Source organism: Pelophylax lessonae, assembly GCF_965119305.1.
Source record: "Pelophylax lessonae genome assembly, chromosome: 1".
NCBI lineage: Eukaryota > Metazoa > Chordata > Amphibia > Anura > Ranidae > Pelophylax > Pelophylax lessonae.
In genome coordinates this window covers 269,510,338-269,752,270 of record NC_138768.1, presented here as the reverse complement: position 1 = coordinate 269,752,270, position 241,933 = coordinate 269,510,338, and the positions used below count along the sequence as shown (strand labels likewise).

General features: G+C 42.4%; 2 protein-coding genes across 2 annotated transcripts; both read right to left on the bottom strand.

Annotated features, from left to right (window-relative positions):
* Positions 1 to 14,614: 14,614 nt before the first annotated feature.
* LOC309551811 (solute carrier family 2, facilitated glucose transporter member 9-like) lies at positions 14,615 to 84,149 on the bottom strand. The gene is made up of 12 exons (XM_082252506.1): positions 84,050 to 84,149; positions 79,147 to 79,245; positions 56,362 to 56,522; positions 49,380 to 49,504; positions 44,129 to 44,258; positions 40,826 to 40,974; positions 35,940 to 36,127; positions 33,391 to 33,501; positions 27,741 to 27,842; positions 27,550 to 27,625; positions 18,624 to 18,751; positions 14,615 to 14,864 (listed from the first exon to the last, which is right to left on the bottom strand). The coding sequence occupies exons 1-12, from the start codon at positions 84,071 to 84,073 to the stop codon at positions 14,679 to 14,681; spliced, it is 1,479 nt and encodes a 492-aa protein (XP_082108632.1). The 5' UTR covers positions 84,074 to 84,149; the 3' UTR covers positions 14,615 to 14,678.
* Positions 84,150 to 105,014: 20,865 nt separating this feature from the next.
* LOC309544913 (uncharacterized protein) lies at positions 105,015 to 204,807 on the bottom strand. Its single transcript, XM_082243920.1, has 24 exons — positions 204,751 to 204,807; positions 174,102 to 174,194; positions 171,257 to 171,417; positions 168,029 to 168,153; positions 154,550 to 154,679; positions 153,757 to 153,905; positions 153,469 to 153,656; positions 149,052 to 149,162; positions 148,753 to 148,854; positions 147,671 to 147,746; positions 144,093 to 144,220; positions 142,589 to 142,786; positions 130,206 to 130,229; positions 122,730 to 122,828; positions 122,367 to 122,527; positions 119,085 to 119,209; positions 117,784 to 117,913; positions 117,497 to 117,645; positions 117,230 to 117,414; positions 114,942 to 115,052; positions 111,400 to 111,501; positions 110,722 to 110,797; positions 109,848 to 109,975; positions 105,015 to 105,321 (listed from the first exon to the last, which is right to left on the bottom strand). Exons 1-24 carry the CDS (start codon positions 204,769 to 204,771, stop codon positions 105,142 to 105,144), a joined length of 2,952 nt encoding a protein of 983 aa, XP_082100046.1. The 5' UTR covers positions 204,772 to 204,807; the 3' UTR covers positions 105,015 to 105,141.
* Positions 204,808 to 241,933: the final 37,126 nt, after the last annotated feature.

The following is a 241,933-nucleotide window of genomic DNA, read 5'->3' as shown; positions in this document are numbered from 1 at the left end:
ATGAGTCTTTGGGAGTTGGGATTGGTGTCTCAGCGTTTCTCTACATGACTACTGAAGTGGAATATTTCTGCAGCTGTAAATCCACATCATACATAAAACGCAGGAGCGTTACAAGTAGGAGATAATTGGACAGATTGGGGTAAGGAGTTCCATAGGCTTGGAGAGACTCTGGAAAAGTCCTGGAGGTGAGCATGGGAGGAAGTGACGGAGGAGCTAGTGAGCAGGATGTCTTGAGAGGATGAAGAGTACGATTAGGTTGGTATTTTGAGACTAGGCTTGTGATGTAGCTTGGGACGGAGTTGTTGATGGCTTTGCAAGTTGTTGTTAATATTTTAAATGTATTTTGTTGGGTGAGCGGAAGCCAGTGGAGGGATTGGCAGGGAGAAGTAGCAGACACTGAGCGATTGGTAAGATGGATGAGTCTGGCAGCAGCATTTATGATGGATTGAAGGGGGATAGCCAATGTAGAGGTAAGTCAATGAGAAAGGAGTTGCAGTAGTCGAGGCGAGAGATAACCAAGGAGTGAAAGAGCTTTGTTGTGTCATTGGTTAGAAAGGGGCGCATTTTGGAGATGTTGCGGAGGTTGAGGAGGCAAGATTTGGACAGTGATTGGATGTGGGGCTTGAAGGAGAGTTCAGAGTCCCGGACTACACCTAGGACTTTGGCATGCAGGGATTGGCTGATAGTTGTGCCCTTCATTTTGACAAAGAGAGCAGAGGAAGGGGCACATAGTGGAGGAAAAATTATAAGTTCAGTTTTGGATAGATTGAGTTTGAGGAAGTGGTGTGACATCCAGATTGATGTATCTGCTAGTAAATTACTGATACATGAGGAAACTGAGGGAGTGAGCTGGGGGGCAGAGAGATAGATTTGGGTGTCGTCAGCGTAGAGATGGTATTGGAAGCCATGGGAGGCTATCAGCTGACCCAGAAAGGAGGTGTAGATTGAACAGAGAAAGGAAGAGGAAAGGAGGAAGTAGAAATGTAAGTAACGATAAAGGTGCAGTTGGATAAGTAGGAAGAGAACCAGCAAAGAGTATAGTGACAAGGACCAAAGGCGTGGAGTTTTTTGAGAAAGAGGGGGTGGTCAACCATATCAAAGGCAGCAGAAAGGTCCAGGAGTAGGAGTACAGAATAGTGTCCATTGGTTTTGGCCATTAGTAGATTGTTTGTTAGTTTAAGGGGAGGGAACGGTTTCTGTGGAGTGTTGAGGACGAAATCCAGACTGAAGGGGATCAAGAAGGCTATTCTCGGCAAGGTGGTCGCTTAGTTGGTTGTAGACCAGACGTTCAAGGAGTTTTGATAAAAAGGGGAGCAAGGAAATGGGGCGTATGTTGTTAAGATTGGTTGGATCCAGTAAGGGCTTTTTTGGTATCTTACCCTGGGAAGAGATGGCTCCAGGATTCAGTATGGGAAGAAGGCCAGTCAAGTTCCTCCACCACAAACTCGATCATCCATGTCTTTATGGACCTTGCTTTGTGCACTGGTGCACAGTTATGTTGGAACAGGAAGGGGCCATCCCCAAACTGTTCCCACAAAGTTGGGAGCATGAAATTGTCCAAAATGTCTTGGTATGCTGACGCCTTCAGAGTTCTCTTCACTGGAACAAAGAGACCAAGCCCATTCGCTGAAAAACAACCCCACACCATAATCCCCCACTAAATGATTTGGATAAGTGCACAAGCAGAAAACCATATTTTTTATATAACAGACACAGAGGCACATAACATTATGTTACAGGGGGGATGTTTTTATTTATTGTAGTTATAATAGCAGCAGACAGGCAGGGAGGGTAGAGGACAGAGAAGGACAGAGCAAGGCTGCGGATGAGGGAGGCTTGTAAACTGACCAGGGTATCAGGGCTCAGTAGCCATGATAAACCATAGTCAGTTTACAGGGGGGGGGGAGTGTATAGCCAGACAGGATTAGCCAGGTTTTTTAGGTGATAGAAGGGGCCAAATGACACAGCACAAGCACTGTGCTGTTATTAATGCTTTAAGGGAACAGGATCTGGTGTTTTTTTTTTTTTTTTTTTTTTTTGGGTAACAAACACTTTAAGAGTTCCCTTCACTGGAACTAAGGGGCCAAGCCCAACCCCTGAAAAACAACCCTGCATCATAATCCCCCCTCTACCAAATGATTTGGACCAGTGCACAAAGTATGGTCCATAAAGACATTGATGAGCGAGTTTGGAGTGGAGGAACTTGACTGTCCAAACCTCAACTAAATAGAACACCTTTGGGATGAACTAGAGTGGAGACTGCGAGTCAGGCCTTTTCGTCCAACATCAGTGCCTGACCTCACAAATGTGCATCTGGAAGAATGCTCAAACATTCCCATAGACACACTCCTAAACCTTGTGGACAGCCTTCCCAGAAGAGTGGAAGCCGTTATAGCTGCAAAGGGTGGGCAAGCTCAATATTAAACCCTACAGACTAGGACTGGGATGCCATTAACCTTCTTAGCGGTATTCCCGAGCGTGGCTCGGGGTTAAATTTCAGAGCCAAAAGCGGTAACCCCGAGCCACACTCGGGGTACCTCCAGAAGCATCGCTGGATCCTGAAAGCAGGGTTACTTACCTTGTCACCAGGATCCAGCGATGTACCCTGGCGGTGTCTAGCGGCGGATCTTCCTCCCGATCCTCTCCATGCCCCGGCTTCCATCTCCTGCGACGTGACGTTCGCAGGGGGATGGAACCGGCGGCAAATTCAAATGTAAAACACACCAAACACACTGATACAATTCAAAATAAAATAAATTCACATTAGATTGCCCCCCAGTGCCCTGCAGTTTTACTGTACTTTTTATGTATTTTTATGTATATATATATATATATATATATATATATATATATATATATATATATGTGTGTATATATATATATATATATATAAACGTATATACATGTAAATATATATATATATATACGTATATATATATATATATGTGTGTATATATATATATATATATATATATACGTATATATATATATATATATATATATATGTATATATACGTATATATATATATACGTATATATATATATATATATATGTAAATATACAGTATATATATATATATATATATATATATGTATACAAACATTCATACTTTAACTTAATTTATAGTTTTTTATTATATTATAATTTATGATTTTGTGTTTCAAACTTTATCATACCCAAGATGTTATAAAGAAGAACGCACAGTAAAAAAAAATAATATGTAAATAGTTGGTTTGGGCTGCTCATTCAGAATTACATGCAAAATAATGGTACTGCTTTCAACACCTAAAATCCGAAAGAATCATACCGCCAGGGAGGTTAAAGTTTATGTGCGTGTAAAGAAAGGTGTCCCAATACTTTTGACAATATAATATATATATATATATATATATATATATATATATATATCAACGTGCTTGTATGATTAGAAAACGGTTGCCTTGATCCAGAGCATTAAAAAAATTGCTCAGGGACTTGCCTATAGGAGAGCCCTTAGCTTCTGTGTGAGAAAGGACTTAGTGCTGTAACATTTAGATATGCAACTTGTATGTATGTATGTATGTATGTATGTATCTATGGTAAATGGTACATATAGTATGCACAAGTGAAGTTGATTCAGTCATTTAAACACCATATTTGGAATAAACATAATTTCTACTACAAAGGCAATGACACAAAATGCAATCCTACTAAAACATAATTCGGGGAGAATATTTTGAGGTGATATACCTTTGTTGGAAGATGTTTCCCTGTATATTTATTGCTGTAAATATTTTATAGATATTCTATTGTATGTGATGTAACTGGAGGAAAGGTACTCAAAATAAAGCAGCAATTGTAATCAGTAACCAACTTGATTTTCCTTCATCAATGTGACTCAGCAAAACCATTAATAAAGTTTATCTACCTGCCATGACAAAACTGCCTTGTGTGCCAGTCCTGGGCAATACTAATCCTCTAGCTGTAGATGAACTCTGACTCTTAGCATGATTCATTTACTATAAATCCACAAATTAATAGTTCACTCCAAACTCCTCTATTTTCCTTTTATCCTCTATGAGCAGTAGAGACATTCAGTGGGAAATTCAGCATGTTGAAATACATATAAATTCCATGCAGGTTTTCTCCACAAGAGCCTGTAAGCATACATGTGGGACCCATTTTGTATTACATAACATGCCTGTCTAGGGTAAAGCTGCCTCTTTGACTCTGGTGCCTACAAGAACACACTTAGCATGCTTGTTAGACATTCTGGCTCTAAATTCAAATAAAATCAGAAATGGTGATGGGAAAAAAACTTAACTGACAAAGTCTGATTATTAACAATAATGAATCTTGGTCAGTGACTTACAGAATTTGAGAATTAGCCCAAAAGCAAGCAACCAGCATCTTCAAAAGCAGATTAGCAATTGTAGCACATACATAGTATACTTATGCCAGGACATTTTTCCTTTGAGTAACAACATATTCATAAAGGTATACTGTTTCCAGACAATCATTCGTTTATGAAAGAAAAAAGTGATGTGCTAATTGTAAGCAATATATTCTGTGTTTTCACGTGCTCATCCATTCAGTCTTGAAATTACACAGCTCTGCCAGCACAGTCATATCTGACAGGGCAGGGGACTTGATTTGTCTCCATTGCAGTTACAGAACTCTAGACATTAATTCTCTCAAGGTAGGTGTACTGTAAATCATTCCCATTACATTGTCATGCTTATTTCTCTACCATCACAGCATAGTACCATACAGAGGAGAATTTGAAAGGGTGAAGCTCACCAGAAAGGGCTGTGCTGGCAGAGCTGTATAATCTCAAGATTTGATGGACAAGAATACAAATCCTTTTCAGGTACAGACCTTAAACCAGCATCTGGAAAATGAAAGACAGAAACATTTCAGAATTTCTGATCTCTGTGCTTGTGCCAGTTCTGTGACTCAAAAAGGTTCTGAAGCCCAAGCACCAGCAAGACAAACAGCATTGTAGGAGTAGTGGAGCCATCTGAGAGAGTCCTAAAAGAAGGTGATCTGGAAGGCTGTCTGAAAGGACAGCAAGGAATAAAGCTATTGTCGACCTTGTAACGGAACCTCAACCACACTGTACTTGTGGACTTCTGTCACTATCAGAAATGTATAGTAACTAAGTAGAACTACTTCACTACTGTACTTAAGTACCGAAAGGCGGTATCTGTACTTTCCTAGAGTAGAATTTTTTTCTCCTACTTCCACTTTTACTTCACTACATTTTTTCGATGATTTCAATACTTCTACTCCGATATTTTTTTTTTGTTCTGCATAGTTACTCGTTACTATTATAAAAATTACCACTGCCAGAACAGTAGACGGCAGGTTTCATGAAGCTCAAAACATGTGTATTATCAGCGCATACGGAAATAAATGCTACTGTATGTATAAATAAAAGCTGCATTTGAAATAATAAAAAACAATATGATGTTCAAACTTTTGACTTCTTTTTTTTTAAAACTACATAACACAGTACTTGTACTTTTACTTTCAGTACTTGAGTAGCAATTTTTTTTTTTCAAAACTACTTGTACTTTTACTTTCAGTACTTGAGTAGCAAAATTTAAAAAAAAACTACTTGCAATACTTAAGTACAAAAAATGTTGAATACTTTAGTACTTCTACTCAAGTCACTTTTTGATAGAGCACTTCCACTTCTACTCAAGTCACTTTTTGATCGAGCACTTGTACTTTTACTCAAGTACTTTATACAACTCTGGTCAGTATACGGCTTCCTCCCTGTCTGGAACATAGATACCAGATTTTCCCAGCCGCCCCATACAAAGCTAGCCGACAACTTAGCTTGTACTGGAATCTCTGTTTATTGAACAGTCACACAGAATTTATATACAGCATGGACCCCCACCCCTCCTAATCAGGGGTTGCCTGATTACATTATTATATGCAGATGAAATTGTATACAGAAATATAATTAACCTGAACTAATTATCTAGCCATCTGGACAGAAACAATGTAAGGTCATTAACATCTAACAATGAAACAGACAGACTTAACACAATCCACATCCCGCCTCAATAGACAGACAATAGGGAGAGCCTGCCAGTGACAGTCTGTCTGCCTCTTATATTGAAGGACATGGAATACACATCTGAGCATTGCTTTGATTATTTAGGAGTCACAGGCTTCATGGCAACAGGCTATAGGTCTCACAGTGTAAAGTGGGATTTAATCTTCATATTTCTTGAGAGATATTGTTGATAAATATTACTCTCCCATTTGAAGTTATCCAAACCATTTTCTCAGTGTCTATTAAGTATTTGTCTTTCACTCCCAGTGACAGTGAGTACAGTCACAGACCTACTAGTTAATTTAAAGTGGAAATAAACCCTCATGTCATTTCCAGTCATCTTGGCATCTGTTTAATCTTTAACTGCCAGGATGCTGCACATATGATCAGGTATAACACCAGTCATTGGATGGTTTGACGGTTGAGAGCACAACCAATGTAGCAGTTACATTCCTAGCACGTGGCGGAAATGTAACTATTTTTTGAAACTGTTAAATCAATGGGTTTGCTTCGGCTTTAAAGCTTTAAAAGTTTATCTAATTCTGGTGAGTGCACAATTTGGCTGCAAGCACTTAAGAGCATGAAGAAGTCTGGAGAAGGTGTTCTGTAGTTCACTGTTGGTGAAGATAAGACCATAGGTGTCCGCGGGGGGAATCTCAACTTCCCCTTCCCAACTAAAGTGGTTGTTAAGCCACTTTATACCATCCTGTTTGGTCTGTTTAATAACCCTGTGTGCCCATGCCCCGTGTCTGTGCATGTGTATGTGTTTCAAAAAAATAAGCCGTTCTTTACCAGTTTTTAGAGCGCCGATTGCCGCTAATGTGACCCGTCAGCTCTCTCCTCGTCCCGTCTGACCACTGCATGCAGGAGGCAGGGCTTAGGATTCTCTGCTAACGTCAGTCAAGAGGGTAGGAGGAGAAAGGCGGGGAGTCAAGTGAGCAGCGATCGACTCTCTGAAAACTGGTAAAGAATGTCTATTTTCATAAAACACAGACACAGGGGCACACAGGATTAGTAAACAGACTGAAGACAGGATATGAAACTTTAAATGAAACTGCAGCAGCAGGAAGGGAGGAGGTGGGCACTGACACAGGAGCAGACAGGGAGGGAGGGGGGAGAGAGCATAGAGGAGGACAGGAGAGCTGCAGATGATGGAGGCATGTAGACTGACCACAGTGTCAGGGCTCAGCAGTCATGGTATACAGTCGTCAGTTTACAGCAGGGAGGACATAGCCAGACAGGATCAGCCAGGATTTTTTTATTTGACAGAAGGGGATAAATTACACAGCACAAGCACTGTGCTGTATAACATGCTTTAAGGGAACAGGATCAATATTTATTTATTTTTATGGTTAACAAATGCTTTAAAAATAAATTCTGTCATTTCCCCTTTAAAAATAAATACTCGAAAATAAATATGACTGAGCCCCACCCCTTCATAGCATTGACAAAAAGGGGTGGAGCATGGGTGAACTCAAAATGATGCCACCCCCCCCCCCCCCCGAAAAAAGTTCTGCGGACACCCATGGATAAGACTTGGTTCATCGGCACTGGAGATTAAGGGGTCTTTTTTTTTTACCTACAGAGGAAAACACTGATCTAAGTATACAGAATTGCTGAGAGACTGTGTATACTAAAGACACTGTTTAACTACCTCAATACTGGGCACTTAAACCCCCTTCCTTCCCAGACCAATTTTCATCTTTTAGCACTGTTGCATTTTGAATGACAATTGCGCGGTCATGCAACATTGTACCTAAACCAAATTTGTGTCATTTTTTCCCCACAAATAGAGCTTTCTTTTGGTGGTATTTGATCACTGTCAGTTTTTTTCTTTTTTGGTGCACAAATAAAAAAAGACAGAAAAGTTTGAAAAAAAAAAAAGATAGATAGCACTGATATGTAGCATTGGTGGGCACTGATAGGCAGCGCTGATGGGCACTGATAGGCAGCACTGATGGGCACTGATCGGCGGCACTGATGGGCACTGGTGGGCACTGATAGGTGGCACTGATCGGCACTGATGGGCACTGATAGGCAGCACTGGTGGGCAATAATGGGCACTGGTGGGCAGAACTGGTGGATGGCAATAACGGGCACTGGTGGGCAGCACTGATATATGGCATTGGTGGGCAGCACTGATAGGAGGGCACTACTGGCAGGCTGTTTGCCATCCCTGGTGGCCATGGTGGGCATCCCTGGTGGTCATGGGTGGGCATCCCTGGTGGCTCTAGTGGCATCCCCTCCCCCCAGGGCTGCACTGGTAATCAATCATCTGATTACCAGCACAGACCCCCCCTGTGATCAGTGAGTACTTAGAAATACTCACTGATCACCCCAGCTCCAGTATCGATCCTCTTCTTCTCCTCCCTGACAGGATCTGTCAGGGAGGAGAAGAGATCGAAGCCGTTACAACGGCTGTATTTACATTGCATGACGGCTGTGATTGGACACAGCCGTCATGTGATCAGGAGGGCCAATCACAGGGCCCTCCTGACGCATCTTGTTGTGCTGTGTCCGAGGGACACAGGCACATCGGGATCGCGCCGCTGCGCGTGCCCGCGGCGGCGCGATCTCGCTCCTTCTGAAGGACGTTCCGGAACGTCCATTCAGAAGGACGAGACTCCCACCCGGCCGTATATGTACAATGGCCCGGGTGGGAGGTGGTTAAAATACTTTTTATTATTATCACTTTTTTTTTGCATTGGTCACAAAACAAAACTTTATTGCTTGTCACAGTCACATGTTAATATTTATTGAGAAATTATTTGATTGATGGGATATATTGTTTACAATTAGCACTTTTTTCTTTAAAGTGGTTCCGAAAACAGAAAGTTTTTTACCCTAACCACTTGCCTGCAGTACTGGGCGGCATAGCCAGGCTGGATCACATACTTGTACGTGATTCAGACTGTTCTGGGTTAGGGCCATGCAGCGGCCTGACTACCTGTACCATGTGATTAGCTGTAGCCAGTCACAAATCACAACCAAAAGCAAGGTGTTTATGAATTACCCATTCGTGACATCTAAATGATTGCTTATACTGTGATCATCACTGTACAGTATAAGCAATAATAGTGTAAAAAAAAAAAAAAAATCCCTGATCACCTCTCCAGAGTAGTCCAGTGTCTCTGATGTATATTGAAAAGTGGTGCCGCACTCCCAAATTCTAACGTGCTAGTATCCCTTTAAATATGTTTGCATAACAATTTTCAGAATCAGCATATCATATATAGTTACATAGTTAGTCAGGTTGAAAAGTGACACAAGTCCTTCTAGTTCAACCAAAAAAAAACAAAAAACAACCATACAATATCATATACACAATCCTATACCCACAGTTGAGAACCCCAGCAAAACATGGTCCAATTTGCTACAGCAGGGGAAAAAATTCCTCTCTGATCCCCCGTGAGGCAATCAGATATTCCCTGGATCAACTTTACCTATAGTTGTTAGTACCCAGTTACCCAGTACCTTTTTTAAAGCAATCTACTGAGCTGGCCAGGCCCACCTCTGGAGGGAGTCTATTCCACATTTTCGCTGCTCTTACTGTGAAGAAATCTTTCTGTATTTGCAGATGAAATCTCTTTTCCTCTAGACGTAATGAGTGCCCCCTTGTCCTTTGTGATGACTTTGAAGTGAATAACTCAAAACCAAGTTCATTCTATGGACCCCTTATGTATTTATACATGTTGATCATATCCTCCCTTAATCTCCTCTTCTCAAGAGAGAATACATTTATGTTTTAGGCTGTTACCCCAGATCCCCAGAGAGGGACAAAAGCGCACATAAACCATTGGTTGGTCTTATCCCCCAGGTGAGGGCACATGGGATGAGGGGATTATCACTTATGTATGTAGATGATCGGAGCACATTGTGGTGAACACTAATTAAAGCTGGATACACACTATCCAACTTTTGTGGTTAGATTTCCTTCAGATTTACCTTTTCTGTGTAGTGCAAGGGCCTGCCAGACTGCATACAAATTGAAAGTGTTTAGGTTTGACCTCATATTATATGGTTTTGGTAAGTCTAAAGGAAAAAGTCTTCAGAAAATCTTATAGTGTGTATGGCCCATTAGGAAGCAGTCGTTTGGATTTGTGAACCCAAGCCTATTTTTTATGAAAGATTGAGCATATGTAAGCAAATTCATACCAAAGGACACTTTATGGACTGATGCATTGTTTTGTTTTGTTTTGTTAAAGCGGAGTTCCAGACGTATTTTTTATTTTTTTTATTTTAAACCCCGGAGATGTTCTTTTTAATCCATGTTATATTAGCTAAATATATTAATGGTTGTAGTATAATACATTATTTTTATATTGAACTAGCCTTTATGCTTCTTCAGCAGCGGGCTCCCATCTTAATTTCGGGCATGTGAAGCCCAGCAGTGCCTTCTTCTGAGAATAGGTGCTGCTGGTTACCCAGCATGCACCTCGGGATCTTGCGCGTGCGCATAGGACAAACTGCGCGGCTCACGATTGAGTCTCTGGTTACCATCTCAATGGCGGCGGCGTAGAAAGGTTCTGCCCCTGTTGTTATGGCAACCCAAAGTAATCTAGAAAATGGTGCTTAGCACCGCCTAGCATGGCGTCATTTCCTGTTTTGAAATAACGCAATGTTAAAAGGCGGCGATGCCCACGGACTCCTGAGAATGATGACACACATCTCCCAGGAGCCCATGAGCTGCAGGAATTGACATACCTCGCCGTGGCGCTGAAGGAGGAAGAAAAATGCTTACCCCCTAGCAACAAGGTAAGCGGATCAAGAAAAAAAAAATGTCCCCAAAGCTGTTTTCAATTGATGAATGCAAGCAATTTGTATAAAGTTTAAAACATAGGTGGAACCCTGATTAATGTTATTTATGGGTTGATATGATAAGCTGATTCTGAAAATTGCTATGCAAACAGATTTAAAGGGATACTAGCACATTAGCATTTAGGAGCATGACACCACTTTTGAACACAATTTTGGCCATTGATAAACGTTTAGAGAGTGTGTATAGGTTTGAGAAATCTGTAGGTAAGTTTTGTAGTCTAATAGCACTCAATAGCACAACATAGCAGCGCGCAAGTGCACCCACTTTTAATTAGGATGTACAAAATCATAGTTAAAAATAAAGAAAAAAATTACAAAAAATAAAAAAATGAATAAAAGTTATTTTATTTATTTATACCTCAGACTGTTTGCTTTCCAAAAAGGGGTCATTTGGGGGGTATTTGTTCTGTCCTATCATTTTAAGTGCCTCAAAAACTTAGGCGGTCAGTACATCAGGATTACTAAATTTTTCAATATATGTACCATAGTTTGTAGACATTATAACTTTAACACAAACCAAATAATATATACTTTTTATATATTTTTTTTCAATTAAAGACATGTAGCGGAATACATTTTGGCCTACATTTATGAAGAAATTTGACTTATATTGGATATTTATTATAACATATAATATCCTTTTTTTCCCTAAATTTTCTTTTTTTTTCTTTTTTGCTTATAAAATAAAAAATAAAAACCCAGTTGTAATCAAATACCACCAAAAGAAAGGTCTATTTATGTGAAAACAATTGTATAAAATTTTAATTTGCGTACAGTGTTGCATGACTGCGCAATCGCCAGGTAAAGTAACACAGTGCTGAATAGCAAAAAATTGCCTGGTGGTTATGAAGGGGGTAAAACCTTCCAGAGCTCAAGTGGATAATACATTCTATGCGTTATCTTAGAAGACCTTCTGCATGAATAGCCCCCCAACCCTTCCTTATATTTACCTAAACCCTATCTCCATTTAGTGATGTGCACGAATTAAAGGCTCTCTGTTCTCTCTCCCTCCTCATTGGCTCAGACATGGCAGTGGAAGCCATTGGCTCCTGCTGCTGTCAATTACAGCCAGTGACAAGGTAGTGGGTGGGGGAGGTTGTTCCCGCTGTCTGTGTCTATTGACAAAAGAGGCCGCACGAGTGCTCCCTTAGCAAGCGGCTTGCTTTGGGGGCACTAGGCAGGGGAGAGGACACAGGAGCATCACCAGGGACCTAAGAAGAGGAGGATTGGAGCTGCTCTGTGCAAAACCATTACAAATTACTTTAATTTGTAAATAACTGCTGATCCTATAGGTAGAGGGGATATATGGTTATTTAGTGCAAGCAGCTTTCCTAATAAAGTTTACCAGAGCTGCTGATAGAGGCGGACCATTGGTCCTCTTGTAGGGGGCCCGGGCACACAGGGGAGGCCCACACAGGGAGGGGGATTAGCGATGAATGACATTTACAGAAATCTTCCTCCAGCAGCTGAAAGCTAATCTCTCCTGGCTGCCAGCTTTTATCTTTTGAGAGAGAGACAGTTGTCCCTCACTAATACCCCTCCCTGCGTGGGCCCCCCTCCCAGCCCTAGCTCTAATGTTAGCTTTGCTCCTGAGTTTGTTATCTCTGTAATTTGTTTCCCTCTCTACAGTTCTACTTTTTCTCCTTGTCCCAGCCAGTATATTTTTTTTAATCTCCCTCCCCCTTTTGTAACGCTCCTGCGTTTCATGTATGGTGTGGATTTTCAGCTGCAGAAATATTCCACTTCAGTAGTCATGTAAGAGAGATGCTGAGATACCATTCCCAACCTCAATGACTCATCATGTGTGGAAGGTCTTAATTCAGCTAGTAAATACACACACTCAACAAGCTGGTTCCTAGAGTGACTTTATGTATGTAGTAACACAGTGATGAAGATTTAAGAGACAGGTTGAGTGGAGGTGGTAGGTGACAGACACTTGAAGGTAAGACAGTAGCAGATGGATGCAGGTAGGTTTAGCAATCATGTATGGTAGCAGATGACAGAGTAGCAGGTGGACATACAAGAGAGATCAACCCAGTGCAGGAATAAGTAGCAGTAGTCTTAAGAGCTAGCAATCTAGATATGCAGATGTGATAAATAGTCTTTACTATGCAGAGCTAGATAGTGTAAGCTTAGTATAAGTTTATAGAGGGTTCCCCTGCGGGGTACTTAGCACTAATAGCAATGCAGCCGAAGGTTGGTTCAGGAGGAGCGGATGATCCGGAAGCGGGATGCAGGGATCAGCGCAGCGAGGTTCCGTCAGCGAGGTATGCTTGCAAGCACGAAAGCTTCAAGCCAAGTTAGCATCCAGGTAAGGGTGTTTGAACGAACACATGTGAGTGAGAACCGGCGATTTAAATAGCCATCCAGTCCGGCGCTGAGTGATGACAGCATCAGTCTTAAAGGGAAACACACCTATATGTGTTTCTTCTATCTAGGTAGATGGAAATCACCCGGAAATAATGTGATAGGAGGCACTGAGAGTGCCAGAACCTTACACCTTTGCTCTGTCTCCCTGACACAGTCACAGCTGATCATCTGCATTCCCATGGGGTGAGGAATTTACTGTTACACTGGTTCCATAACTGCCTTTTATCTGTCCCAGAGCAGTTTAGTGTGCTTTATGTAGCTGGACTTCCCACTCCTCTCCCCCAAACTGCTTCCTGACCGATGCAACTTTGCTTCTTCTCCTGTACACTGTCAGTTCCCTTTGCATCCACGTATCAACTCCTATTTACCCATTTACGTAGTAACTGATCTGGCAGTAGTAAACTCCATTTTGTATCTTGTATCTACAGGTAAACCTATAATAGCACTTACCTGTAGATTCAGTGAATATCTCCTAAACGTAGCAGCTAGTGATAGCACCAGCGCATGTGCACTGCACTCTCAATTGATAACATACCATCCATTGTGCCAATGATACCCCCACGCCTGCGTGTCAGTTACATCATCGCAGTTTGGCCAAACGACTGGAGCCCAAGAACCCAGAAAGAAGACCAGATGAACATGGAATCCCTCTTAGCAGTGACAGCACACCGCTGGAGAGATCTGTTTTTTAGGTTAGAAAAATATAATTAAGGGCTCATTCCCACAGGTACTCTGGCTGTGTGAAGGAGGCGTTTGGGCTGGAGCCACCTGTCATTCTATGGGGATGCAGCACCTGTATGAACACAGCCACAGGCCCTAATTTGACATGTGTGCAGGTGAGCGGCCCCCAAATGCACACTGCCTCTGTTCGGGCTGTACACCTCCATCCCCACGTTGGTCAGATTAGGACCTGCAGCTGTGTTCGTACAGCTCCAGGAGGCTCAAGCCACATAAATGAACCACTGATCCACACTGTACAGACCACAGCACCCCTGTGAATGAGCCCCAACGCCTCCCCCACACACAAACATAGATTTATTTATCAACTCAGTTTCTTCTTTTAGATTTAGCAGAAATTCTGTGAGTTATGTTGTATTTGTGTCTGCTAATAATGATTTTATTGTATTTTTATCAAAATATAGCTGTAATATTTTCTTGGGGGGGCCCTGTTAGGTAGTCTGTACGGGGCCCCGCGATTTCTATCAGCAGCCCTGAAGATTACAACACTATTCCAACAAGCAGAGGACCTTTATTTTTTTCTCTCTGTATCTTTACATTATGAAATAAACAAAGATCTATCAATACAATAATTTTTAGGATAATTTTATTTTTTCTCAAATGTGTTATTTATAAGAGTCAACAAGGTCACATATACAGCAGTAGAATGTAGTGTAGTAAATATTATTATATTATCACATTATGTGGACAGTTCACATTGGCTCACAAACAGGTGGAAAGCTCTATTGATTTTTGTGGTTTTTGGCCTCGGAAGTTCAGTCTGTTGAATTCCAAAGTGATTTGCTGGGAAGTTTTTCCCTTTGTCTCAGGAAGGACCAAGTACAGAAAGATTCCAGAGGCCACAATAGTGAAAAAGAAGATGAGAAAACAGAAATCACCAAGAGCTTCCTGGATAATAGGGAACAGAATAAAAACAAAGGGGGATATGTTATCTATCACGTACTCAGCCACTTACTGTATACCCCAAAGACATACGTTTGCACACAGAATAAATGATACATACAGTATAAACATAGGTGTGTGCACCGTGCAGCCTATTGCATTAGAGTGTGCACACCAAAGCTCAAACACACACATATATATATATATATATATATATATATATATATATATATATATACACACACACACACACACACACACCCATATATATATATATATATATACAGTGCCTTGCGAAAGTATTCGGCCCCCTTGAACTTTGCAACCTTTTGCCACATTTCAGGCTTCAAACATAAAGATATAAAACTGTAATTTTTTGTGAAGAATCAACAACAAGTGGGACACAGCATGAAGTAGAACGAAATTTATTGGATATTTCAAACTTTGTTAACAAATAAAAAACTGAAAAATTGGGCGTGCAGAATTATTCAGCCCCTTTACTTTCAGTGCAGCAAACTCTCTCCAGAAGTTCAGTGAGGATCTCTGAATGATCCAATGTTGACCTAAATGACTAATGATGATGAATAGAATCCACCTGTGTGTAATCAAGTCTCCGTATAAATGCACCTGCACTGTGATAGTCTCAGAGGTCCGTTTAAAGCGCAGAGAGCATCATGAAGAACAAGGAACACACCAGGCAGGTACGAGATACTGTTGTGGAGAAGTTTAAAGCCGGATTTGGATACAAAAAGATTTCCCCAAGCTTTAAACATCCCAAGGAGCACTGTGCAAGCGATAATATTGAAATGGAAAGAGTATCAGACCACTGCAAATCTACGTAGACCTGGCCGTCCCTCTAAACTTTCAGCTCATACAAGGAGAAGACTGATCAGAGATGCAGCCAAGAGGCCCATGATCACTCTGGATGAACTGCAGAGATCTACAGCTGAGGTGGGAGACTCTGTCCATAGGACAACAATCAGTCGTATACTGCACAAATCTGGCCTTTATGGAAGAGTGGCAAGAAGAAAGCCATTTCTTAAAGATATCCATAAAGAGTGTTGTTTAAAGTTTGCCACAAGCCACCTGGGAGACACACCAAACATGTGGAAGAAGGTGCTCTCGTCAGATGAAACCAAAATCAAACATTTTGGCAACAATGCAAAACGTTATGTTTGGCGTAAAAGCAACACAGCTCATCACCCTGAACACACCATCCTCACTGTCAAACATGGTGGTGGCAGCATCATGGTTTGGGCCTGCTTTTCTTCAACAGGGGGGAAGATGGTTAAAATTGATGGGAAGATGGATGGAGCCAAATAAAGGACCATTCTGGAAGAAAACCTGATGGAGTCTGCAAAAGATCTGAGACTGGGACGGAGATTTGTCTTCCAACAAGACAATGATCCAAAACATAAAGCAAAATCTACAATGGAATGGTTCACAAATAAACATATCCAGGTGATAGAATGGCCAAGTCAAAGTCCAGACCTGAATCCAATCGAGAATCTGTGGAAAGAACTGGAAACTGCTGTTCACAAACGCTCTCCATCCAACCTCACTGAGCTCGAGCTGTTTTACAAGGAGGAATGGGCAAAAATTTCAGTCTCTCGATGTGCAAAACTGATAGAGACATACCCCAAGCGACTTACAGCTGTAATCGCAGCAAAAGGTGGCAATACAAAGTATTAACTTAAGGGGGCTGAATAATTTTGCACGTCCAATTTTTCAGTTTTTTATTTGTTAAAAAAGTTTGAAATATCCAATAAATTTCGTTCCACTTCATGTTTGTGTCCCACTTGTTTATTTCTTCACAAAAAATTACAGTTCTATATCTTTATGTTTGAAGCCCGAAATGTGGCAAAAGGTCGCAAAGTTCAAGGGGGCCTTCAGGGCTTTTTTTCAGCTGGAACATTGTGGAAATCAGTTCCACCACCTCTGGCTCAGGCCCTCTGCTCCTTGTTTACCACTATCACTTGTATACACAGAAGTCCGGCTTCTGTGTTTGACGAGAAATAACTTGTCTCCCAGTGGCTCCCACTGAGTGCAGGATGGGGACAAGGGAGATGCAATGCAGGTGGAGCTTTTAAGTGGGGGGGAAGGCGAAGATCAGGACAGTGGAGGGGTTTTGTATACAGAGATCAGAGGGGTGAAAGTGAGATGTGAATGAAGGATTCAGAGGCAAGCAGCTGTGGATAAAGGATGAACCCTTCACTCTGTGTGTAGCGCACCCCCGAACTCTGTACTCTGTACATAATGAACTTCTGGTATTTATTGCCCATATAAGACCCTCCCACTGTTTGTGAAATATGACCACACTCATTATTTGATGCGGTTTGGTGGGTGTGTGAGGGGGTAGACGGGTTTGGGGGGGGGGGGTCGTGGTTGAATTCCTGAACCTATTTTCTGAGAAAAAAAGCCCTGTGTATATATATATATATATATATATACAGGGCTTTTTTTCAGCGGGAACGCGGGGGAACGCAGTTCCGGCACCTCCAGTCTGAATGTATGCAATGGCAAAGGGGGTTCTGGGGTCAGTGGGGTGAGCTGAATGGCCTATTGATGCTGACTGCCGGGGGAACTATTGTTGCTGTGGGCTATTGTTGTTGGGGGGGGTCTTTTGTTGCAGGGGAGGATTTATTGGGGGGCGATTGTTGCAGGGGGCGATTTATTGGAGCGGGGGCAATTGTTGCAGGGGAGGATTTAGTGTTGCTGGGGGCTATTGTTGTTGGGGGTCTATTGTTGCTGATTGCAGGGGATCTATTTTACTGTTTACTTATTTTTCTATTGTTGCAGGGGAAGATTTATTGTTGCTGGGGGAATCTATTGTTGGGGGATCTATTGTTGCTGATTCCAGGGGATCTTTTTTACTGATTTTCTAGTTATTAACAAATTCTATACAAATTACCTAGAACCCCAACATGATACTTGGTTCTGTATTCTCTAAAAGGGTGGGGGGGGGGGGGGTGTAGTATGGTAAGCAACGGGTTAAGTTGCTGTCTGCAAAATGTTACAATTATGTATATGTCTGGGAGCTGGGTGTGGCTGAAGTTAGTTGCATGCTGATGTGCAGTGAATAAAGAAGCAACCTGTAGAGCTTGTCTGTGTCAATACACTACATTTTGGCGACGAGGATGGCTAGCTTTCTGGATTTACCGGCTATCGGACCGTACCTGTAGAGCTTGTCTGTGTCAATACACTACAGGGGGGGTACTGGGAGGTGGGTAGAGGGTGGAACCAAAGCACAGCGCTCGGAGGTGGGTAGGGGTGGAGATAAGGGGGGGCTCTGAAGAGGGGAGTACCTGCACCTATTCTCTGAGAAAAAAAGCCCTGTATATATATATATATATATATATATATATATATATTGAACATACAGTCTTCCTTGTGGCACTCTGCCTTGACAACACATGGTCTCTCTGCCTGCAGAATCAGAGTGAGAGAGAATGTTTCCACACTTCTCCTTTAAGCAGAGTCGCTCAGTGGGAGATCTTGCCACATACAGCAATATTTCTAATGAAAATAGGGTGATTAGGGTGTGCCCAGGCACACCCAGCATACCCTGTGCACACACTTATGAGTATAAACATAGTAGAGTTGCTACAGTTATCTTAAAATTTTTCAAAACCTTTAAAATTTGATATGATGAACATTTGGGTTGTCGTTATTATTCCTTGCATTGCAATATTTGTTTTTATTACCCTATTAGATGTGAAAATGTCATTATTCTGAGTCATTGCTGCCATAATGTCATATACTCACCTGTATGTAGGGAAAGGCCATCCCAATTAAATAGAAATTAGTCCAGTTCAAACAGCCAATGATTACAAACACGGCAGCTCGAGTGGAGTGATTACACATTTCAATAACTATTGCCAGCGTCAGCGTTCCTGTGAAGACAATACTATGTTATGTGGTGACAGATTATTGGACCAACTTATCACCAGGGTATCATAACACATATTACTAAACTAGTTCTATATTAAAGTATATGTAAACCCTAACCTTGTAAAACAACCCATTCAGTTTAAAATAAAAAGAAAGGCAAAACATTTATGTATAGATATAAAAAAAAAAAAAATTATAAAAATGTTTTCCCCTTTTTAATAAGTTGTCACATTACCTCTGTTCTCAGCTGCATAAGAGCTGGGGGGAGGAGAAACAGCAGCACACTGAACTTCCTAGTGAAAGGCTGGCGGGGGTCAGCAGAAGCCTAATCATTGGAGGAGAGCACACTGAGTTCCCAGCACAGCTAGAAAACTGATTACACTGTGCTCTCAAGCTTAGCGTGGTGAGTTTTTAATAGGAAAGCAGCAGGACTGACAAGAACACCAGGGATTTATATAAAGGAAGCAACACAAAGAGAACAGGATACTTTTTCATACAAATACATGATACAGCAGGCACATATCAGTAATATGAAATGTTGAGTTTACATATTCTTTAATGCATTCTCTGCATTAAGCTAAAAAGCCTTTAATTAGCAGTACCTCCCAGCCCCCCCTTAAACGCTTACCAGAGTCTATTCTCGATCCATCGCTGTCTTGTCTGCAGCATCCCTTCTCGCCTCTCCCTTCTCTCACAGGCATGGCTTAGAGCAGTGGGAGTCATTGGCTCCTGCTGCTATCAGTCAAAGCGTTTGAGCAGAGGGCAGAGGCGGGGCGGAGCTGCTCTCTGTGTGTTTATAGATGCACACAGGCTGGTTCAGGATTGAGCCCACACATCTGCCCCCATAGCAAGAGCTGGCAGGACACCTCAGAAGAGGAGGTTCAGGGCCACTCTGTGAAAAATCATTGCACAGAGTAGGTAATTATGACATGTTTGTTATTTAAAAAAATGTTAACCTTTACAATCACTTTATTATCAATTATGTGACAAACCACACCTGGATGATTACCACTCACACCCCACTACCAGCTCACTTGCTCGTGTTTTCTTGCCACCTACTTTATCTTGTGGTCACATAAGCGTGTGTACAGGGTGTTCCCGGTGCCTGGGCATACTCTAATTACCCTGTGCAGTGCCAATCTCCCCTGCTTCTTGGTGCTCCTGTCTCACCTCTGCCGTGCTGCCAGCTTCCCTCCTGTCCTCTCCTGCCAGCTGCTGTGGGGGATGTTTCAGGATGCAGAGTGGGGGAAGGGGCCGGTAAATATTTAATTACTGGCCCCTTCCTTTTCTGAATGAACACAAAGAGTGATCTGTACCGGTCGCTCCTGTGTTCATTCTCAACTGAAGAAGAGTAAACTACCGTATGTTTACTATGCTTCAGTTTGTGAATGAACAGAAAGCTGCTCAGCACAGAGCACTTCCCATTAGTTCACTGTTCAGTGCAGATGAGGCTGCAGAGAAAAAGACTGGGGAGGCTCTGTCCTCAGTCCCTTTTTCTGTCTCAAAAGTGAGACATCAGAGGTCTATTTAGACCCTTAATATTTCACTAAATTCCCTCAACGAGGCTTCTAAAAAAAAATAATAAAAAATAATATTGTAAAAAACAATAAAAAAATAAAATTTAAAAAAAATAATAAAAATAAAAACTACTGACACCAATCTCTGCTCTACTGATATACATGCATGTGTGTTTTTACTCTGGGATGCACACCCTAATGCAATAGCCTGCGCACACCAATGTGTGGTCAGTTGTACTTGCAAAAAGTGCATGCCCCACCCCTGTTCTCTTCTGGCTGGGGCAAAGGCAATGAGCTGTCATGTTATTGCTTGGCTTCAGCACTCTGTTGGTCACTGACAAAGAATCAGTATGGAAATAAGGAATTATGTCCTTCCTCTTTTCATTTGCTACATGAGTGTTCCAGATCCATGAACCAGAGATACAAACCAGACACAGCCAGACATCTAGCATTTTTTTAAGGAAACCAACGGTACCAGCCCTTATCTTTCTCTAATAACAGGTATACTACAGTGCCTAAAGCTAAAGTCCAGGAATGATGTTTATTGCATACTAACATTGGTCCAGCTTGGCAATGAAAGTATGTATATCTCATACTTGATGGGTTGCTAGGGAAGCTGATAATTCCTGCGCAACTGCAGTGATAACTGCAATCCACCAGGTCCTGTGTTAAGCTACTTCCCCTTTGCACACTGACCACAGAGGGTTACTCATTCAGCACTGCTAGCATTCATAGAACACCTTGAATTTTTTCAATGAATACAAGGCATTCTCTGACTAGATGGAAGATGGAAGGTGGAGAGGAGGAACAGTGAGGTCACAATCTTTACGTCTTTATGTCCAGGCGGAGAACTCCTAGGATTCATCAGCAGCCCTTCAGGTATGAGATATGCATGTTTGTTTTAAAGCTGGGCACACTTCCAGAGAATAGAAAGAAGATACAAAAAGACCTTCTTAAACAATCAATGCAAAGAATTAGAGGAAACAACAGAATGGGAAAGACTAGAGAGCTTTTCAAGAAAATTGGAGATATCACAGGAAAGTTTTGTGCAAAGATGGGCACGATAATAGACAAAAATGCAAGGACCATGCAGAAGATGCAGAAGAGATAAAGAAGAGATGAAAAGAATACACAAGAACTATAAAAGAGAGATCTGAATGTCCCATATAACCACGATGATGTAACCATTGACCTTGAACCAGATATCCTGGAGAGTGAAGTAAGTGGGCCTTAGAAAGCATTGCTAATAAGAAAGCTAGCGGAAGTTATGGTATCCCAGCTGAGTTATTTAAATGCTAAAAGATGATGCTGTTAAAGTGCTGCTCTCAATATGCCAATAAATTTGGAAAACTCAACAATAGCCACAGGACTGGAAGAGGTCCGTTTACATTCCGATACCAAAGAAGGGCAGCGCCAAAGAATGTTCAAACTACCGTACGATCGCACTCATCTCACAAGCTAGCAAGGTTATTATGAAAATTCTACAAGCTAGGCTTCTGCAGCATGTGAAACGAGAGCTGCCTACCACAAGTAAAAGCTGGATTTCGAAGAGGCTGAACGCTGGATCATGGAGAAAGCAAGGGAGTTCCAGAAGAATGTCTACTTCTGCTTTATTGGCTACAGTAAAGCCTTTGAATGTATGGATTACAATAAGATGTGGCAAATACTGAAATAAATGGGAATACCAGATCACCTCACCTGTCTTTTGAAAAACCTGTTTGTAAGTCAAGAAGCAACAGTTAGAACAGGACATGGAACAACTGACTGGTTCAAAACTGAGAAAGGAGTGTGGCAAGGATGTATATTGTCACCCTACTTATTTAACTTGTATGCAAAGTACATCATGCGAAATTTCAGGATCGATGAATCACAAGCCCGAATTAAGATCGCAGGTAGAAATATCAACAACCTGAGGTACGGAGACGATACCACACTAATGGCAGAAAGTGAAGAAGAACTAAAGAGTCTCTTAGAAAAGGTGAAAGAGGAGAGCGCAAAAGCTGGCCTGAAATTGAACATTAAGAAAACTAAGATCATGGCAACCGGTCCCGTCACTCCTTGGCAAATAGAAGGAGAAGAAATGGAAGCAGTGACAAATTTTATCTTCCTAGGCTTCAAGGTCATGGCAGACGGTGACTGTAGCCATGAGATTAAGAGACACTTGCTTCTTGGGAGGAAAGCAATGGCAAACCTAGACAACATTATAAAAAGCAGAGACTTCATCCTACCGACAAAGTGCTGTGTAGTCAAAGCTATGGTATTTCCAGTAGTAACCTATGGCTGTGAAAGTTGGACCATAAGGAAGGCTGAACGCCAAAGAGTTGATGCTTTTTACCTATGGTGTTGGAGAAGACTTGAAAGTCCATTGGACAGCAAGAAGATCAGACCAGTCAATATTGAAGGAAAAAAACCCTGAATATTCACTGAAAGGACAGATCCTGAAGCTGAAACTTAAATACTTGGCCACCTAATGCAAAGAGAGGACTCATTGGAAAAGAAAAAGGAGAAGAGGATGATAGAAAACAAGATCGATAGATGGCATCATTGAAACAATGAACATGAAGTTAAGCAAGCTCCGGGAGGCAGTGGAGGACAGAAAAGTCTGGCAGGCTGTGGTCCACGAGGACACGAAGAGTCTGACTTGACTAAATTACTGAACAACAATAATGTGTTACATACACAAGAAACGCTGTGAGAAAGAAATGTTAATTATTAACGTAATTAACGTTAATAAAACACACAATGAAAAAGGACTGTTTGACTTTTATTTATTTCACAGGGTGTTCCAACAAGGATTTTGTTTTTCTTTTGTACATATTAAGATGATAATAAATAAGAGGTTTTTACACATTATATAGGTGAATGATCTTTTTATGTTTGCATGAGATATGCATATGCATAGAGATCATTCCTGGTGTTCATTTTTACCTCTAGCCAGGTATAAAGTTAGCAAATGAATAGTGCTTTGTTTTTATTACAGCACAGCTTATATTGGGAAAGGGAAAAGAAGCATGATTGCTGCAGTGCTCCAGTGCTTATGAACTAATAATAACATGCTGATAGGAAGAGAGAGCATAGTCACAGACAAGCTCATCAGTCTGCTGCCCCCTCTTTCACTATCCATCCACAAAGTGTGGGACGGCCCTGACCGTGTTGTTCAGCTGTAGGATAACAAATTAAATCTCCTGTACTGTGCTGTGCTATGCTGTCTGGCAGGGTTGTGAAAAACTCAGGACTGAATGTATTTACCTGTTGGCCTGGAGTTCAACTTTAGGTGACTTTCTTTGGTTAAAATACTAACAGCTGTGGAAATCCAGTGGTGTCAGTCACTGTCTGGGCAAAGTGGGCTGAAAGAAATTAAAGTGGATGTAAACCCCATTCATGAAATTTGACCTGGGCATACCCATCTGTAGTGTATACTTATTTCTCTTCAAAGCCCTAACTCCCGTAGCTTTCTCCTGCTCTGTTCCTCTGTTATCAGCATGATAACTTCTGACAAGTTCTCCGTCAACTGAGATAAAACCAGGCTGACATTTGTGTCAGAGTGGATGCATAGAAATAGATTAGGTCCATTCCTGGATCTTGTAAAGGACTTTTGCTTGCCTCCTTCCCATGTCTTCTACTACAACCAAGTTATAGCCTACACCCAATCTCTATGCACAGACAAACTCAAGATATTCTCTCTCTCTTTCCTTGACACTCTTATCAGTCACAAGACTTATTTGATTTCGGATATTTATAAATATTTGCTGTCTGATCCACAACGCCCACTAGAGGGTTTTCTCCCCACCGCCAGACATCCCTGACCAGGACCGGGAGCTTAAACTTCTGAAAGGTTACAACAAAGTCTGCAAATATATGATCAAGAAACCTGGAGGGAAACACAGTTTAAGATTCTTCACAGAGCTTACATACCCTGTTAGACAGGACTCTACCTCACTTCCAAACGTGCCCCAAATGTGAAGCCCACAAATCTTCGCTATATCACCGTCTGTGGTTGTGCCCCTCATCTCGATCTTTTGGGATCAAGGTGCATCTTTTCTGGCGGCCATTCTTGGGAAAGAGACGTACCCAAAACCCCTCTTCTCTACCTCTTCAGCTTTGAGAGCCAATATCAGGATGGCCCCCGGCAGCAACATAGGAGAGCCATTATGAAAACATGGATTTCATCCCTGCCACCCACCTTGGCCCTACTGCAGAAAGTTAACGGATTTGCTTTACAGGGAAAAGTTGGACACGGAAATGCAAAACTACGCTCTGGCTGGGTTATTCTTCTCCCGCTGGAAATCTTACATTGAGCACTAATTTTCCCCCGAGGAAATCACATCCTTAGTGTCCTCTTTTCAGTACACAGAGTGATATAACAAGGCTAACCTGTCCAATTCGTTGGGACTGCTAAAACTCTGCTAAGTCAGAGTACCTACGTTTCAGTCCACTATTTAACTGCTTGTCTTTAGGCTGCTCAGGTGTTTACTACTTACTAATGTGATGTATTCAGGCCAGCTTGTCTGAAAGGTAGCAAATGTCATATAAGCTTCATTACTCTGTTCTATTGGTTCTACTTTCTAGGTCTCTAGTTTGATTAGGTTTTCTCCCCCTTGTCTCTTGCCTCTACCGTGAGAAAACCCTATTCTTTACCAGTTGTCTTAAGATATTGTTGTTAACACAAGATACAGCCCTTAGCTGTTACTCACACTGATCTTACCCACAGCGCTATAACTAGTCTGCATGTATGTCTAGATCAGACCTGTACTCTATATTTTACAGTTTATACTTGTGAGTTCTAATCTTGTGTGTTTGTATATTTGAAAAATTTGAATAAATATATGGTTAAAAAAAAGATAAAGAACAAATAGCCATTACTATGCCAAAATAAAAAAATAAAAAAAAAGAAAGAAATAGATTAGCAGAGAGCTGCTCTATTCACAGAACAGCTCTGCATGATTCTTCCTTTTTTCTGCCTATGTGGATAGAGGGTGTGTTGCTTTCCTCCAATCAGCTGTCTCACAGTGTATGGCCAAACTTCCCTCCCACAGAAAATTCTAACAGGATGCTGACTAAACAGTCTAGAAAGCTGAAGACAGCACATATAAAAGTAAAACTTATGTAGGGAGATTTGTTTGATCTCTGTGTATCATCTGATTCTGTTCACTACACTGGGTATATATGAGGGTTTACATCAACTTTAAGTGAGGACCCTTGAAAGCTATAGCTGGATCCAAATAAAGGTACAATTTGAAACCTTTTTGTAGACAAGTGTACTGCATGGGTTAATGTGTGATGATTTCAGGGTTAACTGTGGTGCGGTGCTTCAGCTTGGATTTGGTCACTTTCCTAGTGAGGAAGTGGTTACCCAATGACTTTTTCAGTGGAAGATAGTAGGAAGGCCACAGTGCAACAATGTAGTTCTGGCTAAATGGAGGACGATACCTTATGGACCTAAGCACGGGGATAGAGACAGGAGGAAGAGAGACTTAGAGCTCGTCTTTGGGAAGTGACAAGCTACAGGTACGCACAGCAATGCTACAACCAAAGTCACAGTTCTTGTAACATTCAAAAGTGTGTTCTATTGTTTATTGAAAGGTATGCTATGGTAAGCAATGGCCCATTGAAGCATGTTGCACTAGAAACGTATGAAAAGTCTGTCATCTGACATCAACACCCTAAATTTCAGTAAATAATTGATGTTATTCAGCAATGCCTTTCTGGTCAATCTATAGAAGAATGAAGTGTATATTCCTGCAGTAATTTCTAATGGTGGAATGTAGTGTACTGTTATGGTGTAATGTAAGTGAGTACGAGAGTGAAAACTTCTGGTAGAAAAGGAGGAGTGACCAGTTCGGAAGCAGTGGTGGCCAGTGACAGAGGGTTCCAGTCAGTGGGGAAGATTATTTACCGGTTGATCTGCCCCTCATTAAGTCCCTATTCTAGGGCTCACTGTGAAATGGAACTTCTCAAGGGCAAGACCTGGACCACAAGTGTGCAAAGTCTTATAAGGTTTGCAGTGGCTTCCCATTATGCCCTTGGGCAGAGTTCAAAGCAAAATATGTAGAATTGGTGGAGGGTAATAGGTGTTCAGTACAGTGCTCTCAAACGTCTTTGCGTAACGACTGGGACATGAGTGCCTGGAGTTAATGAAGAAACCTGACAAGGTGGTCTGTTACTGTAAGTGGCCTCTAGGGGTATTATTTTCATAACAGCTAAATGATACATACATTTAAATTGGTTGGCACAATTTTCCCCAGTGCAGACAACACATTTACATACACCAGTTTGCCTAATTTGAAAACATCTATGGAGATGAACTATATTACAGTACATTGGTGTTACCTTGTTACACATAGATGTTTTATTTTCCCCTTCATCACAAGAATGTGTTTCTCTCTCTCGGCCTGTGGACCAACTGCACCACATTTCTCTATATAGATTGGACTTATACCAAACTCTTAAAATGGAACTAAACCCAACAATTTAACTGTTTCAAAAAAACTGTTACATTCCTAGCATGCTGGGAATGCTAACTGTCACATTTGCTTGTGTTCACGACAAAACTGTCCAACTGTCAAATAGCTGGTGTCATAACTGGTCACATGTGCAGCACCATGCCAGTTGCAGATCAAACAGAAGCTAAGATGGCAGCTTCTATGGCTGAAAAGGATAAGAGGGTTCAATTTTGCTTTAAGGAGAATGCACAAGTTTCAAGCCTATCCCTTTAGTCCATGAATAAAAAATAAGGTGCTGGAACGCGAGAAAATCCTCTAGAGCTGTCGAGGGGCATGATGAGCAGTCGCACAGATGCAAGCACAATTAGTAGAAGACGAACCGCAACTCCATACATTCCCTTAAATATCTTCAAATTTATTGATATTCCATAAAAAACACTAGTGGTACAGCAGATGGTAACATGTTTCAGCCATGTTGGACTTGTTCAAGGTCGACATGGCTGAAATGCGTTAACATCTGCTGTACCACAAGTGTCCTTTATGGAGTATCAATAAATCTGAAAATATTGAAGAGCATGTATGGAGTTGCAGATCATCTTCTTCTACTGATAGTCCTTTAGACCCCCAGGACCACACCCTAAATATCAGTCCAGGCTTGTTCTGCCAGTTACACTGACATGAATTCCAGCAAAAACTGGGAAACTTAATCCAGACCAGTTAGTCGAGTAAACATACCCAAAGGTCCTGTCACCTCCTTAGATTCTACAGAATAGCTTGTCACTATCAAGAATCTGCAGCCATTATGTAGTTATAATTAAGATAAAACCGTACATACAATACCTGGACCAACACCAAAGAAAAAGATGAACAAAAAAATGAACAATACACTGCAATATGGCATCCAGGAAGTCCAATTCTGAAAGAATATATATAAAAAGTTGTGTAAATATGTTGTCCTTTGTCATTTTCTTTAAATTCTAATAAAAAGGAGATATCTGCATTGTACAATATACATCCGGGTGTCTCTTTACCTGAAAGGATAGGGTGACTGTGAGAAGGGCTAACATGGTTGCCATCAAACCATAACTTCCCAGCAAAAGAGTTTTTCTTCCGCAATGCTCTATCAGTACACTCTAATAGCCAAAAAACAGATGATCACTTCATGTACAAAAGACACGTCAAGCAAAACCAGCCAGATTATGGTGTAGATTAACCATGTGTTACAATGTGATTATAAATAAAAGTAGGCTGTACCGGGGGGATTTAGTACAACTGTTACAATGTGGATAAAGCATCTAATTTCTATCCACAGTTTTGGAAGATCTGCTTTAATTGATACCACAGACCTGTGATCTGTTATTTCACTTTATCCTCACAGGTTCAATTGAGTAAAGTGAAATATTGCTCATGAATATTTTATATTCACCCCATATTGCCAGCAGGTGGCAGGCTCTGTGCAACAGTGTTAATTTCGTCGACTAAAACCGACTAAAACGTTTTCGTCGAATAAATTAACACAATTTTAGTCAACTAAAATACAACTAAAACAATTCAGATGACTAAAATAAGACTAAAACTAAAATGGCATTTTAGTCTTAAGACTAAAATACGACTAAAACTAAAATGGCATTTTAGTCAAAAGACTATAACTAAAACTGAATCGAAATTTGCTGCCAAAATTAACACTGGTGCATGCTCAAAGCTTAATACCATAGATAATAAAATATTAGATTTTTCACTCCAGGACCAGCAGTAGTATATAATGAGTTTGGAAATTGTAGAGAAATGCTTAAATAATGCATTACAAATTACAATTGAACTACACCCATTTGATTATAGATGACTAAAATGTAGGAAGTTTTAGTCGACTAAAATGTAGGACGTTTTAGTCGAATAAATACGACTAAAACTAAAACACTTGCAGAAGACTAAAATGGGACTAAAACTAAAATGCCATTTTAGTCCTAAGACTAAGACTAAAACTAAATTGAAATTTGCTGCCAAAATTAACACTGCTGTGCAATCCCTGTTTACTCTGTAGGCTCTTTCTTACAGCAGATGCGGTTTAAGGAGAAGGTGGGGTGTCACAGCATCTTACTCTCTCCAAGGAAAGGTTAGCAAAAAGCATGCTGGGCTTTCTTGCTAAAAAGCCCAGAATGCTTTGTAAACTAAATATCATGTATGTACCTGGAAATAAATTATTTATTAAATAAAAATGTTATATGAATATTTAAAAATATTTGAAATGATATGAATATATATACAAAAATGACTATATAAATTATATAAACACCAGTTTATAAAGTTGATGTACAAAAACAAAAAAAAAAAGATCTATGCATGGATTAAAAGAGAAGAAAAGGTGATGGAAAAAAACTAGAACATTTCTGCGGGTTTATAGCATCTTTTGTATAAACCCATCTTTTTGTGCACACACACAAAAAAGAAAATATTGGATGGAAATGAATTTACTGTAACTCAAATGTGATTGAAATCATGATTAGGACAGTATTTTAGACAAATATTCATGGCATCACCCAAATATGGTCAAAAACTCAGAATGAGCATTAAAAAAATGCAAAACAGATGCTTTCATTGTCAGTGCAATACTTTTGTGCACTATGATCTACTGTTTACTCAATATAACTACTTTGTATCACTTCAGATCATTTTGGAGAAGCATTGCAAGTTAGAATAATATTTCTTGAAACTATTCACATGGGCCAGTTGATTTTACAATCTACAGCAAGGGTCTCCAAACTTTCAAAACAATTTACTGTCCTTCAGACTTTACGAGGCCTGGACAGTGGTCAGTAGGAGTCGAAAGGGTCCCAAAGGAGTCGAAAGGGTCCCGGGGAAGAAATAATGCCCTGTTCAGTGGGAGTAATTGTGCCTTATCATTGGTGTCATTGGGCCCCGTTGTTGGTGTCATTGAGATAAACTGTGCCCCATTGTTGATGTCATTGTGAGGAATTCCCCCTATAGTTGGTACCATTGGAGGAATTGTGCCCCATCATTGTTGTCATTGAGAGGAATCGTGCCCCATCGTTGCTTGCAGTAGGAGAAACTATGTCCCATTTCTGGAATCAGTGGATTAAATAATGCCCCAAGGGCTTGTAGCAGGTTTTCCAGGCATTGGGCCTGATGTGGGTCTGCCATTGTTACCGATTACCTCTCCAGCCCATGTGAGCTGTGATCCTGGGTGTGAGAACTGACACATTGACAACTCTGGCATCTTTTTTGGTTGTTTTATTGTAATTTTAGGGGATGGGAGAAGGGAATGAGTGGGATACTCCTTTGGCTCGACTATATACAATGCTGAGACTGTTATAGAAAAATGCCCTTTAGCGCTGTCTTGAAGCCAGCCGACGCTAGCCAACGCTGACAGACACTTGAAACAAACTGTAACTCTGAAAGCTGTGCTGGAACTCCAACTTAAGTCCAGAAGATCCAGGACTGTAGCATAAGGGACTTCTGACACTGCTTGCACTCAAAAGTCACTGACTACCCCCTCCTGCCTTACACTTGCTTGAGGTAGCTTGTTGTGAAATCCTGTATGGCTGCAACTCTCAACAGGTGCACTCGCACTGTGCACTTTCTCTTCAGGGCCCAAACTGCAGGCGCCCCCTTTAACACTTCAGGGTCCTTAACCTAGGTACCCCTTCTCCGGAGTGGTCCTCAGTATTCACGACCTGTGTAGGCTTTCCTGGGACTTAACCCCTCTCGCTCTCCGCTGGTTCTCGGCACACCGGATTCCCCTCAGCTCAACTCAGCACTGTCTGGATTCTCAGGCAGCACCCAAGACATCCGCTTCCTCTGACAGGAGGAGAGACAGCCATTCTCTCCCTCCTGGGATTCTGCTCCCGCCAAAGACAATGAGTCATGCATCCCCCTCAGACTTATACCCACTCCCAGAATCCTTTGCTGCAGAATCTGCCTTCTGGGGTAGTTACAAGCCCGAATGTGTCTCTGATTGGGTTTCCTCCACTGCCCTATGAAAAGCCTCTCACAGAGCCAGTGGGGAGACTCCCCTCTCAGCAACACACCTGGAAACCATGACACCCTACCAAATCACTGTCCTGCTGTAAGGCAGACAAGGCCCACTATGCATTTACCTAGCACCTACCTGTAGGGTGCTACAGGCTGGATGAAAGCAAACAAAGGGCTGCATCTGGCCCCCAGGCTGCAGTTTGGAGAGGACTTATCTGCAGTATGCATTTCATTTGCAAATCTTACAAAGCTATGTCACACAATGGTTATAACATATCACTCTTATATGTGCTAAGTTGCTACAAAATTTAAAGGGAAAAGCACAGATGGAATCTATTTTTGGAGAGTTAACATTTATTTATTTGTTTATTTATTTTGTTTGTTAGCAATACTTTTAATTATTTCAATAAAAGAAAGAAAGCGTCTACGTTTGTTTGGATCAAAGATCACAATGGGTCACAATAGGTAGCAAATTGTAAATCATTGGCAACAGTGTGTCCTACACATACACTAGAGCTGGGGTCCTCAATAGGCGGACTCCGGGCCGCCTCCGGACCCACACGGACTTAAATCTGGACCGCTTCGGCGGTCTGCTTCCTTCTGTCATCAGCGGGGGGGGGGGGGGGGCAGAATTGAGAGGATCAGGAGGATCGGAGTGGCTGTGTCTTACACTTGCAGCGCTGCATGATTACAAAAAGCCGAATACAAGTTCTTACCCGGCGGAGAGGATGTCCTACAAAGTCCCGCCTCCTGGGCCGGCTCATACCTATGATAGACAGAACACTGGTGACGTCTATCATAGGAGCCGGTGTCCAGGAGGCGGGACTTTGTAGGACATCCTCTCCGCCGGGTAAGAACTTGTATTCGGCTTTTTGTAATCATGCAGCGCTGCAAGTGTAAGACACAGCCACTCCGATCCTCTCAATTCTGCCCCCCCCCCGCTGATGACGGAAGGAAGCAGACCGCTTCGGCGGTCCAGATTTATGGGGGCACGCACACTGGTCAATCTGCATTAATGGGGGCACGCACACTGGTCGCTCTGCATTAATGGGGACACGCACACTGGTCAATCTTCATTAATGGGGGCACGCACACTTGTCGCTCTGCATTAATGGGGGCATGCACACTGGTCAATCTGCATTAATGGGGGCACGCACACTGGTCAATTTGCATTAATGGGGGCACGCACATGGTCGCTCTGACTTAATGGGGGCACGCACACTGGTCGCTCTGCATTAATGGGGGCACGCACATGGTCGCTCTGCATTAATGGGGGCACGCACACTGGTTGGGGGCACGCACATGGTCGCTCTGCATTAATGGGGGCACGAACACTGGTCAATCTACATTAATGGGAGCACGCACACTGGTCGCTCTGCATTAATGGGGGCACGCACACTGGTCAATCTGCATTAATGGGGGCACGCACACTGGTCGCTCTGCATTAATGGGGGCACGCACACTGGTCAATCTGCATTAATGGGGACAAGCACACTGGTCTCTCTGCATTAATGGGGGCACGCACACTGGTCAATCTGCATTAATGGGGGCACGCACACTGGTCGCTCTGCATTAATAGGGGCACGCACATGGTCGCTCTGCATTAATGGGGGCACGCACACTGGTCAATCTGCATTAATGGGGGCACGCACACTGGTCGCTCTGCATTAATGGGGGCACGCACATGACGCTCTGCATTAATGGGGGCACGCACACTGGTCAATCTGCATTAATGGGGGCACGCACACTGGTCGCTCTGCATTAATGGGGGCACGCACACTGGTCGCTCTGCATTAATGGGGGCACGCACACTGGTCAATCTGCATTAATGGGGGCACTCACACTGGTCAATCTGCATTAATGGGGGCACGCACATGGTCGCTCTGCATTAATGGGGGCACGCATACTGGTCAATCTGCATTAATGGGGGCACGCACATGGTCGCTCTGCATTAATGGGGGCACACACATGGTCGCTCTGCATTAATGGGGGCACGCACATGGTCGCTCTGCATTAATGGGAGCACGCACATTGGTCAATCTGCATTAATGGGGGCACGCACACTGGTCGCTCTGCATTAATGGGGGCACGCACATGGTCGCTCTGCATTAATAGGGGCACGCACATGGTCGCTCTGCATTAATGGGGGCACGTACATGGTCGCTCTGCATTAATGGGGGCACGCACATGGTCGCTCTGCATTGGATGGGGGCAAGTTTTGGGGAATGCCTTTTTTTGTTGTTGGCGTTCTGTATTTGGAATTTGACGGTCACTTTTCCGGACCTCGGACTGAATGGAAAATTTGTAAGTGGACCTTACAAGTTTACATTTGAGTACCCCTGCACTAGAGAAAAAAAATGATGTAATGGGAAGACATCAGATGTCCTTGACCACTGACCAAGTATTAAAGTCAAGAAGGAATAAATCCCCTCCTGCAATCAAAGAGGACATTCCACTAAATCCACTAAAAGGCATCTTTAGGTAACATAAACCAACAAGTGTGACAATAGAAAGAGGATGATCTATGATCCAAACATCATGAAAAATGAAGAGCATAATGAGTAGAGGAAAAAAAGAAAGAGAAGAAGCAGAATATTACAGTAAATGAGAAGAAATGGAAAGAAGATACAGACAATTGCTCCTCGAGTATAGGGCCCAGTCTGAACCCTTTTTTTTTTTTAAACTACTCACACATAACATGACAGCCAGCAGTTCAAAGCTTCCCATTCCCAGGGAAATATAGGGGATCTTTTCCTCAGGCAGCCCAGCAGTGAGAAATACACTTCTTGCGTAAAAGAAAATCTGAAAAGTGTCTAATTATTAGAACATTTCATCCATATTAAAACAACATTATTATTATGTTAATCAGTGTGGGGTCGACAGAGCATTAAATGTGCAGAGAAATGAGAAGATGGCACACATATGAAATCTTCTTGAAATCCAACATCAGTATACAGAAGCTGAAGAACATAAGCATTTACTTTGGTCACCATGCCAGTTTCACTCAAGTTTCAATTACTGCAAAACTCTAGCATCTATTCTGTATACTATATAGCAGCCTTTTTCAACCCTGGGGTGTCTTGAAGTTTCTTTAGGGGTGCCTCAGCAAAATGCCTAAAAATTGCCCAAAAATTGTATATAAGGCGGGGGGTGGATGAAGGCTGCCTTTTTAGTTATATTAAGTCACAGATTTTCATTGTGCTCCATTACAACCTTCTAGCTTCCATCCTGCTAACGACCAATGACATCATCAGATTATAAGGAGGATGTCAGCCACCTGCATAGTATGCTAGTTTGACCCTCCCATACCCCTTTGGGGTCTCTATAGCTAAGTGATGGAGAAAAAATAGAAGAGAAACAATGGAATACAAGTCAGTACCAACAGCACCTCTAACGTTGGGTGTTCTACGTGTGCGGATTTTGCTGCATTATTTAAAACTATTAGAATAGTTTTTACAATTTAGGATTTGGTGCCCAAAGACTGTCCATAATTTTAAAGGGTGCCTCGAGATTGCCCATCATTTTGGAGGGGGCCTTGATATTGTCCATAATTTTAAAGGGTACCTCGAGAATGCCCATCATTTGGGAGGGTGCCTTGAGATTGTCCATAATTTTAAGGGGTGCCTCGAGATTGCCCATCATTTGGGAGGGTGCCTTGAGATTGTCCATCATTTTAAAGGGTTCCTTGACTAAAAAAAAGGGTGAGAAACACTTTTATATGGGATAATACTTTTATGCGGTTTTCTGTTGCAACACTACAACAGGGGTGTCCAAATTGCAGTCTATAGGCTGCATGGGGCCTAGACAGCTATGAATGTGGTCCAACACAAAAGAGTAAACTTACTTAAAAATTATGCATTGACACGTACAAACACATGTGCTGAAGAAAAAATTGATGGTGTCTCTTTACTGGACTTTTGTAAGTTTTATATTTCCAAAGACAGATATCCCACTCTTCACAATCACACCTTATTCATATCATCAGTTTTCGGCAGCATCTCTATTTGTGAGCAACTATTTCCAAGTAGCACAAATGGCATAATTAGAACCAAAATATCTGATGAGCACCTTGAGAATTGCTACTACATCCATTGAACCAGGTATTGATGTGTTAGTTTATCTAATTTTATGTTTCCCTAAATATGTTTAATTTTATGTTGCCCTCTTTTACTTTTTGAATAAAAAATATTAAAAAAAAAAGTTTTATTACTCAGATAGGTACATTATCTATATCAGTGATTGTTAAATTGTGAACTGCCCGACTTTTTTCTGCTCATCAGCAATACTTATTGTTAGTGTATTTTATGTGTGGCCCAACACAATTTCTCTTCTTCCAATATGACCCAGGAAGGTCAAAAGATTGGACACTCCTGCACTACAAGTATGTTAAATAGGCTCTCCTACTAATGAATAGGTATTCTGTTTCTTTAATTTGTTTATTTTTTTTCTTTTATATATCTTTAAAAAAAGTTCCAGTGTTTCTTTTGAGCAAAAAAAAAAAAGAAAAAAACAACAAATTTTCCCATCTACACAAGCAAGGTGAATGGAGGAATCCTTCCTGCTGCACTACTCTTCAGCTATCAGAATATATTGATCAGCACTGCAGCCAATTGGCTGTAGTCACTGATCAAATTAACTTTTTCCAGTCTCATTTGACAGAAGTCGATCGAGCTGGAGCTTCTATAAATGGATTGAAATTTCTCTGGTCCCTGCTAAACCAGCCACATTTCGATCCATCTATGGCCAACCTAAGTTGGAGGTGCTACAAAGCATAAAAAGACCAATTCACTGTCAAAGCCTATTTCCAATTCCTAGCTTTCATTAAATAATACCCTCATGTGAAAAATTCTTACTATGGACATTGTGGTTTTTCTAGACCTACCTCTTTGGGAACAAAAATCGGATGGATGTTTTGATCACTTACACTAAGGGGTCTGTTTATAATAATATGTATTTTTCATACCCCTTTTTACAAAACATCTCTAACGTTACAGAACAATTCTTGCTGAATTTGACTAAATACTACTAGCTTGGCAGAAGAGGTTTGGAAATAATGTCCATCATGAGAATTGCTTGAACACAATGACAGCAAAGACGGTAATGTTGTATCCTGAGCCTTAGATAACATTTTTCTTGGTAAATGAGTTTTGTAACTTAGTTCTGTTATGTGTTATCATAAGAAACAATCCATTATTTACTTATTGCAGGTATCTGCTTAACATTTAAAGTAATCACTCAACTGCAGTGATGCCCGATAACTGAAGGGTAATTGTGATGACAACCACAGCATAGAGCTGCCAGCGCATAGATGGCTCCTTTATAACTTCTAGCACAGTCATGTTCTTGGTGTTTTTTCGCAGCTCCCCCTCTGCCAGTATGTCATTTAGTTCTAATTGGTATTCTCCATGTCCCCATATCCTACGCATAGCTAAGAAAAAGAAGATTGACAAAAAATGAGTAATATATTTTATAATGTTGGTCTTCGTGTTCCTGCATTCTGTGCATAACTGAGCAAATAAAGGCAGAAAACAATTGAGTAGCAATTTTTTTATAAAAATCAATGGCAGGTTGGTTTACTAGTTTTTCGTTATACAGTGCATTCGGAAAATATTCACAGCGCTTCGATTTTTCTTCATTTTGTTATATTACAGCCTTAATCCAAAAATGGATTAAATTCATTATCTTCCTCATAATTCTACAAACAATACCCCAAAATGACAACATGAAAGAAGTTTGTTTGAAATCCTTGCAAATTTATTAAAAATGAAAAAGAAAAATCACATGTACATAAGCATTCACAGACTTTGCTCAAGCACCTTACGGCCTCAAGTGTTTTTGAGTATGATGCTACAACCTTGGCACACCTATTTTTGCACAGTTTCTCCCACTTTTCTTTGCAGGACCTCTCAAACTCCATTAGGTTGGATGGGGAGTGTCGGTGTACAGCCATTTTCAGATCTCTCCAGAGATGTTCAATTGGGTTCAAGTCTGGGTTCTGGCTGGGCCACACAAGGACATTCACAGAGTTGTCCCGTAGCCACTTCTTTGTTATCTTAGCTGTGTACTTAGGGTCGTTGTCCTGTTGGAAGGTGAACCTTCACCCCAGTCTGAGGTCCAGAGCACTCTGGAGCAGGTTTTCATCAAGGACATCTCTGTACATTGCTGCATTAATTTTTACCTCCATCCTGACTAGTCTCCCAGTTCCTGCCGCTGAAAAACATCCCCCATCGGGCTTCACTGTAAGGATGGTATCGGCCAAGTGATGAGCAGTGCCTGGTTTTCTCCAGACATTACACTTGCCATTCAGGCCAAAGAGTTCAATCCTTATTTCATCAGACTAGAGAATTTTGTTTCTCATCGTCTGAGAGTCCTTCAGGTGCCTTTTGGCAAACTCCAGATGGGCTGTCCTGTGCCTTTTACTGAGGAGTGGCTTCCGTCTGGCCACTCTACCATACAGGCCTGATTGGTGGAGTGCTTCAGAGATGGTTTTTCTTCTGGAAGGTTCTCCTCTCTCCACAGAGAAACACTGGAGCACTGTCAGAGTGACCACCGGGTTCTTAGTCACCTCCCTAACAAAAGCCTTTCTCCCCCAATTGCTCAGTTTGGCCTAGGAAGAGTCCTGGTGGTTCCAAACTTCTTCCATTTACAGATGATGGAGGCCACTGTGCTCATTGGGTTATTCAGTGCTGCAGAAATGTTTCTGTACCCTTCCCAAGATCTGTGCCTCCATACAATCCTGTCTCGGATGTCTACAGACAATTCCTTTTACTTCATGGCTTGGTTTTTGCTCTGACATGCACTGTTAACTGTGGGACCTTGTATAGACAGGTGTGTGCTTTTCTAAATCATGTCTAATCAACTGAATTTACCACAGGTGGACTCCAATCAAGTTTAAGAAACATCTCAAGGATGATCAGTGGCAAAGGCTGTGAATACTTATGTACATGTGATTTTTTCATTTTTTATTTTTATTGACTGACATAAAGCGTTGTTGATTTATGTAAAAAAGATCATTCAATCAAAGTTTGGCCAGCTTGGTCAGTTTACTGATAGACATCTATGTCAGTGGGATGAGGGAGGGAAGGGGAGGTGGGCACTAAGGGGTGCACTAAAGACTAAAGAGATCTAGGGGGGCTTTGAGGGAGGAAGAGGGTTGAAAGGGCTCTAAGGGTTTGTTCAGATGTGTTGCTATCATTGCTGCCCCTTTAAAAATGGTTTGCAGTGGATTACTTTTCAAAACACGTTTGACAGGCCGAAAGGAGGCAATATGTCACCTCTTTACAGCCTGTTTTATCCCTGACAATATCGACCCATTATGCTGCAGCAGCATGCATTGTATGTAGTTTCAGTATGGCCCTATAAACTTAAATGTGTCCCAAGTGGCAGCAGTACAACCCACCAAATGTGATATGCTATTTCATTTTTGCCACATGGTTGGCATGTGTACAGCCATGAGCAGCTGTATCTCCTTGTTCAGGCGAATGGTCTGGGGTGTAAAAAAACATAGCTCAACTGCCTGCTTTTACATCCCCCCACCCGCCTGTGTAAACAAGTCCTGAGGCATTGTTTATACTTGGGTTGGAAGACAATAAAAACAGGTGGCTGAACCACATTTTTATCACTTCCCAATCACCCCCAAGCTTCAAAGAAAACCATAAGGAGATAAACACTCACACAGCAAATTCATCCCTCTGTCAATTTCTATAGGCAGTACTTTCCACTGAACACGACCCATCCAAGTGAATAGAACAGCTAAGTAACCACTTAAAAACTGTATACATGCATGCATGTACACAGTTGCAGCCCAGTAGTGCAGGATTTTAGGGATTAAAACAGGCGGTAAACAAGTGACACAACATCTCCTCACCACATGTCAAACACCCTCTAAAAAGTGATCCATCATGAATAACTCTTTAGAGGGCTACTGCAAGTGTAAAAGAGCCCTAGGACATGAGATGGGTCTAGTGGTTCCAGAGGAGGAGAAGGGAGGTCAGGGCCTGAGTTGTCGTCCCCCCCCTCGTGTTCTCACAGATCACACAGCACCCATGAGGAATGAAGGCGACTTCTCCTACTTCTCCTCTCTGGTCTTTAACATGACAAGGGAGACAGGAAGAAGGAAATTCTGCCCTCACTCCGCAGTGGTGCTGCACTGAGACTAAGGAAAGTTCTCAGTGCTGGCTTTCTTCCTCCCACAGCAAGCTGGAGGAAGGAGAGACCATATGTTCCCCCTAGCATCTTTATCGGCCCCTGCCTCTTCCTACAGGAGTCACACTGCAGTAACTCCTGTCAATGAGGAGCAGGATATGCAGCGTCCAGCGCACCCTCCCTCAACACAGCACCCAGGGAATGTGTCCCTTCTGCCCCCCCCCCCATCTTGTTCTGGCCCAGGGCTAAATTGATCAGCTCCTGGGTGTCTACTCCTGCTACCGAGTGCTTCCTGGTAGCAGGTAGGGTAAACACAATATGTAACAGCCCTTACACATGTGTTTACATCGGAAGTTATGTTACAGCACTTCCTGTTAGAATGGAGATTCAAGCAGAGCTGAAGCAGCTCTGTCCAGCCTCTACGTAGATCACTGCTTAACTGATTTATTGCTGATGGATTTCAGCCAGCAGTAGGCCACTATTAGAAGTGATCTGTTGCTGCAGAGCTTCATGAGGAATGGATCAGGTGTCCAATGAAAGAAAAATACACAAAAGAACATAAATAAATGTAATAAATTAATTAAAGTGATCGTTCACAGAAGAAAAGAATAAGGTGAACACCGTACATCCTCCCCAGCCCCCAGTCAATACAGTACTTACCTCTGTAGATGCCTACACAGCTGGTACAGTGGTCTGGAGATTTGAAATCTCCACGTTTCTCCCTCTGCTTTTTGCAGGGCTTCTGGAACAGATCAAAGCAATTCTCTGTATTGGCGATGACCAATCAGAATCGCTCTAATCCATCCTGGAAGCGCTGCAGAGAGAAAGGAGAGAAGAGTGGGGATTTCAAATTCCTGGATCGCTGTACCGGCTGCGTGGGTACTAACAGCTCAGTGTGGTATGTACAGTCGGGACTGGGGGTGGGGAAGGTGTACAGATTTAGTTCACACCTCAATTTTTGTTTCTGAAAAAAGTGAACTTACACTTCAAAAAAACCCTCTAGGGTCACACCAAATATGTTAAATGTTTTAGGTGACAGTTGTCTATTATTTATATTGTGAGATCCTTTCAGACATGTTGAGAGCTGTACTTGAACCCATCTATATTCCACAAGTTTACCACGCCTGCTCTCGGGAGATGAGTTACATTAGTTTATCATTGCTACAGTACAACGGGTTTTATTCTGATTTTTTTTTTTTCATTTTGGTGTTACAGATCATATAACTATTGTATGTCCAAAAGTGTCTAGTGGAGGAAGTAGAGGTTCATATTTCCAGGGAAGCATTGGATTTCAGGTTTCATCTATCTTTGTATGAATCAGAACTTCTAGTGGTGACGTGGAGAAGGAAACCACAAGGGAATGGTGTTATCGTCATCTCAGGAATTATTAGAGCCATGTGGATCTCCCTCCAAAAAAGTTGCAGTGGGATTTAACGATATAAACACTGCTTCCTACAGCTTTTAATGCAAAGCTTTCATCACTCAGAAATGGAATCTATACAATTAGTTTAATTTCTATTTTGGATTTTGTTGCCATTAACAGATCCCAGGGAGAGAGATGTGTGGTCAGGATGCACTGGACTGTTCAAAATGATAAAGATTATAAATGTACCTCTACATGTTCCTGTGTAATATCGCAATCTTTTTTCCTTTAGAAGAATTTATCGTTTTTACAGATTTGTTTTAACAATGTACACATATTCACACATTTTAATAATGGCTATGCTCATCAAAATAAATACTATTTTTTGGAAAAAGACGGCCAAAAGGCATATGCAGCAGCTCTTTACATCTTAGAATTGTCCCTACTTCTCATTTTTATTTCTCATCATTTAATATAGTATTTTTTTTAATTTCATTTAGTATACTTTTCGCTTTTCAATTGTTGATATGTTGAAATTTCTAACATATTATTTTTTCAAAATCATGCCATGGCTCTTATCTTGCAGCTGTTTTTTTTTTTTTTTTTGGTGGACTTTACCTTTCTTACAGCGCTCCTGGTCTCTCTTCACTAACAGCAGGTGTGCAGGGGTCTCTGGATAAAAACGCATAACTATCAACTGCAGGAGATCAGTAAAACCACACAATGACATCATCAGGGGCCACAGTTCCTCTGTTCCCAGAACCTCACTGGAGAATATGAACATTTTATAGGTGAAAAGAAAAATAGACATTTATGACCTTCAGACTGTTGTCAACAGCATAGTCAAGGGCATACTTCATTCATTAATTTTAAAATAAGTAATCTTTCTTTAACTTCAAGGATCATTGGTACAGCAAAATCAATGTTGTATATTTCTGCAATATAAAGTAAATAAAAGCTAATCAACCTAATTAAAAAAAAAGAGAAAAATGTAGATGTAGCCTGTGGAAGCCAGTATTTAAAAAGGCTATCGTATTGCTAATGCCATAAATGGATTAAACAGTATTAAAGGTGTATATACATACTCAGGTCCCAACTGATTCCCCAAACCAAGTTAGCCAAATCTGTTAGAAAATCTGTCATTACAGAGGCATAGTGTCTGCCGTTGCTGATCAGAGGTGCTAAATGCTCAGTTGTCAGGTTGTCCAAATGTATTTCTCTAACCAGGAAGAACTATGCAGATAAAGACTTTTGTTGTTTTTCGAACTTTCCCGATCTGCATACTGGTGCCAGGTTAGTGATTCTAAAAATAGCGAGAGGATCAACATGGCAGCCAGGCAACTAGTATTTAAAAAAGAAGATGGGCAATGGAAGCCATCCTATTTCTTTATTTACAGATGTGCTTTCCTGCATTGGAAATCAAATTCTCAGCCTCCCTTAAGCTATCACACCAAACCCACATCTAGTACTTATCAATATTTCATACATCACAGCAGTCTATCTCAACCAGGGTTCCTGCAAAAACTGACAATGGTCCCTTGAGTGGCAAGCAGTGACAGATTTATTATAAATTACCAGACAGCGCATGCATAGTTCTGACACCAACTTCATTCAGTCAGTACCATGGGATCAGTAGAGACTTTCATCTTCTGATATCAATGATCTTTTTAACTTTATGCAAGAGGATATTCTTCCCATTGATCACCATTGTAAGGGACATTCTTCCCAATGACTGCCATTGTAAGGAGCATTCTTTCCACTGACTACCATCGTAAGGGGCATTTTTCCCACTGACAATCATTGTAAAGACACTCTTTTACTGAGCATCAATTATATTATAGGTCCAGTCTCCTATTGACCACCAATGAAAGGGGGACTTCCCCACAGATCATCATTATAAGGTGCCCTTTTTCTAACCAGGACCAATGTAAAGGGACCTATCTACTCTGATCCCCAATGCAAGGGGTCCATGTCCACCTTCCTCAATCTGAGGGGGAACTTTTACACTAACCACAAATATAACACATGTCATGTCTACATTAACCACAAATGTAAAGGAGCAGTTCTACAGTCAATACTAATGTAAGGGGGCACTTTTTTAATTGACTTCCATGTAGAGGGGTCCTTCTACCCCAGGGGTTGGCAAACTGTTGATAGTTATCTACCCTTCGACTGTGGGCAGGTGACGGGAAGAGAGTAAACACCTCCCTGTTTCGCCGACAGAGCCCTTTCCCCAGAACTGTGAAGCAACGCAGGTACACGCTTATCCAATCCAAGGCTGCAGAGGCACCCCCTGTCCTTTCGTGCAGCTGCAGGGTGGTAAAAGTAGCTTGGGTGGGTTCGAGCTCTTGCTGTGAGTGCTGTGCACCCATCCCTGATCCAAGGGGCTTGTGAGGAAGGTGAAAGAGGAATGCCAGCAAGTGAAATTGCAAGTGAAATTGCTGACGGGGATCAGCTCCAGAACATGCAGGTTTGCCACAGCAGCTTCTCTGCACAACTCTGCATTAAAAAACAACTTCTTTGCCCTCCTGACACCCCACCCAAGCCCTGATCCCCCAGCACTGTGCCTCCTGATCCCTCAGTGTCATGCCTTCCTGACCCCTCAGTACCATGGCCTCCTGACCCCACAGTATTATGGCCTCCTAACCCCCAGCACCATGCCCTCCTGACCCCCCTGCACCATGCCCTCCTGACCCCCAGTGCTGTGTCCAGGAGATATTGCATAATATGTAAGTTGTTTTGGGACTTACACTCCGTGCACCCCATTCATAAATTCTTCATCCTCAATGTGTTAGTTTAGTTTAATATGTGACCTTAAAGCCAAAACTGTAATCTTTTGATTTATATATTTCTCCAAACTAGTCACCTCCTACCATGAGCGAATGTGTTGTTTGTATAACTTAAAAAAATATTTTTTATCATTTCTATTTGTTGCACTTTATTTTTTATTACTGAAAATAATATTTCGCACAGACGCAATGTTAAAAAGTGATCTGGTCTGGTTGTCAAATATACCACACGTGTTACACATACTCTTTTATTTTATAGTATATCAAAAATATACTGATCAAAGAAATGTAACATGAGCTACAGCTATAATAGCTTCATCAGGTGTTCCCTAAGATCTGAACGTTATATTGAAAGTTTCAATTTGGGAAATACAAACATTTGGATTAAAGCAATACACAAACACCTGTTCAATATACAGTAGATACGTAGCTGGATTTCAAAGACTTGCATAATAATATAAACATCACAAAAATCACAGATTTACCCCTTTCCTATAACCTTAAGACATGTGCCATTATTTACTCCTTCAGATGGCACACACAGTACCAGCGCATGCCCTATTTCTTCAATCTCTACGTCCTTTTTCTTTTTTCGGATCACTTTACCTAGATGTCTCTTTCTTTCTCCTAGGATACTATAAGTCAAACTCTCTGCTTCCTTTTTCTTTTTATATTATTTTCCTGATCATGGAATATAAACAAGTTAGCCTAAAGCAGAGGTCTCCAAACTGTGGCCCTGGGGCCAGATGTGGCCCCTCGCTTGCCTTTATCTGGCCCTTGAGGCATTATCTTTGCCACTGACACCCACAATAGGGCACTATTCCTTCCACAGACACCAACTATTTATCCCCCTAATACCAAAGATTGGGCATTGTTTACTCCCCATGGGCACAGTCCGCCCCCTCCCCTAAAGTCTAAAGGACAGTAAACTGCCCCTTTTTTCAGAAAGTTTGGATACCCTGGTCTAAAGTATCAAGAATCAAGATCACTCATGTATACTAAGCAATGGAAGTGTACACAAGTAAATATTTTCAGCTATACCTTTGCTTAAAGTGAGTCACATCCATAATCCTTGTAATCTTTATAAAAATGTTACTTTGTGGTGGTTATGATCCTATGATACAAAGCTTACCTGAGCCCAACAACTTGTCCAAACAGCTTCCCTGTGGTTACAAAGAAGGGGGCTGTAGTATTGGTGAATCCTCGAAGGTTCCTTGGAGCAGTTTCTCCAAGATACTGCACATAAATGTTAATGCCCAAACCTGACAATACAGAAATTCAGTTTACATAAATACATCTCTCTGAGTCAGGAAAACAACCTTAGAAGCTGATGGACGGACCGAGCGGCACACTAAATCCTAGGCTCTGAACTCTCTCTTCCCATTCTGCTGTCCATCATGCTCCCTTTCACTTCTGAATTACACCACCAGATTCCTCAACATCCCGTGCTTCCACTGAGCCCACAGCATGGTAAAGATAGGACCGCATAAACTGCCTGCAGCCGCTGGAACATTGGTCAAGTTCCTCACTCAAAATGTACCAGGGCCACTGAGGATCGCATAAGTAATGTGGAAAATACTCTTGCACCCCTCACTACTACCATGTGGGAAACCTCCAGAGAGTTAATAGCACTCAGAGCTAAAGTGGATGACCTTGAAAATAGCTCCCGCCGAAATAACTTATGCTTTGTGGGTTTCCCTGAAAAATCTGAGGGGACCAACCCAGAGCAATTCCTACTCAGTTGGCTGAAAGGAACCTTGGGCCAAGATGTCATCCATGCCTCCTTTGCCATTGAGCGGGTGCACCGCACTCCTCCTCACCTTCCCCTGCGGGCGCTCCACCATGACCCCTAATTGCTCGCATTCTTAATTTTCAAGATAAGGTGGCTATTCTACGTGCTGTGTGACTGAGAGGCGAACTACGCTACAACAACCAGATCATTCACATCTTCCTGGATTTCTCTGCTGAAGTGCAAAAACAGTGTGCCTCTTCTACCTCCGTTAAGGCCAGACTGCGAGCTCAAGAAATCCAATATTCCATGCTATATCCAGCAAAACTTAAAGTTATCCATGCAAGCAAGTCTTATTTCTTCATCTCGCCTGCTGATGCCTCCTCCTGGCTGGATGAAACCTTTGGTGGCTCACAATTTCCTCGCAGACGTTGAATGATGATGATCTTGCTATTACTGCCTTATGCACGGTTTTGAATTTTCATTAGTTCCAGTTTACCTGTGGGATAATTTTAACCCCCCCCAGATGTTCTTCTACACTCATCCTGTGCACTCTCTCCTTACCTAACTGGAGGACAATCCTCTTACTAGATGCACTGTTAACCCTTCTCTCATCGCAACGCTGGTCATACTCCTTACTCTGGGTACCGACCCACATGAGGAACCATACTCACTGATGTTCCGTCCTTTATCACTTTTGTAACCCCCTACCTGTATGTGACTGCATCACGGGGTTTGTTGACAATTTTTTCCTGTTTGGGATATAAGCTCTCTATAATTGGGATGGATTAGAAGGGTGGGTGGGTTGGGATACTAATGTGCTATTATTATTTTCCTCTTTTGTTGTTTTTTACTATTGTTGTTTATTGAATGTCCATGCCTCCTTTGTGTCTCAATTACCATAATCGCTCTGTCATGCTGGCTGAGGACTGCTGGACACCCTATAGAGTGTCCTGCACTCGCTAATATTCTTATGTTTTCTTAATATGGCTAGTCATTTGAAGATTCTTTCATGGAATGTTAGGGGTTTGGGTTCACCCTGCAAATGGTCCCCGGTCTTTTCCTTCCTTGAGAAATACAAACCCCACATAATCTGTCTGCAGGAGACTCATTTAGTGGCACCTAAACACCTTGCCTTGAAAAAGGCTTTGATTGAACGCTCTTTCCATGCTTTTCACACCTCCCACTCTAGAGGAGTCTCCATATTATTAATTCCTCCCGACTGAGATCAGCCAAGTCAAAACTGACCCAGAGGGTCGTTTTGTCCTTCTATCACTACAGATTGTCCGATCCTTCTTAAACTTAGTCAACATTTACATACCTCCACCCTTTTCAGCTGAAATTCTGACTAAGGTTGCCTCATTCACTCTTGATTTCCGCCATGGTCCAGTGAAGTACATTGGCTATTTCAATGCAGTGATTGATCCTGCTTTGGACCGTGTGCTGGGGGTGAGGGGAAAACCTTTTAATCTCTATTGGACTGGATACAAGTATATAATCTCACGGATGTATGGAGATGGAGGCATCCAGATGTTAGACAATTTACTTGCCACTCAGACTCCTTTCACACAATGTCCCGTATTAATATGGCTTTTGTCACCCCCTTTACCCTCCCTCTCATATCGAGTGCCAATATCCTGCCCCGTGGGGTATCTGATCACACTCCACTTATGATAGAGATGAATATCCTTCCCCCTTCTTGCCCACCCCTGTGGCGTTTAAACCCGCAATTGTTTGATGATCAAATAATCCTTAATACATGCAGGAACCATGAACAAATATCCCCTTGGGGTGGGACTTTGAAGGCACTAAGTACTAGACAATGTGAATAAAAATCAGTTTCTGTTAAGTTAGCATAAAAACACCAATGCTACAGTATATGGACATGGTTGTTCATGGAATACATATACATATTACAACAATATTATTAGGCGAAAAAGGATTGAGGTGCTGTACGCGTTTTCGGGCTTTCACAGCTCCTTTTTCTGGGGTGTGGTTGACATCAACCTTCTACATAATATAAGTAAATTAATCACGTTTGTACAATATTGCAGAATTATTCTTTGCTCATTACAGTTTTGGGCTAAACTTAGATTCCATTGGAGTATACAGCATTGCCATGTCAGCATTTAAAAACAAGATCTCAGGAGGGCTGTAAGTTTAACCCAAGACTATAATGACCAAAGAATAATTCCGTAATATTGTACAAACATGTGATTAATTTACTTATATTTTGTAGAAGGTTGATGTCAAACACACCCCTGAAGAAAGAGCTGTGAAAGCCCCAAAACGCATCGGATGGAGGACTTCAATCCTTTTTCGCCTATTAATATTGGTGTAATATGTATATGTATTCCATGTACACCCATGTCCATATAGCATTGGTGTTTTTATGCTAACTTAAATACAACTGATTTTTATTCACAGTATTTTTTACTTAGTGCCTTCAAAGTCCCACCCTAAGGGGAATTTTGTTCATGGTTTATCTATTAGGGATGTGGCACATTTAGGGAGGAACCCCACTGATTTTCTCTAATTTATGCATGCATGAAGGGCATAACAGATTATTGGACTTGTAATCTTCACTCTGTTAACTCTTATATAGAATGGGAGGCATTTAAGCCCTCAATGCATGACACATTCATGTCCATTACTGGGGTGCTTAGAAAGAATACTAAACTTTGCACTGAGAAACTTGAATCTACCATGCTGATAGCAGAGGTTGATTATAATTCCAATCCCACTGCCCATACACATGCCCCCTGTTACACGCCCATAGAAGTTATGAACTTTGCCTCTTAGATCTTACACAGAAATGCATGCTATACACTTCTCAAAAAATACTTGAGCATGGAAATAAGGCAGGATGATTGCTGGCCTATCTGGCATGTCTGAATTACTCTCCTACTATTGGATTGTCAAGGATGTTAAATACCTTTGCCACTTATATACAGAACAAGGCCTCAAGTCCTTTATTCAACTATGAGAAGAATTTAGTCTTCCCCTTTCGTCTCTGTTTTTTTTTATTTTCAACTTCGCCATGCTCTAAGAGCACAATCTGGCTCACTCTCATTTCCACTACAGATGGCCCCCCTAGAGAAGTTACTTAGGAACACAGATACTACCAAACTGATATCCCAATACTACTCTGCATTGCTAGCTGATTCTAACCCTAGGTTTGTGGTAGCACAGGCCCGATGGGTTACTTTAGACATCCAGTTAAATGATGATGATTGTGCGGAATTAGCAGATACTTACAAAAGCTCGGTCATAGCCTCTAGAAATAGAGTTATTCAGATTAAAATATTTCATCACAGCCATCTCACCCCCTATCGAATGTGTAAAATGGGATTAAGATCCACTTCAGAGTGCTTTAGAGGTTGTGGAGCTGAGGCTTACTTTATTCATTGCTTTTGGTCCTGTCCATTGGTTTTTCTTTCTGGTCCGCGGTCGATAATTTTCTATCCACCGTTCTCGGTGTTCCTAATATCCTATATCCTAAAAACCTAAAAACTGTTTATTGGGTATCTTTGGTGAGCTATCAGTCTCTACATACACTAAACGATTATTACATATTTTATATTTTTTTGCGAAGAAGACTGTCCTCCTGAGCTGGAAGGAGACCTCGGGGCCCATGATAACCACCTGGCTCCACTTGATTAACAATAGCCTGCCTCTTTATAAACTCACCTTTGAATTGCGAAAATGACCTCTTCTTTTTGACAAAATATGGAATAGATGGGTGTCCAGCCCTCTTATCCTGACATCTTCAGGCTCAGGAGACTAGTTTATATTACTTTACCTCTCCGCATGACTAAATGATCTGCTGTATGCTGCTATATCTCTACTAAACTTCAGATTACTATAAATGTATTCCCTTCTATGTATAATTTGTACATAAGACTAAGGAGGCACTGTAGAATTTTGGTTGCGATTGCAACCGTTAATGTTAATGTCTATTGTTTATGCAAAACCTTAATAAATATATCTTTAAAAAAAAAAAAAAAAGCCTTAGAAAGGATTAACTGTGCATAAAGCTAAACTGCTAAAGTATCATTTGTGCAAGGTGTAAGGTAATGAGTGCAGTAATCTGTGTAGAATGATGGAATGTAACGATTGTTTTATTTACTTCTCAATTGGTAATTACTATACTGAATATACAGTATAACATGAATAGTAATCAGCAGAGAGAATCGATTCAGGAAAATCACCATTTTTTTTTTTTATATCTGTGTAGATCTGTCTTATCTGCTGACAGTCATCCAATATAGAAATGCATGCCATCGTGATTCCTGAGTTGCATGGTTCTGGTAGCTGTAACAAATCGCTAGGTGTATATTCAAAAAAAGCCACAAATATATGTTTAGATAATTAGCTATATTTTGACTAAGGACTGATTTATAAAGAAGTGCAGCATGAAGTCTCCCATGCCCTGCAATGGGGTCTTTGGATAACACTATGGATAACATTTGTCAAAAATACTGTCATATGACCTTAAACACCTTAAACAGGTGACACGTATCCTGTTTCCAGAGCATGTTTTTTTGTTTCCCCTCTTTTATTAGAATAAATGGGGCCTTGCTGAGTCCTAACTATACTGAGTGCAAAAGGGGTCAAGCAAGCGTAAATGCTGTAGAGGTGTTTACAGATATACCTATAGCTATGCCATAAAGAAACCTGCCAACCACAATCAGTTCATGGGATCCCACCATCTTGCTGAACCCAAGACATAGTGATGCAGTTATTCCCATCAAGCTACTAAGCACATGAGATGGTCTTCTGGGAAAAAAGGGAAAAAAATATTTGTTAGTGGTCAATATATGGCGAAATATAGTTTCCTTTTCAAGTTTTAAGGCTAACATCTATGAGATAACTCTTTGAGGGGGCAAATTAGACATCCTGAGGGCCACATTTTCTTTATTTCTAAAATACTGCAAAACTTAAGGGGAATCAGTATTTACAATTATAAATTCACTGAAACAACTTCATATATTTAGTAATTTAATACGTGTATTAAATTAGTGCAGTTTTACAATAAAACAGAGAGGGCAAACTATCCAGTAAACCTGTTACTTTGCCCTGGATAGGTATAGTGCATGCTAGCTGCAGGCTCATCTCTATTTGTTTTCAGTTTAATGTCTGCTGTTGTTCATTTTTCTATTGCACCTTGCCTGGGAAAACACCCACATTCTAGACAGAGCTAGCAGATGTTGCATTTAATTTAAAGTGAAACTAAAGGCAAATTTTCTTAAATTTTGGACAGAGTAAGGGAGGGTTATAACCCCCGTCAACTGTTTTTTTGCCATCCCATTGTCCCATTGTGGCGATTTACATACACTTCCTGTCCCATAGCCAAAACAGGAAGTGAGAGGAACCCCCCCCCAAGTGAAGGAATCCTTGGTTGTCACCAGAACTAGTATCCCCATTGGAAGATTTACTCTCTACTTCTGACCTGGAGACAACCCAAAATTGGGAATTTTCTTTCACTTTTGATGATAATAGTAAACAGGACTAATAGAAAGACTGAATATCCCTAACAGAGGCACAGACCTACAGTAAAAACCTGACAGGTGTTCTAATCCCTCCCCACTCCATCCAAGACTAAAAAAAAAGTTTGGAGTTATTATAAATATGAGGCAGTCACAAGGCCATCATCCATGTTATGTATATAGAATATAGAGAAATGGTTCTATCGGACTATACAGGCCAGAAAGGAGTATTGAACGCTTTTTGATAAAATAAAGCAAAATGTATTAATAATTGATAAAATTGTATAAAAAGAAATGCTAAATATGCATTGTATATACATTCAGTACCCCTTTATGAGTATACAATACATGTGGCTAGGATTATGATTTTACAACATGTACTCTGATAATAGTTCACATAATCTGACACGTTTCGCTAAGACTTAGCTTCCTCAGGGCTTAGGGAACCAGAGTTGTACCTCTCTATAACAGCAAAACATATTGTTACTTTCCATACTATCTAATATTTTATACATTTATAGATATTTATAGATAGTAATCACATAGTTTGTATACAATCCTATAGATAGTATGTAATCGTATGACACCCACCTCAGGGCCAGCTACAAATGTATCAGCATAGTATACACCCCAACGCCCGAGGGGATGCTGATACATACGTAGCTGGCCCTAAGGTGGGTGTCATACGAATACATACTATCTATAAATATCTATATCTATAGATATACATATAAATATCTATAAATGTGATTACTATCTATAGTTATCTATATCAACAGAATAATAGTAGCGCTGAAACACTATATAAGAGTTCCTAAAATAGACAGTGGATGTCCACTAAAATAACAGTGTGATAAAACACTTAGTCCTCACAGTCTTTAATTGACTAATACCATAAGTCTATTAACGGGTGAATCTAAACATCAATCCCCCTTCCAGATCTTCAATAAACATGAAAGTCCAATGTTATTAACGGTAGTTGTTGGGTAAGTACTGCAAAACCTCCGTGTAGTCTGGTCGGGTCACCACAAATCCACCACCAAGTGCAGGGGGACAATAAGAAATGGCCACTCACCGGATAGATATCCTCACCTACTCTCATAAGTGAGCACCACTCGCATAATGATCACAAATCCACATGTCACCATAGGATAGGTTAAATCGAGCAAGAGATGGTTCCCAATCCAGTGTAGTGTCCCTTTTCTGCCAATGCCTCCCAAATATGTGGAAAATAAACAGATATCTCCACTAGTGCAATACGTCTCATAAGGCTTTATTTCAAAGTAAAACAACACATAATGCACTCACTTGTAGTTGGATAAATCACAGCATACCTCATAAAGGCAGTATCGGGACCCCCTCTCCTAATCCGATGTGGCTCCACGCCAGATCGGGTAGTTCCGGATGTCCTTTGCTGCCGTAAACCACGATTGGGTGCGTCGTCTGGCCACGCCCCGACGCGTTTCGTCACTTCCTGACTTCAACTGGGGGCGCGGTCAGGACGACGCACCCATCCTCTTTATGCTCCGCAATCACAGCGTCGCAACCAATGATAGAGCAACCAGGTCAACCGGAAGGACATCGTGCCGACTTCCGCCGGAAGATAAACAAACCATGGACAGTTCCCCCGTCTGCTATTGATCACCCACCACCTCTGCGGACACCTGGCAATATGGAAACTACGCCCATAGATCTAAGCAACCCAGACCAACTCCTAAAAGGACTCTAGTCTGATCGGGTGACCTGTTACTCATACACGAGCGGGCACTGCCGATAATTATTACATTACCAGACAAATGACCCGATCTAAATATGTCATATACCCACAGTGCAAATAGCTGCGATATTAAGCATAACAAGATAAAATCATGAATATGCATAAACCTGTGTATATCAATACAATACATAATAGTATAAGACATATTAAAATATATAAAAAAGAGAGTATACTAAAACTCAGGTTAAAATCAAATGTTTAAAAATGTTTTAAAATCAAACAAGTTTAAAATCACATATAAATTATATCTTGAAATGGAATGTCATAAGACTTAAATAGATGGCAGATGTTACTGCTAATGACTGAAGCCATAAATAGGGATATCCATGTAGGGATAAAATATATATAGACACGAGATAAAATTTGTAGACACTAAATAAAATTAAGAGTCACTGATAAAACAATTGATGTCTAATTCGATGTTTAACCCCACAGGGGCAAGGGATTGGGTCAGGAATATCCACTTCGTTTCGCATTTCGAAAGCTCCCTGACCCAATTAGCCCCTCGCCATGATGGAGTGACTCGTTCAATGCCCCAGAACATTAGTTCACTCGGGTCCCTTTGGTGGTACTGTCTGAAGTGGGCTGATACGTTATGTTCCCATTTGCCATTGATAATATTGGTAATGTGTTCCCCAACACGAACCTTCAATGCTCGTTTGGTCCTCCCAACATATACCAATTTGCATGGGCACATGAGCCCATATACCACATGGGTGGTGTCACACGAGATAAAAGATTTGATTTTAAAAACCTTATCAATGGCAGGGACAGAGAAAGACTCCCGTCTTCTCAGATTGGTTGGGGCAAGGGAACAAGCCCTACACTGCCCACATGTGAAAGACCCTTTACGGTCTGGGAAAAAAGAAATCTTAGGTGGTTCTATCACCTTTTTTACCACCCGGTCGCCAAAGTTTGGAGCCCTACGATAAATAAAGGATGGTTTGCTTGGTAGGGCTGGACCCAGGGTTTTATCCATCAACAGTATTGGCCAATGCTGTTTGAATATAGCCTCTACCTTTTTATAATCGTTGGAGAAGTCGGAGAGGAAACTCCACTGTTTGGGGTCATTCTCTGGTTCTCCACCTCTGACTCTAGGGTTCAATGGTCTTGGTGCTTCCAGAATCTTAGTAATTTCCTTATCCAGCCCAGACCTTTCATAGCCCTTGGCCACAAATCTCTCCTTCAGAATTTCAACCTGGTCACAGTAGTCATTAGTAGATGTACAATTTCGTACTAATACTAAGGTATTCTTCAAACCCACAGATAGAAACAGCTATCTGGCCATTCAAAGCGGACACCATCCGAACTGGCTTAAGAACATCCCTAGGGGCCAGTTCTTACGTGTAAGACGAAATTGTACATCTACTAATGACTACTGTGACCAGGTTGAAATTCTGAAGGAGAGATTTGTGGCCAAGGGCTATGAAAGGTCTGGGCTGGATAAGGAAATTACTAAGATTCTGGAAGCACCAAGACCATTGAACCCTAGAGTCAGAGGTGGAGAACCAGAGAATGACCCCAAACAGTGGAGTTTCCTCTCCGACTTCTCCAACGATTATAAAAAGGTAGAGGCTATATTCAAACAGCATTGGCCAATACTGTTGATGGATAAAACCCTGGGTCCAGCCCTACCAAGCAAACCATCCTTTATTTATCGTAGGGCTCCAAACTTTGGTGACCGGGTGGTAAAAAAGGTGATAGAACCACCTAAGATTTCTTTTTTCCCAGACCGTAAAGGGTCTTTCACATGTGGGCAGTGTAGGGCTTGTTCCCTTGCCCCAACCAATCTGAGAAGACGGGAGTCTTTCTCTGTCCCTGCCATTGATAAGGTTTTTAAAATCAAATCTTTTATCACGTGTGACACCACCCATGTGGTATATGGGCTCATGTGCCGATGCAAATTGGTATATGTTGGGAGGACCAAACGAGCATTGAAGGTTCGTGTTGGGGAACACATTACCAATATTATCAATGGCAAATGGGAACATAACGTATCAGCCCACTTCAGACAGTACCACCAAAGGGACCCGAGTGAACTAATGTTCTGGGGCATTGAACGAGTCACTCCATCATGGCGAGGGGCTAATTGGGTCAGGGAGCTTTCGAAATGCAAAACGAAGTGGATATTCCTGACCCAATCCCTTGCCCCTGTGGGGTTAAACATCGAATTAGACATCAATTGTTTTATCAGTGACTCTTAATTTTATTTAGTGTCTACAAATTTTATCTCGTGTCTATATATATTTTATCCCTACATGGATATCCCGATTTATGGCTTCAGTCATTAGCAGTAACATCTGCCATCTATTTAAGTCTTATGACATTCCATTTCAAGATATAATTTATATGTGATTTTAAACTTGTTTGATTTTAAAACATTTTTAAACATTTGATTTTAACCTGAGTTTTAGTATACTCTCTTTTTTATATATTTTAATATGTCTTATACTATTATGTATTGTATTGATATACACAGGTTTATGCATATTCATGATTTTATCTTGTTATGCTTAATATCGCAGCTATTTGCACTGTGGGTATATGACATATTTAGATCGGGTCATTTGTCTGGTAATGTAATAATTATCGGCAGTGCCCGCTCGTGTATGAGTAACAGGTCACCCGATCAGACTAGAGTCCTTTTAGGAGTTGGTCTGGGTTGCTTAGATCTATGGGCGTAGTTTCCATATTGCCAGGTGTCCGCAGAGGTGGTGGGTGATCAATAGCAGACGGGGGAACTGTCCATGGTTTGTTTATCTTCCGGCGGAAGTCGGCACGATGTCCTTCCGGTTGACCTGGTTGCTCTATCATTGGTTGCGACGCTGTGATTGCGGAGCATAAAGAGGATGGGTGCGTCGTCCTGACCGCGCCCCCAGTTGAAGTCAGGAAGTGACGAAACGCGTCGGGGCGTGGCCAGACGACGCACCCAATCGTGGTTTACGGCAGCAAAGGACATCCAGAACTACCCGATCTGGCGTGGAGCCACATCGGATTAGGAGAGGGGGTCCCGATACTGCCTTTATGAGATATGCTGTGATTTATCCAACTACAAGTGAGTGCATTATGTGTTGTTTTACTTTGAAATAAAGCCTTATGAGACGTATTGCACTAGTGGAGATATCTGTTTATTTTCCACATATTTGGGAGACATTGGCAGAAAAGGGACACTACACTGGATTGGGAACCATCTCTTGCTCGATTTAACCTATCCTATGGTGACATGTGGATTTGTGATCATTATGCGAGTGGTGCTCACTTATGAGAGTAGGTGAGCATATCTATCCGGTGAGTGGCCATTTCTTATTGTCCCCCTGCACTTGGTGGTGGATTTGTGGTGACCCGACCAGACTACACGGAGGTTTTGCAGTACTTACCCAACAACTACCGTTAATAACATTGGACTTTCATGTTTATTGAAGATCTGGAAGGGGGATTGATGTTTAGATTCACCCGTTAATAGACTTATGGTATTAGTCAATTAAAGACTGTGAGGACTAAGTGTTTTATCACACTGTTATTTTAGTGGACATCCACTGTCTATTTTAGGAACTCTTATATAGTGTTTCAGCGCTACTATTATTCTGTTGACATTGTTACCAAATATTCATATTTGTTCAAGTAGCAGCTTCAGGGGTATTTTATTACCAGCAGTTGCTGGTGCATCCTAAAGCGCGGAGATAGTCACACACATTTTGGGCGGGAACTTAGGATTATTATTTTATTATAGTTATCTATAAATGTATAAAATATTAGATAGTATGGAAAGTAACAATATGTTTTTCTGTTAAAGAGAGGTACAACTCTGGTTCCCTAAGCCCTCAGGAAGCTAAGTATTAGCGAAACGCATATATGAACAATTGTCAAAGTACATGTTGTAAAATCATAGCCCTAGCCACATGTATTGTATACTCATTAAGCGGTACTAAATGTATATATAACGCATATTTAGCATTTATTTTTATACAATTTTATCAATTGTTTAATACATTTTGTTTTATTTTATCAAATGGTGTTCAAAACTCCTTTCAGGCCTGTATAGTCAAACAGAATTGTTTTTCTATCTCTAAAGTTTTGATTTAACTATACTTTAAATTTGAAGTTGAAGCAAAGGAAAAAGAAATACAACTAAATGCAACTATATAAAAATCTAATTTTATGTATTCCTAAATCTAGCTAAGTACCTGTTTATGTGTTGATATCAAGTCTTTAAAAATCCCTTGTTCAGCAACACTCAGACTGAGAGGACCGTTCATACTGTTTAAAGTGAGTATTGTATTGCAACTCTAAACAGACTGTAGCAAATCACTACCTTATCTGGAAGAAGATCCCATCAATAAGTATAACAGCACTTCCATGAAAATACTCACTTCCCAAACCTTCGCGTCATGTACCCAGATGATAATGATCCCAGGAGGCCTCCAAGACTGAGCACTGAAGCTGTCGTAGACCAGAGCAGGGTAAGTGTTTCTGTAGGGACAGGGGATCCATACCTTCCTATCCAGGTCTGGTTGATAAAGTTTCTGACAAACTGCAGAGGATAGAATCCAGAAGGGTTTTATTTTCCTGCCTCTAAACATTGAGCTTAAAATATGCCTCTAACCTTCCTTATGTTCATGGACAAATAGGATAACATTGGGCTGCTTCTACAGGCAAACACAAAACTCCTGTAGTGGCAGCGATTTTTAAGCCAGTGTGCATGGACCCTAAAGCTAGCTACAGACATTAGATTAAAGTTGAACATTAATACTTATCCATCCATTGAACAGTGTTTGCTCCGCGCTACATGGACTCTAAAGTTTATGTGAGCAGATGCCCAGAATTATTCTTAGACCAGGCAAACTGTATTAAACACAAGGAAATAGAACTAAATGTTCTAAAAAAGTTGAATCATTACAAACTACTCCTTTCTAGAGGACAGAGTTGCTAGTTAGGCTCATTGATCTGTAGATTACATATCTAAATGTACTATAGATTTTGTATTTAGAATTTGCAACCAACTAAATTGATATGGATAACTCATCAAAATCAATAGCTGATTGAGGTGATAAGGATGAAACTTTACTCCTGTATAAAGTGTGACTTCCTATCCGTCAGGTAGAATGTCTATTGCTACTATAGTTATTTCCTAGCTGTTTGACTGCATCCTGAGATGGAAACACTCTGTCAGGACCCGGACTTGAACCTGTGTGTCTGGCAATGACTCTACTTGCTGAGCCACCTGGAATGCTGGACAGCTCCTTGGACAACTCCTTGGACAAATCCTTGAATGATCTTGCCGTGAATCTTGATTGCCTGGAACCTTGAACTCTTTGCTCCTCCCATGAACTTCCTGATTTAAGCCATGTCTTTGCACTTCCTGGTCGCCAGAATATTGTGACTTCACCAGCCAATATCTCGCTTGTCTCTCCTGCTGACGTCCCTATCTATCGACACTTGGCTTGTTCCTCGACTACGCTTTTGCCTAATCCCGACCTGCAACTACTTGTTACCGACCTTTGGCTATTCCTAGACTACGCTTTTGCTTGATCCTGACCTGCTATATCTGCTACTGGACCCTGGCTTGCTCACCTCCTGGTGGGGCGATCCTGAGGACCGCGACCTGGTACTAACATGCAGCAAAATCCATCTCCACCATCAGGAGCGCTGGTGAACACCGGTTAGTACTTAGATTCCGCACCTCAGGTGAGCCTGCGTCATCTGCCAGTGTGACCTGCCTGTGTTCCTATCCAGCTGGTTCCTCTGTAAGCTGCTATAGCTATTGGTCTTCGAGCCTGACTCCAGATCGTGGCAACCTCTTTGTTGGTCTTTTAACTGGGAAATGCTTTCTTTTATTTATTTTTTATATATATATATATATTTTTTTTTTTTTTTTTGCATATTCTACTTATGAGAGCACCCAGCTGCGTTTACGCAATCTTTTTGTGACTTTTTGGATTGTATCCTGCTTGTCTAGCCCCCATGTACTAGCTAGAGAGCTCTTCTAGTCCTGTTTGATGAGCGTTGCCATGGGGATTGCTGATTGGATGAATACCCATATTTTGTATGTTACCTTTATCACAGGCAATTGGAATGGTCATTTCTAATACTTTTACATCGTCATGTATGGCAATGGTGAGTACCTATGCAGTTATTAAGGCCACTCTAGCTTTCCCTTGATGGATGTGTATCTATAGCTTCACTGGTTATATGCTACTTTTGTGTGCTGAGCATATCGTTTGTACTCGTATGGAAAGCTTTCTATAAATAAAGATTACATAAAAAAAAAAAAATAATAATAATAATAATAGCTGGACTCCCCCCTTTTTGAAATACAACTCCTATAGCATTCATATCTTTGCAATCTGAGGAACATTTTGATTTTGATTAGCATTCAGGAAACTCTGGTAGTTGCTGAAAGTGTTAAAGTGGTATTGAACCCAAAAATACAAATGTACTACAGTGCAGCTAACCAATCCTTAAAGGGAAGCTCCAGTGAAAAATGATATTTTTCCTATTAATAGTATGTTACAGTATCTCACAAAAGTGAGTACACCCTTAACATTTTTGTAAATATTTTATTATTTCTTTTCATGTGACAATACTAAAGAAATGATACTTTGCTACAATGTAAAGTAGTGAGTGTACACCTTGTGTAAATTTGCTGTCCCCTCAAAATAACTCAACGTACAGCCAGTAATGTCTAAACCACTGGAAACAAAAGTGAGTACACTCCTAAGTGAAAATGTCCAAATTGTGCCCAATCAGCCATTTTCCCTCCCCGTAGTCATGTGACTCATTAGTGTTACAATGTCTCAGGTTTGAATGGGGAGCGGGTGTGTTAAATTTGGTGTTATCGCTATCACTCTCTCATACTGGTCACAGGAAGTTTAACATGGCACCTCATGGCAAAGAACTCTCTGAGGATCTGAAAAAAAAGAATGTTTAATCTACTTAAAGATGGCCTAGGCCAGGGGTGTCCAGACTACGGCCCTCCAGCAGGTGTTGCGGAACTACACATCCCATGAGGCATTGTAAATCTCTGACATTCACAGATATAACTAGGCATGATGGGAATTGTAGTTCCTGAACAGCTGGAGGGCCATAGTTTGGACACCCCTGGCCTAGGCTATATGAAGATTGGCAAGACCCTAAAACTGAGCTGCAGCATGGTGGCCAAGACCATACAGTGGTTTAACAGGACAGGTTCCACTCAGAACAGGCCTCGCCATGGTCGACCAAAGAAGTTAAGTGCACATGCTCAGCGTCACATCCAGAGGTTATCTTTGGGAAATAGACATATGAGTGCTGCCAGCATTGCTGCAGAGGTTGAGGGGGTGGGGGGTCAGCATGTCAGTGCTCAGACCACATGCCACACACTGCATCAAACTGGTCTGCATGGCTGTTGTCCCAGAAGGAAGCCTCTTCTAAAGATGATGCACAAGAAAGCCTGCAAACAGTTTGCTGGAGACAAGCAGACTAAGGACATGGATTACTGAAACCATGTCCTGTGGTCTCATGAGGCCAAGATAAACTTATTTGGTTCAGATGGTGTCAAGCGTGTGTGGCGGCAACAAGGTGAGGAGTACAAAGACAAGTGTTTCTTGCCTACAGTCAAGCATGGTGGTGGGAGTGTCATGGGCTGGGGATGCATGAGTGCTGCCAGCACTGGGGAGCTACAGTTTATTGAGGGCACCATAAATGCCAACATGTACTGTGACCTACTGAAGCAGAGCATGATTGCCTTTGGAGACTGGGATGCAGGGCAATATTCCAACATGATAACGACCCTAAATACACCTCCAAGACGACCACTGCCTTGCTAAAGAAGCTGAGGGTAAAGGTGATGGACTCTCCAAGCATGTCTCCCGACCTAAACCCTATTGAGCATCTGTGGGGCATCCTCAAACAGAAGGTGGAGGACCAAGCTCCATGATGTCCTCATGGAGGAGTGGAAGAGGACTCCAGTGGCAACCTGTGAAGCTCTGGTGAACTCCATGCCCAAGAGGGTTAAGGCAGTGCTGGAAATAATGGTGGCCTCACAAAATATTGACACTTTGGGCTCAATTTAGTTACTTCCACTTAGGGGTGTACTCACTTTTGTTGCCAGTGGTTTAGACATTACTGGCTGCGTTTTTATAGAGATATGAGTCTTGCGCTCTAACAATTATTTCAAGTGGAAGATCTATGTGATTAATTTATTATTTATATGATAATTTTGTTATTGTATGCTATACACCAACAACATCTCTTCTGTTTATATATATATATATATATATATATATATATATATATATATATATATATATCATACATCCAACATGAATAATATTTATGTAATATATTAGCATACCATATACTTATAGATCTCTGTAGCGCAGTACTTCCCCTCCACAATATTACTGGCTTCGTGTTGAGTTATTTTAAAGAGACAGCAAATTTACACTGTTATACAAGCTGTACACTCACTACTTTACATTGTAGCAAAGTGTAATTTATTCAGTGTTGTCACATGAAAAGATATAATAAAATATTTACAAAAATGTGAGGAGTGTACTCACTTTTATGAGATACTGTAAATATCTTTATCTTTGATACTATGCATTTTTTGGCTAGCTGCTTGTGTAGTTTAGAAAGTCTTACCTAAACTAGCCAAACAGTTTCTACCTGTTCTTCCCTGACAACGCAATCTCCCTTTATCTGAATTTGCTACGCTGTCTTTGACTTCCTGGAAAGGTTGTCAGTGTTTCTTAGACAGGCATGCCTTGACCTGCCCAGCCCCACCCCCCATCCCTCCTATTCTTCACTATGATCTCCTCCTGCCTTCATAGCCTTGTTTAGGCTAGTAGCTTCTCCTGAGAGAGAGGTGGAGGGGTGTCACATGACCGGCGCAATATATGAAAGAAATAAGGTACAAAGGAACATTTTTGAAAGTTTAGAAGGGTACAGATTGATTTCTATTGCTCATCACATGTGAGTAAAGAGTTCTAGGCTCCGCTTCCGCTAATGCGACTTGTCATGCGACTTTGGACACATAAAGTTGCATGACAAGTCACAGCCCATTGATTTCCCATCTTTGCCACTTTGAAAATGTGCCTGCACTACTTTGATGTGACTTTGATCCAGAGAGCGTAAAGTTGGATCAAAGCTGCACTCAAAGCCACACTCAAAATTGCACAACTTAAGAGTCACACTAGTTGAAAACGTAGCCACTAGACTAGAGTGTCACTTTGGAGTGCAACTTTCATCCAACTTTACACTCTCTGGATCAAAGTCGCATCAAAAGTTGCATCAAAGTAGTGCAGGTACCTTTTCAAGGTCAATGATTTTCAAAGTCACACAGATGGGAACGGGTGCCATTGATTAGTCGCACTAGTGGAAACATAGACTTAGTGTGGTTGCCTGTACTATGATCACTGTAGACTGTGAGGCTCCAGAGTACTTCCTGCTACACTGACAGTTCCCCCCTCCCGCTGCCCTGTGTCCAGTTTCCTTCTCCTAGAGGAGACTTAATTCAAAGCCCAGTACAGCTATACTGTACATGTGCACCCCAGTGTCCTGTGTCGATGGATCTTTTTTTATTTCTTAATTTTATCAATGCATCCTTACTGATAAGAGAACACTGGGCAGGAAACTATGATCAGCTCCTCCCATCCTGTATACGCCCACTTACACAATGTCCATCCCTGGAAGTGATGTCACTAGCTTTCAGTAACCACACCCACTTGCTGCTCTTGGAATCAACAGTAAAAGTAATTGAAGACATGTGACAGCACTGAAAACTGCAAAAAAAAAAAAAAAGGGAGAAAAACTGGGATTTTTTTTTTTTTCATTTTGACACCTAAGGCTGAACTCAGCTTTCAGTAATGACTGCAGGGGAGATTTTAAGGTATTAGGCCGTACTTCCACTGTAAATGTGGCGACTGAATTTGTTGTCTTTTATTTTAAGCCATGGGTGTCCAACCTTTTGGCTTCTCTGGGCCACATTGAATGTAGAGACATTTTCTCGGGCCGCATATAAAATATATACTATAGTTAAGGTATATAAGTAATAAATCGCCGCCGCGCCCTTTCCGCGCCGCTGCGCCCCCCACTCGCACTAATTTAACTAGAGGATGATCAAATGAAATGGAATCAGTATACAGAGGTTTACTTCTTCTGAGAGATATTAAAGGAACACTCTAACCACCATGACCACTTCAGTGATTTGAAGTGGTGATGGTGGTAGGAGTCAGAAACACTGCACATGCTGGGATATTTACAGTTATGTGCTGGGGTTAGTTGCACCCCTAGCACATATGACAGCCAGAAAATGACATGTCCTTATTAATACATGTATGATACAAGGACATGACATATTATGACAAAACACAACTAGTTATTAAAAAACATGCAACAATTTACACACGCTAATGCACATACCTTTTCTACTTATTTTGCAGACTGCTGGTGGCTACTGCTGGTGGGTACTGCTGGCGCGTACTGCTGGTTATGCAGGTACTGCTGGAGGAAGCAGCGGCTGCAGTAGAGAGCAGAGCCGCTGCTTCCTGTATGGCTCCTGTCACAGGCGGAGTGCATTTCATATCACTCCGCCTGTGACAGAGCTGGAACTACACAGAAAGCAGCGGCTCTGTCACTGACTGCAGACATCCTAAGTTTCCCGCAGGAGCCGAAAATCGCATGGCACTTGCAGCCTAGTGCATGCCCATCCAATGCAGCCTCACCAGTGCATGCCCATCCAATGCAGCCTGATCAGTGCCCATCCAATGTAGCCTCACCAGTTCAAGCCCATCCAATGCAGCCTTACCAGTGCGTGTCCATCCAATGCAGTCTTCAATGAAGAGAGAGGAGAGCCGCTGGATTACACAGAGCGGGGATCTCCCGCAAACCTGGCGACCGCTGTCATAAGAAGTCCTGCCTCCTGGACCGGCTCCTATGATAGACGCCACCAAGGTGCTGTCTATCATAGGAGCTGGTCCAGGAGGTGGGGTTTGGTATGACAGCGGCCGCCGGGTAAGCAGGAGAACTTGCTCTGTTTGTAATCCGGTGGCACTTGCCCCCCCTCCTCCCCTACAAGGCAGCTTCTGTTAGTTTGAAGCTGCTGTGGCTGTGCCCCTGACTCTACTTCCTTCTTCCCCAGCAAAAAAAAGAGGGGCAGGTTGGACACGCCTGTTTTAAGCTTTTTTTCTTTATTTTTACTTAGTGGTATGGCTAGTAACATACTTCTTGTCTTATGGTATATCTACTCTGGATGAAGGAGCAAATGTCACACTTTTGGACAGCAGCATTTTACAAAATAAATAAATTAATCACTAGCAAATTAAAGTTAAACTGATATTGCTTTTAGGCAGTTACTACAATTGTTTTTTCCCTTTAATTTTCCTCTAATTGCCACATTTGCTGGACAGCTTGGTCTAATAAAGTAAGTTGAAAATTAACAGACTTACTGGCCTGATCATTGGGTTAAAATAAGTGAAAAAAGCTTAAAACAATGCAGCCACCACATCGAAAGAATTGGTAAAATACATTATACACATCTCAAAAAAACGAAAGGAGCGCTTTGAAAACACATGAGATCTAAATGGGGAAAATCTCATGCTGGATATCTATACTGATATGGACTGGGTAATGTGTTAGGAACGCAAAGATGCCACATTGCTTGATGGAAATGAAAATGATCAACCTACAGAGGGCTGAATTCAAAGACACCCTGAAAATCAAAGTAAAAAAATGATGTAGCAGGCTAGTCCATTTTGCTGAAATTTCATTGCAGCAACTCAAAATGGTAGTTTTTATGGCCCCCACGTGCTTGTATGCATGCCTGACAATGTCAGGGCATGCTTCTAATGAGAAGATAGATGGTGTCCTGGGGTATTTCCTCCCAGATCTGGACCAGGGCATGACTGAGCTCCTGAACAGACTGAGGTTCAACCTGTAGGCGTCGGATGGACCAAAACATAATGTCCCAGAGGTGTTCTACTGGATTTATGTCAGGCGAGCGTGGGGGCCATTTTTTTAATGAATCTTTATTTAGTTTAACAAAGGAACATACAAAAAAGGTGTGACAACAACGTCAAGGGTGAAGGAGGGGGGGTGTAGCCAAACAGTGCCACAACTCTGGGGGTACAAAAGTGCAATTTGGTACATATCGTAAAAAGGCAGTAGACTGTAAACATATTGTAGTGCAAAATCAACGCTTGACAGAGGGCAGGCTGCCGGAGGCCACGAACCATAGTGGACCAAAGACAGCCACAGGTGTCTATTAGGTGCGGAGCCCGGCTCGGGGGAGCACCAAAGCAAAAGCTTACCACAGGGGGAGGGGGGCCAATGGCCTCCATCAGACCTCCCTCAATGCGGCACCTTGACCCGGGACCCCCCCCTCGAGCCCACCCACCCAAAGCAGGCAAGAGGGGGGTGCGCGACAGCAGTTCAGGCCCCCACTGGATAACTGCGGAGCCTCCAGGCCAACCTAGTGGTCTGAGAGGGTTGGGGGGAAAACATATTCAGTTCCGGCAGTCTGCCCAACACATTCTTAAAGCATCCCACCTGAGATCGGCTTGGCTGCATGTGGTAGAAGAAAATAAACGGGGAAAATAAAGGGAAGAGTGGAGAAAGAAGGGAGAAAAAGGGAATAAAGAAGAGAAAAAGGAGAGAAGAAGGTAGGGGAGAGATCCAAGGAAGGGAGAAAGAGAAAGAGTGTCATACCTGCCGGGATCTGGAGTGCATCGTGCACCACGCCTCCATGAGGTCCCCTCATCCATCTGAAAGTCCAAGATACCCTTCTGAAAAGGGGCTAAGGGTTGGGCAGGGGGAGATCACCTAAGGACGGGTCGGCCAGCACCAATAGGGCCTGGTCAAGGCTCGAGGGAAGTACGGCTGGGTCACCCGAATAATTGAGCCACAGTCTCTACCTTGTGTCATTACGTTCCCGCGTCCCTCTACATTTAGCCACCCAATCCTCCGCATCTCTTATGTTGTCTACCATCCGCCGCCACTCTGACCCGCTCGGGACCTGCGGCCGCTTCCAGTATATCGGGATCAACCTCCTAGCAGCATTAAGGAGGTGAGGCAGTAAGTTACAGCGATAACAACTGAGCGGCATACAGGGAACATGCAGGAGAAAGTGGAGGGGGCTGAAGGGCCCATCCAAGTCGAGAATGGACTTGATCTGCGTCTGGACGTCGCGCCAGAAGGGGGCAATGACTGGGCAGTCCCACCACAAATGAAGTAGGGTACCAGTGCCTTCACAATTCCGCCAACACGTAGAGGTGGCCGAGGGATATATGCGGGCCAAGTCCGCCAGTACCCGGTACCAGCGCGTCAAGAGCTTGTAATTAGTTTCTTGCATCTTAGATTCAACCGAGCTCGAGTGGGTTAGTTGGTAAAGAAATGAAAGCTGAGTGTCGGAGAGCTGTAGTTCTAAATCCCGCTCCCACTGCCGAACACACACGGGTATGGAAGCGGAGGAAGCTGCACCCAACAATTAGTACAACTCTGAGACCATATGAGGGATGGGGGCCTCCTATATGAACAGGCGCTCAAAGGGCTTAAGAGAGGCCTGGGGACGGATGGAGGGGCCATGAACCGCAAAGAAATTATGTAGCTGTCTATATTTACAAAAATTCATAGGGGATCCACCAAAAGTAATTGCACAATTAAATCAAAAGCAGTTTCATGGCCAGGTGTGAGCTACTCCTTTGTTATTTCTTCATCAATTAAGCAGGTAAAAGGTCTGGAGATGATTCTAAGTGTGGTATTTGCATTTGGACTCTATTGCTGTGAACCTACATCGTGCGTTCAAAGGAGCTGTCCATGCAAGTGAAACAGGCCATTGTAAGACTTCAAAAACTAAACAAATCCATAAGAGAGATAGCAGCAGCATTGGGAGTGATCAAATCAACAGTTTGGAACATTCTGAGGAAAGAAGAACGCATTGGTGTGCTAAACAACATAAAAAGGCCTGGATGTCCACGGAAGACAACAGTGGTGGATGATCGCAGGATCCTCTTTATGGTAAAGAAAAACCTATTCAGAACAGCCAGACAACAGGAAGGACACTCTCCAGGAGGTGAGCGTATCATTGTCAAAGTCTACAATCAAGAGAAAACTTCACAAGAGCAAATACAGAGGGTTCACCACAAGGTGCAAACCATTTAAAAGCCTGAAGAATAGAAAAGCCAGATTAGACTTTGCCAAAAAACATTTTAGCCACTTGCCGACCGCCGCACGACTATTTACTGCGGCAGTCAGCCGCTCCTGGGCAAAGCGACGTAGACCTACGTCGCTCACCCAGAAGCCTGTAGGGGGAGAACGCGCACTGCCGGCTACACGCTCTCGCCCCTGCTCATTCCCTGCCTTCCCCGCGCGTGTGACCGGTGGCTCCGATGTCCACCGGCCACTAGCGATCTTTCACAGGAGAGGGAGAAGGACAGACGGCTGATGTAAACACAGCCGTCTGTCATTCTCCCTGATGTAAGCACAGAGGCTATGCGATCCTGCTATGTAGAATCATGCCCCTAGGGATACATTTAATCCACTGATCACCAATAAAGTTAACCCCTTCCCTGCCAGTGTCATTTACAGTAATACATTATATTTATAGCACTGATTACTGTAGTAATGTCACTGGTACTCCCAAAAGTGTCAAAAATGTAAGTCAGGGGTCGGATCTGTCCGCCGCAATGTCGCAGTCCCGCAAAAAAAAAACGCAGATCGCCGCCATTACTAGTTAAAAAAAAACAATAAAAATGACATAAATTTTTCTCATAGTTAGTAAACGCAATCACTTTTGCGCAAACCAATTAAAATACGCTTATTGCGATTTTTTTTACCAAAAATATGTAGCAGAAAACAAATTGGCCTAAAATGTTAAAAAATTTTGATTTTTACATTTTTTTTGAGAATTTCATACAAAAAAATGTGTAAAATATTGTTATTTTTTCAAAATTGTCGCTCTTTTTTTGTTTATAGCGCAAAAAATAAAAATTGCGCAGGTGATCAAATACCACCAAAAGAAAGCTCTGTTTGTGGGAAAAATAGGACATCAATTTAATTTGGATACAGCATCGCACGACCGCGCAATTGTCTGTTAAATTCATACTGTGCCGAATCGCAAAATAGGCCCTGGTCTTTGAGCAGGAAAATCCTCCGGGGCTTAAGTGGTTAAAAAGCCAGACCAGTTCTGGAAAAGCATTCTTTGGAGGGATGAAACTAAGATTAATCTGTACCAGAATGATGGGAAGAAAAAAGTGTGGAGAAGGCTTCGAACAGCTCATGTTCCAAAGCACACAAATCCATCTGTAAAACATGGTGGATGGCAGTGTGATGGCATGGGCATGCCTGGCTTTCAGTGGCACTGGGTTATTGGTGTTTTGTTGATGATGTGACAGAAGACAGAAGCATACAGATGAATTCTGAAGGGTTATAGATATACTGTCAGCCCAGATTCAGCCAAATGCAGCAAAGAGTGGAAATACAAGAGTCCAATTGCCCCCAGAAACAATGCCAGAACAGGTCAGAAGCACAGAGGTTAAGAAATGATAAGCTCAGAGTCCTGTCTACAAATGCTCGCAGTTTAGGTAAAAAAATCAATGAACTTGGGTCAATAATGGCATCTGAGAATGTAGATTTAGTGGCTGTTACGGAGACATGGTTTAATGAAAGAAATGACTGGGACATAACCATACCAGGGTACTCTTTATACAGAAGAGACAGAGAAGGCAAGAAAGGAGGAGGAGTGGCCCTGTATGTGAAAGATAGCATTAAATCTAACCTAATACAAGTTGGTGAGGCCAACATAGAGTCAGTCTGGGTTACGTTGCAGTTTGCTAATCATGCAGTAACTCGTGTAGGTGTGATATATAGACCACCTGGTCAAGTTAAAGAACTAGATGATCTACTAGTTGAAGAAATAGCTAAAATGACAATGAAAGGAGAAGTTATCATTATGGGAGATTTCAATCTTCCAGATATAAACTGGAAAACCAAAATAGCAAGTTCTACCAGGAGTACAGATATTCTAAATTCCCTACTGGGGTTGTCTCTGCAACAAGTGGTTGAGGAGCCAACCCGGAGGGAGGCCATTTTGGATTTGGTATTCACAAATGGGGATTCGGTAGAGGATGTCATTGTAGGCGAAACCTTGGGATCTAGTGATCACCAGTCAGTGTGGTTTAATATAAGAACTGTGAAAGAGTCACACCACACAAAAACAAAAGTTTTAGATTTTAGAAAAACAGACTTTTCAAAAATGAAATTAGTCATAAATGAGTCCTTATCAGACTGGAACGGATTACATGGAGTCCAGGAGAAATGGGACTACTTAAAAGGTGCATTATTGAAGGCAACAGAAAATTGCATTAGACTTGTCAGTAAAAGCAAAAAAAGGAAGAGACCACTGTGGTACTCAGCAGAAGTGGCCCAAATCATTAAAAATAAAAAGCTAGCATTTTGTAATTATAAAAAAACCCAGAGCAATGAAGATAAGGAAATCTACAAGATTAGGCAGAAAGAGGCCAAGCAAGTTATAAGAACTTCTAAAGCGCAGGCAGAAGAAAAACTAGCTCAGTCTATGAAAAAGGGGGATAAGACATTCTTCAGATATATAAATGAAAAAAGGAAATTAAAACAAGGAATAACTAAATTAAAAACAAAGGACGGAAGGTATGTAGAAGAGAATAAAGGGCTAGCCGACTGCCTTAATGAATACTTCTGTTCAGATTTTACAGAAGAAAAAGAAGGAGAAGGACCTCCACTTGAAAGGATGACTAATGAATCATTTGATGCATGTGTCTTTACAGAGGAAGACGTTCTAAGATTGCTGTCTAAAGTGAAGACAAATAAGTCACAGGGTCCTGATGAGATACACCCAAGATTATTAAAAGAGCTTAGTGGTGAGCTGGCAAAACCATTAACAGATCTATTTAACCAATCATTAGTAACAGGAGTCGTCCCGGAAGATTGGAAATTGGCAAATGTTGTGCCCATTCACAAGAAAGGTAGTAGGGAGGAATCGAGCAACTATAGACCAGTGAGTCTGACATCAATAGTAGGCAAATTAATGGAAACCCTATTAAAGGATAGGATTGTGGAACATCTTAAATCCCATGGATTGCAAGATGAAAAACAACATGGGTTTACTTCAGGGAGATCATGTCAAACAAATCTTATAGATTTTTTTGACTGGGTGACTAAAATAATAGACGGTGGAGGTGCAGTAGACATTGCATATCTAGATTTTAGTAAGGCTTTTGACACTGTCCCACATAGAAGACTTATCAATAAACTGCAGTCATTGAGCATGGACTCCCATATTGTTGAGTGGATTAGGCAGTGGCTGAGTGACAGACAACGGAGGGTTGTAGTCAATGGGGAACATTCAGAACAAGGTCATGTTACCAGTGGGGTACCTCAGGGATCTGTACTGGGACCAATTTTGTTTAATATCTTCATAAGTGATATTGCAAAAGGCCTCGATGGTAAGGTTTGTCTTTTTGCTGATGACACAAAGATATGTAACAGGGTTGATGTTCATGGAGGGAAACGCCAAATGGAAAAGGATTTAGGAAAACTAGAAGAATGGTCAGAACTCTGGCAACTGAAATTTAATGTGGATAAGTGCAAGATAATGCACCTGGAGCGTAAAAACCCAAGGGCAGAATATAGAATATTTGACACAGTCCTGACCTCAGTATCTGAGGAAAGGGATTTAGGAGTAATTATTTCAGAAGACTTAAAGGTGGGAAGACAATGTAATAGAGCAGCACGAAATGCCAGCAGAATGCTTGGATGTATAGGGAGAGGTATAAGCAGTAGAAAGAGAGAAGTGCTTATGCCGCTGTACAGAACACTGGTGAGACCTCACTTGGAGTATTGTGCGCAGTACTGGAGGCCATATCTCCAGAAGGATATAGATACTCTAGAGAGAGTTCAGAGAAGAGCTACTAAACTAGTACATGGATTGCAGGAAAAAAATTACCAGGAAAGGTTAAAGGACCTTAACATGTATAGCTTGGAAGAAAGAAGAGACAGAGGGGATATGATAGAAACTTTTAAATACATAAAGGGAATCAACTCGGTAAAGGAGGAGAGCATATTTAAAAGAAGAAAAACTACCACAAGAGGACACAGTTTTAAATTAGAGGGGCAAAGGTTTAAAAGTAATATGAGGAAGTATTACTTTACTGAGAGAGTAGTGGATGCATGGAATAACCTTCCTGCAGAAGTGGTAGCTGCAAACACAGTGAAGGAGTTTAAGCATGCATGGGATAGGCATAAGGCTATCCTTCATATAAGATAGGGCCAGGGACTATTCATAGGATTCAGATATATTGGGCAGACTAGATGGGCCAAATGGTTCTTATCTGCCGACACATTCTATGTTTCTAAAGTTGATTGCACGGTGCTTCACAGTACAGATGGACAATGATCCAAAACAAACTTCAAAAGCAACCCAGGAACTTTTGAAGGAAAATAAGTGGAATATTCTGCAATGGCAGAGTCAATTACTTGATCTCAACCCAATTGAGCATGCATTTCACTCGCTGAAGGCAAAACTAAAGGCAGAAAGACCCACAAACAAAGACAGCTGCAGTTAGAGCATGGCAAAGCATAAGAAAAAAGGAAACCCAGTCTTTGGTAATGTCCATGGGTTCTAGGCTTCAGGCAGTCACTGCCAATAAAGGATTCTCAACAAAATATTAAAAATGAACTTTTTTGTTTTATGATTATATTCATTTGTCCAATTACATTTGAGCCCCTGAAAATGGGGGGACTTTGTATTAAAATGGGTGTAGTTCCTAAAATTTGTACTTGATATTTATGTTCAACCCCTTAAATTAAAGCTGAAAGTCTGCAGTACAAATTAATTTGGATTGTTTCATCATAATTTTATTCTGGTGGCATGCATAGTCAAAAGTATGAAAATTGTGCCTGTGTCCAAATATATTTGAACCTAACTGTATATATACAGTCATCAGCCACTTTATTAGGTACACCTGTTCAATTGCTAGGTAACACAAATTGCTAAACAGCCAATTACATGGCAGCAACTCAATGCATTTAGGCATCTAGACGTAGAGAAGATAACTTGCTGAAGTTTAAACCAAGCATCAGATTGGGGAAAAAATGGGATTTAAGTGACTTTGAACGTGGCATGGTTGTTGGTGTCAGGTGGGCTGGTCTGAGTATTTCAAAAACTGCTTATCTACTGGGATTTTCACTCACAGCCATCTCTAAGGTTTACAGAGAATGGGTCGAAAAAGAGAAAATATTCAGCAGTTGTGTGGATGAAAACGCCTTGTTGATGTCAGAAGTCACAGGAAAATAGGCAGACTGGTTTGAGATGATAGAAAGGCAACAGTAAGTCAAATAACCACTTGCTACAAACAAGGTAAGCAGAATACCATCTCTAAATGCAGATGGGCGCTACTCCTGTCAGCTGAGAACAGGAAACTGAGGCTACATTTCGCACAGGCTCACAAAAATTGGACGACAGAAGATTGGAAAAACATTGCCTGGTCTGATGAGTCTCGATTTTAGCAGCAACATTCAGATGGTAGAGTCAGAAATTGTCATAAACAACATGAAAACATGGATCCATGCTGCCTTGTATCAACGGTTCAGGCTGATGGTGAAATGGTTAAAAGTAAAACGTAAAACTTCGCTTGGGTCTATTAAATATGAAAAAGCTGCTGCACATATGTTGGATAAAACATAAAAAACAATATAAAATAGAAAAGCAGCGCTATATAAAACAAGTCCAATGGTAAAGGTAAGGTCCAGCTGATTGGTCTCCTTGAAGTGCCACCAGAGAGAGAGAGAGAGAGTGACCCCAATCACACTGCCGCTTACCGTCCCAATATTAAAAGAAGGCTCAAAAGATCCACCAAACTGCTCCTCTAGAAATCCTCAGCAATTCCAAGATCAAGTCAATTAGGTGCGACTCCATACAGATGATACAATGCAGACTGATCACTCATATATACCAGAAAAAAGCAAAAAAGAAAACCATAGTGCAACACCTAATGATTCACCATTTATTTTCTTTAGCCAAAGAACTTCTTACAGGTAAAATGAATGAAATGAGCTTATCTGCCAAAAATGTTTGACCACCAACGAGATGACCGCTGCTTTGCTCTATGGTGACGTCCCGCGTCACAGGTCCCGCCCGACGCGGTGTTTCGTCCAATAGTAGACTTCTTCAGGGCCGTGATCAGCGAGTGCCACCATGCTCAATATATAGTAGAAACAAGCGGTATGTCACTTCCGGCGGAAGCATCACCCCGCACCAGAAGCTAAACAAGACAGCGCCATCTTTAACCAATGAAGGAGATGGCAATCTAAAATAGATTTAGTAGCGGTCTACAAAAACCAAAACAACTCAGAATATCTTTAACAAAAAGACCTCCAATAGTATAGAATAAAGAACAAAGCTTTTTCGCTATGGCTATAAAAACAAAATATATTGTTTAGGCAAACCTATATGAATACACGGCCTACAGTGAAAATTACCATAGAAATTGGAAAACAGCGGCATCTTGTGGGCAATCAAGCAAACTACACAGAGCGGCTCATAATACATTTAAAATAATACATATAAAATACATATAAAAACATAACAATGAAAAAATATATATGTACAGCTCCCATAAGACATACATACAAATACATGAACTTAACACCTCAAAAAAGACAGAAAAAAAGGGGGGATTAGAACACCTAACCATTCGCTATGGAAGCATTCACATCCCACTCCACATTTAAGCCATGCAGAGCATAAGTCTTGGCCCTATAAATCCAGCGTACTTCTAGTCTGGAAATCTCCCTAACGATATGGCTGCCACGCCAATCTGCCACAAATTTTTCAATCCCAATGAACACAGTCCCCTTGGGATCTTTTATTATTATTATGGCAGAGGGCATAGTGCTTCGAAAGGCTGTGGCCTGGGAAACCCTTACAGATATTAGCGACGTGCTCAGTCAGCCTGGTCACCAACATCCTCTTGGTGATGTAAACCACGTACCTAGTTGAAATGAACTGTTTGATTGCAAATTGTTCATGTGTGGAGGAGGATTTAAAACTTTGAAATCTCCTAGGGCGATGTGCATTAAGTGAACAAATGGAGCACCTACGACATGGAACAAAACCTACCATATTTTGAAAGAAAAAGGAAGGTTTTTGCGGTGGATTGATCACATTTGGGGCTATTTGAAGATTCAAAGGAGGCACTCCTTTAAAGATGACCAAAGGGTTCTCAGGAAGTTGCGGTCCTAAGACAGAGTCGTTACGGAGCACCTTTCAGTGCCTCCGCAAAATTCTTTTTATTGCAAAGTGCTGTTTGGAAAAGGTGGTGAGAAATGAAAAGTCAAAACCATTAGTAGCCTCCCTAGATCTAGGGACTAACAATGATTCTCTATCTCTGTTGCTTGCATCCGTCAAGGCCTGATCAATCTCTAGAGGGTCATAACCTTTCTCTAGGAATGGTGTTTTTAAAATCTCTGACTCCCTCAAGAAGTCTTCCTGATATGTGCAATTCCGACGTAACCGAAGGAATTGGCTTTTTGGCACAGACCTAAGCCATGACGGATGATGGCAACTAGACATATTAATGTAACCATTCCGATCCGTCTCTTTGAAAAATGTGGAAGTACAAATGGAATGTCCATCAACCCTGATGTTTAGGTCTAGATAATGAATCTCATTCTCCCTTGCCTCATACTGCAAACAGATGCCTCTGTCGTTGTTATTGAGTTCTGTAAAGAAATCATGAAGGGACCCAACACTTCTGGCCCACAGGAGGAGCACGTCGTCTATATACCTCCGCCAGAGGCGCAACTCTGGTCTAGGTTTGGCATAGACAACGTCCTCCTCCCATTTGGCCATGAACAAGTTCCCCATGCTGGGTGCGAACTTCGCCCCCATGGCCACACCCTTGTTTTGCAAATAATATCTGCCGTCAAACCAAAAGAAATTGTGGGACATGCAATATTCAAGCAAACTCATAACAAAATCTTGCTGCTTAGGGTGTAAGGTACCCCCTCTTGACAAAAAATATACAACTGCCTAACGTCCATGTTCATGGGAGATGACAGTGTAGAGGGAGGTGACATCCGCTGTCACCAAAAGACAACCCTTTTTCCAACTGTATCTCCTTAAGGATTTTGATCACTTGCATGGAGTCTCTCAAATAAGAGGGAGTCTCAATGACCAGGGGCTGGAGAAAAAAGTCTATATATTTGCCTGCCCTAGATGTAATAGAATTGATCCCACTGACAATCGGCCTGCCAGGGGGATCAATCAGAGATTTCTGAATTTTGGGCAGGAAATATATGACTGGTACTCTTGGTACCGATGGTATAAGGCACAGGTGTCAAACACAAGGCCCTAGGGCCGAATGCAGCCCCCCAGGCTATTCCATGTGGCCCTTGCACCTCTCCTGCAGCTGCGGCACCCCCCTTGTCTCTGCCCTCACCTTGTCTCAGTAGTTAGCAGCAGAGAGGACAGAACTCCTTTGCCAGATCCTGCACTCCTCTGTGCAGCTGCAGAAAGGCTTGCCTTTGCCCCCCCTTCTCAGAAGTCTGCAGTAGAGAGGAGGGCAGAACTCCTGCACCTTTCTGTGCAGCCAAAACACCACCTTGCCTCTGCCTCCCCTGGTCTCAGCATTCAGCAGACTCTGGAAGCTGACTCCAGCCCTCCACTGGTTCTCCTCCAGACCCTGCACTTTCTTCTTCCCAGATCCATCCGCATCCTCTTCCTGGCAGCAGCACAAGGTAAGGGGGTGCATTGTGGTGTAAGGAAGGGTGGGTGACTCTTGACTTCTGATGGTGGGGGGTAGGGATGCACCGATCCGATATTAGAATTAGATATTGGACAAATTAGACATTAGATACTGCCAAAATAGCTGGATCGGTAAAATTAACCGATCCATGGGCCGATCCAGTTTTGCTGAGTCCCAGCTCAGCTGTCACTTACTTGCAGGGAGCCGCTGCTTCCTGTTTAGGTCCGGCTCACAGGCGGAGTGATATCAGAGGCACTCTGCCTGTGAATTGAGGAGTCATACACAGGAAGCAGCGGCTTTACTCTGTACTGCAGCCGCATGCATATTGTGTATGTGTGTAGTTCCGGATCGGTATCGGCAGATACACAAAGCCAAGGTATCGGGAATAGAAAAGTCGGATCGGTGCATCCCTAGTGGGGGGGGGGGGCTCTTGACTTCTGATGGTGGGGGGGTTGACATCTCATTTAAGGGGGCTTGGGGTGCTCTTGACATTTATTTTTACAGTATAACCGGCCCTTTGAGGGCAACCATAATGCTGATGCGGCCCACAATGAAATTGAGTTTGACACCCCTGGTATAAGGAATTCTCTTTCCTTTTATTAATGATGTTATTTATAAACCCTTGTTCCACCAAGTTGCTAAGCACTTTCCTAAACTTTATCGTGGGATTACCAGTAAGCGGGCATAGGTGTTGGTGTAAGAAAGGAGGCGCAGCATCTCCGCCATATATGTCTCTCTGTTCATGATTATGACACCGCCGCCTTTATCGGCAGGGCGAACAACTATATCTGCCCTTTTCTTCAAAGAGGCTAAGCCTCTTTTAAACCTCAAATCCTAATTGCCCCCAATGCAGAGTTCAGCGTGCGTGCGTGCCCCCAATCTTGTGACCAGCTAATTGCCCCCAATGCAGAGATCAGCGTGCGTGCGTGCCCCCAATGTTGTGACCAGCTCATTGCCCCCAATGCAGAAATCAGCATGCGTGCGTGCCCCCAATGTTGTGACCAGCGTACATGGTATAATATGGGGGAGAAAGAGTTGGAAATGGCGCTACCCAGAGTATGTATAGTGAATACACAAAATAAGTGGGTGTAATTTTAAGGAAAAAAGTGCTCAGTGCAAATTACATACAATAAACTTGGTGCCCATATAGCAATGTGTAAATGTTATACATGTACCAAATATAAATATAATGCTTAAAAACAATGGGCAAAATGTGGATAAATATTTAAAAATGTGGCAAGGTATGGTATGATGTCCGAATAAATAAATAAATATTGGATAAAATGTGATATATGCAATGAATAAATTAGTGGGATAATAGTGAAGGAAAAGGCTTAATGTGAGAAAAAACTCCAAATAAAACCACTAGAGGTCGCACTTACCCCACATCAAGATACTTCTCATATACTTAGTATAGGGTGTAAAAAAATTCTCAGACCTGTCCCCAAAAAGGTCCTTACGGACCGATGGATCTCATCTGGGTATAAGGGAGAAAAAGGACCTCTTAGTGTGGCATATGATATGGAGTTTCAAAGGGTTAGTAATAACTCACACTTAGGTATTATGTGCAGCAGATAGTGTCAGACAAGGTGCAGGCAGCGCCGGCGAAGCTTCCGCGTTCCACCTTCGGCGAGCCCCGGACCGGAAGTGACATTGACGTATAGGTTCCGCCCTACGCACGTTTCGTCATTGGACGTCTACGGGAGCGGTCCATGGTGGTCCAGCGTACATGGTGCCCCCAATACAGAGATCAGCGTGCGTGCCTGCCCCCAATGTTATGACCAGCTCATTGCCCCCAATGCAGAGTTCAGCGTGCGTGCGTGCCCCCAATGTTGTGACCAGCTAATTGCCCCCAATGCAGAGATCAGCGTGCGTGCGTGCCCCCAATGTTGTGACCAGCTCATTGCCCCCAATGCAGAGATCAGCGTGCGTGCGTGCCCCCAATGCAGAGATCAGCGTGCGTGCGTGCCCCCAATGTTGTGACCAGCTAATTGCCCCCAATGCAGAGTTCAGAGTGCGAGCGTGCCCCCAATGTTGTGACCAGCTCATTGCCCCCAATGCAGAGATCAGCGTGCGTGCGTGCCCCCAATGTTGTGACCAGCTCATTGCCCCCAATGCAGAGATCAGCATGCATGCGTGCCCTCAATGTTGTGACCAGCTCATTGCCCCGAATGCAGAGATCAGCGTGCGTGCGTGCCCCCAATGTTTTGACCAGCTAATTGCCCCCAATGCAGAGTTCAGCGTGCGTGCGTGCCCCCAATGTTTTGACCAGCTCGGCCCCCCAATGCAGAGATCAGCGTGCGTGCGTGCCCCCTTCAAAGCTGCCAGTCAGTGACATGTGTGGGCCCCCCCGAGGCATCAAAAACTTACCTCGAGTCACTCACTGACACGGACGGCTGCAGCACTTCTTCTCTCCTGTTCTTCCAACAGAGTCCCGAAGGCGACCACACTCTGCACTCCTCCCACGGGCAGGCGCGGCGGCGGTGACTCTCCTGTATCCGGCGGGCAGGAAGGTGATCACGTGACGCCAGGGCGGTGCACCGCCCCCAGGCGTCACGTCACCAGGTCCCGGGGATGTCCTCCTGTGATTGGTCCAGGCTGGAGTCTGGACCAATCACAGCCAGGAGTCCTGTAAAGTGGGGAGTGTCGGGTCGCAATGCTCTGCACCCCGACACTCCCCCAAAAGGCTGCCAATAAGCGCCGCACGCGGGGTTGAAAACCCCACCCCCCCCCCCATACCACTCCGGCGGTCCAGCGCCCCTAGTGGGCTGAAAATTAACAATTTTTATTTATTTATTTATTTTTTTATCTTTTTTCCTTCCTCTTTTTTTTTTGGGGGGGGGGGGCGGCGCCCCTGCGCCCCCTATGGGCCGGCCGCCACTGGTCCCTATCATGTTCATAATGTCGGATAGCCTGATCTCTCCAATCCCTAGGGTAATCCGTGATAAACTGGGTGTCTTCAAAGCAAGGTGAGAGAGGCGGGAACCTTTTAGGTGTGGTGACCGGATGGACAACATGATGGGGATTCAATTGTTTAGAGCCCCTACCTCTACCCCTTCCTCGACCTCTACCATGAACCCTACCCTTGTTTGACCAAGGGCATGATGTGGTGAAGGAGAGTAATTAACCGGGAGAGTCAAGCTCCCTTGGAAGTTTGTACTAGAATTATCCAAAGTATGGATTTCAATCCGTGGCAGGGCCCCATTAGCTACTTTAGGGACCTCCCCAGTAGTTCCTTTCAGCTGCCATTTGAAAACCCTACCTGAACCATAATCTTCCACATCTCTTAGAAATTTCTTACGCTTTTTGAATTTCTGTTCCATCTCTTCCTTTTCAATATATTTTCTAAGAGTTTCTGATCTCTTTTTATAGTCCTCACTCTCTTTGAATGACTCCATATCATTTTTAATTTTTAAAACCTCCTCGTTCAGTTTAACTAACTTCTGTCTTTTTTGTGCTGCCATAAAACGAATCAAATTGAAACCTGCCTTGTTAAAATAAGAAAACCATTCTTTGTGATCTAAAACATTACTCTTGAGGGGCCACCTCTCAACGTAGACTTCGTGGAACCATCCCGTCTGCTAAGTAATGAAATGGTGTGGGGGATATTTTCTTGGTGCACTTTGGGCCCCTTAGTACCAATTGAGCATTGGTTAAATGCCACGGCCTACCGGAGTATTGTTGCTGACCATGTCCATCCCTTTATGACTACAGGGTAACCATCTTCTGATGGCTCCTTCCAGCAGGATAATGCACCATGTCACAAAGCTCAAATCATCTCACCACTGGTTCCTTTAACATGACAATGAGTTCACTATCCTCCATTGGCCTCCACAGTCACCAGATCTCAATATAGTAGAGCACCTTTGGGATGCGGTCGAACGGGATATTCGCTTTATGGATGTGCAGCCCACAAATCTGCACCAACTGCGTTATGCTATCGTGTCAATATACTGTATATTAAAAAGTATACTAAAACCTCTGAGGAATGTTTCCAACACGTTGTTTAATCTATGCCAGGAAGAATTAAGGCAGTTCTGAAGGTAAAAGGGGGTCCAACCCGATACTAGCAAGGTGTACCTAATAAAGTGGCTAGTCAGTGTGTGTATATATATATATATATATATATATATATATATACAGTATATTTTTTGGTGTTCTCTGTCCACAAATGTTTTCAGCCAGCAAGACAACTGTATCATTTATTTATTTATTTATTTATTTTACTATCTTTCTATTCTTTAAATCTGATCATTAGTGTTAGTGATTTAGTTGTCCTCCCATATATTTTCTAGTTATTCACTATCATATATCATTGGCATGGAGTCTCTGGGATCTATTAAATTGCTAACCATTGTATAGTCTTCTGTACAGTAAAAGAAGAGAGCTCATGCTTACCACTGATGAAGAGCTGATCACTGACACTTGATAGCCAAATGGCAAGCCACTACCAAGGCCCAGCACAATGATTAATGGAAGCAGTTTCCAATGATCGACCTAGAAGAAAGTAGACAAAAATACTTAATGGTACAACGTATATATGTTAAGCAGATTAGAAAGTTTTGTGCTTACCTGATTCTTTTAATATATACAGTATGCATCATTTGTCTAATGCATATATGAATCTATATATTTAATGATATTAATGCTATACACATGTATTTTTAAGATATTGCTGGTACAGTGGATGTATTTGGCTGCACTGGGCAACTATACCAGGTGTTGCCTGTTGTAACGTGAATGACATATAAGAATTGTGTGCAAAAAGGAAACTGGAGCTACATAGTGAAATAGATATGTGTCCACAGTTCAGTGACCCAGTCGGAGATTAGCAGTCCAGTATTGAGTGTATTTAGAAAGGTTGGATATTTACAACATATACAGCTTTCTATTTGTATGAAGAGACGCAGAGGCAGATGTCTGAAATGAAAAGGAAATGTTGTCCCTTCATTGCTGAATCATGGGCAAACATCGAACCTCCCTGACACCTTACTGGACAAATGGATGTACCATGTTCAGGCCCCCAAGATGCTATTAGCATGCTATTTATACAGACATTGTGATGGTAATGCATACTGGACACACGACAAGCTGTGTGTGTGGCAGCCATGTTGTGCGGAATTCATAACAGTTTGTAACACTGGGGGGCCTAATGGCAGCAGTAGTCTCCTTTCACATCCCCCCAGGAAGCCATCTGGCACAATACACAACTGTTAACTGATGCCAGGACTTTCTTATCATTCCATTGATCGAACACAAAGACCTCTTCAGTCTTGGTACCTTCATAAAACTGTCTGATTCACAAACTTGAATAGCTAGACAGTTAGCAGACGTTGGATCATAAATACCTTAGTGGATTCCACATTTATGCTTGACTGGTTAGCAGCCAAGACTCTAAAACGTCCACATATTTTATAACTCATGAAATAACAATAGCACAGCCAGAATGTAGACATATTTACTTTCCTCAGTTAATTTGTAATGTTTCAAGTCCAGGCACCCATATGTCAGACCATATGGGCAACCACTGACACCCGGTTATCTCTCCTAGGTAAAGTAGATATCTGAAAACTGCCATATGTAAGTATATTCATTCCGAAGCAAGTTCCACGCTGGACTATTATGCACATTAGAAGTCTGTAAACAGTTATTATCAAGAGATATGAATACTTATGGACTGAAAACACTCCCATGATATCATAGAAAAAGTAGGCTGCTCCTGAAGTTGACAGCTCTCCTTTTACCATCAAACTAAGGAACACCTAACCAAAGTTGAGAGAGCTACTGTACCATTTTTGTTTATTCATTGGAATCTGCAAAGCAGGACATTGGTAACTATTCTTCATTTTCAACTCCTTTTTATTTCTCTGTTGCAATATTGTCTATTTGTGGGTGGCGGTAGCAGTTTAATTGGTTAATCTTTGTGCAGGGTGCAGCTGGAAGTGCCATTGTTACATAAGTGACAGCATGGTGTGAGATTGGCTAGTTCTTTATCACAAGTTGGTGAGAAGAGCAGGGGCTTGACATTCACGATTGTCACAGACATAGGTGCAGCAACCATTCCCATATGCTGTGCTTTTTCTTTCTGACACCAGGTGGTAGTATTATGTTTTATGTTGTAATGTTTGCTTTAGTGGAACTATGTGATTATGATGTAATTTCCTGTCTCTGTGTGTCCCTGTTGCTTTCTAATAAAACAAGAAGGTCTCATTCATGTGTCCAGCAACATCTTTACTGGTAAGAGTCATATCTACTGCAACTTTCCAACAATTACTGATTAAAACAACTTGTTGTATTATTATACTGATATGTAGAACTCTACTGTATAAGTAGTGTTGTTCTTCAAACTGAAAGTGTTTTTGTAACTATAAGCTTTTTATCCATCCTAACCTTGAAGGAGAATTAGAGTGGACCCAAACTCTAAAAGTGAAAATTTGCTGTTTTATAGAGAACATCAGAAAAGTTAATTGTCACTCCGCAGTACCCAGAAAAAAAATCTACCTTTCTTCTTGAAGTCTCATGAGATTTGGAATGAGATTTGGTGTCACTACTCTGTTGCCTACTGTTCTTGGAGGAGAGGAAGCTGTACCAGAGGATACAGAAGGATCTTCCTGCTGCTGCTTCATCCATTCTGTGGATCTGTGATTTCTATACATCTTCTGCTGCTTCTCGATCACTCTCTTATCAAGAGTCATATCTCCTGATATTACAGGGGTAGCTCTGACATGAGGAAGCAAAGCCCAGCTCTATCAAAACATCTGCCTTCAAACAGAGAGACAGCATGGAACAAGGTAGATCAGTAACAGGGACAAGATCCACTGTAGAGAGACTACAGACAAGAATTGGTGGAGAGGCCTATGCTTTTCTCTTGCTTTTGTGCATGACTTCCAGAGTACCTCTTGCATCTAGTCCAAAAAATAGCATTTGTTTACTAGATGCTGATTGTAACTCTTCAATAACACCATTGGAAAAGTATTCAGTAAGCTACAAATACAGTATATAGGTCCCAACTGATCCTCTTGTTGGGGACACTGCGTATTCTAGAACCAAATTCCTCTTTCCCTCTGTTTCACTTATTTGTCTGACTTTTTGGTAAGATGTATCGATGTCTGCAAATAACAATATGACAAATAAAAATATTACATTGCACCAACATTGAGCATACGGCCCCTTTCACACAGGCTTTCCAATCAGCTCCACCTGTCAGTGTTTCAGATGGACCTGATCAGACGCTTTATGCAGGTCTATGGCATCTAAAAGGACTTGTGTACTTTGACATTCACCTACTTTGGACTCTACTCAAGTCCAGAAAAATAATGAAAAATTATCGTCTTCTGTGCCAGTTTCCCACAACTTATTCAAACACACTGCCCTTGCAATCTGCAGCAAGTGTCAGTGCAAAGTTAACGACACCCCAAACACAGATCGCAAACACAGTGCGTTTGCCTGCACCGGATCACATGGTACAATTGTTGCAGTGGGTTTTCAAATGTAATGCATGCACTACTTTTGGTGTGGTGCGGTGCGATTTCAGCCCAAAATGAATAGGCTGAAATCACACTGCACAGAACTGCATGTGAATCACCCAGGAGCATGCAGCGCGATCCTGTGCGATTCACATGCAGTTCCTAGTGTGAATGGGCCCTAAATGCGGCCAAAAACTAAATGGGCACAGATGTTAAAAACTTATGTCTGCCCCATTCTTCTACAGTTCAGCTGGGGATCTGCTCTTGGATCCCCTGATGAACAGAGCAGAGCACCCACACGTAAAAGAACCCTAAAATATTTATGGTCTGTGTAACTGTGAGGTGTATAAGTGCAATAGGGGGTGTGCCCTTGCCTACTCACTTTGTCCTCAAGCTTGTTGTTTTCTCCCCTATCTAACTTGAGAGGCACGCTAATGCTAGCCAGGAAACACTACTGTTTTAAAGTTAGAAGGCTCACCTAATCTACTATAGTGTGAGTTCATTCAGCTCCATACAGCAGCAATAGAAGTGTATAGTAGTGCTCATCCTGAAGCCTTTGTTTATCATTTACTCTCTTCCTGATTTCCGCATCAGCAATTGCATTCAGTCTTTAAATGGAAACCTGAATCTAACTGGTGGTTATGAGAGGTGTCATGGGAAAGGCATTTTGTGTGTATGTAGCACCCTCCTAGTTTGAAGTAGGCTGCTAGGAAAATCTAGTTGGCTCCTTTGTAGGCAGAGGAGCAGGGTTGAGAGTTGTCCAGTAGTTGGCTGGGGAGTCTATAAAATTTCTGAGGCCTGGCAGCCAAGGTGCAGAATTCCAGGGTCCAGCCATCTGGAGGAGACCCCTGTGCTAGGTGCTCTTCCCCAGGGGCAGAGACAAGAGAGGGAGAAACCTCAGGAGTCTGGTGAAGACATCAAGGTCCCAGCTTGACTTAGCTGGGGGCTCTACCAGAGAGAGAGAGAGAGAGACTGGGTCAGAGTCAGGATAAGAACCAGAAGGTCAAGTGTGAGGAAGCTCCACTATACTGGGACTAAGTACTTGATCATGCTACACAGTAGAGGAGTGACTGTGGGGTGATTCACATTACAAGTCAGTGCTTGATGCAGCTAAGAGTTGTGCAAGACAACCAGGAGCGTGCCATACACAGACAGTGATTAATACAGTCAGGAGCTATGCAAGACAACCAGAAGAAAGTCATTGCAGCCTAAAGTTTTGCAATATAGCTTGCAGCTTGTACAGAGCAGCCAAAAACCTAGCAGTCCTCAAGTTCTACAGTTTCACAGTTCAGGGTATCCAATGCTCTCCATCCCAATCCAAGTTCCTTCTCAATAAAAACCTTGAAAAGAAACCCTTAGACTGATTCTTGAACCCGTGGAAGAATGTTGAAAATGCCATGTACCTGGCTGTGCAGGCTGTGAATAGGGGAAATAGGTCAAATTACCAGCTGCTCCTGTGGTGGTAGCAATACATTAAAAAAAAAAATGAAAACACTGCAGCTAATTTGTCATCTTACACTGTCCGATTCTGAAAACAAAGGAAAGAAAATTTCCTGAATTTTTTGTTGTTCAGTTACTGAGCTTTCCTTGGTGTAATGTCTGCATTAATGTACACACATTAATCATCCATGATGGCTAGAAATGTCACATTATATGAAATATGCTCCTGTCAGTAAATACCATTATCTATAGACAGCTTTAAAAAAATAACACTTCCTCTGATAATTTCCTCCTTTAGTTTTATGCAATTGCAGTTATAATAACTAATATTTTTGCCTGCAGTTTTCCTGTTATATCCATTATATTGTATATTTTTTAGGTATGTGTGTACTCACCAGTTCAGAGAAAAACCCACCCATATCAGATAGTCCTGTGACACGGGGATGTGAATGAGTACTAAGAACTTCAGCTTAGGACACCACAGAGAGCAAAGGCTGCATTTGTTTAATTTGGATCAATCACTGGTCATATCTGGCCAACAATATGAGCCAATCATAAAGCTGTACTGCACAATAGGTAATTATTGTCACATGAACCTCAACATAATACTAAATCACACAAAAGTGTCTCAATTTCAAACTTGGAATGCACATGCTTGAAGAATGTTGTTGAAGATAAGCCCATCTATAGGGATAAGCTGGTCTTGCTTCACATGCAAAAATGGATAAAAAGTTCTAAGGTAATACACCTGGAAGTAGAGAGAAGTAGAGAGACAAATCTCTGCATGATATATAAAGCCATTGATTCAACTTTCTAGAACCAACAAAAAATTAAAATATCAGTTTTGGAGGACCTGTTATTTCAACCCAATTCAACCCTTTTCTTTTTACATTTTTTTAATTTTAAGGTGCAGCGCGTCTGTAGGTTACCTAAGCACCAAACTTCCTCCGATGGCACAAGGGGAATTATCGACCGCGTATATGTTGTGTACAACTGTGCTACGGATGCAAAGCTTGATATGCAGTTTCTTTCACATGGTTTGTGAGTATATTTTATTGTGGATTATTAAAAAGAGGTATATGAGATAATGAACTAGGCTGGCGCGCCCTTCCTTGTTTGTCTTTATTATGTTGTGCCCAGACTGTGGTGCTTCCTAAGGTAAGGAATCAGGTTTTGCACTTGGCTGAGAAGACACAGGTACCTGATAAAAGGTAGGGCCTCCCTGTGAGTGCGAGAGAGCGCCAGACCAGCATGGCACCCTAACCTGTGTGAGAAAACAGAATAAAACTAAACTAGAAGGCTTAATCTTTTCCGTTCTATTTATTGTACTCCTGCAAAGAAAGACATTCATTAAACTCCAATGCTGAAGGAAAGTGAAAAAGAAAACATTTAGACTGATATTTGCTCTGGATGGTTGTTCTGAGATCCATACCCCTTGCCTTTGTCATTAAATACGAATCGAAAGCCCCGTACACACGTACCGATCGTCGGCCGAACGATCGGCCGTCTTTTGTACAAGGGCTGTCGTGTCTGCTGAAAACTGCAAAAGACTGCACACGAATTTTGTCGGCCAAGAACAGCCGACTGCAGAAGTGATGTCATGTGATGGTTAACTTTCCTTGTCTTTTTTCTTTTCTGAGCATGCCCAGTCTTGCAAATCTGCTGTCTGTCGGCCGAATTCTGTACTTACTGGCGAACAATCGGCCGTTCTGGTGTCGGCATACAAAAATTTTAATGCTTGCACGACAGATTCTGTTCGGCAGAAAGTGCGATGTCGGCTGTTGGAAGCATCATACTAACAAGTCGAAAATCGGCCGATCGTTCGGCGGCCGAACAGTTTCGGCCGACAATCGGTACGTGTGTATGGGCCTGAAGAATTATATTATCTTGTTGTGCCACAGCATGCCTGTACAGCTACTTGCCCCATAGGTAATGCTTAGATTTTGCGGAAAGCGATCGTTGTCAAGGTTGCTTTAAGACATTTATGGATTCAGGGTACAAATTTCACTAGTAACTTCCCTATAAAGGTTTATTAGAGGAGTGAAGTATTCACATTTTTTAGACAGAACCAAAGTTAGGAAAATTTCATTCTTAAAAATAAAAACCTTTTAGAGGATTCTGTTTATCTGATTGGATTTTAAAATACATGACATTTTTTTTCTTTCAAGAAGAAGCACTTGTTAGATTGGTACCTGAAAATATATATTAACATCTTTGTTTTTTTCCATTACTACCATATGATGGTATAAATGAAAAAAGTCCTGCGCTATGGATATGAGGGAAAGAAAGGGCTGCAGCATCCCTCACATATAGCCAAAGGCTATATCAAAGATATTAATCAAAATAAGGGTAAGGGAATTGGCGCTGCCAGGAATAGGATGTATGGGAGAAAATAAATACTGGGTATAGTAGTATTAAATCTAGCGTATAAGACTCAGATTGTTAGGGGTGATAGGAATGGTCAGTAGTAACATACACCCTCATAAATAGATAAACTTCAGTATAAATAAATCCTTGTACATTAGTAGATAAATTCAGTAGTACAGTAAATAATTAAAAAAATATTAAAAAAATCAATATCATCAATCAACTAAAACTTATCATAATATATAATACTCACATAAGCAAATATAATTAAGTGAATGTGATTGATGAGGTGGTCTGGGCTACGATAAGATCAACCCAGTAAAGTGACCAAGTGACATTAAAGTGCAATATAAAAATGAGTAATGACAATAAGTGACTTGTGCAAGGTGTAGCAGGATATTATATCATACAGTTGTGTATCATAATGTGTATAAAAAAAGGGTGGGGAGGGAATATATCCAATAATAAATACTAAAAAGTGACTAGTGCAAAGTGTAGCACCATTAATTATTAGATAAAAACAGTACACAAGAAGGTAGGTACAAGGTGAGTAATAATATATGAAGAAAGTGACATGTGCATATAATCCAATTAATATCAGATAACCACTACACGTGTAAGTAATTTAATGTACAGTATAATGTATCAAGTACGGTAAATCGTGCATAAATCAAGGAAATAAAGTCCATAAATGGGGGTGGTTTTTAATCTTCATGCGACAATCCCATCTAGCCTTGGGTGTGATTTTAGTGAAAAAAGGAGGGTGCCCGAGATTGCTCTAATGCAGATTGCACTCACCAGAGTGCCCAACCCCACGCAGGGGTATTAGGCAGGGGTTATATATATACTGTGTGATACAGTGTAGAGATGACTGATCCTGTGGGTCCTGGGTGATGGTCCTACGTTCCTATCTCCGGATCCAGGGGGTGGGAATGGGGTTCCTCAGCTACCGGTGTGCTCTCAGACTGTTTTTCAGCCGTCTCATGAGGAATAAACAAGGAGGGGACACATAGTGTATTACTGTTTCGAATATATGTTTATTAATACTCAAATAGGGTACTCACATTGGAATGGCAGTAAACAGCATGAGACATGCTGCTGCTGAGGACGTCGGATGACGAAACGTGTACAACGCAGTCACGTCACTTCCTGTTACGGTTTCCCCGTGGAACGCACGGCGTTCCGGAGATCTGCATACCTTGCTGGCTGTCTATTTTGTCCCTATCGAACCAATGCTGTTTACTGCCATACCTGTGACTGCATGAGTGCTGCCGGCACTGGGGACCTACAGTCCATTGAGGGAACCATGAATGCCAACATATACTGTGACATACTGAAGCAGAGCATGATCCCCTCCATTCGGAGCATGGACCACAGAGCAGTATTCCAACATGATAACGACCCCAAACACACCTCCAAGACAACCATTGCCTTGCTAAAGAAGCTGAGAGTAAAGGTGATGGATTGGCTAAGCATTTCTCCAAACCTAAACCCTATTGAGCATCTGTGGGGCATAAGTCTTCTTATGTGTGTTTGATTTCTGTAATTGAGGAATATGACCATCTGGTAAGAATCTTTATTGCAGTGGAGGGTATGTGTGCATGGTGTACTTCCCATCAATTCACGTGGCTTAATATTTGGTGGAATGCATCATTATTCTGAAAAGAAATAGTAACACTGTACTTTCATCAAATTTTATGTTTCATCTGCTTTAGGCACATGGACTAATTACAGTCATATTGAACAAACTATTTAATCCCTATCCCATTCACTGTTTGATTGCATATTTACTTTTGATATTTGATGGATCACTGGAACCATGTCCTGTGGTCCGATGAGACCAAGATAAACTTATTTGGATCAGATGGTGTCAAGCGTGTGTGGCGGCAACCAGGTGAGGAGTACAAAGACAAGTGTGTCTTGCCTACCGTCAAGCATGGTGGTGGGAGTGTCATGGTCTGGGGCTGCATGAGTGCTGCCGGCACTGGGGAGCTACAGTTCATTGAGGGAACCATGAATGCCAACATGTACTGTGACATACTGAAGCAGAGATTGATCCCCCTCCCTTCGCAGACTGGGCTGGGCTGCAAGGCAATATTTCAACATGATAACGACCCCAAACACTCCTCCATGAGGACCACTGTCTTGCTAAAGTTGTTGAGGATAAGGCCCCTTTTACAAAGGGAGTCTGTCAGGCGGACTCAGTTTTTCTCAGCGGGGGATCGATCCGCCGATCCCCCGCTGAGCAGGAGGATGGCAGCTCTGTCTCCGCGCTGTGTGCGGAGACAGAGCTGTCAGGTCCCCATGCATCTCTATGGGAGAATCGGATGAGAATGGACCGTCTGTCCGTTCTCATCCGATCCACCAGAGGGATGGAAATTAGGGTTTCCATCCGTCGGGTTTTGAGGGATCGGATGTCAGTGGACACGGCTCCGCTGACATCCGATGCCCCATAGAGATGCATGGGGCATCCGTTCAGATCCGCCTGCAAAACGGACAGGCATATCTGTACGGACTCCCTGTGTGAAAGGGGCCTTTGGCCTCATGTGCACTGGACGTTATAAAAACACCAGTAGATTTGTAGTGAGTTTTTTTTAGCTTTTTTGCATTGACGTTTTTCAGCGTTTTTTAGCGTTAGTGTTTTTTGTAGTTTTTAACTAAAAATCACCTCTCTGCTATTTCAGTAACTCTGACTTACCCAATTCTTGCAATGCTTGCCAGAACTGCATTGCATGGGTGTTCACACCCATGCCAAAAGAGTTAGGTGCGGGGAAAAAAAAAGGTCCTACAACATTACGGTGCAAATGGGGACCCTTTTTTCCCCGCATCAAAATCACATTGCATGGGTGTGAACACCCATGCGATGCGATTACTGTCTGAATTGATGCAAACCTGACTTTTGCCACCACACCGATTCCCAAAAGTAGTTTCTGCACCTCTGTTTTGCGACCTCAGGGCGATTTCAATAGACATCTGTGCATGAACCCGTACAGATGTCGGTCAAATCGCCCCCGAAGTCGCACTGACATGCATGTTTGAAATCGTGTGCCCTCGGTGCCGTTGCCAGCAATAGGCTCAGATTTGACATGCGATTCAACATGACAAATCGCATGCCAAATCGGCACAATGTCAACAGGGGTTCATGTTCCATGAACAGTACCCCAAAACAGATTGAAAAATGCAGTGTGCACCCATGCAATGCAATTAGGCGTGGGGGAAAAAAGGGTCCTACAACATTTTGGTGCAAATGTGATGCAATTTGAGCCATACAAAATATATGTCTCAAATTGCATTGCACAGACATCACATGTGATGTGCACAGGAATGCGGTGCGTTTTTGGTGCAAATCACATACGGTGTTCAGCATGCACCAGTGTGAACCCAGGATATGTTTCATGAATGACACCTCGAAACAGAACCCAGGCTTCAAAAAAGCAATAGAATAAAAAACGCCAGTTAGCAGCGTTTTTTGGTGTTTATTGATCTTAGAGTGTTTTTACAGCTGAAAAACGCCACACAAAACCCCCAAATTTTTTTTTTTTTTTTTTTTACAGCCAAAAAATGCCCCTGCCAAAAACTGCTGAAAACAGCCTATGTGTGCATGGACACATAGGATAACATGCTGGGGAATTTATTGGCTGCAGAAAAAAAACATTTGACGCCAAAAAACAGCAGCTGTAAAAACGTCGAGTGTGCATGAGGCCTAAAGGTGATGGACTGGCCAAGCATGTCTCCAGACTGAAACCCTATTGCGCATCTGTGGGGCATCCTCAAACAGAAGGTGGAGAAGCGTGGAAGAGGACTCCAGTGAAAACCTGTGAAGCTCCCCACATGGAAGAAAAATATATTTAAAATATATTTTTAAAAAACTTCATTTTTTCCCTAAATATATTGAAAATATATTTGAAATGCTACCATTTTGGCCATATTCAATATATTTCTAAAAATTGTTCCCTAAATATATTTGAAATATAATTTTCTTCCATATGGGTCTGGTGATCTCCATGCCCAAGAGGGTTAAGGCAGTGCTGGAAAATAATGGTGGCCACACAAAATATTGACACTTTGGGCCCAATTTGGACATTTTCACTTAGGGGTGTACTCACTTTTCTTGCCAGCGGTTTAGACATTAATGACTGTATGTTGAGTTATTTCGAAGGGACAGCAAATTTACACTGTTATACAAGCTGTACACTCACTACTTTACATCAAAATTTCATTTCTTCAGTGTTGTCACATAAAAAGATATAATATAATATTTACAAAAATGTGAGGGGTGTACTCACTTCTGTGAGATACTGTATGTGTATAAGCCATATATTCTTTTAACCATTTATACCTATTATCTTGATGTACAACACAATTTTAAGTTATTTTTATACTTTTGTCTCTGGAGTTCTTCTATCTGATGTGCCCACAATAGCCCCTTCCCATTGGAGGTAATTTCTTGTTCTGCTTCATTGAATGTGAGGTATGATCACTCTATGACACCCTCTATGAGTTCTTATTGGAATAATAAACAACATGCTTTGAAATTGTAGATTATTTTTACTCCATAGATCCTCTTTTTTGTTATTGGTGAATATATCATTGATGTAGTCCCAATTTTTGCTATATTATTGTTAAAACACATGCTTGGAAACATATGCTTTTTTATTTTAATGGGACTAAACAGATAATATTCTGTTGCATTATTTTTTTATTAAGTACAAAAAAGAAGTTTTACAGACGTGTCTTTTTATTGAGTCAAAAACGGAAGAGAAAAAGGAAAAAGCCAATTTTATTGGAACACGAGAGCTGACACATTTGATTCATAAAAACTTTCTGTTCTATTTTATTTAAAAAACATATTCGTAAAAAGGAAAATAATTTCCAAAAGGTTCAATGCAAGTCTCTCAAACATTCCTTATTAATACAGCATTGCGTGATAAACACAATTTACATAGCTCACATTATTAAGATCCACAAGGTTAACACATTTCTCATAAATAGCTTCTTTAGGACCTTATCTTGGGATTCAATGGGAGAAAAACCTACCACTTCAGAGCAATGGTGTTGGAACAAATCAAGAGGGCAGCCGGAGGCTAGACGCTCCCAAGGTGGCCATATGGACAGGGAGGACAGGGTAGGTCCCACACCAAGAACCCCTTCTAAGGTTGTAACATCAAGGTCATATCACAGAAAATTCTACTGAATTTTCCACTGGAACCATCCGGGTCATTCGTATCCATTAGGATGCATGTACATATGGGACGCATACACTATTATATGTGTTTCAGATGGTCTACACTGCACTTTAGGTAGCTCCCTGGATATATCCCTGGCTCTATTCAGTGGAATTTAGGCTGTATGAGGTGTTACAGAACAGTACAGCTTTCGTGAACTGTGTCATCAACACTGTACAGTAAACCCCCGCTCCATCGCGGTTCAGTTTTTGCGGTCCCGGTATATTGCGTTTTTTTCTGTAATGTTATTTTACTATATAAATCATTGAAAATGAAATATTTCTGGGTTTTCCATAGCTCTTGCTCTGTCTCTCAGTATCTTTTATGTGTTTAAATGAGTTTCTATTGTTTTAAAAGGGTGTTTAAAGACCTCAAAATGCTTTTACACGTACAGTGACAGTAAAAAAAACATGCCTACAGTGTATTTTAATAGGGTTTTTCTATTTCGCGGATTTTCACTTTTCGCGGGTGGGTCCGGAACGTAACCCCCGCGATGGAAGGGGGGTTTACTTTATATGTCATCACATACTATATTTTGGATGTATTATTTATTTTTATTTATCTTTAGCTTGACTTATATACAGCACATATGGCACCCCAATCTTATTCATTTTAGCTTGACTTTAGATAGTTTTGGTCGTAGCACCTCTTTTTTTTTTATCCAGCGGTAAAAGGTCTTAACCTCCCTGGCGATATGATTATGTCAGGAATTATGTACCAAAAGCGGTACAATTTTTTGCATGGAAATTTGGCGTTATGTATTATAGGCCTACAATTCTTACTAATTACGGACTTAACCGGTTGCTGACCGCCGCACGACTATATACTGCGGCGGTAGGCCCCGGCCAGGCAGAGTGACGTATAGATACGTCACTCGCCTGTCACTGACTTCAGAGCCAATTGCGGCTCGTTCACAGACAAGTCAGTGCGTGTGACCGGCGGACTCGATGTCCGCCGGTCACACTACGATCGCTCCGGTGAAGGGAGAAAGGCGGAGCGGCTTATGTAAACAAGCCGCCCGTCATTCTCCCTGGTGTAAAAATAAAGATCAGACAGTTCTACTATGTAGGACCGTTGATCTTTGTTTTTACACCAATAGCCATGTCCCTATACAGTTAGAATCACGCCCCTAGGACACACTTAACCCCTCCCTCTCCAATAAAGTTAACCCCTTCCCTGCCAGTGTAGTTTTTGCAGTAACAGTGCATATGTATAGCACTGATTACTGCAGTAATGTCACTGGTAACCCCAAAAGTGTTAAAAATGTCAGTCAAGGGTCCGATCTGTCCGCCGCAATGTCGCAGTACCGAAAAAAAATCGCAAATCGCCGCCATTACGCGTTAAAAAAAAACCACCAAAAATGACAAAAATCTTTCCCTTTGTTAGTAAACGCGATAACTTTTGCGCAAACCAATCAAAATACGCTTTTTGCAATTTTTTTTACCAAACATATGTAGCATAAAACAAATTGATTTTTACATTTTTTTTGGGGAATTTCATATAAAAAAATGTGAAAAATATTGTTATTTTTGCAAAATTGACGCTCTTTTTTTGTTTATAGCGTATGATCAAAAAATCGCACAGGTGATCAAATACCACCAAAAGAAAGCTCTGTTTGTGGGAAAAAAGGACATCAAATTCGTTTAGGTACAATGTCGCACGACCGCGCAATTGTCCGTTAAAGTCACGCAGTAAAAAATCGCAAAAAACCCCCTGGTCTTTTAGCAGCCAAATCCTCCAGGGCTTAAGTGGTTAAACTGACCAAAACAAGACTCTAGTAGACATCCCAGATGTGATAAATTTGAAACACAAACGCATGAATTATAATTTAATCAATAATATAATTTTATTATATAATATAATATATATATATATATATATATAAAAAAAGGAGGTGATACAATGTAATCTTAAATTATATATAATAAATTTATATTATATATATTTATATTGCTACTGCAGGGAACAGAACCAGGAAGTCATCAGACCGACGGACGAGCGGCGGGGATCTCGGCGGCGATCACAGTAATGGGAGATCATCGCTGGATCGCCGGGAGAAGGTAAGGAACCCCACTGCAGGCTCTGCACATCTACCCCAAGTGTGACTCGGGGATACCGATAGTAGCATGGAAAATCCACCCGAGTCACGCTCGGGGATACCGCTAAGGGAGTTAAATACCCAGTGGAACTAGCATCCACAACAGATCTAAAAGCTGTAGGAAAGTTTGCTCTTAATAAAGGTAACGCCCTTAGCTTCATACATGTTAACCACTGACAAAACAGTTTAATAGAATTGCTTGTGAGCTTCTTTTTCCCTGTTCGACACTGCATTGTCTTATATCTCAAAACAGAGTGCACAAACAATTCAAAACCACAATCCTACTTTCCCAGAATCCCCTCCAAATCCTGTATCCCCAATTATTCCCAAAGTATTAAAAATATAGATTTAGGTTTGAAAGAAATTGGTTAGACTCAAAACAATATTGGAGCATTTAACCACTTAAGGACCAGAAGATTTTACCCCCTTAATGATCAGGACATTTTTTGCGATACAGCATTGCCTTACTTTAACTGACAATTGCACGGTCGTGCGATGCTGTACCCAAATAAAATTGATGTCCTTTTTTTCCACAAATAGAGCTTTCTTTTGGTGGTATTTGATCACCTCTGACCCTTGGGTTATGCTGCTCTTCCTAGGAGTAGGACACTAGGCGGAAAAGAGTTTAAAAAGTTTGACTACGCCCATAGGGCAGTCCCAGGGGGGTATACTCCCACTTCCTGCTCTAGCTCTTCAGTTTTGTAACAAGCAGTGACAGAAGAACATAACCCCCAACTCATTAGAGGGGTGGGTGCTTTGTCTGTCAATGAACATCAGAGAAAAGTATTTTACTATAAGACAAAAATCCAGTTTTCTCTTTCGTTCATTGACAGATACAGCTCCATATCTTCTTTGACCCTTGGGACGTCCTAAAGCAGTGTCAACATGAGAGGTGGGAAGAACACAGCAATAAATATACTTCCCAGAGGCTAAATGTAGCCAACCAGGTAAAACAGTAGCTCAACCAGGAACAACTGGAGCTCCTGGAAATATACACTCAAAGAGGATTAATCCTCTCCAACAACGGCCTGCAAACTCTTGCGTCCAAAGGAAGAATCTGCAGATGCCAAAAAATTCACCTTATAAAATTTTGTGAAAGTGTGCACGGACGACCAGGTGGCTGCCTTGCAAACCTGCACCACTGACGCCTGATGACAGAAGGCCCAAGAGGCACTAAGCGCCCATGTAGAATGCGCCTTAACAGGGAAAGGAGGATCCTGACCCTGAATGGAATAGGCCTGCACCACTGTCTGCCTAATCCATGTGGAAATGGTCACAGCAGACGCAGCCAGCCCCTTACAGGGTCTATCCGTGAAGACAAATAGGCAATCCGATTTTCAGGACGACTCAGTCGCCGCCAAGTACACCCTGATTGCCCGAGCCACATCCAAAGAATGTAAGGCAATCTCTTTAGGGTGCTTAGCCTTAGGACACAAGGAAGGTAACACAATGCCTTTATTTAAATGGAAACCAGGGACGAGTTTAGGAAGAAATGACTGGCAGGGCCGAAGCACTACTTTATCTCCGTGAACCACCAAGTAAGGTGAATGACAAGACAAGCTGCCAGCTCCGACACCCTACGTGCAGAAGAAAAAGCCATCTTCTGGGACAATGTAAGCAGAGGAATCTCGCAAATATTTTCCAACATTGGTTACTGAAGAACCGACAGCACCAAGTTGAGATCCCACGAGGGCAATGGAGACCGCACTGGGGGAGCCAAATGGCGAACCCCCTGAACAAAGGTGTGAACCACAGAAAGCATAGCCAAAGGACGATGAAAGAAAACCGCCAAGGCTGAACCTGGCCCTTGGTGGTAGCCGAGGTCAGACGCTGCTCCACACCTCGTTGGAGGAAAGCCAAACTCTGAGTCACAGAATAGGAGCAGCGGTGAACCCCAAGAGATTCACATCCGCAAAGTGCGCTCTTCAAACGTGATGGTAAATCTACCTAGAAGTAAATTTACTAGCTTACAGCAGCGTGGGAATCACCTATTCAGACAACCCTCTAGCCTTCAGCACCTTGCTTTCCGACAGCCAAGCTGTTAAAGCAGGCGACTGTAATGCAAGATAGAAGATTGGACCTTGAGCCAACAGATCTCCTCTAAGAGAAAGTCTCCAAGGAGCATCGGCGACCAAACATATCAGATCTGCATACCAAGACCAGCGAGGCCAGTCTGGAGCCGGATGGCCGTAATCCCTTCTGCCTCCAGCCTACGTAGGAGTTTTGGCAGAAGTTCTAAAAGAGGAAAGACGAATATCAGACGATACTGGTCCCAAAGGAGCCACCAGTGCGTCTGTGGCATCGGCCAGGGGATCCAGAGACCGTGCCACAAAGCCAAGAACACTCCTGTTGAGGTGAGAGGCCAACAGGACCACCTCAGGAGTTCCCCACCGGAGACCCAACTGATGAAATACCTCCAGAGGAAATGTCCAGTATCGGTAGTCTGGGTTCTTCCAGAGACCAGACCCCCTGAGCGCAATCTGTACCAAAAAAACGCCACCCCACTCGGACAGGCTGGCATCTGTGGTGACCACCGTTCAGTACAGGGGAAGGAATATTTTCCCTGTCTAAGCGCCGGAGAGCAAAGCCACCAAATCAGGGACCCTCTCGTACCCCGGCTAAACAGGATCAGATTGTCTAGAGACTGTAGATTCTTGCCCCACATAGCAAGAATCTCTCTTTGCAGAGGTCTCGTGTGGACAGATTTTTGAAATTCGTTCCATGGGAGAAACACCCTGGCTGAGGCCGAGTCCAGGAGAGACCCAGATAGTCCAACTAGGTGGATGGAACCAGAGCAAATACCTGGAAATTTAATTTCCAACTGAACTCCTGCAGAGTCCCCACAGTAATCTCCTGGTTGTCCTTCAGAGAAGTTGAAGACTCTGCTCAAAGAAGAAGATCATCCAGGTACTCCAGTATCGCAATCCCCCACTGGCACAACAATGCCAACAACCGGGGCCAACAATTGCGAAAACCTGAGGGGTTGAGGTGAGACCTCTTGATAATGCTCTTCGCCCGCGGCAAGCAGAGGAAGTGCGGATGACCGACATATATTGGAATATGAAGGTAAGCATCCTTAATATCAATAGAGGCCAGGACATCCCCCCTGATGTAGGGATGCCACTACTTTATGAATGGACTCCATTCGAAACATCTGTACCCGCACAAATCGGATCAGAGCTTGTGTTCCAAGATTGGACATACTTTGCTTTCTTTCCTGGAAACTGCAAACATGAAACAAATGTTCCCATTCTGAGCCTGGAACAATCGCCCCTTGTGCTAGCAAGTCTTGCACCTTCCCGAAGAGACCTCACAGGCGGTCTGGGGATAAACGCAGGTTGGAAGGAAAGAACCTCTCTGGAGAAGAAGATCGAAAACTCGATCTTGTAGCCGGCGGACCGAATCAGTGAGGTCCACAGGTCTGGAAAGAAGCGAAGACGTCCTCCCCCTCCCCAGATGCGGGTGAGAGTGGCCCTTCAGGCAGAAGGGGTGTTTGTCTGCAGGTCTGGAAGGACCTGCTCTCAGCATACCAGACCAGGTCCTTATGGAACCTCCGGAGGAGGTCTTTTCAGGGAGACTCCAAACAGACGATTCTCCACAAAGGGAAGATGGCATAAGGCCTTCTGGAAAGTCTGGTCTGCAGACTTGCATTTTAGTCATATCATGCGCCGAAGGATCACTGCTGTCAAGGACAGCCCAGAGACTAAGGGAGCCACATCCAGAAAGGCATCACAGACGAACTGCAACCCCTGGACCAACTTGTCCGTCAGCTACGCAAAGGCAGGAGGAATCTGTTCCCCCTTCAGATCCTGGCACAAAAGCTTTGCCCACTCGGGAAAGTCAGGGACACCATGCTATGGTGAACACCGGCCTAAGGACCAAACCGGCCACAGTAAACATGTGGCGGACCAAAGTCTCGGCTCTCCTGTCAAAAGGATCTTTTAAAACTGGAGACACTTCTACCGAAATTAGGGTGGATTGATTTAGCCTGGAGACCTGAGAGTCCACTACAGGTGGGGCTGCCCACATACTCAACAGAGACTCCTCAAGGGATACATCTATCGAAACACCTAGGCACCGCCATATTGCGTTTAGAACAACTCCACTGACAATTTTGTCACAGTAGGCAGGAAAAAGGAAATACCTTTGCTGCTTTAGAGGATCTGCAGGCCCCAAGGGGACCAGCGCCTCTGATGCAGCAGCTGCATCCCCTATGTTTAAAGTTTCCTGCACCGATACAATCAGTGCATCAACCAGCGCCTTTGCATGCGCATGTGCAGTAAAAGAGGAATCATCCTCACCGTCAGAGCACCCGAAGTGCATGGATGCAGACCCAGTAGAGTCGCTATATGCTAAGCTCACCCTGAGAACATAACAAGCAGGGGCGGTCGCCGACCACAGTCCCGCAAGGAGACGTCGGCTAAAGGTCCACAAAAGGACCACCTATTAGACCTAAGGTTTGCCCTCCATAGAGGACATGGCCCCCTAGAGGGGGGGGGGAGAGGGGGCCCGCCGTGATGCAGACGCACAGGCAGAGTACCTTCACGCACACAATAATGGCTGCATTACTTCGCTAGAAAATGCACCCCCCCCACGGCGCCCCCTGGTTCAAGGGGGGCACCAGGCAGACCATATGCACCCCCCCCGGTTCGCAGCTCTATCAACCTGGTCAGCAGCTCAAACAGCCTTGGCAACAGCTCGGACAGCTTGGCCAGCAGTTCGGACAGCCAGCCGCGAGAAGGCTGCAAAGCCTAAATTTGGGGCCCGATTTGGGAGCGTGAGTCGCGGTTCCACCGTTAGCACTGTTAGCTTGATCAGCAACTCGGACAGCTTGGTTAGGAGCTCGGACAGCTTGGTCAGTCACTCGGACAGCTTGGTCGGTCGCTGGGACAGATAGTTCCGCCAGCCGCGGCCTCAATCTTTGGCCAGCCGAGTGAGGCGCGCATCCGTTGGCAGTATCGTCCGCTATGTCAGCAGCTCGGACACCTTGGTTAGTCATTCGGACAACTTGATCAGGCACTCAGACAGCTTGGTCAGGCACTCGGGCAGCTTGGTCAGGCACTCAGGCAGCTTGGTCAGGCACTCGAGCAGCCGTGAGTAGGCTGCCAAGCCGCAGTCTAAATTTTCAGTCCAATCCAGTCACGTCAGGTGCAGACTTGCGGATGATGAAACATCCACTCCTTCTCAGCCCAATAACCACTGCAGGGAGCCCAAATGACATCCCTGCCCTGGTCACTAACCCCCAGGGGCCCATGAACCCGCTCAGCCAGGTCAGCAACAACCACATCCACCCCTCCCCTTCTACTGGAGCAAGTGGCAAAGCCAGCTCCTACCTAACCCAGGGAGGGAAAGGGGGGGGTAGGTTGGGGCTAAAAGACCACCATGACAGAGGGGCTGGAGGGAATGGAAGGGAACCCAGGGGTCTGACCATCCTAGGAAAAGGCCCATGTCCACCCTGAGGGACCACAAAGGGGGGACACTACTTATCACACCATGGAACCGAGTGGGCACCACTCCAGGCAGACCATCTCCCCGCCTTGGAATGGGGAGTGCTGCGGGCCAGAGGTACGCTGAGACTCAGGTCATGACCAGGGCTATGCGTCCTCGCTAGGCGTTTAACTCACCAGCCAGTCCCCGTCCAATGGGACTATATGTCGCCGTCAACGTAGCGCGGAGCTGAGGCCTACGTGCACTCTTTGGCTAAACTGGGAAGACCGTAAGGATCTAGGATATCCAGTCCGTCAACTAGTCTTGCAGTTGACTGTAGTTCTCACAGGAACCGAATTGATTATAGTTCTCACAGGAACAGAAAATAATAAAAGAAAAAAAAAAAATTCAGTTTAGAAAGGAAAAAATGCCAGGACCAGAGATCCCAGCAAGGAACTAGGTCCTTACTCCTGCCTAGGCAGAAAAAAACTGAAGAGCTAGAGCAGGAAGTGGGAGTATACCCCCTGGGACTGCCCTATGGGCATAGTCAAACTCTTTTAACTCTTTTCTGCCTAGTGTCCTACTCCTAGGAAGAGCAGCATAACCCAGGGTTTAAAGATATGGAACTGTGTCTGTCAATGAACGAAAGAGAAAAACAATGTTTTTTTAAAACATTCCCAATAAAGCAAATTTAAATTTTTTTTTTTTTAATCAATTTTGGCCAATATGTATTCTGCTACATATTTTTGGTAAATAAAATCCCAATAAAAATGTATATTGATTAGTTTGTGCAAAAGTTATCGTATCTGCAAACTAGGGAATAGATTTATGTAATATATTTTAGTACTAGTAATGGCGGCGGATCAGCGATTTTTAGCCACACTGCAACACTGTAGGGGACAGATCGGACACTTAACTGACACTTTTAGGAGGACCAGTGACATTATTACAGTAATCAGTGCTAAAAATATGCACTGTTACTGTACTAATGACAATGGAAGGGAAGGGGTTAACACCAGGGGCAATCAAAGGGTTAAATGTGTGCCTAGGGGATGCTTTCTAACTGTGTGGGGGGTCGTACTCACTGGAAGAATACAGAGACCTGTGTTCCTAAATAGGAGGAACACAGTATCCCTGTGTTCACACAGACCACTGTTCCGTCTCCATGGGGAGCAATCGCGGGTGCCCGTCGGACATCGCATCCACCGGACCCACTGATTGGCTCCCCCTCTATCCAGTTTGCGCATGTGCGTGCCTCCAATGGTGCGTGACTGCCCCCGGTGGCGCATGCCCGCCCCTACTATCTGCTACACGAAGTGACATACAGGTATGTCGTTTCGCATAACAGAGCCAAACTGCCGCAGTATAACAAGTGGTTAAATATAGAAAAATACAAGGCAAGTTTTATCTTGCAAAACAAATTAGTTCATTATCTCAGAGACAATAGCCACAAATATTGTACAATGGCTGGACAGTATGTAAGCAGCATTGTTAGGATGTAATATAACATGGACAGACGAGGCAAGAGTGTGTTATGTGAGGGACAATAGCACCAGAAAAGTCCACAATCTGTGAGACACAAGGCAGGATGTACCTTGCAGCAAAAATTGGAAATTAGGCAGCTAAGGTCCAGCTATGGAAACATTGTGTGGGACTTTAACAGTGCCAGGGTACCGGAATGTGCCAGGAGAGGTAGAGAGAGCTGTCACAAGTCAAAGCAATGCTACATAGGAGCAGTGAGACACATTGTGAGGCAGATTTATTACAAGGTTACAGTCCGAGTGATAAACAATTTTTTTAGTTGCTCCTATTTTTACACTTGTGACTGCATTAAACCTGACCCTGACCACTTCTTAATTATGCATCTGTTTGACATGGAAATCTGTCTTATCATTAGTAATAAATCGGTCTTCAAACTTTGCAAACTGTCATACTTGGCTGTCCAGGAATACAGATACACAGGTCTGTAAACCTGCCACAGACACTTGCTCAAGGAGATGCAGCCTGATTTGTGACTAATCATGTTGTTAATATGCTTGATAAACGTTCCCCTCAGAGTTTTCCTTTTATTATGGATAGGAGTGAGCAATACTGTCTTTCTATGTTCATTTTGCTTCGGAAACCATCCAAAATGTTAAGTTCTTAAAAACAGGAATAAAGGGGAATTATTTCAAAAGTGAACCTTTTTTACAGTTTTAACCAGTTTGTACACTATCCAATTAAATGTTTTTACTTAGATAGTCTTTAATGCTTTGGGAATCGAGCCTATTGTGAGAGTTTTTCCAAACAGGTTAGTTAAATCATTTATTTTTAAAGGGCAAAAGACGAACAATGATATGGTAATTTTATCTCTATAAATTTGCTAAAAGAGTATGTTTATTAAAAGGAATATGCAGGGCCGGTGCCAGCATATAGGCAGGTCAAGCGGCTGCCTTAGGGCTCCAGGATGGGGGAGGGGCAGACAAAATCTAAGCAAAGTACCTATGGTAAAAGGAGTCTATAACTGTAGCATAAAACTAACAATGTTTATTAACAACAAAATGTACTCAGAAAATGAGAAGCTATCAAGCATTAAGCTGCACAAAAAATGACACACTACACTGGGACCACAGCCTGAATCAGGAGGAGAGCTGGCTGCTGTCAAACAAGGGCCCGCCTTCTAGATCCTCTTCTATGATGGACAGCACACTGGTCCAATGCCGAAAAATTGGACCAGTGTGATGTCCATCATAGGAGACAATCCAGAAAATGGGACCTTATTTGACAGTGTGAGCGTCGCAAGTAGTGTGAGCCACAGAGGAAGATCCCCCATCTGCTCTGGCTGGCTCTCCTCCCTATTCAGTTTGTGATCCCGGAGCAGAGTGTAATTTTCTGCACAGCTTTGTTTCATTACTGATCGCTTCTCCTTTTGTGAGTGCATTTAGATCTTGTTTTTAATATACAGTGGGTATGGAAAGTATTCAGACCCCCTTAAATTTTTCACTCTTTGTTATATTGCAGCCATTTGCTAAAATCATTTAGGTTCATTCTTCTTCCTCATGAATGTACACATAGCACCCCATACTGACAGAAAAACACAGAATTGTTGACATTGTTGCAGATTTATTAAAAAAGAAAAACTGAAATATCACATGGTCCTAAGTATTCAGACCCTTTGCTGTGACACTCATATATTTAACTCAGGTGCTTTCCATTTCTTCTGATCATCCCTGAGATGGTTCTACACCTTCATTTGAGTCCAGCTGTGTTTGATTATACTGATTGGACTTGATTAGGAAAGCCACACACCTGTCTATATCAGACCTTCCAGATCACAATGCATGTCAGAGCAAATGAGAATCATGAGGTCAAAGGAACTGCCTGAAGAGCTCAGAGACAGAATTGTGGCAAGGCACAGATCTGGCCAAGGTTACAAAAAGATTTCTGCTGCACTTAAGGTTCCTAAGAGCACAGTGGCCTCCATAATCCTCAAATGGAAGACGTTTGGGACGACCAGAACCCTTCCTAGAGCTGGCCGTCCGGCCAAACTGAGCTATCGGGGGAGAAGAGCCTTGGTGAGAGAGGTAAAGAAGAACCCAAAGATCACTGTGGCTGAGCTCCAGAGATGCAGTCAGGAGATGGGAGAAAGTTGTAGAAAGTCAACCATCACTGCAGCCCTCCACCAGTCGGGGCTTTATGGCAGAGTGGCCGACGGAAGCCTCTCCTCAGTGTAAGACACATGAAAGCCCGCATGGAGTTTGCTAAAAAACACCTGAAGGACTCCAAGATGGTGAGAAATAAGATTCTCTGGTCTAATGAGACCAAAATAGAACTTTTTGGCCTTAATTCTAAGCGGTATGTGTGGAGAAAACCAGGCACTGCTCATCACCTGTCCAATACAGTCCCAACAGTGAAGCATGGTGGTGGCAGCATCATGCTGTGGGGGTTTTTTTCAGCTGCAGGGACAGGACGACTGGTTGCAATCGAGGAAAAGATGAATGCGGCCAAGTACAGGGATATCCTGGACAAAAACCTTCTCCAGAGTGCTCTGGACCTCAGACTGGGCCGAAGGTTTACCTTCCAATAAGACAATGACCCTAAGCACACAGCTAAAATAACGAAGGAGTGGCTTCACAACAACTCCGTGACTGTTCTTGAATGGCCCAGCCAGAGTCCTGACTTAAACCCAATTGAGCATCTCTGGAGAGACCTAAAAATGGCTGTCCACCAACGTTTACCATCCAACCTGACAGAACTGGAGAGGATCTGCAAGGAGGAATGGCAGTGGATCCCCGAATCCAGGTGTGAAAGACTTGTTGCATCTTTCCCAAAAAGACTCCTGGCTGTATTAGATCAAAAGGGGGCTTCTACTAAATACTGAGCAAAGGGTCTGAATACTTAGGACTATGTGATATTTCAGTTTTTCTTTTTTAATAAATCTGCAACAATGTCAACAATTCTGTGTTTTTCTGTCAGTATGGGGTGCTATGTGTACATTCATGAGGAAGAAGAATGAACCTAAATGATTTCAGCAAATGGCTGCAATATAACAAAGAGTGAAAAATTTAAGGGGGTCTGAATACTTTCCGTACCCACTGTAAATTCTTTAATTTTTATGCTACACTTACAGCCTCCTTTTGGGCTGGGTTCTTTGCTTGTTTTGCACAGCTTCAGGGCTCATTCACACTATGAATCACACAGGAATGCGATGTGTGTTCCTGTGTGATTCACATGCAATCTGAGTGCAGTGCGATTTCAGCCCATTCATTTAGTAGTGCATGCGCTACTTTTGGAAATGCACTGCAACTGGATCGCATAGTACTTCTGTGCCATGTGATCTGCTGAAGGCAAACACACTGCCTTTGCGACCTGCATTTGGGGTGTCATTAACAATGCACTGACACCAGCCACAGATCGCAAGGGCAGTGCATTCAAAATGCAGTGCGGGAAATGCGGGAAAATGCACCTTCACCTGAGTAGACAAAAATCCTTGCACCGGCCCTGGGAATATGTACTAGTTTTGTACATATAAAATTTCATATTTATTAAGGTTAAACTATAAGAAAAAATACAGTTTATGTATATTTAGCCTGGCTCCCTTTGGGCTAGTTTGGGATGGTTTAGATTCCTTTTCATGTGTTTTACTTTCTCTGCGATCCCCCCCCCCCCCCCCTCTAAATTATTCATCTGAAGTTTCAAGGAGTCTGTCGAAAGGAAGAAAACAACTTCTTAGAAAATCCAGGGTTCCATGGATCCTACCCTTTTTTACACGTACGGTACATTTGTTATTAATATGTTGTTTATTGATAAAAAAGCAGTTCCAAATCATCAGTTTAACCACTTCTGGACTGAAAAGTTTTACCCCCTTAATGACCAGGCCATTTTTTTGCGATACGGCACTGAGTTACTTTAACTGACAATTACGTGGTCGTGCGACGCTGTAACCAAATAAAATTGATGTCCTTTTTTCCCATAAATAGAGCTTTCTTTTGGTGGTTTTTGATCACCTGTATGATTTTTATTTTTTGTGTTAGAAACAAAAAAAGAGCGAAAATTCTGAAAAAAAAAAAAAAAAAACAATATTTTTTACTTTCTGCTAAAAACATTCCCAATAAAAAAAAAAAAAAAAAAATCTAACTTTTTTTATAATTTTAGGCCAAACTAGGGGAAAGGATTTATGTAATTTTTATTTATTTTTTACTAGTAATGGTGGTGGTGATGATCAGTGATGATCAGTGATTTTTAGCGGGACTGCGACATTGCGGCAGACAGATCGGACACCTAACTGACATTACAGTAATCAGTGCTAAAAAATATGCACTATTACTGTACTAATGACACTGTCAGGGAAGGGGTTAAAACCAAGGGCGATCAAAGGGTTAAATGTGTCCCTAGGGGGTGCTTTCTAACTGTGGGATGGGCTTGATGGATGAACACAGAGACCTGTGTTTCTAAATAGGAGGAACAAAGGATCCCTGTATTAATTACGGACAGAACAGCGGTCTGCCGTGTTTACACTGGCAGGCCGCTTTTCTGTCTCCAAGGGGAGCGATCGCGGGTGCCTGGCAGACATCGTGCGCGCCCCCACTAGCTTTCCCTCGAAATAACGTACATGTACATCGTTTCACGGGACAGAGACAACCTGCCGCATTATAAGTATGGCGGCTGGTTGGCAAGTGGTTAAAAACATAAAAATAATATTGACCAAAAACCATTATGACTTCCCATTAATAAAATCTTACAAGCAGTTTTTAACCCAATAAATTGTGACAACCAGTTGCAGTATTAGACCCTTACACACAACCATGCATTCTTTTTTCATCCATATTCCTGAAGGTAAACCATAAATAGAAGTATACATAACATACATTTGCTATACCAGTATTCAGATCTAAAGCCTAGTACAGACGTGTTTGCTCTCTTTCTCTCCTTTGAAGTTGAGTATATTGAAAGACTCCAGAATCTCCACCATGCTTTGGTTTTTGGTTTCTGGAAACACCCAAAAGGAATATACAGCCAGAGAGATGCAATAAACAAGGAAAAAGATGAAGCAAAATGGCCCCAATGCTTCCTGTGAAAAAAAAGATAAAATATATACTGTATAAAATTAAATGTGATATATTACATTATACTATAAAATAGTCTCAGAACAGCAGTTTAATTAGAACAGATGAAGTGGCTTGGATAAGCTATAAAACATCTCCACCATTTTACAATGAATGCCTGGATAAAATTAAATATTCACAGTCAAAATTACAAAACCTTTAGCAGGGAAAATGGTAAACATATACAGGTGCATCTAATAAAATTTGAATATCATCAAAAAGTTAATTTATTTCAGTAATTCAATTAAAAAAGTGAAACTCATATTTTATATAGATGTGTTACACACAGAGTGATATACTTCCGGAATGTCTTTCTTTTTAATCTTGATGATTATGGCTTACATCTAGTGAAAACCCAAAATTCAGTATCTCAGAAAATTTCATTTGGAAAACAAGGTCCCAGAGTCTAGAGGAAGAGTAGAGAGGCACAGAATCCAAGTTGCATGAGGTACAGTGCAAAGTTTCCACAGTCCGTGATAATTTGGGGAGCCATGTCATCTGCTGGTGTTGGTCAACTGCGTTTTATCAAGTCCAAAGTCGGCACCGCCCTCTACCAGGAAATTCTAGAGCACTTCATGATTCCCTCTACTGACCAACTTTATAGTGATGCTGATTTCATTTTCCAGCAGGACTTGGCACCTGCCCACACTGCCAAAACTACCAACACCTGGTTTCATGATAATGGTATCACTGTGCTTGATTGGCCAGCAAACTCGCCTGACCTAAACCCCATAGAGAATCTGTGGAGTATTGTCAAGAGGAAGATGAAATACCCCAGACCCAACAATGCAGATGAGCTGAAGGCCACCATCAAAGCAACCTTGGCTTCCATACCATATCAGCAGTGCCACAGGCTGATTGCCTCCATTCCACACCACATTGATGCAGTAATTCATGCAACAGGACCCCAGACCAAATATTAATAATAATAATAAATACTATACTGAACATGGACATACTTTTAAATGAGCCAACATTTTTGTATTAAAAATACTTTTTTTGTTTTGGTCTTATGTAATATTCTAATTTTCTGAGATACTGAATTTTGGGTTTGCACTAGCTGTAAGCCTTAATCATCAACATTTAAAACAAAAAAAAATGCTTGAAATATATCACTCCGTGTGTAATGCATCCATATAAAATATATGAGTTTCACTTTTTTAATTGAAACACTGGAATAAAATTACTTTTTGATTATATTCTAATTTTATGAGATGCACCTGTATGTTTTAACTGTGATTTTAGCTGTTTGCCTGGATATTCATTTTAATGGACCACAAAATTAAATATAATAGGGTTACATTTTAATGTTTTAATGGTAATACACAGCCACAGCTCAACTACTTTAGGTCTTGTACCTTTATACCTCTTATAGTCCTGAACAGTTTATACATTTATGCTTTGGTCCTGTTGATGATAAATTTGTCTTTACTTAACCACTTGCCGACCGCTCTATAGCAGATTTACTGATACAGTGTGGTCATGCTGTGCTCACGTGCCGCCTGTGTGCCACTTTTGCTGTGATTTGTCAAGAAAAACACAGGCCGGAGCTCTGTCTATGTAAACAATGTAAAGCTTTATCCTGACAGGGGGGAAGTAATGGATTAACTGAATAAAATACATCACATCCCTTAGTAAAAACACCACACATAGTACACACAAACACTGGCTAGGCACACATTTAACCCTTTGATCACTCTAGATGTTTAACCCTTTCCCAGCCAGTGTCACTAGTACAGAGACAGTGCAAAATGTTAGTACTGGTCACTGTCACTGGTTCTTACAAAGTGTCAGTTAGTGTCAGAATGTCCACCGCAATATCACAGTCCCTTTATAAGGGAGGGGCAAGTGGTAAAAAGTGATTGTATTTGGTTTGAAGAAATGGTGTGATATCCATACTGGTATGCCAGTTAGTAGTAACTAGGAAAGAGTAGAGTCGGAGTTGGAGGTGAAGGGAGTGCTTTTTTTTTTAAAGAACTATGGTTCACAGTATCATAGGTCAAACAAAATGAAAGAAAACTCTGTGCTCATCCCACCCACCAGCCTGCAACCATCCCAATGATCAATTTGAGTTAAAAACAGGGGTTTAGTTTGCACACATTTGCAAATACATGCGTAAGCTGCAGAGCCTCTTCACGGCACCCCAGGATTATCTACAGTCCTAACTCAAAAACATTTTTGAGAGCCTCCATAGAAGCACATGCATAATGGATAGATAGAGGGCAGGTAAGCCTGGAGAGAGCCAATCCCTTCCTAAAGGCACGAAGGAACACTGGACACCCAGCATATAACACAATGGCAGAAAAAGGTTCCCAGTGTGTACACTCGCCAGTATTCCAACAGTACAAACAAATAGCCACTGCCCCCACCTTTAACTGACCTTCGCAGCAAGGAGCACATGGAAGGGAACGACGCATGTCAAACAAAACCAAAGAAAATTCCCAGCTCAACTTACCAACCAGCCGGCAACCAACTGAATTATTCTAAAATGTGCCCAGTGCATCCCATTACTAGTATCATAGGATGCAGAAAGGTCTAGATGTATGGGAATGCAGTAGTGGCCATTTGTTTTAGCATTTATTAAATCATTGGTGAGTTGTAGTAGAGCAGTTACTTGGAGTTGGAGTGTTGGAGTGTTGCAAGCAAAAGTCAAACTATAAAAGGTCAAGAAGGTTTTTGTCAGTGAGGTAGGAGTTAAGACAGTTGTAGACTAGGCATTCTAGAAATTTAGAGATAAATGGAAGGAAGGAGGTGACCAGCACATGCTTTAGTGGTGAGGGGAAGGTGCCCGTGAGGAGGGAAAGATTAAAGGTGTGAGAGAGCATAGAACACAGAAAGAGGGTAGTAGTTGTGAGGGAACAGGGTCCAGGGGATGGGTGGTTAGGTGGCTGTCTGAGAAGAGTTTTGGTAGAGTCTTCCGTAGTAACAGGGTCAAATAAGGAAAGTATTGAATGTGGTTTTAGACAGGATATGTTAAATGGGGAAGATATCTGTAAAGTGGAGATGTCTCCGCGAACTGCATTAATATTGTTTTGAAGTGAATAGCAATCTCCTGGGCAGTAAGTGAGTTAGTGGGTGGAGGTGTGGAGTGGAGAGTTAAAAGTAGAGAAGAGCCAATGAGGACTGGATGAGAGATTATTAGTGTGATTGAAGACATATGTTTGTTGGGCAGCATGGAGTCAGGAACTGTATTTTAGGAGGGCAGATTTGTATAAGGTGAACTCTTGTAGGGATTTTACACCACAGTCGCCAAGAGTATGGCTATGTCTCCTAAAATTTCTAGCGTTGTCAGTTTAACAATTTTTATTGGTCAGGGCTCGATTCTGTGAGTAGTGAGAGCAGCAAGTGAGTCTATTGAGGATGAGAGTGAGCTGTTGTAGACATAAGTGGTCAGGTTAGGGCAGGACAGGTGTGAGATTTTATCAGTGGTTAGTATCGAAAAGAGAAGTGAATGGTTAAAGTGGCAAGGTTTCTGTGGGTAATCTTTTGTGGGTAATCTTTTCCTGCTTGGAGAGCTAGGTGGCTGAAGACAGGGACACTATGAAACTGACAGAGTTGTGATCAGAGAGAGGAAAGGGGGTGTTGGAGAAGCTGCAAGGAGTGCATAGGTAGGAGAATACAAGTTCAAGGGTGTCACCATTGGAGAGAGTAGAAGTGTTCATTGTGTTAAGTCAAAAGATGGGGTCAGGTTAAGAAGTTGAGATGTAGCTGGGCTGGTAACAATAACAGGGATGTTAAAGTCACCAAAAATGATGTGGGTTAAGATGTTTGTCTGGAGTTTCATTTTAATGAGTCACAAAATTACACGTAATAGCAGATATGTAACGGATTTGGATATATTTAATGCTCATACACAGCCACAACTTGAAGCTAAACTTTACATACATTTTTTTGGGGATATTTGCTATATAATAAAAATATTCCATGTGTGGATGTTCCTGCATTAGATAAAACTCTTAGTTTTATTCAACCTGTACACGACTGTAAGTGCCGAATTTCCAGCACTGAAATTTCCAGTTCAGACAGTCACAGTACAGTGATAATAGTGGGCCGCTTGCTCTCCATTTTGTCTATTCACAAATTGCCTTGTTTTCTTTTCACAGAATACATGACATTCTGTGAATAGACCAGGGAGTCCATTAACAGAACAGCTTGCATTCTGTGAATAGAGGGAAAGAGACATTGGGTATTTTTAGAACCTAATGATATTGCTTGCACATATCACATGTATTTTTACCTGTCTCATGGCCTATGGCACTGAACTTCACTACATTTATGATCTAAGCTCTCTAAAAATGTTCAGCCTTCAACACTTCTGGAATGCTAGCTTCCCTTGCTGCTTTCTATCCTCCATGCAACAAGGTTTGCTGGTTTGGGCAGCAGTATATGTAAGACTTAATTTGCTTTTCAGGGATGCTGCCTTTGATTTTTTAAAATATTGACAAATTTACTTTAAGGGAATTGTATCGTACAACTGTAATGTAGATTATACCTCAATGAAGGGGAATGCCAGGCCTATCACAAACAGTCCCAGCCAAAGCATTCCTCCCGCTAAGGCATAGGCAGCTGGCCTGTATGATTGGACAAAAAGTTCTGTGGGCAGCACACAACTTACTCCACCTATAAGAAAAAAGAGGAAAAGTATCTTCATAAATAATTCAGCAACATAATAAAGATAATTTACAAAACCAAACAGAGGAGTCTTCCTGAAGGCAACATGTTTTTGCAACACTTCGGTTAATTCTTTACATTCACTGTTTCAGCTTCTGAAGTATTTTGGCATGGTCAGATTACTGCATGAACCAAACAATCTGAAAAAAACCTAGGAATTATCACCATTCATAATTTTTTTTTTTTATCAAAATGCAGGAAAACCAAAACACACTCAAAAACATTCAAAAACACATGCAAAAACATTCAATATAGAAAAATGCAGTAAAACTATATTGAAGACGTATGCCAAAACACAACATTTCTATAATGCTGTAGTTGAAATGCAGACTCTTACAGAAAAATGCTTAATAGGTTCAGGCACTTCCTTCTAAAGATGTAACCAAGACTACATGTAGTGTACACACACAACATGTAGTCTTGGTTACATCTTTAGAATTCTAGGTCTCTTAAGGGGAATAAAATAATAGGAGATATAAATAAGAGGCAAGAGGTCATATGATGATTTTCTGCTGTCTTGAGAACTGACGTAGTCTGCCTATTTGGAAAACGTCTTCCTGTCCAGTGCAAGACTAAGATAAAATTTGCCAAATTTTGAGTCCTTCATTTGAGCATAGTCATCACTCAAGAAAAATGACAAGGAAAACATCAAAGCAGTATTTGCAGCGCATATATGCATTCCAAAGGTTACTGACCGGGTCCCATGCCAAAGCTCAAGGTGAAGACAAAGATGAGTGCACAAGACGCATATGGAAGCCAAGTATGTAAGTCCTAGGGGAAAACACAATGTGAGTCCACTGTGTGAAATATGTCTTCAGTTCAATTCACAATTAATGGGTTTGTTGGCTTGATTACATCAAGTTCTGGAATTAGAGTTCTATGAATACACATTGTGACCTATGTGAAGTCCTTGGTATTTGAATGAGTATTTGGAAACAGAATGGACAAAGTTCAACTAAGAATTTACTTCTTTCAAAAATAATGAAAAAACATTTATTGACACCGGTGACCCCTAAAAGTTTATATATTTCACATTACAAGAACCTAGATAAATCAGTTTTTTTTTTATTTTGCTTGGCACTGCTCAGTACATCAATATCTACTTGTCAAGCAGTAGCTAGAATGGTGTTTAGCCATGTAGTCTAGTAGTGAAATATGAGGAAAGAAATATTCTGGAATGTTTGTAATTCTGTGTGATTCAGGCTAAAAGGAGCATGAGGACAGCTTCAATTTCAACAAACAAAGCTGTAGATACTACTAAAGCTATTGAGAGCTTTGCAGGTTACATTTCCAAAATTATTAAGTGTATAAATAGGTTTCCTTAGAGGCATTACAGAAAAGTAGAATTGCTGTGAGAGCCGCAAGGTCCTTACCTGGAGAGAGAGAGTGACAGTAAGTAAGGTTAGAGTCAGAGCCAGAATGGAATAGTTCAGCCATAAAAGGGATTTCCTGCCCAGACGATCAATGAGAAAACCCTGTATATAACCCGCAAAAGAAGGGAAAAAGAAAAATGAATTCACATTGTACCTTATAGTTCTATGAGATACAACAACTAAGTGGAAGCACTTCCATAGAGCATTCTGTGTTTTTGCTGTCAGCAGAATATGAAGATACTGTTGTGGAAAGGATCCATTGTTTTGTGCGCTAATACCATATTGTTAAATATTAAACTGTCGGATAGTTGGGTGTCGACTTGTTGCCTCATGTGACATGTTCTGCAGATGTCACAGCAGGATGTTCCCTTCTTTTCCTGAGGGCCATACAGAGCTAACTGATTCTCTTGAAGTCACAGGTTTAAAAGAAAATAAATAAAAAATAACACAAAATACAAATGAAAGTGATACATTCTTTTGGTAAATGACACCTATCAAAAAATCTTTATAATTATCTGCTAAAGCTACCGAAAAAGCTGATAAACAATGTCACATGGGGTGGTTGCTTTGGGAGAAAATATGGATGTATTTCTCCTTGGAGAAAATTGCAGCATACACAGCGCAAGTGGCAATGCAGAAGATGGAGTACCAGTCAGAACAGTGTTGCCACTCTCAGAAACTGGCATGATCATCCAGGTATTTTTTTTTTAATCAGAAAATAAATGTAATTGTACAGAATTTCAAAAGGTACAATCAGTCAGAGTAAGAACTCCAAAAATATGAGAGAGAAAAATATCAAGTTCACATCACCAAGAAAAAAACAAAAACATTTTTTTTGTACCAGTTTTTAACAGTTGTATAATAAATCAAGGTATAAATTCCACCCACAGGCCCTGTGCCAGCCAGCCAGCCACCCACAGGCCCTGTACCTGCCAGCCACAGGCACTGTACCAGCCAGCCAGCACCCACAGGCCCTGTACCCGCCAGCCACCCACAGCCCCTAGGCCAGCCACCCACCAAAGGGTGCCAGCCAGCCAGCGCCCCACCACAGGGTGCCAGACAGCCAGCCACCCTCAGACAGGGTGCCAGACAGCCAGCCACCAATAGGCCCTGTACCAGTCAGCCACAGGCACTGTACCAGCCAGCTGTCCACAGGCCCTGTACCTACCAGCCAGCCACCCACAGTCCCTGTGCCAGCCATCCACCTACCACAGGGTGCCAGCCAGCCAGCCACCCACCACAGGGTGCCAGACAGCCAGCCACCCACAGACAGGGTGCCAGACAGCCAGCCACCCATAGGCCCTGTACCAGTCAGCCAAAGGCACTGTACCAGCCAGCTGCCCACAGGCCCTGTACCTACCAGCCAGCCACCCACAGCCCCTGTGTCAGCCACCCACCTACCACAGGGTGCCAGCCACCCACCACAGGGTGCCAGACAGCCAGCCACCCACAGGCAGGGTGCCAGACAGCCAGCCACCCATAGGCCCTGTACCTGCCAGCCACAGGCACTGTACCAGCCAGCCACCCACAGGACCTGTACCCGCCAGCCAGCCACAGCCCCTGAACCCACCCACCCACCACAGGGTGCCAGACAGCCAGCCACCCACAGACAGGGTGCCAGACAGCCAGCCACCCACCACAGGGTGCCAGCCAGCCACACACCACAGGGTGCCAGCCAGCCATCCACCACAGGGTGCCAGCCAGCCAGCCACCCACCACAGGGTGCCAGCCAGCCAGCCACCCACCCACCAAAGGGTGCCAGCCAGCCACCCACCACAGGGTGCCAGCAAGCCACCCACCACAAGGTGCCAGCAAGGCAGCCATTAAGCATTAAACAAAAACTGTAAACTACCAAAATTGTGTCAAAAATTGTCTTTATTTTTCAAAACTTTAAATGTACAAAATATCGGCCCATATCGGCCAATACCGATATGTTGTGACCAAAATATCGGTATCGGCCCTGAAAAAAACATATCGGTCTATACCTAATATGCACCTATCTCACTGCAATATCTACCCACTGCCACCATCTCCTGCCTCTCTCCATCTTTCAAGACTTATGATATGGATCCCAGCTGTCTTTTTGCTCATCCTTGGAGCAGGCTAGTAAGAACCAGTTGGAGCGGAGCCACCCCAGGAGTTTCCAACTATTCCCTCCAAATTTTTGAAAATGTGTTAGATGCATTCCTATGCTGATATGCATATTTTTCTCAAACAAGAATAGTGTTAACTTGTTGCATCTATTGTATAGATGTGGGGGCCTGGGGTGATAGCCAATAGCGTTTTATAATTTTCCTGGCTAGATAGAACAACCTGGTTAAGGCTGTATACGTGGAAGGGGAGTATAGCTCTTCATCTAAGCCTCTGAGCAAGCAGGTAAGTGGGTTAAATTGTAATTGAAGTTCATAAATATGATTTATATTTCTAACCACTTCCTGGCAATATCTCACTAGCTTAGGGCACTTCCATAGCATGTGAATCAGAGAGCCCTGATGCAATTGGCACTTCGAACATAAGGGTGAGTCCCGCCTACCCCACTTAAAGAGCTGTATAGGAGTTCTATAGGCATGGTGAAGAATAAACAAGTGCAACAGTTTTTAGGCCGCGGATACAGACACCAGTGGACCAACTAAGAGTATTTGCTCCCAACTATCCCCATCTATAGGGCCAATATCTGCCTCCCATTTCCCCCTACAGGGTAGCAAGTCTGGGGCTTGTATATGAGTTAGCTGGCACAGATACGGGAAATAATGCCCTTTTTATCCGAGGTAGAAAATACAGAGTTAAGAAATTCAGATTCACTTAAACATAGGGCTGACCATCTATTCTGTGCTCTAATGGCATGGTGCAATTGCAGCTACATGTACTATTGATTACATTTTAGAGGGAATTCCGTTCACAATTGGTCAAAATACTTCAGCTCTGACCTAGAAAATAATTGCATGAAATATTTGATACCAGCCGCCTTCCATATAGATTGGCTTGGGAGCTTACCCAATTCATAGTACGAGCTATTACCCCAAATAGGAGTACAGTCCAAAAAGCCCTCTATGCCCATCCTCCTCTTTAGTTCCGCCCAAAGTTTTAACAACACCTGCACAGTAGGGCAGTCCGGCATAATCTCCGGAAGTCCCATTTCAATTTGGGACATTGCAGAATATTCCAATAGGGAGGGAATCAGCAAGGTCCTAGAGGGGTCTGCCATCATCCAGGTAATTACTATTTACGAATATGTTTTAGAAAGAAGTTTTGAGCACACAGAAAATTTCATTTTAGACCCAATGCCAAAAGAAATTGGGGTTTACGGACAGTAAAGTGGATAAGCACGCACAGAGCCAGGAACCATGGTGAGGAGATCACACCTGGAGTCCCTAAAGATAGGAATTATTTATGTATACTGAGATATATATATATATATATATATATATATATATATATATATACTAAAAAAAAGTCAGCATCGTTTAACTGACATCTTATGCATGGACTGCAACATAGCTTTTTAAATAAGAGATAAACAAAAACCAAACAGACTGACTTACACAGAGCACAGTTGTAAGAATCTCTATAATTCCAATCCCAAGTGAAACATATGGTACTTCCTTAGCTGGAATTCCTGCATTTTGGAAGACATTATATGCATAAAAGTACACCTGTAATTAGGAAAACAAGTATTATCCAACAGCAAACAATTTTCGTTGCCTTATAGCAAATGTTATTCATGTGATTTAGAAAAATAATGTAAAACAAATCAATCGGTCTTCCTCTGTATCACCTTACCAACACAGGCAATTTTCTTGTATTTGTGTAACCTTAGTGATGCCAGTGTACATGTTTACATCTCTGGCTTAAATGCAATATAATACAAAAGGATATGCCGCTCCTTCAATAATGGACTTCAAAAATGCAACCACATTTTCCTAAAAGTTACATTGGCCTCAGGGAAGGACTGGAGGATGGGGTGGTGGGGAGTTAGTGGGGCAGTACTAATATCATACAAATTTATTTAATAGGTTATACTGGGCCGGTGGCACAGGATAGAGATATGTCAACATTTAGGTATTGATCAGAGTGAAACTTACAGTCAGTAATGCATGCTGGCCATTATACACTAGTGCTCATAGGTTTACATAACCCTGGCAGCATTTGTAAAATATTAACCATTATTGCTGCACTACACAACAGCCTACTTACAATATGCCAAATAGCACCAAGAGAAGCCTCAAAACATCTGGAACACAATCAAATGGAGTAATGAAACCAAAATTAAACTTTGTAATCAGAACCATAAACACTATGTTTGGAGAGGAGTCAACAAGGTCTCTTCAGTTTTAGGGGTGTGCTACAGTCAGCTAGGGAATTTAGTCAAAATGAATGCAGCAAATTGCCAGAGAACTTAGGAGGAAAGTTTGCATCCATCAGCCAGGGAACTACACATGGAGTGCACTTGGAATTTCCAACATGATACAAAACATAAGGCTAACTTTAATCCTTCAGCTGCAGCAGAAAAAAAATGAAAGTTCTGGAGTGACCATCACAATCTCCTGACCTAAACATTATTAAGCCACTAGGGCCTGGTTCACACTATCGCGGGTGGTTGTGGGTGAGGGAATCTCAGCGATTCGCAGTCAAAATGTGCTGCTGTTTAAAAACGCAAGGGGCTGCCATTTATTCTTAATGGCAGCCCCAAGTATCTAAAAATGCAGGACGTTTCCAAGTACAGCAGGCAAATCGCATGATGCAAAAGCACCATGCAATTTCATGGGCCACTGCGTTTTTAAAATACTCTATAAACCTTTTTCCTGCGTAAAGGGCATGCACAGCAGCTCATTCAAATGAATGAGCTGCAGTGCCCATGCAAACGCAGGCCGCAAACCCACAATAGTGTGAAACAGGCCATAAGAGGGATCTCAAACATGCAGTTTACATAAAAATAATTTATAGGACCTGGAGGATTTTTTTTTCCCCAACAAGAATGGGCAACTTTACCACATGAGAAAATAAAATAAATAATAAATATAAGTGGCAATACAAAATATTAAGAACTAAAGCTGCCCATACATGAATCATTTTTTTTTTGTTTTGTTCAACCAGTGGGTTGAATGAAAAAAATGACTTGATTCCTCCATCCATTCGAGGTGGATGGGAGAATCCTCGATGCTGAGCTATTGTATTCTGACAGCAGGGAGACTTCCCCGCCGACAGAATATATTGATCAGCGCTGACAGCTATAGCTTGCATCAAAGATCAAGAAGGGAAAATCCAACAGGCTGGTTGTACAGAAGTAAATTGGTAGATCAACTTTATGGCCGCCTTAAGATTAAGCAAACTTTTGAACATGCCAGTTTTTTTTTGTGACCAAGTGCCAAAAACAGTAAATAAAACTGATGGAACTGGTGGAAAATGTAAAAGATTTGCCACAATAAATCATGCTCTTTAGAAACACTAACATTTTACTATGCCTAAAAACCAATGAGACACCGTGGTACACTTTTGTTAGTCCATAGCAATCTGTCTCTACTGTGAAAGTGCCAGTTGTCTGTGTTTGCCTCCTAAGCCAAAGGTTTTCAGTCCTCCTCTGAAGGCATTCAATATCACAATAATCTACTGCAAAAAAACTGTAGGGAAAAACAATTAACACCCCAAACAGTTTCTAAAAAAATATAAAGATTGACAGATTTGTGTGTGGGGTGTTTTGACTATTTCTATGTATTATACAAGATATACTGTAGATATTTCAGTGCAAAACATTACTGTAAACATTAATAGCATAATGCAGGGTTTTTAGACAGCTACAGAATTGTAAATAATAAGCAGAAAAGTACTTTACTGCATTAATGCCGATAAGCTGCATAGCTCCACAGATTAGAACAAGAGAGATCATCTGCCAGCGGACCGATCGATCTGTCAGAAGATCCTTCACACCTTTGATCTGCTCTCCAACTGCTTTCTTCTCAGCCAGCATGCTTTCCATCTCTGCACTGTGCTCCCCTGGACCCCACAGCTGCTGCATAGCTAAGAATACACATTCATAATAATATCAATAGGGGATGTGCCAGGGTGAGATAGGCAACCACAACGCCACCAATCCTCTTACCTTTAAGGCAACCATCCTTGTCACCTTTGTCAATAAGAAGGTATCTGGGGGACTCTGGGAAAAATGGCAGTGTCATCAACTGAATGAGGGCAGGAACAGCACTGACTGACAGAAGATAGGGCCACAACTCCTCTGTACCCAAAATTTCCCTACGATAAGGTAAAATTTTACTGATTATGCACAGATCAGGCAGTCCAGTTTTTAAACTCTAGAAAGAAACAACTACAGTTAACAGTTTTATAATAAACATATCTTAGGATCAAGCAAAAAAGTAATGTAGAAAGTACCTGAGCCCAACCACGAAACCCATCAATTTTCCAGTGGCAATGGCAAAAGACACAGAAACTGTGATCATTCCACGCTTACTTTGAGGGGCACATTCCCCAATGTACATTGCATGAAGATTCAAACTCACACCTGAAAGACAATAAGAAAAATACCAAAAACTTACCCATAAGCAGAACCAGCAAATTATAGCTCACTAATGTATACAAATGTGCAGTGAAAGCCTTGCACAATGAATTACACTTAGGTGTCTAATTGCCACTAGATTTAGGAAAGCAGCTTTGTCACTGGCTGCTAGCAGTGGGCAAAATTGGTTGATTTCCTTTTGCCAAATTTTTGGCAACATTGAAAGAGATGTTTTGTGCTCATTGGCTTTTACTAGCCACACCAAGAAATGTTCAAAAGACAGTGCAGAGAGCAAAGTGCAGTACACTTCAGTAACCAATCAGATTTCTCTTCAGTGAAGCCAGACCAGTTGAACATGGACAATACCTGATTGCTGTTGATAATGTGTTGTGCGCTTTGCAATTTGATCCATGCATAGTTTTAATAAGCCTCAGAACATTTGCATATGTTCTCAAGAATTACAAATATTCTTTGACATTTCTAAAAGGTGTCAGAGACACGTCAAATCATGTCATTTTTGGAGAATGCATTCACAAATTGTCAGCAAACAAACAGTAGAGGTGCTCAGGTAGCCCCAGACACAAGTCCATTATTGATAGGTCACAACTAGTTTTTATAGTGTGTGTCAAGCCCGAATTTTCTTTCTAGTTTTGTATAGAGTGGGGAAGGATTAGGTCTTCTGTCAGATTTTTAATGCTATCCAAGTCTCCAATAGGTTAAATCTCTTTAGCAAAGTCCTGGATAGCAGTAAAAACATGAAAGAGGTTCTAAAATTCATGTTTCAAAAGGATCATATGGTATATGACAGCATCAATTCATAAATCTATAAATATATGTGTAATTTGCCATAGGACCATTTTTGGTGGTCTTTAGTGGAACTTGTCCTGCAAGACTGATGGGTCGTTCAGATCTATCTAAGGTTTTTATATTTAAGAGCCGGTTCACATCTGTGTGGCCTGTTTTACATGCATTTTAGGTGCATTACTATTGGACTAACATGCATTATTTTAATGCACCACATCTAAAACACACAGGTGTGAATAGAACTTAAAGAACTTACATATTGTGATGGTGTACAGATCCATCCAATATAAACCACAATACAAGAACTTGACACTACAGCACTGATGCAGATATTTGGGTGGTATCGGCAATGTATAAAATTTACTTTTACTACCTGCATTTACTCCGTAAATAAATCTTCCCAGTATAATCATCTCAAACGACTGGAATGTTCTGCTTGTACACATGAAGGCAGCACCCACCAATGCAACTACATTGTTATATAGTTGAGTTTTCTTTCTACAACAGATAAACATCACTTGAAGATTGCATTCTTCATTCAAAATCTTCAGCAATCTTTTATATAACAATACCAACAAGATAAGGAAAAAATGTATAATTTTAAAAATAAAATGAAATGTTGATGCAAACTATGAATGGTATACAAATATACAGACTGAGTATCTTTTCCTATAGTCACAAATACCTTTAAAGAGAAATCATATACATTTATAGTTATATAAACTATAGTCTATAGTTTATTATTTTATGTATTTATTTATTTTTTGCTGTACACACGAAAGTGATAAGTTAAATATAACATCTGTTAATCAGCACATGTGTAAAAATGTTTTTAAAAATTGTTTTTTTTTTTTTTTTTAGGAAGTAGCTATATTTGATTATATTACAGTATGCTGCATACTGGTGTCTCAATGTAATTCCCTTCTAAAGAGAAACTAGCCCAACTTTTATATATATATATATATATATACATATATATATATATATATATATATATATATATATATATATATATATATATATATATATATATATATATATATATATATTATATTGTTTTTATATTTAAAGTTTCATAAAATAATATAACATTTTTTTATTGATGAGCATGTTAATTTAATACAAAAAGTAATCCCAGTGCATTGTGATTTAAATAAAGACACATCACTGCTTTAATTGCCTCTTTTTAAGCAGGCTGGGTCTCATTAAAACATTTGGAAGAGCCATCTAATAAAGCAGCCCATAGATAAGTAAGTTTTTTTCATTCAACCAATTTTCCCCATCCACGCACTTGGTTTGAATGGGAGAATCCTCCCCACTGAGCTTTCGTTTTTTGACAGTGGGGAGACTTCCCCGCCGTCGGAATACACTGACCAGTGTTGAAGGCTATAGCCTGCAGGGCTGATCGAGCAGGGAAAATCTGACAGGGTGGTTGTACAGAAGTCAATCAGTAGACTGAAAAAAATCAAAAAATGTCTCTGTGCTGTGGTTTAATGGCCGCTGTCACAAACAAGCAGTATACTCAGCTTATATAAACAATATAGAAAAATGTGTAAGCGCCAGAAAATTATAACTAAATCAGTTTAATGTAAACAAAACTGTCTGAATTGTCATCAGATAATAAGATAAATCCTTCATGATAGATGAGAAAAAAAGTCTTTTTCCCAAGTCAAGTTTAAAAAAGTGAAGTGAAACCGCATACAACACCTTCTGAAGTGAACATATAGTTGCCAGCAAAGTGCGCAGAGGTCAGCCACCGCATCGCAGTGAAGTGAACACTCACCAAAGATGATGGCTGCCATTACAACAGCTAATACGTCTGTTTGTATGTGTCTGTCATCCAGTGGCAATACGAGGATTGCACCCAATATCTCCATCCCCTTAGATAATGTTCTATTGGACGAAACGCGTCATGGAGGAGACACTAGTGCAGACGTCACGCCACTGTACGATTTCCGGGTTGGCAGCGGCTTTCTATGTAAACATTTTATGCTACATTAGATTGCTTTTATCTGTACATGTATCAGTATTACACTAAGGATTATGTTGGCTCCTCGTGAGCTTCATTTACCCTAGCCTGATAGTGCTGAGGAGTGTCGCTGGATGGAGATATTAGGTGCAATCTTTGTATTTCCACTGGATGACAGACACATAGAAACAGGCGTATTAGCTGTTGAAATGGAAGCCATCATCTCTGATGACTGTTCACTTCACTGGGATGCGGTGACTGACCTCTGAGCACTTTGCTGGCAAGTATGTGTTCACTTCAAAAGGAGTTGGATACGGTTTCACTTCACTTTTTTAAACTGGACTTTAGGGCCGGTTCACACTTGTGCGATGCGGGAAGGCTGCGAATACGCAGCCTGTTCCCGCATCGCATCCGCACAAGAGGCAGTTCACACTGCCATATGCGATACGCAGGGGGTGTCAATTAAATGTTAACGACACCCCCAGTTTGATCGCATATCGCAGTGCGATCTGACAGTATGCACAGGATCGGATCGCACAAGTGTGAACCACTGTGCGATCCGATCCTGATGGGGCTGAAAAAAAGGGTCCTGTTCGTCTTTGGTGCGGATACAGTGCAAATTCAGCCATACAAAGTGTATGGCTGAATTCACATGTAATGAAGGAGCAGTGTGCTCCGAATTACATGCGATCGCCGCAGCCACACATATATGAACCGGCACTTAGACTAAGACTTTTTTTCTCATCTATCATAAAGGATTGATTTTATTATCTGATGACTATTTACACAGTTGCGTTTTGTTTATGTTAAACTGATTCACTTATAATTTTCTGGTGCTACACACTTTTTCCACAATCAGTAGATTGACTCTTGTACAACCTCAGTACCCATACATGGATAGAATTTTGGCCAGTCCCTGCTGAACTAGCTACATTTTGATCCACGTATGGCCAGCTTTAGAGATGAATTACTTCTCGGACTCATTCACTTCTGTTTGTAAATTCCAGGTTATGCTTTTGAGCTCTGTGAACAACAGGCTTTAAACACCAAAGAAGCCAGAGAAAAATAAAAAAGGACCCCCCCCCCCCCGTCTCCATCTGCTGGATTGAAAGGAGAGCACAAAATATTAAAATGCAATATTCCACATTTAGCTGTCTAAGAACACAATGTACAAACCCACCATGCACCTTTAATGTATTTCCTTCAAGCAGGTTAGACTGACTTAAAACAAAACAATCTTAGGGATTTTTTTTTTCTTTTAATTTTGACAACCAGCAAGGCATAGGGCAACAGGAGTTAGATTAGGGGACAGGTTGACTATGATATTACATCTTTAAGGTTGGCTATATTTTATTGTTATTAACAAATTTTTAGAAGGTGACAAAGACAGTCAGTGAGTGATTTTAAATGCACATGAACATTATAAGCAAAGCAATAAATACATAATTTATTTGTAATAAAAAAAAAAAATTAAAGAAGGGTCAATATCCACAGGAGAGCACTGTTCTGAGGATAAACATATATGAGGATAAAACACACGTAAGGATAAACAGACATAAAGGAATAATGGACTCAGCACATATTTGGTGGATATTACATCTTAAAACAGTTTTATATAGAAGGGCATGTCTGGACAGACAGTAAAATCATAAGTGAGTCTTAGCCACAAATGGTAATAGAAAGTACCTTCCAAACATCACTGCGAGTTGTCCAACTATAAGAGACCCCAGTAGTCCACCTATACTGTATACAGCCACAATGATGGACCAGAGCAGCATGACAGTGTCTGGATGCAGAACTGACCCATATCTCTGCTCCCATGTGCTGTTGATGAATCTCTGAATATACTAAAGAGAATTAAAAAAATAAAGCAAATTAATTGAATGGAACAATATAGGATTATTATATAAACTATGCAGTACATTAATTAGAACACCATTTCTAATAATGCGGGAAGCTTTTTATCGCAAAATAAGAAATGATGAGTCCTTTTTATTGTTTTGATATAGAAGAGAACCTCAGGCTATATATTTAATCAAGGCAACTTACATTAGAGGGTGAGTTGATGAGGGAGATGTGCAGACCATATTGGAGGGTTCCACCAATGCCCAAAACTAGAGTTAACAGTGGTAAATTAGGAGGGATAACCTGGAAGCATGATAAATCATTTTAATTAGATTGAAATAAAAATACATTTTGAAAGCAAAGACATTTGTATTACTCTGATAGTTTTTCTGCATAGTGGTAACAGGAACCTGGTATGGTTTAAATAAAAGCTGTTCTTTGAAATATTTCTGCTAGTAACAAGTATATGATCCCTCACTAACCTGTAACCTGTAATGTCTAAAGCCTCGTACACACGCACAGATTGTTGGCCGACCGATCGGCCGTCTTTTGTCCAGTGTTGTTTGTTGGTTGAAATGTGCTCTAGACTTGCACTGGACTTTTGTTGGCCAACAAAAACCAACTTCAGAAGTGATGTCATGTGATGGTTGACTTTCCGTGTGTTTTTTCTTCTCTGAGCATGCCCAGTCTTGCTCATCTGATTTTTGTCTGCCGAAATCTGTACTGACTGAGGAACAATCGGCTGTTCTGTTGTTGGCCAACAAAAAGTTTATAGCATGCACACCAGATTTGTTTCGGCCGAAAAGTCGCAGTTGGTTGTCGGAAGCATCATACTAACAAGCCTACAATCAGCCGATCGGACGTTGGCCGACAATTTACGGCCAACAATCTATGCGTGTGTACGGGGCTTTAGTCTGTAGGGTTCAATACAGAGTTGGCCCCACATATTGCAGCTATAACAGCTTCAACTCTTCTGGGAAGGCTGTCCACAAGGTTTAGGAGTGTGTCTATGTGAACCTTGCTTTGTGCACTGGTGCGCAGTCATGTTGGAACAGGAAGGGGCCCACAAAGTTGGGAGCATTAAATTATCCAAAATATATATTTTTATGCTGATACCTTAAGAGTTCCCTTCACTGGAAAAAAGGGGCCCAGCCAAACCCCTGAAAAACAACCCCACACCATAATCCCCCTTAACCCCGCAAGCGGTAAACCCGAGCGTGACTCGGGGTAGGAATTTTCTGCTATTATCGGTATCCCCGAGTCACGCTCGGGGTGAATGGCAGAGCTATGCAGACAGCGCAGCGGAGCGTCTCTTACCTTATCCTGGCGATCCAGCGATGAGCTCTCATTGCTGTGACCGCTAGCCGAGATCTCCGCCGCTCGTCTGTCGGTAGGAGGACTTCCTAGTTCCGTTCCCTGCAGCAGCAATGCTGCATGGGAGCGGAACTAGGGAGGGAAATTCAAAAAAAAAAAAATGTTGCACAAAACACATAACACATTTTATATTATATATATGCATATATATATATATATATATATATATATATATATATATATATGCATATATATATATATATATATATATATGTATATATGTATACATATATATATATATGTATATATGTGTGTATATATATATATATATATATACCTATATACACACACATATATATATATATAAAATTATATTATTGATTCGATTATAATTCATGCGTTATATATATATATATATATATACACACACACACACACATATATATATATATATATATATATATATATATACACACACATATTTATACATATATATATATATATATATATATACACATATATATATAATATATAATCAATAATATAATTTTATTATATATATATTATATATTATATAATAAAATTATATTATTGATTTGATTATAATTCACGCGTTTGTGTTTCAAATTTATCACATCTGGGATGTCTACTAGACTCTTGTTTTGGTCAGGTTTTAGTCAGTAATTACTAAGAATTGTAGGCCTATAATACATAATGCCAAATTTCCATGAAAAGAATTGTACCGCTTTTGGTACAGAATTCCTGACAGAATCATACCGCCAGGGAGGTTAACCAAATGATTTGGACCAGTGCACAAAGCAAGGTCCAAAAAGGCATGGGTGAGCAAGTTTGGGGTAGAGTAACTTGACTGGCCTGCACAGGGTCCTGACCTCATCCTGATAGAACACCTTTGGGATAAGTTAGTGCGGAGACTTTGAGCCAGGCCTTTTCGTCCAACATCAGTGCCTGACCTCACAAATGTGCTTCTGGAAGAATGGTCAAACATTCTCATAGACACACTCCTAAACCCTGTGGACAGTCTTCCCAGAAGATTTGAATCAGTTATAGCTGCAAAGGGTGGGCCAACTCAATATTGAACCCTACAAACTAAGACAGGGATGCCACTGAAGTTCACATGCTTGTAAAGTCAGGCATCCCACCAATACTTTTGGTAATATAGTGTACATAAAACTCAATGACAAGTGACCAAGAATCCAAGGTTTTAATGATAAAATTGATTCATAGCATCCTTCTGTGAATCAATCTGATATGACTGAATGCGTATGCTGAAACCAGTCATTTCAAAATGTAAAATCACAGTATTCAGATGCAATTAGCAACAATTGGCTATTTAAAAGAAAGCCACATCCATGGTGTACTAAAAGGTCCCATTCATACCAGAGTGTTTTGTAGCCTGAAGCTCAAAGCTGCAAAACCGTCAACAAACAAAATTGCATCTAGTGGCTGTTTACATATGAGCAGCCAGACACCTGTAGCTTGATGCCTGATCCTCCAAAAGCTCCATGAGCTATTTTGAGACAGAATTTGGCATTTTTTGGCCCCATAGACTTGGAAAAAGAATGCCTGTAAATGAACAAACTGAGCATTTTGCACTTTTTTAAAGGTGTATCTCAGGTGCTTTTTTATCCTGTAAGAACTGATCTCTTCCTCACAATGCTTTTCACTGGCTAAAACAAAAACACCTGAAGCTTAAACAAATAAAGAAACCTGGAAAAAAAACACTTTTAGGCTCGATTTCCACTAGTGCGACTTGCGGTGCGACTTGACACATGTCAAGTCGCACAGCAAGTCAAAACCCATTGTTTTCAATGGGGCCCGTTTCCACTGCCGCGGCTTCAGTTGCGGCGACTAGATCGTGCACTACTTTTGAGCCGTCTTCAGTGCGACTTCCCTCTATATATGAGGGACAAATTTCACTGAAGCCGCAGTTTACTTTCGCTACGAAGTCGTGCTAGAAGTAGCACGACTTCGTAGCCGCACTAGTGGAAACCGAGCCTTAGAATGCTTGTATATGAATTCAAAAATGCTCAAATGACACATGAAAAAGCCTGAAAATCACTTTGGCCAGGTTGGATTGCAGGTGAAAGGTCTTCTTCCTATGATATATGACTTAGCTGTGAAAAAAAGGTGTTCTCAAACGTTTACATTTAAGCCCCGGGTTCACATTTGTGCGATCACTGAGATCGCATGTAATGCGGAGCACACTGCTCCTAAATTACATGCGATCTCATGTGCGGTGCAAATTTCAGCCATACACTTTGTATGGCTGAATTCGCACCGCATCCGCACTAAACACGCACCTAAACCTTTTTTTTATCCGCAGCACACTAGTGCGATCCGATTCTGTGCGAACTTGCAGATCGCACTGCGATATGCGATCGCAGCTGGGGGTGTCGTTAACTTTTAATTGACACCCCCTGCATATCGCATATGGCAGTGTGAACTGCCAGGGGTGCAGATGCAATGAGGGATCACGCTGCATATTCGCAGCGTTCCCGCATCGCTCAAATAAAGAAAATTGTTACCAACAGAATTTTTTACCAAAATGTCAACAAAGCTATACAAAGGCAAATAACAATGGCCGTATAATTTAAAAGAAAAAAAAAAACAGACACACACACAGACACACACAGTAATTAATGCAACTCTATATTCATTATACATCATAGTGCAGCACAACTGCAGGAGAAAACATACTAGTGTGAACAGAGGACATAAATTTAACTGTATCAAAAATGCAGTTTATGGGGCTAATTTAATATAGGCAATTGGCTGTTCACTTTGCAAAGGAATTTTAAGGTAAAGCTCTGCTGACTTCCATCATCCAATCATGTGCAATTTAAAAACACATAAGGAACGCATAGAGCTGAGTATTATTTGCAACGTAAAGTGGTTCTAAAGCCTAAAAATCTTTTCCTCAATGCATTCCTTGCATTAACCACTTGCCGACCGCCGCACGAACATATACTGCGGCGGTCAGCCCCTCACAGGCAGAGTGACGTATCGGTACGTCACTAGCCTAGGAGGGTCTGGGGAGCGAGCGCGCGCCACCGGCGGCGCGCTCCCGCTCCCGCGCGGTCACGCACCCCCCCCCGCGCGTGTGACCGGCGGACCCGATGTCTGCCGGTCACTCTGCGATCGTCGGGGGAGAGGGAGAAAGGCAGGCAGCTTGTGTAAACAAGCTGCCTGTCAGTTCTCCCTGTGTAGAGACACTGATCATACGGTTCTACTATGTAGAACCGTTGATCAGTGTAACTACACCTCAAGCTACAGCCAATCACAGTTAGAATCACGCCCCTAGGGACACACACAGCCCCTCCCTCTCAAATAAAGTTAACCCCTTCAATGCCAGTGTATTTTTACAGTAACAGTGCATATATATAGCACTGATTACTGTAGAAATGTCACTGGTAACCCCAAAAGTGTCAAAAATGTCAGTCAAGGGTCCGATCTGTCCGCCGCAATGTCGCAGTACCGCAAAAAAATCGCAGATCGCCGCCATTAAAAAAAAACAACAAAAATGACAAAAATCTTTCCCTTTGTTAGTAAACGCGATAACTTTTGCGCAAACCAATCAAAATACGCTTTTTGCTATTTTTTTACCAAACATATGTAGCATAAAACAAATTGGCCAAAAATGTTAAAAAATTTAGATTTTTACTTTTTTTTTTGGGGAATTTCATATAAAAAAATGTGAAAAATATTGCTATTTTTGCAAAATTGACGCTCTTTTTTTGTTTATAGCGCGTGATCAAAAAATCGCACAGGTGATCAAATACCACCAAAAGAAAGCTCTGTTTGTGGGAAAAAAAGGACGTCAAATTTGTTTAGGTACAGCGTCGCACGACCGCGCATTTGTCCGTTAAAGTCACGCAGTGCCGAATCGCAAAATACCCCCTGGTCTTTTAGCAGCCAAATCCTCCGGGGCTTAAGTGGTTAAGGTAAAAATGTTTAGGCATCAGCATCCCTCCCTCACCTTACAATCCCCCCCCACCCCCACTTTTACTTACCTGAGCCCTTCATTCCATCCAGTGCTGTGCACATCTGCAGGTTCCCATGAGGGCACTGGACAGAGAGGAGGAGCCAGGAGCGCCAGCAGGGCATCCAAGAAGAAGAGGGTCACGGATGCTCTGTGCAATTTCAATACTGGTAGGTTTACAATAAACTGTGTTTAGGTGACAGTGAGATGTAAAGGTTGATGGACAATGATGTACATAGCCATTATTCTCCATGGCTAGACCACTCATACATGAATTATCAAAGAAATGCCAAAGCACTGGGGACCAAAACAATACAAGCCACAAGGTCAAGGTCTGTAGTGATGTTACACAACATGATAAAAGGTGTGGGGTGAGGGGGTTTTTTTTTAACGACTTGTCGACCACCCGCCGCAGATATACTGCGGCAGGCTGGCTCGGCTGTGCGAACCGCCATACCTGGGGCCGTGCTAGTGGCGCCGCCACTGGCGCACACCTGCCCCCACTAGGCAGCAATAATCCTGATCAGTCGCAGGTCGCAGTCCCGCTAAAAATCGCAGATCGCCGCCATTACTAGTAAAAAAAAAATAATAATAATAAAAATGACAAATCTTTTCCCTAGTTTGTAGATGCGATAATATTTGCGCAAACCAATCAAAATACGCTTAATGGGATTTTTTACCAAAAATATGTAGCAGAATACAAATTGGCCTATAAGGATGAAAAAAAATGATTTTTAAATAATTTTTTTTGGGAATGTTACATAGTAGAAAGTGATTGTTTTTTTTGTTTTGTTTTTCAGAATTGTCGCTTTTTTTGTTTATAGTGCAAAAAAATATCAAATACCACCAAAATAAAGCTCTATTTGCGGGTAAAAAGGACATCAATTTTATTTAGGTACAGCGTCACACGATCGCGCAACTGTCTGTTAAAGTAACGCAGTGCTGAATCGCAAAAAATGGCCTGGTCATTAACCACTTGCCGACCACCGCACGCCGATCTACGTCGGCGGTCAGCCCCTCACAGGCAAAGTGACGTAGGGCTACGTCACTAGCTTGTGAGGGTCTAGGGAGCGAGCGCGCGCCGCCGGAGGCCCCCTTACGGACCCCCCCACCCGATGTCCGCCGGCCACTCTGCGATCGGCGGGGGAGAGGGAGAAAGTCAGGCAGCTTGTGTAAACAAGCTGCCTGTCATTCTCCCCTCTGTATGAGAGCTGATCATATGGATCTACTATGTAGATCCGTTGATCACTCTGCATACAGCTGAAGCCACAGCCAATCACAGTAAGAATCACGCCCCTAGGGACACACACAGCCCCTCCCTTTCAAATAAAGTTAACCCCTTCACTACCAGTGTATTTTTACAGTAACAGTGCATATATATAGCACTGATTACTGTAGAAATGTCACTGGTACCCCCAAAAGTGTCAAAAATGTCAGTCAAGGGTCCGATCTGTCCGCCGCAATGTCGCAGTACCGCAAAAAAAATCGCAGATCGCCGCCATTACGCGTTAAAAAAAAAACAACAAAAATGACAAAAATCTTTCCCTTAGTCAGTAAACGCAATAACTTTTGCGCAAACCAATCAAAATACGTTTTTTGCGATTTTTTTTACCAAACATAGGTAGCATAAAACAAATTGGCCGAAAATGTTAAAAAATTTTGATTTTTACATTTTTTTGGGGGGGAATTTCATATAAAAAAAAGGGGAAAATATTGCTATTTTTGCAAAATTGACGCTCTTTTTTTGTTTATAGCGCGTGATCAAAAAATCGCACAGGTGATCAAATACCGCCAAAAGAAAGCTCTGTTTGTGGGAAAAAAAGGACGCCAAATTAGTTTAGGTACAGCGTCGCACGACCGCGCAATTGTTCGTTAAAGTCACGCAGTGCCGAATTGCAAAATACCCCCTGGTCGTTTAGCAGCCAAATCCTCCGGGGCTTAAGTGGTTAAGGGGCAAATCCTTTCCGGTCCAGAAGTGGTTAAAACATACAGTTATTGTTTAACTGACTTTATAGAATAACTAAAATATTTTGCGGTTTTAGCACTGGACTGTATATATTTGTCTAGTTCTCACTGAATGTGACCAGATGCTTAGATGGTAATTAACAATGTATAAGTAATTTTAAGTATTTTTAAGGCTCCCTATTGGCTCAATACACTTAAGTTCCAGATTTGCTCTAAACTCAGCAAGTATTGAAAGAGTTAGAAAGAAGTCACGTGGCTAAAATACACAAATGTTATTGCAAACAACATACAGTATAGCTTTTAAAAGTATGCCATTATTTTATAATTAACACACAGATATTGTATTGGCAGTCAATATAACTTCAATGTAGCTATAACGTAATGAGTAGAAGAAAACATACCCGAGTAGCAGTCACAGCCATGTATTAAAAGAGATGAATAATGTAGGAGATTTTCTTGACTTAGTAATGTTTTAAGACCATTTATTCCCTCCCAAGTTCACTGGGTAACTTCTGGCTTCTCATTAGCTTCTGAGTATTTTTTTTTTTTCAAAGAACTACAGAAAAATAATTTCTTTAACCATTGGTGATGACTTTGTAAAAGAGAATCTTCACAGCCGTATCTGTAGGAAATGGAAACATGATTGCAATAATAACAGTAGGTTATAATTTACACTTGTGACTGACACTGACTATAGTTATAGTGAAGAGATAGTTTAACCACTTCCTCAACTTTTTACCCAACATGGACCAGAACGATTTTTACATTTTGGCTTATTGATTCAGCATTTACATTATTTGTTATCCTGAAAGGATACTTTTTTTTTTTTTTTTTTGTGAGTCGAGGATGTAGAGAAATGAGGAAATTAAGTGGTATATTCTTTCAAAGATAATTTTATTTTCTGTTTATTCCTCAGGTTTGACCAGTGTTAGTTTTAAAACAACTAGTGTTAATATAGTTAAAAAGGACAATACATTTATTTGATTTGTCTCATTTAAACAACACTTAAATAATGTAATTTCTTAACTTTACAGTCATCTTTGCTTTTTGCACATTGAACACCAGAGTAATGTCAGTGTTGTTTCTTCAGTTGCCACAAGATGTTGCCACCTGGTAGTGTGAATAATGGCAATGGCAACAAGTAGTATAGCAGCTATGCAATATGCCCCCCCCCCCCCCAGTGCTGTATCTTGGCCTAAGCTAACAAGGCCTAGGCCTAGGGCGGCACTTTGCAGGGGGACAGCAAAAAAGCTGCTCCCCGCACGAAAATAATCAGCTTCCTGCTGGCTCCCGCATGAAAAGGGTCCCTGCCGGCTTGCGCTACACTTTTAGTATAGTGCCAGTCTTATGGGGCGAATTGGGCCGGAGGGCAGGATCTGGGAGGCAAATCAGTCTGGCACCCCCATAAAGCGGTCACACTGCTACCTGCCAGTATGATAATACCGGCCGGTCATATCATTCGGACAGACTGCAGGCCACCAACCACACTTAATACACTGGCCCGACTGCTGCCAATGCTTATGAGTGTGGCACTGCAGCCTTATGCACCACCTACCCTCCTCCGTCTCCATGTATGGCAGGTATCATGTCAATAATATAATTTTGTTTCTTTAAACATCCTTGTCCTTGAGCGAGCAGATTGAATTACATCATAAACAATTAAGACTTTTAATTGTATATGATTTTAATAATATTTTGGACTTGCTCACCTCATATGTGCTATCGCTATGTCACAGGGTTAGTAAGATTTCTCCTTTCTTTTAAGATATTTGGACTTGTGTTTGCTGCCACTGATTATTCCACTTATTTGTATAATGACTATGGACTTCCTAGTCATTATACAAATAAGTGAAATAATCCTATGATTGCAATCAGTGGCAGCAAACGCAAGTCCAAATATCTTAAAAGAAAGGAGTAATATTACTAATCCAGTGACATAAGGCTGTACTAATGGGCACTGATGAGACTGCACTGATGGGCACTGATGAGGCTGCACTGATGGGCACTGATGAGGCTGCACTGATGGGCACGGATAGACTGTGGTCGTGGTCTGTGTTTTACAGATGACAGGGCGGGTCATAAACAGGAAGGGGTAAGGCCTTTACAGGAAGGGGTGGGTCATATTTAAATTAGGGGGTGCACAAGTTTAGTCAGGCCTAGGACAGCACAAAACCTAAATACAACACTGCCCCCCCCCCCCATGCCGGAGAGCAACAGCCCAGTCTGTGTGAAGGTTGTAGAGCCAATGTAGACTGGAAGCTTGTATACACATGGGCTTCCTCTTTGAGGGCAAGAATGGGGAGAGGCAAGACCAGTATCATTCCTCATGGGGAGAGATACCAGGTCTTTACCCTACCTGCAGCCATGGTGCAGTTTTCTCCTTTCATCAAATATATCACTCAGAGTTGTTCTCTTGATACCAAGTTCTACTGTAAAATTATTTTGAGTATTGTACAATCTATTTGGATGATGGTGTTATCTCTGAGTTTTACTGAATTAAACATTGACGCTGTTAAGAAGAAATAGTGTAGACTCTAGGTATTCTAGATCGATGGGGGACTACTCCTGGCCATGGCCTTTTCCTAGCGGGATTACAGGATTAAGACTACCAGACAGAGTGGGCTAGATAGAGTTTTTAGAGTGGGATAGAGTTTTAGTTAGGTCAAGATGGGATGTTGGCAGGTGCCCACGCAGAAACTGTGAGAACCATAGTGGGCCCCATGCTGGAAAACCACAGAAGCCTCCTCTAAACCAACACAATATAAGGTTAATGAACACTGCCCCTGGTCCAGTTACATAAAATATTCATATTTAGGAAATGTTCTAGCATAGTGCAAGGGTTATGGAATCAACAGTACATAATTAACTATATGTAATTATACCAATATACAGTTGAGTTATCTGCCTAAAAGGGAATGTATAGTCCTTTTAATTCCTTTTTTAGATAAGCATCAGATCAGCTAGATGCAAGTTTGGCCATGTGAGTTAAAGATCAAGCCATGCATACCTGACCAAAAATTACAAAGGTGAACCAGATTACATTATGTATGTCTTGCTAGGGAAACTGGATCATATTTACAAAATCTCGGCATGTAGAGAGAGGAACAAGCACAACCATGTGCACCACTGCAGAGTCTGCGAATGTAATCAGCAAATATGGCTCACCTACGTACATATATGAATACAATCTACATAGAAACACAAATCTGTCAACGTTAACAGACATTTTTAAGAATACCAACATTAAACTGATCACATTAATTAATATACTGTATTTTCTGGCGTATAAGACTACTTTTGAACCTCAAAAAAATCCCCCAAAAATGGGGGGTCGTCTTATACGCCGAGTATAATATCTCCAAGGTAACCTAAGTATAAGTACTAGCGGTAGATGTAATCTCTCAAGACGCTGGCTGTGTAGGAATCCTGTACCGGTATACCGTATGTATCGTAGCTTCGGCTACATACAGTATACCACGCTGAGCCAATCAGGGAGAGCAATGTATTCTATTATTGAATGCAATGCCTGCTCGGATTGGCGGAGTAACCCTCACTGACTCTGCCAATTGGAGCAGGCTTTGCAGAATACATCGCTCACTGTGATTGGCTCAGCGCGGTACACTGTATGTAGCCGAAGCTACGGTACATATGGTATACCGGTACAGGATTCCCGCACAGCCAGCGTCTTGAGATTACATCTACTGGTAATACTTATACTTAGGGTACCTTGGAGATATTATGAGAGATTACATGTATTACAGTACTAGGGTACCTTGGAGATCTATGAGTAATCTGATGTTTTTCAATGGTGTTGCCTTGCTTCAGGAGCGGGGTAGTCTTATATGGCGAGTATAGCCTAAAACCTATGTTTTAACTTGAAAATTAGGGGGGGTCGTCTTATACGCCCAGTCGTCTTATACCCCAGAAAATACGGTAATAATAAAAAAAAAAGTAAAAACATTAAAGATGCCTTTAAAGCATACAAAAAAGTACAATCAAAATAATCAAAGCTCGGCAGCTTAATTGCACAATAATCCAGCCTGATCTAGAACAGACCAGATCACACCTCTGACACGGGTTTCTTTTTTATTCTGTTAATCTTGGTAAACTTGTGCCAAAGCTTTCATATGCTTGACTGCCTTGAAGCAGCTCATGAAATACATTTTCTGGAAATAGTAGGTTAATAAGAAACTGAAAGGGCTGATGAAATGATGAGGAATATCAATGTAATCTGTCACTGAACTACATGATCACAGGCACTCACATACTATCTGTATTTATTCTTTTTTCTTAAAGGAAATGTATGATCTTTTTCAATTTTAATAAGATATGCATGTAAAGAAGATCATCCTAATACACACAATTTAGATAATATGTCACGGTTTTAAAAACCTTGTAAATATATGTGTATGTACATGAAAGCAGCCATACTTGTTAATTGCATACACGGACCTTGCTTCCTGCAAGACAGTTTTTTTTTTTAACTGTACTTGCTCATATAGCAAATCTATGAGCCAACCAACTCACTGAACTCTGTATGCTCCTTGTGTAGGTGATATCAGGGATATGCAAACTGTGGCCCTCCAGATGTTGCATAACTACAAGTCCCATGAGGCATAGCGAGACTGACAGCCACAAACATGACATCCAAAGTCAGAGGCATGATGGGACTTGCAGTTTTGCAACAGCTGGAGGGCCATAGTTTGGATATCCCTGTGATATGTTATCTTAACAGTTATTAAGCAGGGATGCATAGTAATTGCACATTTTCCTTTAGTGGTTAATTCTTAAAGGTCTATATTAAAAATTATCCCTAGGCAAAACCCTTTGTTTAGTTTTGGACAGAGCAAGGAATGGTGAGGCACCTTTCACACAGGCCAGATCCAGTTTTGCTTAGCAGGGGATCTGTCCACTGATCCCCTGCTAAACTGATCGGAGCAGCCGTATGACAAATCCCTGTCGGCCTTGCTTATGCAGAGCAGACACGGACACAGCCCAATATACTCTGAGCTGGATATAAATGAAGCAGCTGTCTGTTTACACCCGACTGCTCTCCGATCTGATCCAGCCAGCCAGGGTGGAAAGGATCACCTTCCATTTTTTTTTGCCAGATCGGATCCGACCTGGAGGTAGCCAAATGTAAACACACACAAATCGGTTTACGTTCAGCCCTCTATAAAGGAGAATGAAGGATCCGATCGGGTTTAGCTAAAAAATGGACAGCTGGACCCGATCAAACCACTTCTTTCCTGTTGTGCCCTTGGGACAGAAAGTAGAGAGAAATTGATAGAGAGCTATGGGGTATGGACATAAAAAAAGAAAAACTTGGCAGGGGTTTTAACCCTTTGCTCTATCCATACACTTTAACATAAAAACATGCTAGAGCAAGTGTGTAGAAATGTGAAGTCATTTACAAATTACTTTCAAGAAAAAGTTCACTATCTTTATCTTTACTGGCCTCTAAGGACTGCTTGAAAAAGTCAGTTGAAAGAAATAAATATTTTTAAGATATACTGTAAGTCCTTGAGTCTGGCGGAAATGTGTTTGTATTGGGATAATCCATCTCTTGTCTGCAGTAAGAATATAAGAACAGACTGCTTCTAGGCTCGTGGGCCAGTTGTCTAAAATTCTTGTTTATCAGCAAAATAGGTAGACCTTGTAAATGACCTAATGCAGGTCCAAGAACTAATATCTGGCAGATTTTCCCTAGCTTCCTTCACAGGAACAGGAAGTATGACCTGAATAACAAATTACTTTTACACATACATTTAATCTTATTTTTTTCTCCATTTTTCATATTCCAATTTCAAAGTGTACTAAAAGGGTTATTAATTCCTATTGTGATTCATTATATGGGCCACGTAGTTTTGAGTAACTAAATATTTACTTAAACGATTCACAAAAAAAAAAAATCACAATACCCATATGTAAGAATTTAAATATATATATAGCCCATGCAGAGGATTTTATAACACCATAAAATAAAAAAAGAAGTACAAAAATAGCTGAGAGAATAAAATAATATTTACCAATGTTGAGACGTATGCCAAAATCCTTAGATGTCTTCTTTTGCGGTCAACGGTCTATTCAGAAAAAAAAATATCTGGCTGCTTGGCTTTCACCTAACATTATATACTAGGTATATACTGCTCCACCTTTAGGGGCTTAACACTTTACTTTTGCTTGACTAAAAAAAAATAAAAAAAAATCTCTTGGAAAGGATGCTATGCTATGATCTATTTACATATTAAAAAGGGTCATTTCTAAAAGCGTGGAGTAAACATGGCAGCTTCTATCATGCAAATGTCAGCAGTGAATGACCCCTCTCTCTGTATTTAAAATAAAACCTGTAAATTAGACGCATGGAGCGAGAGGCTCTTTTACATTATAACACCTTTATCTGGCTGTCTTGTGAACTGCAAATTCCTTAAAATATGTCTGGTGTCACATACTGAGGGCTTTTTTCTGCCTATACCCCTGCACTTTAGTTTAGCAAATGTATTTCTCTTTCTCATCATAGATTGGTCCTATCTGCAACAGAATCCTCTACACATTGTGATGGCCAAATCTGAAAAAGTTGTTTTGGATAGATAATGACAATCCATAGCATTGGTGTAAAAGAAATGGCTGTTCAAAAGCCCATATCAGACAGAACAGGAAAAGTAAAGGTACAGTGCCTTGCGAAAGTATTCGGCCCCCTTTAAATTTGCGACCTTTTGCCACATTTCAGGCTTCAAACATAAAGATATAAAACTAATTTTTTGTGAAGAATCAACAACAAGTGGGACACAATCATGAAGTGGAACGAAATTTATTGGATATTTCAAACTTCATTAACAAATAAAAAACTGAAAAATTGGGCGTGCAAAATTATTCAGCCCCTTTACTTTCAGTGCAGCAAACTCTCTCCAGAAGTTCAGTGAGGATCTCTGACTGATCCAATGTTGACCTAAATGACAAATGATGATAAATAGAATCCACCTGTGTGTAATCAAGTCTCCGTATAAATGCACCTGCACTGTGATAGTCTCAGAGGTTCATTTAAAGCGCAGAGAGCATCATGAAGAACAAGGAACACACCAGGCAGGTCCGAGATACTGTTGTGGAGAAGTTTAAAGCCGGATTTGGATACAAAAAGATTTCCCAAGCTTTAAACATCCCAAGGAGCACTGTGCAAGCGATAATATTGAAATGGAAGGGGTATCAGACCACTGCAAATCTACGAAGACCTGGCCGTCCCTCTAAACTTTCAGCTCATACAAGGAGAAGACTGATCAGAGATGCAGCCAAGAGGCCCATGATCACTCTGGATGAACTGCAGAGATCTACAGCTGAGGTGGGAGACTCTATCCATAGGACAACAATCAGTCGTATACTGCACAAATCTGGCCTTTATGGAAGAGTGGCAAGAAGAAAGCCATTTCTTAAAGATATCCATAAAAAGTGTAGTTTAAAGTTTGCCACAGGCCACCTGGGAGACACACCAAACATGTGGAAGAAGGTGCTCTGGTCAGATGAAACCAAAATCGAACTTTTTGGCAACAATGCAAAACGTTATGTTTGGCGTAAAAGCAACACAGCTCATCACCCTGAACACACCATCCCCACTGTCAAACATGGTGGTGGCAGCATCATGGTTTGGGCCTGCTTTTCTTCAGCAGGGACAGGGAAGATGGTTAAAATTGATGGGAAGATGGATGGAGCCAAATACAGGACCATTCTGGAAGAAAACCTGATGGAGTCTGCAAAAGCTGTAGATACAAAACAAAGAAAGGGCGCACCAGCCTAGCGCATTATCCTCAGCGAGTTTATTAAATCAAAATAAAAATCAGCTACTCACAAACATTCGTGAAATTCCGGCACATCAATTCCATAAAAGCCACCTCATAGCAGAGGTCCGAAATCTCATTAAAAGCAAAGGGCTGACGCGTTTCGAGGCCGTGCCTCTTCCTCAGAGCCTGGAGACCATGGCCAAATCCGTGGCTTAAATATAGTATGGAAGACCAGGCCTCCACATGACCCTTAGGGATGTGGGAGGAGATATCGCCCAAATGGGCGTGGCTACACAACTAATTGCCCAAAACATTACAGATTTCAATTTGCTAGCCCTATGCAACCACTAACTCTACTGGTATGCTGGCCAATCCACAACTACTTCCCAGCTCATCATAGATTTTTCATCAAAATTATTATACATTTCAAGTGATACATTTTAGACCAGTGCACGACTCAGTCCATACTATACAGGACGTCTCGTCCTCCTCTCGCGGCGATGTACGACCAATCTGGTGCATGATGATTAATATCAGACTGGTGCCCGTGTACATCAAATAATGTATGTATATATATATATAGTTTCTGCAGGCTAGCAATATGTAGGACTAGGCTGGTGCGCCCTTTCTTTGTATCTACAGTGTCTGTTGGACCGCCCCGGTCGTAAGGGGCAGCAAAGCCTAGCCATAATGGATGCCAAGTATTAGCACGAGTTCCGGGATTGAGGCAGCCTGAGGACCAGGTTCTGAGCGCAGGAGTGGGGTGCTGTATAGCACTTATCTTTTTTGGAGTCTGCAAAAGACCTGAGACTGGGAAGGAGATTTGTCTTCCGACAAGACAATGATCCAAAACATAAAGCAAAAATCTACAATGGAATGGTTCACAAATAAACATATCCAGGTGTTAGAATGGCCAAGTCAAAGTCCAGACCTGAATCCAATCGAGAATCTGTGGAAAGAACTGAAAACTGCTGTTCACAAACGCTCTCCATCCAACCTCACTGAGCTCGAGCTGTTTTGCAAGGAGGAATGGGCAAAGATTTCAGTCTCTCGATGTGCAAAACTGATAGAGACATACCCCAAGGGACTTACAGCTGTAATCGCAGCAAAAGGTGGCACTACAAAGTATTAACTTAAGGGGGCTGAAAAATTTTGCACGCCCAATTTCTCAGTTTTTTATTTGTTAAAAAAGTTTGAAATATCCAATACATTTTGTTCCACTTCATGATTGTGTCCCACTTGTTGTTGATTCTTTACAAAAAATTACAGTTTTATATCTTTATGTTTGAAGCTTGAAATGTGGCAAAAGGTTGCAAAGTTCAAGGGGGCCGAATACTTTCGCAAGGCACTGTACATCTTCTCATGCCCTGCTATTTGAGGGGTTACTGCACTTTGTCCCTACTAAATAATAAAAAATTGTCCTTGTGCATCGATTACATGCTAGAGCTTACTATTCATTTCCACTTGCTCCTGTGATGTGATCAGCAACTATGGACCAAATCCAAAGATTTAAATAGCAAAACATCTATTTTTGTGAGTCTGGTTCCACGTCAAAGGCATTAAAAAGCAACAACTATCTCCATAGGGTTGATTTACTAAAACCGGAGAGTGCAAAATCTGGTGCAGGTCTGCATAGAAAGCAACCCTTTTCCAGGTTTTTTTTTTTTTTTGTCAAAGCATAACTGAACAAGCTGAAGTTAGAAGCTGATTGGCTACCATGAACAGCTGCACCAGATATTGCACTCTCCAGTTTTAGTAAGTCAACCTCCATGTTTCTAGATTGTAAGCTCTAACGAGCAGGGCCCTCTAATCCCTCCTGTATTGAATTGTATTGTAACTGTATTGTCTTCCCTCATATTTTAAAGTGCTGCACAAACTGTTGGCGCTATATAAATCCTGTATAATAATAATAATAATGTGTCGTGGGTAAACCCCTTTGCTCTTTTGTTTTTCTTTGCAATGGTACATGCTGCACAAACAGTATATTTTCCAGAAAAAAATGAGAAAATCAAAGGGGAAATATTTTATTTTTTATGAAGTGGTAAGGAAACAACATACTTTTTGCATCTCTTATACTCTGATTTCTGGAAATATGATAGAACATAATTAGAAGGAAGTGCATGTACAATGTTCAGTATCTCACAAAAGTGAGTACACCCCTCACATTTTTGCAAATAATTTATTATATCTTTTCATGTGACAACACTGAAGAAATGATACTTTGCTACAATGTAAAGTAGTAAGTGTATAGCTTGTATAACAGTGTAAATTTGCTGTCCCCTCCAAATAACTCAGCACACAACCATTATTGTCTAAACTGCTGGCAACAAAAGTGAGTACATCCCTAAGTGAAAATGTCCAAATTGGGCCCAAAGTGTCAATATTTTGTCCACCAGTATTTTCCAGCACTGCCTTAAACCTCTTGGGCATGGAGTTCACCAGAGCTTCCCAGGTTTCCACTGGAGTCCTCTTCCACTCCTCCATGACGACATCACTTTGCTGGTGGATGTTAGAGACCTTGCGCTCCTCCACCTTCCATTTGAGGATTCCTCACAGATGCTCAATAGGGTTTAGGTCTGGAGACATGCTTGGCCAGTCAATTCAATTCAATTCAAATTAGCTTTATTGGCAGGACCAAATACATTTTAGCATTGCCAAAGCAGTTGAGTTTGTGATGGGGGGGGGGGTAATATAAAGTGGAATGGGGGGTGAGTCTATGTAAAGTCCTCAGTTTTTCATGTCCCTCTTAGTCTGTGACATGCTGTCACATATTGTGCAGCTATTCGCACCATTGGCTCCTCTTCTCCCAGTAGGATTTGAAGTTTCCTCTTCTCTTCTATAGAATTGAACTCCAGGATGAAAGCGGAGAGTCTCTGGAAGTGAGTGTCCCTCACTGATGAGGACTTAGGGCACTGTAGCAGGAAGTGGTCCTCGTCCTCCAGGACCCCCTGGTCACACTGCTGGCACAATCTTCTCTCCCTGGGCTTGTAGGTCTGTCTGTGCCGTCCTAACTCGATTTCCAGGCTGTGGGCACTCAGTCTGTACAGGCTGAAGGTCTGTCTGTCTTTGCACTCTTGTAGCACCTTCAGGTATGGGGCCAGTTTGTAGTCTCTCTGCAGTGACTGGTAAACAGTTAGTTTCTTGGAGTTTGTTATTTCATTTCTCCATTCTTCAACATATTTTTCTTCTGAATATTTCATTATGTTTTTTATTTGTGATTTTGTCAGGTCAAATTGTTGGGAGTGTGGGATAGGCAAGGTGCTGATGAGTTGTTGCAGGCCGCCAGGCTTGGACAGGTTCTTATTGGTCAGTAGGGCCTTATGATGGTACGAGTCAGGACTGCTTTTTTCTAGATGATCCCAGAATGATAGCGCCCTCTTTTGTACTGCAAGAAGTAAGGAAAATCTGCCCAGCTTGGACTGGCAGGCTCTGTTGGAGGTGCTCCAGTGGACTTGGAGGAGTAGCTTGCAGAATTCCAGATGGAATATTTCTGTTGGGCTGGAGTCCCATTGTGATTGGTCTGGGTAGGGGACGACCCATCACCTTTACCCTCAGCTTCTTTAGCAAGACAGTGGTCATCTTGGAGGTAAATTTGGGGTCGTTATCATTTTGGAATACTGCCCTGCGGCCCAGTTTCTGAAAGGAGGGGATCATGCTCTGCTTCAGAATGTCACAGTACATATTGGCATTCATGGTTCCCTCAGTGAACTGTAGCTCCCCAGTGCCGGCAGCACTCATGTCGCCCCAGACCATGACACTCCCACCACGCTTGACTGTAGGCAATACACACTTGTCTTTGTGCTCCTCACCTGGTTGCCACCACACACGCTTGACAACATCTGAACCAAATAAGTTTATCTTGGTCTCATCAGACCACAGGACATGGTTCCAGTAATCCTTGTCCTTGTCCTCAGCAAACTGTTTGCAGGCTTTCTTGTGCATCATCTTTAGAAGAGGCTTCCTTCTGGGATGACAACCATACAGACCAATTTAAAGCAGTGTGCGGCGTATAGTCTGAGCACTGACAGGCTGACACCCCCACCCCTTCAACCTCTGCAGCAATGCTGGCAGCACTCATACGTCTATTTCCCAAAGACAACCTCTGAATATGACGCTGAGCATGTGCACTCAGCTTCTTTGGTCGACCATGGTGAGGCCTGTTCTGAGTGGAACCTGTCCTGTTAAACCGCTGTATGGTCTTGACCACCGTGCTGCAGCTCAGTTTAAGGGTTTTAGCACTCTTCTTATAGCCTAGGCCATCTTTATGTAGAGCATAAAGGATTTCAGATCCTCAGAGAGTTCCGTGCCATGTTGAACTTCCAGTGACCAGTATGAGCGAGTGAGAGCGATGACACCAAATTTAACACACCTGCTTCCCATTCACACCTGCGACCTTATAACACTAACGAGTCACATGACACAGGGGAGGGAAAATGGCTAATTGGGCCCAATTTGGACATTTTTACTTAGGGGTGTACTCACTTTTGTTGCCAGCGGTTTAGACATTAATGGCTGTGTGTTGAGTTATTTTGAGGGGACAGCAAATTTACACTGTTATACAAGCTGTATCCTCAGTACTTTACATTGTAGCAAAGTGTCATTTCTTCAATGTTGTCACATTAAAAAAATATAATAAAATATTTACAAAAATGTTAGGGGTGTACTCACTTTTGTGAGATACTGTATGTTCACATTTTAATTTGCTCTGGTTATTGTAGAGAGGCAACACTGAGCAGAAATATTAGGAATTTGAAGAAGGGGTATAGACCTAAGTGATGCCCTGTCAGATACATGTCAGATTCTGAAAAAATATAATGCAGGAAGACTTAATCCAGCGGAGGTCTTGCACCTTCCACTTTAATTCCAGTTCAAGTTTCAGTTTAAATGTAGTCAAAGTTAAAGTTTAATATAGCTGCAGAACAAAAGTAGGTGAATATTCCACACCACTACTCCGTAATTTAAAAACGACATTATAATTTGATGCTACCAGGGGAAACACTTTATCTTCCTCATAACATGGTGGATTTGATCTCTGTAGGGGCAATCCAGCCATTTTGCTCTTCATGTGATTTTGTCCTGTGCTTCGTAAACTCCTCTGTAATTTCCAGAAGACTTTTTCCTTTGGTCTCTGGGAGGAAGAATCGAACAAACAAAGCCGTGCTGACACAAACAACCATAAACGGGATAAAACAGAAGTGACCGAGGCCTTGCTGAAATGGAAAGGTAGCAGTCAATCAGCAGAAAAATAACAAAATGTACTGAGAACAATGTGTGAGGGGGGAAGATGCATAGCAGAAAAGTGAGAGGAAGGCTAAGGATCTTTGCAGAGAGAATGCAAAAGATAACCTAGCTAGGTAAAAAGAAGTATGTCCAGACAATACAGAAGCAGTGGTAGAGGTATGCAATTCATAGGATGAACTGTTATAGGTATGTTCAGAGAAAGTCAAAGACAGAAGAAACATGTTTTTTATGGCTAACAACATATGGATTTAAAAACAGATGACTATTCTTGTTCAGCACAAATAACATGAAAATTAAAATGTGAACTTGCTGGGTCCAAGGCTCAGTTATAGCCTTATAACATATAACATAACATCATGGTAATCCCAAAGTGTAAACTCACCAATGTATAGTGGTTACCATAATGATCCTTGCCACTCTAGACAATGTGAAGTCTCTATTTACGATAACCGACATTAGTCCTATCAGTCATGATGTTCATATATCAAAAGCCTAGGTTCGCACTATAAATTGCATAGGAAATGCACCACATTCCTGTGCAATTCACATACGATTCAGTGTAGTGCGATTTAAGTCCGTTCATTTTAAATAGGCTCAAATCTCACCGCATTGCAGAAAATGGCCATTTTGTACCATGCAGTCCAGTGCCTGCAAATGCACTGTGTTTGCAACCTGCATTTGGAGTATCGTTAACATTGCAACAAAACCCAATGCAGATCACAAGGCCAGTGCGATTTGAATGGGGAGCAGGAAATGAGCAAGGATTGTGGATTTCCTGCACCTCATTCTAGTGTGAACCGGGGAAAGTGAAGAAATGTCATCAGCACACCAAATATTCCTCGAAAGGGTCCAAAGTTTTATTTTAGTGGTCATATGCTAAACATACGGCAATGAACCATATGACTACGAAAATAAAACTTTGGACCCTTTTGAGGAATTTTTGGTGTGCTGATGACATTTCTTTACTTTGGTCGTCCACGGCTTCCAGCCTATGGTCATTACAGCTGCCAGCATTACTGAACAGTCATTTTCTTGAACGTGTGCATGGGAAATATTGCGTTTTGACCTAGTGTGAATCGGGGCTAAAATGGCCTGAAGGACTCTTTGCCCCAAAGTCTCACATTAATATAATAAAAATCTGGCTCCTGAAAAACTCCACTAAGTAAAATTATTAAACATAATGTCTAGAAAGTGTGTTGTCATTATATATGTCAGACTGCAAAAGCAAAAAGCAACTGTAAAAAAACAAAAAAAAAAAGAATCACTCTCACTCACCACAATGAAGGGAAATGCAAGTCCAACAATAAACAGCATGATCCAGATGAGGGAGCCACAGATCATGTATGCAGCTGGGCGTGCCATTTGATCAAATATCTCTGCTGGCATGATTCCTGTGACCCCAGCTATTATTCAGAAAGAAATAAGAAAATAGTTTTATAAACAAAAATCACTATTTATATGCAAATGTCGGATACAATACAAAAAGTGTGACAAAGCCATTGACACAGCAGCAAAAAAAACAAAACAAAAAAAAAACAAGATCATAACAATGACATAGTTCAAATAGAATTCATATCAAACTTAGAATAAAACATGGAACAGAAGACCCGAGAGTCATATAAAACTTAAATAATATGGATCAAAAATACATGAGTAACAAAACAGTAAAAACATAGATAGAAGATCACCACAATTAGTAAAAGAAAGTGTCACAGCAAAAAAGAGTGTTGTTTGGAATCCCATATATCACATTTATTAGAGAAATTAGGCATTTTGTTATGTAAGGTAAAGAAAAAAAAAATTCCATTAACATGAAGGTATCTATTCTATCAATAGTTATGAAAAAAGGATAACCCAAGATTTCCAATGTAAGACTATGGCCCATCGAATGGCAAGCATATGGGGTGGATGAGTTTTTCCTCATGGTGCAGAACCGCTAGGATTGGTGCAAATAAAAAGCACATCAAGAGAGTCAAATGCAGGCTGTTACTTAAAATGGTTGAGGGGATATCAGAAATGTTATGCCATATTCGTTGTATTTTGTGGCAAGACCAGAAAATATGAACCAATGAGCTCCTGGATGGGCAGCCCCTAAAGCATAGATCTGATACATCAGGAAAGATAGCGTGAAGTTTAACCGGGGGATATAGGGCAGTTTTACGATGGTTAGTGTTTTAGCGCATTTATTCAAATTATCTAGCATGTCTTCCCAGTCCTAAGGGAAAAATTGGGTGTCGCAGTCCACCTTCCATCTATTCAAATATGGGAGGGATTCAGGGAAGAGGCAGATAATAAATGAGCTATGTAAATCAAGAGATCAATCCCTTTCCTTGGGAAAGTCACAGCAAATTCAATTTTATAGCTTTGGTGGAGAAGTTGGGGAGAGTGCATAAGGACCCCTGCTGGGGGGTGTTCATGTGGTGGAGAAGTCGATCAAAAGAGATAAATGTCAAGCCATCCTGAAGGGATGAAAGGGTAGTCAATTTATTTGTTCGTTACCAAGAGAAACCTCCAGCAGCAGGAAAATTAGCAACAAAAGCAGGTTTGCCTAAGAAAGAGATTCCAGGAGCAAGTTATGCCCCGTACACACGTACCGATTGTCGGCCATAAATATTCGGCCGACGACCGATCGGCCGATTGTAGGCTTGTTAGTATGATGCTTCCGACAGCCGACAGCGCATTTTCGGCTGAACAGAATCTGTCATGCAAGCATTAAAATTTTTGTTGGCCAACACCAGAACGGCCGATTGTTCGCCAGTCAGTACAGATTTCGGCCGAGAGACAGCAGATTAGCAAGACTGGGCATGCTCAGAAAAGAAAAAAGACAAGGAAAGTTAACCATCACATGACATCACTTCTGCAGTCGGCACTTGTTGGTCGACAAAATTCGTGTGCAGTCTTTTGCAGTTTTCAACAGACACGACAGCCCTGTACAAAAGACGGCCGATCGTTCGGCCGACGATCGGTACGTGTGTACGGGGCTTTAAGCGTAATTTAGATTTGTGCAATGACCAGAGGAGAAGGGACCAGGGCTACCAAAACAATATAAAAGGCTAAAGTATTGTCAGAAAATAGTGGTTCATTCATGGCCCAATGTCAAAAAACTCTAAACAAGATCATTTTAAGAAAGTAAAACAAAAAAATAAAAAAAAATAGAACGGTTATATCCTTCAAGGCAGAAATGCTTGCATTTAATTTTTTTTCTTGGCCGAGTTATTATACAAGCTGGATGAAGATATATGAATCAAATTTTGAGGCTGATTTACTAAAGAAGCTAACAATGTTGACACAATAAAGATTAAATTCCATGCTACCTATTAAACCAATAATATGTGTTAAAAGTATCTCTCTTAATAATTGTGTTAATAAATATTGTAGGTGGCTGCAAACAGTTAAATGTGTTCCCACAACCTGTATAAGCAAATATAAACTCAATGTGACACTGCTGCGCCTACCTTATTACCAACTAATGCCCCCCATTACAATAAATACTACCAATATGTAAGCCTATGCAATATTAAAACAAAATATATACTTCAACTCCATATGTGTACAATATAAAAAACAGTGAATCATCAGTTCTCTGAAATTAAAGTCTGAATAGATAATTTTATGAATAATTAAAAACTGATGCACATCATCTCAGATTCTAATAATAAAATTCTTGCAAGTCTAGGAACCCTGGATCACATACGCTCATCTAGAAATTCATATTTTCAGCCTTACTGCCTACAAAAAAGAGAAAAAGATGACAGACTGCGGACTCAACCCAAAGCTCCTACTACCACACTTTCCTTGCCTTCTCTCCCTCTTACTCCTTCCCCCATTCCTACCTCATTTCTGTATGACCCTTGCCTCTTATCTACTAACCCCCTCTCCATCCTTATGCTATCCACTCTAACCTGACTTGGGGATACTCGCCAAAATATACTCATTGCTCTGTAAGCATATTTGAAGCTTAACTTTCCAGGTAATGTAGCCACTGCCCTAATCTCCCTGAGATCCCTACAGCCCAACCATGTCATTCTACAATCAAATTTAAAGGTCTTCCACTCTGACCAAGCTTCCTATACCAAGTACCAAACCTCTTCATTTTTTTAACATCATAATATTTGTTATTGCATGGCACCACTGTCCTTTTTAACTCATTATTTGTACTATTTTTTAAAAACTGAACAAAAGCTACTAAAATATAAAATACAATACATGGGCGTTGCAGCCAGCGACTTTATTAAAGCAAACCTGTGGCCTTGTCATTGGTAGTAATTTGATGGTTATACTTGAGTGCCGACACCTTCCAGGGCTTGCACATACTGCTCTTTTATTGAAATAGTGAACTAGTACCTCCAAATCAACTGTGCTTTATTATTGGTCGAAACCCCCTCGTCACCCTGCAGGCTGGGTGGTATGAAAAATTTACGAAAGGGGACCATGCTGTAAGCTTGAGAGCTATGGTTCCTGTTTCTGATAATAAAGGACCACTGATTAATCATGATACAGAAGCATTACCTATATTAAATAGAAGAGTACTGAAGTCCTCGAAAATTTCCTGCACAGAAGTCCTATGGGTGGTTTAACACCAATGGGAAAGCAACATGTTCACTTTCAGAAGACTTCATCTTTAAAATCGTTCTTACATTGTTTTATGCCCTAACTGCAAATCGCAACATTTTTTAGATACCCCAAAAAAATTTTTAGACAAAAAAAATCCTTGGCTTTTCATGAATTCAGGAAATGTAAAAACAGATGATGATTTGTATATTTGGAAATAAATCATGGTCATTGTGCAATGAGAACAGTTTTCTTCAACGAGAGTTGAAGTTTGACATTAACATTTATAGCTCTGTATATACCTGGACCAATGCCAAAGCTCAGGATGTAGGCAAAAATGCAGACCATGCTAAGGTAAGGTATCCAGCTGACTTTTCCCTGGAAAGCAAAAAATTACATTTACAAATTAAACTTTTAAGGTCACTTTAAACTTAGTAAGTCATGTTCTGTTTACCTTCCAGTTAAAACTTAACTAAAGCCACCCTTCCTTCTACAGCCAAGGAAGCTGCCATTTTAGCCTCTGCTTGATCTACAGTTGCCATTGTGCTGCACATGTGATCAATTGTGAAAAAAGCCATTTGATGGCTTGACTGTTTGGAGAGCACAAGCAACTGTGACTATTATCTTTCATGGCATGCCTTGAATATAACTGTTTTGGGAAACAGTTAAAACAATGGATGTAGTTCTTCCCTAAAGGGCTGCTCCACTCTTGTGAAAAAAAAAAAAATATATAGCATATGAGTACAATCGCTACACAAGTCGCATTGTAATTTAATAGTATTAAAATATTATCGCTCCTTTTTAAATCTGCAGCTGCTGTAATTTTTGTAAAATTCAATACAATATGGCAATGTGGAGGAATTCAGTAAACATATGGTATACAGAACTTCCCAAGGAATGTAATTTCCTGCTTGCGTGATTTTCTTCTGGTTTTCCCAGAAGTCTGTACTTCGACAAGTCAAATTTTAGGCATCCTCTGCAATAGGAGTGATATTTTTGAGATACACCTTAAAGGTTGATTACTTCTAAAGGACTGCAAAAACTCCAACTTTCCTCATTAGAACACTGCAAATGCATAGGATATGAAAGAACACAGACACTCCCATTCAGGAATATCATAGCAAATAGGACTCTGCTACAAAGTTTGTTAAAATCCTTGCAATGAACATTGATCATCCAGAGGGGATTGTTTTTTCTTAACAAAAGTGGAGTTACTCTTTAACTCAGTGCCCAGTTCAACAAGCCACAATACAAAATTAGGCATACCTAATTATTCTATCCTACAACCCACAATAACTGATGCAAGTTTTGTTTAGATACTAAATTGTATCCACGATTATGATTGGTGAAAAACCTGCTATAAGAATATGTGCATATTGGGTACCTGCTGAGATAAAGCAACCATAAAAACCACAGCCCACACCGACATCATGCTGTATCCTCCCATCACTAGAGCCCGACGACCAACACGGTCAATAAATAAAGTCTGAAAAATGATTTACAGACAAGAAAATAAGCAACAAACAAAAAAACAATTGCACAAACACTAGATATATATTTTCATAGGTATACCATAGGTTAATTATAACATGTTTTACATAGACAGCCATAGACCTGAATAGTATAACTTTAGATAAAAACCTTTTATTGTTAAAATCACTTTTTTGGCATAAGAATACTTACACAAGTGAATGAAGTAATGAGCTCACAGCTCCCTGTGCCAATAACAACATAAGGGATTTTCTCTGGAGGTATCCCTGCTTCATTAAATATGTAAGATGCATAAAAATACATCTGGGGAGAAAAAAAACAAGGAAATAAAAACCAACTATAATACAGTAGAAAATGGATAAAGTATAACAAAGTAATACAGAATTAAGATGGGAAAGGAAGGAGAGAGCGAAATATAAACAAACAACATACACACGCTCATAGTAATTATTCATATTCAACTTGACATGTTCTGGAATTTTGAAGACGTTTTGTTGCCCATCAAAGCAGTTTCTTCAAATTCAACTACTACAAGCTATTCCATCACCTCGATAAATTGGAACATTCACAGACAACATACACGTCACAAACTGAGAGCACCAAGCTCAAATCCCATGGCGGTAGCAGAGACCGCACCGGCGGTGTCAGATGTTGAACCCCTTGAATATAGGTTTGCACTAAGGAATGCGCGGCCAAGGGTCGCTGAAAAAAGACCGCCAAGGCAGACACCTGGCCCTTGATGGTACTCAAGGCCAACTTCTGCTCAACTCCTCGTTGAAGGAAGGTCAAAATCTGAGCCACCGAAAAGGAACGAGGGTGAACGTCCACGAGATGAACGCTTTCCATGTACGATGGTAAATATTTCTAGAAGTAGACTTCCTAGACTTCAGCATATTCGGAATCACCGACCCAGGCATACCTCTATCCTTCAGCACCTGGCTTTCAACATCCAGGCTGTCAAAGCCAGCGATTGTAAAGCAGCATGGAAGATCAGCTCTTGGGACAGTAGGTCCTCCCTGAAAGGGAGGCAGCCTCCAAAGGAACGTTGAAGACCAAGTACACTAGGTCGGCATACCAGGACCGGTGAGGCCAGTCCGGGGCCACCTGAATCACCGGAATCCCTTCGGCCTTGATCCTGCGCAGAAGCCACGGAAGAAGCTTGAGAGGAGGCAAGGCATAAATCTAATGATACTGGCACCATGGGGCCACCAGAGCGTCTGTGGCGTCCACCAGAGGATCCTGAGATTTTGCCAGAAAACCTTGGTACCTGCCTGTTGAACCGACAGGCCAACGGGTCCTCCTTGGGGGGTGCACCACCGCAGACATAACGGATGAAACACGCCCGGATGAAGGGACCACTCTCCATGGTCCAACGCCTGCCGACTGAGATAGTCCAACTGCCAATTTTCCCTACTAGGAATGTGTATGGTGGAGAGGGCCGGAACAAAGCGTTCTGCCCCCTGGAGAATGCCGGCTACCTCCAGAGCCGCCAGCACACTCCTTGTTCCACCCTGGTGATTGAAGTAAGCCACCGCCATGGCATTGTCCAACTGGATCCAATCCGGAAGCCCCCTGAGCTGATCTGTCCAATGATTCAGGCACATTGATTGGTAGTCTGGATTCCTCCAGTGTCCAACCCGGTAGTTGATTGTAGATCTCACAGGAAAAAAATGAGAAAAAATGCCATTTAAAAGAAAAAAAATAGCCAGAGCCAAAGATCCCGGCAGGGAGCTAGGTCCTGATTCCTGACTGGGCAGAAAAAAACTGAATGCCTATAGAAGAGAGGGGGATGTATACCAGCTAGGACTGCCCATAGGCATAGCCAAGTGTTTTTTCTGCCTAGTGTCCTACTCCTGTAGGGGCAATATAACCCTATGGTTCTGAATATGGAGCGCTGTGTCAGTCACTGAACGAAAGAGAAATAAACCTGCACCAAGTGTGCACAGCTACAATGAAAAAGACTGTAAAAACCCTGATTTTTAAAAATCCAAATGAACCCGCCGTAAATGGTGGTGCTGTACTGCATATGCATGTATCTTTATGCATATGTGCATTAAAGCACCAGCCGATGTATACGATTCCAAAAGCTGATATTTGGAATGGAGACTTACTATCATTAATTAATAATTTTTTTCTGATGATAGTATAGCTTTCAGCAATTGCTTACATGCCAGTTAGACCTGGGGAATGCACATTTTATTACTTAAAGAACAAACGTGACTAACTCGCGATTTCATTTTGATTTATTTTTAGGTAAATCGCTGACTTGTGCATTCCATACCACACCTTCTAGGAACAAAATGTACAAACACAGCATAATTTGGATGCCTATAGCAAATTAGGACCACGCCATACATTGTGAACATCACTTAGATTGGTTCAGGAATCACAAATGCTATGCGCATACATCTGCACATGCATATAGGCATGCAATGCAAGAATCATAACAATTTATGCCTGCTCTTGTTCATTTGCTTTAGAAAATCAGGTCCATACGGAGAGAGGCTGTACTCATCATAACACCATCATAATACTCAAATCCTGCGCTAAGTCCAAAACCAATAAAACTGAAAAAAAAAACTGGGAAGCTGCCTACATACATGATTCAGATACAAGATATAAAATAACTCCTCTCAGAAAAATGTTACATGTGAAAATACATAAGTCCAACACGTCCCATAAACAGCTGGTGTTCAATATGAAACTTAATCCTTGCCAATATACACTCAATAACGTCTCTGGTGACTTCCACTCCACCACTATGAGAAATTAACACTCTTACCAAACAAATTGGACCCCGCAACTTGGAGGTAATTTGCGCCCTTTAACAATATAGGTCCCCTGCTAAGCAGTAGATGGCATCACTAAGCATTAATTTGCTGCAGAATCTCAGAGAGCAAATATAACTGTAGTACCCTCTAGCTTAGTGTGCTAGTAGTTTGTGGAGTAGGTAAATTGTTTGGGTTGGCTGGCAGCCAAGCCTGTGTTAAATCTGAGTCAGGGAGAGTGACTCAGGGAAGCTGGATGACTGAATAGGCAGCACCTCTGGTACCTCCGCCTACTTGCCAAAACCTTGGAGAAGTTTCCAGAAGAATGAGAAGGAGGTTAGGAGGAGCTGCTTGGAGTATTGAGGAGGGCCCCAGCCTATTCCCAGCAAGTGGGCTGGCAGGGGGTAGGCCCCTCTTTTATACTCAGGGTCAGCCTAGCAGAGGCAGTGGTGTAGGGTAAAAGAATGGAGATGGAGTGCTGAGGAGGCTGTCGGAGGTCTTTGAGGGTGCCCCCTGGTTTTTGGGGGGTGACCTGGGGCCAGGGGCTCAGGTGCTGGAGGGATACTCTACAACACACGGAGGTGTCCTGTCATAGATGCATGGGAGAAAGTGTGAGGACAGCGGGAGAGAGTCAGCACATTCAGGAGATCTTCAGGGAGAAGTCAGCCAAGAGGGCTGGTGAGTGAGCAGTCTGGAAGGACTGTGGAAAGTGGCCAGGTGGGCTAGTGAGAGAGGCAGTTGCAGCCAGGCGGGCTGGCAGTGCCTGAAGAGGTGGTGCTGGGATCAGTAGCCACAGGGATGGGAGCTGGACACTGACTTTTGCTACACAACTAAGGGGCCTGTGGACCCTGCCTGTAAAGGGCCTTTGCTTCATTTGACTGTTGCTTTTGTGTCAGATCAACTAACAGTTTGTCAGCTGAAACTGTGATTTTGTGCTGCAAGCAAGTGATGTGCTGGAGGAAGCTGAGGAGTGTGTAAGTAGACTGTACATAGAATAGTGGCCCTAAAAATAGTTATTGGAAGTAACATGGGCATCCCGTAATAATCCTATCCCTATCCAAGTTTATTAACCGTTTAATAAAACACAGAAAAACAAAGTTGCTGGGCTGTTTCCTGACTCAAGTGTGACTCAAGTGTGCCTGTGGAATTCGATCTGCCTGGCTGTGCAGGGTGGGGGGGATCTCATTCACCAGTGGCTCCTACAGGGTATGCACTACACTAGTAATCCATGAAAAAGGAAGAAGAATGCTCAGCATGGTGCAATTAGATAAAACCACTTTGTTTATTAGGTAAATAGTACCCACAAATATATGTAGAAATAGGCAGTATGTGTATCCCCATGCCACTCGTTCCAGCCATGGGACTGAGCAGTGAAGGGTTCAATCTCTTTGGTAAGAGTTTACGGCGACCCATATTTTTGGTAACAGTCTTCATTACACACGGTGGTGAAGTGGAAGTCATGGGAGAAGTTACTGAGTAAATATTGGTGAGGAATAAGTTCCATATTGATTTACCTTTAGTGTTTATGGAACATTTTGGACTTTTTTTTTTTATTAAATTAATGTTTTTTTCACATGTAACAATGTTTAAAGTGCAGCATTTTACTGAGAGGTGTGCTTATCATAACCCAAACACAATGGGCATGTAATTCAACTTAGATATTTTTTCAGAGTAATGTGACAGCAAATATGAATACACACTGATATTCTAACAAACACTGTATGCAATTCATATACTGTGTGCTCTGATTTTACATACTTAGAGAATAGAATGGTCCAAAGAAGAAACAAGAGTCAATTGATCATGTAAACCAGGAAATGTAATCACATATTTTGACTTACTGAATCATTTCCACACAGTTGCATGGCACTGCTAAGCACAACTATAGTAAGAAGCTGCCGTCGTAGTAATGGATCCTGGACAAGGCTAAGCAGATTCTTTGGCTTTTGACCTTTGATGGCTGCCTGCTCTGCAAGCATCTCCTCCATCTCACTGCTGAGATTGCAGTGCCCACGCAGCCGCTGTAATGCTGAAAAGAAAATAATTTCAGTAAGCTGTACCTCAAATATATGGCAGAAGTTCGACAAAATATTCCAAAAGTTAATGCAGAGTGTCCACAAGATACTCACCAGAGACGCAGGAATCCCTGTCCTTTAAATCTATTAACAAGTATCGAGGACTCTCTGGAAGCCATGGAAGGACCAGAACTTGCAGAATAGCAGGAATCACATTGCTAGCTAACAGAAGAGGCCAGGTTTCTTCACTGCCAAGTATCTCCCTAGGAGATGAAACCCAAGACAATTATATCCTAGAGATGCCAACAATGACTTCTCTCTCCCCAAAATCTAGCTTTGTTTCTGCCCAATTAGAATTTTCCAGAGTTCAGAATATAGAAAAATAAGGAATTCGACAAGGAGAGTAGGACTGCAACATAAAAGTGGCACAGTTGTACCGACTTAGAACCAAAATGAAAAAGCTTGTGTTACTGTGGTCCTCAAAAGAAGATACAATTAGATAGTTTCAGCTAAATATTAATTTTGGGTGCCCTTTATTTATTGCTTCCAACCCAAAGAAACCTAAATGTACTTTAAACATTTCAAGTATAAATATATGAATCTCTACTTATATTAAAGAATGAAAATGAAAGAGGGTAGACGTGCACTGTGAACCAATCAGAACTCTACATTGCTCGGTGCTGTCAATCTAACACTGGTAGCTTGTTTACAGTGATAGGATTACTTGTAAATTAAAGCCAAGAGTTGGTTGAAGAAAACAGATACCAGCTCAACCGTGAGCTTGTTTTAAATACTTCAGTCTCTGGACATACTATGTATGTGCACAGCACTGAAATTGTTAAAGTGTGTATTCATTTGCTAATTTAGAAATTATTTGAGAGAGATCACAGTTGCACCACTATGTTACCTGATTCCAACCACTTGCCCCATCACTAGTCCAAAGGCAGTAAAGACAGCAGAGGACAGAGCTACTGTACCACGGAGCTTCTTAGGGGCACTTTCTCCGAGGTACATAGGCTGGACATTCATACTGACACCTAGAAAAGAGGGGACAAAATTACACTGCTATTTTTTGCTTTTTATAAACAAAACCTGTATATCAACTTTTTTTCCATTTTGGATAAAGTAAGGGAGGGTTATAACCCCTGTAAGGTTTATTTTTTTGTCATCTTGTTCCCATTGGGGAGATTTCCGTCCCATAGCTAAACAGGAAATGAGAGATAATCCCCGCAAATTAAGGGAATTATTGGGGACCCCCAGGTCACCAGAACTAGTGTCCTCATTGAAACATTTTCCCTTTATTTATTTTCTGGGGACAACCCAAAATGAGGGAGTTTTCTTTTACTTTCACTTTCAATGATAATGGTAAACAGGGCAAATAGAGAGGCTGAATCTCCTTAACGGGGGGGGGGGGGGGGGGTGTCACAGAAAGCAATAAAAACCTAATAGGTGTTCTAATTCATATCCATTTTCCTTTAGTTATACCTTAATCAAATCATGTAGCTTACATACAATATTATAACATAAAACAGTACTTTACATATCTAACCCTGTAGAGATGATGCAAGAGAAAGCAGAATCACAAATTTTCTTTATGTCATAGCAAAACTTATAATTACATATGTAAAAAGGAGGGGAATACCACGCTAATGCCCCCCCCCCCCCAAAAAAAAAACAAAGAATAAGCAGCCAGCACCGCAAAGGACAAAATGTGTATAAAGATATAATAATACTTGCAGTGAAAAAAAAGTTATTGATATCACTCGTGATTTGAATGATATATTATACACTCTAAATAAATAATAAACGATAGTTTAGAAACTCGTGTGGAAAGTGTTATACAAAATGAATGTCATAGAAAATCTGAATTGGCTATCAATGATAACTTTTACCTCACTATATATTGAGTATACAGTACATGTGTAAGTGATAATACATTTGTAACAAAACAAACAAATAACCTCAGTTTAAAATGTGATATGGTGAACTAAATACCAATACCACAGACCATAATGAATGTGCCATATCAACACAAAAATTATAGAAAATTGTGCAGTCCATAAAATGAGAGTCCAAACAAATGTGTGAAACACGAATCTCCAAATCATGATCCATGTGGATACTGGATGATTCCAAAACACACAACCAAAAATCACCGCTGTGAAGAATTTCACCACCACCAACAAAAGGGGGGTTTAGCGGAACAAGTGGACCCAATTGGCATATGCCTAATGGATCTATAAAAGCAGTGGTGTATAAACACCTAATTGGGGGGGGACGTTTTCTCTCCCACCAATCTCCACACAACTCTTCTTGATCGATTAAAGGGAAGCTCCACCTCCACACTCAATTGAACAACTCAGTAGGGGGGTCACCGGCATCACAGTTAAGAATGGATTCTTTCTTCTCTTGCAACGCTCAATAGGTATAACATCCAGAAAGGGAAAACAAGAAAACTCCACATAGTGTAAAACCATACGATAAAGGGGTTTATTAAAAGTTCAGAACACTTACATTTCAGTAGATAAAAAAGCACTTTCAAATAATTTTTCTGTAAACAGCATAAATTTGCAATGGCATGAACAGGACTTGACCCGATGCGTTTCGCCTACTTAGACATCATCTGGGGTATGAGGCTTTCACAGTCATTGCGTTTAAATAAAAAATGTGAGCCCAATGAAGACAAAAAACTTGAGACTCCACTCCCTTGTAAATAGATTAACTTCCTGTGTGTCTGGCAAGATGGCACGGGTGCGTGCTTGTCAAGTCTCGAAAGGGCAGGGAGTCGCATGCAAGCACTGGCGACATCATTGGCAGACATCTGGTAGTGAGAAACAGAACGGTGGTAGTCAGGCCTCAATTTGGATACGAAGGAAATAGCGCCCTGAGCCTCGTTGTAAAGTGTGAGGCGCCTGCGCAACTCCTCTCCTTGCGAACTTCCAGTATGGAAACCAGAACCAGACTAGTCAAGCCTCAATTTGGATTCATGAGAAAATAGCGTCTCAAGCCTCATTATAGACTGCGAGGCGTCTGTGCATCACCCATCAATGGGCCAGGACTAGAAATGAGATGACCAAAATAAACCTATACAACACAGAGAGGGCCAGAATGGGGCCGCACAAAGAAGACACTCACATACCTGGCAATAATTAGTCCAAGTTTTTTGTCCAGATGGGTCATGTATTATTAAACAAATAATTAATAACAATTCAAATGCTCAATATGTAAACTTTAAAAAATGCTAAAAACAATAATAATCAAATAATAATCACCTGAAGGACATATATTTGTGTAAAAGACTTAAATAAATTAGGCCTTATTGATAAATGCGTTAATATCCCACTCCACGTTCCTCCCGAATGGAGAGTAGGAACATAACTCATAAATCCAAGACACGAGACTCCCCTAATGTTAGCACACCCCTCCAAGGAGGAATGTATTTATCAATAATTACCAAATCTGTGCATCTTGGGTCGCAGTTATGGTATTTGCGATAATGCTTTAGTACATTAATAATTTTTTATTAGCTATATGTTCATTTATCCTTACTAAAAATTGGCGTATAGTTCAGCCCACATATTGTTTCCCACAGATATACAATGTTTTTGGTGGCAAGTAGAAAAATGTTTCATGGAATAGGTGCGATTGGTAACAATGGACTTTAATTATTGTATCTTAATTCTTCCACGAACATTGTGCTGGCACACATTGCACTTTTTGTAAGGGCAGTAACCAATTAATCCATGGAAAAATAAGGATCTGACCGGAGGATTAATAATGTCGGGGGCGATTTTACTTTGCAATGAGGGGGCCCCACTATAGATAATCTTGGCCTTATCTAATCTTAGACGATTTAAATGTATCCTCTTTATTTTGACGGGGCTTGTAAGCCAAAAGGGATCTCCTATCTACTTCGAGGGTTCTCTGTATTTCAGAATCTAACTCCACTTGGGTGTATACTTTATTCAAAAATCTCTGTTTCAAAACCGAAGCTTGTTGCTTAAAGTCATGGGTCTCAGTACAGTTCTGTCGTAGGAGTTAAAATTGACTACGAGGAACAGACTCCAGCCACGCTTTATGACGGCAACTATCAACAGGGATAAAGCCATTACAATCTGTAGGTTTAAAGCAAGTTTTAAACTTACTTTAAGCCTACAGATTTTAATGGCTTTATCCCATTGGATTTGTATGTTAATGAAATGTCTCTACCATTCATATTCAAGAATGTGAAAAATGAATCTAGGGATTCAATACTACCGTCCCATAGGAGGAGGATGTCATCTAAGTATCTGGCCCACAGAACCAGATTAGATCTGTTCTGGGCATAGACGACATCCTCCTCCCAGTTGGACACAGATTGGCCAGGCTAGGGGCAAACTTTGCCCCCATCACCACTCCTTTTTGTTGTAGGTGGAATCGGCTGTCAATCCACAAATAATTGTGTTTGGTAGTAAATTCTAATAAATCTATTATTGTTATTAATGATTTGTTTAATATTACATGACCCATCTGGATAAACAACTTGGACTAATTATTGCCAGGTATGTAAGTGTTTTCTTTGTGCGGTCCCATTCTAGTCCTCCCTGTCTCGTACAAGTTTATTTTGTTCATCGCTATTTCTTCTGAATCCAAATTGAGGCCTGACTAGCACAGTTCCGGTTCTCACTACCAGAAGTCCACTGATGATTTTGCCGCTGCGTGCATGCGAGGCTTGACGCACACGCACCATCTTGCCAGACACACAGGAAGTTAATCACATGTAAGTGGAGTCACAAGTTTTTTATCTTCATTGGGACCACATTTTTTATTTAAATGCAATGACTGTGACAGCCTCATATCCCAGATGTTGTCTAAGTAGACAAAACAAAAGTAGTCGGGTTGAGTCCTGTTCATGCCATTGCGTACTTATGCTGTTTACAGAAAAATAATTTGAAAGCGCTTTTCTATCTACTGAAATGTAAGTGTTCTGAACTTTTAAAAAAACTCTTTATTGTATGGTTTTACACTATGTGGAGGTTTTTTGTTTTCCCTTTTCTGGATGTTATACCTATTGGGCGTTACAAGAGAAGAAAGGATCCATGCTTGACTGTGATGCCCATGAACACTTACTAAGTCGTTCAATTGAGGGTGGAGGTCGCGCTTCCCTTTAATCGATCAAGGGGAGTTGTGTGGAGAGTGGTGGGAGAGACAACACCCCCTTCCCCATTAGGTGTTTATACACCACTGCTTTTATAGATCCATTAGGCATATGTCAATTGGATCCACTTGTTCTGGTAAGCCCCCCTTTTGTTGGTGGTGGTGAAATTCTTCACAGCGGTGATTTTTGGTTGTGTGTTTTGGAATCATCCAGTATCCACTTGGATCACGATTTGGAGATTCGTGTTTTTACACATTTGTTTGGACTCTTTCATTTTATGGACTGCACAATTTTGTATACTTTTTGTGTTGTTATGGCACATTCATTATTAACTGTGGTATTGGTATTCAGTTCACCATATCACATTTTAAACTGAGGTTATTTGTTTGTTGTTACAAATGTATTATCACTTACACATGTATACTCAATATACAGTATATGTGGAGGTAATAGTTATCATTGATAATTACATATGAACCTTGAATGCATTTTTTATTTAAAGTCACCATTGCCATTCCTTTTGCTATCCCATCTAAGAGGACCAGTGCATTGAGGCATTTTATAAGCTCTTTGTTGCTCCCCTTCTTATGTTACATATTTTCAGCAATCCCTAGATGCAGCTGCTAAAACTCTGGACTGAAAAATCAAACTTTTGAAGGTAAAGTCAATTCTTACACAGTCTCTCTACATACATTGACATCATTATTCTTTTCCAGCCAATCAGAACCAAATTTAGCTTAAAAAAGGTGTGCAATATAAACCAAATTTACCCACGCCAGGAAACTCATTAAAATAACTCCAGTGTCTAACTTTAATATTCCTATATACAGACACAACACTATATATCCAAAATATTGTAAGGTGAAATAATACCCAACTATAAAATATGTTGATGTGCACCAATAAATGTCCAACAAAAAATATGCTATAATAAATAATTAAAATGCTTTAGTATAACAAAGTGCTTGAATAATAAAATACTCCAAAAAGTGTCCAGTGCTTCAAAACACAAAGAGGGGTATTTACTAAAAACTGGAGAGTGCAAAATATGGTGCAATTCTGCAAGGAAACCAATCAGAGCCAGGTTTTATTGTCAAAGCTTATTGAACAAGCTGAAGTTAGAAGCTGATTTGCTACCATGCACATCTGCACCAGATTCTGTGTGCACCAGTTTTAGTAAATCTCCCCCAAAGTGCTTAGTGCTATGTCTTTTCTTATTCTTGTACAAAAAATCTACTCAATACCAACATATCCCTACTCCTCTTCACTTGCTTTGGGAAATCAAGTGCATACTGTCTAAAAGGGGCTGTGTTAACTGTAACCCAAATACAATAGGCAAGTGATTCACCTTTAATATTTTTTAGAGTACTGTGAAAACGGTTATGAATATACAATGATAGCTTTACAAACACTGCATGGAATTCAGACACCGAGGAGGAAATGATCAAAACTAGAGCAGCTGTGCATGGCAACCAATCAGTATCTATCGTTGGCTTGATCAATTAAGCTTTAAAAATGAAATATAGAAGCTGTTTGGTTACTGTTCACAGCTGTTCTAGATTCTGTCTGTTCCAGTTTTGATAAATTCCCCACTGTGTGTTCTGTGTTATATGTTGTACATAGATAAAAAATAGAATGGTGTCATAGAAAAAAAAAAAAAATAAGAAGACACTTGATCATTGTCTTGGTCTAACCCTTACTCTCTAATGCAATTTTTTGTTAAAAAATTGTCTTTATATACACTTCAATGTAATGTGCTGAATGTTGGGATTTGCACAAATTGTCAATGTTTTTTTTCTTACTTTTTTCTTGTTAATACATTTTTATTGAAGTTCACAATACAGAAGTACAAGCGTAAACTAACAAGTATAACATTCACACAACATAACATAGTTCACAGGCTATAGCTTTAAAAGAAACGTTAAAGGCCCAAAATAAGGAACCAAACATGTATATAACAAGTGATATAGACTGAGTAGCCTCTCAATTAGGGAGTCAAGATATAATAGGTTGACTTGAAAATTTTCCAATGTAATGGATCATGAAGTGGCTTGAAGAAATTACTGGAGGCTTACACAAAAAACAGTGCAGGCACATTGCATGTTTACTGAGATGTCTGGGGTTGTCTCACTTTTTTAACATTTACAGTTCATGCAGAGCACAAGTTCTAATAGTAATAACGGAATTTTTGTAAAATCTTACCTGTAAAATTCCTTTCTCTGAGTCCTCCGACAGTCGCTGCCGCCTCTAAGTCATCACTATTGGGTATTGACTTCCGCTCCGCAGGAGTAGCTAGGCATAAGACTTAGTCAAAAAGAACAAAGTCATTTGCATATACACACCCCTGGGGGCTGTCCCACTAGGTCAATACCCCCCTGCAGTGACCACTCCCAACTCAGTTTGGTAGCATAGCAGTAGGAATTAAGACAACAACCCCAAAAGAGGGGCGGGGGCGGCGACTGTCGGAGGACTCAGAGAAAGGAATTTTACAGGTAAGATTTTACAAAAATTCAGTTTTCTCTTACGTCCTCCGACAGTCGCCGCCGCCTCTAAGTCATCACTATTGGGATGTCCCAAAGCAGTGTATACATGAGGGGTGGGAGACGCAACCATAGAAAAGGCAACGCAGTACCCACATCAGAGAAAGGAATCTTACACGCACAGTAAGAGAACCTTCTGGGCAACAGAAAACAATGCTCAACAGGAGCAACAGCCCAGGAAAGCAAACACCAACAGCCAGGGACCCATAAAAAAACAAGGGTCCTTCATGGCACTGCCGCACTGAGAACTTTGCGGGCCAAAGGAGGCATTAGCTGATGCCAGAACATCTACCTTGTAGAATTTGGAAAAGGTGTGCACCAACGACCAAGCCGCAGCCTTGCACACCTGGGCCACCGAGGCCCTATGCCAATAGGCCCAGGACGCACTCAAAGATCTGGTAGAGTGCGCCTTAACAGGGAAGGGTAGAACCCGTTCCTTCAAAGCATAAGCCTGCTCAATGGTCTGTCTGATCCATTTGGCAATAGTCGCTGCAGACGCAGCCATTCCCTTCCGAGGTCCCTCAGGAAGGACAAAGAGGGAATCTGTCTTCTGAAAGGATTCCGTAGACGACAGGTAAACCCTGATCGCCCTGACAACATCCAAGGAATGCAAAGCAATCTCCTAAGGATGCTTAGGCTTCATACAAAGCGAAGGCAGGACAATGTCCTCATTAAGGTGGAACTCAGAGATCACCTTAGGAAGAAAAGACGGGTGTGGGCGCAAGACCACCTTATCCTTGTGAATTATCAAGTAAAGAGAGCGGCAAGACAACGCCGCCAGCTCCGACACTCTGCGAGCCGAAGTGATCGCCACTAAAAAAGCAACCTTCTTAGACAGCAGAGGCAATGATATCTCCCGGATATTTTCAAAGGGAGCACGCTGGAACACGGACAGAACCAAGTTCAAGTCCCATGGAGGTAAAGGTTACTTCCTGGGAGGAACCAAATGTTGCACACCTTGAATGAAGGTGCAAATCAAGGAATGAGATGCCACAGGGCGTTGGAAAAGGATAGCCAGTGCAGACACCTGGCCCTTTATCGTGGCCAGCGCCAGGCACTGGTCCACCCCAGACTGGAGGAAAGCCAACACTCTTGACACCGAGTACAAGCGAGGGGAGAACCCCCTGGACTCACACCAGGCGAAATTAGCTTTCAAGGTACGGTAATAGGTTTTACCAGAGGAGGTTTTCCTAGCCTTGATTAGAGTAGGGATAACCTCAGGGGAGAGACCCCTGTCCCTCAGGACCTGGGTCTCAACAGCCAGGCCGTTAAAGCCAGCGACTGTAAAGCAGGATGGAAGATCGGTCCCTGAGACAGTAGATCTTCCCGCATTGGCAGTTGCCATGGAGGCGCCACTGCCAGGTGAACAACGTCGGCGTACCAGGACCGGCGAGGCCAGTCCGGCGCCACCAGGATCACCAGGTGCGGTTCCGAGGCTAACCTGCGGAGGAACCTAGACAACAACTGAATCGGAGGAAAGGCATACATCAGACGATACTGATGCCAAGGAGCCACCAACGCATCCGAGGCGTCTGCCAGAGGATCGCGCGTTCTTGCCACGAACCTTTCCACCTTTTGGTTTAGCCGAGATGCGAACAGATCCATGTCCGGGGATCCCCACTTCGCACACAGCATTTGGAAGACCTCCGGGTGTAGGGACCATTCCCCCTGGTCCAGGGTCTGGCGGCTCAGATAGTCGGCCTGCCAATTCTCCACACCCGGAATGTGAACTGCTGAAATTGCGGGGACATGAGTCTCTGCCCAAGACAGAATTTCGGTCACCTCCTGGGCCGCCCGAGCACTCCTGGTGCCCCCTTGATGGTTGATGTAAGCCACCGCGGTAGCATTGTCCATCTGTACCCGAACAGGGCAGCCCCGAAGTCGGTCCGACCACTGGAAGAGACAGAGTTTTATCGCTCGCAATTCCAGCACATTTATCGGGAGGGAGGACTCCTCCTCCAACCAAGTGCCCTGGGCAGACAGGTTGCCCAGGACTCCACCCCAGCCTGACATCCGTGGTAATCACCGTCCACAACAACGGACGGAAAGGATTTGCCTTCTGACACCATCGGGGACTGGAGCCACCACAGAAGAGCCAATCTGGTCTGACGCCTCAATGAGACACTCAGATCCAGGGACTGAGGAAGTCTGTCCCACATGGCCAGGATCTCCGCCTGGAGAGCCAGCGTGTGAAACTGAGCAAAGGGTATCGCCTCGAAGGCCGAAACCATCAAGCCCAGGCCCTGCATACAGGCCCTGAGTGACAAGGACGGATTGTCCCTGAGGGACCTGATCTCGTCCTGCAAGGTCCGGAGCTTGTCCTCCGGCAAGAACACCTTTGCCTGAGCAGAGTCCAGAATCATTCCCAGATAGGGAAGACGAACCGATGGAGACAACGCCGATTTCTGAACGTTGATGGTCCATCCGAACTCCTATAGCGTCTGCACCGTGGTGGACAGATCGCGCAGCAGGTCCTGACTGACACTCGATCTCAGAAGGAGATCGTCCAGGTACCCCAAGACCGCAATGCCCTGTTCCCTCAACAGGCCCAGAACCGGCACCAGTACTTTGGTAAATACCCTTGGAGCCGAAGCGAGACCGAAAGGTAACGCCACAAACTGATAGTGGTCCTCTGCGATAGCAAACCGAAGGTACCGCTGATGACCCTCGAAAATAGGGATGTGCAGGTACGCATCTTTTAGATCTATCGAGGCCAGGAACTCCCCCGGACTCAGGGAGGCCATCACCGAGCGGAGAGACTCCATAAGGAACTTGCGAACACGCACGAAGCGGTTCAGCGCTTTTAGGTCCAGAATAGGACGTACTTTGCCCTCCTTCCTGGGCACAGTGAACAGATTTGAATAAAATCCCCGAAACCTGTCCCGATGAGGCATCGGGACAATCACCCCCTGGGCAAGGAGGTCCTGCACCGCTTGATGCAGGTCCTGCAGACGCCCAGGAAGCAAATGAAGATTTGAGGGAAAAAATCTGTCCGCCGGCCGGGAAAGGAATTCGATCTTGTACCCTGACCGAATGATTTCCTGAACCCACCTGTCCGAAATTCGGAGCAGCCAAGGTTGGAGGAAACCGCGCAAACGTCCCCCCACCCCTGAAACGGATGAGGGCGCCCCTTCAGGCAGAGGCGGATTGACCGGCCGAGCCGGCATTGCCTGACTTCTGCTTGCCCGCCCAGGGCTTCTTCTGACTCCCCTGGGTCTTGAAGGGTTTACCCTTGGATTGGTTCCGAAAGGCACGAAAGGACCCCTGAGTGGATTGAGGCGCAGAACCCCGCTTGCCACGAAAGTGCTTGTTTTTCGGGTTCTGGGGAAGCATGGTGCTCTTGCCCCTTGTGACGCCTTTCACCAGGGCATCCAACGCCTCGCCAAAAAGGCGAGAACCAGCATAGGGAAAATCAGCAACTGTTTTCCGTGAGGACTGGTCCGCTGACCAGCTCTTCAGCCAGATCAGTCGCCGGTTAAGCACCGAGACACTAGACAGGCGTGCAGCTAAAGGGGCCTCATTTAAGGCCGCATCACACGAATACATGATTCCTCTGTGAATTTGATCCACCATATCCAGGCGGGCAGGTGGAACAGCGTCAGACACGAGGTTGCTCCTAAGCACCTTAGTCCAATTAGCCACTGCCTGAGCCACCAAAACAGACGCGAAAATGGGTCTGAGTAACGAGCCCGCCACCGTATAGGAATGGCGGGCTAGAGACTCCAACCGCCGGTCCGGGGTATCCTCAGAAGAAACCAAGGTAGCCTTGTTTAGCACGGCCACAGTGTGATCCACCTGTGGAGGCACACACCATCGTGATTCCGTAGCCGGTGCAAAGGGATAGAGCAACTTGAACTGACTAGGGACCAGGAATAGACGTTTTAAAGTGCGCCACATTTCATTAACAGTGTAATGAAACTCAGCTGGGCAGGGAAAAACCTGCGCCGACTTGCGGGTCATGTGTGTCCCAAATGAGGACACAATGCCCGGATGACTGGGCTCATCCTCCAAATGTAAAGTTTCCTTTACAGAAATAATCAATTCATCCATGGTCGCGCGCTCTTCGGGCGACCCCGGGGAGGAAGTATCAACCCCCTTCACCCCACACCTGAAAAGGGCACGCTCGCCGCAGCAGCTATATCACCATCTGAATCAGAAGAGAGAGACAATCTGGGCCTCTTCCTCGCAGCACGTTCAGCCATCAGCATTTCCATATTGGACACCAAGGTCGCCACTACAGCGGCCAAATCAGGTCTCAGAGGGGCCACAGGAGAACTGGGGGGAATTTGCTGTCCTGAGAATCCATTGCCCAAGAAGAAATAACAGTGCAAAAAATTTGGTACTGTCCCTTTAAGACCTCTGTGGAGTGCGCAGCCCACCGCTACAGATACAGTCACAAAAGACCCCCAAACAGGAGAAGAAAACTGAGCCAGAAATGACAATACAGAAGGTAATGAGAGAGATAGCCTGCAGAGCCCCGCAGAGTGTTACCACCGATGTCGCTGCTTCAGAGGAAAAGGAAGTGCTGTCAGAGAAGGCTGAACTTATAAGCTGCATGACTCAGGGAAAATGGCTGCCCCATAGGACTGAATGGAAGGCTCCGGCAAAATGGCAGCCGAACATGCGGTCGGAACGATCGTTCTGGCACCGAAAAATGGCGTCGGAAGGCGCCAAAACAGCATGTAGTATTGCCCATAGTGAAGCCAAACATGCTTGCCCATACCTAAAATGGCGGACCGCGCGGTTTTACCCAGCTGCGGTCGCCACATACACAGTCTGCACCCCCACAAACACCGAAGTGACACAGGGAAGGGGACCCCCAAAAACACACAGCACCGCAGCGCATGTACAAGCGATCCCCGCAGGGACCGCATCAGGGAGTCACACAGGCACAGACATGGGGACATACAGCAACACAGGACTGCCACCCCAGACAGAGGTCCAACACAGAAGTACTTACCTGTACCGGATGGCGTGGGGAGCCTCTCAGAACGGAAAGCCGCTGTCCTCATCTGACAGGGAATGCCGTTAGCCAGGGACATTGCACTGCAGTATCACAGATGCGTCCAGTGAGGTAGCCACCTCACGGCTGCATCCCTGCAGCGAGTAGGGATGGGTCGTTCACAATGCCAGGACGAACCACGGCTGAACGCTCGATGGCGGGCTGGGGGTCCATCTGACCCTCTGCCCTGGAGAACCAGGGCGGTCAGTCCGAATCCCAGCACCGCATGAATCCATCTTCTTCCGAAGAGTCGACTAAAAACTAAAACTGACAAATAAACAGCTAGTAAAGTAAGAAAAAACTGACATTTTCAAAAGAAAATCAAATAAAAAAGATCAGATAGGCTGAGACTGGAGCCCCAGCACAGGGAAGCCTAACTACTCCTGACACTAGGCAGAAAGAAACTGAGTTGGGAGTGGTCACTGCAGGGGGGTATTGACCTAGTGGGACAGCCCCCAGGGGTGTGTATATGCAAATGCCTTTGTTCTTTTTTACTAAGTCTTATGCCTAGCTACTCCTGCGGAGCGGAAGTCAATACCCAATAGTGATGACTTAGAGGCGGCGGCGACTGTCGGAGGACGTAAGAGAAATATTGTTTATAGGCTGTTACTTGATTAAACCATATACTGGATAGCCGCTTACAAATTCAATAAAAAGGTTTAGGTGCTTCATATTAAAGCCATCATGGACTGCACCTTTCCAGTCATATGCTGACATATTAACCACTTGTCGACCGCCCGCCGCAGATATACTGCGGCAGGCTGGCTCGGCTGCGTGAACCGCTGTACCGGTACCGCGGTTCGCGGGTAAGCCGATCCATGGGACCGGCGGCCCCGATTGCCACCGGGCACCCGCGACCGCTCCCCACTGAGAGAGAACAACTGTCTGCTGTTGAAAGCACAGCAGACCGTTGTTCTCTCTGGAATGAACACAGACAGCCTGTGTTCCTCCAATTTAGGATGATAGGTCTCTGTGTTGATTCCACAATTCCCTCCCATATACAGTTAGAAAACACTCATACTTAACCCTTTGATCACCCCTGGGTTAACCCCGTCCCTGCCAGTGTCATTATCACAGTAACAGTGCATACTTTTAGCACTGATTACTGTACTAATGTAACCAGTCCCCCCAAAAGTGTAAAAAATGTCAGTTAGGGGTCTGATATGTGCGCTGCAATCCCGCTAAAAATTGCTGATCGCCGCCATTACTAGTAAAAAAATAAATAAAAATGACATAAATCTTTCCCCTAGTTTGTAGACGTGATAACCTTTGCGCAAACCAATCAAAATACGATAATTGGGATTTTTTACCAAAAATATGTAGCAAAATACAAATTGGCCTAAAAGGATGAAAAACGTTGATTTAAAAATTGTTTTTTTTTTTTTTGGAATGTTATATAGCAGAAAGTAAAAAATATTGTTTTGTTTTTTCCAGAATTGTCACTCTTTTTTGTTTATAGTGAAAAAAATGAAAATCACACAGGTGATCAAATACCACCAAAAGAAAGCTCTATTTGTTGGGGGGGGAAAAAGCCCATCAATTTTATTAGGGTACAGCATCGCACGACCGCACAATTGTCAGTTAAACGAACGCAGTGCCGAATCGCAAGAAAATGGACTGGTCATTAAGGGGGCAAAACCTTCTGGTCCAGAAGTGGTTAATATTGCTTTTTTGCCACTTTTGTATATCATGTCATAAATTATTCACCTGAATTCACCCCAGCTAATATTCTTCCCAGTATGATCATCTCAAAAGACTTTGCAAGTTTGCTGAAACCACAGAGGACTGCTGACAGGACAATGAAAATGTTATTGATGAGCAGAGACTTCTTTCTGTAGAGAGAACATACTATTGCATAAGGATAAGGCAGCTATATTTTGGAAAATCAATCTCAAACTGGAATTTATATGAAAAACACAAAATACAGTATATTATATTTTGAAAATCCTTGTGTGGTTATCCCTTGGCCTCTCTGCGGGACAGAGCAACAAGTTTGCTTTAGTACACCTATCTCCAGAAGCACATACTCATCTTTCTGTCACTCCCCCAATCCATTTCATCAGCTGTACTTTCAGGAATAGAGTTGCATGAGACTTGTTCCAATACCTCTCATGTGACAGCATTTGTGCTTGGTCATTGGCTCAGTTCTGTCACATGGAAAGAGACCTTAGCCCTGTGTAAGCTCCCACTAGAGAAATTCTGAACACAAAAAAGGCCTGCTTTCCTCCACTCCCAGGGGCTGAGCAGCAAAGAAAAGGTGAGTATATGTCACTGGGAAGGAGGCAATAAAGCAAATGTGTTTTTTTGTTGTGCATTCTACATTTATTTGCTAAAATACAAAATATCCAATATGAAATATGTATAAGTTTACTGTTTTACTTTTATGTGGTAATTTATTTAGCGACGGTCATAATTTCAACACCCCTCTGCTACACTGCAGAGACAAGAAAATCTCTGCTACTTCCTGGTTAACCTTTTTGGAGGCGACGTGCGAAGCTGCATAGCTAAACCAAGAAATAAGTGTATGACCTGTCAGGTTGTGAAGTGAGACTGGTTATACAGAACAACATTTTTTTAGTAGATGAAATGTTTATGCATTTTATTTAGCTGTTACCTTGGTGTTCAACTTTAACCATTTCCCGGCATATTTACTGCGGCACGGTGGCTCTCCTGCGCAAACCGACGTAGGTCTACGTCGGTCGCCCGCTGAAAGCTAGGGGGTGAGTGCGCGCAGCCGGCTTCGCTCTCCCGCCCCCACTCGGCAGCGGGGAAGCCGATGCATGAGTCAGGCGGCTCCGCTAAGGGAGGACGGTCGGCTGTTGTAAACACAGCCGACCGCTCTTCTCACTGAAATGATCACAGAGCTCATGTGATCCTTCTATATAGGATCACATGTCTCTATTGATAACCCATAGGGTTAACCCCTTCCCTGCCAGTGTCATTATTACAGTAACAGTGCATATTTTTAGCACTGATTTCTGTAGTAATGTCATTGGTACCCCCAAAAGTGTCAAAAATGTCAGTTAGGGGTCCGATCTGTCCTCCGCAATGTCGCAGTCCCGCAAAAAATGGCAGATCGCTGCCATTACTAGTAAAAAAAAAAAACAATAAATAAAAATGACACAAATCTTTCCCGTAGATAGTAGACGCGATAACTTTTGCCCAAACCAATCAAAATACCCTTATTGCGATTTTTTTTTACCAAAAATATGTAGCAGAAAACATTGGCCTAAAATGTTAAATTTTGGATTTTTACATTTTTTTTTTTTTTTTTTAGAATGTTATATAGCTCATGTAAAAAATATTGTTTTCTTTTTTAAAAATTTTCGTTTTTTTTTTCTTTATAGCGCAAAAAATAAAAATCGCACAGGTGATCAAATACCACCAAAAGAAAGCTCTATTTGTGGGGAAAAAGGACCTCAATTTTATTTGGGTACAGCATCGCACAACCGTGCAATTGTCCGCTAAAATAACGCAGAGCCGAATCGCAAAATAGGGCCTGTCATTAAGGGGGAAAATCTTCCGGTCTTAACCACTTAAGCCCCGGAAGATTTTACCCCCTTCCTGACCAGGGGGTATTTTGCGATTCGGCACTGCGTGAATTTAACGGACAATTGCGCGGTCGTGCGACGCTGTACCTAAACGAATTTGACGTCCTTTTTTTCCCATTTTTTAACATTTTCGGCCAATTTGTTTTATGCTACATATGTTTGGTATAAAAAAAAAAAATCGCAAAAAGCGTAGTTTGATTGGTTTGCGCAAAAGTTATCGCGTTTACTAACAAAGGGAAAGATTTTTGTCATTTTTGTTGTTTTTTTTTTAACGCGTAATGGCGGCGATCTGCGATTTTTTTTGCGGTACTGCGACATTGCGGCGGACAGATCGGACCCTTGACTGACATTTTTGACACTTTTGGGGTTACCAGTGACATTTCTACAGTAATCAGTGCTATACATATGCACTGTTACTGTAAAATTACACTGGCAGTGAAGGGGTTAACTTTATTTGAGAGGGAGGGGTGGTGTGTGTCCCTAGGGGCGTGATTCTAACTGTGATTGGCTGTGGCTTGAGCTGTAGGAACAATGATCAACGGTCCTACATAGTAGAACCGTATGATCAGTGTTTCTACACAGGGGAGAATGACAGGCGGCTTGTTTACACTAGCCGCCTGCCTTTCTCCCTCTCCACCGACGATCGCCGAGTGACCGGCAGACGACGGGTCCGCCGGTCACACGCGTGGGGGGGGTCCGTGACCGCGCGGGATCGCGCCTCCGGCGGCGCGCGCTCACTCCCCAGAGCCTCACAGGCTAGCGACGTAGACCTACGTCGCTCTGCCTGTGAGGGGCTGACTGCCGCAGTAAATATACTGTGAGCAGTCGGCAAGTGGTTATAAAGTATATCACAGATTATATTTTAACAAACTCAAAGTAAATTTAAAGGTCCCAAATTCTGGTTGCGGAATAAGCCCTGCAAGCACCTCACGGCTTGACAAAAGTCAATTTAAAAATTAACTGATCCTAATGAAAATAACTGACCAAACAGCAACTGCTTCCCACAGATGCAGTTACTGTTCAGCAGCGTCCCTGCAGGTGCAGCTGCTGCCTGAATACAAGAGTCGGCAGTAGAAACACCTCCATTTGAGTTGTGTATGGCGGCTATAAGGGTTAACTCCCTATTTGCAAAATCTCTGCATTCCATAGCAAACACTCATTGTTTTATTGCAGGGATCCTCAAACTACGGCCCTCCAGCTGTTGCGGAACTACACATCCCATGAGGCATTGTAAAACTCTGACATTCACAGACATGACAAGGCATGATGGGAATTGTAGTTCCGGAACAACTGGAGGGCCATAGTTTGAAGACCCCTGTTTTATTGTTATAGCAGAATGCAATCTCAGATTTAAAAAGAAGGGTTATTTAAAATGCTACATTACCGTCCTAACTTGATAGCCATTGGACCGGCAAGCAGTGCTCCTAAGAACCCACCCAGCGGGTACACAGACACTATTATGGACCAGATTAGGGTGATGATCCAACTGTCTAGTTTTGATCCACTGCGTTCCAGCCATGTTTCATTCACAAATTTCTGAATATGCTGTAATAGTAGTGAGAAGAATATATTAAGTATTAAGACACTTGCATTTGACAGACAACATTAAAAATAAAACTGTAACTTCATAAACACTAGCTGTACATTGCATTCTTGCAGTGTAAAATAAAGAAGTGTGTGTGCTACTTACCCAATCGGACAATGCTCTTGTTACACACAGTAGCTAATACTTTCCCATGCATTATCATTCCTCCTAAGTCTAAAAGTGGGTACACACTATAAGAAAATCGTGCAAACGATTTTCTGGTTTTCCTTGAGGTTTCAAAACATGTCAAAACCGAGGATGGAAACAATGTATGAAAATTCTCGAACAAAGGCTATTTTTTTGTTGTTTATTGTTTTTGATTATGCGCAGTGTTTGGTATCTGATTTTTTCCATACAAAAACAGTATACATTTAGAGCCGGTTCACACTGAGGCGATCCGACTTGCCGGGGCGACCTGTGAAGTCGCGGTGCACAGCGCGCACCGCGACCTCAGAGCGACATGCATGGACTTCATATCATTGAAGTCAATGCAGGTCGCTCCAGGTGGCCCCAAAGTAGTACAGGACCCTTTTTCTAAGTCGAAGCAACTTGTATCACTCCTATTAGAACGGGTCCTGTGCTAATCTATGGCAGGCGACCCACGGCGATTTGTCAGGCGACCAAGTCGCCTGACAAGTCGCCCCAGTGTGAACCGGCTCTAAATGAAAATCGTTTGTTTTGTTCACATATGAGAAAAATTTTGGAGTTTGTCCCTTTGGAAATTTTCGTTTGGAAAGTCTGAATGGGATGTCAAAAGTTGTGTACACACAAAATATACGAAAATCAAATGGTCGTCCCTCATATGGAATTTTTCTTCTGATTTTCTCATGGTGTGTACCCAGCTTATTTCCAGCCAACAAAAAAAAAAGTTTTGGATAGTGGGGAAGGATTAGAGTTCCTCCGAGGTTTGATTGTTCCCTGGAGCTTCGTAATTTGTCCTCATTTACTGATTTATGGTGACATTGTTTCACCAGACAGGAAGTGAGGGAAAATCTGCATAATAGGCACAGGATTAAAAAGCTAACAGGAGTTCTATTAAAGCCCTATTAAAAAAAAAATATGTTTCTGGCTGTGCTGCTGTTGGTGATTTTCCCTCACTATCTGGTGAAACCATTGTAACTGGGACAGAAGTGAGGAACCAGCAACTTCCAAAAGGGGTTCTAATTTTTCTCCACTCTATACAAAACTGAAGAAAAAATGGCCTTGAATTTACTGAATAATGACAGCAAAAGTAAGCCTATTACAAACCTGGGCCATGAAACTAAACAAAAACAAGAAAGGGGCAAATAATTGTGAAGGATGAGTTTATTTAGAAAGTAAAAAGTTCAGTTGGTAAGGCAGGATAGGCTTCCTCAAAGAGATGAGTTTTCAGGGATAGCCTAAAGGTGGAGAGAAGTAGGAGAAAGATAGCCGGTGTTCCGTGAGAAAAGCATACCCCGTGAGAAATGCATACCCACGTCACTTCCTGTCAGGAACAGCTAAGCAGCGTAGCAGTGCGCATGCTCACAGCCCCGGATACGTAATGGAACAGCTGAGGAGCTGACTAGTGCGCATGCACGGAGGGTATGAAATGATAACGGCAGTGTGTGTAATGCGGCGGTTACATTAAAACAGCTGTGCTGCAATATGAGTCATCTCCGCTCCTGTCCCTGTCACTTCCCTGATCTTGGCTAGTAAATATAAAAGCGGCTCTCGGCTCCGTGATTTATCTTTTCATACACCCGCCGCCGCTTTTATATTTACTAGCCCAGATCAGGGAAGTAACAGGGATAGGAGCGGAGATGACTCATATTGCAGCCGAGCTGTTTCACTGTAAACGCCGCAACAGCTGAGGCGGTATAACGTTACACACACTGCCGTGAAAAATCCATACCCTCCGAGCATGCGCACTAGTCAGCTCCTCAGCTGTTCAATGACGTAGGTGCACTGGAAGTGACGAGGGTATGCATTTCTCACGGGTAGGTTTTTTTCACGGAACACCGGAAAGACAAAGGTAGGGCATTCCAGAGGATGGGAGAGGATTTGATGAAGTTCTGGAGGTGGGCATAGGAGAAGGTGACAAGGGATTAAGAAAGAAGAATGTCTTGGGGGCAGTAAAGAGGACAGTTTGGGTGATGTCTTGAGACAAGGTTGGTGATATTGCTTGGGACAGAGCTTTGTATGTTGTTAGTATTTCAAATTTCATTTGTTGGGCAAGTGAAATCCAGTGGAGGGGTGGCAGACACTGAACATCTGGAAAGATAGTTGAGTTTGGCAGCAGTATTTATGACAAACTGATGAAGGGATAGCATGAGTAGGTAGGCCAATGAGAAGGAAATTGCAATAGTCAAGGCAAATGCAAATCTTGATATTTCCTGCAAAAGTAATGTCTCATCCTGACCCTCTCTAATGGTCCTTTCATGTGGGTAACTTCACTGACCAATAAGTGGAAGAGAAGAGTGACAAGCTCAATATTTACAGTAAAAGTGAAGATCTACATATATATTTCTCTGACCATAGCAATATGGTTTACAGTAAAGGTACTCTCTGCCTTATATTTTCCCATGCTCAGTTTAAGTTGCCCAAGTTTGTGACAGATTTAGTTTGAGGTAACTGTAAAAAAAAAAACATTAGTATAACTTCTTTTTAGAAACTGCATACTCACAGTTGTGGGGGCATTGATTATAGTAAGGTTATAGCCATACTGAAAGGTGCCCCCAATGCCGGCAGCACACATAGTAAGAAGTAGCACCCATCCCTGAAACACATAAGAAAAAGCAAGGTGACTTAATTTATTGCAGAAATACAACCAGTTATCTGATGTAGCCAAATAAAAACACTTGAGCAATAAAGCCTCGACCAGCATCTACTTGCTTGTGGTGCACCTAGTTTACTTCTAATGAAGATCCCTGCAATTGTGATTTTTGTTGTAGGTTTCCGGTCATCCAAGCCAAAAGTCCAGTTAGATTTAGATAGTGACAACATCATTGGCACCTAGGCAATAGACATTGGCTGGGGGCTGCATTGCCCAATTGTTTTTACTTGGATATGTATTATAATTTGCTAACAATCCAAAATAAGACATTCCAAAGCTCTTTTGAAAGTGTATCTACAGGCAAAACATTTTTTATTTTTGGATAAGTTGGGGATAGGTTTTTATTGTGGTCTGTGCCCACAGTAGGGGCCATTCACCACACTATTTGTACTGGTGATCATTGTCCTTGAGAAAGAAAGTGAGGAGAAATCCAAAGCTCTCAGAACAAGGGGTGTAAGGAAATCTTCTAAAGTAGATACCTGGATAGGAGAATACATTTCGCTGTAGGAGATTTCCTCTAACTTTATGCTGTGTATCCAAGACTTATTCATGATGGGAAATACCCAATGGTACACAGACAGCACAAAAAAAAAAAAAAAAAAAAATCAGGCAGGCGCTTTATTACTTTCTTACTTTACAAAAAAAAATGTTTTGGCTATAAATACATTTTTAATTTGACCAAAGCTACAGAATGTCAATTAGTTACAATATATCTATGGTTATAGTATACTAACATCTGAACTGAGACCAATGGAGAAACAGCTCAAAACCTGGAACATGTCAATGAAAACATTCATCTAAATGGGTGTCAAAGAATATCTGTGACTATGACTATTTAACCATACTGGTAAGCTTAAAGCAGTATTAAACTCAAAAGCAAAGATTTATTACAGTATCTCACAAAAGTGAGTACACCCCTCAAAGTTTTGTAAATATTTTATTATATCTTTTCATGTGACAACACTGAAGAAATTACACTTTGCTACAATGTAAAGTAGTGAGTGTACAGCTTGTATAACAGTGTAAATTTGCTGTCCCCTCACAATAACTCAACAAACAGCCATTAATATCTAAACCACTGGCAACAAAAGTGAGTACACCCCTAAGTCAAAATCTCCAAATTGGGCTCAATTAGCCATTTTCCCTCCCCGGTGTCATGTGACTCCATGGTGTTACAAGGTCTCAGGTGTGAATGGGGAGTAGGTGTGTTAAATTTGGTGTTATCGCTCTCACTCTCTCATACTGGTTGCTGGAAGTTCAACATGGCTCCTCATGGCAAACAACTCTCTGAGGATCTGAAAAAAAGAATTGTTGATCTGCATAAAGATGGCCTAGACTATAAGAAGATTGCCAAGACCCTAAACTGAGATGCAGAATGGTGGCCAAGACCATACAGCGGTTTAACAGGACAGGTTCCACTCAGAACCAAAGAACCAAAAAAACAAATAAGTTGAGTGCATCTGCCCCGCGTCATATCCAGGGGTTGTCTTTGGGAAAATAGACGTATGAGTGCTGCCAGCATTGCTGCAGAGGTTGAAGGGGTGGGGGGGGGGGTCAGCCTGTCAGTGCTCAGACCTTACGCCGCACACTGCGTCAAATTGGTCTGAATGGCTGTCGTCCCAGAAGGAAGCCTCTTCTAAAGATGATGCACAAGAAAGCCTGCAAACAGCAGACTAAGAACATGGATTACTGAAACCATGTCCTGTGGTCTGATGAGGCCAAGATAAACCTATTTGGTTCAGATGGTGTCAAGCGTATAGCGGCAACCAGGTGAGGAGTACAAAGACAATTGTGTCTTGCCTACAATCAAGCATGGTGGTGGGAGTGTCATTGTCTGGGGCTGCATGAGTGCGTTCGGTACTGGGGAGCTACGGTTCATTGGGGAACCATGAATGCCAACATGTACTGTAACATACTGAAGCAGAGCATGATCCCCTCCCTTCGGAGACTGGGCCGCAGGGCAGTATTCCAACACACCTCCAAGACGACCACTGCCTTGCTAAAGAAGCTGAGGGTAAAGGTGATGGGCTGGCCAAGCATATATCCAGACCTAAACCCTATTGAGCATCTGTGGGGCATCCTCAAACAGAAGGTGGAGGAGTGCAAGGTCTCTAACAACCACCAGCTTCGTGATATCATCATAGAGGAGTGGAAGAGGACTCCAGTGGCAACCTGTGAAGCTCTGGTGAACTCCATGCCCAAGAGGGTTAAGGCAGTGCTAGAAAACAATTGTGGCCACACAAGATATTAACACTTGGGACCCAATTTGGACATTTTGACTTAGGGGTGTACTCACTTTTTTTGCCAGTGGTTTAGACATTAATGGCTGTGTGTTGAGTTATTTTAAGGGGACAGCAAATTTACACCGTTATACAAGCTGTACACTCACTACTTTACATTGTAGCAAAGTGTAATTTCTTCAGTGTTGTCACATCAAAAGAAATAATAAAATATTTACATAAATGTGAGGGGTGTACTAACTTTTGTGAGATACTGTATATTGCAGCTTACAAATTCTTAGTTGTGATGGCTGCATTCGTTCTATTTTTTAGGCTTTCTTTCTTCTATTTTCATCTGGTGATCCAGCCAGTAGGTTTGTTATTTTTCATAGAAAGTAGGTCTGTTGTTTATCATAACTGATCGGTGCTGTTTTAAGCCGTAGCAGTAGAAGGCTCCATTCACACTACCGCGACTTGTCAGGCGACTTGTCAGGCGACTTGTCAGCCTGACAAGTCGCGGTCCCTCGCGGTCCATTGACTGGTACAGGACCCGTTCTAATAGGAGCGACACAAGTCGCTCTGACTTAGAAAAAGGGTCCTGTACTACTTCGGGGCGACCTCGGAGAGACTTGCATAGACATTCATTATATGAAGTCCGTGCAAGTCGCGCAGAAGTCGCGGTGCACGGGACTTCTGTGGTCGCCCCCGAAGTCATGCAGAAGTCGTGCCGCTTCAGTGTGAATGCGGTCTAAGTCCCCCAGGTTTACACTCTGTATTTAGGTGCTGGCAGAGACAGAGCACATCTTGTTCTTATGTATAACATTATAGCAGACAAGTATCACCACACACGGTATTCAATACTGGTGAGAAGTAAATGAACCCCTCTGATATGTTTCACCCACATTGGGCTTAATCGTAGAGGTCCAGCCTATAAGTATGTTTAGTGCCTGTGACAGCAGATTTTGGACTTTGTTATACCATCAGTTTGAGACATTACTGAGAGTTGGTATCAAAAGCTGCATTTGATCTGCCAGTTAATATCCTTCTGCCCTGCTTCAAGTGGGTTTTTCATTCCAATAGATTTTTATGGAAATAGAAAACATGTTTGAAGCAAACCTATTTGAAGCAAAGAACTGCTCCTCAATATAGGTCCTTATTTTACTTTATCTCCTTGCTGGGCATACTTGGATATTACATGCTTAGATAAATGCCACTAACTCTGCCATATATTTCTGTATTTTGCAGTCATAATATTAGGCAGAAAATGGAATCATAATTTAAAAAGCAGTGAACTCCCTTAAAAGCATTTGCCAACCATCCGTATTAATGGGCACTTTGTACTTCCATTTCTTGCAGTCTACTGAGTAGGGCTGCGCATCTTTACTTACCTCACGATTCGATGCGATTACGATTATTAGGGTCGCGATTCGATACGATTCGATTCCGCGATGCATCACGATGCATCACGATTACTGCCCATGCCCAGCCCACTGCCCATGCCCAGCCCACTGCCCAACGGTTTTCAAAACTTTATAAAAAAAAACCCATCAAGCATTAAATAATCATTTTTATTTTCATTTGCTTTTAAAGGACACTCTTGTCAAACTACAGGAGAGGGTCAGAGATGTCACACTACAGGAGAGGGTCAGAGACTGCAGACACACTACAGGAGAGGGTCACAGACTGCAAACACACTACAGGAGAGGGTCACAGACTGCAAACACACTACAGGAGAGGGTCACAGACTGCAGACATACTACAGGAGAGGGTCAGAGACTGCAGACACACTACAGGAGAGGGTCAGAGACTGCAGATACACTACAGGAGAGGGTCACAGACTGCAGACACACTACAGGAGAGGGTCACAGACTGCAGACACACTACAGGAGAGGGTCACAGACTGCAGACACACTGCAGGAGAGGGTCACAGACTGCAGACATACAACAGGAGAGGGTCAGAGACTGCAGACACACTACAGGAGAGGGTCAGAGACTGCAGATACACTACAGGAGAGGGTCAAAGACTGCAGATCCACTACAGGAGAGGGTCAGAGACTGCAGACACACTACAGGAGAGGGTCAGAGACTGCAGATACACTACAGGAGAGGGTCACAGACTGCAGACATACTAAAGGAGAGGGTCAGAGACTGCAGACACACTACAGGAGAGGGTCAGAGACTGCAGATACACTACAGGAGAGGGTCAGAGACTGCAGAAGCACTACAGGAGAGGGTCAGAGACTACAGATACACTACAGGAGAGGGTCAGAGACTGCAGACACACTACAGGAGAGGGTCACAGACTGCAGACACACTACAGGAGAGGGTCAGAGACTGCAGATACACTACAGGAGAGGGTCAAAGACTGCAGATACACTACGGGAGAGGGTCAGAGACTGCAGACGCACTACAGGAGAGGGTCAGAGACTACAGATACACTACAGGAGAGGGTCAGAGACTGCAGACGCACTACCGGAGAGGGTCAGAGACTACAGATACACTACAGGAGAGGGGCAGAGACTGCAGACATGGTACAAGAGACGGCCAGCAGGTAAGTATAATAGCTTTTTTATTTTATAGAAAAAATAATAATAATACCCTTTAGTATCACTTTAACAAATCATTGCTGAGTCTTTTGGTAGCAACTTAGATAGAATGCAGGTCAACAACATCAATGAAAGAAAAAAAAAAAAGGAAGGCATTCTATCTACAAGTATACTACTTGTAGATAAGTGGATGTTTCCAGGTGGGAAAGTTTATAGGGAAATCTTAGGAAGAACTAGACAGAAAAAAGCCCCAATGTGATAGGCGAAGCAGTACACGGACTGGAGGTACAGCAGAGGTGGGGGATGGGCCACTTCTATGCTGCACTCACTCACTCCTCACTTACTTTTAGCATGACAGGCTGGTCTCTCATCTTCCGAGGACTCCTAGCAGTGCACCCCTCCTCCTCCTCCCCTCGCAGCTCATTTCCTGAAGCAGACTGTTTCTTCCGAGGGATGTGATGATAGCTGCAGCCATGTCTGTGTTGGCTTTGAGCAGGACTACACCCGCCCATGGGGGAGGTGAGAGGTACAAATTCCGAGGAAGGGGGAGAGCGTGGTGGGGGCGGCCCGTTGGTGTGCTGAGGCTACACACCATGCAATGAGAGGGCAACAGCGCCGGATGCAGCCAGGCCACCGCTGCATATTAATCCAGCAATGACACTTCTGTGGAGGGAGGGAGGAGCCAGGAATCGATTATTCAGGGTTCCCGCACTGATGCCGAATCGCGAAGGGTCGAATCGCGATGCATCGATCTTTCGATTATATTCTGCAGCCCTACTACTGAGGGACACAGGAATTTGTAGACTGTTGAGTTACACTGCCACCCTCAGTAGGAATTGGACAATGGCAACCAAAAATGACAATAGCCTGGTAAAACACCTACTTTCAGCATAGCTTCATTTTGTGGAAATGTAGTACAAAGAGCATGACCACAGACAAAGACAGGTGGGACCTTTGTCCCTCAATGAACTAGTTAATTTGATGGTAAGTACAAAAATCAAAGGGCAAACTGAAAGAACATATGCCCAAAGCTGGCAATAGAAGAGGCCTGAGCATCCACCTGGTAAAACATGAAAAACATGGAAAAAGTGTGAACAGAAGATCAGGTAGCAGCCTTGCAAATCTGGGAAATAGTGATTGATACCAAAAAGCCCAATGTGTGCTCACAGATTTGCTAGACATCTGCAAGGGATGGCTGCAACCCGATCCTTGAGACTGTAAGCTTAATGATGGTCTGTTTGATGCACCAAGAAGCAACTTTCTATGTACAAGGACAATGGAGGGAGCTCACCTTCTAATGAACTGGAGCCAGACAGAGGGATGGAAAAACTGAAATACTAAAACTACTTTAAGTAGGAGGGAAGTTCTGAGCCTCAACACTAACTTGTCCTTCTGTAAACCCAAAAAGGGTTCTTTACATGATAAGGCTATCAGCTCAGACACTTGGCTCCCAGAGGCCATGGCAACAAGGAACGCAATTTAATGGATAAGGGCAGAAAGGTAAATACCTCTAATTTGTTCAAAAGGTGATTTTTGAATCACTGTGAGAACAAGATTTAGATCCCATGGAGTCACAGGGAAGCATACAGTTGCAACCACAAAGGAAAAGCCCAGTACAAAGGCCTTGAAGAATGGGAGGCTAGCAGTCTCTGGAATAAGATCACAAGTGAAATCTGAAATCTGTCCCTTGATGGTGCTCAAGGACAAATGTTGATCCAGACCCATTTGCAGAAAAGCCAGGATTTGTCTCATAGAGAATTTTATTTGGGGAAAAGTTTCTTCTCTCGCATCAAGTATGCCTTTCATGTGCACAGGCAGACCTTATTCAGAGAATAACTCTGTATCTCAGGGCATGGGCTTCAACAGCCATGCCATTAAAGCCATAGCCTGTCAAGCAGGATCAGGTCAGAGTACCACATGTCTGCCAGTCAAAAAATACAAGGATCAACAGAAGACCCTATCTTATTCCTGCAGAGCAGACAAGGAAGGGGCTTCAGGGAAGGAAAAGCTGTACTGATCCAACAGAAACACCAGAAAGCGTACACTACTTCTGCCAGAGGATCCCTGTACCTGGAGGAAAAAAAAAAACCTGTCCAGTTTGTTGTTAAACCTCAAGGCCGAGAGGTTCACATCTGGTGTCCCCCATCTGTCACACATGTTCTGGAACACCTGTGAGTGTAGGAACCCTTTCTGGGCTGTAACCAACAGACAATGCTGGAATGTGAAGTTCTGAAAAGATCAGAATTCCTTCCACTTCTTGCTGTGGCAAAACTTCTGGTTCCTTTCTGATGACTGATGTATGCCTTGCTGTTTTCCAACTGAATATGGTTACAAACCAGAAGTGCTGAGAACCCACAGAAAAATGACAGAATCACTGATGTTCTGGAAAAAAATAGTGACATGCAAGTATGCTGTCTTGATCTTCACAGAGGTTGGAAAGTCTCCCTGCTGGAGAAAGGCTATGACAAACCCGGTGGATTCTGCGATCCTTCCCGGGCTGACCTCTAGGATTATTTTGCCGGGGTCAGGTGAGAATCTTTGACCCTGGTAACATTCTTGAAAAGGGTGTCCAGTGCAGTTGTGAAGGGATGCAATCCCTGGAAGGGCATTAAACAGTTGCTTTTACAAAACTGTTCTGCAGCTCAACACTTAAGCTCAACCAGAGTCCTCCTCATGAAGCTGAGGGTAAAGGTGATGGACTGGCCAAGCATGTCTCCAGACCTAAACCCTATTGAGCATCTGTGGGGCATCCTCAAACAGAAGGTGGAGGAGCCCAAGGTCTCTAACATCCATCAGCTCCATGATGTCATCATGGAGGAGTGGAAGAGGACTCCAGTGGCAACCTGTGAAGCTCTGGTGAACTCCCTGCCCAAGAGGGTTAAGGCAGGGCTGGAAAATAATGGTGGCCACACAAATATTGACACTTTGGACCCAATTTGGACATTATAACTTAGGGGTGTACTCACTTTTGTTGCCAGCAGTTTAGACATTAATGGCTGTGTGTTGAGTTATTTTGAGGGGACAGCAAATTTACACTGTTATACAAGCTGTACACTCACTACTTTCCATTTTAGCTGTCAGGATTATTGGGGGATTAAAGAAGAATAAAAATTGAATTATTATAGAGATTTTGAACAGTACAGCTTCCATCTTGTTTGGAGGTGAATGAAAGTTCATATATGTTCTTTTGCAAAATGTCTCTTACAAGAGAGTCTAGAATTTCAATAGAAGATCTCTGTCTTTCTTGGTCATAAATAAGAGGCCTTTATACATCTCATCAGATAAGAGTCAATTAGCGAGACACCATACTAGTCACCGTCCGATGGCTAGTCTAGCTTGTAATCTTATCTGTATATATAACAATGAACAATATAGTTCAGTATATTTCTTTTAAATGATTATTTAAAAATAAGTTTTAGAAAACATCATCATATGTAAGATGTATATTAACGATAATACATTGTATTTTTATTATTGATAGAAGTGTGAACTTGGAATTTATATAATGTTAGATATATAAATATATATATACACATAAGTATACTTTTCTATTAAGTGTAAGGACATATGTGTCTTGTAACTAATTACTTCATTTTAAGGCATGTGGTAGGAGTGTTTATATAAGAATTACTTTGGACTGGGCTAGGTAATATAAATCCTACAAGCCAGACACTTTTCTTGACAGTATAAGACACAGCCAAGTGATTTAATTGCTTGAATCAGTCTTAGGTCAAAGGTTATCTTTAATAGTGGTCTTATTGTATGCTTTATACTGAATCTAATAAGCAATACAATACTGCCCCCTTTGGAGATATTACTAAATGCAGTCTTTGGGTAAAATGAGGTATTTCCAAAATAAATATATATATTGTATTAATAATTATCTTTATAAATGGTGTTACCAGATCCAATTCCTGCCAAGATGTGTGATAGAGTTTTTATGTTGCTTTTATGATTACTCTAAATATATAGAAATCATCCTTTAATGTTATTATCCAAAATATTGGGTTATTAGGAGAGGCGTGACTATGACCTCACCAGTTAATGGATAAGAATGTCCCAACCAATGGGAATAAAGTTTCATCCTTCTGGGTTTAACTTATGGTCATTTTAATAGTCCTTTGTTCAATACAATATAAAAAAGAGAACCCAGATGTGAGAGACACATTACATTACTGACAACATTCATTACACCTACAACACACACACTACTCACATCCATATATATACTCATCTATACATACTCCATCTTGCTCCATCATTTATCTGAAACTTTGAGGGACGCCAAACGAAACTCCTCCCTAACTGGCCACCATTTTAAGAAGGCATCCATCTTAAGGACTCTGGTAACGACCATTTGAAGCTAGCAGCCATCTTAAGTTTGGTAAATATACCTTGCTGTTTATTTGATATTATTTAACAATTGTTTATTTCCTGCCTTATATGTTTTATATTGCATATTTAAGGGTAATAATATTACAGTCCCAGCCGTATAAACCATGGTAGATTTTTCTCTAAAAAACTGATTTTTGTTTTACACATTTTTATTAATATCAGATTTAGCGCAATATTTGTGATTTTAGTCTCCCGTTTTGCATAGCTTATTCTCGCTCCATCTGCAGTGGAGTGACTGTCGGCTGCGCAATTCGCAGACAATTGTGGTCTGATTATATAGAATACTTACCTATGGTTTATGCTATACCTGGAGAAAAAGTAATCTTGTTTTATTTTTACTTTCATTATTGAGCTACATATCACATTGCATTTGTTGTTTGAAGTTTGTATTTTATGTAAAGTTATCTTTTTGTGTCATTTCCAGTTTGATCATTTGTCTTGTGAATAAATATTCTTATATATCCCTTACTGTAGACTATACTCACAAAGATTGGCATATGCTTTTAAAAATAAATTAATCGATTAAAAAGAATGTTACATATTGATTTGTGGAAATAAGTTGAGATTCTCCTACCTTACAGATCTTTGCTTATTGACATAAATAGACACTGTTATATTCAGAGCAGTATAAATATTCTGACAAAGCAAAGTATTATTTCTTTAGTGTTCTCACATGAAAAGATATAGTAAAATATTTACAAAAATGTGAGGGGTGTATCTGTGAGATACTGTATATATAAATAAATAAATATATATATATATTTGTAGTAAGATTGGGGTGGTTAGACTCAAGCAGTAGCTGTGTTTTCAATGAGTTGAGCCAGTCCAAAACTGTATTTTTAAGGACATGGCAGCCCACTTTTATTTAAAAACAAGTCAAAAATTCATACATGTATATCTTCCCATGCAGGGGGTTCTCACAATCACTTTGAAAACATAACTTCCGCCTTCTGGCTCTCCTATAGCAGCTTTACTGCTTCTAGTACCTCTGCAAGGGTTTTCCAGACCATCGAACATCTTTGGTCTTCCTGACCATCAAACACATTCCAGTGGTAGGCGCAGACACTGAACTTTGGCTCTGCATCTTTCCTTGCAGCCTGCACTTCTCTCTGTACAGTGGCCTCCCTGCTTCTGTCCCACCTGGACTCCTCTCTCAGTACAGCTTCTTTGCTGCTTCCGTCCAACACGGACTTCCTCTGTCCCAACCCGTCCTTGATGCACGACAGTATCTCACAGGGCTCCCTTCACACACATTGACCTCCCTCAGGAGGGTGGGGCCCTGAGCTCTAACTCTGGCTCTATTATGAAGCCAGCCAACACCCGAACAATCATTGTGCCAGCTTCTCCAAAAATCTGGCATCAACCACCAATCTTTTGAGTAGCACGGGGTCCCACTGCTACAATATATATATATATATGTAAATATTACATCGGTCCCTGCCCTCTTGGGGCTTACAATCTAAGGTCCTTAATTCGCATTCATACATACACATACTAGGGCCAATTTAAACAGAAAACAAACTACCGGCATGTCTTTGGAGTTTGGAAGCCCATGCAGGCGCAAGGAGAACATGCAAACTCCATGCAGGTGGTGCCATGGTTGGGATTCAAACCAAGGACCCTAGTGCTGCCAGGCAGAATTGCCAGCCACTTAGCCACTGTGCTGCCCTTCTGCAGTAAACCAATGGAAAGTTAAGATTTTAAATAGCACCCAAAAATCCTAGTAATGTGGTAGCTATTGATGAGGGTCACACCTGGCATGGTGCCATGGCTCTGAACCTAGAAAGTGCTCCATAGCTAACTAACACAGTAACTTAGGTCTATAAAGCACAACAATGCAGAGTCTCATTGATGATATTCTACACTAGCCCTGCAATTGTCCAGTTCAGCAAGGTCTGGAAATGGCTTCCAAAGCTGCCTCTGATAAAATGCTGATTCAGATACCTGTGTATAAAGACCAGCTCAAGCAGCTTGTAGGTATCTTTATTGTAAAAAAAAAAGTTCACCTTGAATAATGAAAAAAACTAGCAAAACAATGCAGACGCTGCTCAGCAGAGCAGAGAAACACATCCATTCTCCTGGACACTAGAAGAAAAATTAGGGCACCCCTGGTTTAGCAGGGATTATAGCGGACTGGCACAGTTTTTTTTTGTTTGCTCGTGTCCAAATCCTCCTGTAGGCAGCAGTGTAACCCAACAGTCTGTACATTTCCATGTCCCTCAATAAATGGTAAAGAAACTATATCTACAATAACACTGCCATATCTGTTCATTCTGACCTCAAATGACTGGACTACCCAGAATGTGGTCAACTACTAAAACAATGAGCAAAGTTTCTAAAAACTCATGTCACTATCATAACAAAGTAAAATTATAAAATATTTATGTTTACTTTTAAACATATTTTATGTTCTATATTATGACAGCTACTTTTTTTTAACAAGAAACAGATACAAATGCACAGTATATACAATCACTTCATTACTAAGACTATGAAATTGTATTTCCCATGACCCTGGTAATAGGTTTAACCATAATTGAAGCTGATTGGGAAAAATTGAAATGGAGCCACTGTAGTTAGGTAAAAAGATTAACAGACTACAATAACCCTGACGGGAGAACAGATTCCTTTGTTCAAAGCTAAAAGAAAAATGTAGATGCCAGGCTAGGCTTACATGGTGTATTAGCTTTTCAATTTTTCATTCAATTTTCATTGTATACAGTAGTTTCATGATAGTACTAATTTATGTATTGAGAAGAAGGTATGACAGATAATTCATCTTGTCAATGAGCTAAAAAAAAACCACTGGAATCATGATGATGTAACTCTGGAAACATTCCAATAGTCAGTGCTGCATGAAGCAGCACTTTGAAGAAAACTCATTAGAGGAATACAGATGATGTCATTGTTATTTCTGATTTAATTATTTTAATACTTAAAGTACGATTTAAGTCGTATTAAACGCAAAAACAAAAATGTATTATGTTGCAGCTTACCAACTATTAGATATGGAGCAATATGAGAAATATTTCTCTATGCCTGGGAATAGAGAAAGGTAAAATATAAATGATACATTTATCACAATTATTTGTAGCTGCCAGTGTGTGCTAAAACACACAAATAAAAATCATATAAGTGAAATGCAAACCATGCTGCTACCTATAAATTAACCTAAAAAATATATTCATCCTTATGACATGAAACAAATATACTGTGGTGTAAAAAAAAAAAGTCCAGTACAATGTCCCAACATAGCAGTGCTCTCAATATAAAGTGCTTGTGCTCTTATGGACATATAAAGTTCTCCTCTCCAGGTGTCCCCACATGGACTGACATCAGTTTAAACAGGGGGCATGGGCACCTGCTGAGCAAGAGGGATGGTTGTACTTGACATATTGCTGACAGCGCCTCTGGCTTCTTCCCCCTTATTCTCCACTACAGGGGGATCTGTTCTAGAGTTTGTGCCCCCTTCCACCTGCCGTCAAACCCTCCTGTGTGCCCCCCCCTTTAGCGCTGCTGGCTTCCCTCCTCTCCTCTCCCACTGGCTGCTGAGGGCACACAGGGGTTTTTTTTGGGAGTGAGAGTGGGAGGAGCTGGTAAAAATGTCATATATACCAGCCCCTTTCTTTCCTGAATGAACAGTGAGCAATCGGTCCTGATTGCTCCTGTGTCCATTCATCACGGTTTACTATGCTTCAGTTTGTGAATGAACAGTAAGCCTCAGAGTGCTTCGCATTCATTCTTCTATGCAAATGAGACTGCAGAGAAAGAGACTGATGAATCTACAGTATGTCCCCAGTCTCTTTCTCAAACGTGAGACTTCAAATCAAGGCTCAGTTTAGCCACGTGATATTTTACCAAACGCCCTCCAACAGGGCAGTTAAAAAAAAAATATATATATATATATATATATATATATATATATATATATATATATTAAATTCTAAAAAAATGTAAAAATAATTAAATTCTTATTGTGGATCGCTCTCTAGAAAGCATCTAGATCAGGAATGGGCAAACTACGGCCCGGCGGACTTTTTAATCCGGCCCGCGGAGCGCCCAGTGTTCGCCAACCCCCGGGCCGGGGATCGGTACCGTGGGTCAAACGGTACCGGGCCGCCCGAGGAACTTCGGCAGTGGCGGCCGGGGCGCGCAGAGCAGTGCGCCCCGAGCCCGCCCATTGTGTGACAATAGCGAATGAAAATTCGCTATTGTCACACGGATCCTCCTCCTGGCCAATCAGGAAGCGGGTCCTCCCGCTTCCTGATTGGCTGAGAGGCAAACCCCATGCCATTGGCCGAGGAGGAGGCGGGAGGACTGAGGACTGGAGGAGACGTCGGGGGACTGAAGAGAAGCGCTGCCTGAGGTAAGTGCACTGGTCTCGCAGGGGGGGGGCTGGCATATCTGCATTGAAAGGGGGCACGCTGGCATATCTGCATTGAAAGGGGGCCCCCTGGCATATCTGCATTGAAAGGGGGCACGCTGGCATATCTACATTGAAGGGAGGCACGCTGGCATATCTGCATTGAAAGGGGGCACACTGGCATATCTGCATTGAAAGAGGACGCGCTGGCATATCTGCATTGAAAGGGGGCCCCCTGGCATATCTGCATTGAAAGGGGACACGCTGGCATATCTGCATTGAAAGGGGACACGCTGGCATATCTGCATTGAAAGGGGACACGCTGGCATATGTGCATTGATAGGGGGCCCCCTGGCATATCTGCATTGAAAGGGGGCACGCTGGCATATCTGCATTAAAAGGGGGCCCCCTGGCATATCTGCATTGAAAGGGGGCACGCTGGCATATCTGCATTGAAAGGGGACACGCTGGCATATCTGCATTGAAAGGGGGCCCCCTGGCATATCTGCATTGAAAGGGGGCACGCTTGCATATCTGCATTAAAAGGGGGCACACTGGCATATCTGCATTGAAAGGGGCCCCCCTGGCATATCTGCATTGAAAGGGGGCACGCTGGCATATCTGCATTGAAAGAGGACGCGCTCGCATATCTGCATTGAAAGGGGGCACGCTGGCATATCTGCATTGAAAGGGGACACGCTGGCATATCTGCATTGAAAGGGGGTCCACTGGCATATCTGCATTGAAAGGGGGCATGCTGGCATATCTGCATTGAAAAGGTGGCACGCTGGCATATCTGCATTAAAAGGGGGATCGCTAGCATATCTGCATTGAAAGGGGGCCCCCTGGCATATCTGCATTGAAAGGGGGCACGCTGGCATATCTGCATTGAAAGGGGGCCCCCTGGCATATCTGCATTGAAAGGGGGCATGCTGGCATATCTGCATTGAAAGGGGACACGCTGGCATATCTGCATTGAAAGGGGACACGCTGGCATATGTGCATTGAAAGGGGGCCCCCTGGCATATCTGCATTGAAAGGGGGCACGCTGGCATATCTGCATTAAAAGGGGGCCCCCTGGCATATCTGCATTGAAAGGGGGCACGCTGGCATATGTGCATTGAAAGGGGGCCCCCTGGCATATCTGCATTGAAAGGGGGCACACTGGCATATCTGCATTGAAAGGGGCCCCCCTGGCATATCTGCATTGAAAGGGGGCACACTGGCATATCTGCATTGAAAGGGGGCCCCCTGGCATATCTGTATTTAAAGGGGGCACGCTGGCATATCTGCATTGAAAGGGGGCACGCTGGCATATCCGCATTGAAAGGGGGCCCCTGGCATATCTGTATTTAAAGGGGGCACGCTGGCATATCTGCATTGAAAGGGGGCATGCTGGCATATCTGCATTGAAAGGGGGCCCCCTGGCATATCTGCATTGAAACGGGGCCCCCTGGCATATCTGCATTGAAAGGGGGCACGCTGGCATATCTGCATTGAAAGGGGGCCCCCAGGCATATCTGCATTGAAAGGGGGCACGCTGGTATATCTGCATTGAAAGGGGGCACGCTGTTATATCTGCATTGAAAGGGGGCCCCCTGGCATATCTGCATTGAAAGGGGGCACGCGGGTATATCTGCATTGAAAGGGGGCATGCTGGCATCTCTGCATTGAAAGGGGGCACACATACACACCGTCCATCTACTCTTGGTCCGGCCCCCGGGTCCAATAAATGAAGCCCTCGAGTCAAAAAGTTTGCCCACCTCTGATCTAGATTAAGGTGAAGAGGAAGCATATTGCCTCCCCACCACCTGCTTTTAGGCTCCATTCCCACTTTAGGCATTTTTTTTAGGTGTTTTTTGAAGGTGTTTGGAGGCAGGCATTGACATCTAATAAAAACGCTTGTAGAAATCTGCCAAAAAAGAAGCTCATGTACTTTTTTGTGCTTCAGGCGACAAAACGCTGATATGTGAACGGGGCCATTGAAATGAATGGGATTTTGCTTGTTGGGGTGTTTTGAGACTTCAGAGATGAGTGTTTTACGAGCTGAAAAATGCTCAGGTGTGAACAAGGCCTAAATCCACACCAGCGCACTGAACTGGTATGCTTTGCATGTGGTTGCGGGGCGCTTGCAGAGCAGCGCTGTTCAATTGAATGGGTCTTGGTCGATGAGGGACTCATTTCTGCCACGGCTGCGAAGCATAGCATGGCAGCCCTGGCATTTTAGAGAAATAATCATTTGATAGCTCTGTCATTTCTAACGGCAACCCTGGACATTGCTGTAATTACTAGCTTGGTCTTGAGGCTCCATTGAGTAAAAGGTATCTGGAAGTGAAGGAAAAGCCCCTCCTACTACACCTACTGTACTGTCCTTGACAGGCAAAGCTGTATACACATTGTATGGAGCTCCATACACATTGCCAGTGGAGGTATATGAAATAGAGCTTAGACGAATTGTGTCACAGCCATGTTGTAGAGATGGAATGTATGGAAGTGCACAGTGCTTTATAAATGAGAGGATACAGTACCAGCACACACTGACACTGCACATTCCATCCCTACCATGTGTACGTCCAAATTCAGCACCACAACGTCATGACGTCCGTACGTGTGCGGTGCCCTTACCGGTGGGTAATTCTCACCTGGCAGTGTTCCTGTGTTCGGGACTCGTCCTCGTCTTCCTCCATGTGTACCGACCAGTGTAAAGGAAGGAAGGAAGAAGGGAGGGCGGGCTGCTGTGTGTAGGACACTCTCACCGAGGCTGCATAGTCACTGTGACCGGCGGCGGCGTGTGCAGTCCGCTCATTGATCTCCTCTACATCCTGCACACAGTGCACAGCTCCTTAGAAGAGGGCCAACCCCTTTCCTCGTTATGCTGGCACTGCAGGTGAATGGCGCTATCACTACACAGGAAGGTATGAATGGAAATGACAGTATGTACAGAGAGAAGGCTGTGCTTCCCAGCCATGTGCTAACCCAAGGAGAACACTGTGTCAAGGCTCCCCCATACTGTACATGTGAGGGGGTGTTTTCCCATCACACTCTATGCCTGATTCAGACCTCCTTAGGCCTCTTTCACACGGCGTTCCGCATTTCATCAGATTTTTTCGCGGATGATATACAGACATAATGCATGTCAAAGGGATTGCGGATGACCATCCGCTGACATCCGATTTGCGTCCTTTCAGTTCTGTTCCGTCTTTTGGAACGGAACAGAACCCTATTTTTTCTTCCGCGTAACAAACTGAAAGGACGCTAAATTGGATGTCAGCTGTGTCATCTGCGTCCGTAAAAAAAAAAGTGCCGGAGCGGATCGCAATACGGTCCGCTCCGTGTGAAAGAGGCCTTAGGAAATCATTATAATGTACAAAGAACTCCTGGCGCTGGAAACTGGATGATCAGAGATCCCAAAACCTGTGGTGTCAAGCTAGATGGGGTGGACGGCCATGAGTGAAGTGCCAGTAAAGGCCCGTACACACGCACCGATTGTTGGCCGTAAATAGTCGGCCAACGTCCGATTGGCCGATTTTCGGCTTGTTAGTATGATGCTTCCAACAACCGACTGCGACTTTTCGGCCGAACAAAATCTGGTGTGCAGGCTATACAATTTTTGTTGCAAGAAAAATATATCACAGCGCAAACAATAGTGTATAATAGTAAAGTGATTACGTTCTACTCAAAAAACTCATAAAGTGCACCGTGCAATTATGTGCAAAAAATGGGGTGTAGAAACCATGTAAACATATACTATATAAATAAAGTATATAAATATAAAGTGCCAGTCCAGATGTAATAGTTCTTTAAGATCTCAGTAGATGATAAGATGTACACAGTCCCAAAAAATGTCTCACAAAGGTGCTGGAGTGCCAGGAAGAAAGTGCACAAAACATGCAATCTTTAGTGGTGCAGTGAGCCAGTGCCGGACCTCCCCCTTTGGGTGTTCACTTACCGGACAATGGTGACCCCTATGCTGTATAGCAATAGAGATCGACAGGGCTTATGTCCTAGTAAGGAACCGGCTATCACAACTCCTCCAAGGCGAATGTGTCTCCACAGACGTAAATGCCCCGATACCTTCTATCACACTGCTTGGGGAGGATGCCTTGCTCTTCTCACTCTTCTCAAGAGTGAGAAGAGCAAGGCATCCTCCCCAAGCAGTGTGATAGAAGGTATCGGGGCATTTACGTCTGTGGAGACACATTCGCCTTGGAGGAGTTGTGATAGCCGGTTCCTTACTAGGACATAAGCCCTGTCGATCTCTATTGCTATACAGCATAGGGGTCACCATTGTCCGGTAAGTGAACACCCAAAGGGGGAGGTCCGGCACTGGCTCACTGCACCACTAAAGATTGCATGTTTTGTGCACTTTCTTCCTGGCACTCCAGCACCTTTGTGAGACATTTTTTGGGACTGTGTACATCTTATCATCTACTGAGATCTTAAAGAACTATTACATCTGGACTGGCACTTTATATTTATATACTTTATTTATATAGTATATGTTTACATGGTTTCTACACCCCATTTTTTGCACATAATTGCACGGTGCACTTTATGAGTTTTTTGAGTAGAACGTAATCACTTTACTATTATACACTATTGTTTGCGCTGTGATATATTTTTCTCGCATTTGTGAATTTTGGGTTACCACTATTTATGAACAGCTGCATTCTAGAAATTTTAAATATTGTTATTAGTTTTTTCACTCATCTTTGCGCTGTATTTGCACTGCACTTTAACAGATTTGGTCACTACCATTTTGAACAGCTGCATTTAAGTTCACCATTAATTCAGTTAATATTTATTCAATTTTTCCTGAGCGCGGTACACACCTACCCATATACAATTTTTGTTGGCCAACAAAGAACGGCCGATTGTTCCTCAGTCAGTACAGATTTCGGCCGACAAAAATGTGATGATCAAGACTGGGCATGCTCAGTGAAGAAAAAACACACGAAAGGTAGACCAGAACATGACATCACTTCTGAAGTTGGTTGTTGCTGGCCGACAAAATTCGTGTGCAGTCTTGAGCACTTTTCAACCAACAAAACCGCACCGGACAAAAGACGGCTGAACGGTCGGCCGACAATCCGTATGTGTCTACGGGGCTTTAGTCTATGTCAGGGGTACAGCAGTCCCATGCTCAGATCCAGTTGAGAAATGTACGGCAACAAAACAAATTGATGGGATTGTGAGCACTCCCCAAAACAATGGCAGGTGGGCTATTCATCATGAGTTTTTATCTGTGACCTCTGTGCCCACCTGCCATTGTTTTGGGGAGCGCTCACAATCCCTTCAATTTGTTGTGTTGCCTTAGGAAATCATTTCAGCCCTGCAGCAGCTCCAGCAATTGGCATTGTGCTAAGGTAATAAAGCTGGCCATAGATTGGTCGAAATTCATCTGCTTCTGCAGGGACTGGACAACTTTCCATCCATCTATGGCAAATCCTGTTCAACAACAGTCGATCTAAGGGCCAGTTCACACATATGCGATGGGGGAACCCTGTGAATCAACTGCGGGTCAACTCGCAGGCAGTTCACACTGTCGTATGCGAATACAAAGTTAATGATACCCCCAGATCAGTTCGCATATCGCAGTGCGAACTGTCAGTTCGGACATGAATCAGTTTGCATGCGATCTGATTCTGGTTCAGGTAAAAAAAAAAAGGTCCTGTGCGACTTTTGTCCAAATGCAATGCAAATTAAGCCATACAATCTGTATGGATGAATTTGCAACGCACAGACATCACATGTGCTTTGCAGAGCAGTGCACTGCGAATCACTTGCGATGTCTGACATCGCATATGTGTGAACCGGTACTTGGGACCAAATGCTCTCCAATGGGCCTGTTGGAAAATCTTGCTTTGGACAGCGCTGTAGCCAAGCGAGCAGTGTATTCTGACAGCAGAGGAGGCCTGCTTTCACAATACAATAGAATAGCAACATGGATTCATCATCCACCTCGAATGGGTGGATAGGGGAATCATTTTTTTTTTGTTTTTTTTTAAACAGCCGAGGGTCTGCTAAAAAAAAACATCTATGGGCAGCTTTAGAATATATTGGCCATGCACCATCATTCTTACAATGAAAGTCCAATTTATTGTAAGATAACCGTAAATACAAGGTGGGAAAATGTCTGCGCTATCCTACACAAATGTAATCGTGAAGTTCATATGCAATGAAAAACAAAATCTATATATACAGTTGTGCTATTCTTATAAAAAGAAAGTCCACTTGCCGACCACTCTCTAGCAGTTTTACTGTTACAGGGTGGCCGCACTGTGCAGGATCGCGTATATATACACTTTATTACCAAAAGTATTGGGATGCCTGCCTTTACACGCACATGAACTTTAATGGCATCCAAGTCTTCCTCTGTACAGTTCATTTTTAAGTTGGCCCACCCTTTACTGCTATAACAGCTCCAACTCTTCTGAGAAGACTGTCCACAAGGTTTAGGAATGTGTCTATGGGAATGTTCCAGAAGCTTATCTATGAGGTCAGGCACCGATGTGGACGAGAAGGCCTGGCTCGCAATCTCCGCTCTAATTCATCCCAAAGGGGTTCTATTGGGTTGGAGTCAGGGCTCTGTGCAGGCCAGTCAAGTTCCTCCATCCCAAACATTCTCATCCATGTCTTTATGGACCTTGCTTTTTGCACTGGTCCAAGTCATTTGCTGGAGGGGGGGTTATGGTGTGGGGTTGCTTTTCAGGGGTTGGGTTTGGCCCCTTAGTTCCAGTGAAGGGAACTTCTAAGGCGTCAGCATACCAAAACCTTTTGGACAATTTCATGCTCCCAACTTTGTGGGAACAGTTTGTGGATGGCCCTTTCCTGTTCCATCATGACTGCATACCAGTGAACAAACAAGGTCCATAAAGACATGGATTAACAAGTTTAGGGTGAAGGAACATGACTGGTCTGCATAGAGTCCTGACCTCAAACTGATAGAACACCTTTAGGATGAATTGGAGCGGAGACTGCGAGTCAGGCCTTCTCATCCAACATCAATGCCTGACCTCACAAATGCGCTTCTGGAAGAATGGTCAAACATTCCCATAGATACACTCCTTATCCTTGTGGACAGTCTTCCCAGAAGAATTGAAGCTGTTATACCTGCAAAGGGTGGGCCAACTCAATGTTGATCCCTACGGACTAATGCCTCGTACACACGCATCGATTATTGGCCGGGAATTTTCGGCCAACGTCCGATCGGCCAATTGTCGATTGTTAGTATGATGCTTTCGACAACCGACTCCGACTTTTCGGCCGAATAAAATCTGGTGTGCATGCTATAAAATTTTTTTGGGCCGTCAACAGAACGGCTGATTGTTCCTCAGTCAGTACAGATTTTGGCAGACAAAAATCTGATGAGCAAGACTGGGCATGCTCAGAGAAGAAAAAACACACGGAAAGTAAACCAGCACATGACATCACTTCTGCAGTAGAATTTTGTTGGCCAAGAAAATTCGTGTGCAGTCTAGAGCACATTTCAACCAACAAAACACAACTCTGGACAAAAGTGGGACGATCGGTCGGCCGATAATCGTTGTGTGTGTACGAGGCATAAGACTGGGATGCCTTTTGATTAGTGGTGCACCGAAATTTCGGCAACCGAAAACGGGCTTATTCATTTCGGCCGAAAATGGGTTAAAGATGCCGATATTAAAGATGGCCGCCGTGAGCGCAGGTTTCAAAAGACCCGCCTCTGGCCGGCGGTCCGCCTCCTGGTGATGTCACTACTGAGGCAGTGGGGGGGAAGCTGAGACAGTGGGGGGAGGCTGAGGTGAGCTTACCAATGGTATTTGTATTATGCAGCATGAGGGGGTTAATGTATTGTCACTGCTGGTCACTGATGCATTAGTGACCGACCAGTGGCAGTTAATTAACCCCTTTGTGCTGCATTAGTGCAACCAGTATCAGTGCAACCAGTGATAATTAACACTGATACTGGTTGCACTAATGCAGCACAAAGGGGTTAATTAACTGCCACTGGTCGGTCACTAATGCATCAGTGACCAGCAGTGGCAATACATTAACCCCCTCATTCTGCATAATACAAATACCATTGGTAATTAAATTAACCACTTGCCAACCCATCACAGTACATATACTGTGACAGGGTGGCAGCGACAGGTGTATGTGGCTGCCTGTTTTTGGTGTATGCCCCTCTTCTATCTATTTTAAAATCATTTGGGGGAAAAAAGTCATTTTCGGTTTCGGTTTTCGGCCAAGGGCATCCTGCATTTTCGGTTTCGGCCCAGAATTTTCATTTCGGTGCATCCCTACTTTTGATAATATATTGTATGTGTTCCTGCACTTCCAGGTATCAGGCGCGAGTGTGTGCCGCCAGCGGCTCGTTTCTGCAGTGATTCTACACAGTGGGAGATGATCAGCGGGTTCTGCAGATCCGATGTCCTCCAGAACCCACTGATCGTTCAGTACACAGGCAGAACGGCAATCTGCCTATGTAAACAAGGCAGATGGGCTTTCTTTCAGTAAGGAAGGCATTGATCCTGTGTTTCTGCAAAGCAGGGATACAGATCTTTGCCTTCCCCTAGTAAAAGCACCTCCCACACTATAATAAAACACCAGCTAGGCACACAGTTAAAGTGCATGTAAACCCTCACATATAATATACCCAGTGAAGTGAACAGCCTCAAATGATACACACAGAGTGAAACAAATCTCCCTACATAACTTTTACATGTATATCTGCTGTCTTTGGCTTGCTATATTCTTTTACTTCCTCATTCAGCAGTAGGAGTGAATTCTTGGCATACACTGGGAGACAGCTGATTGGAGGAAAGGCACAGAGGAAGGAAGGAATGTGCAGAACTGTGCTGTGACAAGACAAGCTCTCTGCTAATCCATTTATAGCAACCTCCCATGGCACAAATTTCAGGCTGGCTTTATCTTGACTGATAGAGAAATTGCCAGAAGTTCTCATGCTGATAACAGAGCAACAAAATGGCAGGGACTTTGGAGAGAGATAAGTAAACACTGCAGTTATATGTGCCCAGGTCAAATTTCATGAATCAGGTTTACATGCACTTTAACCTTTTGATCGCCCCTGATGTTAACCCCTTTCTAGCATGCAAACCAGAGGTGTGAAATGTATAGAAACTTCTTAAAGAGGAAGTAAACCCTCCTCAGGAAGTTGTACCTATAGGTAAGCCTATATTAAGGCTTACCTATAGGTACTGTAAATATCTCCTAAACATGTACCGTTTAGGAGATATTTACCTTTAATGCATCCAGTGACGTCACTGGCGCATGCGCTCTGAAGGAACGGCTGATCGTGCCGTTCCTTCAGAGCCCCGTGCCGTGACCGTCGGCTCCTGCGCGCGTGCGCAGGAGTGACGTCACCGCGGCTCCGGCCAATCCGATGGCCGGATGCCGCGATCCCGGAAGACGGGCGACTGAACATGTCGCTCGTCATACAGGTAAGAGAGCGGCACGGCGGGGGCTCGTTCTAAGGTAAGTATTTCATAATGAGCTAGTATGCGATGCATACTAGCTCATTATGTCTTTCTCTTGCAGGTTGTAAAAGAAAAAAAAATTTTTTTAACGAGTTTACAACCTCTTTAATGCTGATGGCTCTGATGAAGAGGGTTCGGCCTTGAAACATGGCATCCGTTTGGACACCTCTTGAGGCACTTTTCCACTGCAAGTACCGGCTAGTACCGGCTCGGCTCTACTCGGCCCTGCTTGGCCCGGTTTGCTTTTCCACTGCGGTACCGCATGGTATAGTGTCGGAACGGTTCGGTACGGTACGGTATAGGTTTGCTTTTCCACTAAAGTAGTACTAAAGTTAAGTGGGTGGGATAACAACGGGGTGGGTGTGATTCTCTGACCAATCAGTGGCTAGTAGTGACTGCATGCAAAGGATTGTGGGATATGGTACCAGTTTGGTACCTGTTGGAACCACAATCGAGTAGGTACTGTTTTTTCAGAGCCGTACCGTTCGGTTTCATGCAGTGGAAAAGCAAACCTATACCGTACCGTACCGAACCGTTCCGACCCTATACCATTCGGTACCGCAGTGGAAAAGCACAAAAGCATGCCGAGCCGGTACGGTTCCATGCAGTGGAAAAGCGCCATTGGTCTTCTGACAGGACCGATGGACGTTAATAGATCCTTAAAGTGGAGTTCCACCCATTTTCGTAACTTTAGATCTATGTAATCCCCTTTAAAATGACTTTTACCAATGGAAACTTTTTTTTTTTTGCTAGTAAATACCTTAATTCCTGCTTTATTCCTCCTCGCCTCACTTCCGGGTCCGATCGGCGATGACGTCATTCGGCGATTCGCAGTGTGTGCTGGGATGTATTCCATTCCAGAAATCTCACAGTATTACCCAGGGGCTGATCTGTACTGTGTGTATTCAGGCCGTGACCTGCCCCACCTCCGCCCCGCCTCCTCTCAGTGAGTTGTACTGTATGCATTGTATTCAGGACGTGCTCTGCCCCGCCTCCTCTCAGTGAGCTCAGTGAGGATATAATGCTTTCAGTCCTCGCTCACTGAGAGGAGGCGGGGCAGAGAACGGCCTGAATACAATGCATACAGTACAACTCACTCAGAGGAGGCGGGCAGGCACGGCTCAGTACAGCTCAGCTCCCGGGTAATACTGCGAGATTTCTGGAATGGAATACATCCCAGCACACACTGCGAATCGCCGAATGACGTCATCGCCGATTGGACCCGGAAGTGAGGAGAGGAGGAATAAAGCAGAAATTAAGGTATTTACTAGCAAAAAAAAAAAATTTCCATTGGTAAAAGCCATTTTAAAGGGGATTACATACATCTATGTAATCCAACCTATTAAAAATGGGTGGAACTCTAAGGCTCCATGTACACGGGACGTTGTTAAAAGTCCCTTTGAATGCTGGAATTTTTAGGACGTTTGAAACGTCCGTTCAGTCGCGTTTGTACCCGCGTTTAGCGGGCGTTTAGGGGCGTTTGCATTTAGAACCGTTCCTAGAGGTCAAAAAAATGATTCCCCTTTAAAATGGAAAAACGCGAACGCTAAACGCGGGTCATCGCGTTCGGACGCGTTCAGACGCGTTCGGACGCGTTTGTGTGTTTGAAACGCCGGGAAACACACGTTCGAACGCAAATAATTGCGTTCTAAAAAAAGTCCCTGAACGCAACTGCCTGCAAATGACTGTAAACGACCTGGTGTACATGGACATATAAGATAAAATGTAGATGGGTTCAGGGGCTTCTGAAAAAAACGCCCAACTGCTCCTAAACGGCCATTTCCAGCGTCCTGTGTACATGGAGCCTAAGCAGTGGAGGGCATTTGTTTTGATACTTTTTATTTATAAAACATGTTTGTAAGTATATATTACTGGTGTGTATTATTTTTTTAAATACATTTTACTGTGGTAATGCACTAGGTGAGTGCGCCTTTCTGTTTCTATTCTGTTAACCCCTTCCCAGACAGTGTCATTAGTACAGTGACAGTGCATATGTCTAGGACTGATCACTGTATGTGTCTTTGGTCCCTAAAAAGGTGTCAGTGTCCAATTTGTCCACCACAATTTTACAGTCCCGCTATAAGTCACTGATTGTCACCATTCCTAGTAAAAAAAAAAAAAAATGTATAAAAATATCCTATAGTTTGTACACGCTATATCTTTTGCGCAAAACAATATACCAATCAATATACGCTTATTGGAATTCTCTTTACCAAAAATATGTAGCCGAATACATACTGGCCTAAATTGATGAAGAAATTTTATTTTTTATACGATATGTTTTATAGCAGAAAGTAAAAAAAATATATATATTTTTTTCAAACTTGTCGGCCTTTTTTTGTTTATAGGGAAAAAAAAGAAAAATCGCAGAGGTGATCAAATGCCGCCAAAAGAAAGCTCTATTTGTGGGAAAAAATGACAAAAATGTTATTTGGGTACAGCGTCGCACGACTGCGCAAATGTCAGTTAAATTAACACAGAGCCGTATCGCAAATGGCCTGGTCCTGAAGGGGGTAAATCTTTCAGAGCTGAATAGTCCTTAAATACACTTTTTTTTTTTGCCAAAGCTCTTACACTCGACTCCATAAAAGCCTGTGTGTTCATGTACACATAGGCTTTTACAAGAGTTTAAAAGCTTCCCAACCTCCCTCTCCTGAATGCAGAAGGATCGCATTCAGGATAGGAACGTTTTGACCGCCAGCTGCAAAAGGCAGCAAAATCGTGGTGCGATTTTGCCGCATTTTGTGTGTTCTGCGGCTGGCGGTCAGCCTAGTCTGTGTGTACATGAAGCCTAAAGTGCAAACATGCTGTTATTCTTCACAGTGCAGATACTAAAGTGCAAGTGTGCTATCGCTCTTCACAGTGCAGATACCAAAGTGCAAGTGTGCTATCGCCCGTCACAGTGCAGATACCAAAGTGCAAGTGTGCTATCACTCTTCACAGTGCAGATATCAGGGTGCTGTGCTCCCCTCCTATGTGCCCTCACTTACCGTCAGTTGTTGGACTCTAGATTTTAGAGATTGAGGGCACATAGGAGGGGAGCACAGCACCCTGATATCTGCACTGTGAAGAGTAATAGCACACTTGCCCTTTGGTATTTGCACTGTGAATAATAAAGGCATGTTTGCACTTTATTCAAGGACTATATTAATTCACATTTGCATTGGACTTTCTTTTTATAAGAATAGCACAACTGTATAAATATTACATTTTTCTATCTTTGTATATGAACTTCGTGATTTCATATGTGTAGGACAGGGCTGACATTTTACAAAATTGCTATCTTAGAAAGGATTTTCGTTTATCTCAGTAGCTGTCCCATATTTGTCATTCATTTTTAAATACACTCACCGGCCACTTTATTAGGTACACCTTGAAAGGTACCGGGTTGGACCTCCTTTTGCCTTCAGAACTGACTTAATTCTTGGTTGCATAGATTCAACAAAGTGTTGGAAACATTCCTCAGAGATTTAGGTCCATATTGACATGATAGTATCACGCAGTTGATGCAGATTTGTTGGCTGCACATCCATGATGCAAATCTCCCATTCCACCACATCCCAAAGGTGCTCTATTATATTGAGATCCGGTGACTGTGGAGGCCATTGGAGTACAGTGAACTCATTGTAATGTTAAAGAAACCAGTTGGAGATAATTTCAGCTTTGTGACATGGTGCATTATCCTGCTGGAAGGAGCCATCAGAAGATGGGTACACTGTAGTCATAAAGGGATGGACATGGTCAGCAACAATACCCAGGTAGTTTGTGGCATTTAAACAATGCTCAATTGGTACTAAGGGGCCCAAATATTACCCACATCATTATACCACCACCAGCTTGAACTCTTGATACAAAGCAGGATAGATCCATGCTTTCATGTTGTTTACGCCAAATTCTGACCCCTCCATCTGATCTGAGTGTCGCAGCTGAAATCGGGACTCGTCAGACCAGGCAACATTTTTTCAATCTTCTGCTGTTCAATTTTGGTGAGCCTGTGCGAGTTGAAGCCTCGGTTTCCTGTTCTTCAGTGTGATCTTGTGCTGTTGTAGCCCATCTGCTTCAAGGTTTGATATGTTGTGCATTCAGTGAGGGTATTCTGCATACCTTGGTTGTAATGAGTGGTTATTTGAGTTACTGTTGCCTTTCTGTCTTCTTGAACAAGTGCCCATTCTCCTCTGACATCAACAAGGCATTTTCATCCTCACTGGATATTCTCTCTTTTTTGGACCATTCTCTGTAAACCTTAGAGATGGTTGTGCATGAAAATCCCAGTAGTTCAGCAGTTTTTGAAATACTCAGACCAGCCCATCTGGCACCAACAACCATGCCATGTTCAAAGTCACTTAAATCACCTTTCTTGCCCATTCTGATACTTGGTTTGAACTTCAGCAAGTCGTCTACACCACATCTAGATGCCTAAATGCATTGAATTGCTGCTATGTGATTGGCTGATTAGCAATTTGTGTTCGCAAGCAATTGAATAGGAGTACCTAATAAGGTGGCCTGTGAATGTATTTTGGGTTGTTATATTGCCATAGCGCGGGTACATACCTATTATTAAATATCAGTGATTACATTAAAATGCAACATTCAGAGACACACAGGGCTGCTTAGCATGCTTCCACATGGTGGATCCCCTGCTTTTTAGAGGACAGCGGGACGGATGTCACATCCTTGCCTGGGCAGAGCTCTATGGGCAGCTGGGTGCAAACAGACTCCCCTGTCTCTTTACATCAGGCATGTCCAACCTGCGGCCCAGAACCGCAGGCAATGCGGCCCACTGCCCCCTGACAATTTTTTTTTTTTGCTGGGGAGGAAGGAAGTCGAGTCAGGGGCACGGCCACAGAGGCAGCCTCGGAGGGGATCATCCACTAGTTGTGTTAAATTAGTGCTGGGGGGGGGGCGGCAGCATGGGAAGGAGGCGCGGTGGAGTTTTATTACTTATATACCTTAACTATAGTATATATTTTATATGCGGCCCGAGAAAATTTCTCTACACTCAATGTGGCCCAGAGAAGCCAAAAGGTTGGACACCCATGGTTTACATCAAGCTACCTTTGATCGGGTCCACCAAAATGGAAAAGAATGGCTTCGTTTTTTTTTTACAGGACCTGGTCAGACCCCGAGGTAGGTGGGTGTAAACAGACACAAGTCCATTTACATCCCCCTGTCCATTGGGCTCCATATACTTTCCAACCAGGTCCATCTTACAGTTTTATAATGCCTGTGTGAAATAAGAATTAAAAGTGTTCTTGTTTACAGATCGGCGTACAGGTATATTGTTTTTTCACAGGAGTATAAACTCACGCTGCATTTATAAAAAATAATCAAAGAATCTGCATGTTTTCTGCTCTTATGAGTGTAAGACCCGGTTCACACTAATGCGAGTGCCGGGTTCGCATGTAATGTCGGAGCGCACTGCTCCGACATTACATGCGATCAGCTGTGCGGTGCGAGTTTAGCCATACAGTTTGTATGGCTAAATTCGCATCGCACCCGGTGCAAACACGCACAGGAGGCATTTTTGCAGCCGCATCAGGATCGGATCGCACAGCGGTTCACACTTGTGCGATCCCATCCTGTGCGAACTGCACGATCGCACTGCGATATGCGATCAAACTGGGGGTGTCGTTAAGATTACATTGACACCCCCAGCGTATCGCATATGGCAGTGTGAACTGCCGGGGGTGCGTGTGCGATGCGGGAAAAGGCTGCGAATTCGCAGCCTTCCCGCATCGCAATAGTGTGACCCGAGCCTCAATGTGTGCATTCTGGTATTGAAGAAGAAGAAGGATATAGAACTACAATTTTCCAGAAAAACATTTCTAAAGGCAAACATTTTACGTATCATTTATGCAGGACCTTGTTCCAGAAAAACCTTGTCTGTATGATCAGTAAGATTCTTCCAGTCGTGTAGATCAGTGTTCGCCCAGTGCGGCCCTTTGCATACCCTTATCTGGCCCTTGGAGCACTTCCTCCCACCGACACCAATGATGGGGCACTCGTTTTTCCTCTAGTACCAAAGATGGTGCACTGTTAACTTTCACTGATGCCAGGGCACTTTCTTTCCACATTGGTCTCAGTCTGGCCCCCTAAAGTCAGAAGCACAGTTAGCCCCTGTTCACATTAGTGCGATCGCGGAGATCGCATGTAATTCGGAGTGCACTGCTCCTAAATTACATGCGATCTCATGTGCGGTGCAAATTTCAGCCATACACTTTGTATGGCTGAATTCGCACTGCATCCGCACTAAACTCGCACATGAGGCTTTTTTTTTTCCACAGCAGAATCGGAAGCGCATAGTGGTTCACACTGGTGCGATCCGATTCTGTGCGAACTTGCAGATCGCACTGCGATATGCAATCGCAACTGGGGGTGCCGTTAACTTTTAATTGACACCCCCTGCGTATCGCATATGGCAGTGTGAACTGCCAGTGGTGCGGATGCGATGCGGGATCACGCTGCATATTCACAGCGTTCCCGCATCGCACAAATGTGAACCGGCACTAAACTGGCCCTTTGTTTAGAAATGTTGGAAACCCTGGTGTAGAATAATAGTAAACACATCAAAGTGCAACATGCAGAGCCACACATGACACCTTCAAGGCATACACCTACTAACCCCCAACCCCAGTCAAACAAAGTAGGTCATGCACCAAATGGAGTGACCTGAATGTTGTAATCACCAAGAGAATACTGAAATAAATAAGTTCATCTTTTTAGGAAAAATGAAAAGGTGATCACCCTACTTCCCCTCCCCCATCCCTGCTGTGAATGATGGGCTGTCAGTGGCCATGCAGCTGGTGTAGTGGTCCATAAATTAGAAAAGGCTGGCTTCTCCCTCTTCTTTCTGCAGAGCTTCCAGGATGGATCAGAATAATTCTGTGTGCTGGCGCTGACCAATTAGAATTAGCTCTGATCTGTCCCAGAAACAATGCAGAAAGAAGGGAGACAAGAGCAGGGATTTCAAATCCCCGGTACACTACATCACCTGCGTGGGCACGGACAGCTCATCACCCAAGGAGATAAGTACAGTGGTGACCAAGGGGGTGGGAACGGTGTATGGTGTTCACCTTTTCTTTCTTTTCTGTAAAGGTGATCCCTTTAAAGCAGGGATCCTCAAACTACGACCCTCCAGCTGTGCTGAACTACATATCCCATCAGGCATTGTAAAATTCTAACATTCACAGACATGACTAAGCATGATGGGAATTGTAGTTCCTGAACAGCTGAAGACCCTTGCTTTAAAGGTTACTGTAAAATAATTGCATGGCCACAAATGGCTGTAGAGCATACAAAGGAGTGTGATTTCTGTGCCTGGGGTATTGCACAGTCAGCCATATTATACAGTGGAAAACAGGTGTTAAAAATTACATTTTTATTGGCATTGCCTTTACAAAGGTACAGTAGTTATTAGAAGCCATTGTGTACCAGCAGTGCAGTTGTTAAAAACAGTGCTAAAATATTTTGTACATACCACACTGAAAGAGCCCTTACCATTTTCTGATCTTGGTCCATTCTTTTTCAAACAGATGAATTAAGTCTTCTCTTGTACAGGAAAGGTTTCAGAAGTAGATATATAAACCTTTTCTTTCAAAGATTGCCAGGATAGTTACCCATTATGTTTTAAGCAGTTTTCTGAAGAAGATCATGCAGAGAAGAGGAGGGAATCTATATACCAGGAAATAATATTATAGAACAATTTACAGTACCTTCAAAAAGTATTCATACCTCTTGAAAGTTTCCACATTTTGTCATGTTACAACCAAAAACATTAATTCGTTTTATGTGATAGACCAACACACAGTGGCACATAATTGTGAAGTGGAAGGAAAACGATAAATGATTTTCAACAATTTTTTTTACAAATATCTGAAAAGTGTGGCATGCATTTGTATTCAGCCCCCGAGTCCATACTTTGTAGAACCACCTTTCACTGCAATTACAGCTGAAAGTCTTTTTGGGGATGTCTCTACCAGCTTTGCACATCTAGAGTGAAATCTTTGCCCATTCTTCTTTGCAAAATAGTTTAAACTCTGTCAGATTGGATTGATAGTCTGTGAACAGCAATTTACAAGTCTTGCCACAGATTCTCAATTGGATTTAGGTCTGGACTTTGACTGGGCGATTCTTACCTATAAATATGCTTTGATCTAAACCATTCCATTGTAGCTCTGGCTGTATATTTAGAGCCGTTGTCCTGTTGGAAGGTGAACCTCCACCACAGTCTCAAGTCTTTTGCAGACTCTTAACAGGTTTTCTTATAAGATTGCCCTGTATTTGACTCCAACCATCTTCCCATCAACTTTGACCAGTTTCATCGTCCCGGCTGAAGAAAAGCATCCCCACAACATGATGCTGCCACCACCATGTTTCACGGTGGGAATGGTGTGTTCAGGGTAGTGTTAGTTTTCCATCACACATAGCATTTTGCTTTTAGGCCAAAAAGTTCATTTTTGGTCTCATCTGACCAGAGAACCTTCTTCCACATAGTTGCTGTGTCCCCCACATGGCTTCTCCCAAACTGCAAATGAGGACTTCTTATGGGTTTCTTTCCACAATGACTTTCTTCTTGTCACACTTCCAAAAAGGCAAGATTTGTGGAGTGCATGACTAATAGTTTTCCTGTGGACAGATTCTCCCACCTGAGCTGTGGGTCAGTGCAGCTCCTCCAGAGTTACCATGGGCCTCTTGGCTGCTTTTCTGATTTATACTCTCCTTCCCTGGCCTGTCAGTTTAGGTGGGCGGCCATGTCTTTTGTGCCATACTCTTTCCATTTTCGGATGATGGACTGACTAATGCTCCATGAGATGTTCAAATCTGGGGATATTTTTTTATTACCTAACCCTGATTTAAACTTTTCCACAACTTTTATCCCTGACCTGTCTGGTGAGTTCCTTGGCCTTCATGATGCTGTTTATTCATAAAGGTTCTCTAACAAACCTCTAAGGCTCCATTCACACCTGGGCGTTTTTGAGTGTTTTTCAGCTCCAAAAACGCTCAAAAAAAACGTTCCAAAACGCCCAACAAGTAAAACCCCGTTTATTTAAATGGCCCCTGTTCACATCTGAGCGTTTTGCAAAACTCCTGTAGCTGAAAAAAGTACATGAGCTTCTTTTTGGGCTGATTACCAGCGTTTTTGATAGATGTCAATGCCTGCCTCCAAAAACGCCTGAAAATCACGGTAAAAACCGCGCGAAAATGCTACGCTCAAGTGTGAATGCAGCCTAAGGGCTTCACGGAACAGCTGTATTTATACTAAAATAAAAATACACACAGGGGGACTCTATTTACTAATTAGGTGACTTCTGAAGGCAATTGATTCCACTAGATTTTAGTTAGGGGTATCACAGTAAAGGGGGCTGAATGCAAATGCAAGCCACACTTTTCAGATTCTTATTTGTAAACATTTTTGAAAACCATTTATCATTTTCCTTCCACTTCACTAATATGTGCCACCTTGTGTTTGTCTATCTCTAGAATCCTAATAAAATACATTTACATGTTTAGTTGTAACATGACAAAATGTGGAAAATGTCAAGGGGTATGAATACTTTTTTAAGGCACTGTAAATGCAAAAAGAGAAATGTCTCATATGGGACTTTAACCACTTGCCGACCGCTCACATGGAGGGTACTGCGGCAAAGTGACTCGATTCAGTCCAGCGACGTAGACCTACATCGCTGGACTCCTCCCCTTCTGGGCGGCCCGCGCGTGCCCCCGGATGCTCGCTCCCGCTATATTCAGACAGCGGGAGGAGAGGCGGTGATCACCGCTGCTCTTCCCCGATCGTCAGGAATCGAGTGAGGAAATCCGCCCGCTTGTGTAAACAAAGCGGGCGGATCTCCTATGTGACAGGCAGGGACAGATTACAGGATTCAGCATAGCTGAACCTGCGATCTGTGCCTGTGTCACACAATCCCCTCCCCCCACACACGTCAGTAAGCACCAGGCATACATTTAACCCCTTGATCACCAAGTTAACTTCTTCCCTGCCAGTGTCATTATTACAGTAACAGTGTATATTTATAGCACTGATTACTGTAGTAATGTCACTGGTCCCCCCAAAAGTGTCACAAATGTCAGTCAAGGGTCCGATCTGTCCGTCGCAATCCCGCAAAAAAAAATCGCAAACCAATCAAAATTGCTTATTGTGATTTTTTTTTTACCAAACATATGTAGCAGAAAACAAATTGGCCTAAAATGTTAAATTTTGATTTTTACATTTTTTTGGGGGGAATTTCATATAAAAAAATGTGAAAAATATTGTTATTTTTTCAAAATTGTCGCTATTTTTGTTTATAGCGCAAAAAGTAAAAATTGCACAGGTGATCAAATACCACCAAAAGAAAGCTCTATTTGTGGGGAAAAAAAGGACATACATTTAGATTAGGTACAGCGTTGCACGACCGCGCAATTGTCCGTTAAATTAATGCAGTGCCGAATCGCAAAATATGGCCTGGTCAGGAATGGAGTAAAATCTTCCGGTCTTAAAGCGGTTAAAAATACACTCATTGAGAATTTTTTTGTCAAAGACATGTAGCTAAATACATTTTGGCCTAAATATATGACAAAAATTGAATATTTTGGATATTTTTTAACTTTCAAAGTAGAAAAATATTGTTATTTTCTCAAAATTGTCGCTCTTTTTTTATTAATATCGCAAAAAATGAAAAGCGCAGAGGTGATCAAATACCACCAAAAGAAAGCTCTGTGGGAAAAAAAGGACGTAAATTTTGTTTGAGTACGGCATTGCATGACCGCGCAATTGTCAGTTAAAGTCGCACAGTGCCAAGTTGCAAAAAGTGCAAGCAGGAAAATCCTCTGGTGGTAAAGTGGTTAAAGCAGTAGTAAACTCTTTGGGGGGAAAAGTATCCCCTTGCAAGGCAATACTACATACTAGCACATTTTGAAAGACTTACCTTAACCACTTGTCGACCAGGCCATAGCCAAATGACGGCTACAGCGCGGTCAGCTTATTCTGGGAGGGCGTACTATGAATCGCGCTTCCCACAAGTGTCTGTGCTCACCGAGTTCCAGGGACTCGGTGCATCACAGATCGTGGTAAAGGGCCAGTGACAGCAGCGATCCAATGACGGAGCGATCACGTGTCAACAAACCGGAGCATGTCCAGTTCACTTATCTCCTCGCACACTGTACACAGCGATTGGTACAGCACGCAAGGAGAGAAACTGCAGCTGCACTCATCCTCTGCCTCCTCTATATCCCAATTATGCTCATCCATGTCTCATCCGTGCCACATCCTCCATGCCACATCAGTGTTCATCCGTGCCACATCCTCCATGCCACATCAGTGCTCATCCATGCCAGGTCAGTGGTCATCTGTGCCACATCCATGCCAGGTCAGTGCTCATCAATACCACATTCATGCCACATCAGTGCTCATTCATGCCACATCAGTGCTCATCAATGCCACATCCATGCCACGTCAGTGGTCATCTGTGCCACATTCATGCCAGGTCGGTGCTCATCAATACCACATCCATGCCACATCAGTGCTCATTCATGCCACATCAGTGCTCATCCGTGCCACGTCAGTGCTCATCCATGCCACATCTGTGCCACGTCAGTGGTCATTGGTGCCACATCAGTGCCACATCAGTACTCATCCATGCCACGTCAGTGCTCATCTGTGCCACATCCGTGCCACGTCAGTGCTCATCCATGCCACATCTGTGCCACGTCAGTGGTCATTGGTGCCACATCAGTGCCACGTCAGTTCTCATCCATGCCACATCTGTGCCACGTCAGTGCTCATCTGTGCTACATCAGTGCTCATCTGTGCCACGTAAGTGGTCATTGGTGCCACATCAGTGCTCATCCATGCCACATCAGTGGTCATCCATGCCACGTCAGTGCTCTCAGTGCCACATTAATGCCATGTCAGTGCTTATTAATGCCACATCCATGCCACGTCAGTGCTCACCCATGCCACATCAGTGGTCATCTGTGCCACATCCATGCCACGTCAGTGGTAATTGGTGCCACATCAGTGCTCATCTGTTCCACATCCATGCCACGTCAGTGGTCATCTGTTCCTCATCCTTGTCACATCAGTTTTCATCTGTTCCTCATCCATGCCACGTCAGTGCTCATCCATGTCACATCTCAATTTCAATCTGTTGAAGTCATTTGCTGACGAAACGCGTCAGAGCGTGGTCACGTGGTCACGAAGGACGCCTACGTCAGACGCCAGACACAGAAGTTCGGCCAGCTAGGTACCGAGCTATCAGAACGGGGACCGGCTGCAGGACACAGGTTGACCTTAATTTCTACGCTTTTACATGCTTTAATTCTTGTAAGTGCAATGCTTGAGGGGTTCAACTGTTTGGGGAAATAAAAGGTTCCATTTATGCAGTATTACGCTATGAGACCTCATTACTTTTGCATGCACCACGATATACCGATTGGCCCAATGTGAGATCATCCCATCCAATGGTCGTTAGGCTTTTTGAGATACACCAAGGTATTTCCAGTGGAGTTTGGTCCCTTATCCAGAGTCTTGAGGTGATTGGATGGTTCGATGTCTTCCTATGTATAACGGCAGCATTCTGGGCTTATTTATATCGCCTATCTGGTGAGTTTACAACCAAGGGGTGAGCACCGTGGTGAGGTGGAGGGTCCTTTTGTCCTTTGTGTGATGAACTATTGAGGATCCATATTGTTTGGACTGTCACCTCCTAGAGGATATTGGGACTCAGTGCATGCACTTTACATTTACCCATTACAGTTGTTTATATTTTGTGTTTTATATGTGTATATGAGGTGATATATATATATATATATATATATATATATATATATATATAGACATATGATTCAGTAGCGCTGCTAGTGTGTCACTTATGGTGTAGTTATTAACCTTTATCACCTAGTGTATACACCTTGTTTTATTAATTTTTTTGTATTTAATAGCAGCAGCTTATTTATGAGTGTCATTTAGACTTTTACTAGTTATTTTAAGCGCCGGGTGAGCAAGTTGTTCCCCCCCCCCCCACCTTTGTGTCCTTGCTCTCACTTATTCATATATCTATACATATAAAGTCCAAGTGTCTCTGCGTCCAGTCCCTGTGTCCGTGGGATTGCGCTACTGTGCATGTGCCCCACAGACAGCCGTTGGGACTTGGAGCGCAGAGACTTCGGGCGGCCAGTGTCCTGTCGGATAATGCCTCCCGTCGAAAAATGCATCTGACGGACAGATGTGTTTTTGTCCGTCAGATGCATTTTTCGACGGGAGACAGTGCGGGAAGAATAATTATAGCGAACAGCTGACTGAGAGGAGGCGGGAAGGCATTATCCGACAGGACAGCGGCCGTATAATCTATTATACTAAAGTACTAAGTATACTAAATAATAATAAATAAAAAATTAAAAAATAAGAAATTAAGAAATACAAAATATAACGAAATACTAAAGATACATATTAAAAACCAAATATGAAATATTAGTATTAAAAAAATATATATATATATATATATTTTTTTTTTTTATATATATAAATGGAAGAAAAAAAAAAAAATATTTATTTATATATATATATATATATATATATATATATATATATATATAATATAGCTCCTTCTGTTCTAAGTATACTAAATAATCTATACATATAAAGTACAAGTGTCTCTGCGTCCAGTCCCTGTGTCCGTGGGATTGCGCTACTGCGCATGTGCCCCACGGACAGCCGTTGGGACTTGGAGCGCAGAGACTTCGGGCGGCCGGGCAAAACTGTTGAAGCGGCGGGTGTGCGCGGGCGGTGCGCGCTCGCGTGGACTTACTGCTAAGTCTGTTTTTACAAATGTTTGACCACATATGTTCTAGCGCCCGTTAATTTAAGGGGCTTAATGTCTAGTACAATATAAAAGTCCAATTCATAAATAGGTGCATGCAATAATAAGGTTCAAAAAATCTGTGCAATGGTGCTCACAAAGGTGCTCAAATGCCTTATTTTCTTAATGCTGGAAGGTGCTCGCCTGTGTTAAGGTGCCACTCTCCCCTCTTGCACCCCCACTCACCAGAAATGGAGACCCCCTCCGGGCCAAATGCAGCCTTAATAATGAGTGTGGAGTCCTGGGTACCACTCAGCAACGTTTAATTCCAGTGACCAGTAATCGTTTCCTTGGCAGGCTCAGCCCAAATAAAATAAGGGGATCATAGTGTATTATTGTTTATAAAGGTAATTTATTTAAGCAGATGACAGATATTCTCACAAAACAGAGGTAAATGTAAGCAGTAGGCAGTAACAAAAAGGACTTCCTGGAACGCCGTCTCACGTGCGTTCCACGAGGAGACAGGAAGTGACGCAATTGGTTAAACCGGAAATTACGTAGAATATATATATATATATATATATATATATATATATATATATATATATATAGTGCATTGCGAAAGTATTCGGCCCCCTTGAACTTTTTGACCTTTTGCCACATTTCAGGCTTCAAACAAAGATATAAAACTGTAATTTTTGTGAAGACTCAACAAGTGGGACACAAGCATGAAGTGGAACGAAATTTATTGGATATTTCAAACTTTTTTAACAAATAAAAAACTGAAAAATTGGGCGTGCAAAATTATTCAGCCCCTTTACTTTCAGTGCAGCAAACTCTCTCCAGAAGTTCAGTGAGGATCTCTGAATGATCCAATGTTGACCTAAATGACTAATAATGATAAATAGAATCCACATCTACGGTCTTACGAGACCTTGCGAGACCAGTTTGCGCTCCAGGGCCCCATGCACTACAGATACTTACAGCTCTCCCATGCCTATAGATCTCAATTCCCTGACGGCCCTCCTGAGATAGAATCGGTTACCACCCTTGAGATTGTTAAAAGTACAGAACCCAGTCACCTCATTTCCATGTTCTACTTTGAGCTTCACACACCTTCCTCGACCACTTTAGCTTTTGCACTTAAGACCCGCTGGGAGCGCAGTGTGGGGGCCATGGAGGATGAGGAATGGGAGGATGCCCTGGAGACGTGCCGCAGAGTGTCGCCAAAACTGTCGGATCGCCTAACCCAGACCTTTATAATACACCAGGCTTATCTCACCCCACTTAGACTGTCCAAATATCACCCTGACTTGGTCCCCTCTTGTCCTATGTGCGGAGACCCTGATGCTTCCTTCTTTCATCTATTGTGGAGCTGTCCCCAATTACAGACTCTATGGCAACAAGTAGTCACATTTCTGCATGACAAAATGGGGTCTCCTCTACAACTCTCTCCTAAGGAGTGTCTCCTGGGGGTCTATCCGGATGGAGAGATGCCCAAATCCACTGTCATATTTCTTCAGGAAACTTTGTTTATAGCACGTAAATTGATAGCCAGGCGGTGGATGAGACCTACTCCTCCTACTCTAGGATTGTGGATTAAGGAAATTAATAGTGTCATCCCATTTCATAAACTTTTATATAAACATAGGGGGTGCCCTCAGAAGTTCAACAAGATTTGGGACAAATGGGTGCAGTGCCCTGATACGGCTCAGTAGTGAAGTGGGTAACTACTTTATGCTGACCGCCCCTGTTAAACCAATGTTGTCTGCTTGAGTGTTGGGCCGACAGAAAGTAACTGACAACTGCCTTATTTTTACTATGTCTGTTCTGTTTCTAAGTGTTAATCACTGTGTATATTTGTATTTTTGTACCCCTGTGTGTTATGAATCTGATCGCAGTTTCAATGCACGGTTTATTTTTGTATTGTACCAAAAGTTTCAATAAACCTCACTGTTTTAAAAAAAAAAATAGAATCCACATGTGTGTAATCAAGTCTCGGTATAAATGCACCTACACTGTGATAGTCTCAGAGGTCCGTTTAAAGCGCAGAGAGCATCATGAAGAACAAGGAACACACCAGGCAGGTCCGAGATACTGTTGTAGAGAAGTTTAAAGCCAGATTTGGATACAAAAAGATTTCCCAAGCTTTAAACATCCCAAGGAGCACTGTGAAAGCGATAATATTAAAATGGAAGGAGTATCAGACCACTGCAAATCTATGAAGACCAGTGTTATATCTTTATGTTTGAAGCCTGAAATGTGGCAAAAGGTCGAAAAGTTCAAGGGGGCTGAATACTTTCGCAATGCACTGTGTATGTATATATATATATATATATATATATATGTGTGTATGTGTGTGTGTATATATATATATATATATATATATATATATATATATATATATATATATAATATAGGTATGGGGGATGTTTAGCTCTGTGGTAGATGCTAGTTTTGGACAGTGAGTCCAGGTCACACAAGCATTATAGTTAAGGGCCGGGAAGTCCAGTTTTTAATGGGAGAAAACAAAAGTCTATCCAAGCTTTCCCTTGCAGGGGTTTCAACTTCAGACCGCATACACAAATAAAAAACGACATAGCCACCTGGCTCCCTGTCAGCAGTACCTGTGCTTATTTTGGTCTCCCAGACCATTTGCTATTCAGGCTCTCTCTCAGACGTAGGTGACAGCACCTTGCTGTTTAGGCCCACATGGCCCGGGATTTTCCAGTCCCTCCAGCTTGCACCCACCAGAGACTTCCGAATTCTCTACAGCCCAATTGGACTCACTGCACCTGGAAATACACCCTGCTGGTTGTCCACAACAACCTGAGACAGGGTTGGAGGTTCCATCCTGTCCAAGACTCTTGAGAATATCTAAACTACTACCCCTGGTCTCTCTTTCCATCAGTAGTGAATGAACCTAGTAACAACGCCTCCTACAAGTACATTGTCTCAAAATGGCAGTGGCCACCACCAGAATTATTCTGACAAGAGCAGACATTCTTACTTCTCTCCACACACTACAAATAAGGAAGTGCCCTCAAAGGAAATACAAGAAAGCCAAGCCAAAAAATGCATAGAAAATGCACTGCAACTGCATTAAAAATGCAGTGGTCGAGCGCACTTCAAAAGTGCGTCAAGCATGCCTCAAATTTGCTTTAAATGCATGTAAAAGCGCAGTAAAAAATGTGCAGTTATGTGCAGTTTCTGGTGTGAATGGGCCCTAAGTCTGACAGGTCACAGGGTCTGGCGGTTGGACCCAGACCGCATAGGTACCTGCGTATCTGTCAGACTCGGCTGTGTGGATGAGTCCATACAGCTGATGCGTATCTATTCCCCTATATACAGTGCCTTGCAAAAGTATTCACCCCCTGACTCTACCTATTTTGTTACTTTACAGCCTTAAGTGCAATGTTTTATTTGAATTTAATGTGATGGATGAGAACACAATAGTCTAAGTTGGTGAAGTGAAATGAGAAAAATATATACATAAAACTATTTTTTTTAGAAATGGAAAATAGAAAATTGGCATGTGTGTATGTATTCACCCCCTTTGTGGTGAAGCCCATAAAAAGCTCTGGTGCAACCAATTACCTTCAGAAGTCACATAATTAGTGAAATGATGTCCACCTGTGTGCAATCTAAGCGTCACATGATCTGTCATTACATATACGCACCTTTTTTGAAAGGCCCCAGAGGCTGCAACACCTAACCACTAACCAAACACTGCCATGAAGACCAAGGAACTCTCCAAACAAGTAAGAGACAATGTTGTTGAGAAGTACAAGTTAGGGTTAGGTTATAAAAAAAATATCCAAATCTTTGATGGTCCCAAGGAGCACCATCAAATCTATCATAACCAAATGGAAAGAACATGGCACAACAGCAAACCTGCCAAGAGACGGTCACCCACCAAAACTCACAGACCGGGCTAGGAGGGTATTAATCAGAGAGGCAGCACAGAGACCTAAGGTAACCCTGTAGGAGCTGCAGAGTTCCACAGCAGAGAATGAAGTGTCTGTACATAGGATGACAATAAGCCGTACGCTTAATAGAGTTGGGGTTTATGGCAGAGTGGCCAGAAGAAAGCCATTCCTTTCAGCAAAAAACAAAATGGCACGTTTTGAGTTTGCGAAAAAGCCTGTGGGTGACTCCCAAAATGTATGGAGGAAGGTGTAAACAACTGGATAAATAAATAGGGCCGTGCAATAAAAAGTGCTCCCAATGGGGTATGTGTACAAATGTGCAATAATAAAAACATGGATCAGTGATAATCAATAAATATGTTCAATAAGAATATGTAAATAATAAATGATATATCCGATTAAGTGGCAATTAACATGTAAAGTGCAGAGCGTGCAAATGTGTTCAATATATCAATATATGTTATAAAACTGGTGAATAAATATTAGTGTAATAACTTATTGTAAAAAATGTCCACTCTGAAAATGCTCTGTGCAAAGTCCAGAACGTGCAAATGTGATCCACAAATAAATATAGTAAAATTGGTGAAAAAATAATATATCAATGTGAACACTCATTGTAAACAACATCCATTCTATAAACGTGATTAAAAGTGCTGGTGACAATTTCCCGTGATCTGAGACTATTGCACTTCCCGGAAAAAACACTAAATAAAGTCCACTTTGAAGTGATAAAGTAGTGTATCCAATGGTATCCTTCGTAGTGAAAAGTGCCTTCATTACAACACCCTATGTGACTGGGTCCTCACCTCTGCTCCTGCAACCTAGCGATTAAGCATAGGTCTCACAGCGCAGTCTGCCCTTTAAGGGCCACCTCACCTGGAGTCACGGATAGTAAGTCAGCCCCTCAGAAAAGCAGCACACATTGAACAGCTTTCCTCATAGCAAGAAATCGGTGTAACATAGAAAAAAGGGGGAACTCCAATAGTGCTTATATCTCTTTAAAAATCGTTTATTTATTCAAAAGTAATGGTACTCACATTTTAAGGGTGCTATAGTGCACCAAGCATGAAACAACCTTTGGTTAAAACGTGTGTGATGGCAACAGGGTAGGAGTGTAATATCTATGCATGCTGCTCCTTTGCTTCCTGGTCTAAGCAGAACACCGTCCGGGCCCCTCCCCTACGCGTGACGACACAAGGACACGTGTCTTCCTCAGGGGGATATGATTGGACGGTGCCGAATAGCTCAATTTTATATGCAATGTGTTTCTATGGGAACGTTAGCCGCTTCCTTTACTTCCGCAGCGTACAAGCTGATTGCATCAGCGCGTTGCGTCCAGACACTCCCTTCACTGATCACGGGATAAGGCAGCTGGGAATGTTTATATTGATCTCTATCTATCCCCATAGAGATTATCAAAGAAAACGCTATGTCTGACGCAATCCCAACACATCACTTCACCCAAAGAACACCATCCCCACAGTGAAACATGGTGGTGGTAGCATCATGCTGTGGGGATGTTTTTCAGCAGCCAGGACTGGGAAACTAGTCAGAGTTGAGGGAAAGATGGATGGCGTTAAATACAGGGATATTCTTGAGCAAAACCTGTACCACTCTGTGCGTGATTTGAGGCTAGGATGGAAGTTCACCTTCCAGCAGGAAGGTTTAAGGGGAAACATGTAAATGTGTTGGAATGGCCTAGTCAAAGCCCAGACCTCAATCCAATAGAAAATCTGTGGTCAGACTTAAAGATTGCTGTTCACAAGCGCAAACCATCTAACTTAAAGGAACTGGAGCAGTTTTGCAAGGAGGAATGGGCAAAAATCCCAGTGGTAAAATGTGGCAAGCTCATAGAGACTTATCCAAAGCGACTTAGAGCTGTGATTGCTGCAAAAGGTGGCTCTTCAAAGTATTGACTTTAGGGGGTGAATAGTTATGCACATTGACCTTTTCTGTTATTTTGTTGTTTGCTTCACAAAAAAAAAAAAAAAAATCTTCAAAGTTGTGGGCATGTTCTGTAAATTAAATGATGCAAATCCTCAAACAATCCATGTTAATTCCAGGTTGTGAGGCAACAAAACACGAAAAATGCCAATGGGGGGTTAATACTTTTGCAAGGCACTGTAGGCTGCCTGTATACAACTATAATACAGAAAAATAAACAACTCTTCACGCTGTTTGAGGCTGAGCATCCATGGGAATTAGTCCTTAAAGTTCCAAAACACGTTTGACATTTTATATTGCATGCTTAATCTTGCAGATATGTGGATCTCTTTACACAGTTTGTGTCATATTAAAAAAACAAGCGATGCAAGGAGAGCGTGAGCTTGTTGTCCTAAAATGAACTTAAATTGTAAAGATATGATTGTCACATCTGATAGTGGTTTGTCCTCATGTACTTTGGATCACTGAAAGCACAGCCAAATTCTCTTCCACTAGGCCTAATGCATATGCATTCTAATTTCGTAATCCTCATTTCCACACATTAACTGTAGCTCAAATGAAGTGAAAGTTTTTCCCACACAATGCTGCATACCTTGTTTTTTTTTTTTTATATAGAACTGTGGTGCAAAAAGCAATGATATGTAGCAGCCAAGAACAACTGGTTATAAGTTGTCTTTAATCAATCATTTTACACTGGAATTATAAAGCTGATTTCCCGTTGGTTGCTGTGGGTTACAGGGTCGGTGGGTGCGCATCACAATTTTTTGCCATTGGATGTTTGCATCTTGCATCCATATAGTTAAACACAACTGCCTTTCCTTTTCAGATTTAATGGAATAAAATATCATAGGTTTATAATTATTTTTTCAAGTATACATTCTCATCTTTTAGTAAGCTATATTGAAAGACTCATCATTCAATTATACTAATTCCTCTCCAAAAGTCACTGTGTTGAACAGTGCAATCTAAGAGAAGAGCATGACAAGTACATTGCAGACAACAAAACTGGGCTATTTGTATTAAACTGTATTTTTTTAGTTTCAGGGGCACCTAAGGAAGTCAATGAAATAAACACGTAGTGGTTGCTTGTTGTGATATGTAATTTTTTGTTTGCTGTTGGATTCCTGATGTCTGCCGGGCATTTGTTACTGCAGTAGATGCCATCTTTGATACAGACAGTGCCAGTGAGCTTGTGGGATACCATTTATGTTTCAAGTCTGCTTGTGCCAATAGTGTTGTGATGCACGAATAGTGTGATTATATTCATTTGCTGAGAAAATTAAAAAGCGGTATTACACTATTTAGTTCCTGTTCTTACATGTTCTTTTGAATCAAACTGGTATCATACTTAATACTAGAGATAGACAAATTATCAGCAAGGCTGATATATCGGGGGCCGATATGCCCTTTCACCGATATATCGGTATCAGCCCTGGAACTGGCCGATATTGCCAATATTTTTGTGACGTCATTCTGCCTTCTTAGGCCGTCTCCCTTGCTTTGGACAGTTTTGTCTGGAGTCGGGACTAGTCTCGTGGGAGTGTATCACAGCCTTACACCCACCCACAGCAGCCCGGTGCCAGCCAGCCACAGGCACTGTACCAGCGAGCCAGCCAGCCACCCACAGGCCCTGTACCAGCCAGGCACTGCACCAGCCAGCCAGCCAGCAACCCACAGGCCCTGTGCCAGCCACCCACCACAGGATGCCAGACAGCCAGCCACCCACAGACAGGGTGCCAGACAGCCAGCCAGCCACCCACAGACAGGGTGCCAGACAGCCAGCCACCCACAGGCCCTGTACCAGCCAGCCACAGGCACTGTACCAGCCAGCCACCCACAGGTCCTGTACCAGCCAGCCACTCCCCTACCACAGGGTGCCAGCCAGACACCCACCACAGGGTGCCAGCCAGCCACACACCACAATGTGCCAGGCAGCCAGCCATCCACCACAGGGTGACGGCAAGCCAGCCATTAAGCATTAAACAAAAATGAACATGTTCAGTACCAGATTTGTGTCAAAAATTGTCTTTATTTTTCAAAACTTTAAATGTACAAAATATTGGCCGATACAGATACGCTGTGACCAAAATATCAGTATCAGCCCTGAAAAAAACATATCGGTCTATCCCTACTTAATACCTTTGGAGAGTTGGAGACTTCAGAGAAATTGCATTTTTTGGATCAAAGTTCATGCTGTATGTTGACTTTCTGTTACAGAAGTTTTTGTGTATCTGGTAAATGCTATTTTACCATATGGTGATTTTAGAGTGTGAATCAGAATGGGAAGAGCACTATAGGACCTGAGAGGAAGATTTTTGGGAAATCCACATTATTTGGATGTTACGTTTTACACATGCATTTGTTCTTATCAGCAGCGGTTAACCAGAAAAGGTTATCCTGATGGACAGGGTGCTGATGTCATTGGCAGGGTTGGGTAGTATAGCACATTCCACACACTTTCTCACTGGGATACCATGTATCTCCCTTCTTCTGTTTCTGCCCCTGAGAACCATGCCGAACACAAGCCTGCTTTTGCCCAGCTATACCAAGCCTCACTTAACTTGCTGGTCTTGAGTGCAGTATCCAGCTGCTCAGGTTCCATGACTCTCCCTTGAGGGTCTAGCATCTCCTTGAGTTTGTTGTTATGGCTCTGTTTTAGTATCACTTAATATCCAAAAAAGTCTTCTCATGGGTCCTCTGCATGCAGCTCACCTTTTGCTTATAACAGGGACAGTCATGTTTTGGCCTCGGCCCCTCCTTCCAAGCCTACTCTTCTCCCATCAGTGCTTTCTGTCTTGTCTATGTCTTAATCATGGAAGTTTTCTCTTCTATTATGGAGAGGTTCATGTCCTAACTTACTGTTACGCCACTACTAATTGTAAAAGCTGAAAATGCCAGGTTGCTCCCTCTCCTGCTATGTCTTAGCTGGACTTGCTAGGTTCTATACTATTGACACAATTGTTGACCCTCTTTCTGACTGAATTGCTCCTGCGCCTGTCCAAGACCTTTGCCCAGGGAATTAACAGGCCGCATCTATCACTCCCAAGTATAAATCCTCTCTGATTATTGTGGTCCATATCCCACTAAAGTTAGAGGATCAACCTGTTGCTACTTCTAGCTCAGTCTCAGGCCTTGGCTCTTTCAAGCATGCCATTCTGCTAAGATTTTCATTCGACATCTGTTACTGAATGCTTTTTTTTTTTTTACAAGTATGAAAAACACATTGAAAAGCTGTTTCCCTTTGTGATGCTTGGCTTGAATAAATAGACCACCATTCCGGTGGAGGATGCTCCTTCTTTTAGGGACCCCTTCTTTTAGGGACCCCACAGGTTAAAGACTTGAAGCCATGTCTTGGTCTATGCCAACACAAGCTTTGACCAATAAATGGTGGACTGAACAGACCAGTATGCCCTTCCGATGAACCTTTTGTGTGACGCAATGCTGGAAGCCAGTCTCTTGCTTTCATACATCAGCTTCAGATTAGTACAGATGCATAGAACACGTAAGTACTGAATGGTGGAGTAGGTCTCTAAGAAGACTCTTTACCAGGTAAATATCATGGGGGTAAATGTATCCATTTCCCAGGCTCAGAAGGGTAAGGACCATCCTCATATGGGAGAGCTGCCCTTCTCTTTCCTGAATTGCGCCTTTAGATCCCCAAAGACTGCTTTATTCAAAGACCTTCTAAGTCCTGGCACCCCAAGGAACACATGCTCTCTCAGAAACTGTTTCCATGAAGGTGCACCTCTGCCTCTTCTTTCCAAAGTAGGCAAACATTTTCTGGCCTTTGCAGACACTTAGCAGTCTTTAATCTACAGTTGCTTTAGTGCAAGGGGTAATGTTTCAGGGCTATAAACTAGAGTTTTGTTCCTTGCCCCCTGCCCTTACTTCCAAGTTTTTAATGTCCCAGCAACACCTTGCGAAATCTTCACTGGGCTCTTCAAGGTCTCTTGGACCAAGAAGTCTTTGTCCAGATTCCTGTCTCTGAGAGTTTCCAGGATTTTTGCTTTTTAAGGTTTCCAAGCCAAAAGGTGGCATCCTTCCCATCCGGAATCGTAATGCCCTGCATGTATTCATTCATGTTCACAAATTTCAGATGGATTCCCAGTGATCTGTCATAGTTTCCCTGTCCCATGGAGATTTCTTGGCTTTGATGGCTATCAAAGAGACATACCCACCTTTCCTGCACTTCGGTGCTGTGCTACTTCGAGTTCAGTGTCAAGCCACCTCACTCCCAGTTAGTGTCCTTTCTTTTGCACCTCAGGTGTTCACCAAGGTGCTGGCTCTGCTGCAATCCTGGATCATGCTGGTGATAGGGTACCTGGAGAAACATGTCTTGCGGGAACAGTTGTTGCTGGCCTTGGATGACAAAGTGTCAATCACAGTGAAATCTCTGCAGCTTCCTGAACCTGCAGAAGCCATTGTTGATACAAATGCATCGTCTTCAGTGTCTGGAGCAAGTCCTAGGCACTTCTTAGACCCAGGTGTTTCTCTTTCCAGAGAAACTGCTGACCCTTCAATTTCAGATAATGGCTTCGTCCAAATCATTTCCCTTTGCTTGGTTTCACTTCCAGGATCTGCAACAGAAGATCATGTTTAGGTGAGACAAATTGCCCCTGTCTCTGGTCAGGCCAATTTGCTTGCGTTCAAGGACCAGGCTATTACTGTCATGGTGGCTTTAAGATCTAGGATTGCATATAGACAAGTTGCTTCTTCCCCTCTTTTTGAAGATCCTGACAATGGATGCCAAACTTCAAGGCTGAGGAGAAGTACTGGGACCCTTATTGTTGAAGGGGATTTGGTTTGAAGAAGAATTCCTGACTTCCAATCAATATCTTGAAACTCCAGGCAATCCACTTGGCCCTTCAGAAACAGTACCTATAATCTAATAGGACATCCAGATAGGATCCAGTTGGGCAACGCCACAGTCGTGGCAAATATTAATCATCAGGGAGAGACAGAAAGTCTTGCTGTGGCAAGTGAGGTCACATTCCTGCTGGCCTGGACAGAACTACATGTTTCTACCCTTTCCGTTGTGTACTTCCCCATCTTGGAAAATTGACAGGTGTATTTCCTCAGTGTCTGATCCTATAAGAGTAGTCCCTAAGGTGGGGAGTGTTCTAGGGCCTGTGCCATCTTATGAAGGGTGCTATACGTGGAACTCCTAGCTTCTTTTACGATGACAATGAAAGATATATTTTCTCTATACCTCTGAAAATTCAGGAATCTAACCTGCCTTGAGGCTATAAGACCGAATTTATGCTATGTGATTAGGAAACCCTGTTCAAGAAGAACGTGCTGTTATCTAAAGTTTCTGAGTTCATGCTTCTGCTGTAGCCAATTGTCTAAATACAGAATGACAAGGCAGTGCTTCAATGTGCTGCCTTTGGAAAACATTTTTTCAACTAGTAGGTCCTTAATTTAAATCCCTTTACATGTGTATTTTTATTATAGTCATTTCTATTAATACAAGGTTTTTTATTGCTTTAGCTTGGAAAGCAATTATCCATCTGCAGTTCAAGGATGAGGAATTTCTTAGAGTGAAGAGTCAAACTCCAGTTTGTACTTTGATCATATTTATGTGAGAAGATAAAAAATCATCATTAAGCTCCTCCCTTCTTTGCACTCATTTTTGTTTATAAACACTGATTAATGATAGAAGCTGTTATTGGACTGGAAAGCACAGAGCTAAGCCCAAAAAGGTAACTTAAAGCCAACCTGGGCTTATAATGCAAGGACCTTCTTAGTGGCACAGAAATCAATTTTACAAATAACACAGGAAGCCACACTTAAGCAGTATTTGTTAAATCAGACAATGCTTATGGCATAGAAGGCACCCTTTGAGCTTTTCTGTTTAATATATATTTCAGAATCAAGATGTTTCCAGTTACAGTGACTAGGCATGAGTTATTTTTTTACTGACTCTCTTTGGTCTAATGACAAGCATAGTTACATAGTTAGGTTAAAAAAAAACAAAAGTGCATCTAGCTTAACCAATAAAAAACAAAAAAGGCAACCATACAACCCCATATACACAATCCTATACCCTCAGTTGATCCAGAGGAAGGTGAAAAACCCCAGCAAAGCATGATCCAATTTGCTACAGCAGGGGAGAAAATTCCTTCCTGATCCCCCCAAAGGCAATGGGATATTCCCGGGATCAACTTTACCTATAAATATTAGTACCCAGTTATAATATTTACACCTAGGAAAGAATCCAGGCTTTTTTTACCCACTTGCCGACCAGCTGCCATAGTTTTACTGCATCAGAATTGGCTCTATTTCGTGAAAAGACGTACCTGTACGTCGCTTCATGTAATAGACAGTGGGGGTGCGTGTCGATTGGCCAGAAGGGGAGCCAATCGGTCCCCGGGGAACCCGCTATCGCTCCCCATGGAGACAGAATGGCGGTCTGCCTATTTAAACACAGCAAACTGCTGTTCTCTCACAGATGAACACAGGTCTCTGTGTTCATCTATTGAGTACACAGTTATAAAGCACTCCCTAGTAGCACACTTAACCCTTTGATCGCCCCTGGTGTTAACCCCTTTTCTGCTAGTGTCATTAGTACAGTAACAGTGCATATTTTTAGCTCTGATTACTGTAGTAATGTCACTGGTCCCCTCAAAAGTGTCAGATGTCCGATCTGTCCACCGCAATTGTTGAAGGGGATTTGGTTTGAAGAAGAATTCCTGACTTCCAATCAATATCTTGAAACTCCAGGCAATCCACTTGGCCCTTCAGAAACAGTACCTATAATCTAATAGGACATCCAGATAGGATCCAGTTGGGCAACGCCACAGTCGTGGCAAATATTAATCATCAGGGAGAGACAGAAAGTCTTGCTGTGGCAAGTGAGGTCACATTCCTGCTGGCCTGGACAGAACTACATGTTTCTACCCTTTCCGTTGTGTACTTCCCCATCTTGGAAAATTGACAGGTGTATTTCCTCAGTGTCTGATCCTATAAGAGTAGTCCCTAAGGTGGGGAGTGTTCTAGGGCCTGTGCCATCTTATGAAGGGTGCTATACGTGGAACTCCTAGCTTCTTTTACGATGACAATGAAAGATATATTTTCTCTATACCTCTGAAAATTCAGGAATCTAACCTGCCTTGAGGCTATAAGACCGAATTTATGCTATGTGATTAGGAAACCCTGTTCAAGAAGAACGTGCTGTTATCTAAAGTTTCTGAGTTCATGCTTCTGCTGTAGCCAATTGTCTAAATACAGAATGACAAGGCAGTGCTTCAATGTGCTGCCTTTGGAAAACATTTTTTCAACTAGTAGGTCCTTAATTTAAATCCCTTTACATGTGTATTTTTATTATAGTCATTTCTATTAATACAAGGTTTTTTATTGCTTTAGCTTGGAAAGCAATTATCCATCTGCAGTTCAAGGATGAGGAATTTCTTAGAGTGAAGAGTCAAACTCCAGTTTGTACTTTGATCATATTTATGTGAGAAGATAAAAAATCATCATTAAGCTCCTCCCTTCTTTGCACTCATTTTTGTTTATAAACACTGATTAATGATAGAAGCTGTTATTGGACTGGAAAGCACAGAGCTAAGCCCAAAAAGGTAACTTAAAGCCAACCTGGGCTTATAATGCAAGGACCTTCTTAGTGGCACAGAAATCAATTTTACAAATAACACAGGAAGCCACACTTAAGCAGTATTTGTTAAATCAGACAATGCTTATGGCATAGAAGGCACCCTTTGAGCTTTTCTGTTTAATATATATTTCAGAATCAAGATGTTTCCAGTTACAGTGACTAGGCATGAGTTATTTTTTTACTGACTCTCTTTGGTCTAATGACAAGCATAGTTACATAGTTAGGTTAAAAAAAAACAAAAGTGCATCTAGCTTAACCAATAAAAAACAAAAAAGGCAACCATACAACCCCATATACACAATCCTATACCCTCAGTTGATCCAGAGGAAGGTGAAAAACCCCAGCAAAGCATGATCCAATTTGCTACAGCAGGGGAGAAAATTCCTTCCTGATCCCCCCAAAGGCAATGGGATATTCCCGGGATCAACTTTACCTATAAATATTAGTACCCAGTTATAATATTTACACCTAGGAAAGAATCCAGGCTTTTTTTACCCACTTGCCGACCAGCTGCCATAGTTTTACTGCATCAGAATTGGCTCTATTTCGTGAAAAGACGTACCTGTACGTCGCTTCATGTAATAGACAGTGGGGGTGCGTGTCGATTGGCCAGAAGGGGAGCCAATCGGTCCCCGGGGAACCCGCTATCGCTCCCCATGGAGACAGAATGGCGGTCTGCCTATTTAAACACAGCAAACTGCTGTTCTCTCACAGATGAACACAGGTCTCTGTGTTCATCTATTGAGTACACAGTTATAAAGCACTCCCTAGTAGCACACTTAACCCTTTGATCGCCCCTGGTGTTAACCCCTTTTCTGCTAGTGTCATTAGTACAGTAACAGTGCATATTTTTAGCTCTGATTACTGTAGTAATGTCACTGGTCCCCTCAAAAGTGTCAGATGTCCGATCTGTCCACCGCAATGTCGCAGTCTTGCTAAAAATCGCCGATTGCCGCCATTACTAGTAAAAAAAATAAATAAAAATGCCTATCCTCTAGTTTGTAGACGTGATAACTTTTGTGCAAAACCTCAATATACACTTATTGGGATTTTTTTTTACCAAAAATATGTGGCAGAATAAATATTGGCCTAAATTGATGAAAAAAATTTATTTTTACATTTTTATTATTGTAAGTAAAAAATATTGTTATTTCAGAATTGTCGCTCTATTTTTTGTTTATAAATAAAAACCGCAGAGGTGATCAAATACCACCAAAAGAAAGCTCTATTTGTGGAAAAAAAGTACATAAATCTTATTTGGGTACAGCGTCGCATGACCACGCAATTGTCAGTTAAAGTAACACAGTGCCGTATCACAAAAAATGGCCTGGTCATTAAGGGGGTAAAACCTTCTGGTCCTTAAGAGGTTAAAGCAATCAATTGAGCTGGCCAGAACCACTGTGAAAAAAAACCTTTCCGTAATTGGAGATGAAATCTCTTTTCCTCTAGATGTAAAGAGTGCCCCTCTGTCCTCTGTGATGACCTTAAAGTGAATAACTCAACACCAAGTTCACTATATGGCTCGCTTATATATTTATACATGTTGATCATATCCCCCTTTAATCTCCTCCTCTCAAGAGAAAATAAATTCAGTTCCTCTAATCTTTCCACATAGCTGAGCTCCTCCATGCCTATCGGTTTGGTTGCCCTTCTCTGCACTTTCTCCAGTTCTCCTAATATCATTTTTGAGAACTGGTGGCCAAAATTGAACTGCATATTCCAGATGAGGTCTTACTAATGATTTGTACAGGGGCAAAATTATATCTCTATCTCTCTGGAGTCCATGCTTTTCTTAATACAACTTAATAGAACTTTGCTTGCTTTGGAAACCACAGCTTGACATTGCATGCTATTATTAAGCTTATGATCTACCAGAACACCCAGATCCTTCATCATGGATTCCCCCAGTTGTACTCCCCCTAGTATGTATGCTGCATGCATATTCTTAGCCCCCAAGTGCATAACTTTACATTTATAAACATTAAACCTCATTTGGCGCATAGTTGCCCAATGAAACAATGCATTGAGGTTGGTTTGTAAGTTGGAGACATCCTGTAAGGAAGTTATTCCACTTCATAGCTTAGTGTCATCTGCAAAGACTGAATTGGTACTTTTAATCCCAGACCCTATATCATTTATAAAGATATTAAAAAGTAGGGGTCCCAACACTGAACATTGGGGTACACCACTGATAACCTTAGACCATTCAAAGTAAGAATCATTAACCACTACTCTTAATTCTATCTTTAAGCCAGTTTCTATGCATTTACACACTGATCTTTCCAAGCCTGTAGACTTTACTTTACACATTAGCCATGTATATAAGCTATGATTAACCACTTGCCGCCCGCCCACCAACAAATGATGGCGGATCAGTGTGGTTCTCGTTCTGGCTCTCGCGCGTCCGCGTGCAGCGAAGTGAGCACGGCGCGACCCCGATCTTGGTAAAGAGCCAATTATGTGGCTTTTTACTCACGTGTCCAAACACAGCTGGTCAAATGTAAATGAGGAAGTGTCGTTTTTCGTTGCTCCTCGTCTCACACTGTCAGAGTGTGTGGCGAGGAGAGCCGATCAGCAGCTCCTCCTTGAAGGGGAGTACAAGACTAGTAATCAGGGCACTGATGATCAGTGCCCTGATTACAGTACAGTAAAATAAATGCACATCAATGACAGTAAACATGGCACATCAGTGACCCTAATCAGTGCCACTTATCAGTGCCCATCAGCGCCACCTATCAGTGCCCATCAGCGTGGCATATTAGTGCCACCTCATCAGTGCCGCCACGTCAGCACACATCAGTGAAGGAGAAAAATTACATATTTACAAATTTACTGACAGAAACTAAGAAAAACTTTTTTTTTCAAAATGTTGTCTTTTTTTGTAAAAAAAAAAAACCCAGCTGTGATTAAATACCATCAAAAGAAATCTCTATTTGTGTGGGAAAAAAAGATACAATTTTCATTTGGGTACAGTATTGCATGACCACGCAATTCTCATTCAAATTGTGACAGTGCTGAAAGCTGAAAATGGGCAGGAAGGGGGTGAAAGTGCCCTGTATTGAAGTGGTTAAAGAATACCCATGTGTGCTAGATCCAAGACGTATTTTCCTTTATCAAACTTTTTATTTCCGCAAACATTTCAATTCATTAGATCTGAGCTTAAAACAATACTTTTTTGTAAAGTGAACAATAGCAGCATCTCATGGTCTTACAATAGAATTACATGTCAAATAGCAGAAAAGGAAAAACTTCACTTTCCTTTAAAGAATGGCATAACATATACAGTACGATTGTTAAAAATGCAATTTTCTAATTTTAATATTATAGTTTTTTTTTTTTTTTTAACAACCAGTATGTTCCTTAATTGAAAACATTGGCATAGTGTCACATGTCCAAGCCATGAGACTGCTGTCTCTTATAAACTTTGTTTTATAAACTTTGTTTGCATCATCACTTGCCTGCTGCCTGGGCGTCGCTCAGTGATGATGTTGCATACCTGACTATATCACCTGATGGCTTGCAGTCCTCTGGCCTTGTGTTTGTGCTCCAAGGTGTATCACTGCTAGCAGTCTTCTGTTCTCTGTTTTCCTCCGTGCAGCTTGGCTGACGACTTTCCTGGCTCTCGATCCTGCATCAGCAGACGACCCCGCATCGGCAAACTACCTGCTACTGTATTTGACCCCGGCTTGGATGATTACCCGCTTCTAGACTTCACCCTGGCTGCTCCTGATTTTGCTCCTCACTCTTGCTCTGAGTTTATTGTTGTTGCCTTAATAAACTGCTTTATTTTACTTGCATCTTCATGTGGTCTGGTTTCCTAGCACCCTGACACATGGTACAAAAAGAGGGTAGTACATGGGATGACAGTATTACACAGACGATGCAAATAAGGTAATGCCTAGAGTAAGCAATCAGGATACAAAGGTAGTCCAAAAGTATCAGCTACAGTATACAGCCAAAACACAGGATAAGCAGTAGCAGTCAGCAGCCCTTTCATTACACCACTGGAATTGGAAAATAAAAAGAAAGGGACCCTATTACTGGGATGTCCATGGCTGACAAATCCTATCGTAGGCGAGGTCTTTTGCATCATTCTGAATACCCAGCAACTGTAGTTTGAGAGAAACTGGAAAGGACAGCTGAAGACAGATATTGATAAGCTCAAAAACATCTGCTCAAAACTGTGCCACCCCCAGGCAACTCCAGAACATATGAAAATATGTACCAATAGCCGTCTGACATTGAGGGCAGTCCGGAGGTCTTTGAGGGTAGATTCTGTGCAATCTCAGAGGAGTATAGTACACCCTATGCAAGAATTTCATTTGAATTAGCTTATCTCTAGAGAAAACTATTAATTTAGAACTATCCTCAAAACAGCCCTCCTAATCTTCCCTGTCCAGGGTAGAAATGTCAGCCCTCCACACTTCCCAAAACTTTTCTATCTTAGGGGACTCGACACCAAGTAAAGCCAGATAAAGAGAGAAAAGAGGCTTGGACAGAGTTTCTTGAGCAAGAAGATCCTCAATGTGGTCTGTGGCCAATATAGGGGGGTGCAGAAATTGAGCCAGAGCTGCATGGTGCAATTGGAGATAACGAAAGTACATCTATCATGGAAGCCCAAACTTAACAGAGAGATCCTGGAAGGAAAGTAAAGAGCTCACGGAGATTACATTCCGTAGCGTTTAAATGCCAAACCAAACCCAAAGTCTGAAATGGGATAAGTAAGGGGTCCCCCAAAGAGGCTGGTATGGAGACCAGTGGCCAGGTTGCAAGAAAAATGTTTCCAAGGAGGGTCCCAGTCCCTAAGAGTCTGAGTAGAATGTGGAAGGTCAGTGTACACCCTATATACCAAGTTGGTGAGCTCCTGAAGCGACCCCAGCAGAGCAGAGCTCCAAACAAACTGCAGCAATGGCCCGGGAACACACATCACACAGGGAGACAGAGTGGAATTTGCCAGGCGAGGTATGGCACCCCCCAGATGAAGGTGCTGATACATTGATCAATCTCCATAAAAAATGTAATGGGTATCCAAGGAGTCAGTGTTGAAATGTGTAGTTAAATTTGGGAAGAAAAATAATTTAAGAATGTTAATGTGCACCATCAGATTCAATGGAAATTTATCCCAAAATAAGCACTTGTCCTGAAGCTGAAGAAGCATTGGGTGCAAGTTGAGACTATAAAAGCTTGCCGGATCCAGCCTAACCTGGATACCCAAGTACCTGAACTCGTCAACCCACCTCAACTGTGTGCCAGCTGCAGTCTCCAGCTCCTGGGCATCTAAGGGGAAAATAATCAACTTTGACTAATTGATTCAGATCCCTAAAAGCGCCCGAACTCATCGAAACCAGGAGCACAACCTGCAAGGAGAAGTTAGCATCATTTGGATACAAAAGGGCATCATCGGCATAAACCGAGATCTTTTCCTCCAGGAGACCAACCCTCAGTCCATCAACAAGCCAGGAGCTCTGAACTAGAATAGCTAAGGGCTCCAGTACCAGGGCAAAAAGTAAGGGGGGCAGGGGACAATCCTGCCTTGTTCCCCTCTGCAGGGAAAAGGCCTCAGAGACCCTGCCATTTTTTGCAAATCCGAGCGCAGGGCACCCTGTAAAGCATGCCCAACCAGGCCCAAATTTGCGCATTACCTCCAAAAAGGTATTTCCACTCCTTTGAGTAAACGCCTTTTCAGTGTCTAAGGAGGCGATGACTCTTTGTCCAATGTTAGAATAAGTAGCAGATAAGGTAAGGAAGAGGCGTTCAAGATAGATGTTGGTGCCCTTCACAGGCATAAACCCAGTTTGATCCACATGGATAATAGCATCCAGGACCCACAATAAATGATTGGCAAGAATTTTTTGCCAAGATCTTTGCATCAATAGTGAGCAAGAAGCTTGGCCTATAGAAGACACAATCTTCAGGGTCTTTGCCTGGTTTGGGCACCAACACAATACCAGCCTCAGGCATCGACTCAGGATGTGACCCCAGGAGGAGAATTGATCCAACAGGGAGGTAAGCTAATCTGCTAAGAGTTCCTGGTACAGAGATTAAAATCCACAGGGGCCTTACTGGGCTGGACTTGGGCCATGGCTTCCTGTACATCCACAAAAGTAATGTCCCGATCGAGGGAAGCACTAGCTTCAGGGTCAAAAGTAGGGAACTTGATCTGATCGAGGTAAGTACAGAGGTCAGAGGGGGTATAGTAAACTCAAGTGAAATGTAATTTTATAATTCAAAGCAGAACTAAAGTATCTTAATCTCCCATCATGTGAGTATTTTATTTCTAAACACTGGTAATCTACCCAGTAAAATAAAAAAAGTCTGCATTTCTTTTTCTTATGGTATATCGCTGCTGTGAGGCTTTCCAAGGTATAAAGATCATTTATTTTAGTAAACCAAACTCTGATAGATGAGACTACCTTTTTTTTTTCCCAAATACAATCTGAAATTTTAACTTAAAAATGATCCATGCATACTTGAAAATGTGTTACCTTTATTTTCCATATTTCATATACTTTGCAGCTGACCAAAAAAAAAAAAGAGGCAGTGTTTACTACCTCTTTTAAAGAAGTACTGTCGTTTAAAATTGTTTAAAGTGATAGTAAATGCATTTTTTAGGTAAAATAAAAAAGATGGTATAGTTACCTGCTCTGTGCAATGTTGCACTGAGCAGTCCCTTACCTCCTCTTCTGGAGTCCCCCACTGGTGCAGTCAGCTCCTTCTTCTTACATGTGCTTCCTCAGTGAGCTGTGTGCTATGTGGGTGCTCTTCGGAGCCAGGCTGTGTGCATCCATAAACACACACAGTGCCGGCAAACCATGCCCCAACTCCCTTCTCACAGGATTTGACTGACAGCTGCAGATGCCAATGACTTTCACTGCTCTCAGAGTATCCTGTGAGATCAGGATAGTAGGCAGCAGTGCTGCAGATGGGACATTACTGGATCAGTGGAGGAGTTGGGTAAGTGTTTAGGGAAGGTGTCTCCATAGTGACACTGTACTTTTCTAGTGACAGTATATAATTGTAGCATTGTACTGCTGTGGCAGTCATCACATACAATGTCAGTGCAGCCACCCATTGTCTCTCATCACTGCCACAGCAGTACAATGTCCCCAATCACCAACACACTAATCACAGTGTTATCATAAGGCATTGTTCCCATGTGCAGTGCTTTCTGTAGAGCAATCCAAGTTCAGATTGCTCTTCAGAAAGCATTTGACAGGTAGTAAGGAGGCACTGTATTGCTTCCTCACTGCCTGCTATAACCTCTTGGACCCCACGCAAGCACTCCCATTCTTTTAAATGGGTTGCGATCAATGGGCATACAGGAGGTACAAGAAAAGCATTGCAACCACAGCATGTATACACCCCTAGCTGCTGCATCTGCAGCTAAAGGGGATAGTATTTGGGGTTTGGTAAAACTGCAGCTCATCCAATGAGGTTTTACCAGGCCTTTTTTTCAGCTGGAACTTGGTGGAACTCAGTCCCTCCACCTCTGGTTCAGACCCTCTCCTCCCTGCTCACCACTATCTCTTGTAAACACAGACATCTGGCTTTTGTGTTTACAAGTGACAGCTTGTCTCCCAATGTCTCCCACATATCTGAGTGGCTCCCACTTAGTGCAGGATGAAAAAAAGGGAAATAAAGGTGCCCAGGGTGCAGTGCAGATTCCAAAACCCACATTGGATGATCTCCCTGCAAGTGAGAGAGGCAGAGCTACCTACAGTGTGTGGGGAGGTACTGTACCAGCTGGATGCTTCAGCTTAATACAGCAACACAAGTAAGACATGTGGAAGATGGTGGGCTGGGTGTGTGTGTGTGTCACTTACCTGGGGAAGAGATGGCACCAGGATGCGGTATAAGAAGGCAAGTCGGCAGAGGCAGTGTGATGCTTTGGGCAATGTTCTAATGGGAAACCTTGGGTCCTGCCATTCTTGTGGATGTTACTTTGGTGTCCATGACTCAATGGGTCAAGACTGCGTTGGCAAAAGAGGGCCATGCTCAATATTAGGTGGGTGGTCATAATGTTATGGCTGATCGGTGTACGTTCTGGTTAGACACCAGTCCCAGCAATCCCCTGTGGACAACTGAACTTCTTTTGTTCCTCCTTTTTTCAACCTGCTGTATTTCCTGACCACTGAACATGGGATTCCTGGGGGCAGCCATGCACCAGTAGGCTAGGCTTGCTTGGAGTATAGGACTGCTATAGGTGACAGTACATTATATTCTCTGACCACTTGGTATAGATGCAGCCATTACAGTACATTGGTTTTGACACAGATGGTTGATTTTTGTGATGCACAAGATACAATGTCTGGTACATAATCAGTCCAAACTTTGAAAAAGGCTCACACATATAGTATCCCCATGCTCTGGAGGTGTAGCAGAATGTGTTTCGGGGGAAAAAAAACTAAATATGCTCAAGCTGTGTGTGAAAAAATATCTTCTTAAATTGACAACTTTGTGTAAAAAAAATTTATTTTAATTGTCTTTCTTCATTTTCCAAAATCTTGTGGCAAAAAGACTCATCGTGCTTCTTAAAAAAAAAAATACATTGGGACTCTCTAAAATGTCATCATTTTGTGGGTCTTTCCATTGTCCTGCTGTTCCAGGGCCTCCAAGAATGTGATAGGTAGTTAGGAAATTAGATGTGCAATTTCTGCTTTCCTCTTATACTCTTGCTGCATAATGCGCTCCCAGCACACCCCAGCCCCTGTGTTTTTTCCCCCCTCTTAATGGTGAGAAAGATACACTGTATATTTTTATCCTGCTAGAAAAGAATAATGTAAACAGAAACAAATGTGTGTTAAAAAAAAAATAGGATTAGGGTCAAAGGTCAGTGTATTTTACGTAGCATAAAAAAAAATTAAATGTCAGTAGGTTTTAGGTAGGATTAAAAAAAAAAAAAAGAAGCAAACTGTGCACTATATTTTCTGGGCCCCACTACAGGTACAAACAACAAATATAAACAAACAGTATTTGGTATCACTGTAAGAAGAATTTATCTTTGGCTTGTTCTTTGATATTAAGTTATGGTAATAGCTAGAAATATACAGATAGCTAGAAATATACAGATACATTTTAAAAAAATTATATATTTTTTACTATTTTGTTCCAGTTTTGCTTTGATAATAATAAAACAAAATCATAAAATATCTATTACCGTTTAACACCATTGAAAGCCCAATTTATTCTGGAAAAAAAAAAACTAAGTATAATCCACTTGGATAAACGAAGTAGTTGTGATTATATGAACAGTTTTACTAACAGTTTTACTAAATTGCAAACCAGTGTCTAGGCATTAGGATTTGTTTTACCCTCTATCATGAAAGGGTTAAATGAAAGTATGGCATTGGGTTAATAGTATGCTTGTTGTAGAATGACTCCCATTTAAACCCCTATGCGCCAATAGTATGCAAATATGCGGCCTCTTAGTGGGTTGGGCCTTGGTGCGAGCGGCCGCATATTTGTGTACCAATTAGCCGGCACATATGTGCAGAGAGCCCGTGCGTGGCACAGTTACCGTCAGCTAACAGAAAGCTCCCGATCCTTTCTTGCGATTGGGAGCTTTCCGATCACCACTACGTAAGCGTGAAATGTGTTGACAGTCTTTCCCTTAAAGACTTTAGATTTAGTTGCTTCACTTTCCTAGGCCAAAATGATGCATAGCTTTTCTACGAAAACATTTTTGTAAAATTTAACGTTGCTTACTGTGTATGTGCAGTGCACATTCTTGGCATCTCTAGGTTGCGATATCATTGGCCAGCCATTGGGGGAATAAGGAGGACAATGCTTGTGGAAGAAAACGGAGAAAGCGACATCAGCAGCTTGTAGTCTTTGTATTATTTTTGTATTGTTTAAAAAACAACATGGTATACCTTGCATATTCCCTTTAATACTCCAGGATTTCTCCCATCCTTTGGAACTCCCAAACCCAATCTGTCCAACTGTCTCCTGATCTGTCTATCTTTAGATGATCCCTGAAAACCCTTCTCTTTAAAGAAGCCTGTCCGGCTTCTAACTAATACACTGTTTTTCACTTTCTCCATCAGCTCATCCCCTGCAGGTATTACCTTTTGTATCACTTGATCCCTCCTCTTGGAATGTAAGCTCTAAGGAACAGGTTCTGATTCCTCTTGTACCAAATTGTAATGTCTGCCTTCATTTTGCTAAGCACTGCGCAAACTGTTGGCGATATAAATCCTGTATAATAATAAGAAATGGCTACTCTTCATCTATTTTACTATTGATGCTATGAGGACTTACAACCACTAGATGGCATGTGTACACCTGGCTAATCCTATTCTGGAATGCCAATTTGTCACTTCAATGTGTATATAAAGTACAATAGTTCTGGCACTACTTCTTGCCCTATAAGTGTAGTGATTGGTGGAACCAGCTGGAAGAGCCATTTAGGAGAAACTTTATTTTATTTAAAGTGAAATCACAAAGTAAATCCAACAACAACGAACAAATGAGTGTATCATAAACAGAGAAAGTGATATAGACGGCACCCATATGTAAAATTTCCCAGTGTCCGGATGAACTGCACAATGAGGACAAAGACGACTGATGAAAATGTGCTCTGTATGTATAATAAGATGCAGACATGACCCTTTTTCTGTTTTGTAAACCCCAGAACCATGACGCATATCTGCCATGGGACCAAAGAAAAACACATTTTCTAAATACAACAGGAAGAAAAAAAGCCGGAGATAGAAACAAGACTGCACTCCCCCACTTCTTATAGTCCCCTAGCTTTAATTCTTGTGGTTGATGACTGATTAGAGAGGTAAAATTAGGTCAGGTTTTGGTTGTGGACACTGAGGAAGAACATATCCTCTGGTGGGGGAACTTCCAGCTGCTCCTGGGATTTTGCTTGCTACATTTCCAAATTTATTGCAGTCTAGAGCTAAACATAAACTGACACAGTGCCCCAGACATTGCCCCGAAAGGTCATTCACATACTAAACTGTAATTACAGCCCAGGCCTGCTTTTTCCCCAAGTGGAAGCTGAATATTAATGTATAAATCCTAAATCTTACGGCTGAACTCCAGAAAGATACAAAAACACAATTGATTTCAGCTACAATTTGATTAACAAAGACGAATCAAATACATACAGCATGCAAAAGTATCTTAAAGCAGAACTATATTCTCCTCGGCTCCAGCGATGCAGCGTCACCTTGGGAGTTCAGTCAGATTCGACAATGGACAATGGCAAACAGGCCAGTAACTTTAATGCAGAAGAGACAGTCAGTAGGACTCTTCTGCATTAAAATTCCTGCCTGTTTTCCCATTTTTAATTGTGGCCGGTTCCACTTTAAGGCCCCATTCAGGCATTTGCACTTGCAAATGGGGCTCTTTGCAATTAGATGTAATCCCTGCTGGCAGAGGCGTAACTAGAACCTTCAGGGCCCCGATGCAAGAAACCATGAAGGGCCCCCCATACCCCTGGCCGGGGCCCCTTCCTTCAAGCCCGGGGCTCTTCCCACTAATCCTGGGGCTCTTTACTCTCATTGCATGGCCTTTTATTATGGTCCCGCATCAGGATCCTTTCACAAGTTCTGCAGTGGGCCCCCTTCCTGCAATCTTGGGGCCTCCCCACAGTGGTGAAATGCCAGGGCCCGGTCGCAAGTGTGACCTTTGAGATCCTAGAAGTTCACCCACTGGTTTGCTACCGGGCCCCCTGGAGCATGGGGCCCGGTAGCGATTGCAACCCCTGCAACCCCTGTAGTTACGCCCCTGCCTGCTGGGATTCTCAGCGATTAAAGCAGAACTCCACCAAAAGGGAAAGTTCTGCTCGTCTCCTGCTCCTCTTGCACAATTGGCACTTTTGAGGAGCAGGGGGGAGCAGGTTCCCGATTTTGACAGGTACCCGCTTCCCACTTCCGTTCGTGCTCGGCAACAGGAGTTCTGTCTTCCCCCCCCCCCCCCCCCTGCAGTCTTCTGGGACACTGACAGGTCCCAGAAGACTGCAACCACCACTCGTGCATGCGTAGTGGGCACCCAGCTGTGAAGCCGCAAGCCATCACAGCCAGGTGCCTATAGAGAAGATGCCGGCGCAGGGGACAGCGGGTGAGACCGACTGGGGTGAGCTCACCGCTGGATCCTGGGACAGGTGAGTGGCTGTTTTTTAAAAGTCAGCAGCTACACTTTTTGTAGCTAACAGTATATAGAAACCCGTGCTATGTATATATGTGCTCTCACATAAAAAACAAGTTGCTGCTGTTCATCACACAGTGAAAATTGTAAAAACCATAAACCACAGTGCAACCACAGTAACAATAAATTACAACATCAAATTTGCAAACACCATACCTGTGATTATTGCTAGTCCATATATTGGACAAAGTTCTTCTGCGCAACAACTAATTAATTTGACATCCACAATATAATAATGAAATAATATTTAAGTTCAAAAACATATAAATGTCTATATGTAAAAATGAGTCCAATAATGTAAACAGGCAAGTGGCCAGTGAAAGTCCATAAACATATTGTACACTTTTGCATGCAAAATTATATCCAATATTATAAACAAGCAGATGGCCAGTGAAAGTCCATAAATCAAATAAAGTGCTTCCATGCCAAACTGTTAAGGTGCTGTAATTCTCTATGCTTCTCAGGCAGTCGTCAGTGCTCCCAAAAGTGCTTGCACTTACCAGATAACGTGGACCCTCAGCAATATTGCATGTGGGTCTAACAAGCTTGGTCTGGTAAGTGGAAACTGGGGCACTTCCTGCAGGTCCTTACAGAATCATAGCTCATAAATGTGTAGCACCCTCCTAGGTAGGTGCTAGAGAAAGAGTATAGTTTTGGCTCGGTCTGCCTATCAGAGGAGCAGCAGGCAAATTCTATATTGCTTTCTGCTTAACAGAGAGCAGGATCTGTGAGTTAGGTCTGCTCATGGTGCTCAGTGTGTGATTCATCTGGTCTAGGGAGTGTTTCACACTGGTCCAATAGGGAGGCATGCTGGACAGTGGAGAAAACCTGACCAATGGGTACACAGGCTTTGATACAGTCTCAGTGATTGGCACAGACTGATGTCTTGGTGCATTCTGGGTTGTGGTATAAAAGCCAGGAACACATGTACTCGGGGTCTTTGGCTGGTGAGCAGAGTCCCAGAAGGAGGGTGGCGTCTCCCTTCTCCTCTGTAGCAGTTGGTGTGTGGTCGCAGGTGGCCGGCCTGGTGGGACCAGAAGGAAGGAGCTGAATCCAGAGGTCCAGGAGAGCTGACTGGAGGGGTTGAGACACTGGAGACCCTGGAAAAACAGTATCGTGAGTACAGGAGATCGTGTCTAGGGGCCTGACCTGAGAGGGGTCCACCCTGGAGTAGTATAGTCAGAGGACAGGTGTCAGCTGGTGGAGTGAAAGGGGGTTCTAGGTGAGTACCCTGAAGATAGTTACTCAATCAAGTCATCTTATCAGAGACTAAGGCTGGCCATACACTATACAATTTTCTTGTTCAACTTTCCTTTAGATTTACCAAAAACATGTAATATAGGGTCAAACCTAAACACTTTCAATTTGTATGCAGTCAGGCAGGCCCTTGCACTACATAGTTTAAGGTAAATCTAAAGGAAATTGAATAAGAAAATTGTATAGTGTATGGCCAGCCTAAGGCTGGCCATACACTATACAATTTTCTTATTCAATTTCCTTTAGATTTACCTTCATGTAGTGAAGGGCCTGTCTGATTGCATACAAATTGAAAGTGTTTAGGTTTGAACGTATATTATATAGTTTTGGTAAATCTAAAGGAAAGTTGAACAGGAAAATTGTATAGTGTATGGCCAGCCTTAATCCTAAAGTTCATCTAGTGGCAAGGTGAATCAGTAGCCTGGCTGCATCTACAGACAGGAGTCCTCATCTTTTGAGTTCAATTCTGGAGTCTCCCACTCTTCCCTTCTCCTATCCCTATTTAAAATAAAAACACAAAAACTACAACCACTAGACTGTTTATTGACCGAGCCAGGAAGAAAAGAGTTAAATTGTGCATGCTGCAGTTGCTAACGGTAACCCAGGGGGATCCCGAGGTACACATTTCAGCAGTCCTCAAGGGGGCAGTGCTACAAATGGAAGAGAGGGTCGTTTCGTTAGCACTTTTGTGTGCGTTCCGCGTGCGTTCCACTGCCAGCTGGGGAACACCACATCGGGCTGGCAGTGGAACGCACGAGGAACGCACACAAAAGTGTGGACGAAACGACCCTGCTTGCAATAGCTGGATATACATCTGCCTTTTTATCAGAGTTGTATAAAGTACTCTAAACCCATACTTGAGTAAAAGTACAAGTGCTCGATCAAAAAGTGACTTGAGTAGAAGTGGAAGTGCTTGATCAAAAAGTGACTTGAGTAGAAGTACTAAAGTATTCAACATTTTTTGTACTTAAGTATTGCGAGTAGTTTTTTTAAAAATTTTGCTACTCAAGTACTGAAAGTAAAAGTACCAGTAGTTTTGAAAAAAAAATTGCTACTCAAGTACTGAAAGTTAAAGTACAAGTACTGTGTTATGTAGTTATTAAAGAAAGAAGTCAAAAGTTTGAACATCATATTGTTTTTTATTATTTCAAATGCAGCTTTTATTTGTACATACAGTAGCTTTTATTTTCGTATGCGCTGATAATACACATGTTTTGAGCTTCATGAAACCTGCCGTCTACTGTTCTGGCAGTGGTAATTTTTATAATAGTAACAAGTAACTATGCAGAACAAAAAAAAAAAATATCGGAGTAGAAGTATTGAAATCATCGAAAAAATGTAGTGAAGTAAAAGTGGAAGTAGGAGAAAAAAATTCTACTCTAGGAAAGTACAGATACCGCCTTTCGGTACTTAAGTACAGTAGTGAAGTAGTTCTACTTAGTTACTATACATCTCTGCTTTTTATACTGATGATATGCAAGTTTTCCTCTACAACAATGTAAGTATATTTTTATATGCGCATGGAAAGTAAAAGGAAGTAAAGCAGGATGGTAGATCAGCCCTTGTGACAACTGGTCTTCTCTGAGAGGAAGCTCCCAAGGGACGTTTATGTCAACCAGACTTTTTGGAAGATCCTCATCCTGGATTCCTCACAGGAATTGCAGAAGAAGCCTGAGCCGAGGATAATACTGGCCTTAACATAGCCCTTGGACGCCTGCCAGAGGAACCCATGATCTCATCACAAACCTCGGTATACTCCTGTGGAGCTGAACCTGCTAAAAAAGAGCTGTATGTAGGACTGTGCAAACAGAAATGTCTTGAAGGTGGATACCACCAGACTCAGAACCTGTATGCAAAACGGGAGATAGAACTATCTGTGTGACAGCAGCTGGTGAATCACGGTCTGTGGTTCCTGAAGTTTGTCTTGAGGAAGGACCACCCTGGTCAGAATTAGAATCAGACCTAGGTAAATCAACTCCCTGGACAGGGATAGGGGGACCTTAGGTAGTTCGGACGACATCACCTGAACCTTTGCAGAAAATAAAAATCGGCACAAGGAGACTCAAGACCTAAAAAACCTGAAAAGGACAAGCTTTGTCCACCTTTCTGGGTACCCCCAAAAGAATCATTTTGTGGATGCCCTTAATGCTCATGAAGGAGGTCCACAAGGCCAGAAACAAGCGAAGATGTCCCCCCACCCCAATAATGGGTGAGGGCAGACCGTGTTGAAGGGGTCTTGTCTGCACGTTTGGAGAATCTAGCTCTAGGCTTACCAGACCAAGGTTGTGTGGAACCTCCCGGGGGAATATTTAAAAGATCTATTTCTCTTATTCTCCATCCCAGAAGCATGAAGTAGGGCTGCTAAACCATTATAGAGGTGAACACTGCATTCTCTTTTTCATTGCCCCCCAGTAACTGTAAATGTGAAATTGGTGCTCAGCTTTTTAATCACTTGTAAATAGGGTTGAGCGGACACCTAGATGTCCGTGTTCGACGGGTTCGGCCGAACTTTAAAAAAAAGTCCGGGTCCGTGTCCCGGACTTTTACCGAACTTTTCCCGGACACCGAACCCCATTGAAGTCAATGGGGACCCGAACTTTAAGGCACTAAAATGGCTCTAAAACACCAAAGGAAAGGGCTAGAGTGCTGCAAATGGCAGCAAAACGTAATTAAGAGCATGGCAAGTGCTCTGCAAACAAATGTGGATAGGGAAATAACTTAAAACAACAAAAAAAAACAGAAAAATAAAACAATGTTCTTCTTCATCTCTGAAGGACGAGGCCCATATGGAGTAGGAGGGAGGTTGAGGTGGTGGTGGATGTGGCGGTGACATAGGCGTGCGCACAGGGTGTGCTGGGTGTGCCTGGGCACACCCTAATCACCTAGGGCACATAGCATTGCCAGTGAGGAGATGGGAAAGATCTCCCTGGGACCTGCTCTGCTCTATTTCTCCTTGCCTACAGGTACATGGCCCCGATACATTACTCTCCCTGCTGGCAAACACATGCATGTGTATTTCAACTTTGGGGTGCACACCTTAATGCAATAGGCTGCGCACACCTATGGGCGGTGTAGGTGGAAGCGGCGGTGGAGGAGGACCAGGGCCGGATTAACAGCATCATGGGCTTGGTGCTGAGGATTTTGAAGGGCCTTAAGGGCCGTGCCTTGCCATGCACCCAGAGGAGGAAGGGTGCAGCCATGCATGCCTAATTCAACATGGGATGCTGTCTCTGAAGCCCATAAACACATCCATGCATCGCCAACTGTCCCTCCTTGTCCGGCCTTCACGCTGTGTGGGGAGGTTCTGAGGGTGCTGCCTGGGGAAGCGAGCATAGAAGCCAGACTTCTGTGTTTACAAGTGACAGAAGAGCGGTAACAGTGAATATGGCCAACCCGGGGCCTATATAAAAAGGTAGGGGCCTGGAGCTGCAGCTCCAATAGCCCCTACATTAATCTGGCCCTGAGGAGGAGGACGAGGTAGCCAACACTGCTTCTTTTCAAAAATTTTAAATGAGGGTACACCCCAAAAGAGTGAGAAAGAGCAAAAATGGAACAATGGGTGGGTAAGGTCGGTATCCATTGCTATTCTGCATAAGGTACGGAAAAGTCCCGTGGGATCCATGCCTGGTTCATTTTAATGAACGTGAGCTTGTCCACATTGTCTCTGGACAGGCGGCTGCGCTTGTCTGTTATAACGCCCCCAGCCGTGCTAAATACCCGTTCAGATAATACACTGGCTGCAGGGCACGCCAGCACCTCCAAGGCGTAAAGGGCAAGCTCAGGCCATGTGCCCAATTTGGAGACCCAGAAGTTGAAGGGGGCAGACCCGTCATTCACTACATGTAGGCGTGTGCACACATACTGCTCCACCATGTTGGTAAAATGCTGCCTCCTGCTAAGACGTTCCATCTGAGCTGCTGGTGCTGCTGTTTGTTGTGGCGTGCTGACAAAGCTTTTCCACATTTCGGCCATGCTAACCCTGCCTT

Excerpts from the sequence above, each read along its gene's own strand:
- LOC309551811 (XM_082252506.1), bottom strand. The coding sequence starts at position 84,073 with ATGGGTGGGTTTTTCTCTGAACTG. Across the intron at positions 79,246-84,049 it reads GTGGGTTTTTCTCTGAACTG|GTCGATCATTGGAAACTGCT; the intron begins GTGAGTACACAC and ends ACTTTCTTCTAG. Across the intron at positions 44,259-49,379 it reads TCTTTATGGCATAGCTATAG|GTTTGGGCATTAACATTTAT; the intron begins GTATATCTGTAA and ends CTGTATTGTCAG.
- LOC309544913 (XM_082243920.1), bottom strand. The coding sequence starts at position 204,771 with ATGGACCAAGATCAGAAAATG. Across the intron at positions 168,154-171,256 it reads ATGGCTATCAAGTTAGGACG|AAAGAAGTCTCTGCTCATCA; the intron begins GTAATGTAGCAT and ends TTCTCTCTACAG. Across the intron at positions 117,646-117,783 it reads GGTTTCGTGGTTGGGCTCAG|GGAAATTTTGGGTACAGAGG; the intron begins GTACTTTCTACA and ends ACCTTATCGTAG.